This window comes from Homo sapiens, chromosome 5, assembly GCF_000001405.40.
Source record: "Homo sapiens chromosome 5, GRCh38.p14 Primary Assembly".
NCBI lineage: Eukaryota > Metazoa > Chordata > Mammalia > Primates > Hominidae > Homo > Homo sapiens.
The window spans coordinates 13,340,259-13,584,051 of NC_000005.10; the positions used below are offsets into that span (position 1 = coordinate 13,340,259).

A 243,793-nucleotide genomic window follows, 5' to 3' on the forward strand; every position below is an offset into this window, starting at 1 on the left:
AGAGTAGGTAAACCAGTTGACTGGTCCAGCTTACCCCAGGTTTGCTTCCATTCCCAGCAAGGAACCCAATGAATAAATGAAGCCATTTTAAATGCTTCAGACCAGCCCATATGCCACCTTTATATCACCAAGCAACTTCTGTTGATGCTACATTAAGTAAGAGTCACCCAGTTGAACCCTGTCCAAATTCTTAACCTAAAAAATGAGACATAAGAAAATGTTATTTAGTGTCACTAAATTTTGGTTTATTGCATAGAAATAGATAATTGAAACATGGTTTTGCACCTGCAAGTAGGGAGCTGCTGTAACAAACTCTCACATGTGTGTCATTGGTTTGGGAACAGTAATGGGTAGAGAAGGAAATGTATTTAATGAACCTGATGATCTAGTTAAGGAGATTTCCAGACAGATTCTTGAAGGTATCACCATCTGGTGCCTTCTAGTTGCCTGTTATATAATGTGAGAAAAAGTACCTAACCAAAAAACAAACTTTTAACTTTTGAATTAACATTTGGAAAAAACGTAGATGTTCTAAGCTAGTCTTCAGTGTTGTTTTTTTTTTTTTTCCTGTATTCAACTTTTAAGTTCCGGGATACATACGTAGGATGTACAGGTTTGTTACATAGGTAAACATGTGCCATAGTGGTTTGCTACACAGATCAACCCATCACCTAGGTATTAAGCCCAACATCCATTAGCTATTCTTCCTGATCCTCTCCCTTCCTGAACCCCACAATAGGCCCCAGCATGGTTGCTCCCCAACATGTGTCCATATATTCTCATTGTTCAAGTCCCAGTCATAAGTGAGAACATGCGATGTTTGGTTTTCTGTTCCTGCATTACTCTATTACTCTGCTAAGGATAATGGCTTCCAACTCCACCCATGTCCCTGTGAAGGACATAATCTCATTCCTTTTTGTGGCTGCATAGTATTCCATGGTGTACATGTACCACATTTTCTTTATCCAATCTATAATTGATGGACATTTGGGTTGATCTCCTGCCTTTGCTGTTGTGATTAGTGCTGCAATGATCATATGGGTGCATGTATCTTTATAATAGATTGATTTATATTCCTTTGGGTACATACCCAGTAATGGGATTGCTGGGTTAAATCATATATCTGCTTCTAGATCTTTGAAGAATCACCACACTGTCTTCCACAATGTTTGAACTAATTTACACTCCCACTGACAGTATAAAAATGTTCCTTTTTATCTACAATCTCACCAGCATCTTTTTTCTTGACTTTTTAATGACCACCATTCTGACTGAAGTGAGACGGCATCTCACTGTGGTTTTGATTTGCATTTCTCTAATGATCAGTAATGTTGAGTTTTCATGTTTGTGGGCCACATAAACGTCTTCACACTGCTCAAGGAAATTAGAGAGGACACAAACAAATGGGAAAACATTCCATGCTCATGGACAGGAAGAATAAAGATCATGAAAATGGCCATACTGCCAAAAGTAATTTATAGATTCAATGCTATTCTCATTAAACTACCATTGATATTTTTCACAGAATTAGAAAGACTATTTTAAAATTCATATGGAACCAAAAAAGAGCCTGAATAGCCAAGACAACCCTAACAAAAAGAACAAAGCTGGAGGCATCATGCTACCCTACTTCAAACTATACTATAAGGCTACAGTAACCAAAACAGCATGGTACTGGTAAGGAAACAAACACAGACCAATGGAACAGAATAGAGACTCAAATAAAACCACACACCTATAATCATCTGATATGTGATGAACCTGATAAAAATAAGCAATGGGGAAAGGACTTCCTATTTAATAAATGGTGCTGGGAAAACTGGCTAGCTAACATGCAGAAAATTGAAACTGGACCCTTTCTTTAAATCTTATACAAAAATTAACTCAAGATGGATTAAAGACTTAAATGTAAAACCCAAAACTATAAAAACCCTAGAAGAAAATCTAGGCAATACCATTCAGGACACAAGCATGGGCAAAGATTTCATGATGAAAACACCAAAAGCAACTGCAACAAAAGCAAAAATTGACAAATGGGATCTAATTAAACTAAAGAGCTTCTGCATAACAAAAGAAACTACCATCAGAGTGAAAAGACAGAATAAGAGAAAATTTTTGCAATCTATCCATCAGACAAAGTCTGATATCCAGAGTCTACAAGGAACTTAAATTTATTAGAAAAAATAACTCCATTAAAAAGTGGACAAATGACATCAACAGTCTATTATACCAGCAAAATAGTTTCAAAAAAATAAATGGCCTCAGAGCAAGACTTCTCAGCCTCATCATCAGTGACATTTTGGGATGGTCAGTTATTTGTTGGTGCAGGGAAGTTATCCCACACATTGTTTATGTTAAACAAAAGTTTTGACTTCTACCCACCAGATGACAATGAAACTGGTCCAATTGTTCCATATAACTGATGTTTATGGTTTCTTTTGAATCAACATAGAAATTGACCCACTCAGTCTTAAAACTTGAGAAACTTACATTTGTCTTATCTGAGTCCTTTTCTCAGGAAACTAACCATCAGTTTTCCCAGATAATCTCAAGGAACTGAATCTTACCAGACAACCACATGTGGACAATGAGATGCCAGATGCCTCACCGTGTCATGATTTACCAACTGGCCACCTGCTGTCTGATGACCAAATCCTCTTTCTTACCTTTCCCAAATTCCTGTTTTCCACACATAGTTACATTTTTTTTCCTGCTATAAGAAAGCCTAATTTTACTTGGTTGAGGTGATGATCTTGAGCCAGACCTTTCATTCTCCTTGGCTGCAGCACCCAAAAAAGCCTTCTTCCTTGGCACTGTCTCAGTGATTGGCTTTCTGTGCATTGAGCAATGGGACCTAGAACTAACCCACAGCATTTCAGTAAACAGCAGCACCTCTCCATTTGTGAAAACTAAAAATGTATCTTGACATTGACAAATGCTGCCTCCATCCATTAAGGACCACTGTCATAGAGCAAATTTAAATCTAACAACTTCCAGAAATACATGGCCCCAGGAAATCTGGGGGATGCCTTTAAGGTACTTTGTTAACATCTCAGAACTATGTAAGGCAGTGTCCCACATACCAACTCAATAAAACAAAAATGCCCCTAAGAACTTTAACCATATGTCTCTTTATCCTTCTTGGATAGACAATGCTGCTTTCAAGACTCTTAAGGGTATTGTCCCACAGTGGCTTCACCAAGAGCTCAAAACATTCCATGCTCATAGATAGGAGGAATCAATATCATTAAAATGGCCATATTGCCTAAAGTAATTTATAGATTCAATGCTATTCCCATTAAAGACAGAGGAGGTCATGCCTGTAAATCCTAGCACTTTGGGAGGCTGAGGCAGGCAGATCATGAAGTCAGGATTTCGAGATCAGCCTGGCCAACATGGTGAAACCCTGTCTCTACCAAAAATAAAAAAATTAGCCAGGCATGGTGGCACGTGCCAGTAGTCCCAGCTACTAAGGAGGCTGAGACAGGAGAATTGCTTGAACCTGGGAGGCGGAGGTTGCAGTGAGCCGAGATTGCACCACTGCACTCCAGCCTGGGTGACAGAGCGAAACTCCATCTCAAAAAAAAAAAAAAAAAAAAAAAAAAAAAGACAGAGGGGGACTTATATCACAGCTATTCCTAATATTGCTTTGGTCTAATGATATGGATTATAAGTTTATATATTTCAAACAATTTATAAAGTGTTTAAAGTAATTGTACCAACTTGGCATGACAGTACAAGATGGAAACAAGGCCTTTGGGTCTGCAAATTTCTTACGATAGCAAGCCAACTAAGGAAACTACTAATTCCATACATGGAAATGGAAGGAATATGTGACCAGTAGCCACAGAATTACAGGGTAAAAGCAAGAGGCCAAAAGACAAAGACAAACACAGAAAATATTTTCCAGGGAGTATTACTGAGCCCAAATCAAGTAACTGGTAACTGTGTCCAACTGGATTTCAGAATTGTTATGGAACAGTAACTTCTTTGTGTGCTGGTTTCCCTCATTTTCACAGGAATTTCTATAGCAATTAACTTTTACCTGCTCCATTATTGTATATTGGGTATGTATATGGGCACAAGGGTGAATACGGTTAGATATCTGATCTCTCAAAAGTTAACTGGTCTCCAGATTAAGAAGGACTGAATCTGACCAACCTTATCTGCACCTGAACCTAATCTATATAAGATCCTTGACCTCAAGTCTGAGCTGAAGCCATACAAGGATGAGACTTTGGAGAGAGCTTGGGAAGAACTGAATGCATTTTGCATTAGGAAGGAATGTAAATAACTATGGCTACAAACAGATTGTTGTGGTTTTTAAACATTATTGAAAATTCATTGAAACTTCTCCCATGCAAAGGTAGGACCTATGGTCCTCCTCTGTAATATGAAAGGACTTGTGAGTACTTCAACCTATAGAGTTGCCATATGACATCTGAAACTGGGTCATAAAAGACCTTGAAGTTTCTACCCAATTCCCTGGTACAATCTCCCGCAACCCTGAGCCACCAGCCAGGATATCTGACTTGGGGCCCTAAGGCTATCCTGCCGGACAGGCACATGTAGTTCTGCCATCAAATGTGCCAGCAAAGCCAAACCCTCAGCCATGCCTGCCAAGAGGAAAGCTATCTTGGACCCTCTGGACCAGCCCATAGGTGAACTGAGTATCACAGAGTATGCTTTGCTGATGCCATGTCCTATTAAAGAAAAAAGGCACTTTCTACCTAAATGTGTGATTCACAAAATGATGACATGTAATGAAGTAGTCAATGCCTTGTGCCACTAAGTTTTGGGGGTGGTTTCTTCAGCAGCTATAAATAATTAGAACACACCTGAGTCCTGTCACGTCTTTATATTGAAGATGTTTTTGCAGAGTTTTTAATTTTGGTATATATTCTGTGGTCATTCTGCTTAGTTTGCAAGAGGAGTTGTGAGAAAATACAAAATTATGTTACCACCAGTTTCCTGGCATAATCTAAATCCTTTACTCTTAAAAATTATTAATGATTTCAGTAGGGATAAAGATGACAAACCATTCAAATCTGCCAATAATCCAAAGCTAGATACAAAGAGTCAATGTACCAAAGACCCTATACACAGGAAGAACCTTATGAAACAAAATGACAGAATTAATCAAATACAATGAAACTCACAAGAAGAAAACTTAGAAAGAAGGCATTAGTCAGCCATTGATGACTTTAAGAACATTATTTTAATAGATGTTAAAATGGTATTACAGAAGCCACATCTCAATGGAAATAAAATTGAAGTTCTCTGCAAACTTTGATTCTTAGACTTTAGTAATTAGAAGTTATTCATTTATTTGGCAAATGAATGTTTTACAATCACAGGAAATATGCACCAGGAACCATATTAAGTGGTTTATATACAGTATTTCGTGTATATATACAAATTCCTTGAGAAGCAAACATTAAGTCATCTCTTTAAAATAAAGCTAATATATCTAAGACTCAGGAAATAAAGGAACCTGCCTATTGTTGTACATTTTGGAAATATTCAAGCAGGACTGAAACTGAAGGTTCATCAGACTCCAAAATACATACTTTTCCTCTCCATACTATTTTATTTCTCTATTCTGGTGACAAAGACACAGTCCTGGCTCCCTAGGGACAGATCACAAAACCAGCCATTACAGAGCAGTATGATGAATGCTGGAGATGAATGTGAGGCTTATACTCTTAAGGTATAGATGATTACACAAATCCATAATTCTGTTTTTCTGGAAATAGTCTCAGAGGAAGTGAAATTTGACCAACTCTAGTAAGACCAGGAAACCTACAGAGCAGGTGGGGAAAGAGGCAGCCGAGGCACCAGGGTTCCCAGCAAGGAGCTGCAATGTGCAAAGCCATCAAGGCCTGAACAAATTTTATTTAGGAAAGCTGTAGGAAAACGAGCTCTTAAAACAGATTTTTCCAAGAGACAGAGGAGGGCAGGGAGTGGGTGGGCAGGAAGCAGGGTAGGGAAGAGAAGAAATCAACAAATTGATCTGGAAAAGTATATCAGATGTTGGTTTACATAGGCCCCATGTGTAGAAGAAAGGTGTTTGAACTTTCTCCAAAAAGCTACGACAAGCCAAGAAGGAATTTAAACAAGGTCAGAGTCAATGAGATGAGTATCTGAGTACTGATACTCTCAGAAAAAAAAAATCACTTTAGTCTCAGACCAGCTTTTGATACAATCATTATAGCCACAGAGATGAGCATGCTAAGAGTCTTCCTGGAGCTAGGGCTAGGGCTGCAGCTAAAGGCAGACCCCAAGAACCATACTGCTATCCAGTGGAAGCAGGTCATTCTTGCGATGGGTCAAGACGGACTAGTGGTTGGGAAAGCCACTGACCACAAAATTCATCACGTATCCACATGGCTGGATTCCAGGTTTTCATTTTTAAATTTTAGATGTCTTTGGTTGAGCAATAAGATTAACAATCTTTCATTGTTAATATTACCAAAACATTTTTTGCTCTGTCAAGTAAATGTATTACGGTTTCCCAGAAAGACATATTCCAATATAAGAACATCTTTATCATTTTAATTTAGAAACAAATATAGAAACCAGTAGTTATACACACATTATTTAGTTAGACATACACACATGTATGAAGTTTAGTACATGTGAAATATTTATTAAGTCACAAATATTAATAACCTTTCAGTGTATTTCAAGGAAATTAAGTCCAAAAGGCACTGAAGCTAAGGATAAAGAAAATGCACTAAATTATAAATGCATATATTTATTAAAATACAATCATATTAAGAAATAAGCTAATTAGGCCGGGCGCGGTGGCTCACGCCTGTAATCCCAGCACTTTGGGAGGCCGAGGCGGGCGGATCACGAGGTCAGGAGATCGAGACCATCCTGGCTAACACGGTGAAACCCCGTCTCTACTAAAAATACAAAAAATTAGCCGGGCGAGGTGGCGGGCGCCTGTAGTCCCAGCTACTCGGGAGGCTGAGGCAGGAGAATGGCGTGAACCCAGGAGGCAGAGCTTGCAGTGAGCCGAGATCGCACCACTGCACTCCAGCCTGGGCGACAGCGAGACTCCGTCTCAAAAAAAAAAAAAAAAAAAAAAAAAGAAATAAGCTAATTGAATTAGAAATGTCATTATTAAGCTTGCTTGCAACAAAAGTTTACTTGACAACTGAGCAAAAACATTAAGGCCTTGCTGGAGGAAAAGCAAAAATAAAAACACTCAATATTTCTTATAGGGTTTATTGTTGGCTGCAGGACACAGCAATTACATAGGTGGGTTACAAATTCTCCTTAGTTGGGGAACTGAAGTGAATGTGATAAGTTATTTTTATATAATATAACAATAGAGAAGGAAGCCTGAGGAACAGTGTTAATCTAGGATAATCTAATGTAAGAGATGGAGGAAAGAAGATAAAATCTTTAACAAGATAAGAGGCGAAAAGACCTTTAACAAAAGACCTGGATGAGAATGGAACATTCTGTCTAGCAAATCTTTCCCCTGCAGAAATTCCCGTCAAAAGATGAAAGGATTACATGGAGTATATACAAACACCCAAGTACTCTCAGCTCTTTTGAGAATCAAAACAATTCTTACGTTCCCTTAGAAGATGGAAAAATTTACCCTTTCAATTGCATAGTGGCAAAATCAGATTATTTCTCCATCTTTATAGAAACGATAAGCCACATGTATGGAGACAATGTGTGGATTAAGTGATAACTGATTTTAGATGACATCCTGCGGACTCACTCAATTTAAATTACCTTCATAAGGAAGCCATCAATTTGATAAGTCTATATTAAAATATGTCTTAGGGAGATTCAACATGCAACACAGGACAGAAACAAAAAAGAAAGAAAAAGAATAGTTTAAATTTAAGTGTTGAGTAAAAGCCCCAAGTCATCTCACAGTATCTGTATGATCTTGGTAGTGTTACTTAATTTTTCTAACTCGGTTCTTCAGTCATACAATGGCGAGAGTCTTCCTCACACCATGGAATTGTTGTGGTTATTAAATGAAGTAACGTTTTGCAGGAACTCTTATCCTACAATACTGGCTTGGTGGGAGTCTTATTAGTTGTGGTATAAAAATGTACTGACTTCTATATTTCCTAATAATTTCCAGCTATCCTCCATCAGTTCCTTCCCACATCCTAAAAGCAAGCTCCACTCATGTAATTTCAAGCTATTTTTACAAACTGTCTCAATAACATTTGCTGTTAAAGCAGCAGTCAGTCCCAAGTCTTCAGTTTCTGTGGTACTAAATTTCTTTCTCCTCATTATATCCCCAGACTCCCATCCATCTGTCCTCAGAGCAGGTGAGATTCTGATGGCTCTGAGAAGTAGTCAATTTCTCTAATAAACCTCCCATCACTCTGGGCATAGTATTTGCCCCTAAAGCACAAGGGAACTCACTATCTATGGTGAATCCTTTCTGTCATACCTGCCGAGCCAGCTAGGTATCAGGTGGAAGACTGCTTCATCTGTTGACAGACTCATCCAAACAGACTGCCTAGACATTGCTCATCCCGTGTAAGACTTACTCATATTCCCTAGCCAGCACCCTGGCTGGAAACCTCCCATTACATTCTCTGATGCGCTTTCCATTTTTGCTCCAAACTGTGTTGCATTTGTGATAGTTAATTTTTTCTGTCCACTTGGTTAGGCTATGGTGACCAGTTCTTTTGTCAAACACCTGCCTAGATGTTGCTGCAAAGGTATATTATTATGTGATTAATATTTAAATCAGTAGACTTTGATTGAAGCATATTACCCTCCATGATGTGGATGGGTTTTATCTAATCATCTGAAGGCTTTGAGAAAAAAGACTGAGATTTCCAGAAGGAGAAGGAATTCTCAATACTACCACATAGATATCCTGCCTGAGTTTCCAGACAGCCTGCTCTACAGATTTTATACTTTCCAGCCCCCACAATCATGTGAGACAATTCCTTAATATTTCTTTATATGTATCTGAGAGAGAGAGAGAAAGTAAGTATGTGTACACATATGTATTTAAACAGACTGCCTAGGCATTGCTTATCCTATGTAAGATTTACTTATATTCTCTAGCCAGGACCCTGGCTGGATACCTCCCTTTACTTCCTCTGATTCACTTGCCCTTTTGCCCCAGGCTGTGTTGCTCCAGGAGAGAGAGAAAGAAATGTCATTTGGGGATTTTAGTATACATGTATCACCTCATACACACACACACACACACACACACACACACACACACACACACACACATACACACACACACACACACACACACACACACATATATATATGAGGTGATTAGTTCATATGCTAGCTCAGGTCCTCCTTCCTCTTCTTATAAAGCTACTCCTTCCCCTTGGATGATGTCCTATTAATCTATTAACCCATTAATTTTTGAATCCACGAATGAATTAAACCATTCATGAGGGAAGATACCACATGAGCCAATCACCTTAAAAGTCTCAGCTTTCCAAACTATCATATTGGGTCTTAAGTTTCATCGTGAGTTGAAACCTCCCCAGCCCACCTCCTCTTGTAGAAGAGGCCATGTCAATCAGTCAATCAAAGTAGTCATATCTGGCAGAGATATCAAATGCAAGATTAGGAAATAGCATGCTTCTTTCCTCTTTTCAGTTATAAGCAAATATTACAAGTCATTTTTTGGTGTCTTTCTTTGGTGAGTGGAAGGCAAGAGAGAATTCTGATCCTGAGCTCTCAGGATGCTGTCTGACACATAGTAGGTGCTCAATGGAAAAGAAGCTATAATTATTCACAGACATTGTACACCTCCAAAAATGAGAGACTAACAAGGGAGGGGAGGGGAAGAATTAGAAGATGGGATGATGGTGGTAAGGCTAGATCTCTCAACTGGCATATTCCTAAGCCTCTTGGGGAAGAAGTTGGCACCATCACCTGTAGTTCTCAGAACTCAATATATGGAATTGTTAGTATCTTTTTCTGAGTGGTCAATTCCCAGTAAAGAGGGTCCCACTCAGCCCCTAACACCATTGGGTTACACTACCACCTTACATAAAAACAGGATTGCGAAAACAGATAGTAAGCATTTGACCACCAAACACTGAAATAATATGCTTTAATCAAAAGATTATTTGGGTTGAGTTCAGCAGTTCTGGCTTCCAGTTCTATCCATAGCCTTGGAAAAATGACCTTGCCATGTTGCTGTGAGGATCAAGTAGATGCCTTATGCCACAGGGCTTTACAAAGTACCATCCAAGTACTATTCCAAGCAATATTTCCCTTCCTCTTACCAAATAAAAGACTAACTTTTTTGTATTGATCAAAAATTGTGCCTGTGAGAAGTTTTATAATTTCAGCATAGATTCAAAGCTATTTGTGCCTTCAAATCCTGTACAGTGACACTGTTCTTCAACCAGACTCAAAATAAGATCAATGTTTTGACAAATAGTATCCCCATTTGAAATCCTGTAAAGCAGGGCTGCCCTATTGCTTACCTCCCCTTCTTCCATATCCGCATTTGAATAACAGATGTTACATGCAATGAGCTGACTGGGTGATTAACTGGCATTTCTTATAAGTAGACAAGCACTGTCTATACCAACGTTACTGTTTAAGTACCAAAGAAAAGGTGCTGCTTTAAGAAGCAATTAAACTCTCCAGCTAAATGTTGGCAGAAAGAACAATTGAGCATCAATTACTTAAACTATGTTTTCATTCTTCAAATTTTTAAAGGGCAGTGTTAAATGGTTCTACAATGAGTCAGTTCGATATGATTAACTCAGTAATGTCAGGAGAATTGCACTAAGTTCCATTCAAAACTAGAAGTTCTTGGATGGACAAGATTTTTGTCATGAATGCTCTTGACTGCTAACATATTCATTTGAATTATTAATACCAAAATCAATGTTTCAAGTGTAGTATGACAGAGAAACATGTACCCATCTCATGTTAGAAACATATTAAAATTACTTTTGTGATTAAAACATATATATATATGTACGTGTGTGTGTGTATATATATGTCCTATTTTGCTCGTAATCTTTGGACCCACTTCTGTATAACATGTGTTACTTTTAAGCAAGAATATTAATAAGGCTCATTAATATTCAAAGTCAATTGCCAATTCTGGGACCCCCACATCTGAAAACTATAACATATGGTGGCTTGTCTCTTTAATAAAAAATCCTGAAATAGCAATAGTTCAAGTGCTTATAAAAGTCAAATATGAGTCTTCAAACTGTGATTTAACACAGCCTTTCTTGATATGTATAATATTAAGACAGAGACATAGAAACTATGCACTTCTATATACTTTCTAAATTATATATCCCTATTAAAATATAAGACACATATTGTCTTACATTTCTTCTCTGGCTCTAATACAGCTTTGTGCCCAACATATTAGTAAAGCCTCAATCACTGTGTGTCAAAATTTCCTCCCCATGCGATCTACCCAAAACTTCTTCCTACCCCTATTGGAAAGAGAGCAATACTAACTTTTCCAGAGCCCAAGAGTTCAAGTCTAAGGTGGACAGATCTTCTTCTACAATGCAGAAGAAAAAGATTAGGAGGTTAGCCCATATGGAGCACATTAGGGAGAACAGTGGGTCAAACTCCAGGAAAACAAATACAAGCTTTGAGACCACACCAAGATAAAAGAAATCAGAGTTGAACTGAGTTAGGATCCAAATGAGATTCAGTTGGGAATAAAGTGAGGAGAAGATAGAAGAGCAAAGAAGCAAGTAGAGTATATTCCCAGTTCTTCCTAGGTGCCAGTCCACAATAGGGGCTCAATAAAATATTGATGAGTGAATGAAGGAATGAATGCATAAGTAAACGAATGGAAGTTCAACTGGTGAAAATTATGATGGTTATTTTCAGCCAGTGCTTTATGCAGCTGGTCATATCTTACAATCATAAAACTGTGAGGAAAAAGTGTCAACATTAGGTGATCACTCTCTGCCTTTCAAATTATTCCTTATGAGTCTCTGGTTGATTGAAATACCCTGGTTTTCACCCTGTACCTATATGACCTTTGCCTGCTTTTAGACTCTCTTCTATGCTTTGTAAAACCAGGGTTATGGCCCAACTGCTAAGTTCTGAAATCTAGCAGGTTTATCCATGGCTTGTGTCCTTGATGTGTAGTACCAAATTAAGACAAGTCACTTCCTGAGTCATCCTGAGTCTCTTCTCCAAAATTTGTGAGCATCTTTTCCTTATTTCCAATGTCCCATCCTACTTATTAAGATTCATTTTCAAGCAGTTTCTCCCTATTGTGAACACTGTTTTGTAAGGACCTGCTAGAAGATCTGTCTGGAGTATACATAAGGGCTAGACCTCTCCAGCCAAACCCTTGCATTCCCCCATTATTGGAAAAGGCAACATTGCAGCTGCTCTTCTGAAAATCAACTGCAGTGCTTCCAGTGAATACCTATTGGCTGTTTTGTGATTTTTCTGTTCCCAAGTCCATCACATGCTGCCTGCTGCTGCTTCTTCCTCCCACAGTTTGCCAACTCCAAGCAGGTCTTGGAGCTATAGGGAATGTCCCCCAGTCACCTATATGTTTATGGAGATGTGCTGTGCAGAGGACAATACTTTTTAAAGATGGCTGCAACCATAACTGTCATTCCACATGGTCACTTTACAATGTGGTTTTGACACCATGCCACTAACAGATGGAATCTGTGTCTTCTCTCCTTGAAACTTGACTGGCTTTTTGGACTGAATCTGTAGAGTATGACAGAAATGCCCCTGGTGACTGCTGTGGCTGGATCTGAGGTGGTGAAGCTTCTGCCTTTCTTGATGGAATACTCTTGAAGTCTTCAGACATACTATAGGCACTCTGACTTTCTAGAGGACATTAGGTTCTGAGGAAGCCCATGAGACATGATCTGGAGATTCCATATGGAGAGATCCTGATAACACATTAAGAGAGGAAGTTACCTGGCCAACCCTGAGCTCCTTCAGCATCTTCTGTTCCTGTTCCAGCCACAGTCTGACTGCAGCATTAGGAAAAATCTAGAGCTGGGACCACCCACCTAAGCCATTTTTTAAATTTTCTATCCCACAGATATCATAGTGATAATATAATGTTATCTTAAGCCACTAAATTTGGGTGTGATTTGTTATGCAGCAATAAATAACCCAAAATTCTTGTCACCTAGCTTTACTATAAATATAGGCCAAGGGTTTTTGGATTTGCTACTGAATTATTCTAGCTGGTTTTATGAAGATTTGGGAAAAATATGCTACCACTACAACTATTTTGCCCGAAACTTTAAGTGGGATTTATTATTATTATTTGCTTGGGTGACACTAATATCCTGCCAAATTTGAGAACCACATGTTTACATAAACTGGATCCAAGACACAATTCTCAACTCTTGGAGTCAGCTTTATATCTGGACTTCCGTCTTGGTTTATGTGGTCAAATTTTACCTAAATGCACCAAGAAATACATGAAATTGAATTGATCAGCAATAGGGTAGATTCTACAAACTTCCTTGCAGTGCTTCTGCAAATTTACATGCTGACAATTTGATTGGCAGTTGTCATAATTTCTGTGGGCATTGATTGACCTCATCTAGTCAGTTTTCTTCCTGACGTTTCCTAGCTGGGTCGGTATCCCAAGTGAATAGGGTGGGGAGAATCCATAAATGATAATCTAAACATTTCTCTTCTACGTACGTATTTAGAGCAGACAGCCTCCTGTCTATGTAAAAATGTTCCACCATTTATTCTATATACATATTTAGAGAGGAGAGCCTCCTGTCTATGGAAAAATGTTTCACATTTAATAAATGAGTTAATTTGTGCAAAATGTTTGTAATCACAACAAAAACATTGACGATAATTAGAGAAAATTGTTATATTTTATAATTCAACCAAGTGTAATAATTTGGGTAATTTTTCTCCAAATATTCACTCCCCTCCCTTTCACACCACAGAGTATACTTTATCATGCTATTCATGTTCAGCTTGGCTATGTGAATTTTAGCCAATTGAATGCTAGTAGACATAAAAACTTGTAGCTCATTCTTGGATCTTCCATTTTTTGAACAACCACAAGCAGAGTGTGTACCAGATAATTACTTCTAGGCCCAAGAAAAAACAACTATGTAGCAGACCTAACTCAATGTGCTGCCTGGAGCTGAGACCAGCCAACCCACAGCCTGAAGCAGAGCTGTTTAGTCTGGCCATCACAGATGAGCCAAACTGTAGTTTCTCTGCAGAGCTTTGAGCATAAGCAATGTTTGTTTTGGGAATCCACTGAACATTTGTGTAGTTTATAAAGAAAATAAGTTTATAGGGAAATTTATTTAGTTAATGGTTCTGCAGGTAGGGAAGTCCAAGGGCATGGTCCTGGCTTCTGGTAAGGGCTTTAGTGCTGTATAACAACATGGCAGAGAAGGTCAGAGGAAAAGCAGACAAGTTCAAAGAGACAAACTTGGAGGCCTTCTTTCTGGCTTAAAACACCCTACTCTCTCAGTAACATTACCTGGAGAACTAATCCAGTCTCCAGAAAGCTCGGAGCCCTTATGACTCAAAAGCTTCCCATTAAGCCCCACCTCTTACCACCACATCAGAGACCAAATGTCAACATGAGCTTTGGTGGGGCCAAACCACAGCATAGATCAAAGGTCAGCAAACTACAACCTACGTGCCAAATCCAGCCTGTGGATAGTTTTTTAAAATAAAGTTTTATTTAGGTATTGTCTCTGGCTGCTTCCATGCACCAATTGCAGAACAGACCAATTGTGGCAAAGATAATATAGTCCACAAAGTTTAAAATAGTGACTGTCTGGTTCTTTACAGAAAACATTGGTCAACCCAACATGGAAGAATGATTCATACAAGTAGTGATTAGAACTAAACACCCATTTAGGCTGCACAGCTGCTAGATGGGACCCCCAGGAGAAGCTGGGGGGAAGTTCACTGTGGCAAAGCCTAGCTCTGATAGATGGAGCTTTGCCCCCAGTTCTGCACTCACCCCTGTATTTACCTTGTCTTCTGACTTTGCAGTTCTTCTCACTAAAGGAGCAAAAAAAATAGTATTTCTTTGACTTTGTTCATCTTTTTCACTTTGTTCATCTTTTTTCTCGCCTATGCCAATAAAATGAAGAGCAAGCGACCAATATCAGAAGTATTAAATCTAAGCCTAGGCCATAAGAGCCCTGCAACGTTCTGCTTGCCTCTGCATCTTTGCTTGAGCAACATCAGGCCTAACTAGCCCATCAGCCTAGGACAGAGGACAAGAGATGCATGTCAGAAAACTGCCCCAGTGAAGGAACCCAAAATGAGCCTAGACCAGACCAACAGACCTCCTCCCCCGACCAACCAACCCACAGATGTGTGAAGCAAATAAATGCAGAGGGTTGCATGCTGCTGAGGGTTTGTGGTGATGTGATAAGCATCACTGAAGCCAGAGTTAACTGATTGTACTAGGTAGAATTTTAAGATGGCACTCAATATTTCCCATTCCCTGGTATATATGACCTATAAAATCCAAGTCTGTGAGTATGATGAATTTTACTTCTACAATTAGGTTATCTTATGTGGCACAGTTAACTCTAAGAAAGGGAAATTATCTGAGTGTCACTAGACTAATCATAAGAGTCCTTTAATTCTGCATCTAGAGGTCAAGAAATGGGAGAAGTCAAATTTGCAGCATGAGAAGGATGTCATGGGCTATTACTGGCTTGGAGATGGAGGGAACCAGATGGCAAAAATTGTAGGTGGCCTCTAGAAGCTGAGAAGGGTCCCAAAGGTGACAAAGAGCAAGGAAACAGAATCTCCATCTTACAACCACAAGGGATTGAATTCTGCCAACACCTGAATGAACTTAGAAGCAGAGTTTTCCCCAGAGCATTGTGATGACGACTCAGCTGAGCCACAAGGATTTCAGCCTTGTGATATCCTAAGCAGAAAATCCAGCCATACCTTGATAGACTTCTGACCTGGAGAACTTTTAGTTGCTAAAAGGAAGTTGTTTTAAGCTACTACATTTGTGGCAATTTTTTACGCAGCAGTAGAAAATGAGCGCTCTGACACAACCTCTCTGTGTCCCATTTTCATCGTCTGTACAATGTGGATTAAAACTGCCTGTGCCTCATAGGATTATTGTGAAGATTAAATAACATAGTTAATTGTATTACAGTGCCAAAAACAAACAACTGAGGTTTTTTATTATTTTTATTGGCACAATTACTAGCTTATAGTCCAATCCAACCATAATCAGTGTTGAGGCAGCCAGTGATGCAATGATAAACTGTAGAATGTGTGAACACTCCAATAAGTATTTGGTGAATAAAAAATTAATGCATCTGTAAAGTAGATTTGAGCCTGAATGAAGCAATAAGTTTTACCTCTGGATAGAAAAATGAATGAAGTGCCTAGAAACTAATCTGTGATTATATAAAATGGGAATATTATTTTATGATCTAGTTAGACTCCATACTCTGGGCAATTAAACTACAAACTTTGACACAACTGTATCTATTATACAAGATACTTCAATTAATGTTTATTCCATAGTAAAAGAACAGTGAATTGTAATGAAAAAGTTTTATTTCTAACATTATACTTACAAGATAGTGTTATGGCCTGAATTTTCTTTCCTCAAAATTTATATGTTGAAGTCTTAATTCCCAGTACTTCAGAATGTCACTGTATTTGGAGATAAGGCCTTTAAAGAGGTGACTAAGTTAAAATGAGGCCTTTAGACTGGCTCTTATCTAATATATCTGTTGTCCTTATAAGAAGAGGGTATGGCCTGAGCATGGTGGCTCACACCTGCAATCCCAGCACTTTGGGAGGCCGAGACGGGTAGATCACTTCAGGTGAGGAGTTTGAGACCAGCCTGGCCAACATGGTGAAATCCCATCCCTACTAAAAATACAAAAATTAGCTGGGTGTGGTGGTGCACCCCTGTAATCCCAGCTACTCAGGCTGAGGCAGGAGAATTGCTTAAACCTGGGAGGCAGAGGTTTCTGTGAGCCAAGATCGTGCCACTGCCTCCAGCCTGGGCTACAGAGCAAGACTCTGTCTCCAAAACAGACAGATAGATAGATAGATAGATAGATAGATAGATAGATAGATAGATATAGATAGATATAGATAGATATAGATTAGATAGATAGATAGATAGATAGATAGATAGATAGATAGATAGATCGATGATAGATAGACAGGTATTAGGACACAGACCAGCACAGAGGGAAGACCATGTGAGGACACGGGGAGAAGGTAGTCATCTCCAAGCCAAGAAGGGAAGCCTCAGAAGAAACCATGCCTACCAACACCTTGATCTGGGACTTTTACCCTCCAGAAATATGAGGAAGCAAATGTTTGTTCTTTAAGCCACCCAGTTCATGGTACTTCGTCATGGCTGCCCCAGAAAACTAATATAGGCAGGAATACAGATTCAATTTGACAGAGTAATAGTTTCATTTGGGAGATTTTTTTACCTGAAAAAAAAAAATCAGCTTTCTATTCTAATATACTGTCTTATTGATCTTTCCCAAGAAGTCCACTTCATATTACTGGAGCTTCTTGTACTGCAACTTGAATATGCCTGAATAGTAAAAACCTCCCCACAGAAATTTTAGGTCTGTTATGTTTAGAGGCATCCAACAACCCCTTGCTGAACATGACCCAGCACAAGAATTCTCAGACTGTTTCAAATATATTCATAATACCTTATTTATTTAAATATATGCATGCATATATTATAGTGGATATTAAAAATGGCACTTGATAGTTATGGATTAAACTAATGCTTTCCATAATTTTTATATAATAGCCACAGAAAATCTGTTTTCCAATCCATGTGTCGTATGATGAGCACACATTTGCAGTCACTTCATTTTGCATTCTGCTACTGAACTACATTTGCCATCTGCTGGCTCACTAAAAAAACTGTCAATCCTTCTCAGCCATCTTGTATTGTGCTTTATCCTTGCTATCACTTTAAAACATTGACAATGTGAATATTATATTTTGAATGCCCTTGAATAAATTATTATGTGGGGTCCCAGGCATTTTGCCAGGTTTGAGATGTTTCACCATATTTCTTGGTAATTTGGAAATACACAACTTTGTATCCAACTCTTAAACAGGCTCCTTGTTGCCCAAGGTCAGTATATTTATTGGTATGACCAAGGCTGAGAAGACACATTTCCTCTATTTCAGGCAAACTTCTCCACTTAAGCCTTGAAACAACAGTGACTTATATAGGGAAAGTGAGGAAGCTGAAACCCAGGAAAGTGATGAGACTCAGTCAAAACCTGAGATAAGAATACAAGGCACAGCTGATGACAACATACACATTGTTTTGCTTTGCTCTGCAACTTCTCTGTCTACAAAATTAGAGATATAGAGATACTGAATTGAGGTCACATCAGTCTAATGCTGGAAAAATTCAGCATTCAGAGAAACAGAACAGTCTCAAAATAAAAACTGCAGATACCCTAAAGGTTTCTGGTCAGTGTAACCTTTATTTTCTTCAGGAATGTGTGGCTCTATCATAATATACTCATTAAGCCCCCACCCTTTGGGGTTAGGCAGTCCTGTATGCAAATCCTCATTCTGTTACTCTGTTATTAGCTGATTTGGGATAAGTTACCAGAACCTCTCCGCCCCAATTTATCTGTAAGACAGGGATGATAATAGTCCATGCTTCATGGTATTATTTGAGAGAATGAAGACAATTTACTTCTAATAAGTGTGCAATAAGTGTTCAATGCTACTGTTGTATAATTACTTTATTATACCTCCTCTTACTAATATTTATGTGAAAGGTCATATACTCAGAGGATTAGGTCTTGTTTAGGCACCATTTTATATGAGATTTTGTTTACCGTTTGTTTCAATTTACTGGTTCAAAAGCCAAAGATTTTACCCAGTTCAGATCTTCTGATAAATAGGACAAAGGGAAATTCCCCTATTGTAGAGCTTATAAAGACAAGAAAGTATTAGTAGAAAATGAAACCATTTTATATAATTCAATATCTTGATGATCTAATCATCCAACATAATTAAGCACAGAGAGATGCAGATACACGCAAGTACATACAATACACACTGTCACAGGAACTATAGCTACACATTACAGCGTGGAGTGGTTTTGCTGTTAATCAATTCCTGATAATTACTTTATTAGAAAGTTCTCATTCATCAGAGGAGTGGGTATAGTCTGTTTTTTGGTTGGTTTCTGCATTATTCTGATTCATTATTGCAACCTACACTAAAACCCCATGAGTCACCTACTACATGCAGAATTAGTCACTTCACAAATCAGAAATTGCACACTACTGCACAGAATCTGTTGCCCCTGGACTTATACATACATATTTCATCAGACTGAATTTGCTGCTTCTAAATAGTTCTCTACTTTCTCTTTCATATGTCATGGAAGCACTGGAATTGGGGGATGGGAGTGGGTCTCTCTCTACCATACTCAAGCTGTGAATTTATTGTCAACATAGCCTACTACAAAAACACTAGGAAAAATATGTCTACTATGTTTTTCTTATTGGCTTTAGACAGCAAAAAGAATAACTTTGAACCCAGGAAATATTAGCACATTACTCCTATAAACTTTGCTTTATGGTGACCCTTTTTTTCCAGGCTCACTTTCACTCAATATCTGAAGGAACTTAGTTTAAGGATTATCCATCGACTGCCAGGGTGGGGATTTTACTCTTTACCTTTTCTGTGGTTAGCTGCACATCAATTATTCTGTACCTCTTTGCAGAGATCTCAGGTCTATGCTTTTCTTCAAATAAAAAAGGTACTCTAAAGTCTAATGATTAGGTCCTAGCTGACACTTTCTATTCAGTGTTTTCAAAGAATTAAATAAATGATGGGTGAGCTTCCTTGCCCTTCTGTGAAAAAACTGTAACACTGATAACTGTCCTTTCAGTCTGACCCAACCTGAACATGACACCCCCAATAGTCTGAAATCTTGCTTGGCTTACAGTTAACTACACCTCTATTGCTTCCCTTTAATATTCTCACCTGGACCACCGCACGATACCAGCTCATTCTATGCTGAGCTATATGAGACACTTGTCAATGTCTCCAGGCTAGGGTAGATAAACAAGGTGGAAACTTTAGTCTTAAAAATCTAGAGGCCAGTTGAAATGATATCTTGCATTTTTTCATTCTCTACTAAAAACAGTATATGCAAGTTAATATATGATTACATTGGTTTTACCCTTTGTATAAGATTCCCATTGCTACTGAACAAATTATCACAGTCTTTTCTGGTTTGTAACAACACAAATGTAGATCTTACAGTTCTGGTAGTCAAATGTCTGAAATGGTTTTCACTAGGCTATAATCAAGATGTTGGCAGGTGCATTCCTTTCTGGAAGCCCAGGGAAAAATCTGTGTCCTTGCCTTTTCCATCTCCTAAGGGCTGCCCTCATTCCCTGGCCCACAGCCCCTTCCTTTATCTTCAAAGCCAGCAACATAGGGCCAAATTCTTCTCAAAATACTGTCTGTAGTTCTTTCTTCCCCTTTTAAGGACTTTGTGTTTATATTTGGACCCACTCAAATAATGCTAGATAATCACTCTATTTTGACATCAGCTGGTTAGCAATCTTAATTCTATCTGCAACTTTAATTCCTCACTTTCCACATAACTTATTTATAGGTTCTGAGGATTAGGACATGAACATCATTGAGGGGGGGCAATATTCTGCCTACCATGTCTCTTATGAATAATTCTTTGAAATTTTAGGTAGTTTTGATAGTCCAGTTCTAGGGAGAAGCAAGCACGAAGTGTTTTATTTACAATGAGCAAATGATTTCAAAAAACAGTGCAGGGAGGGTCTAGCTCCTTTTAGGGAGGTCTCTAGATGGAAATGATTGGCAGAGATGAAGCCAAGTTGTAATTTCATTTCCTCACTGATGGATTCAACAGGCTGATCACTCTCAATAGCAATATTAAGTAGGAAGACATCACAGTATTTTGAAAATGTTTCCTCAAAGGAACTTCACAAATTCATTAGGCTAAAGCAAAATTTATTTTTCTTAAGAAAGTGACAAGAAGATATTTTGTGACTTGAGAACAATAGCTTGCCAAAGCTTATTTCTGCCTTCTTTCAAGAAAAAAATTGTAAAATCCTTTCATGGATGTTTGGTTTCAGGTAGATAGACAATAAAGTACAGTTTGAGGGAGCCTCTGCCAACACATTAGAAGAACATTTAATGTGCATTAAAATTACTACGGTTTACCTGAACTATCACACATATTGTGGCATAAAACCTATTGGCAAAGGCTGACATTTCTAGAAGAAAACATAAGGCACATAACATTTTAAAACCTAACTTATTGGAAAACTTTAATTTTGAAAATAAAAAAGAAATTGCAAATTATATTAAAATACCAAGGATTAGAAGTCTAATTCAAGTCAGAAGCACATGAAATTCAAATATGGCTCTACTCATCACTCTCTGTGCGTATGCATAAAGTGTTTTCAGAAAAACTTCATAGTTTAAAGAGAAACTTAGAAGAATTCAAAATTAAACATACCCTTGAATATTTACCAACTTCCGCCCTGAAGGAATACAATCTGGCTAATGAATTTTTGTTAGTAGTCTGACACTTACTAATACTCCAAAAGTAAAATTAGTAACCTTGATCTCTTATTCAGATCTTGTTCTACGATTTGAAACAAATACAGGAAATATTGCAATGATTTATACTGGAATATTTTCCATATTAAAGTGAAAGTTACAGATGAGTAGATGGCATTTTTTAAGAAACTTATTTCTACTGTTATCATATACATAATGTATGAAGTGATAGTACCTATCGTACCTGTCTCATTTCCTCCTCAAAACCCCTTATTTCTCCATGTCTAATATTTGCCCAAAAGAAATGTATGTCTTTGAATTCAGTATTGTCTTTTAGGAATTTTCCTTCGGTAAAATTCAAGCATTCCTGAGATTCTTATCATTTGTCTTATGATTTTATGATAATGACAATAAATAAATAATAACAATTAAAATGTACTGGTTAACTAGTACTACGCTAGCAATATAGCTGTGTCATCAGATCCTCCCCACAACCCTGCGACAGGTTTTCTTAAGGTTCTTGGTTGCAAGCAAGAGAAGTCAGAAATGATTGCTGTAAGTGTGAATGCAGTGTCCACAGAAAACACTCTAAGAAGAACATGCCTAAATTACTGAGTAAAACCATTAAAAACATGCTTATATTGTTTAGCTGATTGGAAGCAACAATAAAGAACAAATCAGTAGATAATTGATCAGCAGAAGTCAATGTTCATGGCAGAACTTATGGTTATCCCCAATAACAAAAAGATTGCTTGAGAAGGGACACAAAGAACAGGCAACAAAGACTAGAGTCCAAGCAAGGTAAGAGATTGAATAAATGGCTTTTCACTTGCAAAATCCCAGAACCACTAAAGAGTCATGTATTGAAGGGATGCTACATGCTCTGAAATGTATTTTTGTTGTTGTTGTTGTTGGAAAACAAACCCATTTTACAAATGTAGGCAAAATTGTTGCCTTGGCTAGTGAAGATGAGAGATGAAGAAAAATCTTCCATGAGAATCCTAAACCCTAGTCTCTGATCAACCAAACAGGGCTCAAATTTAAATTACACATGTGGCATAAAAACAAAATAAAACAAGAACACTCAGAAATTTTTATTTAAATGTGGGATAAGAGAAGATCAAAGATAACAGGTCTGTAAGACAATCTAGACCTGAAACAAATAGCATATTACTAGAAATAAGATCACGGCTTATCAATAAAAGGTTCAATGCACCAGAAGTTTACTCTATAATATAGCTTTGAATTTAAAAAAAAAAAAAAAAAACTTGAAAAGACTTCAAGGAGAAACTGACTAGTACATTACATTGGGACATTTTAAACATACAGTGTCAATAAATCAAGAAGAAAAATATTTGTAAAATACAGAAAAATATAGAAGTCTTCTACAAAAAACATAATATTGAAAAGACATGAACAATACAAAACTATTACATATGAAATTTAGTGGATACTGGTAGAACAGGGCTTAGAAGAAAATTAATACCTTTAATGCATATTTCTAAAAGAAGAAAAGCAAAATATAAATGAGCAAAGAATAAAATTTTAAGAAATTAGAGAATGGACAATGGGATAAACCAAACAAAATGATCAAAGTAAATCATAAAGTAATGAAATTAAAAGTATAATCTAAAAGACAATAACAGCAAAATTAAAAGAAAATTCTGTCAAATAATAAATTAATAAATTTCTTGTAATATTTATAAAGAAAGAAAAGGTGAGAAATCACAAACAAACTTTAGAAATGAGAAAGAAAATGGTATTAGGATTCTCTACAAAAGGAGCACCAATAGGACATATAGATAGGTATAGATATAAATATACAGCTGTATAAGAGGGGACGGATTATGGGAATTGGCTCAAATGATGCTCAAATGATTATTGAGGGTGAGAAGTCCCATGACTTGCCATCTGCAAGCTGGAAAACCACAGGACTTGGTGGTGTAATTCAGTGTGAGTCTAAAGGGCTGGGAATCAGGGGATCAGCTGCTGTTAAGTCCCAGAGTGTGAAGACTCAAGGACCTGGAGTTCCCATGTCCAAAGGCAGGAAAACATGAATGTCTCAACTCCAGAAGAGAGATAACTCACTTTCCTCTGCCTTTCTGTCCTCAATGGATTAGATGGTGTCCACCTACATTGGGTGAGGGCAGATTTCCTTACTCGGTCCACTGATTCAAATGCCAATATCTTCTGAAAACTCCCTAACAAACATATCCAGAAATAAAGTGTGGCCAGCTGTCTGGGTATCCTTTAACCCTGTCCGCTTGACACTTAAAGTTAACCATCGCAGGGACTAAATGGAGTTGTAGCAAAGATTATAAGGAATATTACAATTGACATCACTATGAAATTCGATTTTTTTAATTGACAAATTTCTAGAAAAAGAATTGCTTAAAAGTGCTCAAGAATTAGGAAAACATTCATAACTCTAGAACCAGTAAAGATACTAAATTATGTCGATATTTAAAAACTTTCTAAAAGAAAACATTAGTTACAGAAGTTTCAATAGTTAGGATCTACCATATATGCAAGGTAAATATAATTGAAAAAACAGAAAAAGAGGAAATATTTCTAAACTCATTTTATAAGGTTAGCATGCTAGAAACCTTATAACAATGAAAATATTTTTAAAAATATAGCAAGTTTAAGAATATTGATGCTAAACCTCAAGGTGAAATATTAGGCAACTGAATGTAGCAATGAATCAAAAGGATAATAAACATATCATGACTAAGACAGATTTAATCCAAAAATGCAAAATTGGTTCACTTTTATAATTCATATTTTTATAATTCCCTCAAAATGTGCAAGAAAAAATATTAGTTTTTAACATAAGAAAATACAAAAACAGGTTCTCACCAGGCTAACTTAAATAGATAAAATTTCTAATATCAGAAATGAAAGGGCGTCACTACAGACCTCATATGCATTAAAATGGTAATAAATCAATGCTATAAACAACTCTATGCCCAAATTTGATAATTTAGATGAAATGAACCAATTCCTTGCAAGACAAAATCCACTAAAACTCGCAAAAGGACAAATAGACAATCTGAATAGGCACATAACAATGAAATAAATTGAATTGATAGCACCAGACCCAGATGGGTTCACTAATTCTAGCAAACATTTAAGGAATGAATTGTACTAATTCTCTACAATCTCTTTCAGAAGATAGAAGATAAGGGAATAGTTCTTAACATTCTATGAGGCCAACTATCAGAGCATCAAAACCAGATGAAGACATTACAAGAAGCTACACACGAATATATCTCATGAACATATATGCAAAAATCCGCAACAAAATATTAGCAAAATTAGTCCAACATTGTATAAAAAATGTACACTATGACCAAATGGGATTGACATCAGATATGCAAGACTGGTTTGACTTTTGAAAATCAATTTGCATAACACATCGCATCAAGAGGTTATAGAAGAAAAACCATATAATCACCTTAATAGATACAGAAAAAGCATTTGACAAAATCTAACGCTGATTCACGATACAAACCAGGAATAAAGGAGAACTTTGTCAACATGATAAATAACTAGAAAAAAAAAACTACAACTTGACTTAATGTCAAGAAACTCAAAGCTTTCTCAGGATATAAAGACAAGAATGTCACTCTCCCCACTCCCTTTCAACATCATACTGGAAGCCCTAGCTAATGCAATAAGACCAGAAGTGGTAATTGTTTTTATGGAAAAAAAACATTTTATGGCCTTAGAACCAGCAAAGATATTATTCTCTTCATCTTTAAGGGAAAAAAGAAATAAAACTGTCTTTGTTTGCAGATGACATAATCATCTTTGTAGAAAATCCTCCAAGATCAATAACAACAAAAAAATCCCTGGAATTAATAAGCAATTATAGCAAGGTTGCAGACACAAAGTTAATATACAAAAGTCAATTATTTTTCTGTATATCAGTATTGAACAAGTTCAATTTGAAATTTAAAACACAGTATCATTTCAATCAGCACTGCAAAAAAATGAAATACTTAGGTATAAATATGGAAAACTACAAAACTCTGATGACAGAAATCAAAGAACAAAACAGAGAGGTATTTCACGTTCATAGATGACTCAATATTGTAATGATGTTCATTCTTCCCAACTTGACCTACAGATTTAATGCAATCCCAATCAATACCCCAGCAAGTTATACTATAGATATCAACAAACTGCTTCTAAAGTGTATATAGAAAAGAAAAAAAACCCAGAATAGCCAACACAATATTAAAGAAGAACAAAGTTGGAGAAGTAACACTACTTTAAGATTTAATAGAAAAGTACAGCAATTAAGACAGCACAGTAGTGGCAAAAGAATAAACAAATTGCTCAGTGGAATAAGATAAAGGGCCCAGAAATAGACTCACATAAATATAATCAAATTATCTTTGACAAAGAAACAAAGGCAATGTAATTTTTTAAAAGTTGTCTTTTCAACAAATGGTGCTGGAAGAAATAGAAATCCAAATGCAAAGAAATGAATCTAGACTTAAACACCTTCTTAAAAATTAATTCAAAACAGATCATAGACCTAAATATAAAACCTTTTAGAAGATAACATAGAAAATCTACATGGCATTGGGCTTGGCAATAACTGTTTAGGTACAACATCACTGGATGATTCAGGAAGGAAAGAAAGAAGTTGAACTTCATCAAAATTAAAAATTTATGCTCTGCAAAAGATAATGTCAAGAGAATAGGTAGATAAGCCACAAACTGGGAGAAGATGTTTGCAAAAGACATATCTGATAAAGGACTGCTATCCAAAATAGACAACTCTGAAAACTCAGCAATAAGAAAACAAACATTCTCATTTAAAAAATGGGTAAAATACATTAACAGATACCTCATCAAAGATATACAGATGACAAACATATGAAAAGATGTTCCACATCATATATCAGGGAAAAGCAAACTAACAAAGAGATAACCACTACACACCTATTAGAATTGCCAAAATCCAGGACACTGACAACACCAAATGCTGGCAAGCATATGGAGCAATAGAAATTCTCATTTCTTACTGGTATGAATGCAAAACAGTACAGCCACTTTAGAAAATAGTTTGCAAGTTCCTTACAAAACTAAACATACTGTTATCATATGTTCCAGCTCTCACATTCCTTGGCTTTTACCGAAAGAAATTGAAAACTTATATCCACACAAAACCTGTACACAGATGTTTAGAGAAGTTTTATTCAAAATTGCCAAAACTTGAAGTAAGATGTCTCGTAAGCGAAGGGATAAATAAATTGTGGTACATACAGATGAAGGAATATATTCAGCACTGAAACGAAATGAGGTATCAAGTCATGAAAGATATGGAGGAGACTTAATTACATATTACTAACTGAAAGAAGACAATCTGAAAAGGCTGCATACTGTATGATTCCAACTCTATGACATTCTGAAAAAGGCAAAATGATGGAGAAAGTGAAAAGATCAGTGGTTCCTAGCGGTTTAGGGTAGAGATGGGTGAACAAATGAAGCACAGAGGATTTTTAGGGCAGTAAAATTATTCTGTACATACATTATTTGTACATAGATTAATTGAACATAATTATGTACAAAATTATGAGCATGATTATGAATATAATTATGTAAATAATTAACATTAATTGTACATAATTATTTGTACATACATTAATTGAAGATACATGTCACAATAGATTGATCCAAACCTAAAGAATATACAACACCACGAGTGAACCCTAATGTAAACTATGGATTTGGGTGATAATGGTGTGTCAACATAAGTTCATCACCTGTAGCAAATGTGCCACTATGGTGACATTGATAATGAGGAAGAGGAAGAGGATGAGACGGGGGTATAGGAAATCACTGTACCTTCTCCTCAAATTTGCTGTGAATCTAAAACTGCTCTAAAAAAAAAAAATAATAAAGTTCGTGTAAACATACACACACAGAAAAAAAAAAGAACCCTGAAAACTAGAAGAAACTAAAAGAAAAAAAAAAGACCCATTTTATGGCCCTGGAGTCAGTAAAGACATTACATTGTTATCTTGATCTTTAAGGGAAGGAAGAAATAAAAGTTTTTGTTTGCAGATGACATGAAATCATCCTTGTAGAAACCTCCTCAACTTGTTACAGACTATGTGAAAAACAAAAGAAAATAAACTATGACAAACATTTCAATTATTTATAAACAATTAAAGCATTTCTTTAAATCCAAAACAGGACAAGGGTGCCAACTATCACCATTTCATTCAACACTGCTCACAACACACAAACACGAGAGCAGGGGACAGTGAACTCGTAAGAAGTATGAGGGGTGCCTAAGAAAAAAGCCACAGTCTTTGAAGTCAGTAAATCCAACACACACTGAAGTGAAGAGAATTCTGCAAAGACATGTAAACCAGGAAAGAAGTGGGGAGACATTTTAGAGGTATAAAAGAAAGGAAGAAAAGAAGAAAGGTAAGAGAAAGAAGAAAGGTATAAGGTTTAAAAAAGAAACATAACATTTATTGGCAGCTGATATAAATGCCTTCACAGAAAACTCAAATTAATCTATGTATTGAAAAATTATTAGAATGAAAAATGTTTTAATAAAGATTTGAAAAGTGACATTCTATCTTTTCAACAAATGGTGCTGAGAAAACTGGATATCCACATGGAAAAGAATGAAGTTACACCTTTACCTAAGACAATATACAAAAATCAACTAAAAATGGTTCAAAAGACATAAATTGAACAGCAAAAATTTTAAAACTCTTAGAAGAAAACATTAGCGTAAATCTTCATCGCATTAGATTTGCAATGATTTTATGATGTAACACCGAAAGCACAGGCAACAAAACAAAAAATAAATGAATTGCACTACACAGAAATGAAACGTGCGCATCAAAGGACACAATCAACAAAGTGTAAAGGCAACCCATGGAATTGGAGATGATACTTACAAATCATTTATCTGTTAAACAGTTAATATCCCTAATACATAAACAAACTCCTACCACTCAACAGCAAAATGTTTTTAAATAAGCAAAAGATTTAAATAGACGTTTCTCCAAAGAAGACATATAAATGGCCAATAAACATATGAAAAGATGCTCAATATCATTAGTCATTAGGGAAATGAAAATCAAAACCACAATGAGATACCACTTTACACATATTAGTATGGCTATAACTTCTTTAAAAATGGTAATAATGTACATAAATAGAAACCCTTATGCATTGCTAGAAGGAGTATAAAATGGTATAAGCCTCTATGGAGAACAGTTTGGTGGTTTCTCAACAAGTTCAGCATAAACCTATAATATGACCCAGCAACTCCATATGGAATATATGGCAGCATTATTCACAAGAGCCAAAAGGTGTATACAATCTAAGTGTTCACTAATACATGAATAGACAAACAAAAGTATGTACATTCAATAGAATATTGTTCATCCATAATAAGAAACAAGGAAGTGATAGCCAGAGCAATCAGGCAAGAGAAACAAAAGGGATCCAAATAGGAAAAAAAAAAATCAAACTATCTCTCTTCACTAGTGATATGATCCTATACCTAGAAAACCCTAAAAACTCCACAAAAAAAGACTCTGGAACAAATAAACAATTTTAGTGATGTTTCTGAATACAAACTCAATGTACAAAATCAGTAGCATTTCTATATACCAATAAGGCTGAGAGTCAAATCAAGAACACAATCCCATTTACAATAGCCACAAATAAAATGAAATACCTAGGAATACAGCTAACCAAGAAGGTGAAAGATCTCTACAAGGAGAACTATAAAACACTACTGAAAGACATCAGAGATGACATAAATGAATGGAAAAACATCCCATGCTCATGGATTGGAAGTATCAATATTGTTAAAATGGCTATAATGCCCAAAGCAATATATAGATTCGACCCTATTCTCAGCAAACTACCAATGTTGTTCTTAACAGAATTGTTTAAAACCATTCAAAAATTCATATGGAATCAAAAACGAACCCTCAAATCCAAAGCAATCCTAAGTTAAAAGAACAAATCCAGAAGTATCACAATACCTGGCTTCAAATTATAAGGCTGTAGTAACCAAAACAGCTTGGTACTGGTACAAAAACAGACACACAGACCAATGGAACAGAATAGAAAACTCAGAGATAAAGTCACACACTTACAACTATCTGATCTTAGACAAGGACAGCAAAAACAAGCAATGGGGAAATGACCGTCTGTTCAATATATGGTGCTGGGATAACTAGCCATATGCAGAAGAATTAAACTGAACCTTTATCTTTCACTATACACAAAAAATTAACTCAAGATTGATTAAAGACTTAAATGTAAGATCTAAAACTGTAAAATCCTAGAATAAAATATAGGAAATACTCTTTTTGACATCAGCCTTAGCAAAGAATTTTTGACTAAGTCCCCAAAAGCAATTGCCAGAAAAAAAAATTGATAAATGGGATCTAATGAAACTGCAGTGCCTCTGCACTGCAAAAGAAACAGAGTAAACAGACAGCTTACAGAATAGGAGAAAATATTCACAAACTATGCATCTGACAAAGGTCTAATATCCAAAATCTTTAAGAAGTGTAAATCAACAAGCAAAAAACAAATAACCTTATTAAAAATGAGCAAAGAATATGAATGTACGCCTCTCAAAAGACAACATAGAAGCAGCCAACAAACATGAACAACTATTCATCACTAATTATCAGAGCGAGATACCATCTTGCACCACTCAGAATGCCTATTATTCAAAAAAAAAAAAAAAAGATGCTGGTGAGGCTACAGAGAAAAGAAAATGCTTACACACTGTTGGTGGGGATGTCAATTGGTTCAGTCACTGTGAAAAGTGAAAAGAGACTGGATATATATCCAAAGGAAAATAGATCACTATATCAAAAAGGCACATGCACACATATGTTCATCACTGTGCTATTCACAATAGCAAAGATATGGTATCAACCTAGGTACCCATCAGTGGTAGACTAGATAAAAATTATGTGGTACATATATACCATTGAATATTACACAGCCACAAAAAAGAATGAAATCATGTCCTTTGCAGCAACAGGGATGGACCTGGAGGCCATAATCCTAAGAAAACTAACACAGGAACAGAAAACCAAATACCCCAAGTTCTCACTTATAAGTGGGAATGAAACATTGAGCACCCATGGAAAAAAACATGGGGACAATAGACACTGTGAACTATTAGAGATGGGACGGAGGGAGTAGAGAGGCATAGGTCAAAAAACTACCGATTGGGTACTAGGTTCACTACTTGTGTGCCATATACCCGTACAACAAACCTGCACAAGTTCCCTATGCATCTAAAAGTTGAAAAGAAAAAAATGAAATTTTGACACAGGCAACAACATGGATATACTTTGAAATATTATGCTAAGTGAACGTAGCCAGATACAGAAGGACATATATTACACGATCCCACTTATATGAGGTACCTAGAATAGGCAAATTCCTAGAGACAGGAAGTAGAACAGAATTATGAAGGGCAGTGAAGAGGGAGGAACGGGGATTTATGTTTAATGACTACAGAGTTTATATTGCGGATAATGAAAAAGTTTTGCAGATAGATGGTGGCAATGGTTAATGCAACATCATGAATGTACTTAATGTCACTGAATTATATATACTTACAAATAGTTAAAATATTAAATACTCTATTATGTATATTTTACAATAAAAATTATATTCTATACCATTAAAGAACTATTCCAACACTAAATTGAAACATCCATTTTACTAACCAAAAAGAAAAAAAATAAATATCTGGAATTAAAAGTATATATACATAAGTATTTTATAGAAATGTTAAGACTTTATTGAAAGACAATAAGGAAGATGAAATGCTTATCACATTCATAGATGGGATGATCCGAATTATAAATTTTCCCTAAATTATTTATAAACTCAATATAGTCCCAATCATAACCACAAAGGGATTTTCCATGGAACTTGGTGAGCTAATTGTCAATCTATTTAGGAAAGCAAAGGCCCAATAACGGTCATGACACAAAAGTGACCTCCACTGATATTAAGAATTGTTAAAATAATCTATTGTTAGTAAAACAATATAATGTTGGCACAGCAAAAGATAAACAGATCAATGGAACAAAATAAACTCAGAACTGGGACAAGTGCTTATCTATAGGGAATAAAAATGAAAGGAAACCTCTAGGTTATGCTACACACACACACACACACACACACACACACACACACACACACACACACACACACAGATTTCAGATGCATTGTGGTCTTAAATATGTAAGAAAAACATAGGTAAATAAGCCCATGACTTTAGGGTAAGGAAAGATTTCTTCAACAAAACATGTTTAAAAGTTAACTTATCAAAGAAAAAGATTATAATTATGACTACATTAAAATGAAGATTTCTGTTTAACCTAAAACACCATGTAGAGAAGGATAACTTTCAAATGGAAAAATCTTCACATACGAAGGCAAATGACTGGTTTCCAGAATATATGAAGAACCAGTCCAAATACATCAAGAGCAAACCTCCCTCCCAATAGAAAAATGGGAAAAGGCATGAATAGGCGTTTCACAGAAAAAACACTACCTCAAATGTCTAAAAGTCACATAATATGATTCACACTTCAGAAGCAATCAGGGAAATATCAAATGTTGGCAAGATGTGGACTGATATGGTTTGGCTGTGCCCCCACCCAATCTCATCTTGAATTGTAGCTCCCATAATCCCCACATGTGATGGGAGGGACCCAGTGGGAGGTAACTGAATCATAGGAGCGAGTTTTTCCCATGCCCTACTCATGGTAGTGAGTAAATCTCATGAGATCTGATGGTTTTATAAATGGGAGTTCCCCTGCACATGCTGTCTTCCTACTGCCATGCAAGGTGTGCCTTTGCTCCTCCTTTGCCTTCCACCATGATTGTGAGGCCTCCCCAGCCATGTGGAACTGTGAGTCTATTAAAGCTTCTTCTTTATAAATTACCCAGTCTCGGGTATGTCTTTATGAGCAGCATAAGAACAGACTAATACATGGAAAATGGGAACTCTCATTTAAAAGTGATTATAACTTAGTAAATTTGAACATACACACAACTTCTATGATCCAGAAAATTTTACTCCTACATATATTACCTACGGGAAATCTGGCATAGGGCCTTAAGGATATATAAGAATATTGATATCAGCATCATCTGTAATAGTAAGAAACTACAAACAACAAAAGAGGAGAAAAGCAAATGTGCTGTAGTTTCACAACAGAATGCCAAATTGCAGGGGGTATTAACTGGAGCTACACATTGGAAGTGGGTAGGAGGCTTTTAAAAATACCCATGACTAGGCCCTACAACAAGAGATAAGAATTTCATTGCTATTTGGTAGAACCAGGCATTAATAGTTTTGAAAATCTTCCCAGTTGATTCAAATGTACATTGATGTTGATTAACCACTGTTATACAACATTGTAAATGAAATAAAACTACACACACAATCATGAATGAGTCTCAAAAAAAAAACAATTGAGAAAAGAAAATTTCTGAAAAATACAAAGATCTCATTTGTGTTAATCAAAAGAAATGGAAAAGAACTTCACGATGTATTGTTTACAGCTATGTACATATGTAATAAAACTATAAAAAATGCTAAATAATAATATAAATATCAAAGAGTGCTTGTATCTGGTGAGAAGGAAGATGATGTAAGTAGGAAAGAATATACAAAGAAATGCATTTTAAAAGCATTTTAAATTTTAAATGCATTTTAAATGAATTCCTTTTTTGTCATGAAAGTAGTGATATTTTAAAAATTTGACACATTGTAATTGTACATATTTATGGGGTACAATTTAGTGTTTGAATACACATGTGTTATAAAATGATAAAATCACAGCATTTAGCATGACCATCATCTCATGCATTTATCATTTCTTTGTGGTAAGGATATTCAAAAGCTTCTCTTCTATTTTATAATACACCATATCTTGCTTAATGTCTTACTTCTGAAGATAATAGTGGTTACTTAGGGATGTGTGTGACTGCTTACCCTTCATTAAATTATGTTTCTAGATATTCTTTAGCATATATAAATGCTTTAAGTTATTTGTAAGGTTAATAAAAACATAATGAGAAGCTCCTAGAATCAGTGTTAACAATGAAGAACCAGATTTGAAAAACTAGCAGAAATTCTGGAAGTCTTGTCTACTGAGAACACACGTGACTGGACACTGAACGTTGCTCAGTAATCACTGCCAGGATAAAGTCTCCATTGACCATCATGCAATTTTGTATCTTTCTCTGTCTCTCCATACTAAGCGCACACACACACACACACACACACACACACACACACACACACACGGAAATCTGAAATCTGACATGCTTATTGCACTGTTACAAGCAGTCTGGGAAACATAAATATCTTTTCAGCTTCAGCAGTGGCAACTGGGCCCTGCCAATATCCCCCAGGCCATCAGGCAACCCTGCTTGATATATAGGCTTATTGAAACTTCAAATAGTTAAGGAATTTGTCTAGTGAATGACAGAATTCAGGCACCACATTTCCTCACTTGTACCTCTGTGTTTCCTGGCAAGAGGATCATTTGGTAAACCTAGGGGTAGAAGCCAAAGAAGAAAAAAGGCTTGCTTGGTTTTTCTTTGTCTTTCACGGAAAAACATCTTTTCATTAGAGCAAAAGACCTGTTTCTTTAAGGAGCAACTTCTACTCCTACATTCACATCTTAAACCAACCCCCGACACATACACATACAGGTGCATGCACACATTTATTTATTGGTTTTGTTTGGTGGGTTGATAGTTTTTATCTTTTCTCTGCCACTATAGAGACATAGCCTTTGGGATACTATTATGTGAAAACATCAGTTTCTTATTTATAATGTTACTTTATATGTACACATTTGAAATTTCAGCAATCATGGAAAACAGAATCCTTTGTATTCTGTATTATGCAGTGTAATATGCATATATACATGTATCTATGTGTGTGTGTGTAGTTACACATATATACACACGTGTGTTATTGGCTCACATTATTGGGCACAAAGTGGTCACCAGTAACTTCTATGGGAGTGTTATCTTGGTGATGGCAGTGAGGTTATCTAGTAAGTATTGTCAGGCTGTAAAAATTGTGTTTTCCTCAACATGAACATGTACGTGGGAGTGCTGGTCCCAGAGAAGAGGAGGCAGAAGGAGCATACGCTTGAGTTAGGGAATGGCAGCAACCCACAGCCTTGGCCTGATTTTTTCTGAGTACCAGGGAAGGAAGCCAAAGCCTTGAGTGGAAATCAATTGCTAAAGTCTCCTGAAACTCAAACTGTACTACAGAAAAATTCATGAGCAAAGACTAATACTTTGTAAAAAGGAACCCGAATCATGACACCAGCATCTTAGTGCAGACAGCTTAGTGAGATGGGAACAATTCGGGCCACATAAAGAAGCATGTTCATGGTCTGTTCTTATCCCCATGAGCTCACAAATGCTCATCGCCAGCTCCCCAGAAAGAAGCTTAACAAAGTCAATAGAACTGACTGCACAGCTTTTGTGTTCCATTGTGCATAAATATGGGCGATAAGGGTGCAGTGTTCAAGGAGAGTGTGAAAAAGCCATTACACATCACAGGAGCAAAGTCTCTTAAAGTGGATTATATTTAATTAGACACAGACATAATAAATAGGCCTTTCTGCTGAGGGTCAATTTAACATCTCTTCACTTAGACTCTGCAACAAATAACCTTTTCAGTCACATAACAGCTAAAACCAAAGCGCATCCTTATTTATGACAATTTCAGAAAGAAAAACTGCACAATATTGGAGTTGTATACACAAGTAAATAAGTTGCATTTGAAGCTAACGTCCCTGGAAATATTTTCAAAATAAATGGAAAAATCAATATTTAAAAAATATTTTCTAAAGAAGGTAATGTAACAACCAGTTATAACAAGTATATTTCAGTTTCTCATTTTTAAAAATTAAAACTGTCACAAGGTAAATTTCTACATAGATATATATCTATAGCAAACTGAAATATACATAAAGCTGTATGTATATTGTACCATTTTGATAGGATCCTAGAAGACTTCATTTGGATAAAAGAATGTCTTCAGTTAAAATAACACTTTTCTTTAAATTACAAAATATAATTGAAACAAAAATCAGAACATATTCACCTTGAGTTCACTTCCGCTTAGCCCGAATATAAATGTGTAAATCTCATTAAATATGTTTTACATATAAACTGAAATTCAGTGTGAATTCATAATGTTTTAAAACTACAATGCTTGTGAGTCTTCCTCACAAATATGGTTTGACTTTCACTGAATTGGTGAAGAGATAAAGGAGAGAACTCACCCTACCCCGTATCTAATTATTTTCAGCAGCCCTGCAGGCGTGTGGCCCAGGAAAATCACAGCAGAGAGGCAGAAAATGAAGTTATACAGACTTGCTCCATCTCACCTGTGCACTGTAGTGAAACATGCTTAGCTGCGTCCCTTCTGGACCCTTACAAAGTAGAGTTGTCTGCTACCTGCTGTGAAGGTCAGCATTTGCTGCTACTCTAGAACATAAGCCCAGCCTTGTTGAAAGTCAAGAGTTGGCCAGTGTCTTATTCATCTATTTCGCAAATAACTCATTGGGTAAGGTAAGGCTGTGAGTGAGTCTAGGTATGGATGGATGAATCAAACCAGAATAGCTCATTCCTTCCTAGCAGAGAAGAAAAGAGCTGACTGTATTATATAATTCTGAAAATTCTGTGCAGTCAGTTCTAAAATTACCTAAGAGAGAGCAGCTTTTATATTACATTTTATATGTGAAATACATGCCAAAAGAGGAAGCAATGACAGAAGGGTGAGACTAGAAGACCCACAGGGTAACCAAGGCATAGTGAGTACAGGAAAGATGGGAGACAGTAGACAGATAGGCAAGAAATCAAGTCACAGAACCTGAGGCTGAAGTGCCACCTCTTGCCAGTGTGTTCTAGTCAATAGTGCGGGCTATCATAAGTGTCTGTTACCAACACTAGTTAAAATTTGTGAATGACTGACATTTAAATTGAAAGCAGACTTCAGTGAATACCTAAAATCTCTTTAATGGACAGCACATTTGGTTGCCCTGTCTCGAAGAGGGAAAAATGGACCCACTGAGAATTGCCAATAGGGGACTGTTCCTCAAAAGTGCATCTGTCATGGGCACTCCATGGAGAAAAACGTTGAGAACTGCTACTTTGCACAACATATACTCTGCCCAGGGCCCTCATGAACTGCTTGCTTATCCTGATATATAACCCCAGAGAGTTGAATTCACGTAGAACTCTATATATGTTTACGGGCTATAGAAGCCACTACACAAACATATGCTGAACCTAGGTAACCATATGCATGTCCACATAATCCTCCAAAATGCATTTCATATGTCAATTCTGGGTGGGAAAAGGGCTATGGGAAGACAGAAGTAAGGTGTCTAAGAAGACAGAAATGTGGAAAGAATAAAATGCAAAGGACCTTAAGGTGATTCAAAGTCAGGCTCAATAGCCTAAAAGGCATGAACAGAGACAGCACATGAGCCTATTAGTGTAAGCCTTTACTAGAGCCTCATGGTACCCTTTGATGCCATGTGCTATAAGAAAATTTGGTTAAAGCAAAACTAAAGGTGTCTCTCCATAGGACTTGCAGATTTGGGGCAGATATGAAAGATGGGAAAAGTAAAAGACACCAATCTGCCCTATCTAGAGGTTTCACATCTTTGGGGAAGCAAAACTCTTATTACACAGGGAATGTGAATCTTTAGAAACACCCATGAATGCCTATGAAAACGGGATGGGAGATTCTAGGTAGAGCACTCTTCCAGGAAAAAGAGAGTGATAGGGCCAGGAAAGAAAGTAGGGTACAATTAAAAAGGTGGGGGTTATGAGGGAAGGATGCTAAACCAGCCAATGAGAATCTTAAGACACTCCCCGGCTCAAGGTCCCAAGGAGTTGTTAATGACTTGGTGGGTTATCTGTGCTTGACATAGTCATTGTCAGAAAGGTAACTGGAGAGAACAGTAATTAATCAAAATAAAGTACACTTGAGTGGTACAATTTAAGGCATGGTGGCTCCTGAGACAAATTTAAATGGACAGAATTCTTTCCAATTTGAGAGCTCCAGGCTGACAATTACCAACCCTCATTATACTTTCATTTACTTTCTTCCCTTCCAATTGTTTTGTTTTTGTAGTTGTTCTCATCAAAGGTCCAATTTCTCTGGATTCATTCTAATTCCTCTGTTCATTACCATTTCTATCACTCTATCGAGAGATTTTAAGGCTTAGCAGCTATTTCCTTATATCAATTTTCTACATCAGTTTTTGGCGTGAGAAGGCAGACAGCAGAGAAACCTAATAACATGAGATTGACTCATAGCTGAATGTTGAAATGGTTTACTTGAACACTGGCCACTTTTGTCATCATTGAAAGGTCACACAAAAAGAAACACATTTTAATTTATTACAAGGGGAAAAGCCTGCTGGCACTGACTCATTCTGGAAAGCTATACCTGTCCAGCAGTTCCAAGGAGTTCGGCAAAACAGAGGGTTCAGGGAAAAGGAGGTCAGATTCCAGATCAGAAAGGACTCTTAGTTGTAAATAAGTTTCTCACTAGTTTCGCTAGTAGACAGAAATTTATTAAGCAATATAGGTAGCACACAGACCTTTCAGGAGGATCAAGAACTACCCTTGGACACTGTACAGCTAGGTTACATGCCCAAGTCCCACTGGCAGGTGGCTGCAGTAAAATCTGGTTGCTGCCATCAGTGGCAGGGACACTTGAGCTTGCATTATTGATGCTGGGTGGGAATCCTCTGTGAGGACTGCTCCAATGGCCAACAAGAAAAGAGAGTATCTCTGCCACATGGATTTCTACTTTTGCAGCTCTCTTGCAAAATGAAATTTTGGTCAGATACATGTGGATGATGAAGCTGAGGTCATATGCTAAGCTCCAGCTGAAAAGGAAGTGGGAAAGTGAGTTCCCAGCTTATATCTTGAGGACGTGGGACTCTTAAGATGGAAAATTCTCACATATGAGAAACATTCAAGAGATGCTAGGTATCTAAAACTATATACTAAATGTCCACTACAGTAGGAGACTTTAGATAACTCAAGGTCTTTAAATACTAATAAAAAAATATCAAAGAGTGTATCACATGTCTGTGCTTACCATCACTAATTGGTTTCTCTGAGAGAACAGTATGCATATTGTTATATTATGATTGTGTGTGTGTGTGTGTGTGTGTACATATATGTGTGTGGGTGGGTAGATAGAGAGAGAAAGAGAGAGAGAGAGGTTTTCATTCCATGGTTCCTGGCTTATAACTCCCACAACCCTTGGTACAAGGGGTGCTTTAGGCCTCAGGAACAGGCCTCAGGAACCAGAATCTCTCCCTCTCTCTCCCTCCTGTCCCTCTTTCACCTGCCCACCTTCTTTAATCTGATTGTGGGTCAACAGACCTTCATTCCAGAGAGAGTTTTGCCCCACACCCTAGAGGAAGGAATGCTTCACAGACAGGACAAGAAAAACCTGAACAGATGGGCCTTGCTGGGTTTAGATCATGTGATTTTTGCCTAATCACACTTTCACATGGTCATCAATCGAGCCTATGTAATGAAGCCTCTGTGAAAACCCCAAGAGGACAGCGTCAGAGAGCTTCCAGATAGCTGAGCATGTGGACCTACCTGGAGGGTGGTGCACCCAAGGAGGGCATGCAAGCTCTGCTCTCCTTCCCCCATACCTCACCTTATGCATCTCTTCACCTGTATCCTTTGTGACATCCTTTATAATAAACCAGTAAACATGTTTCCCTGAGTTCTGTGAGCCACCCCAGCAAATTAACTGAACCCAAAGAAGGGGTCATGGGGACTACAACTTGAAGCTCATTAGTCAGAAGTTCTACAGGCCCATATTTGCTACTGGTGTCTGAAGGTAGGGGGAACAGTCTTGGAAACAATGCTATCAACCTGTGGGATCTGACACTATCACCAGGCAGATAGTGCCAAAATTAAATTGGAGGACACCCAGCTGGTGGTGCCCACTGCTTGGTGTGTGGGGGAAAAAAACCCACACCTTTGGTCAGAGAAGTCCACTTGTGTGTTGATGATTGCTATGGTGGTGTGAGGGCAGAGGAAAAACACAGATTGAGAGAGCTTTTTCCTCAACACATATACATGATGAAATATATGCATATATTCTAGTACCCAGTAACAACGAAACTGGTCATCTCAGAACTCCTGCTTCTTTTAAAGCTATAACTAGGCTTACAGATCCTCTGATTCAGCTACTTCACCTGATTAGTGTGTGGAGACTGGATGAATTGGCAGAGATCACCCAAATTATCAGTGGCAGAACTGGAACGATGCAATTATACGTGCTCAACACGACTTTCATATTTGCATTTCCTGGGAAATCATTGCTGGTTGAATCAGTCTGCCTATTAGAGTCTATTTTCATTTCCATCAGCTCTAGAATTCCAAAATATCCGTTACTTGGATGAATATCCTGCTCAAACCTACCTTTAGCTATACTATTTGCCCCTTGTATGAATAGTTCTTTCTCCAACCAAGTATGATCTGTGCTAGGCCCCAAATTGTCCACACACTGCTATGCTTTTGAACTATCACTTGTGCTGTTCCCTCTGGCTAGAATATTCTTCCACATTTTCTTATTGAAAATAGTCTACTAGTTCTTGGAAGGTAAATCAAGTACAACCTTATGTCTATTCCAACACACCAGACCCAGCTTAGTAAAAATTTGTGTGTTACATTGTATCACTATCATTAATTTACACATACGCCTCCTTCAAAGTATGAGTAACATTGCCTTCTTTGAATCCCTAGTAACTAAAATAGTGTTTTATTTGTAGGGTCCTATGAATGTTTGATGAATGAGTGATGCTATCCCTTAGGTTCATACTGAATGTGAAACACCCTCAGAACAAGACTCTGGATACTATGGAAATACATTAATATTAAATATATTGTGAATGTGATTTTGGAAACATCTTTTTTACTGACCTATTGACATGTCAAGGATTATTAGAATAAGCTTTCAATGTACTTAATTTTGGGGGATATCTTAATTTAAGGCTCCCTTTTAAACATTGCCAATAGTATTGGTTGAAAAATTAAAATATAGTTTATCATGTGAATTTGAGTTCTCTCAAGGCTATATTCTAGTTTATTTTTTGAATAAAACTAGTATATATTCGAAACTCTTGTAGTGGGAATCCAGACATGTATTGTTAAACTGAGGTTTTGTATCCAGGATGTGGATGAGCGAAACGAATGTGTCAGTGGTGCAAGCCTTTGATATAATCTTAATTGGAGAAATTGCCGAGTCAACCTTTCCATTCCAGTTTGACTCTATAATTATATTGCAAAATACAAGGGATTCAATTTCCTAGGCCAAATTAATACTATAAAGAAAGTGACTGATGGAGATGCAAGATGGCTGACTAGAGGCAGCTAGGGTACACCACTCTCACAGAGAGGAAACAAAGTGGTGAGTAAATAGCAGCTATTCAAAAGGAATCATCTAAGGGACCAGTCAGGATTCGCAGAGGAAGTGAGAGGACCCACAGAGAACAGAGAGGAGCCAAACTGGGCAATGGTGCATTGGGGTCTGAAGTGGAGCTAGGAGAAGCTCCCTGGCACAGGCAAAGGGTGAGTGAATGCAGATTCCCAGGGGATCCACACCTCACACACAGATCTTTGCAATCCTGGGAATGGGAGAAGCCCCTAACCTCCCCCTACCATCCCCTGGGCATCCAGATGGACACAGAGAACCTCCTGGAGTTTTTGCAGAGGCAGGGCTGATGCACACGTGGAGCTCTACAGGCTCAAATCCCAGAGCAGCCCTGCGCCAGCTGCCATAGCCCTGATAGCAGCTGCAGCAGGGGTGAGGAAGAGCAGTCAGACTGCCCCTGCTCCTCTATGCCAGGCAAGGCTCAGCTCTGGCATCCAGCACAACAGCCCCACCCCTGCCTGAATTCCATGGGTGGGCACAACCCTGTGTTCCCCTGACTACCTATAGAGCAGACCATGCTCTACTGCTCCAAGCCAGGCAAAGCCAGCTATTCTGGCTTCCAGTGCAGCGAGCCCACTCCCACCTGAACTCTGCGGGCTGGCACAGTTCTGTGTTTCCCTGGAAAATGCCTGGCCGGCAGACCATAGACCTCCACCTCAGCTGCTTCAAGCCAGGCAAGGCTCTGCTCAGGCTTCTAGCACAGAGTCCCTGCCCCAGCCTGAACACTGCAGTGGGTCACAGCTCTACATTCCTCTGGGACAAGACTCCCAATGGTAATAGACAATGCTTGGCACCTTCATGTGCCCCCAACAGTGAAGTTCAGCATTGTTTGAATGGGAAGGAAGTGCAAGGGTGCCACATGCCCCACAGCCACCAGTCTCCATTGCCCCAGCTGAGGGCCCCACCCTCTCCAATGAAAGGCCCACAGCACAGCTGCCCTGCCCACACCCGAACATTTTACCTGTGGCCTAGGGCCCTTCTGAAAACCCAACCCCCACAGTCCTGTGCTATTCTCTCCAACTCCCACCACCTAAGCGTTCTACCTGCTCCTGCCAGAGAGTTTGGTGACCCAGGGACCAGCACCTGAACTCTGGGCCAGCCCAACTCCAGTCGAGCCCTTTCAGGACTCACACATGCTGTCCAGCAGGCCATCTAGGAGCTTAGGAACTGGGGAACTACCCCATCCCAACTCTGCTGGCACCTGACCACTTCCCTCAGGGCCTGAGGTCAGACCAACCCAACTGGCTGACACCAACATGACCAACACCAACTCACATGAGCCCAAAGGTGGAGCCAGCTCCTTTGCAAGAAGTAGCAGCACTGTCACATCAGAACAGGCAAGCCTTAAAGTTATCTGTATCAGGTCAAGTGATGAAGTTATGCCCTGAAATCAGTCCCACAGAGAGTTACAAAACAGGCATTCCTCATAGGTCTCAACCACATTTCAATCTAGAGATACACTACAGTGTGTATCTCAACTAGGAGTCATAAGCCCTGGAACATGGGTGTGACAGAGAAACAGAGTACGTTCTTGCCTATCTAGGATGGAGAACCAGTGCAGCCTCTCACCCCCCCACCACACAGAAACCCCAGTGTACTTCACCAGGAACTCCTCCCAACCACCCTTACCAGGACTGGAGCCTGTGCTTGCCATTGGGATATTCATGAGCAAGCCAGAGTTTCCACCTATGCCCAGCTGTGTCCCACCACCCTGGTAGAACAGGAAGCTCAGAACACCAGGCACCCCACTGTCCAGTTCTTCACCTGAAACAACAAAGAGCACCTCACAGTAAACAAAAATCAAGTTCATAACTACCTGTTTTTGTGTGGCAGCTAGATTTTTACCTGCAACTGCCATCCATTGGCCTGTAGGTCAAACCCCAAAACCCAATACAAAATCTGCTGACAGAAGAGCATAGGACTGTAGAAGCAAGTCAAAAGACCCTATCCAACACAACCCTCTCCATATGAGAAGGAACCAGTGTAAGAATTCTGCCACCATAAAAAATCTGAATGTTGTAACAACAACAAAGGCTCACTCTAGCTCTCCAGCAATGGTCTCAAAATGGAGGCACAAAGATGGTAGATGGAGAAATCAAAGCATGGGTTGCAGGCAAACTCAATGAGATCCAAGGTTGAAATCAACAAAAAGAAATCTGTAAAGCAATCCAGGAAACAAAAGAAGAGGTAAACATCTTTAAAAAGATCAATCAGAGCTATTAAAACTGAAAAACTTAAGAGATTTCAAAATACAATTGAGAGCTTTATCAATAGAGTGGACCAAGCAGAAGGAAGAGTTCCTGGGACTAATGATCAATCTTTCAAGGAAACCCAATCAGACCAATAAAAACAATTTTAAAAAGTCTTTGAGAAACACAGGATTATGTAAAGTGACCAAACCTACAAATTACTGGCATTCCTTAGAGAGAAAGAGCAAAAGTAAACAATTTGGAAAACATATTTGAGGGAATAATTCAAGAAAATTTCTTGAATCTTGCTGAAGAGGTAGACATCCAGATACAAGAAATCCAGTGAATACCTGCTAGATACTATACAAAACAAGCGTCATCAAGGCATATACTCACCAGACTGTCTAAGGTCAATGCTAAAGAAAAAACCTTAAAGGGAGCTGAGAAAAAGGTCAGATTACATACAAAAGAAACAACATCAGGCTAACAGTGGACTTCTCAGCAGAAATCCTACAACCCAAAAGAGACTGAGGGCCTGTTTTTAGCATTATCAAAAAAAAGAAACACCAACCACGAATTTTGTACCCTGCCAAACTAAGCTTCATAAGCAAAGGTGAAATAAAATATCTTGCAGACAAGAAATTGCTAAAGGAATGCATTACCACTAGACCAATCTTATAAAAGATTTTTAAAGGAGTTCTAAACACAGAGGCAAAAGAATATTGGCTTCCACAAAACCATACCTAAGTACACAGCCCACAGAACTCTAAAGAGACTACACAATAGGAACCATAAAACAATCAGTTAATAACTTTGAGATAGGATCAAACCTCAGATTTCAGTATTAACCTTGAATATCAATGGTCTTAACACCCCATTTAAAAGGCACAGAATTGCAAGTTAGTTTTCTTTTTGTTGTTTTTGTTTGTTTGTTTTAAAAAAGCAAGACCCAGCCAGACACAGTGGCTCACGCCTGTAATCCCAGCACTTTGGAAGCCGAGGTGGGTGGATCACAAGGTCAGCAGATCAAGACCATCCTGGCTAACATGGTGAAACCCCGTCTCTACTAAAAATACAAAAAGTTAGCCAGACTTGGTGGCGGGCACCTGTAGTCCCGGCTACATGGGAAGCTGAGGCAGGAGAATGGCGTGAACCCGGGAGGCAGAGCTTACAGTGAGCCGAGATGGTGCCACTGCACTCCAGCCTGGGTGACAGAGCAAGACTCCATCTCCAAAAAAAAAAAAAAAAAAAAAAAAAAGGCTCTCTTAAGAGACCTATCTCACATGTAACAAGCCCCATAGATTCAAGGTAAATGGTTGGAGAAATATCTATAACACAAATGCTAGACAAAAAAGAACAGGGGTCACTATTCTTAGATAAAATAGATTATAAACCAACAACAGTCAAAAAGGACAAGGAAGGGCACTATATAATGATAAAGGGATCAATGAAACAAGGTGACTTAAGTGTCCTAAAGACATATGTACCCAATATTGAAGCACCCAGATTTATGAAACAAGTACTTCTAGACCTTCAAAAAGACTAGAGAGCAACACGATAACAGCGGGAAACTTCAACACCCTCTTGACAATGATAGATCACTGAGGCAGAAAATTAACAAAGAATTCCTGGACTTAAATTTGACACTTGACCTATTGGACATAATAGTCATCTGCACCCATCAACCACAAAATACACATTCTTTTCGTGTATATCACAGAATATACTCTAAGATTAACTATATGCTTGGCCGTAAAGCAGGTCTCAAATTCACAAAAAGTAAAATCATGCCAACCATGTTTTTGGAACACAGTGGAATAAATATGCAAATCAATACCAAGAAGATCCCTCAAAACCACACGATGTGGAAATTAAATAACTTGATTTTGAATGATCTTTGGGTAAACAATGGAATTAAGGCAGAAAAAAAAAACATTTTTTGAAATAAATGAAACAGACACAACATACCAAAATTTCTGGGATACAGCTGAAGCAGTATAAAGAGGAAAGTTTATAGTACTAATGCCTACATCAAGAATTTGGAAAGTTCTCAAATAAACAATCTCATGTAAATTAGAAAAATGAGAAAAAAAACCCCAAAGCTAGCATCAGAAAAAAATAACTAAAATCAGAGTAGAACTGAACACAACTGAGACATAAAAATCCATGAAAAGTTTAACAAAACCAAAAGCTTGTACCTTGAAAGAATCAACAAGATCAATAGCTAGCTAGCTAAATTCAAAAAAAGGGAGAAGATCCAAGAAATGACAAAGCTAACACTACAACCAATCCCACAAAAATACAAAAGATCCTCAGAGACTATTATGAACACAACTATGCATACAAACTAGAAAATGCAGAGGAAATGGACAAATTCCTGGAAACACATGTCAGAAGACTGAATCAGGAAGAAATCAAAACTCTGAACAGACCAATATCAAGTTCTGAAATTGAATCAGTAATATAAAACCCATCAACAAAAAAGAGCTCTTGACCAGATCCATTTACACCTGAACTGTACCACACATACAAAGAAGATCTGGTACCAATACTGCTGAAACCATTCCAGAAAATACAGATTTCTCCCATATTCATTCTATGAAGCCAGAATCACTCTGATACCAAACTCTGGCAAAGACACAACAACAACAAAAAGAAAACTACAGGCCAATATCTTTGATGAACATAGACACAAAAATCCTCAACAAAATACTAGTAAACTAAATCCAGCAGCACATCAAAAAGTCAATTCACCACAATCAAGTAGGCTTTATTCCTAGGATACAGGTCTGGTTCCACATACACAGATCAATAAATGTGATTCACCACATAGAGTTAAAAACAAAAAACATGATTATCTCAATAGATGCAGAAAAAGCCTTTGATAAAATCCAGCATCCCTTCATGATAAAAACTCTCAATGAACTAGGCATAGAAGGAACAAAACTCAAAATAATAAGAGCTATCTAAGATACACCCACAAACAACATTACACTAAACAGACAAAGCTGCAAGCATTCTCCCTAAGAACTGGAAAAGACAAGGATGCCCACTCTTATAAAAGCATCCACTTGGAAAAGAAAAGTCAAATTATTTCTTTTAGTTGATGATATGAATGTATACCTCGAAAGACCTAAAGACTCAATCAAAAGGCTTCCAGGGCTGATAAATGACTTCAGTAAGGTTTCAGGATACAAAATAAATGATATGGTTTGGCTCTGTGTCCCTACCCAAATCTCATCTCCAACTGTAATCCCATGTGTTGGAGGAGGGGCCTGATGAGAGGTGATTAGATCATGGTTTTTTTTCCCATGCTGTTCTCATAATAGTAAGTTATCACAAGATCTGATGGTTTAAAAGTGTGTGAGTTTCCCCTTTATTCTCTCACTTTCTCCTGCCACCATGTAAGATGTGCCTCACTTCCCCTTTGTCTTCCACCATGACTGTAAGTTTCCTGAGGCCTTCCCAGCCATGCTGAGCTGTGAGTCAATTAAACTTCTTTATAAGTTACCCAGTCTCAGGTGGTTCTTTATATCAGCACAAAATGGACTAATACAGAAAATTGGTACTGAGAGAGTGGGGCACTGCTATAAAGATACTGGAAAATGTGGAAGCAACTTTGGAAGTGGGTAACAGGCAGAGGCTGGAACAGTTTGGAGGATTCAGAAGAAGACAAGATATGGGCAAGTTTGAAACTTCCTAGAAACTTGTTGAATCTATTTGACCAGAAATGCTGATAGTGATATGGACAATGAAGTCCAGGCTAAGGTAGTCTCAGATGGAGATGAGGAACTTTTTGGGAACTAGTGTAAAGGTCACTCACTCTTGCTATGCTTTAGCAAAGAGACTGGCAGCATTTTACCCCTGCCCTAGAGATCTGTGGAACTTTGAACTTGAGATAAATGATTTTAACTGGCAGAAGAAATTTCAAAGCAGCAAAGCATTCAAGAGGTGATCTGGTATATTCTAAAACCATATAGTCATATGCATTCACAAAGAGATGGTCTGAAATTGGAAGACATGTCTAAAAGGGAAGCAGAGTATAAAAGATTAGAAAATTTACAGCCTGATCATGTGGTACAGCCTGACCATTTTCTCGGAAGAAATTCAAGCCAGCTGCAGAAATTTGCACAAGCAAAGAGAAGCCAAATGTTAATAGCCAAGACAATGGGAAAAATGACTCCAGGGCATCTCAGAGATCTTGTCAGCCCCTCCCATCACAGGCCCAGAGGGATAGGAGGGAAAATGGTTTTGTGGACCAGGCCCAGGGCCCCATTACTCTGTAGTCTTGGGACATGGTGCCCTCCATCTCAGCTACTCCAGCTCCAGGCATGGCTAAAAGGGGCCAAGGTACAGCTCAGGCCATTGCCTTAGAGGGTGCAAGCTCCAAGCCTTGGCAGCTTCCACATATTATTAGGCCTGCAGGTGTACAGAAGACAAGAGTTCTGCTTTGGGAGCCTCCACCTAGATTTCAGAAGGTGTATGAAAATGCCTGGATGTCCAAGCAGAATCCTGCTGCAGATGCAGAGCCCTCATGGAGAACCTCTACAAGGGAAGTGCAAAGGAGAAATATAGGGTTGGAGCCCCCACACAGAGTCCCCACTGGGGCACTGCCGAGTGGAACTGTGAGAAGAGGGCCACCATCCTTCAGATCCCAGAACGGTAGATCCACCAACAGCTTGCACCACACAACTTGAAAAGCCACAGGCGCTCAATGCCAGCTCATGAAAGCAGCCATGGGAGCTGTATCCTGCAGAGCCACAGAGGTAGAGTTGCCCAAGGTCATGGGAGCCACCCCTTGCATCAGCATGTCCTAGATGTGAGACATGGAGTCAGAGTAGGTTATTTTGAAGCTTTAAGATTTAATGCTGCCCTGCTGGGTTTCAGATTTGCATGGAGCCTGTGCCTCTTTGGTTTTGGCCAGTTTCTCCCTTTTGGAATGTAAGTGTTTACCCAATGCCTGTACACACCTTGTATCTTGGAAGTAACTAACTAGTTTTTGATTTTACAGGTTCATAGGCAGAACGGACTTGTTTTGTCTCAGATGAGACTTTTGACTTGGACTTTTGAGTTAATGCTAGAATGAGTTAAGACTTTGGGGGACTATTGGGAAGGCATGTTTGGTTTCAAAAGGTGAGAAGGACATGAGATTTGGGAGGGGCCAGGGTGGAATGGTATGGTTTGACTCTATAGTCCCCACCCAAATCTTATCTCTAATTGTAATCCCCATGTGTCAGATGAAGGACCCAGTAGGAGGTAACCAAATCATGGAGGCATTTTTCCCATGCTGTTCTCACAACAGTAAGTTCTCACGAGATCTGATGGTTAAAAGTGTCTGGCAATTTCCCCTTCACTCTCTCGCTCTCTCCTGCCACCATGTAAGAAATAAAGCCACACCTACAATTATCTGATCTTTGACGAAGGCAACAATAACAAGCAATGGGGAAAGGACTCCCTAGTCAATAAACAGTGCTGGATAACTGGCTAGGCATATGCAGAAGATTGAAACTGTACCCCTACCTTTCACCATACACAAAAATTAACTCAAGATGGGTTATAATTTAAATGTAAGATCTGTAAGAATCTAAGACTATAAAAATCCTAGAAATCCTAGGAAATCGTAGGAAATAACCTTCTTGATATCAGCAGAAAACTTTTGGCTAAGTCCCCACAAGAAATTGCAACAAAAACAAAAATTGACAAGTGGGACCTCATTAAGCTAAAGAGCTTCTGCACAGCAAAAGAAACTATCAAGAGTAAACAGACAACCTACAGAATGAGAGAAAATATTCGTGTATTAGTCTGTTCTCGTATTGCTATGAAGAAATACCTGAGACTGAGTAATAAGAAAAGGGCTTTAATTGGTTCATGGTTCTGCAGGCTGTACAGGAAGCATGGCATCATCTGCTTCTGGGGAGGCCTTAGGAAGCCTCCAATCACAGCAGAAGGCAAAGGGGGAGCAGGCATCTCACACAGCACGTGCAAGAGAGAGGAGAGGAGAGGTGCTATATACTTTTAAACAACCAGATCTGGTAAGAACTCATTTACTAACACAAGAACACCACCAAGGGATAGTACTAAACCGTTCATGAGAAACCGCCCCCATGATCAAATTAGTTCCCACCAGACCCCCTCCTCCAGTATTGGGGATTACAATTTGACATGAAATTTGGGAAGGGACACAGATTCAACCATATCAATTCACAAACAATGCATCTGAAAAAAGATTTAATATCCAGAATCTATAAGGAACTTAAATCAACAGCAAAAAACAAATAACCTCATTTAAAAATGGACAAAGGAGATGAAGAGACATTTTTCAAAAGAAGACATAGGAGTAGCCAACAAACATGGACATGTGCTCATGATCACTAATCAGAGTGAGATACCCACACCAGTCAGAATGGCTATTACTAAAAATAGAAGAAAAAATAAAACACGTACTAATGAGGCTGTGGAGAAGAGTTTATACACTGTTGTTTTGAATGTAAATTAGTTCAGCCACTGTGGAAAGCAGTTTGGAGATTTCTCAAAGAAGTTAAAATAGAACTACAGTTTGGCCCTGCAATCTCATTATTGAATATATACTAAAAGGAATATAAATCGTTCTTCAATAAAGACTCATGCCTGTGTATATTCATCATAACAGCAAAGACATGGAATCAACCTAAGTGCCCATCAATAGTAGACTAGATAAAGAAAATGCAGTACGTATACACCACTGAATACTACATAGCCATAAGAAAGAATGAAATTATATCCCTTGCAACAACATGGATAAAGCTGGAGGCCATAATCCTAAGTGAATTAACCCAGGAACAGAAATTCAAATATCACATTTTCACTTATAAATCAGTGCTGAACATTGAGCATCCATGGACATAAAGATGGAAATAATCAACACTGGGCACTGGGGACTAAGACGGGGGGAGAGTGAGAGGGTGAGCGGGGTTTGAGGGTTGAAAAAGTACCTATCAGGGACTATGCTCAGTATCTGGGTGACAGAATCATTTGTACACCAAACCTCAGCGACACATAATTTACCCATGTTACAAACCTGCACACATAGCCTCTGAACCTAAAATGAAAATTGGGGAAAAAAAAAAAAAAGAAAATGACTTGTATGTTCCTGGTGTAGAGCTCTCAGAATTAAGATAAATAATAAATATTGTTTAATAAGGTCAACATCTATCAACGGTTGACATTAAAACTTGATGTATAAGAGTATACCAACATCATTAATCTGGAGACCTGAAATCCTGTAAAGAATCTCTCACATCACCTTCTGCACTCTGGTGTAGAATTTAGAGGGTAAGAAGTAAAAATCTATAATGCATAGTACATTCCCGTTAGTTAGGAAATGTGTTAAGGCTTTACCTTGATGCCTTGTACTCAAGAGCTCATTGTTAAATATTTTAGTCGAGCTAGATATTAAACTAATGACTGCATTCATCACACAAAAGTCCTTTTTTCAATTACGTAGAATTCAGCACTGTATGGATTTTTAGAAATATAACCTTCTTATTTCATCTTTCAAGGTAAGGCTTGGGTTTGCCAAAACATGTTAAGCTTTGCTACCTTTCCAATATGAGACAGGAGTCAAGAGGTAAAGGATAAAATACAAATATGAACAAAGGTTCATTCGCTGGAGCAATAGGCTAAGTTTATACACTCAGGAGCCAAAAGTTATTCCTGTGCTTCTGATTGTGTTGTACTTATTTGGGTAACTCTCTTCCCTCCAAAACTTGTACTGGGAACATGAATAAGATTTCATTCCTTGGAAAACTCATGTACAGAAAACAAGTGTCTTCTGCAAAATATGTTCTGAATCCCCTTTATCATTGGTGGGAGAGGCTACCTTTATCAGTGAGTGGCAGCATTCAAGTTACTTTTTATTTCTATTATATTTTGTGTGCTTTGCTACATTTCTAATCTTTATATAAATATATATCTTATTGTAAAAATACAATAACTCAAAAATTGTTTTCAAACTTAGCATGGCTAAAGATCAGATATATTAAGCTCACACTGACCTCACTCAATTATTTTCGATCCCAAAAGAGAATATTTATCCTCTCTGATATCTGACATATCTCCCAATTTCTCCCAGTTGCTGTTGGCCATGAAACAGTTGTTGTGTAGTTGGCATTGTCTTTGAATGCTTGGACTTGACCATAGTGGTTCAATTGTCAATTTGAGTAGTGTTCATTTTGGGTAATAACAGAGTTAGTTTTACACTTACTTAAAATAAAATGTATTCTAAAATATTACTTTATGATTCAACATTGCATCAAAAAGGTACTGTTTATGCAGAAAGGTATGGAAATAGAACTGTGGTTCATACATTCAGTAGTAATAAAACTGATCTAAGGAATGATCACATTCTATACTTTCTCACAAAAAAAGAGTTTTACGGAATCTAAGGAAGGATTGAATCCACAAAAGATAGTTTGTTAAAATTTTATTATCAAGATATGTACAAAAGGACAAGGCTACATCCCTAGAAAGGATAAAATGATATTTTAAAATAATAAGAGACTGGTATGGCCAATTAATCAAGTACTAAAAAGTATTTACAAAAAATATAGAATAAAAAGTCTCAATGAGAAGGCATTATTGTGTCATAGTTTAATTGAAAGGTCTTTTTTTTATTCTTAGTGGGAATGAACTCTCTCTTATAATTGATGGCAGTCCAGATTCAATAAAATACAGTAATTTCAATTTTTTAAAAAGCTACTGAAACATTTTAAGACTAATACTCTTGGAGACTGAAGAGTGTTGTGGAGCAGTATTCGGCAGTGGATTCACCACAATGCCTCAAATTCAACATGTGGAATTCTCCACAAATGCTTCCTCTTCCTGCTCTCCAGTTAGGCTCTCTCACATTTCCCGCTGGCCCGTGATGGAATGTCTACAGTGACTCCCAGTTACATGCATTCAGTATCTATTCACCCTCATGTTATCACCTGCTTTCCAGGACACTTGCTATACCTATTTGTGCTTAAGCATGCCAGACACTGACCTGCAAATGTAAAACTGTCATCTCTGTTCAACCACTATGATTCTCCAGGTGCCTCAAATAAAAATGGAATATTTTCAAGTGGCCAAAAAAGAAAAGGTTAATTTTCAGCTGATGGTCTAAATTTTGAAAATTCACATTTTAGAGAATTCTATATTTCCTCTTCCACTTCCCCTAGCCCTAGAATCCATAATTAATCAAACTATAATTACTTGGAGGGTGGGGATTTTCATCTTTCATGTAGTTTCACATCATCAACAAAAAAATTGCAATTCGTGGCCACTGGTTGCCAAGAACTGTGACTATTTCCTGAAAGAAACGGTGTTACCATTTCTAATTTCTCCTTATCTGGTTTCCAGGTTTGTCTTACAAAGTATACACAGATGTTAAAATTACTGGACTGGGAGAAGAAAGAGGTGAAAAATCCTACATACTACATGTGCACCCTGCACCCTGCCTGGGGATCAAGGGAGACAGTTCACTTAGCAATCAAATGCTTGGCTATAGAATAAGCTTTGTAGCTATCATGGCATGACACTAGAGATCAAATGTTTACCTCAATAACTAGACTTGCAGCCTCAACCTGAATATTTTCTGCACCCACACTTAATCCCCACTCAATCCACTCATCTTAATTACCCCACAGACATTTACTTCTGACATAAAACACTGAAAAGAAAAAGCCCAACCACCTCTAAAATACACATTCCACAAACAAAAATAACAGAAGAGGGAACTCAAAGGAACTAGAAACCCCTTTTCTCATAATGATCAAAGCGTCAAAACACTGGAGGGTTGATTTTTACGTAAATGAAAGCCAAATAATGCAGTCATCCAAATAAGGAGATGATTATTGATGCCGATTTTTATACTGATGAAATTAAATGCTCAAATCAAGTCAATACACTCTTCACTTTATCCCTCCATTTGAATGGCCTTTGTTCTTGGTCAACACCTCTCACCTCTCACTTTAAAGTAAGTCTCTCCAGGACAGGGCAATTGAAAATTTTTACAAATAAGTCAAACTCCAAAAAATCTTAAAGATAAATAACATGATTTATTAGGAAAATGGAGAGAAAGCAAAATTTTATGGAATCCTTTTAAACATGTCTATTTTTTCTCCAAATGATCTGCCTCAGCAGCAGCATCTCTGTTCTTTCTTTCTAACCATGGTTTTTCTCCCCAGGAGCAACCCAACATTTCTCCTCATTTTTGCAAGTTGCTTATTTTTTTGTGCTTTACTGACGGTACTATACACATACAGTCAATGCTCTCAATTCCTTCTGCAGCTACAATATTTGCTCTTGTGGCATTTCTATACAAGGGATTCTTACGTCAGGTCAGAAAGGTTGTTCCCTTGTTAAGTCCATTGATAAAAAGAAAATGGTTAAGAGATCATTACTACTCAAACCTTATAGTGTTTTATAAGGTCAATCTTAGAGTTAGAATATTCTTGTACATAGATAAGCATTACCTAAGGCATTGCATCAAGAGTGTCTACCTCCTCCTCTACTAGCAGTGTTGGCCTTGGGTGGAACTGTCCAGTAGGTAAAGTTTGTCTCCAGAAATGCTGCCTAAAATGTGGTCCATAGACCAGCACCAGTCTCCTGTTATCTATCTCTTAATGTGGTAAGTACAGAAATTGGAGGTGAGAATTTAGATATTTTTACAGCAATTCCATATTGCCTGATATTCTAGTGTATGCTCAGTGGACATATCTCACCGAACAGTGTTAGTAACCACCTTGATGTTGCCCAGCACAAATGATGAGTAACTTTTGGTGTGAACTGATACCAGTGTTGATCTACAGCAAGTTGGAGAAAAATAACTGGTCTTCACCAAAGATAGTTTAAAACATTCATCTAGGGCATGTTCTCACCCTCTTTTCAGGGATCTTTCATCTTACATATTGCCCCAAGCTTCCTGGCCTCACAGAGTCTGTGTTCTGCTGAGAAACTACGCTAAGGAATTAACACCCATAAACGTAAATCTATGTCATAAGTAGATGTTATAGGAACAAAGACACTTGATACAATGCGTTAGATGATGCTTACTTATGCACAAGGATCTTCTAACTCCATACAATTCTTAGACAACACTCTGTGAATGTATATAACAAATGTAAACCTACTGTCCCCACTCCCAGTCTCACCCCAACCATTCATAATTTAGCTATGCTTGTTTACACAAAGCTCTGATAAATATGTCATGTCTAAGTAAAAGCTTCTCCCCTCCCAGGCACACCCACTAGCACCCCCAAACTGTAAACATATCACAGTTGCAGTATCAGTGCTTGAAACTGAGGGGGTTAATCTGAGAAAATAACTTAGATTAATCTCTGGAGGACACCTGGGAGTCTCCTACTCAGATCAGACTCTGAGTGAGGACCATGACTTGCATCAAAGAACAGCCAGCCACCTTGATCATGAACGTCACATCCAGTGCGCGCGCGCGTGCACACACACACACACACACACGCCCTTGCATCAAAGAACAGCCAGCCACCTTGATCATGAACGTCACATCCAGTGCACGCGCGCGCGCACACACACACACACACACACACACACACACGCCCTTGCATCAAAGAACAGCCAGCCACCTTGATCATAAACATCACATCCAGTGTGCACACACACAGACACACATACACACACGCGCACGCCCTTGCATCAAAGAACAGCCAGCCATCTCGATCATGAACATCACACCCAGTGCGCGCGTGCGCGCGCGCGCACACACACACACACGCACACACAGGCACACCATGCAGAAAAGCATGCAGAGAGACATACACAGACAACCATGTTCAGACTGTGGCAAATGTCTTTTGTTTGAAAAGCAATCTACAATGCCACAACCAGCAGACTCAGATTTGGCCTGGGTACTCAATAAAGACAGCAAAATTTCACAAGTTCATTTAGATATTGTCATTCTGGGTTAGAATAGGTATTAAAGTTTTTACCTAAATTGATACAAACATAACCATCTTTAACCCAGAGGCTCTGTGAGAGGTGAACAAACTTTGGACTCATTCCAGTTCCATCACTTTGTAGTGTTTGATCTCCAGCAATTTGTTCAATTTTTCTGAGATTATTTTTTCATCTGTCAAGTGAGGATAACAATACATGCTTCATGGAGTTGTGGGGAGAATTAAATTGTGATAAAATGCTTAACAAGATGTCTAGCATGTAACACATCTATTCAATCAAAATCTCTCTATTCTTTATTCAGTTTTCTTATAAGATGTCTTTTCAGCCAAGACTTCTTTCTTTGAAAGGCCATCTAAGACCTACCTATTCAGATGTGTCTATGACATGTATAACTGGTAAGTTCTTCATTTACAAATATCTGATATTTTCAGTGGGCAGAGTCAAACCACAGACAAGCAAATGGGATGAGAAGAAAGAGGAAAGGACTCTCTGTGTTAAAACCACGGTGGGGAATGGCTGTCTGACCTTTTCCAGATTCTGATAAACTGCCCAGGGACTGAGCCTGCCAATATGTAGGAATTGGAAAGAGTCTGTTCAGTTTGGGACACATCTTACCTTATCCTGTGTCTGGATCCTAGAAAGGAGCAGGTATTTGAAAATTTCTTCAGACAATACCGATGCATTGTCGCCTTTGACAACCACTGACCTGGATGAAGAGATAAAAACATGCAGAATTACTATAACTGACAGTAATGATGCTACAACTAACTGCAAGAGGAGCACAGAGAAAAGAGAGAGAGAGAGAGAGAGAGGATTCCACTTAGGACAGCCACCAAAGTTTCTCGGAGGATGGGCTGAATTTTTGGAGGTGATCAACACAAAAAGATAAACCCAGGGAAGAAGCTCAGACTCACTGAATTTGCCAGGAAAAAAACAAAAAACACAGCCTAGCTAGAAATGAGGCCTCAGAGTTTAGAATATTATTGGTTTATTTGTTTTGCATTGATTTAAGTTTCAAAGATACTAAGAAGACATTAGAAAAGTATTGGCCTCAGGCAAAATGTAAGATACTTTCCTAGACACCTGGCTAAAAGAAGGATCATTTCCACTTACAGCTCTTCATAGGATAACTTTGAGTTTTAACGGTTTCTTTGTTGACTATTGAAAAAGATGAATATTCTTTAATGCGATTATATGCAGGAATTATGCTCTTCCAGAAAAATAATAAATTAACTTAAAAACAAAATTCAGAAATTCTCCATTGGAATGAAAATAGGTGTACATAGGGAACTTCCAACTCACGTAAACATTTCACACTCTAATAAGTTCCATTTTGCAAGAGGAAAGATTGCAATGGAGCTCACACTTCCCCAAATGCATTTTGGTTAGGGCCACAGCTTCATACTGATTGTAGTGCTTTTCTTTTTGCTTTTTTTTTTTTTTAAGGCATATTCTCCCTCTATCATCAAAGCTGGAGTACAGTGGCGTGATCTGGGCTCAGTGCAACCTCTGCCTCCCAGCCTCAAGCAATCCTCCCACCTCAGCCTCCCAGGTAGCTAGGAGTTCAGCTCAGCTAATTTTTTTAGTTTTTTTGTAGAGACAGGGTTTCGCCATGTCACCCAGGCTGGTCTCGAACTCCTCAGCTCAAGTGATCCACCCACTTCGGCCTCCCAAAGTGTTGGGATTACAGGCATGAGCCACTGCACCCAGCCTGCAGTGCTTTTAAATAAGCAAAGAAGTTATTGAAAGGACAAAGAGTTAAGTGCTTTACTGGCTTTATATATATAAACAATGTGGGGTGTTTTAAATTTAGGCTGAATAATACGTAAATAAACACTTAAATCCCTCATCTAGATTGTCTTTGTTCTTAGTAATTATATATATTTTGTACAGTATCTATGCAGTTTCTTTTATCATAAACTACACAATTCATCAGGTTTCACAGCCCTCTCCCACCTATTTGAATTAATATTACCACTCTTATGATCAAATATTTAAGCCCTTAGAGTACAGGATACACACGGACATGATGTCGGCAGCACTGTCGAGAGACAATGTGACAGAGGAAACACAGAAATGCGGAAAAACGGAAAATTCATGAAAAGATACACTTCAAGAGTTTACCTCCTGTGAATGGCTATAATCAAATAGATAGATATTAACAAATGCAGGTGAGGATATAAGGAAATTGAAACCCTCCTACGTGGCTGGTAAAATGGTACAGCTAACTTGAAAACTTTTTGTCAGTTCCTCAAAAGGCTGAACATAGAGTAACCATGTGACAAAGCACTTCCCTTTGTAGCTGCATGGCATGGGCTGAACTGTGCATCCTCTGAAACTCATATGTTGAAGTGCTAACCCCTAGTATCTTCAGAATGTCATCCTTTTTGGAGATAAGATCTCTAAAGAGGTAATAAAGTTAAAATGAGGTCTTTAGGGTGGGCCATAATGCAATATGACTGATATCTGTAGAAGAAGAGATCAGGACACACAGACACCAGGGATGTGCAGGCACAGAGGAAAGGCCATGTGAGGATGCCACAAGAAGGTGGCCATCTACAAGCCAGGGAGAGAGGCCTCAGGAGAAACTAACCCTGCTGACACCTTGATCTTGGACTTCCAGCTTCCAGAATTGAGAGAGAATATATTTGTGGTGTTTAAGCCACCCAGTCTAGGGTATTGGTTATGGCAGCCTTCACAAACTAATACAGTATATATGCAAGATAAATAAAAACATATGTCCACACAAAAAGTTCTAAATGAATGTTCATAACAGCATTATTTGTAATAGCCAAAAATAGAAACAACCCAATTACCTATCAACTGATAAATGGATAAACTATATATGGTATATCTATACAATGGAATATTAGCTACAAAAATTAATGTCCAGAATAGCCAAATCCATAAAAACAGAACCCATAGGTTACTGGTTGCCACGGGCCAGAGTAAGAGGAATAGAGAGTGACTGCTAATGGGTATCATGGCTTATTTGGGGGATGATCAAAATATTCTAGAATTAGTAATAATAGTTACAGAACCTTGTGATACATTTTTTCCAAGTATAACACGTACACTTTAAGGTATGCCACAACATGTACATTTTAAAGGGTAAACTTCATGTTGGCCAGCCTGGTCATGAACTCCTGACCTCAAGTGATACGCCCTCCTCGGCCTCCCAAAGTGCTGGGATTACAGGTGTGAGCCACCACACGTGATGAAAACCCATCTCTACTAAAGACACAAAAATTAGCCAGGCATGGTGGCGTGCGCCTGTAATCACATCTACTCAGGAGGCTGAGGCAGGAGAATCACATGAACCCAGGAGGCGGAGGTTTCAGTGAGCCGAGATCGCACCACTGCACTCCAGCCTGAATGACAGAGTGAGACTCTTAAAAAACAAAACAACAACAACAACAAACCTTTATGGTATATGAAATATATCTCAATAAACTTATAATAAAAAAGAGAAGAGACCAGTCCTGTCTTCTTAAAACTTGATGCAGAAAGAAAGCTCTTTCAAAAGAAATCTTGACGCAGAAAGAAATGTCTTTCAAAAGAAAGAGCTAAAGAAAAAAAAAAAACATTTGAAAGTGAAATGCAAAATTATAATAAATGAGAATATGGCTTTTTACTTTATAAAGCCCTACTTTAAAAATTTTCTTCTTTATGCTTTAACAAAATCCCAAAAGTAAATGGCAACAAGAACAAATGCTAAATGTACTAAAATAAAGCAAAAAAACAAAAACAACTTCACCTCCTGTGAGACTCTGATACTGAATAATTAAATGAATTGAGGGAACTGAGGAAATGGATATTTGGGGTAAAAGAAAAAGCTATGAAAGCTAAGAGAGTATCAGTCAATTATTAGAAGAAATGACAGGATGCTTAACTGGGCTTGCCCTTAACATTACAACACAAATCGGGCATTTGCTTTTACCAAACTGGGGACATCTGCAAAGGCAGTGACTTTGAAGTCATCTGTGAGAGGTTAGCATAGCCGCTAGACATTGTGACTTTGTCCTTAAGGCACCCAGACAAAATCGACTTGTGAACTCTTTGTAGACCCTGAGTGACAGATAGTTCCCAGTCCCTAACCTAGAGAGATCCTTGGCAGAAAACCATCAGTCTCCGTGGTATTCCCACTACCTTGGATCCAGCCAGGGGTCCCAGCTCCCTTCACGTTCTCTCCTGTGCCACAGCTGCCCCAAGTAAGAAGGCCATATTCGGTCTCTTAGTGTGCCTTCTCCAAATTTGACTGCTCTGAATGCCTTCCTTCAAGGCCAACCAGGTCAATTTCCTACCCATTTAGACAACTCTTTTCTAAATGAGGGATGCCTCTTTGGATCACCACTGATTTTCAGGGTCAGTGCTGTCATCTTTGCTTTAGCCACCATCTAACTGAGCCACTCTAAGGAGGCACATGGCATCGCCTTAACTGGGCTGGGTCAGAGCCACTCTCTTCAGTGTTAGCATCACACTCTGGTCCACCAGCTATATTGATATTTCTAGTTCCTGGTCGCCTCTGCCCCAACCCACACCATCCCTTTCAAGGACAATCAGTTTCCCCTGCCTGTGCACATACCTCTTTACCTGGGCCACCCCTCTTACTAGATGATAATTTCCTGCTTCTTCCTGGACTTATGAATGAATGGACTTGTCTCCACTTGCTTTCAGGTCTCAAAAACATTTCTTCCTAATCAGTGATGATGTGTTTGCAAACAGTGAGAAATCTGAAATTGTTTCATAAATCTACACATGGTATTTTTTATCTTCCCAAGATAAATATTTTGTTCTTTACTAAAGACCAATAAAAATTAAATGTATATATCAGGCATCAATGCAAGGTAAATATCATACACAAAGTTTTTAAGAAGTTCACAGGGTATATTTTATGCAGCATATGGTTAAATTGCATCTGTCTTCTTTTTTACTGTGTTATTGATTTCTATTATAAGATGCCAAGGGGTGTTTATGTGATAAGTTGCCCTGTAAATGGCTTTGTACTCAGACAATGAAATGAGAAATGTTCATCTATAACTGTAGTCCAGATGCTTCCTTGAAAAGGTTGCATTTAATGCTGTCAGAAACTTTGTTTTGGAAACGAAACAAAAAAAAACCCAGCTTCCATTTAATTGACATACTTTGTGTTATGAAACCAGTGTCACCCAAACTTTTAAGCTGAGTGAAAGAAAATGTGATTCTTAGAGGGGAAAAAGCTCTAAGGGAAAATTCCAAAATTAAAATGTTTAAACTTCTATATCCTTTTGTAATCAATGGGTGAGATTAAACTCAGTGTTAATACTGTGTAATTTACAGCTGCCAATAAAGATTCTATTTCTAATGCCCAGACCCTATGATGGCCAGATTTAAATTATTTTTTGCTTAATTATTTGGCAGATCTGTTTTTAGAGTTCAGAATTGGATGGGTTGCTTAAGCTGGATGTGCACTGAAAAGATCAAGAAGACTCTAGACCCAGAGCATCCCATAACTTTTAAGATACCCTTCCTCCCACAAAAACAATGATCTCACCATGAAGGACAGAATAGAGAAACTTGCTTGTCATAAAAAGCTTGCTTTCATCTGTGAAAATAACCTAAAGCAGCGAACCATATAGTTACTTGGCTGCTATTTCACTTAAAAATATGTGAAACTCTATTCTTGTTTCCTCTTTTCATGGTCCAGCACACTGAAAGAAGTCTATGCCATGCCTTTGAGGTGCAATGATGAAAAACATTATCCGAACGATTGTCAGAAACATACCAAGTCCTTATTTCTCTCCTAAAATTGCCAACCTTTGTACCGTAGAGAGCTAGATTTCGAACTGATGAAGAAAGGAAAACACTGTAGATCTCTTCATAATCAGACAAGAGAAGAAGGAAGGTGTGACTTCATAAGAGGTGGAGTCATTCTCATAAAAGTAATATGACTTGTGAGGCATAATAATAAAAGTTATATAGTACTTTATATACATAGAGTGCCTTATGTACATTCACTAGTGCATTATTACTTTAATAGGATGAAAATAATGTAAATGAATATACTGAGTGAGCCAGCGGCCAATTTGTGAGAGCATTTTCAACCCCCACACACAGACACATATGCACAGACAAGCTTTAAGGATAGTCACAATAAAACCTAGTTAAAAGTTTATAAATGCAGATGAAGGTCCCTCAAAAGAATCTGCACAGGTACACTGCTTATAAAGACTTTCAAATTTGGTAAGACTTCAATTCATCCAGTGAATCTCTCATGTTACACATTAAAAAACTGAAGTTTCCACAGATTAAGTAGCTTATCCTTAATTTCCAAATTAGTTAATTGCAGAGGCAGTTCAAAAAAATGGTATTTCATGATATTTGAAAGAGAACTAAGATTGCATTTCTTCAGCTATAAACTAGAAAAAACTAAGCTATAAAAATGTTATCTATATGTGTAAATATTAGATTGGTGTGAAAGTGATCAGTTTTTCCCATGACTTTGAATGGGAAAAACAGCAATCACTTTTGCACCAACCTAATCCATGGGTTAATATGCACATTTATATCCCCTCACTTTGTCACCTACTAAGACCTAAAGGCAATGACGTCCTAGTAGCAGTTAGCATGCTAGCACTCAGATGTCAGTGTGTAATACCTTTCTCCAATTAAAGCAGTAGCCACTTGGAGAAAAGGCTGATTCTAGGAGTGGGGAAGGGAATCTAGGAGATGAGCCTGGAGCATCATGTAGGGCCAGAAAGCAAGGAAGTACTAAAAACAATGCCACATTAATGGGGTATGTCAAAGGGACACGGGAGATAACAGAAAGAACACCCAATGGCAAAGCTGACATTAGAGCAAAAATAATTAGAATTATATTCGAGCCAAAAAAATAGCATAGTATTCCATTATAAAACATATACAATAAATATTCATGAGTCCATACAGACATGAATAAGTGATCAAATAATAAATACTGGGGAAGAATAGCTCTCCCATGCAGAATTCTAAATAATTTATGTAGACACTCCAAGGAAGTAGAGCATGTCAATAAATCCCCACTCTAGATGTGTGAGCAGTGCAAAGTGACTGCCATTCAAAGAGTACAGTATGGAAAGGAATACAAAGAATAACTTTGGCGTGGAAAAACCTGACAAACTATCTCAGCCAGGTGATCTAGGTTTTCATCATCAGTGATAAGTCATTTGGCAATATGCATTTTTGATAGGCTGTGATAAGAAGTAACCCCATAAGACTATCAAGGTTAGACAGGCCAAAAAAATGCTATGTAGTTCCACCTTGTTTGTTTAGGATACTTGCTGATGGAATTTAACTACCATGCTGTGACAAAGTTCAAACATGACCACAGGAAAAGACCATATAAAGAGGCCATGTTTATATCATTTCCTCTCTATTAGTGGAGGCAGTGTGAAGTTCTATCCAGGTTGTGGGGAGGGAAATAGTCCCTAGCATTTAGTGAGAGAAGGGTTAAGGTCACATTGTAAGAAATGAGAAATGAGTGTGGGATGGGAGACATCATTGCAACCATTTTTGGAAATTACAACATGCCACAGGTGGCAACTAGAAAGAGAAGTGGAGTTAAGAGTCATGTTTGCTTGCCCTAAATAAGAGTGAAATAAGCAAGCTTGGGACATATTCTATTTAAATGAAAAATGTGAATACACAAGATAAAAATAAGTCAGTAAAGTTCCTGCAAAGGTGGGAGGAGTTGTGATCTGAAGTGGAGCTGGAAGAGATTAGCCTAGGATAGCTCATTTATTGTAACAGGAGTGGGAATACAGAATACTGATGCTGATTGGTGGATACTGGGAGGTTAATCATCTTCAACCTTTTAGTTTTTTCATAATGTACCAGAAAAAGTCAGAAACCAAGTCTAAGTGAATGAGAAGAGGGCACAGGGCAGTTTGGAGACAGAAGCTAATGTTTGAAAGAGGCATGTGAGAAAGTGATCAGGGTTGAGAACACAGTGGAGGTTGTGGCTTATGAATTCAGAGAAAACCACATCTTTCCTGATCTAAGATTTTCTCCAGAAGTACTCTGGTACATGGATGCAGAAGTAAAAACATGAATCATTTTCTCTGTGGTTAGCTTTTTGCTAGCTAGACAAAATTAGAAATCAGAGAAGAGTGTTAACAGCACTGACAAGAATGTTGTTGAAATACTGGCCAATGACATCTAAGAAAGATGACTCTGGAACATGAATAAATTAAAAGAAAGCCAAAGACCCAATGGACCCATGTTGTCAAAGTTGGTAAGTGGTCAAAATGGGAGTAGCTGAACAAAGTGGAAAGAACAGCAGTTATGATCAGAGAATGGGACGCTCCGACAGTTTCAAAGGTGCAGAAGTTATGAGGTCCAGGGAATGGAATTAGGGGATGGACAGGGAATGGCTCAGGTGCAGGGAGATGAACTCCCCATAAATGAGGAGGTCAAGAAACTGAAAGGCTAGGGCATTGGATGGCGATCAGAGACTCAAGCTTGATGGCAGGCCTTGAGGTTAAAGGATTTGTTGGATAATGGACACTGATGAAGGCATTAAGTGATGCATGACAGAGTCAGGGAAGGAGTGGTCTGGCACAAAGGCAAGGCTTCAAGAAGCACACAAACAAGCCTGGAACTATGCCGATGATAGTCCTGAAAAGCCTGAAAGTATAACACATACTTTGGAGATAAAATGGAGCTACTCTCCCAAACTAAAAACAATCTTTAAGCATTCTGTTTACTGCCAAAAAGTAGGTTGGGAATATTATTCCAACAACAACAACAAGAAAAAAAGTATTTTAAATCACAGCATGAGTTTCTAAGACTTTAGGGGGCAGATTTATAGTCACATAATCATTCAATATGATTTTGGCAGATTTTGGAAAGTATAGAGGATTTTCGTGAATTAAAGTTAAAATTCTACTGAAATGTACTAATTGGAAAAAATTTAGAAAGGTTAAAAAATCTGAAGATAATATTCCACAAGAAAAATAATATTAAACAAAGAAAAACATCCAAAGTTAATGTTTCACATATGATTAATTTTTCTAGGTTTGTTTTGGAAATGTAAAGGCATAATAGAAAAAGATTTTGAAATCTAGTATATAGTCCTTATTCCATTATTAAATAAGCGACTTTGGCAAAGTTATTTTTATGCCTTAGCTCTGTTTCCTCATCTTTTAATCAGAAGATAGATGTTCAATCTCCCTACATTATCATTATAATTTTCCAGAACACTACTAATTAATAAATTAGTTAATTCAACAGACACTTAGTGAGTCTTTTTGGCAATTAAAATACAACAGTGAATAAAAACAGACAAACTCCTTATGGATTTTTTAATACTGTAATTAGTGGACACATAAATAAGTGTAATATGTAAGCAAACATGATTTGCTTATACATTATGTTAGCTGGTGATAAAGTGATGCTGTAAGAAAAAAATTGAGGAAGTTCGAAGTGGTAAGGAAGGTGGAGATAGGACAAGGGGTTGCAATTTAAATTTGCCCAGTCAGAAGAGAAAGTCACATTTGAAAAAGACACAGAACTAATGTTTAGTTAGACTGGCTACAAAAAATCAGAACCTGAAAGAACAACATTTTCCTCTTTTAGATGCTTTGAAAAAAAATCAAATGCAAGATAACTGATGAGTAGAATGAAAGCAAAGGAGTTCCCAGCACAACCTTCTGCCCCACATTTCTTTCTATGCTCTGTCCATTGCATGAGAGGAGGTGGAGTGGCTCTGCTCTGCAAATGAAGACCTTATCTAAACACCAGAACCAGATACATAGAAAACCAGGGACTTTATACCGCTTTGGCCTATTCCCTCAGATTCTCCATTGCATGCCCTTAGGACATAAACACCAAGAAAAACTAGTCCAAGGAGTCTCAAAGGTAAAGTAAAACAAAAACATGAAAACTTAGAAAATAGACATGGAGAGTAGAAACTAAGATACAAGATGGAGGAATCAAATTACCTCTTAGTTTATTATTGTGTTTTCCCCTAAAAAAAATATCAGCTTCAAACAACAAATCTTCACTACCTCACCTGTGGAACACAGGTGAGACTGGGCCACTGCCTGTGGCTCAGGGACTCTCACGGCTGCAATCAAGGAAGGTATCAATGAGGACTGCAGTCACCTCCAGGATCTGCCAGGGGAGGATCCTCTTCTAAGCTCATGCACTTGGCCATCACCAGGCCTCAGGTCCTCACTGGCTAGTGACCAAAGACATGAGATTTTTTTTGCCACCTGGGACTCTCCATCCGTTACTCATGACACAGCAGCTTGTTTCTCCCAGAGTAAGTGCTCTCTCTGGGAGAGTGAGAAAGGGCGAAAGGTCTCTCAAGACAGAAGCTACTTTTTTGTGTGTAAATTAATCACAGAAATGATTTTCCATCACTCCTGCTGTAGCCTCTTCATCAGTAAGTGCAGACTGCTCTCAAACGGAGGGGATTACATAAGGTTGTAAATCCCAGGTGTCTGGGATCATTGGGAATCATCTTCCAGTCTGCTTCTCTAAACTTTGCTCTCTTCATCTTTGTTTTAGCTTTTCCATCAGAAATTTAGAAATCAGCTCACTGATTCACACTTAAAGCTGAAAGAGTGTATGCAAATTAGACTGAGTAGAACACATTCACTTAGGATTCATTTTCATCAAAACACCTGGGACTTTGATTCCAACACCTCAGTTTTTCCAGCATTCCTGGTAACAGGAGAGCAGATAGATGTTTCCTGTGCTTCCTTCTTAACTACCATTTAACATAGCATTTCCTCTATTGACTTATTCTGAAACTCCAATTCAGAAAAAGAAAAAAAAAGGAGAGAGAAGGAGAAATAGATCAAGAAAGGGTTAATGAGTTCAGCAACTCTTTTCAGCTGCTCAACCAAAGACTTTTTCACTGTTTTTACAGACCATGAAAAAATAATTACCTGCTTCAAAACTTGTCTCAGAGAAGGGACATTTTTGTATTTTTTGACTTGTATACTTTAGTGTCCAATTTTCCATTTATCATTCCACAGATCTCTGAGAATCCTCTATGTCACGAAAATTTATATGAAATTAGTACATGTTCAAATTTTTTTCGACCAGCTGCATCCTCTCAGGTCCTCAAGGTACCTATCATTAGCACTTTACTGCCTCAAGCACTTATAGACTGGAATAGAGACATTACCATGGCCAATAGCAATTTATTTTATTGGCACCAGAAGAGCTAATTAGTCTTCATGTTCTAGCAACTACTACTCTGGTAACTGTTATTTTTTCTGGTTGTGGCCAGTATTTTTTTTTCCGGTAAGCATTTTTTTAATGATTTACAGTAAAGAGATGACTGAAGAAAGAAAATCTATTAAGTTTTGAAGATAGAACCTGATAATAGCTCTTTCAGAAGCCAACAAAGCAGAGGGGTATATGTTAGCACATAGTCAAAGATTTGTTTGAAAACATGCTGGTGATATATTTCTAAACTTGCTAGTAAATAATTTGCAATTTTGACACAAAACATTCTTTTGGTATAGGCTTCCACTGATAAATTGTTAATTCTAATTAATATATCAGATAAACTTGTGAAATGGGAAAGTTCATTAACTACTGAAGCATTTTAGATGATGAATAGCATGAAAGGTCATGTACCTAAATATATTACGAAGGCAAAAATTTTAATCAGAATATCCTTCCCAATTAATCTTGACCTAATATTTTTTAGTGCTTTTCCATTCTAATCTCTGTAGGCCTTTACCAGTGAGTATAAATGGAGGGAGATAAGGAAAGGCAAGAAAAATGATGTGAAGCAAAGAATATGAAAGAGGAATAAAAAGGTAGTGTGAAAGTAGCAGTGGTAAAAACATTCTACTAATCAAAACCTTTCCACGAGGGGAGAAAAAAAGTGGTTAAAACCCAAGAGAGCTGCATTTTACTTCATTTCTTCTGCAATTTCAAATTCAATTTCAATTTCAAATGTGGCATAATTTCACTCCAAGGTCTATTAGAAATGTCAAAGGCATAGTTATCACTGGCTTACTGCTATCTTGTTTATATTATGTGTCATATAATAGGTGGCCTAGTCCTCCTTCCATTGGTTGCTGTAAAGCTCAAAACAGAATATTCAGCCTACCTCTAACAAATGCACATATTTTGTAGTATTGTTACTGGTATATGTTAGTCTATTCTCATGCTGCTAATAAAGACATACCTGAAACTGGGTCGTCTATAAATCAAAGAAGTTTAATGGACTCCCAGTTCCACACAGCTGAGGGGAACCTCACAGTCATGGCAGAAGACGAAGAAGACCAAACGGACATCTTACCTGGCGGCAGGCAAAAAGGAGTGTGTGTAGGGAGCTTTCATTTATAAAACCATCAGATCTCGTGAGACTTATTCGCTATCACGAGAACAGCATGGGCAAGACCCGCCCCCATGATTCAATTACCTCCCACCGGGTCCCTTCCACAACACTTCGGAATTATGGGAGCTACATTTCAACATGAGATTGTGGGGGGCGGGACACAGCCGAACCATATCACAGTGGTAATCTGCATGGGTCTGCAGCAACCTCAATTCTTGCCTCCTCAGAAGAAAGGATTTGACTGAGGGGCAGAAGGAGAGGCTAAAGTAAGTTTTAAAGCAGGAGTGAAAGTTTATTAAAAAGTTTTACATAAGTGAGGAAAAGAAGAAAAGAAAGGAAGGTACACTTGGAAGAGGGCCTAATGGGTGACTTGAGAGACCAAGTGTGCCGCTTGGCCGCTTGACTTGGGATTTTATATGTTGGCGTAATTCCGGGATCTTGTGTTACTTCTCTCCACTCCTGAGATCTTATTGTGAAGCTGCTGATCAGTTTCAGATGTTTTCTATTAGGAGAATGCCGTTCCCTGGCACCAGCTGTGATCAATTATTACTTTAGGGAGACAGTTAACAACCACCTGACTATCACCTGAGGGTTGCCCAGCACTCCTGGTGTGTGGTGGGGGGGGAAGCCCTCTCCTGCCCTGTTCATACTTGACTAGCTACCTACTGTAACAGTAGGCGTTTTATGTTTTAATTTCTTCCCTGGATTTAGTTTATTTTTCCTATATCTATTTTCATTTTAGTAAATGGTTTTTATCATATGTATTAATTAGCTGTTAGTGCATAACAAACCATGCCAAAACTCATCAACTTAAAACAAGTATTTAATGTCCTCAATAATCTATAGGCCATCTGCTAGTTCTTCTGGTCTAGGCCTGAACTGGGTGATCTCAACTAAGTTTGCCCATGCATCTGAGGTCAGCTGGAATGCTTTGTGGTTTCTGGCTAGAGTACCTGTGGTTTAATATGAAATATATGTGATTTTTGTCCCTGGTTCTTGTCACAGAGCTCCTAACATCCTTGGAATTTCCTGATAGGAGTATCTTTTATATTCACAATAAGCCCCTTTGATAAATCTTGAATTTATGCTAATAAGGTTGCTTTGGGTGGCGCCCCTGGATGGCCCCAAGATGGGGCCAGTCACCATCAGAAAGACCAACTGAAGAGGATTAGAGGGTTGGAACCTTCAGCCCCACCCACTGACCTCTGGATCAAACTCTATACAACTCTGGAGATCAAACTCTGTAAAAATTCTTGAACAAGACGTGACAGCCTTCAAGGTTGGTGAATATATCCACGTGTCCGGAAGTTGATGCACCCCAAATCCACTAAGACAGCAGCTCCTGTGCTTAGGACCCTTCTAGGCCTTGTCATATGCATCTCTTCCTCTGGCTCTTTATTAATATCCTTTGAAATATCCTTTATAAAAAACTGATAAATGAGCAAGAAGGTGCAAAATGCTACTCTCCCACAAACACAAAAAAGGACCAACACAATAAGCAACTACATTTTGACCAGAGTGACTAAAGGAACGTGTCAAAGTATAGCAAGGGAGTGGCAGAAACCCTGTGGAGCACAGAAACTCAGGATAGCCCCAAGGAAAAAGGGAAGGAAACATCCACCTCCTCCACCTGCCTCATTTACCTGGTAGGGATCAGCTCACAACCAGGAGAGACTTCCCCCTGCAGGGAAAAGGTGAGTAGGAGGCTCCTAGCAGCCCCCATTACTGTGAAGGACACCTGCAGTCTTTGCTACTGGAGGATTCTGCAGTCCTCACAGGCCCTGAGCCCAGCTTAGGGAGCTGCCTGAAGTTTTCATGGAAGCAATACTCCAGGGAAGAAGCCTGGATTGTGCCCCATTTCATATGGCCAGATTGTCACTGCTCATGCCGTCTTAAAAGTGGAGCCACTGCTAGAGGGCATCCTGCTCCAGGGGCCACTAGCCACTGATCCCTGCATCTCTGAGGATCTTCCATCGTTGCACCTGCTCACATACACGATGGCGCACCATTCCCCACCTGAGTTGCTGCAGCCAAATTGCCTCAGAGGCACTCTATCTCCCCTAGCACCATTGCAGCTGTGCTCCAACCCACAGCTACTCAAAGCCTCGTACCTGCAGAGCAGCTGCTACTACCAACCCCTGTGCCAGAACCAGCCCCTGCCTAAACCCCACGGGAACTGGAGCTTCAGCCCAGGGAAGCCGTCATGACCCTCATGCCAGAACCCATGCAGCACCCTACCCTCTTGGGACCAAAAGCACCAGCTCCACAGAGCAGCCACACCCATTGGAGCCTGAGTTGACTGGCACACCACTCCTTGGGGAACCAGGAGCTTCAGTCCAGTGGTGCAGTCACAAACCCAGCACCTGAGCCAACATAGTACCCAGCCCCCTTGGGAATCTGAGCTTTGGCCCAGCGAAGCAGCTGCACCCCAGGTGCCCCAGACAACTTGGTGCCCTGTTCCCTGGTGACCAGAAGTACTGGTCTGGTGGAGCACCTTTACCCCAAGCTGATACGGTGCCCCACCCCCAGAGAGGCCGAGCCTTGACTGGGCTGTGCCACCTCACCCTCTGGGCTGAACAACCCCTGGGCCCCAAAACCTGGATTAGCCTTTCCAGAGTCTGAGCTGCTGAGGCACCCCACATCCCTGGGGAATAGAGTCATCATTGTGCTGCTCTCCACCCTCAGATCCCAAGCCACCACTGTGCCTCACTTTTCCTGAGTCCCTGCTACCACTGAATCTAGCCTTGCAGAACCGGGGTATCTGCTGGGCCTCACCTCCCAACATCCAGAGTCATCACAAGGCAACATCTCCTCCCCGGGTGCTCAAGTTACCACTGTGCCGTGTTGGCTCTGAGACCCAAAGCTGTGCCCAGCTCCCCAGGGCCCAATCCTCTGGAACACCCCTTCTTCTCTGGAGCTGTGCTAGTGCTGCTGACTGACTCCCAGGATCAGAGTCACAGCTGTTTCTCTACTCCCCGGGCCCAAGCTACTGGGGAGTGCCTCAGAGTCACATCCCATGGCCTTGTGGGAGAGCTGCATCTACCCATGCCTCAGAGAGTGAACTTGCACCCACAACACAGGTGCCATGGGATACCTAGTTTAACAGGACACCAAGCCCAGGATACCAGCTTCACAGTCGCTCCTATGCCCTGGAATACAGTGTAGCTGTGACCGCTGTGGGTCATGTCAGACCAGACACCAAGAGGGATCTCTCCAACCAAGCCTCCCCACTGGGGAAAGAATGAGAATGAAAGGACAACTAAAGCCCTTGCCACTGAGAACCCTAACAACCGACACTTTCACTATCACTGCCATGAACTTCTACAGCCTTGGCCAGTGAGGTACCCACAGCCATTGCTGACATTGATCACAGTTGAAGAAGCTGAATGGAAGCTATGCTACTGTGCCCACCTAGAATCAGAAACAACACAGACTGCCCTAGTGACACCCCAGGACCCATCTATAGGTAAACATCTTTCCCTATGGAAGCCACTCTAAATTTACAAGTGAATGTCCCACCAGATGTGCAGAGATCAATGGCAAATGAAATAGTGCCCGTTATACAGCAGGTACGAAGGGAGCCAAATCCATATACAGTTTTAGCTGTCTATGGGGACTTTTCTCCTTCCTCATTACCTGATGTACAGCAACAAGCCAGCTCACCTACACCAAGACATTTTGCAGAAAGACAGCAGAGCCTTGGAGCGTTTTTATCACTGTTCCTGGGATTCTCAGTATGCAGATCTTGACCCACCAAAGTATGCATTCTCCACAGCACTGTGCTGGGTCCAGAGGGCCTTTTTTCTATTTCTTTTTACTTGAAAGAGTAAGTAGGTGTTCCCTACCCCCTTGCTGTGGGCTAAATTTTGTCCTCCCCAAAATTCATATGTTGAAGTCCTAACCTCCAGTACCTCAGGAGACAGGATCTTTGAAGAGTTAATTACATTAAAGTGAGGTCATTAGAGTGATCCCAAATTCAATGGGGTTGGTATCCTTATAAGAAGAGGAAATTAGGAAACAGACACAGAGAAAAGATCATGTGCACATACAGGGAACCATCTGCAAACCAAGGATAAAGGCCTCAGGGAAACCAACACTTCCAACGCCTACACCTTGGACTTCTAGTCTCCAAGACTGTGATACAATAAAGTTCTCTTGTTTAAGCCAGACAGTCTGAAATACTTTATTATGGCAGCCCTAGCAAACCAATAGACCCATTTCAGACCAACATCCAAGTGTGGAGCTCACATTAGGAGGGATTTCCTCCCTCTTAAGGTGCTCTTAGCTGCATGTTCAGGCTGCTGGTGTTACAGTAGGTAGCTATAGCTAGTCAGGTATGAGCAGGGCAGGAGAGGGCTCCCCCCACCCACACACACACACCAGAAGTGTTGGGTCACCATCAGGTGATGGGCAGGCGGTTGTTAACTCGTGCTCTTAATTGGTCACAGCTGGTGCCAGGGAAGCAGTCCCCTAATAGATAGAAAACACCTGAATCTGGTGATTAGCAGCTTCCTGATAAGATCTCAGAACTGAAGTAAGGCAAGACCCTGGAAGTATGCCAACGTATAACACCTTGGGTCAAGATGTCAAGCCGCACACTTGGTCTCTCAAGGCACCCGCTTGGCCCTCTTCCAAGTATACTTTCCTTCCTTTCATTTCCTTTTTTTTAAAAAAAATTACTCAGCAAAGCTTTTTAATAAACTTTCACTCCTGACCTAAAACTTGCCTCGGTCTCCCTTCTGCCTTATGCCCCTCAGTCAAATTCTTTCTTCTGAGGAGGCAAGAATTGAGGCTGCTGCAGACCCATGTGGATAACTACCACCACTAACACTGGCACAGACATGACCCTGGGTAACAACTATGAGAGATCCTGCACTCTCTTCTCTCCTTGTAAGTTACCATAACTAATAAACTTAGCTGTTACCAGCATCGTGTATTTTGGGGGCATGGATAATGTTGCATCTTACACAAGATGCTCCATAGATCTCAGCAGGATGGATAGATGGACACAAAAAAAGGTACTGTGTAAAACTGAAAAATGGATGAGGCCATTGTGATTTGTAGAAATTGATAAAGACAATGGATAGAAAATCCATCAGCCCTGCCAAGAGCAATATTTTACTTACTTATTTGAATCTTGATTTGCTCTATCCTGCAAAAAGACATTTTTGATTTATACATTTAATGAAACCTGCACTGAAGCAGGAGAGTAACATCTCTGCATGAATTTTAAACATCTGCTTCCTAGGATGAAATTGAAGGAACTTGAACCCCACATTTATTAGAAAATGATATATAATCCTAATAGATAGTATAATGATACTGAAATAAATAGGGTTCTTTGGAAAAGCACAAATCAGATAAAATGTTTCCCATAAGATTAGTCAGTGAGCTAAGAGTAAGTATTGAATCAAATATATACAATGGACTAGAAGACATAAATTACAGAAGAATATGCATTCACCAAGCTTAATTTTATAGTAGAATATTTTATAGTAGAATAAAAAATTATTATTAGCTATGAGATAAAATAGAAAAATAATAAGGCATTACCGAAAAAACTTTTTAAAAAATACCAGAGAGAACAAAGCAGTATCATTGGCATTCCCCAGGAACAAACTCTGAAATGGAGATTTGCATCAAGGAATTTTATTAAGGAGCGCTCTTGAGAGCAACATCTGTAAGGGAGTAAAGGTAACAGGAATAGGCAGAAAGAAAAATTGAGTTGAGACTAAGTTGCAACAATGTCCTCAGTTGATCCCATTGGGGAATTATGCAACAAGGATGTTCCTTTGAGTTGTTTACCATTGAGAAAAGGAGCCAGAATGTTGATCATCTCATTGACTAGTCATTGCATATAGGCTTGCCCTGGAGAGGTGGCATAATTTTAGGCAGCTTTCTTTGGCTGAGGACAAGTCTTTAGGAGGGACTCAACTTTGAACCTTGAGCAGATATTGCTCTCAGCATCTTGGGGAATGACTGCCTTAGTTCTGATGGGGTGATCTGGGCAGTGCACTTTATCAACCACTACAATACCTCCCTTGCACTATTAATTGCTACTTGCTTCATAAATATGTTGACTTTATCATCAAAGATTCTAATTTGTTTTGTTTTGTTTTTTCCTAGAGAAATTTATAAGAAGCTAGTGGAATAAACTATAAAACCTGTTACTGCTGTCTGCAAGGTTGCAACTAATATTCATCATCTTCCTCCTCTACTATCCATTCTAGACTCACATTCTTCTTTAGCTAACAATGTTCCTGTCTACGTAGCTTACCTGGTGGGTAGATTCAGACCTTTATTCCTGAGAGGTTTGGAGCCACTGATCACCAAGCCCTTATAGGTGAACTTCTCCATATAGAATGGAATTCTCAAGTTTCAGTATATCTGGATGCCAGACACAACCTTTCTGCATTACATAATAACAGCCCTACCAACTTTTCACAGTCAGAGTCACTAACTCCTAAAGGATATTTCTTTTCTTTTAAGCACAAGAAGCTCAAAGAAATGGGTGGCAGATATCACTTAAAATTTAATGGGACACCGTTTTATTAACTAGTAGCAAATTTCCCCCACAGGATAAAGACCTTTTATCCTACAAAGCCAAGAATTATGTGGCTCAGACATACAAACTCCCCCAAGTAGGTCACTAGGAGCAATGAGATGCACGTCCAATCCTATTGCCACTTTGGGTTCTCAGACAATATATTCTGCCTTTTGGAAACACAGCTCCATAGAACTGTAACTAATTTAGTGTGTGTACTGTATTATGGAGGCTCTCACCCCGTTATCACAGGGTAACTGCATCTTCAAAAAATTTACTTCCGATGCCAGTTTCAGAATAGTCCAGTATATAATAGAATGTCTAGATATATCCTCTGCCTCACCTCCTTTGCTACAAATTTCATTCCTTGGTCCAATGTAATATTAAGCAGGATCATATGTCAGAAGATCAAATTCTCTATGAGCTCTCAGAGAGTGGTGCTGGCTCAGGCTCTGTGAGCAGGAGCTCACATATACCTAAAATATATGATGGTTCCATTCAATGTCAACTGTTGTCTCTTCCAGGGCAGAACAGCTACATTGTAATCAACTTGCCACAATGTCCAGTTGGTCTTCTCAAAGAGTAACATCCTATAAGGAGCTCAGCATTGATCTCTAATTCTGGCCAACTGGCATTCAGCAAATGACCAGCCTTGGTGGGTGAAAGCTCACGTCATTGGGCTCATGTGCTGCTCCCTTCTCTGCCACAGTGGCTCATCTGTTCACAAGCCAACTGTGCCACCTCTGGAGTGGATGATAGTAATGCTGCCTGACATATGGCCAAGTCCTCCTATCTATGTTTATACCTATCCTGTGATTAATGCTCTCCAGTGGGCATTAAACATGGGATCCTAAGACCTTCACCCTATGCCCACTCCCATAAATCAATGCACATGGCTTCATAAGGTGTCCCTGTCCTTGACATGCCAATCTTGATCCTTCAAGGTCCATTAACAGCCAGACAAGCCATTCACCACTGCTCTTGAGTCTATATATACTCTAAGCTTGGGCTACTTCTTTTTTCATGCAACGTGAATGATAAAGTGTGCCTCACAAAGTTCTCCCCTTTAATTTTCCTTTATTGCCACTTTTCAGAACTACATCAGACCGAGGCTCCTGGGCAGCAGCAGTCCATTTTCATTTTGTACAAAATTACAGCACCAACCTATCCATAAACAATATTGGGCTATTTTCCTGCCTAGTTAGATGCTCTTAAGACACCCTTCCTGCAGCTCCAGATGTGGGCTAAGCAGGTGAGCTCAGGGAGAAGCACCTGTGCAACAGTGGCAGCTAATATGGGAAATGGGGATCCTTGCACACATACCTCACTTGTGCCTTTTGACATAGCTTGTACATGATTCAGGATGCATTGCTTTGACATTACTCTTATTAATATTTATTGCTACACATGTACAGTCTTAGAACTTGATGAGTTTGATAGAACCCAGTTTATTATGGGCACCTCTAGACAAATGTTCACTCAGTGTCACATGACAAGTTGTTTTAGTTCTACCAGGACTCAGTAGCAAACAAAAAGCTTGGAAGGGTGCATACTTCTCTGATGAGAAATGCAAGGTCCTGCCTTCAGAAATCTATGGATCTATACGCTAGTCCTCCTATTAGTCTTGATATAAACTCCACATGATACTTTTCCCATCAGGGACATATCTGTCAGATCGTATGGTCCCATGGAAAGCCTGCTGGTACTGCAACCTGGAACTGCTGCAGAGCCCATTTTCTTTTATAGTCTCTATTCAGGGATGGTAGCTTCACGTGTCATTGTGTACATTGGTCAAACCAATATTTTTAAGTTGTGGAAAATGCTCCCTCCAGATTCCAAAGATGCCTAGTAGTCATTTTGCTTTTCTTCTTCTATGAATTTTACTTCATAGTGGATGTTTCAACATATCCCAGACAACAGAAGCTCTTGGAAACATCAGTAATGCGGTGGGTCCTTTAATTGTCACAGAGTTTACCTCACTACCTCTGAAGTGAGTGTGTCTTCCTAGGACTTCAAGCACACTTGTCATTTATCTGGATCATAGATTTGTTTTGCTCTAAAACCCATTTGCATTGCTATCTGTTGGTTATGGCCCCATGAAAATCACGTCAACCGAGGAGGAGGAGCCAAGATGGCCGAATAGGAACAGCTCCGGTCTACAGCTCCCAGCGTGAGCAACGCAGAAGACGGGTGATTTCTGCATTTCCATCTGAGGTACCGGGTTCATCTCACTAGGGAGTGCCAGACAGTGGGCGCAGGCCAGTGTGTGTGCGCACCGTGCGCGAGCCGAAGCAGGGCGAGGCATCGCCTCACCTGGGAAGCGCAAGGGGTCAGGGAGTTCCCTTTCCGAGTCAAAGAAAGGGGTGACGGACGCACCTGGAAAATCGGGTCACTCCCACCCGAATATTGCGCTTTTCAGACCGGCTTAAGAAACGGCGCACCACGAGACTATATCCCACACCTGGCTCAGAGGGTCCTACGCCCACGGAATCTCGCTGATTGCTAGCACAGCAGTCTGAGATCAAACTGCAAGGCGGCAGCGAGGCTGGGGGAGGGGCGCCCGCCATTGCCCAGGCTTGCTTAGGTAAACAAAGCAGCCGGGAAGCTCGAACTGGGTGGAGCCCACCACAGCTCAAGGAGGCCTGCCTGCCTCTGTAGGCTCCACCTCTGGGGGCAGGGCACAGACAAACAAAAATACAGCAGTAACCTCTGCAGACTTAAGTGTCCCTGTCTGACAGCTTTGAAGAGAGCAGTGGTTCTCCCAGCACGCAGCTGGAGATCTGAGAACGGGCAGACTGCCTCCTCAAGTGGGTCCCTGACCCCTGACCCCCGAGCAGCCTAACTGGGAGGCACCCCCCAGCAGGGGCACACTGACACCTCACACGGCAGGGTATTCCAACAGACCTGCAGCTGAGGGTCCTGTCTGTTAGAAGGAAAACTAACAACCAGAAAGGACATCTACACCGAAAACCCATCTGTACATCACCATCATCAAAGACCAAAAGTAGATAAAACCACAAAGATGGGGAAAAAACAGAACAGAAAAACTGGAAACTCTAAAACGCAGAGCGCCTCTCCTCCTCCAAAGGAACGCAGTTCCTCACCAGCAACAGAACAAAGCTGGATGGAGAATGATTTTGACGAGCTGAGAGAAGAAGGCTTCAGACGATCAAATTACTCTGAGCTACGGGAGGACATTCAAACCAAAGGCAAAGAAGTTGAAAACTTTGAAAAAAATTTAGAAGAATGTATAACTAGAATAACCAATACAGAGAAGTGCTTAAAGGAGCTGATGGAGCTGAAAACCAAGGCTCCAGAACTACGTGAAGAATGCAGAAGCCTCAGGAGCCGATGCGATCAACTGGAAGAAAGGGTATCAGCAATGGAAGATGAAATGAATGAAATGAAGCAAGAAGGGAAGTTTAGAGAAAAAAGAATAAAAAGAAATGAGCAAAGCCTCCAAGAAATATGGGACTATGTGAAAAGACCAAATCTACGTCTGATTGGTGTACCTGAAAGTGATGTGGAGAATGGAACCAAGTTGGAAAACACTCTGCAGGATATTATCCAGGAGAACTTCCCCAATCTAGCAAGGCAGGCCAACATTCAGATTCAGGAAATACAGAGAACGCCACAAAGATACTCCTCGAGAAGAGCAACTCCAAGACACATAATTGTCAGATTCACCAAAGTTGAAATGAAGGAAAAAATGTTAAGGGCAGCCAGAGAGAAAGGTCGGGTTACCCTCAAAGGAAAGCCCATCAGACTAACAGCGGATCTCTCGGCAGAAACCCTACAAGCCAGAAGAGAGTGGGGGCCAATATTCAACATTCTTAAAGAAAAGAATTTTCAACCCAGAATTTCATATCCAGCCAAACTAAGCTTCATAAGTGAAGGAGAAATAAAATACTTTATAGACAAGCAAATGCTGAGAGATTTTGTCACCACCAGGCCTGCCCTAAAAGAGCTCCTGAAGGAAGCGCTAAACATGGAAAGGAACAACCGGTACCAGCCGCTGCAAAATCATGCCAAAATGTAAAGACCATCGAGACTAGGAAGAAACTGCATCAACTAATGAGCAAAATCACCAGCTAACATCATAATGACAGGATCAAATTCACACATAACAATATTAACTTTAAATATAAATGGACTAAATTCTGCAATTAAAAGACACAGACTGGCAAGTTGGATAAAGAGTCAAGACCCATCAGTGTGCTGTATTCAGGAAACCCTTCTCACGTGCAGGGACACATATAGGCTCAAAATAAAAGGATGGAGGAAGATCTACCAAGCAAATGGAAAACAAAAAAAGGCAGGGTTTGCAATCCTAGTCTCTGATAAAACAGACTTTAAACCAACAAAGATCAAAAGAGACAAAGAAGGCCATTACATAATGGTAAAGGGATCAATTCAACAAGAGGAGCTAACTATCCTAAATATTTATGCACCCAATACAGGAGCACCCAGATTCATAAAGCAAGTCCTGAGTGACCTACAAAGAGACTTAGACTCCCACACATTAATAATGGGAGACTTTAACACCCCACTGTCAACATTAGACAGATCAACGAGACAGAAAGTCAACAAGGATACCCAGGAATTGAACTCAGCTCTGCACCAAGCAGACCTAATAGACATCTACAGAACTCTCCACCCCAAATCAACAGAATATACATTTTTTTCAGCACCACACCACACCTATTCCAAAATTGACCACATAGTTGGAAGTAAAGCTCTCCTCAGCAAATGTAAAAGAACAGAAATTATAACAAACTATCTCTCAGACCACAGTGCAATCAAACTAGAACTCAGGATTAAGAATCTCACTCAAAGCCGCTCAACTACATGGAAACTGAACAACCTGCTCCTGAATGACTACTGGGTACATAACGAAATGAAGGCAGAAATAAAGATGTTCTTTGAAACCAACGAGAACAAAGACACCACATACCAGAATCTCTGGGACGCATTCAAAGCAGTGTGTAGAGGGAAATTTATAGCACTAAATGCCTACAAGAGAAAGCAGGAAAGATCAAAAATTGACACCCTAACATCACAATTAAAAGAACTAGAAAAGCAAGAGCAAACACATTCAAAAGCTAGCAGAAGGCAAGAAATAACTAAAATCAGAGCAGAACTGAAGGAAATAGAGACACAAAAAACCCTTCAAAAAATCAATGAATCCAGGAGCTGGTTTTTTGAAAGGATCAACAAAATTGATAGACCGCTAGCAAGACTAATAAAGAAAAAAAGAGAGAAGAATCAAATAGACACAATAAAAAATGATAAAGGGGATATCACCACCGATCCCACAGAAATACAAACTACCATCAGATAATACTACAAACACCTCTACGCAAATAAACTAGAAAATCTAGAAGAAATGGATACATTCCTCGACACATACACTCTCCCAAGACTAAACCAGGAAGAAGTTGAATCTCTGAATAGACCAATAACAGGCTCTGAAATTGTGGCAATAATCAATAGTTTACCAACCAAAAAGAGTCCAGGACCAGATGGATTCACAGCCGAATTCTACCAGAGGTACAAGGAGGAACTGGTACCATTCCTTCTGAAACTATTCCAATCAATAGAAAAAGAGGGAATCCTCCCTAACTCATTTTATGAGGCCAGCATCATTCTGATACCAAAGCCAGGCAGAGACACAACCAAAAAGGAGAATTTTAGACCGATATCCTTGATGAACATTGATGCAAAAATCCTCAATAAAATACTGGCAAACCAAATCCAGCAGCACATCAAAAAGCTTATCCACCATGATCAAGTGGGCTTCATCCCTGGGATGCAAGGCTGGTTCAATATACGCAAATCAATAAATGTAATCCAGCATATAAACAGAGCCAAAGACAAAAACCACATGATTATCTCAATAGATGCAGAAAAAGCCTTTGACAAAATTCAACAACCCTTCATGCTAAAAACTCTCAATAAATTAGGTATTGATGGGACGTATTTCAAAATAATAAGAGCTATCTATGACAAACCCACAGCCAATATCATACTGAATGGGCAAAAACTGGAAGCATTCCCTTTGAAAACTGGCACAAGACAGGGATGCCCTCTCTCACCGCTCCTATTCAACATAGTGTTGGAAGTTCTGGCCAGGGCAATCAGGCAGGAGAAGGAAATAAAGGGTATTCAATTAGGAAAAGAGGAAGTCAAATTGTCCCTGTTTGCAGACGACATGATTGTTTATCTAGAAAACCCCATCGTCTCAGCCCAAAATCTCCTTAAGCTGATAAGCAACTTCAGCAAAGTCTCAGGATACAAAATCAATGTACAAAAATCACAAGCATTCTTATACACCAACAACAGACAAACAGAGAGCCAAATCATGAGTGCAATCCCATTCACAATTGCTTCAAAGAGAATAAAATACCTAGGAATCCAACTTACAAGGGATGTGAAGGACCTCTTCAAGGAGAACTACAAACCACTGCTCAAGGAAATAAAAGAGGACACAAACAAATGGAAAAACATTCCATGCTCATGGGTAGGAAGAATCAATATCGTGAAAATGGCCATACTGCCCAAGGTAATTTATAGATTCAATGCCATCCCCATCAAGCTACCAATGACTTTCTTCACAGAATTGGAAAAAACTACTTTAAAGTTCATATGGAACCAAAAAAGAGCCCGCATCGCCAAGTCAATCCTAAGCCAAAAGAACAAAGCTGGAGGCATCACACTACCTGACTTCAAACTATACTACAAGGCTACAGTAACCAAAACAGCCTGGTACTGGTACCAAAACAGAGATATAGATCAATGGAACAGAACAGAGCCCTCAGAAATAATGCCGCATATCTACAACTATCTGATCTTTGACAAACCTGAGAAAAACAAGCAATGGGGAAAGGATTCCCTATTTAATAAATGGTGCTGGGAAAACTGGCTAGCCATATGTAGAAAGCTGAAACTGGATCCCTTCCTTACACCTTATACAAAAATCAATTCAAGATGGATTAAAGATTTAAATGTTAGACCTAAAACCATAAAAACCCTAGAAGAAAACCTAGGCATTACCATTCAGGACATAGGCGTGGGCAAGGACTTCATGTCCAAAACACCAAAAGCAATGGCAACAAAAGCCAAAATTGACAAATGGGATCTAATTCAACTAAAGAGCTTCTGCACAGCAAAAGAAACTACCATCAGAGTGAACAGGCAACCTACAACATGGGAGAAAATTTTCGCAACCTACTCATCTGACAAAGGGCTAATATCCAGAATCTACAATGAACTCAAACAAATTTACAAGAAAAAAACAAACCCCATCAAAAAGTGGGCGAAGGACATGAACAGACACTTCTCAAAAGAAGACATTTATGCAGCCAAAAAACACATGAAGAAATGCTCATCATCACTGGCCATCAGAGAAATGCAAATCAAAACCACTATGAGATATCATCTCACACCAGTTAGAATGGCAATCATTAAAAAGTCAGGAAACAACAGGTGCTGGAGAGGATGTGGAGAAATAGGAACACTTTTACACTGTTGGTGGGACTGTAAACTAGTTCAACCATTGTGGAAGTCAGTGTGGCGATTCCTCAGGGATCTAGAACTAGAAATACCATTTGACCCAGCCATCCTATTACTGGGTATATACCCAAAGGACTATAAATCATGCTGCTATAAAGACACATGCACACGTATGTTTATTGCGGCACTATTCACAATAGCAAAGACTTGGAACCAACCCAAATGTCCAACAATGATAGACTGGATTAAGAAAATGTGGCACATATACGCCATGGAATACTATGCAGCCATAAAAAATGATGAGTTCATGTCCTTTGTAGGGACATGGATGAAATTGGAAACCATCATTCTCAGTAAACTATCGCAAGAACAAAAAACCAAACACCGCATATTCTCACTCATAGGTGGGAATTGAACAATGAGATCACATGGACACAGGAAGGGGAATATCACACTCTGGGGACTGTGGTGGGGTCGGGGGAGGGGGGAGGGATAGCATTGGGAGATATACCTAATGCTAAATGACACGTTAGTGGGTGCAGCGCACCAGCATGGCACATGTATACATATGTAACTAACCTGCACAATGTGCACATGTACCCTAAAACTTAGAGTATAATAAAAAAAAAAAATTAAAAAAAAAAAAAAAAAGAAAATTAAAAAGTAAAAAAAAAAAAAAAAAAAAAAAACTGTAGATCCAGAAATATTTAAGAAAGATAAATAAATTAGAAAAATAGCACAAACAGAAAAGACAAAAATAAGTCATAATATATAATCTTAATAATAAATATAAATGAATCAATGCTCTAGTTACAAAAAAAATTTGCTAAAAAAAAAAAAAAAAAAAAGAAAATCACGTCAACCTTGTCCTTTGGGTTGTAATTATGTCTACCTTGTTTTGGATGGTTAAGGTATGCCATCTGTCTCCTCTTATTTTCCTATCATCCTTTCATCCCCATTGCTATTAGGGAACCCTGTTCTGTAAGACTAGTTCTACTATTAACCCAAGTGTTCCAAGTACAGCCACTATTGGGCTCCTTCTCACCAACACATTTATTTTTGCTTTGAGAAATTAGAGTGTCTTCCTTGCCATCCCATGGAGCATAGGTAGCTGGTGGGTGTTCCAGTTTTTCATAGCATATCATCTCTAGAAGATCCAATTATCTCAGTTTTTTTTCCCTTTCTTCCGGCATCTGCCAGGAAGTCTAGCATTCCTACTTACTATGGGCCATAGCTTTCTCCAAGCTTTGAACAGCCAATCTAGAATTTGTTACCATCTCCTGGTTTCTTTTCAGGTAGTTAAATCTTATATCATGGGAATGTTCTCTCGTATCAATAAATTTTCCCTTATCCAACTTTATATTCTATTCCTCTCAGCCTCTCAGCACCCAGCCCCATACATATACTCCTGGCTAATATACATTGGCCAAGTCTTACAGAACCATTCAAGGTAGAGTCTGTTTCTTCTTATGGCATGTCCAGCACTTGCCTTACTGGCTTATACTGTGGCTTAACCTTTGTTATTTATCTGACAGCTAGAAAGGATGTGGAAGTAGATACAAATAGATGGTAGGAAGGACATATGTTGTCTTACGAGGCATAGGCACTTGCATCGTCTTCAAACAATGCAGAAATGCTAGCTCTTAACACGAAGAGGGGGGCCACTTCTGCAGACCCAGGACATTCAGAGAAAACTAGGGATTCAAGACTGTCAAATGAATAAACCCAGATGTCTCCCATCTCAAATCTCAGGGTGCCATACTTATCCAACCTGCTAATTTTAGCATAGCTGATTTTATGAGGTTGAAAATTTAGACATTTTATATGCCTAGCAGCCTTATAATTAAGTTCTGGACCTGATTCTCAGCTTTTTCTGCCCTTCAATTCAATAGGTGTGATTTTCTGTGTTTCCAAGGAGGCTATACACACTTCAATCTCCAGCCAAAATGGGTAATGAATTGCCCTAAGTGTTTCATGTCTTTCTTTAAGACATAATAGCACTCAGCGTGAGCCACTCTATTCCATAGTCTAGTAATTACTAATTGTCCCAAACTTCTCAAATACCTGATATAGCCCCAACCACTGCATTCTCTTTAACTGCCTCCCATCCCAATTCAATGGAAGTGTTACTATTCAGTGCTACTGCATGGCAATCACAGTGGAGGCCTCAGCCCATCCTGTGGAAAGCTGTGAAGTTGGTTTGGCGTGGAGAGATATCTTAATTTAAAGAAAGACAGCCAGGTCTTTGAATCCCTTCTATCATTGAGCCATTCCATGAGAACTTCCTCTTAGAAGTGCACTTAATCTCCGTGAGCCTTAATATTTGGTTGAAAGCAATCCTGAGTACAAGGGACTCAGTGTGAGCCATCAGTAAGCAACACTTTGGCAGCCAGGAGAGAAAATGCCTTGGAATCCGGGTATTCACTACACAAGATTAGCAGTAAATAGGCATGGGACTAAAATCCACAATGAAGCAAAATTAATTTAGCACTGCAATGAAATAAGTAAATCTGCATTCAATAGAAAAAAAGTTATAAAACCCATTTGGAACAATGGCAATATTAATACTAACCAGAAAAAATTTATATAATAGATTTATGGATTTCTGTAAGGTCATACAAGATATTGAAACAGACTATATTAGACTTTAAAGGATAGCCTGTTGAGAGAAATCTTATGTGGTCATAAAAAGAAATTCAACAATTTCTCAGAAGAAATGAAGGGGTAAAGAAGTCTTTTTAAAAATCTTTATTTTATAATTAAACTCTATCAATTTATCTCAGTTCTACTCTGGAATAGATTTTTCACAAAGGGTGAATTAATCCTCTGCCCAAAGGGCCATTAATTTTTTATGGTGGCAATCAAAGGAAAATATTACAAAAGAAAATTACTTACGTCAAAATGCAAAGAAATTGAAAACCTGTGCCATATGTACAAGTATATAACAGGCAATGATACCATGCATGCCATAGATGTGCATAGATTTCCGGTTCTTTGAAAGCAGGGACTCCACCTTATTCATCTTTATATACCAAATGTCTGCCACAATGCTTTGCAAGCAAAAAAGTTTTACAAATATTTTATGAGTGAGAGAGTCAATTAATTCAAAAATAGATTAATATAAATTCTATGGCTACACTCAAATTTCATTTCATTTGTCTAGTAAGTAATTTGTCTAATGTTTACTGAGACATGTTTTAAATAAAGATTTGAACATTAAAATTATCCTTATAGACTTTTGTCATGGGAATTATATAGTTTACTAAAGACAATGGAGAGTTCTCTTTCTAAAAAGTGATATATTTAATATCCTGTGTTATTCAATAAATACTATTAAAACCAGCATATGCTGATTGATGATGGATTATATGGCAGGATGCTGACAGGTGCTGGGAAGGAAGAAAAATCATCCAAAATTTCTTCCTACAAGAAACATAGAGTTTGTAGTGATGGTAGCATTCATGTGAAAATTAACTATGATCAGACGAGATAATGTAAGAATTAAGTAGAAGAATTAAGATTGCTAATTAATTAAAATTGAGATTGATCATTCTCTACTGAGCTATCATTTATCCATCCTCAAGCAATGGAACCCAAATTTTAGCTGGATATATAACTCCAGAATAACTGTTTCTCAGCCTCCTTTGCAGCTGCGGTAGCCATGCGACCAACCTCTGGTAGAGTGTAAGCAAGCATTCTGCAAGAATTCCAAGAAAGTCTCTTTAAAGGAGGTGACTTCTTCCCTACTGCTTAATCCTTAGAATGGGACCATTATAATCAGATTTCCAAAAACCATCTTGGACCAGGAGGTAATTTTGAGCAAGAAAGCCACGTGCTGAGAATAGTAAATGGCAAACCATCTGAGTCCCTGGGGATAATGGAGCAAACTTACTATCAGAGGAAAGAAAGAAACCTCTATCTTACTTAAGCCACTTTATCCTATTTATATTTGTTTTTATACCTTACTAAATAAAGGCAAACCTAAGTCCAGTTGATACTATAAGCATGAAAAAGCAGTCATTTAATTTTATAGGAGGACTGAAAGTTTGAGGGAGGAGGTGTCTTTTGAGTTAGAACTAAGATGAGGAAATTCTGAACCTCAACTTTTATCATTAGTCTGAAAAAAAGACATGGTAAAATATTTTGCATGCTATATTTGTGTAGAATCAATTCCACAAAAGAGTCAATAATGACAGCTCTATTTTTTAAGGTTCAGTTGTTCCAGTCTTCCTATTCTGCTTTGATTATATTTAAATTTTTTCTTTGAATCCCGTAAGTGAATGCCGTAATTTATTTCCCTGAGAAAAGACAATTGTAGTTTATAAACACACTTTTAAAATATACATAGGTGCCAATTATGCTTTCAAAACAACTAATCTTGAAAGCAGAATTCTATATGTATATATTTTCATGTATATGTGAAAATGACTTATTTGATATCATTAAATACAGAGTGCATTATTTTGTTCTCAGACTGAGTGTATAATAAGGTGTGGAATAGGGCATTCTGAGGATACCAATGCAAAATCAGTCGAAAAGTATACGAAAACCCTTTTCACTCTGTTGACACTTCATTATTTGTAGACTGCAGTAATATCTGCAAAGTAGGTTATTGTCTTCCTTGACATACATTTCTAAATAGATGGATATATAGCTTAGCATACATTCCTGGAAAGAGTGCATGTGGGGTTTGGAGGGAGGTGGAAGAAGTATATTGAGGAACTTTTGCAAATCACATAATATTGTAACTAAACTAAATAGTTATTAAAAGAAATTTTTTGGCAAAGCAAAGAATATGTCTATAATTTTTTGAAATTGCTTGTCAAAACCCATTTGACAAACTGTGAAGAGCCTGAGATTTATCCTACTTGCAAGCTAGCAGGTTAGTCAGCCACAGTTTCACTGATGCTGGCAGAAGACCCTAGACTCCTAGGTCAGAGACAGAGGGTTTTATTATTCATGGCCTGCAAGCAGCAGGAGCTTGATGCTCATGTACCTTCCGCTAGCCCCCAAATCCCATGAAGGCAATGTAGAAAGGCACATGTGGATACTACACATACAGTGGGCTGTTGGCACAGAACACAAATTATCTTAAATAGGCTGCAAGCAAACTCTCCTGACATTTGTCAAAAAGGACTACATTATCTTTATTATAATGGACAATAAACAAATCTGCTCTTTGCTACAGAAGGAGAGATTATCTCTACCTTCTAAGACTTTTGCTATACAAACATCCTTGAGAAGATAGGAAGTGCTTCTGATCACAATTTCAAGATGTGAAGTGCATCCTTGAGAAGACTGGACATGCAGAAACATGAGAAACCCATGAAGAAATGTCCTTCAATAATATATTTCTCCCTCTGGACCAGTGCTAAAAGAACTTTCTGTGGGGCCGGGCGTGGTGGCTCACGCCTGTAATCCCAGCACTTTGGGAGGCCGAGGTGGGTGAATCACGAGGTCAGGAGATCGAGACCATCCTGGCTAACACGGTGAAACCCTGTCTCTACTAAAAGCACAAGAAGAAATTAGCCGGGCGTGGTGGCGGGCCCCTGTAGTCCCAACTACTCGGGAGGCTGAGGCAGGAGAATGGCGTGAACCTGGGAGGCGGAGCTTGCAGTGAGCCCAGATTGCGCCACTGCACTCCAGCCTGGGTGACAGAGTGAGACTCTGTCTCAAAAAAAAAAAAGAAAGAAAGAAAGAAAGAAAGAAAGAAAGAAAGAAAGAAAGAAAGAAAGAAAGAAAGAAAGAAAGAAAGAAAGAACTTTCTGTGATGACAGAAATGTTCCATGTCTACACTATCTAGTTGGTATCCACCAGCCACTTGTGGCTACTGAGGAGTTGAAGTGTGGCTACTGCAATAGTAAACTGAATTTAGTTTTAATAATATAAATTTAAATGTAAATAGGCACAAGTGGGTAATGCCTACGGTAATGGGCAGCACATATCTAAACAATATACTTCTTGATAGTGATGTCTTCACCCAGACATTCTCCACAGAGTTTCTTACAGTCATAGACACACTGAAAGAATTTTAAATGAATTTGTAGATTAAAAAGGTAGTCAAAATTACACCCTAATTGAAAGGTTATCTAAATAGTTTTAAGGGCATAGCCGTACCTCCTGGTTCTAAGACATAAAAAATAATAAAGTCAGCAATGTAAGCTTCTCAAAGGCCAATAAACATTCCTTATGCATTAAACACACGCATTCAGCAAACATTCATTGAGTCGCTAAGAGATAAAATCAAGAATGATGGTGTTTTTGTTTCCTCTTGCTAAAACTTAGAAAATTAACAAATTTAGCACATTTAGTAAATTAACAAAATTTAGTGGACTAAAATTACAGTTCTGGAGGGAGCAGTTCAAAATCAGCTTTGGGGAGCTAACAATCCAGATGCTGGCAGGGCTGTGTCTCCTCTGAAGGCCCTAAGGGTGAATCTGTTTCTTGTACTTTTCCAGCTTTCAGAGACCAACTGCACTCTTCAGTTCATGGCCCCACATCATTTCGACCTCTGCTTCCATCATCACAACTCCTCTCTTTTTTGCTTTTTTTTTTCCACATCACCTTGTCTTCCTCTGACTTTCTCGCCTCCTTCTCATAAGGGCCTTTGTGTTTACCTTGAGTCCACTCAGGTAATTCAGGATATTCCCGCATTTCAAGGTCCATAACCTTAACCACATCTGCAAAGTCTCCTCTGCCATGTATGGTAATATATCACATATTCCAGGGATAAGGACATGGACGTTTTTTGGGGTGTCATTATTCAGCATACCACAGATGCCTAGGGTTTTGTTGAAGAGCAATTCTAAGAATTTCAGAAGAGAAACAGATAAAAAGACATGGTTTCTATCCTTCTGTAGGTTACACTTTAGTAGGGAGAGACAGATTATAAGGAAATTAAAAGCTACATACAAAATATAAATTCAGGTTTGATAAGTGCAATGAAGAAAATAAGTAGAGAGAGGTGATGATTGCTTGGGAAGGCAGCAACTTTAGATAAAGTGGTTAGGAATGACTTTTCTGAGAAAATGACATTTGAGGTAAATTATGAAGGGTGAGGAAAGGCTCAAGGAGAAATCAGAGAAGCGCATTCCCCACTGGAGCAGCACAGTGAAAGCCAAGTCTCCGGGAGAGGAATGAGGCCGACAAGAAGGAGGAACTGAAAGGAGGCCAGGAGATCTGCATATGAAACAAGGTAAGGAGTGAGAGAGTATAGATTAAGATGAGGTCAGAGAGAGAAGCAAAAGGTGGATCATAATGGGAATTTAAGCCATGAGAAGAAAGTCCATTTTATGCTGAAGACAAAGGGAAATCACTGAATATTTTCAAGTAAGGGAGGATCACGGTCTGAAATGAAATTTACTTTTTATTTATTCATTTATTTTTGAGACATAGTCTTTCTCTGTCACCCAGGCTGTATTGCAATGCCATGATCATGGCTCACTACAACCCTCTGCCTCCCGGGTTCAAGAGATTCTCCTGCCTCAGCCTCCCGTGTAGCTGGGATTACAGGCGTGCACCACCACCACACCCACCTAATTTTTGTATTTTTAGTAGAGATGGGGTTTTGCCATGTTGGCCAGGCTTGTCTCGAATACCTGACCTCAAGTGATCTGCCCGCCTCAGCCTCCCGAAGGGCTGAAATTACAGATATAAGCCATCACACCTAGACTTACGTTGTTTAAATATTACATTAGCTGCTGTGCTGGGAATGCATTAGACAGGAGGAGCAAAGGGAACAAGAATAGCAGCAGGCTGACCAGTTCTGAAGGCAAAAGATGGTGGAGACAAAGGCCAGCATGACTCTGGTGGAGATGGCAAGATGTGTGTGATGTGTCTATTTTGAAGATGGAAGTGATGGGACTTAGTGATGGATTGGGTTTGGAGCATTAACTAAGAGAAATAAATCAAGAATGATGCTTAGTTGTTTGCCTTGATAAAATATTGTAGATCATAATGACTTTCACTTAAGTGAGGAAAAGAACAGAAAAGAACAGTGATCTTGGAGGAGATGATGGGAATTTGAGGTATTAAGTGGGAATTCCTGTAACATTTTAAATTACAATTATTAGATGGGAAGTTGGATGTATAAGACAGATTAGAGGCTAAATTTGGACAGGATATATATATATATATATATATATATATACACATATATGACATATGTAATATGATATGCAAAGTCATAGAAATAAATGAAGACACTATATAAGGAAAATAATAGGGAATGGATCCCTGTTGCAAGAAGATCCAACATGATTAAATAGGATAGAATAGGTGGAAAACAAGATGAACATGAGAAAGGGCCACTGATTAAGAAAACAGAAATATAAGAGTGTTGGTCAAAGGGTACAATGTTTCATTTAGAAAAGAGGATTAAGTGTTAGTGATTTATTGCACAGCATAGTGACCATAGTTAATAATAATGTACCATATATTTCAAAATTGCTAAAAGAGCAGATTTTAAATGTTCCCAACCAAAAAAATGATAAGTACATGAGGTGCTAGATATGTGAATTCACTTGATTTAATCATTGAACAATGTGTGTAGATACATCAAAACATTATATTCTCCATAAATATATAAAATTTTTATTTGTCAATTAAAAACAAAAATATGCCATGTTTAATAGAAGTGGTGAGAGAGGGCATCCTTGTCTTGTGCCAGTTTTCAAGGGAAATGCTTCCAGCTTTTGCTTAGTCAGTATGATGTTGGGCGTGGGTTTTGTCATAGATGGCTCTTACTATTTTGTGGTATGTTCCTTTAACACCTAGTATATTGAGAGTTTTTAACATGAAGGTGTGTTGAATTTTATCAGAAGCCTTATCTGTATCTGTTGAGGTAATCATGTGTTTTTTTTCTTTAGTTCTATTTATGTGATGAATTATATTTATTAATTTTTGTATGTTGAACCAAACTTGCATCTCAGGGATAAAGCCTAATTGATCATGTTGAATAAGCTTTTGGATGTGCTGATGGACTTGGTTTGCAAGTATTTTGTTGAGGATCTTTGCATCAATGTATGCCAAGGATATCAGCCTGAAGTTTTATTTTCTTGTGTTTCTTCCAGGTTTTGGCATCAGGATGATGCTGGCCTCATAGAATGAGTTAGGGAGGAGTCCCTCCTCCTCAATTTTTTGGAATAGTTTCAGCAGGGATAGTAGCAGCTCTTCTTGGTACAACTGGTAGAATTCAGCTGTGCATCTACCTGGTTCCTGGCTTTTTTGGATAGTAAGATTTTTATTATTGACTCAATTTCAGAGCTTCTTATTAGTCTGTGCAGGGATTCAGTTTCTTCCTGGTGCAGTTTTGGGAAGGTATATGTGTCCAGGAACTTACAGAGAAAGAAATAAAAGTATCCAACTAGAAACTGTCCCTGTTTGCAGACGACATGATCCTACATCTAGACAACTCCGTAGTCTCAGCCCAAAAGCTCCTTAAGCTGATAAACAACATCAATGAAGTCTCAGGATACAAAATCGATGGCAAAAATCACGAACATTCCTATACACCAGTAAGAGTCAAACCAAGAACCAAAGCAGGAATGTGATTTCATTCACAATTGCCACACACACACAAATAAAATACCGAGGAATACAGCTAACCAGGTAGGTGACAAATCTCTACAAGGATAACTATAAAACACTGCTCAAAGAAATCAGATATGACACAAACAAATGGAAAAACATCTTGTGCTCATGGATAGGAAAAATCAGTATCATTGAAATGGCCGTACTACCCAAAGCAACTTATAGATTCAATGCTATTTCTATTAAACTAGTGCTGACGTTCTTCACAGAACTAGAAAAATTTTAAAATTCAAATAGGGCCAAACACAGTGGCTCACTCCTGTAATACCAGCACTTTGAGAGGCTGAAGTGGGCGGATTGCTTGAGTCCATGAGTTTGAGACCAGCCTGGCTAATATGGTGAAACCCTGTCTTTACTAAAAATACAAAAATTAGCCTGGCATGATGGCATGAGCCTGTAGGCCCAGCTACTGGAGAGGCTGAGGCACAAGAACCACTTGAACCCAGGAGGCAGTCACAATGAGCTGAGATCATGTCACTGAACTCTTGAGACTCTGTCTCAATAAATAAATAAATAAAATTCTATGGAATCAAGAAAGAACCCAAATAGACAAGGAAATTCTAAACAAAAAGGACAAAGCTGGGGAATTCATGTTACCCAACTTCAAACTATGCTACAAGGCTATAATAACAAAAATAGCATGTTACTGTTACAAAAACAGACACATAGACGAATGGAACAGAATAGAGAGCCCAGAAATAATGCCACGTACCTACAACCATCTAATCTTCAACAAAATCGACAAAAGCAAACAATGGGGAAAAGACTCCCTATATTCAATAAATGATGCTGGAATAACTGGCTAGCCATATGCAGAAGATTGAAACTGGACCCCTTCTGTACACCGTATACAAAAACCAACTCAAGATGGATGAAAGATTTAAATATAAAAGCTAAAATTACAAAAACCCTGGAAGATAACCTAGGAAATACCATTCTGAACTTAGAACCTGGCAAAGATTTCATGACAAAGACACCAAAAGCTATGGCAAGTAAAACAAAAATTAACAATTGGGACCTAGTTAAACTAAAGAATTTCTTCACAGCAAAAGAAATTATCAATAAACAAACAACCTAAAGAATGCAAGAAAATCTTTGCAAACTATGCACCTGACAAAGGTCTAATATCCAGAATGCATAAGGAACTTAAATTAGCAAGCAAAAACAAACCACCCCATTAAAAAGTGGGCAAAGGACATGAACAGACACTTTTCAAAAGAAGACATACAAGTAGCCCACAAACATATGAAAATATGCTCAACATCACTAATCATTAGAGAAATGCAAAACCATGCCACATGAGATATTAAAAACTGCACTCACACTGGTCAGAATAATTATTATTAAAAAGTAAAAAAATAACAGATGTTGGTGAGGTTGTAGAGAAAAGGGAACACTTACACACTGCTAGGGGGAATGTAAATTAGTTCAGCCATATGGAAAGCAGTGCAGCAATTCCTCAAAGAACTTAACACAGAATTACCATTCAAACCAGCAATCCAATTATTGGGTATGTACCCAAAGGAATATAAATCATTCTACCATAAAGACACATGCACTTGTATGTTCATCACAGCACTACTGACAATAGCAAAGACATAGAATCAACCTAAATGCCCATCAGTGGTAGACTGGATAAAGCAAATGCAGTACATATACACCATAGAATACTACACAACCATAAAAAAGAATGAGATCATGTCCCTTGTAGCAACATGGATGGAACTGGAGGCCAATATCCTAAGCAAACTAATGTAGAAATAAACAACTAAATATCACATCTTCTCACTTATAAGTAAAAGCTAAACATTGAGAAGACATGCACACAAAGGAAAAAACAACAGACACTGGGGTCTGCTTGCAGATGGAGATGGGAGGAGAGAGAATCAAAAAACGACCTGACAGGCCAGGCTCAGTGGCTCATGCCTGTAATCCCAGCACTTTGGGAGGTCAAGGCAGATGGATCACCCAAGGTCATGAGTTCGAGACCAGCCTGGCCAACATGAAGAAACCCCGTCTCTACTAAAAAAATTCAAAAATTAGTCAGACAGGTGCATCCCTGTTGTCGCAGCTACCTGGGAGGCTGAGGCAGGAGAATCGCTTGAACCCGGGAGGCAAAGGTTGCAGAGCCAAGATCGTGCCACTGCACTCCAGCCTGGGCAACAGAGCAAGACTGACACACAGTTTACCTACATAACAAGCCTGCATATGTACTCCTGAACCTAAAATAAATGATTAAAAAACTATAAATAATCACACTCTATCAATAATATTGTGGCATGATAATGGTATCCAAATGATGAAAATAGAAGTTTCTCATAAATGCTGTTGTATGTCCTATCTATGTGAAATATATCACACTTAGTAATATATGCGTGTGTATATATATACATAAATATATGTGTACATATATATGTAAACTAAATAAAGAAAATAAATTCAAGATAGCTTTGGTGCCATGGAATCAGAGAAAATAGTATTTAAAGAGCTGTGTCAAGGGCTTCTGAGAAGTCAGGTACCACAACGGCAGAGAAATGCCCAGTAGATTCAGCAGCATGACGTTTTTTTGATGACCTGGGCAGGGGTGGTTTTACTGGCAGCCAAAGCCAAATTAAGAGTCGATTGAAGAGGGAATCATAGATGAATAGATGAGAAGTGAAGAATGGTGAGGCTGATAACTCCCTCCTGCAGGTCTGTGCTGACACAGAGCAGTGAAACAGGGCTAGACGAGGATATGAGGTCAAATAATTTGTTTTTAATGGGAAGAGGTAGAGCATATTTTTATATTATTGAGAAAGATCTGGAAGAGACTGTGATGCTGGCTCACCAAGCAGAGGTCAGTCTTTGGAAAGGCACAGAGGACAAGTGGAGAAATTTATATTCCAAGGATCAGAGGCAATTCTCCTATAAAATAGGAAGGCAAATATAAAATCAGTGCATAGGGCAAATTATATTTGTAGTTTTAGCACAAAGAGGAAAGAGTTCTACTCTAATGAAACTTCTATTTTCTCAATAAAATACATTCCCTGTATCTTTCTCAGTGAAGTGTCTTATTTTCCCAGTGAAAAAATGGAGGGCATGAGCTGAATGTTTGGGTGAGGGGGAGACAGGCCAGGTGGAGGGACTGAGAAAAGAAAGGGAAAGTCAACCTAAGAGCAGGAACAATTCTTTTACGAGGTTATGATTTTGTTTGTTTTTACAGAAGGAAAGAAACTGTGCAATTCTAAGAAGGTTGTTACTAGAGGGATACTAGATAGAATATGGAAAATATATCCAAAGTGGGCAGTAGCAAGGAAAAGAGTGGGATAAGGGTTGTGGATACAAAGCCTTACTACAGTATGCTAGGTGCCAAAGGTATATTATTTTAGTACTCACAAATTATGAGGAAGGTGCAATTTTTTCCATTTTACAGTTGAGGAGACCAAAGCTCAGAGATGTGAAGCAGTTTTCTTTAAGGCTAACCACAACAATTAAATAGCAGAATTTAGAATCAAGATCAAGTCTGACACAAAAGCTCATGTTCTCCCCTTAGCAGTGGGAAGCCATTAGAGATCTTAATTCAAGGAAATATGTGATCTGTTTCAGGAAGACAATTTGATAAAAGTAGATAAATTGGAAGAGAAGAGATTATTAGAGGTGGCAACAGGCTTTGAGAGTGCCGCAGTTGGCCAGATCCTTGATAAAGACCATAAGTGAGCCAACGGTGGAAGAGTAGAAACTAGATACATGTCAGTATGTTAGGTAAATATTGAGGTAATAGACCCAACATCTAACTGATCTGTCCCTCTCTGCTGTATTCATTCACTTCTATTCTGCTATGCATGGCTCAAAAAGGAGACATTAATTCCATTTCTCTCCCTCTTTCCTTATCACCATTCCTCCAACTTCAGAGTAAGGGACAAAGTGGTAGAGGCAGGGAGATGAAATTAGAGGACGTACAACGCTCTAAGGAAAGCTCAGTTGCATCGTCTCAAAAAGATTCAGGGATAAGTTAGCAGGAGTAGCATGAATAAATGCTCAGTATCAGGACAGAGCTTGCTAGTGCCCCCAGAACCCTGGCAAGGCCACTTTATTTCAAAACCAGCCTCCTTGTAGGCCGGGGTTGCTTAAAAATACACCTTCCCCTTTCACTTTTTTTTACTTTGCATATGAGGAACATGGAAAACTGAAAAGGGCAATATTTGAAGGCAAATGATCCAGTATTAATTTAAAAACAATTGCCTTCTGTGGACATGGCCTCAATGTTCACCAAATGTTAGTAATAAGCAGAAACATTCTCCTAACAGGTGCAGTTGCCGCAATGAATGTCGCAGCAGGCACACGCACACAGCGTTTTATCTACAGTTGGGTCATTGAAACTAAGTGCAGAATAATGTAAATATATGACTGCTCAGATGTATTTGGAGAAAGTCATTTGCCCAATGGTAACTGATGCTTATTGAGGACTGGGGAGCACAATGAAAGTGTTGCAAATCACCCCATATTTCTGTTGCCACCTGTATAAGCACTCAACAGGCAGAACAGAATAAAATGTGAATTTGTCTTTGGGGCAGTATATAATTCCACCTATTTTTTCCGTCTTGGGTATCCTTTCATTCCTTTTTCACACAACAGCTTTCTTTGATTTTTAAAAAATGTGCCATGTAGTATACATTTATTTCTCTTTGCTCCCCCTCATGTTGTGGGGGGAAAAAAATCCCTGAACAGATGTTGTGTTACGATTGCCAAACTAATTTTGCTTTTGATGTTCCGTGCTCAAAGCTACTTTTTGGAGAACACATTGGTTAAATGTACTCCTTGTTGTGTACTGTACATTTAATAGCAGGAAGACAGTTGGAAAAGGATTATAACGCAGTTCCTGAAAATGCGAGTGTCGAGTATTCAAAGATAAGCAGAAAGAAAAATCTGGCAGAGTCCACATGATGAGACACAAAGGTTGCAGTTACAAGTCTGTTAGCTATTAAAAACAATGTTACATTTTTATGAGGTATACATAGCAATGAAATGCTCAGGGCAGGGAAGAATTTAGCAACATCCCAAAGATGCAACTTGATAAACATTAGAAATTAGAATAAAATGAATGAAAATATTCAAAATTAACAACAAACAATTCTCAGGAAAACTGCTCCTAAAAGCAGTTGGCAGTGAATCTGCAAAGGTTAGGCTCTCATCTTCCGAAACAAAAACACATACGCATATTTTTTTTCTAGCCAATATCCTTTGTAGTGAAAAGTGGAAGATTACAATCAAGTTTTATTGAAACACAGTGTATCCTTAAAAGAAGTTGCTGCCAGCTTGGCCATTTTCAACTGGAGAAATACTGAAATGATGGACAGAGAGATGAGTGAGATACAGAGGTAGATGAACGTGCTTGAGGTTTTATGAGGAAATGCAATACACAGGAAACAAAAAAATACATAGAAATAAAAGATGATTATGGAATGTGGATCCATTGATTGCTTTTGAGAGAGAACACAATAAAAAATGGTGTTCATGGGCACTGTATTCGCTTACTAGGGCTGCCATAACAAAGTAGTATGACTGGGTGGATTAAACAACAGAAACTTAGTTTTTCACAATTCTGGAGGCCACAAGTCTGAGATGAATGCGTTGGCAGAGTTAGTTTCATTCTGAGGCTTCTCTCCTTGGCTCATGGGTGTCTGCCTCCTCCCTGTTTCCACACGGTGTTCCTCCTGTATCTGTATCTGTATCCTAGTCTCCGTTTCTTATAGGAACATCAGTCATATAGGATGAGGGCTGGTCAATGACCTCATTTAACCTTAATTACCTCTTTAAAGACCTAGTCTCAGCACAGTGTCTCACGCGTGTAATCCCAGCACTTTGGGAGGCTGAGATGGGTGCATCACAAGGTCAGGAGTTTGAGACCAGCCTGACCAACATGGTGAAACCCCATCTCTACTAAAAATACAAAAATTAGCCAGGCATGGTGGCGGGCACCTGTAATCCCAGCTACTCAGGAGGCTGAGGCAGGAGAATCACTAGAATCCAGGAGGCGGAGCTTGCAGTGAGCCAAGATTGCGCCATTGCACTCCAGCCTGGGGGACAGGGCGAGACTCAGTTACAAAAAAAAAACCTAGTCTCCAAATGCAGTCACATTATGGGGTACTGGGGATTATGACTTCAACATATGAATTTGAAAGTGAGAGGGATAATTCAGTTTAAAATATGCACCAATGATAGACTGGATTAAGAAAATGTGGCACATATATACCATGGAATACTATGTAGCCATAAAAAATGATGAGTTCATGTCCTTTGTAGGGACATGGATGAAGTTGGAAATCATCATTCTCAGTAAACTATCACAAGAACAAAAAACCAAACACTGCATATTCTCACTCATAGGTGGGAATTGAACAATGAGAACACATGGACAGGAAGGGGAACATCACACTCTGGGGACTGTTGTGGGGTGGGGGGAGGGGGGAGGGATAGCATTGGGAGATATACCTAATGCTAGATGACGCGTTAGTGGGTGCAGCGCACCAGCATGGCACATGTATACATATGTAACTAACCTGTACATTGTGCACATGTACCCTAAAACTTAAAGTATAATAATTTAAAAATATATATATATGCACCAAATACATGACCTAACATTGAACACCTGTTCAGCATCCAGAACTGAGCTACATGTCAGGGTTACACAGAAGTGGTCTCTGGTTCTTGTCCTCAAGGACAGGAGCTTGCAAACAAGTGTGACAGATAATGCATATAGATCTCTATACTAAAGCATTTAAAACACCCTTCATAGAGCACTAGAACATATATGTTTAAAAAAATACAAATGATTGTATAAGTTAATGAAATTGAGGAATATATGCAGAACCCGTGACATTTGAGCTGTGACTTGAAAAATAGACAGGAACTCAGTAGAGAGCAGTTCTAAAGGGTATGTCAGGGAGGAACCATGGCAGCCCAGCCAAGGCACAGACATGTTAGAGGGACTTAGTGAAGGCTTATAGCACGCCCAAGGAGCCATCAAAGCACCAACAAATGAATCAATACAAAAGTCATTAAAATGCTCTAAGAGATGTAGTAATATATTCTAGACAATTAAGGGAAAACTTAAATTATATGTAAAATCCAACTTTAAGGTTGGGTCTCCATGAATTTTTGACCAAACTGTTGCTCCAACTTTAGAATCCAAAAACAATTCTAAAGAGTACATTAGAAATTCCTGATCCTCCTGGTATTTGGAGCAGAGGTAGATTGCAAGTTAGAATGAAAATCAAGCTAACACATTTGCACAGGTATATGGACGTGATTTTATGTACATAAGGTATCTATCAGGGACTCACCATATTGAAATGTTCAGAAAAGTTAATGCTATTTTCATTCTCATTCATCTTAAGAGAAAACTCAAGATTGTACTATCTCAGATAACCAAAAAGATAATTCTTCTAGTAAAGATGGTGAATATAACCTCTTGTGTGACTGTGTAAACTTTGTAAACTCATCAACTGAGAACATAGTCATCTTTTGACAAGTGGATCTATTCCAACTCAGTTTATTTTTCTGATCAAGGTAAAAAACATAGTCCTTGGAATGTTATTCATGCAGCTTAAATGGAATTCAGGGAAGTCAAAAAGCACAGGGCTTCACATTGATAAGTGATTTCCATCTGATTCCTGAATTAATTATGCATATTAATTCCCACATTCTATCTCAACCTCTCAAACACCACAATATTTATTTGTAGCATACCCCATTTCAAAACACCCAGAGGAAGGAAAAGGGCCTTGTTATTCACTCCAGACAGGGAGCAACGTAATTATCTATCTATCCTGAGGCATGCAGCTCCCCAATTATGTGCCTATTCTTGTGCGAGTTCAATCTACAGATAGTAATAACTACAAAGGTCCTAAAACCAGGTCTCAATGAGTTGACATACAACAGGTTGAGAATAACTGAAACCACACTTCTCCAGGAAGATCTGAACACAAGAAACCATTAAGGATATATGGTAGATCTGACAGGAATGTCCAGGCTCTCTTCTTTAAAAAATAAAAATAAAAAAATTGTGAAGAAGGAAAGCATTTTGATGCTGAGTGTCTTCTGTTTTCCTGATCCCATGCTGTCTAGGTCGAATGCAACCCTCTTGCTTCAGAGCCATTATGCAACCCTCTTGCTTCAGAGCCATTTACTGCACTCTTGGAATTTGAAACTACACTTGCTCAAAGTGTAAATTTTTAACGATTGGATGTTTATAAACTGATATCTTCAGGATAATGTGTCCTTATTTAATAAATTCTAAAAATTAATATGTGTGATGCTGTGACACTGATGCTCTCTCTCACCCAGCCCACTGGATCTGGATTTCCTGGACCTGGCAAGGAAGGATACAAGAAGAATACAGAGAATTTGTAGTAATGAAGGTCCAAGGAAGGGGCTGCTGTAGACTATCTTTAAGACCTCCGGCATTTCCTTTGTGGCTTATTAAACATGTCACCAGAAGGATTACACCAGGACTTTAGTGTTTCATTGTTTTTCTCCATCTATCCAAGACCAAGACTTAGTATGTTATATTCAGTAAAACATAGACTGATCTTTTTAATTTTGGATATGAGACTTGATGCCATCCACAAACAGAAGCATTCCAAATAGTCTCCATATTAGCACAGCATCCCACCACCACTCAGGCCTGTCTCTAATTATTTTGTCCAAACACAGGACATTTTAAAATGCTAACACAAATGTTAATGAGTATTTCATATGCAATATAAATATTGTACACATATCTATATGCAAACAGATGATCATAATGTATTTTTAAACAGTGATAATAGTTGTTTTACTGATTGAAAAAAATAATTATATCCTGCTAACTAACGAAATTTTAGAAATATATAGTTTTTTTCCAAAAATTCACAAACTTACTAAAAATAATAAAAGATAAGTGCTATCTAACCATTAAGTATTCAGATGAACTCTTTGAGAATATGGAATAGAAAATGTAATAACATCTCAATTACCTAAGCAAATGGCCTTCTGATTTGTGCTATTATCTATTTTTGGCAACCATTATTCCAAAACTGCATTCCCACTTAAAAAATAAAAGAAGAAAAATGTGCAGACGTGTAAATGGAATTGAAGGCTACAGTGACAGGGGAGTTTCTAGTTGCTAGGGAAACCAGATGCTTTGTGTGCCACATTTAAATGGCTTACTCATTGGCAAACTAAACATGGCCTTGTGACTTTCTGTGAAAAATAAAAGTTAAAATTATATAAAAATATATGTATTAAATGAACAGCAAAAAATTGTTCTTACAACCTATGAGCATTTCTATTCAGTCAGCACATTGACTGAAATATCTCACTGTTGTTGAGAAATAAAAATAATACTAGTGGACATTATAGATAATGCCAGTGAGCAGAGCTGAAAATATCAAAGCATTATTAGCTGTTATGTTTATACTGTAAATGGATAAAAATTATTTTTTAATCAACAAACATTTGAGTACCTACACTGTGCAGGCACAGAATTACTGTGATGTTTGTGGTTAATGCTGCACTTTGAAGGGATCTTCTTACACCAGCTACTCGCTATCAAATAAAATACAACATAGAAGAATCCAGGGCCACGTAAAGTTATTATGAACACCGCCCACCAAAGCACGATTAGGTATCATCATGCTTATTAAGCAGGCATTGAAGCAAATGTTCAGAGGGATTAAATAACATAACCAAGTGTCCTTCTAATCATTTTTTGTGTGTAGATATATTTCCAACTAGAATGCATGACTTTTGAGGGTATGAAGAATGAATTACACTAAAAAGGGAAAAAAACAATAAAAGACATCCCATTGACATTCAATGTGTGTGTTAATTGAATTATGACTTGTAAGTTATATCTTCTGACTGTCTCATCTGACTCTTGGATCACAGATTCAGTCTTCTCCATGCAAGAATGTATCTGGCCTTTGTCTGTTGCTTCTTTTCCTCCTGTAAATCCCCTTTAACATATCCCATGTATATTATCAACTCCATCCCTTTTGACTTGAATACATGACTCATACTTAGCATTGTTTTCCCTATTTTCCTTTAAAGGCAATCAAAAGTAGAGTTTCACATTTATTAGGTTTGTCTTCAGAGGTTTCAAGCACTGGATAATTCCCTCCTCAGGTTCACTCCCCATTGTACCTTCCCATTGGCCTTAAGATTTTTCATTCTTAGGGCAATGCATCATCTGCCTATTCCACAAAATGTTGTTTTCCAAGCCAAAGATGACCTTCACTTGATTTCTTTATTCGAGATAAGTATTGTTTACACTTATAATTTATAATTTCTTATAAAGAAAAAATATTTATGTAATTTAGGAGTTATTATTTTTACACTCTGTTCAAATAAGATTTCACAATTGATGATTTGGGAGGAAAAATAATAATGGTCCACTTAGAACAGAATTATTGGGGCCTATTTGAATGACATATTTATTAGAAAACTAAAGGTTTGGTTCAAATATGCTCAAAGTTTTTATTTGTGAAGGATAAGTCATCTCTATCTGAGAAGAAAAGAATAAAAACAAAAGAAAATATAAAGATAAAAGAGAGGCAAATAATAGAGGAAAAAGCCAGCCATGGGTAATTCACAGGGAAAATATTGGCCTTATGTGGTAGGATTATTTTCCTCTTTTTGCTCTGTGACTTGGTAAAAACAGAAGAAGGAGTTGTGAACAAAGAATTTAAAGGAAAATGAGAAATCTTTCTATGAATATCTTTCAATCAGGAAATTTCCATGTTTTTCTCCATGTACGGGAGGATCTTTTACACTGACATATTACATAGGTCTGCAGAAGAATTTGAACAGAAATACGAAATATCAAGATAAGTCGAAGCTTTCAAACCCGGGAGGAAAATTGAGAAAATAAACTTGTATTAAGCAGCAATTTACTAGAGTATAATCTGTAATAGTAATGTATTTAAGTGTGTTTGCCTTTCTATACGATTCTCTGTAACTGTTTAATTTTTCTTATGTCAGTATTTTAATAATATGTTTATTGCTTAAATAATTATGATGTTTTTACAAACCATAATTAAGCAGTTAATTACTATATTTCTGTTAAGAGTTACTGTGAGAGTTTCATTGCTTTACCAGGATGTTTTGGTAAAAAGTGTAATGTCCAATTCTTGACAGCAAACCCCAATTATGAAAAATCAGAATGGCCTTGCACTGCCTCAAGGGTACAAATTATTCAAATGCAAGACTATGGAGAAAGAACATTACACAGATCGAGTCCAGTTCTAAAGCTGAAAATGTACACAGTGAAGAAAAATCTGGATGCAATACCTAAGAGCAAGAGGAGATGCAGGGCGTTTCTGGCCTCAGAAGGCACCATATTGCTGCACCTGGAGCAGGTCACCTGTCAGAGAGTTAGAGCCTCAAGGTCAAGTTATGAGAGATCTCTTCCTACAGCTATTAATGCCTAGTAAATGTCCAAAAAAACTGGAATTACTTGTACAGAATATTTTCTCATAATAAGAGTTACTGTCTGTTATGAGCCAGGAAATATTTTGCACATAAATTACAACTAATAGTAACAACAGTCCATGTATAATTATCCTTAGTTTACAGATGTGGAAACTTCCCTGGGTGTTCATGTAGCTGGGAAAGTGACATCATAAGACAAAATTACAGACAAAGAGTTGCTTGATGTGGGATATGAAGAAATGGTTATTGATGCTGGAGACTCACAAGAATATATTAATATTTTCATTATTCTTAGAATTAAGTGCCTTGGACAGAAACATATTGCCATTTGATGGGATTCTTGTGTTGTCAGCAACATCTTCAGGAATTCATTAAGACTACCACAGAAAATGAAATGCTATTTTGCTCCTGAAATTTTACCAGTAATTTTATTTCTGATAAAAAGAAAATGAGTATAGAGTTATATAGACTGGTGTGCTGTTCGTGCTTTCCCATTTACTACCTAACAAACATCAGGAAGGTTAGCTAACATCTCTAAGGTTGAGTCTCAGCATCTGTGAAATGATTCTTTCCTCACAGGATTGGTGAGTGTTAATTGAGGTATGATACATGGAAGAGTCTAGTGTGGGAACTGCCATACCCTTTTCATAATACATAAGTGGTTTATCAATTAATATTGTATTATATCTTTTTGGCTAATCTTACTGTTCCAAATGGATTGCAAGTTCATGGAGAATAACCCATATCTGAACATTCTTCAATATCTCTGGGGAGACCTAGGATACTGCTGGATATAACGTAGGCACGAAAAACTCCCAGTGATCAGAAAGTTCAAAGAAAAGACATCATAACAACTCTTAGTCTGCCCTAATAACTCTTGTATGCCACATTCCTCCTTCTACATCCCATCCATCGACTCCTAGGAAATTACAGAAAGAAGTTACAGGGCCATGTATATGTCTCAAGGGCAACTCGGAAACGGGGGATTGGGAGAGTTGTAGTATTCAACAGGCCAGGCTGACATTGTAGCTCCTGGAGGAATGATGAAAAGAAATCAGGTGTCTTAAGGCCTTCAAGGCTGGAGAAGGTGGTGAAAGGGCTCCCCAGGGTTATACTTTGAATATTACATGCATGCACCCATGCAACCTCCACCCTGCTACAGCAGGCTTTGCAGGGCACAAAATGACAGATTCTTTCCCCAGAAACTCGCTTTTTCTTATGCATAACCTTCCCCAATTATTCTCTTAAAGCCAGTAATAGTAGTCACTTTTCAAGAGATAGTTGATATTCATGGCACGATATTTTAAAGGAAATGAAGAATTTGAGGCACCCTGGTGTTGCTTTCCTTCTTCAAGCTCACTGAACAGTTGAGACTAGAACCCAGAAAGCTTCACATTTCTAGGTCAAATTTCTCTTAATCCACTTAAGTATAAGGTATTATTTGTTGACATATATACGTACCCACATATATACATACTCATGCATATATATTTATACATATATACACATATATACATATAAGCATATGTATTAGTATATATACACATGTAAGCATTTATATATACATACACACATATTTACACACACACACATAGATAATTTGGAGGGAATCAATTATCCTCAGAATGAGTTTTCACAGTAAACATAAATTCAAATATAGGAAAATAATTGACACTCTAAATCATATGCTGTAAATATTCATTAGTGTTGTGTTACTTAAATTCCAGCAAGCTATTTCATAGCAAGTATACTTCATCCGTTCAATATTTGTGTATCTATTTGAAAAATAAGTTTAAAAAGGGAAAAGTATTATCAAATAAATTATAAAATATTTTTATATTAAAAACACAAAAACAAAAAATGGGTTTTAATTTTGTTAGCTGTTTTATGGAAAGCTTTCTGTATTTTAGTTTAGAAGCAATCAAATTTATAGCAAACCACCCCTAGTAAACTTGTGAATATAACAAGTTTATATAACAAGTAATATAACATACATGGATAATTGTTATGTGACATATTTAAAATCACCTTTCAATAATACTTCTTGCTTCTTTAAATAGAAAAAATTATAAAGTATACGAATCATAAGTCATCAGTATAAATTATAATTTCTCTTGGAAATTAAAGATTTTCCATCTTTTTCACTTTTTTACCCCGGGGAGTGGCCGACATAAATAGGAGAAATGGCTGTCCCTGACAGTTTGAAAGGTAGAGAGAATCAAAGACAGAAGAAGTGAAGAAAGAGGAGGCTGGAATTATACCTTCTACTTGGTGGAAGGCCTGATGACTCTGAACTTGCGCCTCCTCCTCAGCTCACCTCTGCCCACACCACCACTGTGTCTTTCAGGGCCTCTGGCTCCTGTAGGTACATAATTATCAAGCCTCCTAGCTTAGATCTTTCCCAAAACGGTAACCTACAATTGACTGACTAGGGCCATGACAAGTTAATTAACCATTGTGGGCCACTTCAAAAAAAGTTCCAGAGGAATTAAGAGTAAGGGAAGTGCAGGCTAGGTAAATCAATGCCCTAACATTTCTCCAATCCTTGAAAATCTCTTGTTCTTAATTGAAGACAGAGCCAATCTCTGCATATAATCATTTGCCTCTGATTCAAGGAAAATCAAGAGAAACTTTGTTAGCAGATGCTCTGTTGTTAGAAATTCATTGCAAAAATAACTAAAACCTTTAAAAAAAATGCAGAAAACCTGCTGCTTCTAAGAAGACATCTGAAGGCAAAGAGAAGTCTTCATTCATTTGGAAAAATTCCAATCACCAAAAGACGTTTATTCTAATGAGTTGTCATGAAGTGTTAAGCGATATAGAGATCTGTGCATTGCCAAAATTTGCCCTTCTTCATCCATGACTCTCCCTCCTTCCAGAGCTGGTCCTGATGGGGATAAGAGCTCTTCCTTCTAGTGCTATTGTTCTTCATCTTGTTTTGGTGAGTATAAAAACAAACCAAAATTTGCCCTTCTTCCTCCATGACTCTCCCTCCTTCCAGAGCTGGTGCTGATGGGGATAAGAGCTCTTTCTTCTAGTGCTGTTGTTCTTCATCTTGTTTTGGTGAGTATAAAAACAAACTAAACAAAAAACACACTCCCCCAAGAAAAAAATGTGCATGTCAAAATCTATACCTTGGCCACAAAAATCTCAAATTTCCACTCTAAAGTTCTTTTGCATAAAATTTACTTCTACCTTTCCTTTCATGCTCTGAAAAATAAATTGTATGACCAACCATCTCCATTGCCCATGTGAAAAATCAGACTTTCGATTAAGATCCCGGTGAAAGTGAACTATATTCCTTGTGATTAATTCCTGGAATTGGCTTGAATTTTACCCATATCATTCTCACCCTTGGTTCTTTAAACTCACTCAACAATATTTATAAAAATCCTAGGATGTATAAAGCACTGGGAAGAGGCAGGGAATGCCTGTTGTGGGGTGGGGGTAGCGGGGAGGGATAGCATTAGGAGATATACCTAATGGTAAATGATGAGTTAATGGGTGCAGCACACCAACATGGCACATGTATACATATGTAACTAACCTGCATGTTGTGCACATGTACTCTAAAACTTAAAGAATAATAAAAAAAAAAGAGAGAAAGGTGAATCTTGCAGACAACTATTGAGATAAATCCAAGAGCACAAAAGAAACACTTACCTGGGATGAAGTTGCCTCCACACTCCTCCCTCTCCTTAACCCTCACAGCACCTCCACCACTCTATGCCTTGGACCAACTAGACTAGTCTAATTGTTTGCTTGTACCTCCTCATCCCGGTCATCACATGAGACCCATGACTCCAAGATCATTCCTCTTCCCCTGGATATTAACCTTCATATGTCTCCAGAGGCTGCCTTGTCTGATCCCATCCCCAACCCCCCATCTCCTGACATCTTTTCTTTCACCTAGATGAAACTCTAGGCAAATTATCAACCCTAACCCTTAGACTCAGCATCTTCTCTGAAAGTCTCCATCACCTTCTAAACTTGACTGAAACCTGGCTCTCCCTGAGTACAGGGATTCCTTTCCAGACCTCTTGAGCAGTGGCTGTTTAGTCCTCCACTCCCTGTGTGCTATGGGGTCTGGGGCTGGAATGAGTGACTCTCCTGTTTACCATTTCTAGAACACTTTTCCTCTCTTCCCCATCAAAAATCCCAGCATTGAATCATCCTGTGCTTTGCCTCCTTGGCCTTCTTGCTGCGGTCACCTCCCGCGCCTCTCCCAGAAGAGTTCAGCTGCTGACTACTGACACTCTTTCCCAATACTTTCCTATTCTGCCACACTTCCCATCCTTCCAACAATCTGGCCTCTCCATTCTTTCTTCAAAAGATCTTCCCCTTAGCCCCACCTTGGCCACTTATTCCCATGGTCATACATTATTTTTATCTGAATTTCAATAATCCCACACATCATCACTATCTTTTAACTTTTCAACCCACACTGCCTATAAACACAAATCTTGGGTTATGGACTGAATGTTTGAAAATTTATGTCATTTTCTTCAATTTTTATTTTAAGTTCAGGGGTACACTGCATGATGTGCAGTTTTGTCACATAGATAAATGTGTGACATGGTGGTTTGCTGCACAGATCATTCCATCACCTGCGTATTAAGCTCAGAGGCCATTAGCTTTTCTTCCTGATGCCCTCCTTCCCCCTACACCCACTCTGACTAGCGCCAGTGTGTGTTGTTCCCCCTCATGTGTCCATGTCTTCTCATGATTTAACTCCCACTTACAAAGGAGAACGTGCGGTGTTTGGTTTTCTGTTCCTGCTTTTGTTTGCTGAGGAGAATGGCTTCCAATCCCATCCATGTTCCTGCAAACATGATCTTGTTCTGCTTTATGGTGGCATAGTATCCCATGGTGTATATGTAGCACACCAAAATTCATATCTTGAAGCTCTAACCCCTAATGTGAGGATGTTTGGAGGTGTTGCCTTTGGGAAGTGATTAGGTTTAGATGAGGTCATGAGGGTGGGGCCCCATGGTGGGGCTAGTGTCCTGAAAAGAAGAGAAATAAAGGGCAGAGCATGCTCCCTCTCTCTCTCTCTCTCTCTCTCTCTCTCTCTCTCTATCCACCCCCATCCCTCTGTCTTTCTGCCATATGAGGACACAGCAAGAAAGTGACCAGGAAGAGGGCTTTCACCAGGAACTCAATCTTCTAGCACCCTGATTTTAGACTTCCCAACTTCCAGAACCATGAGAAGTATATTAGTCAGGACTCTCTAAAGGGACAGAACTAATAGGATAGATGTATATATGAAGGGGAGTTTATTAGAAGAATTGACTCACACAATCACAAGGTGAAATCTCACAATAGGCTGTCTGCAAGCTGAGGAGCAAGGAAGCCAGTTCCAGTCCCAAAACCTCAAAAGTAGGGAAGCCGACAGTGTAGCCTTCAGTCTGTGGCTGAAGTCCCGAGAAGCCCTGGCAAATCACTGGTGTAAATCCAAGAGTCCAAAAGCATAAGAACTCAGTGTCTGATGTTCAAGGGTAGGAAGCATCCAACACAGGAGAAAGATAACAACTGGAAGATCCAGCAAGTCTGCTCATTCCACTTTCTTCTGCCTTCTTTATTCTAGGCACCCTGGCAGCTGCTCAGATGGTGCCCAATCAGATTCAGGGTGGGTCTGCCTCTCCCAATCCACTGACTCAAATGTTAATCTCCTTTGACAACACCCTTACCAGCACATCCAGGAACAATACTTTGCATCCTTCAATCCAATCAAGTTGACACTCCATATTAACCATCACAAGAGGTAAACTTCTGTTGTTTAAGCCTCCTAGTTAATGGCATTTTGTTATAGCAGCCCAAGCCAACTGAGAAACTGAACAATTCTTTAAACCCACCCAGACCTACAATCTATTGATCAACCACCTTTTTAACTTTTACTCGTCCAAAACATCTTCTTCTTCCCTTATCCAGCTCACATCAAACATTCAATTACCATAATTACTCATCTGCGTGCAACTTCATCTCCCTCACTTGTCTCTTGCTTGTTTCACCAATTTCCTCCTTCCATTCTTTCTTGGACCCATTTCCATCATGTTTTTGCCTCCACAACTTTATAGAAACTGTCTTTCTTCAGGTCACCATTCATCATCATCATCACCATCATCATCTTAAATCTAATGGTCATTACCTGCCATGACCTATCAGCAGATTTCACAGGACTGATCCTCACTTTTTCCTCCAAAGACTTTGTTCTCTTGGCTTCCAGGATGCCTAATCTGCTTTGTTGTCCTCATATCTCTCTCAGTCTCCTTTGCTGGCTTTTCCAATATCCAGTCTCAAAGACTGGAGTTCCCCAGAGCTTATTTGTTGGATTTCTTCTATTTTCATTCTACACTCACTCCCTAGTTGATCTCATTTGCCCTTATAGTTTTAAGTGCCCTCTATCTGCTGAGTGTTCTCCAACTCTCTCTTTATATCTCCAGCTCCAACTTTTTCCCATGCCCACATCTCCAATTAGCTTCTTGATTTTTCCCAGGACACTTAGTAGACATATCAAAATGTACTTGCTCAAAATGAGCTTCTAATATTTTGCCAAAATCAGCTCCTCCTGCAGCCTTCCCCCAATCTGTTAGTAGCTCCATTCTTCCAGTACACAAGTCAAAAACAGGTAGCTGTATTAGACAGCTTTTTTTCCTTCACATCCCCTGTCCAATCTGTCTGAAACTCGTTTATGTTCTACCGTCAACTTATAACCAGAGTTTGACCATTAATCATATCTTGCCATGTACCTAGTTCATGCCACCATAATTTCTAGCCTGGTTTACTTCAGTAGCCTCCTATTTGATCTGATTTCATCCACCCTTTCTCCAAGGTAATCGATTTTCAGTACAGTATCAAGAGTAGTCTTATTAAAGCTACAGCAGACCAGGTCTTCCATTTACTCAGAACCCTCAAATGTCTTCACATCTAATCAGAGTAACAACAAAATTCTTATCACCCACAAATTCATACCTTATCTGGCTCCCTATTACCTCTCTCACTTTTTCTTCAACTCTTCTCTTCCTTACTTGCTCACTTCAGCTATGAGGGCCCCTTGATGTTCCTTAGACATACTTGGCACTGTCCTATCTCAAGGACTTTGTGCTTGCTTTTCCACCTGCTAGAAAGCCTCTTATCCTAAGTATCTTCCTGGATGGTTCCCTCACTTCCTTTCTTCAAAGTCACATCTCAGGGAGGTCTTTCCTGGCCATCTTCTGGAAGTTTCAATGATGCTCCATATTTGCTTGTGTGCCACCCCAGATTGGGGCACTTGCCTTGCTTTGCATTGGAGCAACCCTGATAATGCTAGGCCATTCCCACAGCTATGGATCCAGGTTACCATCATTGCCATAGATTGAGGAACCCCCTGTGGCTCCCAGTCGCTCCTGTTGCTCGTGGTTACTGAGCATCAATGTCTTGCCTCTTGCCTTCCCCATGTATCTCTCCCTGAGACTTTCTTGCAGCCACTAAGTCAGAGACCAAAGGACCTAGCCAGTATCCCTGCAGACACAACCTGAAGCCATCAGTTCACCTCCTCTGCTCTCCATCTCCTCCCTAACACTCTGCTCAGTGACACAGCTGCTTTACATCCCTCTCAGAAGAGGTCCATCCACAAACCAACCAACAGTGGTGACTTTGATAAAACGCCTTCTTATCTTTGCTTCCCTTTAGTATCAATATTATATTCCAAAAGTACCACTCTTAATATGTTGCTCTCCTGGTTTAAAACCCTCCCACAGTTCCCCCTTGCCTGCAGAATAAACCAGCATGTCCTTAAAGTGCCACTGAAATTTGGCAATAATCTCCAGTCTTTTCTTTTACTTGCCCTATATTCCAGCCAAAATAAACCAGTCACTATTCCTACACCATATCCATAAGTTTTCTAGCAGTGTTTCTTGTTTCATAATTTTATATCTTCCAGAAGAATCCTAAGACCCTCATTTCTTCTGATAAAATATTTCTATACTTTTCTGATCCAGATCAAATGCTCCTTCTTTTATGAAGACTTCCTTGATTCTCATTTCCCTGTGTGATAACTTGTAATGTGTTTCCCAGTATTATCAGTTACCTACTCATTTAAATGTCTCTCTTAAATTCTAAGCTCCTTGAGGGTAAAGGCAGTATGATCTATCTCTACCACCTTTGCAGTACAAAGTTAAATTAGATGAACACATTATATTTGCTCAGAAATGTTAACTCTAATCAAACAGCACAGCAAGCTATCTGGTAACACTCAGAGAGGCTGCGGTGTTCTACAGTTTGTGAGGCTCACGAATACTGCACAGAATCAGAAAAGAGCAAGAGGCCTGGGGTCAGGTTGATTGAGTTCTGATGCTGCTATTTAACACCTCTGTGGTTTGCAGCAAATATTTTTTCCACAAGTCTCTGGTCCTTCCTAGGTTCTGCATAAAAATAACAGTGTCTACCACATATGATTGTGTTGAGAATTGTGTACCATTTAAAATATCTGGCCCAGGACCCAAAACCTCATGTCCTGAGTTTGCATTCTAAACCTCCAAGGCCCGGGCCTCCCTGTGTTATTTCTGATGCAGCAGCCTTAGGTCTCACGGTCACAAGGACTATGACACTTGTAAGCTATTGGAAATGAAGCGTACCCTGCTGGTGAGACTATGGGCTGTGTCTCTTCTCCACATCCTTAAGAGCCTCAGGCCAAAGGACTTACCAGCTATATCAAATGATGGCTTGGGCATGAAAAGCCCTTCTCATCTCTCCTCATTTAGTTCTACATAGAAACGTTATAGCTTAATATACTTGAAGCCGGAAAGAGAAGATGTGCCTTTTTAAACAATCAACTTAGCAGAGAGTGTGGAAAACAAAACCTCAAAGGAACTTCACAGTGTTTTTCATATTTATTTCCCTCACAATGGCTAAACAGTATTACAGAATTGTGCAGAATTTCTGAGACACAAAAAGAAACAGAATAATCCTAGCTCAGAGCATGAAGTAGGATGAAAAGGGGAAGGAATTATTTTCTTGTCTATAAAAAAATCACATTAGAACTTCTTGTGCTTCCAGTAATAATTTTAACATGCCGATATAAATGCATCCTGTCTTCAAGCTTGAGATTTTGTGTCATAGTAATAGAGGTTTAAACTGTGTTTATAATTATATGAAATTGCATGGCTGGGAGTGGAAAAGAACTCAGGCAGACTTCATCAACAACACAGAAGAGGTGAAAACTCAGAAACAATGTATTAGAAATAAATACAATCCCTTGTAAAATATAGCATTTCACACACAGAATCATAAACCCAGCCCACTGATAACATTAGCTATTAATGCCATGGCAAAGGAATTAATTTCGTTTTGAGTAAAAACATCACTTCTGTGACTAAACTTCAAAGATGTCATTTTAAATGAAGAGAACACTGTATTAAAGTAACTCAAGCTGACACTAAAATTTATTTCTCAAAACAAACATTTTACTGGAAGCCCATACATTTCCAAAATTACTTTGCTTTGTAAGAAAAGTGGCTGACCTTGAGATTATGCTACATTCACTCAAAAAACCTGAAGTTGTTGCCCATGAATAATGTTTAAGTAGAGAGGGAATCCTAAACACATATTTTTATTATATTACACTTACACATACACATATATATGTACTTGCATATACAAATATATTTTTACATATGTGTATGTGTAGGTATATTTACACCTAAGACTCCCTCAACCATTGACTGATACCACACAATTTATGTTCTATTTATCTTAGAACGTCAGCATTTGGTTCAGTACCTTGAATGTAGTAAGTGATCCATAAATTTGTTCTGTTGACCTGCAATCTTTACAGGTTGAGTTGCCTCTAGGGATTTAACAGATTCAAATATGTCAAATGTCTTAATGAAATAAGGTCAGAAATTTAGAAAGCTGACCATACCAAGTAGACAAGTATTCTATTATTACATTTCTCAAAAGAACAAAATCTTATCAGAGAGGTGGGTAAAAAGAGATTCTTTTTTTTTTAATTTATTATTATTATACTTTAAGTTTTAGGGTACATGTGCACAATATGCAGGTTAGTTACATATGTATACATGTGCCATGCTGGTGCGCTGCACCCACTAACTCGTCATCTAGCATTAGGTATATCTCCCAATGCTATCCCTCCCCGCTCCCCCCACCCCACAACAGTCTCCAGCATAAGCATGGTTCTCATCTACCAATTCTTCATCGAATGAAGACCAGCAACCAGAAAGTATGATTTTTGTTCTCTGAAGATAATCTAGATTAATTGTTGAGGAAACAAAGAGACAGAAGCCACATACTGAGGCCTTTGGTCAGTGTGCTGAGACCTGGAACAGGGAATCCAGGGGGACAGCAACAGCAGTGATCCCTCCACTGACTGGCAGAAGAGGACTCCCAGGTGTAGTCACATTAGTGAATGGTTATGCAAGCAAAATATTAATTCATGGTTCCATTTTTGCATATCTACTATGTTCCCTATGGAATGTATTTGTAAACAAAATAGGCAAAAATCTGTCATTAGACTCTCTTGGGGAGAGATAGACAATGAAATGTAAACAATAAATAATTATATAGTGAGTTTGGAGGTGGTGGTTTCTATGGCAAATAGAGCTGGGAAAGTAGAACCAGAAGGGCAGAGGGTGATTGCAAATGTCAATAGTGTGGCCAAGTCAATCTGCAGAAGGCAACCCATGGGACAAGCACATAAAAGTTCTAGGGATGAACACATCTAGAGATGAACTTAAGCCCTAAAGGAAAACTATTAACTAGAAGAGAGATGACCATTTGTATCTAGACATACAAGCATAGGTGGAGGAAATAAACAGGAATAGAAGAAATAGAGAAGAAAATAGAGAGTACTGTAATAGTGAGGCTCAGAGCTGGGTCTTCCTAAACAAAGAGCTTTCTTGGGTTGAACGTCATAAAGGGGGTGGTTAAATAGTTCTGTATTTCCCCCAATCAAGCTCCCAAGACAGAGGACAAGGCACTGCAGGGGCCACCTGGAACTTTCCTTTGTCTTATACTTGCACTATTAATTGAACGCTTTGAAAAGTATTGCTGGGCTGACTAATGAATATTTCAGGAAGCCCAGATATATCTGTGCATTACAGTAATTAAAAGAGGAGGAATAAAACACATATTCATCAGAAAATTAATATTGCTGAAGGCTGATTCTTCTGAAGAAATGCCAGGTGACCTTGGGGCCTAAGGGTTTCAGGCCCCTGGGCTTCAGTGGATTTTTTATACATTTTCATCTGTGTCCTTGGGAGCAAGCAGGAGTACACCACCTCATTCAGCCCTGCCTCGGTCAGCGTTCTCCAGCACTGCTCTATCAGCATTCAGACTTTCATTCCGTGCCGAACGTTGTAACATTCAATGACAGTGCATGGTGATCCCTAGCAGTTACTGTTTTTAATTGTCAGTGTTGTCACCACAGAGAAGGCAAGAAGATGAAGACAGCGTCTGAGAGGACCTGGAATCTAAATCTTGTTTGTGAGGCTCACTTAAGACTACCTACAAAATCACAAGGGCTGACAGATAAAATGAAGGAAGGGTATATGCTGAGGTTGCTCTTAATTTTTGACTAGCCACTTTCAGGAGCTAAGGGACAGATATGCAAATAGTATCAGACAGCTGACTCACATGTAATGCATTTGAGGAAGGAATGAATTTTCAGAGCTCATCTCTAAGTGGAAAGTTAAGACACAGATCCATTCTTGATGTATCACAGTCCAATGAGAGAGTTAAGAGTTAACATGCACATATGAGTACAAAAATGATTATAAAGCTACGAAGAACACAACATGATGTGTACAGAGAACATCTTCAGATCATAAATGGAGAAAGCTGTAACCTGATGAAGGACAAGGGAGATAAAATAATCCCGATTCAGAAGATGGTCTTTACAGGGCTTCAAGAATAACTAATTCAGAAGATGGTCTTTAAAGGGCTTGAAGAATAACTAGTTCACAAGGCAAATAGAGGAGAAAATTCCAGACGTGTGTGTGTGTGTTTGTGTGCACGTGCGCGTGTGTGTGTTTAGAATGAAGTGGGAAGGTTGCAAGTACAAAGACCAGAAAATATATGACTAGAGAAAAGTTAAAGGGTTTGGTAAAATCATTTTCTATGCTTAATCTTGTTTCATATGTATTATATAAAGGGTTTTGCATATATAGGTGTTTACAATTTATTTTTAAACCATTAAAATATTTTCATGAATGTTTAAAGACATTTCATTCAACTGTTAATAACATGTTTCTCCAAAGTGAGTAAACTTGCAGAATTTGGGACAATGTTTAGCACTGAAGATTTCTATCTCAGAGAGCCCTAGCTAGTTATAGAATGAACTCTGCTCCAGTCTATCTTGTCTCCCACTTAGTCTGGTTGATAAAGGCAAGACATCAATCAGGAAAGAGCATAACTATCTAGTGCTTTAGGGAGAAATATGGACACCTTAGCAAGAACATGAAACTGTTATGGAATAATTTGAGTTTGGATGAACATAGATCAAAAACATAACTTCTTGGAAAATGTCACTGTCATAGAAATCAGACCTTACACTGAAGGGATGTAGTTTCCTTAAAAGTTTCGAACTTGATTCCTTTTAACAAACACTAAAATGTTAAACATACCCTTAAAAGCCATGATATTTAAATGCACAAAATCTAAATGTTCAATAAAAACAAATTTTAGTTACATAAATACATGCGTGACACATCCAACTGCTCTGTCAACATTCTCTTTCTCTGTAAATGGTACCAACATTCATCCTGTTAATCAAGGTGACCTCCAACAGTGCTGAATCATAGCTCTTCCTCCTATAACCCTCTTTCCTCCAGCAAAAATCTTTCCTCCTTTCCATTCCTTTTCATAGCTCATCCCCAAATAAGCAAAGTATGTAGCTGATATGGAAGACAGGTGGCTAAAAGCTGTGTTTCTGGATAGTGTAGATGGGGACTTCAATCTTGATCTGCTACTCACCTGCCATACGACCTTGAAAATGACTAATTCACCCTTCTGAGTCTTTTTTTTTATTTCTTGAAATGCGGTTTCACTCTGTCACCAAGGCTGGAGTGCAGTGGCACAATCTCAGCTCACTGCAACCTTGTCTCCCAGGTTCAAGTGATCCTCCCACCTCAGCCTCCCAAGTATCTGGGATTACAGGCATGCACCACCACACCTGGCTAATTTTTGTATTTTTAGTAGAAACCAGGTTTCATCATGTTGGCCAGGCTGATCTCGAACTCCTGACCTCAAGTAATATGCCCGCCTTGGCCTCCCAATGTTCTGGGATTTCAGGTGTGAGCCACCACGCTGGGCCACCCTTCTGAGTCTAAATGTGCTCATCTGAACTGGAGATAAAAATAAAACTTACTTCATACTTTTGTGATAATTAACTAAAATAACATACATAATGCATTTGGCAATGAAGTATTAAATAAAATTTAAATATTATTATTGAACTTATTATTACTACTAGATAATGGGCTAGCAGGGAGTCACAAAGAGCACATGTGAACTCATGTGAAAAAAATATTAAATAGGCTGCTCCATAATTGCATTGTAATATCTAAAAGCTACAGCAAAAATACATATTTATGTTTTCCTGCCTTCTGTACGAATAAAATGTTTTGACACCTAAAAACAATTGACTTTTTAGGTTTGGGCAAGCAATTGAACACTACGTGACTGTCCAGACAATGCATGCCACTTTGCTTCATGTTTCACTGAACTTTCATTGACATTTGTTTTAACATGGACCAAAGATGTATGAAGAAGGATAGAAGCAGACCCAGTTGGGAAGGCTGGGCATGAGTTCATAATGTGATATTTGCATGACACGGCATTACTTGTCCCTCACTTCTTGTCTGGAAAAAAAAAACCACCACAAAATGTAAACTACCAATGCATTCTTCTACTCCCAAAAAACCTATGCCTCCATCAGAGTTATCTCTCTAAAATGCAGAAAGAAATTTAATCCCCAATTGCAGATACATTCCCTGCCTCTGTAGAATTTAGCACAGCAACCAAGGCCATTCACCAGCCAATACTATGCCAGGCTAATCTATTGCTGTTTCTAATCGCAAATCCAAGACTCCAACCACCCCTTACTAATCAGAGCTCCCAATCGAGTGTGTCATACAATCTCATATCATGGTTTATGCTTCTCAATCTATTGAAAATACCCAAAAAGACTGTTTCTTGACCTAGTAAAATCCACACCATCTTTCTCCTCCTCTGTACCATATCAAGTTGTATTGGATTTTGTCACCTCTTTATGGGTCTGGCTAACAGAGTATTAGGGTGAAAAGTAGAACAAAATATTTCTTGCTTCGAGGCTTTGTGGTGCAGACCAAAGGGAAAATAACAAAATGTGGTGCCTGAGAATGAGAATGAAATTTAAATGTGGGGAGTCCAATCTGCTTTTTCCTATACCAATAGTTATAAATTACCAAATACAACTACATAAATAAGATACAGAAGAGAAAAGATGAGGGGAGGTACTGGTGGGAGTCACAGAGCTAAAAATACAAAACAGATGCAGGCAATAGGAGGCCGTCTGATTGTCCTGGGATAGTATTGAGATAGAAATGGGGATGTGCCCCCCAGATTCCCCTTCAAGGAAGAATCTTTGTCTACCTATCAGCAGATAAGCTTCTGACTACCAGCTCCTTCAGTCTTCCTCTCAGCCGCAAAGAGCTTCCTTGTCTAAGGGACTTTGGAATCATCTTTGACTCCTATCTATTGTAGTCCACACTCAATTGGCTGGCAAATACAGTTGGCTCTGCCTTTAAGCTTCTCATCATCACCTCTACCATTGCGATCTTAGTCTCAGTCAGTGGCTGTCACTGGGAATGGTTTTGCCTCCTAAGGGATATTTGGCAATGTCTGAAGATACTTCTTTCTTTTCATAAGTGCTGCAATGCTATTGGCATCTATTTGGCTCTCTACTCATTGATGAAGCCAATGATGCTGCTAAACATTCTACCATAAACAGGATGGCCTCCTACAAGAAAAATGATCTGGGATCAAAAGTCAACAGTGCTGAGACTGAGAAATGCTAATCTGAGCCACCATCGCCTCTTACCTGGGTGACGTCAGTACCTTCCTCTAGACTCCTCTGTTACCTTTTTCAGCCAGGGTTATCTTTCAAAAATATTAACTGGTTCACAGCACCCTACTCTCAATTCTTTAAGGTTCCTCATCACATTAAGAATAAAATTTAGAACTCTTGCCTTGCCCCCAAGGCCTGTTTGAGTTGGCCTCTGACTACTGCTCTGACCCATCTTTCTACTTCTCCTTCTATTCTCCCTGGATCACTATTTCCACGTCTCATTGGCCTTTTGGCGTTCCTCCAAAATGGTAGGCCCTCCTGGCTCAAGACGTGCATTCTCCCTTCATGTTTTTTCTGGGCCACTTTCTTCAGCTGTATGTTCAAGTGGCCCCTTTTCAGAGAGGCCTGCCATGACCACTGTATCTAAATTGCATCCTTCCCTTCATTGCCCATCACCCTTGTCCTGCTGTACTTTTCTTCACAGCACATATCATAATTCTAGATTGTATTTGTTTATCATTTATCTGCCACACTAGACAGCAAAGAACTTGGTCTTCTTTGGTCTCCACTATATCCCCAACACCTCAAACAATTCTGGACATAATAGGTCCTGAATAAATATTTGTTAAATGAATGAATGTATGAAGCTACTCACAACAGCTTTCTAAACATTTGTGTGGGTGAGTGGCTTAGTTTCAAGAGTAGCAGGGAGGGCATGGTGGACTGTTAGAATATAAGTTTCCCCCATAGACTCCTAGATCATTTCCGATATGGCATTAAACTATTTGTTCATTTATATTTCTTTCTACCATTAAATAATATAACATATTACCCACAACTGGGAACAATTCTGTATTTTCCTATTAGTTCTTATATTCCAGGTAATGAACTTGAGCTTATTTCCTGATCAGAATTATGGTTAAAGCATGACTGCCAGGCATCTCCTAGTGTTGTGAATATATAATGCCATGTTCTCCATCTGTAATCTCCTTAAAGCTTCTTCAGCCTTCGCTGTCTTTCCTAAATCTTTCTATCACTATGAACTTTGTTGCTTCAATTCCAGAACATGTAGAGTTTCAAACAAAAAACTCACACCAGAAAAAAGTTAAACGAGCAAGGAAAATTTTATTCAAGCTACTGCAATAGAGGAGATAAACTAACTGAACTCAACTTTACTGAAACACTAGGCAGGAGTGTTTTTAAGTACTGGGGCGAGCAAGTGGAAAAGTACTAGAGGACATTAGGGGTGAGATTAATTGATGGACATGTTGAGGACATTGAGTTATTTCTGAATTTGCAAATGTCTTCTTTTTCTCTGTGATTAAACCATCTGCATTTGTTAATTGACTTCCATCAAAATTAGACTCCTATCCTCCCACAAAGAATGGAGATGGCACAGGGCACCATCTTCTTTGATGTTTACACTTCAGAGATGGTTTCCAGGCCCTTAAGAAAGATATTTTCTTGGCTATAAAATTGGCAAAAGTCTGGAAATCGATTTACATATCAAAAGGACAGAGAAAGTATTTATAATTGTATTTTTCTAAAATTAATGCTCTAAGAAAAAGGGAAATCAGGGCCTATGGTCAAGAAGAAACCTGTCTAAAGTTTAGCCAACCCGAAAGGAACATTAAGTCGGCAGGGGTCAAGATTGCATTATTAGAACCGCTGCAGATGCATTCATTTTAGTCATTACAGTTGTTGACTAGAAGTCTCCATTATTGAATTCCTATCCCCATTTCCACGAAATCAATCATCTATTATAACACATGTGTGCTTATGTGTTGTGTGTGTCTTTATAAAGGACCTTTGGGGACTTAGAAAGGGTTCTTGTTGTTTTCCCTGCTTACAATAGACTCAATGTTTGTGTCCTTGCAAAATTAATATGTTGAAACATTAATCACAATGTGATGTTATTAGAGATAGGGCCTTTGGACAGTACTTAGATCATGAGAATGGAGTCATCATTAATGGTTATCAGTATCCTTAGAATAAGAGGCCAGAAATCTAGGTAGCTCTCTTTCAGCCATATGGGGATACAATGAGAAGTCAGCAAGCTTGCAACCTGGAAGGAGGCCCTCACCAGAAAATGACCATGCTAGCACCTTGATCTTGGGCTTCCCAAACTACAGAACTGTGAGAATTAAGTGTTTGTTGTTTATGCCATTTAGTGTATGATATTTTGTTATGACAGCCTGAGCTGGCTAAGACATTGCTATGGGCTCTATTTATAAGCAAGATTATCTCCCACATTAACTTCAATATAATCATTGATATTATCATTAATTTTTTCAACAAGTGAGGTTCTATAGTGGACTTCCAGACCTGGCCTGGCAATTGCCAAAAGCAGAAATTTCAAGGACAGCAAGAAACCCTCACTAGATTCCCTCATCTTTGTGGCCTCCGTAGAAAATGTGCTGGGGCTATGTCTGAGCATGTTGATTGTAAATTCTCAATGGAATTTCAGAAAATTACCCTGGAGCTTCACAGGTCTTGCAGCTCATAAGACTACATTCAAACAGCTTTCTCAAATTAAAAAGTCACTATTAATTCTGTGATTCAAGTAATTGAGTGCCTGAGGAAAGAAAGCCGCTGCAATGGAGAAGGAATGCAGACCTTCAAGCTGCTGTCTTGCTTTGGCTCAGCGGATGCTCCAAAGTTGAGATAATAGTGATGTATGCCCCCATGCTTCTCCAGAGCACTGAGCAAGAGTATGATCCCTGAGTTTGAGAATAGAGCCTCTTGGGTTCATGGGGCACAGAACTAAGTCAGCTAAGACTTCCATTGCTGACCTCATTTTCTACCCGCTCAGCAGAAAAAGTAATATATTCTGTTCTTCCAAATTAATCTTCTAAGTCACTTAAAAAAATAAATCTCATGCAAGTGGATCTTCCATGTAATAACAAAATTAATTGGATAAGGTTGTTGGAGAGGGAGGCCTTCAAGATCATGAGAAAGAAATGAAAGGCAGTATGCAAGAAGCAGAAAAATACATATATATTAAATATATATATATATATAACCTCAGCTCATATTCAATGGTGATTAACACAGAGAAAGAGAGCACTTTGCACACATTAGCTTATTAATTTTCACTATAATGCTTTTTTCATTACCACTGTAGTAGATTGGAATATTGCCCCAATTCTTCACTACCTTATTATAAATTACAGAGACAACCACCGCCCCCCGCCAACAATTTCCACCTGCCCACATGTAAATAAAGCTCGGTGTTCAAAACACGTTCTTAAAATGTTGAGAGCTGGAAACTGAATTAAACATTTATGTTTCTGCCTGCTTATGGAAAATTCGTATTTCCATTTTACAATGTTTTCTGGAATTGGACTTTCTCAAAGCTTTCTTTTACAAAATGGAGAAAAATGCACACAAACTGAGATGATCTCATGCCACTAAGAAATGAGCTGTTTAACAATAATGTGAAGGATTTCACTGAATATAGAATTCCAATAAGACTTATATTTATATTTCTCCTCTTTATGAAAATAGTAACAAGCCAGTAGCTTGTCCATAAAATTAAGTATACAAATGCTCTATTTTCTTGCTAGTTCTCTTCCCCAATAGTAACAGTATAGCACTTACACATCAATTGTCCCATAACCTTAAATGAAGCAATAGTTATAGTCAGCAAGGTCAGAACAGACATACATCAGGTGGAGCTTTGAGAGTAAATATTTCACCTCACCTAAAAACTATTACTTCAGATAATATGTACTGACTATTGTAAAGTACCAGCTATTATACTAAGCATGGAGCATTATGTAATTTATGCAAAGCTATATAAGTCTGCCTGGGCTACTTAAGTTAGTTTCTATTCTAAGTCATAAACTTTATATTAAATGGTATATACCTTTTAAAGAAAGAGTACATTTATATGATTCAAAAATTAAAACTTATATATATATATACACACACACATATAGTGTCCTTCCAACCCTTGTCCAAATCCACCCAATTTTCACCACCATCTTGTATCATGACAGATGATTAAAATTTGTCATCTTTTGTGTATCATACCAAAGTTCTTTTTGCATATCTCTATTTATTTTAGTTTAATAAATAATTCTCAGCCTAAAAAGCTTGTGTAAAAGAGAATAAAGCAATATTTCAATAAAAGCAAAAACTAGTTTGATGATAAAATACTTTTTACTGAAATATATACATTTTTCTATATCACCTTTTCTTAATACAGCTGAAGTTTTATAATTCTCATATTTCACTACTTCATTTTTAGCTAGGGGTTCAATCCAGAAACGTGCCCATTTGTCTCAAACAGGTTTGGCAAATAATTGTGAATTAAACCTAAAGGGGAATCTAATTTCTAAATAGCAAGCATAAATAGAAATGAATTTGCAATGTTATTCTCAAATTTAGTGTTGATGTTTCACAGGTATGCTAATTAATTAGAGGATCAGACCTTATCAGACCTGAAAGGCCCTTTGAGAATTCATGTCAAAATAGAGTTCTAACTTTCTCTGTTACATTAGTAACTGAGATTGCCACTGCAAAGGAAGGAAAGAGATTACCGGTAATTATTATCCAAACTGAAATAAGAAGCAGAATTGCCAAAAATGAAAGTAGGACAAGTTCATACCTTACTATCAGGAAAATTTTATTGGACCTTGATTTGATGTCCTATATTTAACTTCATCTTTCAAATAATATTATCTCTGACTTCCAAAGAGTGACAATGTAGATAAATGCTTGAAAGGCTAAAATTAGTACAAAAGTCTCATAACAACTTGTCAAGATTAAAATATGTGTCATAAGAACATTGTTGTGTTTCTCAGTTGGTGATCATTTTAGTTGAATGTTGCTGTAATAACCTTGTATAACAAAGCACACCCAAATCCAGTGGCTTGTAACAACAAACTTTCATTTTTCTCCCCCATACTTTTGCAGGTTGGTTATGATGGCTCAACTCAGGCTATGGGTCAGCTGGACTTGGCTCTAGGCTACATATGGACTTCAAATCTGTGTCATTCATCTCTACCTTGTCATTGAGCAAACCCAGAGCATGTTCTTCTCAAAGGGAATGGCAAAAGCACAAGAAAGCAAGGCAAAATAACATCAGCATATTTAAGCCTGCAGTTTGTGTCTCATCTCACGCAATGATACAACTCACATGGCCACACCCAATATGGAGCATATGCTGTGCCTACAGTGGGAGGGTACTTCAAATCTCTGTGGAAAAAGTGAATAATTTATAGAAGATAGTGAAGAATTGGGGCAATATTCCAATCTACTACAATGGTAAAGAAAATAAGCATGATAGTTTCAGAGGTTAGAGTCTTTGGCAAAACTTTGGCATATCTTGACTGTCTAGCTGTAGAAAAATACCAAGAATTGTGTATAGAAAGCCAAAGCCAGATAATAGGTTAAATGCTAGCTTTAGTCTGCAGTTATATTTATAAATTTATTCAGGCATTGGTTCTTCTAAAAAATATCAAATGGTTCCTGATTGCTCTTCCAAAAACTACCAAATGCTGTGTAATTTTCAAACGCATTATCTAAATGTGACAATGGAGACACATTTGTGAGAAACAATTAAGCCGTGTCCCAATAGATGTCACACCTAGTAGTGAAAGACACTTAGAATGTGTAAGTAAAAATGCTTTGAATGTTAGAAAACAGAATTATCTATTGTTATGCAAGCATTAAATACAAGACCTTAATGTAGTCTATACAGTGTCATCACCAGATTTGATGTTTGTAAATATCACTCTGTCTTGTATTGTAGTGAATAAATTAAAGGTAGTCACAGATCAGGAATGGATAGGGTAGACAAATTAAGAAATCACAGGAGTAGCTTAAGAGAATAATATTAATAGCTTGGACTAGGATGGTTGCAGGCAAGAAAAAGAATGAAAAGTTTAGGAAATAGATCCAACATATTTGATATTGGATTAATGAATGTGGAGGTGAGAGAGTTAGGGAACTCAAAGGTAGCGCCAAGGCTCTCACTTAGGTATTGAAACAGATGACATGCTTTGCTTGGATGTGAACAGCAGTGGAGGAAAAATAGATAAGGAAGATTGTAAGTATTGTGTAAGACGTAAATGTGAAGTGTACATTTGGGATATACAATGGAAGGTATATAGTACACATTTGAAAATGTGGTCTGAAGTTCAGAAGAGATCTCTGGTCTAGAGACGTAAATGTAAAAGTTATATGCATAAAAACGGTGATTGAAGACATAGGAGTAATGAGATTGCCTAAATATGGATTTAAAAGAAAAAAAAGGAGCCTTAAAATAAATGCTGAGGAACACCAATATTCAATGGTCTGGCAGAGGAGGTTGAACCTGAAAAGTCATTTTAGGAGGAGATAACAGAGAAACACATTTAGGAAAATACAAGTGACAAAGCCAAGGAGGAAAAATTGTTTCTAAAAGGAGGAAGTGGTCAGAAGTATATAGTGCTGCTGAGAAGGAAATATGTCAGGTGAGAAGCACCCACTGGATTTCATGACCTGGAAGTAATTGGTGACCTATACAGCAGCTTTAGATGAGATGAGGCATAGAAAGTAGTGTAATATAATAGAAATGAGAAGATGGTGGGGAGAGTACATAGCAAGTGTAGAAATTCATTTTGTGGATGAAATCAAATATAGACCCAGAGGCCATGTGGAGTTTAGAGAAGACACTGAGCATGTTTAAATTATGATGGGACTGAGGCAGTAATGAGGCAGACTTTGCAGATAAGAAGACAAGGTGCATAATCAATAAAGCGGAGCACTTGTAAGGCTCAGGAATGAGATCCAGGGTGCAAGTGGAGATAATGGTCTGAGTAGAAAGGAAGATCATGACCTCCATTGAATTAGGAGAAACAGATTGATGTAGGTAGAAGCAGGTTTATACATTTTGTTGTCAGAAGTAGACATATTTCTCTTCTAAGACTAATATTATATTTAATTCATAGTAGATCAGGTCAGTTCCTGGGGATGAAGAATGACCACTAATAATTACAGTTACTACTTGCTGAGGATATACCATGTGCCAGCCATTGTTTAATAGAGGCCAGGAGGGGCCACTTAGTCACTAGAAGACAGAAGTATTCAATTACCATAATTGTCAGCAAAATCTGAGCACAGGTCAAGGGGACTTACTAAAAGTAACACTATGCCTGCCGAGAGGCAAAAAATAAATGGGCAGCCATTCAGAAAAAATAGACAAAACTGGGGGAACATTGAGAGATGTCAGTGAGGATAGTGGAGTACAAAGCTCTGAAAATATTTTATTTATTAAAAAAAATGAGAATATTGGCAAAAAAATGCAAATTAAATTTTTCACGACTCTGACAATTAATCAAAGACTTGCAACAATCCAGAGAGCACTTCTTTGAAAAAATTACTGAATCTTGCTAAGAGAAGTAAGTCCTGGTATTTTAACTTACGCTATTCCTATTCCTATTCCCATCTCCCCAGTTCTGTGGGAGCCTCGAAAACCAGCAATATCACAATCACAATGAAAACCAGAAGACTAGCAACCACTGGAAGGGTTCAATGTGTTTGACTCTCTTCTCTCCTCTCCTCTTAAACCCCAGTTTCCAGGAAAATGTCATTATTTGATCTCTCTGGAAGTTCCCTGGGAAACTCCATTTGCAGAGCTTGTCTTTATTTGACCTGACTCAGAGTTTACCTGATGCAAACAGCCTTTTTTCTCATGAGTGTTTGTAAAAAAAAAAAAAAAAAAAAAAAAAAAAAAAAAGAAAGAAAGAAGGAAAGAAAACAGTACAATTGTTTAACATCATTGTTGACTGTGGCAGTGATAACAATGGGGCAAAAAATAAGCTGATCCAAAGAAATTTTAAAAGAACAGCTTGTGAATTAGGGGTCCATAGAAGACTTTGAAAAGCTTCAACATATTTCAGGGAATCTGAAAGGCCATGCACTGGCATAGGGCTATGTGTATGCTCAGGAAACCTCAGAAAAGGCTGTAAATTATCATCCCCCGCTGATTTTAAGGCTCTTTGCAAGAAGGAAGTTAAGGCTAAGAGTTGTAAACTGACTGACAGAGATGTGCCAGCACACATAGAGAAACCCTCAGCAAGGCTCAGAGACATTGATTCCAAGAATTTGGGTAAATCATCATTAGCTGACCACTTAGCTAACCAAGCAGAGGCTTTATTAGCCACACATCACCAAGAAAGCAGACTTTAAAAAAAATAAATTCCGGCTGGGTGCGGTGGCTCACGCCTGTAATCCCAGCACTTTGGGAGGCTGAGGCGGGTGGGTCACGAGGTCAGGAGATAGAGACAATCCTGGCTAAAATGGTGAAACCCTGTCTCTACTAAAAATGCAGAAAATTAGCCGGGCGTGGTGCCAGAGCTTGCAGTGAGCCGAGATCGCACCGCTGCACTCCGGCCTGGGCGACGAGAGAGACTCTGTCTCAAAAAAATAAATAAATAAATTCAGAAAAGTGACCAAACAAAGCAACAACAGTAGAATAATAGCAGCAAACAGCAGCAATAGTAAACTCTGAAGTGACTAACAAAGCAATGGCAACAGAATAGCAGCCAACAACAGCAATAAACCCTGAAGGAGCAGGGAGAATCTGATTTCCAGAGCTGCTACTTTATATATTTTAAATGTCCAGATTTAGCCAAAAATTTAAGGTACATACAATGAAACAAGAAAACTATTGCCCATACATAGAGGGAAAAAAAAAGCAGTCAATGGAAACTTCTTGAGTAAATTTAGACTTTCGATTTACTAGACAAACATTTAAAATCAGCTTTTTACAAATTATTTTTATTTTACTTTAAGTTCTGGGATACACGTGCAGAACGTGCAGGTTTGCTACATAGGTGTACATGTGCCGTAGTGATTTGCTGCACCTATCAACCCATCATCTAGGTTTTAAGACACGCACGCATTAGGTATTTGTCCTAACGCTCTCCCTCCTCTTGCCCCCAGCCCCCAACAGGCCCTGGTGTGTGATGTTCCCCTCTCTGTATCCATGTGTTCTCATTGTTCAACTCCCACTTATGACTTAGAACATGCAGTGTTTGGTTTTCTGTTCCTGTGTTGGTTTGCTGAGGATGATGGTTTCCAGTTTCATCCACGTCCCTGCAAAGGACATGAACTCACTCTTTTTTATGGCTGCATAGTATGCCATGGTGTATATGTGCCACATTTTCTTTATCCAGTCTATCATTGATGGGCATTTGTGTTGGTTCCAAGTCTTTGCTACTGTAAATAGTGCTTCAATAAACATACATGTGTATGTGTCTTTGTAGTAGAACGATTTATAATCCTTGGGGTATATACCAAGAATGGGATTGCTGGGTCAAATGGTATTTCTGTAAAACCAGCTATTTTTAATATGCTAAAAAAACAACAAAAAAAAGTCTTAAAAACAGTGAAAGAAACATATGAGAATAATGTATTGACAGATAATATCAGTAGAAATATAAATTATTAAAATATAGAAATTATGAAGTTGAAAAGTACAATAACATGTTAAAATTTTGCTAGAGAAGCCCAATAACTGAATAGAGCTGGCAGAAGAAAGAATCAGCAAACTTGAAGAAGAATGCTCAATTGAGATTACCCAGCTTGACAAACAGAAAGAAAAAGAAAAATAAATAGAGCCTCAGAGACCTATGAGGTGCCATCAGCATACCAACCTACATAAAATGGGAGTCCAAGATTGAGAGTTGAGAGAAAAGGGGGCTGAAACAAAATTTCAAAAAATGATGACCAAAAACTCCCCAAATTTGATGAAAAGTAGTATTCTACACATTCAAGAAACATAATGAACTCCAAATAATATAAACTCAAAGATATTCACACTAGACATGTCATAAACAAATGTCAGAAAACAAAGATAAAATCTTGAAAGCAGCAAAGAGAAGCAATTCATCATATGAAAGGGATCCTCAATAAGGTTAAAATCGGTTTCTCTTCAGGAGTCATGGAGGAGAGCATACAGTGGGAAGCCATACCCTACGTGCTAGAAAATAGACTGTCAACAAAGAATTCTGTAATCAGAAAAAAATCCTCAAAACTAAAGGAGAAATGAAGACATTCCCAGATAAACAATTCCTTGCCCACTTCCCAAAACTGAATCCGTTTAGACTCAGAAACTGTTGCTTAAAAAGGTGGTCAGGTCCCCAGGAAGAAGGTCCCTGCAGCATCACAGCATGTGTAAAATGTAATGATTCCCCTACTCCTTCCACAAAGAGGCCTATAACCATTTACCTAGATAACTGCACTGAGGAAAGAGAAATAGTCAGATACTTTGAGAGCTACTAGACACACGCTCTATGTTGGTAGTACCTGGATTCTTAAAAGCATTGTCATAGCTCCCCTATTAGAGTATGGTGATGTAGGGGCCATGCTATAAGACCTTATGAAAATTTTGGCTTACAGTGTATTTAGAGTCTATGAACTCACTCTGTGGTTATTTCCCCAGTTTCCTCATGTATAATTGAGACTGACATATGTATTGGTCCATTCTCACACTGCTATAAAGATACTACCCAAGACTGGGTAATTTATAAGCAAAAGAGGTTTAATTGACTCACAGTTCTGCATGGCTGGGGAAGCCTCAGGAAACTTACAATCATGGTGGAAGGCAAAGGGGAAGCAGGCACTTTCTTCACGAGGCAGCAGGAGACAGAGAGCACGCAAGGGAAACTGCCACTTTAAAACCCATCAGATCTCATGGAACTCCCTCACTATCACAAGAACAGCATGGGGGAAACCACCTCCATGATCCAATCACCTCCCATCATGTCCCTCCCTTGACATGTGGGGATTACAATTCAAGATGAGATTTGGGTGGGGACACAGAGCCAAGCAATATCAACATACTTGGATGCTGAAGTAACCCACACATTGGATTTTTGGTCTCTGAAATCAAACCTCTCACACTGGGGCCAGTTCATCAGAGGCCTTTGAAACTGAACCGTCCAGAAGAAGCTGGTCTGATATGGCACTGGAATTCCTATTGCAGGTGTCACTAAAGTATCATCTCAGAGGCAAAACTATACAAGGAGTGGGTGCCATCCTCTAAGATGCAGTATCACATTGAATCAGAGCCCTCTATCTGGTGTCACATTCCCCATATGAAAAATGCATGGGTCCAGGAACCAAAGGATGAAAGCAGGAATGATCTCACTTCCCAATAATCCACTGGGGATTTTGTGCTCCCCATCTCTGCAACACTGGACTCTCTATGGTTAGAGATCCTAGACTCATTGGGGGTTGGGATGTGCCCATTTGCTGGAGGATACAGGAAGGGTCCTATTGAATTAAAATTAGTGGCTGTTGCCAGGGAACTTGGACTTCTTGTGTCCAAGGACTAACATGAAAGACAGACAGTCTCTTTCAGAGACAAATGACCTTGAAAGGTGGAAAGAGCTATAACTTCTATCACGCAGTGCAGCAAGGAGGAATATGTGTGTGAAACTCAAGTGATTCCATTTGGGCGCCCTTTTGTAATCTTGCCCGATTGTGACTGTAAGTAAATATATACAAAAACCCAAGCATGAGAAAGTGACACTTACTAGAAGTTCAGGTCTGTCAGAAATAAGGATTTGTATCATATCACCATGACAGCCACTGAAATCAGCAGAGGAGCAAATGGAAGGCAATGGGAATTTAGAAATAAATTTAGTAAAGGAGGGAAGAAGTGAGTACCAGTTTTAACCCTCAGACCAACTGCGGGAAACAAGACCACGTATCTCTTGTCAAGATGAGACTCCTTCACAGGCAGTCATTGTACCAAAGCTCCTCGTTGAGCTGGCTGAGACTTCCTGAGAGCTGCATTACAGTCTGAGGCTCTTCCTACCCAATCTTCCTTCATTCTCACCCTCCTCTCACAGATATAATACCTGCATCACAACCTAAAGCCTTTCTCTGTTCACTCTCCTATTTATTTCCCCCACATTCAACGTCCGGCATTTCTAACCTACCTTGGCATCTACTTCCCAGAAAACCCAACTCTCTCACCATAAAAGGGTGTCGAGAGCCACAGGGCATTATCACAGATGGTCAGTTGAGTCATGTAGACAGGGTAAAGAGACTGAAACAGGAAGATCACTAAGCCCATTTTTACTAAATATAAAGAAAATTCCTGTAAAACTTTTTTAATGTTTGTCTTCATTCTTTAGTCTTCAAGAGAATATCAAAGTTTAAATCTGGGTATGGGAAAATTTTTTATTAAATTATGTTATGCCTCTTTCCCCTTAAGGGAAATTTAAAAACTGCAGTAGTTTAGGTTTAGACATTGGAGAATTACTGGTCTCAATTATACAAGAAATTTGAGGCAATGTTATGTTTGTTAGTAGAACCTAGCCACATGAATGTCATAATTCCTGTCAATTAAGATAAAGTCATTGAGCCAATAATAACCAGATCCTCTTCTGACTGGGTCTTAGGAGGAAATGTCAAAGTGGAATAATCACTTCCTCTGGTTTAACAGTCTTCAATGAAGACCACTCAGGATCAAGCCTGCTTCTAATGGATATAGCAGAGAGGTGGTAGATGACAGTACAGTGAGTGATAGAGGGCCAGGGAAGGTCTCCAGCTAGACACTCCATTTGCTTATTCAGATAATACTCTGGATCCTAATTTAAACCTAATGACTTTCCTGTATGAATAATTCAAGCAACAAAAACAGAAAAATCTCTGCAGCCATGGTGCCAGGGTCTGTTAATATCACATCCATCTCCAGCCACAACCATTTTAAGAGAAGATTCCTACATCATGCAAATAACCTACAGTAGCCCAGGAGTAGAAGAAGGAGACAAAAGCTCAGGTCAAATAGCTAAATCAGTCCCACTCAGCCTCTGTGAAATGAAGAGTGGGGGGAGTAAAACCAAAAACTGCTGGGCCACATATGAATGGGTAACTATTGTCCTTCATATCTTTTCCTTCTCTATCCACAATGCTCCCAAATATTCCTTTTTCTTTTCAAAAAATAAATAAGTAGTTGGTTATGAAACTGTAGATACACTGGGGTGAATTTAGGTAAGCCTAACGTAAAAAGCTATTGTTTAAATGATACTATTCCACTAATTGAATGAAGCTTGAACTCTATCAGATTAAGTTAGTTGTGTGGCATAGAAGATGAAAAATAGGACTTTAGTGGCAAATAAATTTACTGTTACATGCATTACAAAGTCATTTCTTTGTCAAGCTGCCTGTCACCTTTAAGAGTCATTCAAAAAACATCTGTGTAGTAATTGTCACTTAATCTTAGCCTTGGGAAATGTGTAAGGTTTGAATGGGTGGATAGAAAGATTGACATTTCATATGAAAAGAAGAATATTTCACATGAAAAGCAAATTTGCAGTCAGGAAGCTATTAATCAGTGGATAATTGCATAGAGATGAGGAATGATTGATAAGACAGAAGATTTTAGATGGAAACAGATTTTTTATTTTTTAAATGTTGAGATTTTTAACAAATATCCTATTTATTTTTTTTATTCCTCACAACTAAGGTAAGCCATATCATCTCCATTCTGCAGATAAGAAAACTAGGATTTCAAGAGACTATCTAGTTCAAGATCACACTACTAGAAGGTTGACAGGCTAGAGATAAAAGTTCAGGTCAAACAGCTAAATCATCCCCACTTAGCCTCCATGAAATAAAGAGTAGTGGGGAGGCGAATGATACCAGAAAATCCTGGGCCCCTTAAGAGAGATTTTTTCATTGCTGGATGAAGATAGTGAAATTTATCCTGCAGGCAAAAGAGCTGCAGCACACTTTTGTGTTTCAGACATGATGTTGAAAGTGGATTGTTATTCTAGTGGAAAGTAGGGTGATTAGTTGGGGATGAAATGGTGGTCCAAAGGTGGGAGGACTTTGCGAGAACTCCAGTGCCCACTGCTTGTCTCCTTGGCTCAGCCTGCTCTCTTTATCTTTGTGGGGCTAATGGAAGTGCCCTCAAAGATGAAGTTCACAGATACATTTTAATTCTTACAACTACCATTTTTCTTCTTCAATTAAGCAAAGGATAACTTGTGACTATACTTTTTGTCTTATTTCCTCACTCCCTTTACATTTAGAGCCTTTCTAGAGCAAGGTATTTTGCACAAATTTCTAAATAGTAGTTTGTAGGCTAGCAACTTCAAAGTCTTATAGGATCTCCAAAAGGGGTGCTAACTGTTATTTGTCCCCTGAGCATTGGAACATTTTTTCGTAAGCTTGCACATTTGTGCATAAGAGAACCCAAAGAACATACCCATGCTCATAGCAGCAGTATTCATAATAGCCAAAAGGTAGAAGTAACACAAATGTCCATCAGTAGATGAAATGAAGAAAATGTGGTATATACCTAATGGAATATTATTCAAACTTAAAAGGGAAGGAAATCCTGCCTCATGCTACAACATGGATGAACCTTGAGAACATGATACTAAATAAAATAAGCCAGTTAGACAGACATATACTATGTGATTTCACTTATATGAGTTATCTAAAGCAGTCAAATTAACAGAAGAAAAAAGAATGGCAGTTGCTGGGGCTGTGGGGAGGGGAAATGGGGAATTGTTGTTCAGTTGGCATAGAGTTTTAGTTCTGCAAGATTAAAAAGTTATAGCAATCTGTTGCACAACAATATGAATTTACTTACCACCACTGAACTGTACAATTTAAAATGGTTAAGATGGTAAATGTTATGCTTAGTATTTTTACCATAATTAAAAATAAAAAATATTAAAATAGAAAAACATACTTATTCACAACAGTATATCCTTGAATAAAACATTTGATGATTAAACATCATGCGAAGTAGGATAATAAAAAGTACTTATTGAGCACAAAAATAAAAATAAGAACCCAAAAGAGCTGTTGATGGAGCAGAGCTTTGTACTTCCCTTGGGTCCAGAAGACACCTAATGACAACCACAGGTGTGAAGAAGGCAAAGACTGAAACCCAGGGTTCCAGGGAGAGGTTAACATTCATTGAGTTTACGGATACATCAAGCGAGGCTCCGCACTTTTATTTGCTTTATTGCTTTTTTCCTCTCCCTAGACCCTGGGCCTAAACGCAGACATGATGGATGCTCTTGTCATATTGTGTGCTGATAACTGTCAGCCTTCCCCTCCCATTCTCACTATAATTTCCTTTAGGAGGTTTGACTTGCTACTGGCTGAGTTCGGAGAAAGCCATTCTTGTCAGACTTAGGAGAAAAGAGAGAGAAGAAATATGGATTTGTGAGTCCAGTTTAAATGAAAAGGTAGCACTTTCCCTGGAAATATTAAATTGGAGGCCATGATTCAGGCTTTCGGGTTTCACTCTAGTTATTCAGCTTTCACTTAAAAAACAGGACTTGGAAGAAAAATATAATCTCAATATTTATCAAAAACATTCAGGGAAAATCATCCCAGTGCTCCCTTGAGAATTAATAAGAAATAACAATTAATAACATATTTTATTTCACAGATGCCAAGTATTTCGGGTGCCCAAGATCTTAGGAATTGTTCATTGTATGCATGGCCCTTTGAGGAGGACTATGTGAGCTATGTGGCCTGTTTGGCCAATCAGGAAGCAACAGGGAATGTCATAGAGGGGATAATTGATGGGATTAAATATAATGCCACGTGTTGGAGGCAGATCAATCCATCTCGTTGATAAATGAAGGGCCACCCTGACAGCCAGTATCTAACTGACACAATAGGGAAGACAAACGTGAATTTGTTTCTAATCTTAAGGTATTCTGAAAGCAACTGATTGAATGGTATTCAACATCAGTGCTTACAATTTGATGTACAGATGCTACTATAGACATGTCTGAGAAAAGTTAACAAATATAGAAGCTAAGTAAATGGTCACCCCAATTCAATAATAATATGATTTGGCTACGGCCCCACCCAAATCTCAATTTGAATTCCTGCATGTTGTGGGAGGGACCTGGTGGGAGATAATTGAATCATGGGGGCAAGTCTTTCCCATGCTGTTCTCATAATAGTGAATAAGTCTCATGAGGTCTGATGGTTTTATAAAGAGGAGTTCCCCTGCACAAGCTCTCTCTCTTTGCCGGCCACCATCCACGTAAAAAGTGACTTGCTCCTCCTTGCCTTCCACCATGATTGTGAGTCCTCCCCAGCCATGTGGAACTGTAAGCCCAATTAAACCTCTTCTTTTGTAAATTGCCCAGTCTCTGGTATGTCTTTATCAGCCCCATAAAAATGAACTCATGCAGTAAATTGGTACCAGTAGAGTGGGACATTGCTGAAAAGATGCCTGAAAATGTGGAAGTGACTTTGGTACTAGGTAAGAAGCAGAGGCTGGAACAGTTTGGAGGGTTCAGAGGAAAACAGGAAAATGTGGGAAAGTTTGGAACTTACTAGAGACTTGTTGAATGGCTTTGACCAGAAGCCTGATAGCATATGGACAATAAGGTCCAGGCTGAGGTGGTCTCAGATGGAGATGAGGAACTTGTTGAGAACTGGAGCAAAGGTGACTCTTGTGATGTTATAGCAAAGAGACTGGCGGTATTTTACCCCTTCCCTAGAGATTTGTGGAACTTTGAACTTGAGAGTGATGATTTAGGGTATATCTGGTGGAAGAAATTTCTAAGCAGCAAAGCATTCAAGATGTGACTTGGGTATTGTTAAAGGTATTCAGTTTTAAAACAGAAGCAGAGCATAAAAGTTTGAAAAATTTCAAGCCCACTGCAGAAATTTGCATAAGTAATAAGGAACCTAACGCTAATCTCCAAGACAAAGGGGAAAATGTCTCCAGGGCATGTCAGAGGTCTTCACATCAGCCCCTCCCATCACAGGCCCAGAGGCCTAGGAGAAAATTGTTTTGTGGGCCGGGCCCAAGGTCCCCATGCTGCGCGCAGCCTAGGGACTTGGTGCTCTGCCTCCCAACTGCTCTAGCCATGGCTGAAAGGTGCCAACATAACGCTCAGGCCATGGCTTCAGAGGGTGCAAGCCCCAAGCCTTGGCAGCTTCCACGTGGTGTTGAGCTTGCAACTGCACAGAAGTCAAGAATTGGGGTTTGGGAACCTCCATCTAGATTTCAGAAGATGTATGGAAACACCTGGATGCCCAGACAGAATTTTGCTGTAGAGGCAGGGCACTAATGGAGAATCTCTGCTAGGGCATTTTTGTGGAAGGGAAATGTGGGGTTGAAGCCCCCACCCAGAGTCCCTACTGGGAAACCACCTAGTGGAGCTGTGAGAAGAAGGCCACCATCCTCCAGATCCCAGAATCGTAGATCCACCGACAGCTTGCATTGTGTGCCTGGAAAAGCCACAGAAACTCAATGCCATCCCATGAAAGCAGCCAGGAGGTAGGTGGTACCCTGCAAAGCCAAAGGGGCAGAGATGTCCAAGACCATGAGAACCCACCTCTTGCATCAGCATGACCTGGATGTGAGACATGGAGTCAAAGGAGATAATTCTGGAGCTTTAAGATTTGACTGCCCTGCTGGATTTTGGACTTGCATGGGGCCTGTACCCACTTTGTTTTGGCCAATTTCTCCCATTTGGAATGGCTGTATTACCCAATGCCTGTACCCCTGTTGTGTCTAGGAAGTAACTAACTTGCTTTTGATTTTACAGGCTCATAGGTGGAAGGGACTTGCCTTGTCTCAGATGAGACACTGGACTGTGGACTTTTGAGTTAATGCTGAAATGAGTTAAGACCATGGAAGACTGTTGGGAAGGCATGATTGGTTTTTAAATGTGAGGACATGAGATTTGGGAGGGGCCAGGGTGGAATGATATGGTCTGGCTGTGTCCCCACCCAAATCTCATCTTGAATTCCCATGTGTTGTGGGAGGAACCTGGTGGGATGTAATTGAATCATGGGGGGCAAGTCTTTCCCATGCTGTTCTCATGATAGTGAATAAGTCTCATGAGATCTGATGGTTTTATAAAGAGGAGTTCCCCTACTCTCCCTTTGCCTGCCACCATCCATGTAAGATGTGACTGGCTCCTCCTTGCCTTCCACCATGATTGTGAGGCCTCATTAGCCATGTGAAACTGTAAGTCCAATTAAACCTCTTTCTCTTGTAAATTGCCCAGTCTCAGGTACGTCCTTATCGGCAGCATGAAAACAGACTAATACAAATAATATCAGAGGAGCCCCCGATTTAAAACCTCAACATATCTTGTCAGCTTCCCAATAACCAAGGCAGAATATGTTGATCTTTTTCAAGGGGTAATTCCAAAAAGTTCAGAGACTTAGCACAGGGAAGCTCCACTGGGAACCATCTCAATCCCTTTGGAGGAACAAAACTAGGCTGCAAACCTCAACCAAAGGAAAAAATCCCGTGAGACAACCTTTTATTTTTTTCAGACCTTCAGTTTCCTAAAATTTTATAGATTTTAATTCAGTGTGGACATAAAACATTGATATCAAATTTAATTTCTTGGAAAATAAAAGTTTGCTTTCATTTCTTTTTTTCCCTGGTATATTGCTACACAAGTCAAAGTTAAAGATGCTATAGAAAACCTAGGCAGCAATTTTATTACAGCTGGCTTTTGAAAGTTCACAGAAGGCTGCAATCATAAATGTCATTTTCATTAGAATAATGTGAAAGGTTACATGCCGCACAGAATAAGACAAGGCTCAGCCGTGGTTTACCATCTTTGAGTTTCCTGGTGTACAAATGATCCCTCGGGCATTACAGCCACAACACCTCACAGGCAAACCAAAGTGAATACATATAAAATAAAACTCTACTGGAAAGAATGCATGAGGTCCTGGCAGTGAAAATTCTATAGAAGTTAAACATTTTCTCATTTAACATACCCCCTCAAAAAAAAAAAAAAAAAAAAAAAAAACTTACCCAATGCTCAGCATTATCCCCGGGAATGCACTTCTAAATCTGCACTGTTTGGAGCTAAATGATAAAGGAACAGCAAGAGCTCTCTTTCAGAACACATAAGCTTATTTAAGACCACAGAAAAGACCATCTCCGGAAGGAAAAGGAAGTGTGTGTGTGTGTGTGTGTGTGTGTGTGTGTATGCATGTGCACACGTGCACACACACATGCATAGTCAGGTGTGTCTTGTGCATTTATGAGTATTCCTGAACAATTTTAACTTCTAAAATGTCACAAGAGTTTGGCTTCTTGTTTATCATTTAAAAAAACCAACTAGATACATTGATCCAGGATGCCAGGATGAAATTTAACTTTCCATGGCACTACCAAAGTAAGTGGACAATGCTGCGGGCTGCTGGTCACCAGTATCTGCATGCCCCCTCTTCATCTTCACTTGGGTCTCTGCTCAAATCCATCACCTCCTCAGAAGCTCACCTACGACTCTCTGATGAGGGAACACACACTCCCCCTGGCCAGGTTAATTTGATGAGTCAACCTGGCTCGGCTACAGTGCCCAATTGTTTGGTCAAATACTAATGACGATGTTGGTGGGAATGTATCCTGTAGATGTGATTAACATCTATAGAGGACTTTAGATAAAGATTACCCTTGATAATGTGTGTGGGACTTATGAAATCAGTTGAAGTTCTTAAGAGCAAAAACTGAGGTTTTCCCAAGAAGGAATTTTGCCTCAAGACTGCAACATAGAAGTAGTGCATTACATCAGCACCATGTGGGAAAGAAAAAAAAATAAAAAGGAGTAGTAGTACTTAGGTTTCCAACCCACCTAGTCTACCCTACAGATCATGGACTTGGCAGCCCGCACAATAACAACCACATGAATCACTTCCTTACAATGTCCGTCTCTCCCTCTCTCCTTCTCTCGAAATACATATATACTTTACTGGTGCTGTTTCTCTGGGGAATACTGACTGATACAGCCTGCTATTCTGTAAGTTTTCCATCTGACCACAGATCTGTCTGTAAGGCAAGGTCACTATATTGAATTGACCTAATCCAATTTGGCCCATCAAGAATGGTCAGATACATTTGATAAATATCACTTGTCTCCAGCAATTAAAGTTACATGGAAGTTTTAAGCCTTCTCTTCTACTACCTGGTTACCAGGGAGTTGTTACAATGAAAATGTGTTTTAGATGAAATAAATATTTTTAAAGCAAACTTTAAACAAAATAAACAGATTTTAGCCTACGTATAGACATACATTCTATTGGTTCTGTTTTTCTGCAGAAGTCTTACTGATACATCCCCTTTCTCTAATTCATCATTCTTCCTAACAATTGTCAGCACCAGCTAAAATACATATGTGGATGTTTATATTTTACTGGTACCTAGGACAGTGTCTGGGACCTAGAAGTCATCCAACTTATACCCATTTATGGGATGCATGGATGAGATGCTGACTTTCCCCAGTCACTGAAATGCTTTACATGAATTAATTCATTCAACCCTTCCTTCCAGCTAGCTCCTTATGAGGCTGATGTCACGTTTTGCTTCCATTTTTCAGGTGCTGAAACTTGGTTGTAGCGAGGTAGAGGGACCCCCCCCAAAAGTCACATAGCTAGCACAGGCGAAGGTGGCCATTAAACCAGGAAGCTGGTCCCCGGAGCCCACGCTCTCAAACACCACATTCTAAATCCCCTTGTGGGAGTTTTCAGCTTCAACAGGATATTGTTTAGAGAGACAATCTTTTTTTTTTAAGTTAAAACCACTAATCACATGTATTAATAAGGTTAAAATATTCTGTTAATTCTGTGATCTTGGGAATCTCACATGATTTGGAGGCACTCTGTTAGACTAGAAATGAGAAATTTTTAATTTAAAGGTGAAAAGAGGAAAAGGGAGTTGAAAAAAAGGAACATTCAATATCATCAGATGTTAAATAGACTTCAGTAAAAATAGTTTCCAAAAAATTAAAATAGAGCAAATTGGCTCACTGCAAAGATTCTAAAAGTAAACAGAGCTGAAAGATCATGGGAGATGTTTGAAAATGAAATATTTCTATCTTCACAAATTATCCTAGTGAGGAAGAAACCAATAAATAAGGTAGCAAAATCTAACAAGAAGGAGGCAGAGGCACAGGGTGATTCTCTAGCAAGCCCCAGAATATGATGCACGATAGAAATAGCGGCCACAATTAAACATTTTCCCTCTGGCCACACCTTCCACCGGGTCGCAGCTTCTGGTTCTGAGTCTCCAAGCCTGCTTAAAAACTGACCCAGAGTTTCTGGAACTCTGTCCCCACCTAGAGGCCTAACAGTAAATAAGAATGAAGGAATTGTAAAATGCAGAGCCGCAGTGCCCAGCGTGTGGCAAGCTCAGTAAACATAGCTATAATCATCACTGATAAAACAGCCTTTAATTATTCTGTAAGCACTTATGAAAGGAAGGGAGCATGCCTAGGAGCCAATAGCAAGTATGTCAGCCATGGAGCTTTCTCTTGGGATACTGCGTCTTGATGTCAGCAACATTTTTGACAAAAATTGCATGGATAGGTTTGTGGTCATCATCAAAAAAAAAAAAAAAGTATGCTGGGTTGTATGGTTAGTTAGCCTGATAGCTGAATAAGCAATGGTGTCCAAACATTGTGGATCTCACATAATACCTGACAACGAGTTTCCATGGTACTGGCTGGCAAGCGACAGATACTGCAAGGCTGGCATAGGTCTGCCCATACCTGATTGGAAGGCAGGTATCTTTATCATTAATAGCTTCTCACTCTAAATGTTTTTCCCCCTCTCTTTACTCTCCTCCTAGGCTTATGTCTAAACTTATTTTGCTACTGGGATAAAGGGGAGAGGAGTCAGCCTCTGTAACAGAGGCAAAGTTACATGTCCAAACTACATACACATCTGACAAAGGCCAGCTGCAGAGACCAGAGGGGCCAGAGCTGGTATTTGCAGATGGCAGCGTGGCCTCAGGCCCCCAAGTGAGCACTGCCTATAAAACTGTCTGACCTTGGAGGTGTACAGGGTTGGTGTGCTATGGTCAACTCCTCACCCCCAGCAAGGGGTCTACCCCAAAGTCTTTGTGTGGAATTCCTTTGTCTTTGGGGAGATTCTTTGGGGGCTGCCTAGAAATCAAGACCTTCCCTAGCTACATATGTTGCCACAGAAAAGTCGGATTTCCTGTCCTACCAACCTAATCCCCACAGGAAATGGGTCGGACTTAAGGTTCTGGAGATGGCCATGATCTTCTCCCAACCAGCTCTGCCATGTTTCTATCTTCTATAAGACTTCCCTGGTGCCATTGGAGCTTGTCTACGGGTACTGCCACGGAACAACCACCAGATGAAATTAAGTCTCAGGCCCCAAGTTCAGAAACACCACAATCTTTAGGGGAAATATGTCGAGTGGCCCTTTATCCAGTGATAAGAGAAAGAGCCACTGCTCTCTGAAGACCCTCAAAAACATTCTGTTCCTAAAGACCCCTCATTTCCCTTCCAAATCTCTGTGAAGTCATCTCCTTAGAGTGTAGGGGGGAGACACAGTGAGGCTGTCAGGTCCTTCCGTAGTTCTGGCTCAGGTTGTTAAGGTCTCCGTTGAGCCCGGACATTCACAGTCAGTGCGAGACTGGAAAGCAGCATTTAATGTGTCAAGTTATTGCTACAGAAAACACTGTATATGACCACATTACACCTGCTTAATACAAGTAAACAGTGGGATGTGGCTGCCATTAGCTATATGCTATAAAGATAGTGAACTGTTTATTGTCACCCAGGCCCTCTGCTCCCTGGCCCACCTAAAGCACTGTGCTGGGCGGACCAAAATGCCTTCTCCTTGAAAAAGAGTTTGAGAAAGCAGAGACCCGTTCGGGATTGAGTGCTGTCAGGAAGGAAGGGGGAGGCAATTCAGAGCTCTGATCTGTCATTTTTCCCTAGGAGTAGGGAGGATTTAAGAGCCCACTGCTGTTAAATCACATAGCACAAGCCCAAGTCTTATACTCTGCCTCTCCTAACTGCCTCTTACTTAGAGGCCCCATGTTTCCTCTGATGCTTATTTTCCCACATTGACACAAGTTTAATAAACCTAACTTTGACTCTAGTGAATTTATGGCAATCTTTGGCTAATGCAAATGGAAAACCAGACACTGTTGATTGCAATGTATTGTTTGAAGAGGATCCCTTGTCTTCTCAAATTTCACTGTGCATATAAATCAAATTGCGGTCTTGTTAAAATGCATACTCAGATTCAACAGGATGACGGGGGTGGGGCCTGAGAGCTTGCATCTCAAGCATGCTCCAGGTGATGCCCTTGCTCCTGGCCTGAGGCACACACTGAGTAGCAAGGATCTGGTACACTGGATCTCAAACCAGATATTTTTTTAAATCACCTGGAGAGCTGCAAAAAAATTACTGAAATTTGGATCTCACTCCCAGAGATTCTGATGTAATTGCCACCATCAAGGCAGATGATTCCAATATGCAGCAAAATCTGGGAAATATTTTCTACTATCTTATCATAGAGTGTGGAAGGCATTGAGGAGCTAAAATAGCAATTGCAAAGAAAACTGTACAGATAAACCAGGGCATGAGAAGGAAGAGAGAAAAGATGGAGAATTTAGAAGCATTTTGCATTTCTGGGATCGCAGAAGTAAGAAAGTTGAGCCAGGAATAGTGGGATGCTAAGTAAGGTTATAGGTCTGGCTAGAGTGTGCTTAGTGCATTCTGTGTTACGCTGGTAATAGGGCTCTTACCCTGTGATAATGATGATAATGTGCAATCTACATGTAAATTAAATAAATAGTAATAAAAGACAAGAGTTCTGGGAGTATGGTCAGCTCCACCATGAAGAAAGGTCAGGTAGGACAATAGAGGTTTTGAGCCACAGAGAAGAATGAAGACACAAAGAGGAAGAACATAAATTATGCATAAAAGAGCTAAGCAACCTATGTTCTTCTAGGGCTTCTGGGTCCTGCTGACCTATAGCTTCTCTCACTGCCCTAGGTCAAATCAATATATGTAATAAATTATGCATTTACTTCCCTCATCTTTCTACTCTTCAATTATCACTTCTGGAAAGTGAAAGGCATATGCCTTCCCTACAATGCCCAGAATAAATCTGCTCCTTGACTTACTGACTCAAGCATCACCATGGTCCAGGGCATTGGGTTTATCCAGAAGAGGGATCAGAATCATAAGTCAAGAGAACTGCCAAGAAATATGGTGATGAATCCTCTCTGCCATGCACCTACACCTGCTCATGCGAGAGCCCAGCTGCTGTGGAATTTTCAACACCAGTAGTTTCCATGAAGGATGGCTGTCTTTGCTTTGAGATGCCTCTGCAGAAGCTACCAAGGTGAACTTATCACTCTCCAAGGAGTCTTGTGTTTGAACAATGCCATCCCAAGCATACTCCCCAATTTCAGTAAAGATCTATACTCTGCTGAACCAGATAAATGAACTGCTGTAAATACGAGGAGAACATTTTTATGTTTAATATCAGATTCCAATAGGTAAGGATGGTAGCCTTCAGCCTATTGCCTTCTATGAGTTTTAAATGTGACCCTAGCCAGTCCTAAAGATGTGCCTTTTCCTCAAGCAAAGTAACATGTCTGAATGAGAATAGTCCCTCCTTAGAACATCAAAAGCCCTCACTTGCTCTCACAGTGGAGCAGGATGCAGCTAAATAATTTATGAATACCTCAGCTATATAAAGGAAATTAAAGATGACACTTTTATTCTTTAATATTCTTCTATTCTCCAATGCTCATTTTCTCTACTGATTATGTATAAAATCCTGAGGATAATTCCCACAGCACACAGAGCTCTGATCATGACTACTAAGATCAAGAATTACTTGTCTTTGTGATCCTACCTGCAGGAATTGGCCAGGATGACAAGACCAGCCTCACTCGGGGAGTGGGCACAGATAGTGTCTGTCTGGGGGCTCAGATTCTAGAGCACCCAGGCTACCCAGCTCCTTTTGGTTGATCTCTTAAATTTCACTCTTGAGTGACTGTCCCTTGATCACATTTGAGAGCTCACATTTGTGCCGTGTTTAATTGTGAATTAAACATCTGAGCCTGCGTTCTTATTGCAGCTCAGGAAAAGCTGAAAGAAAGCTGAGCAGATGAAGACAGTCAGGGGAGTGGAAGAATGACTTCCCCTCTCTCTCAAAGACCCAGTTCAAGCTTCTCCCATTGCTCTGTGCACCTCTCACCTCCTTTCTCCCTTGTCCCCCCCCACTCCCTTGCCTAGCCAGACAGGAAGGAAGCTGAAGGCCAGCAGGGACCCCAGGCTCCCGGAGAGGAATAGCGCCCAAAAGGATCACCTGGTGGAGGTCACAATTTGAACGGATGCGTGGATGCTCCCAGCTTTTGCAAAAGACAGTGCTTCAAAGTACACTGATTTGCTCTTTCTTCCTCTCATTAATCTTGATGCTTGGTGTTGCTAAAAAGAGGAAAAGCCTTCAGAGTCTAATCAGAAGTGAGAGCTTCAGCAGCTTCTACTCCTCAACACATACTCCCCCTGGGTCCTCTCCCACCTTTCTGTTCCCACCTTGTTCACAAAGCACGCCTTTCCAGAAGAGAACCAATAAAAATAGCAGCAGTTGTAAAACAATGTTTTATGTGTTGTTTCAGGTAAATATCTGTCTCACAGTAGGGAAAGCATTTCCAAGCATAGAAATAAAGAAAAGAGAACATAAAGTAAAAGTTTGATGGGTTCGATCACATAAAAATTTAAAATGTTTATGCAACAAAAGCTTCCAAAAGCAAAATCTCAAAAACACAAACTAGAAGGAAATTGGGACACCATAAATAACAGACAATGGGTCATTATTCCTAATACATAAAATGCTCTTACACAGTAGAAAGAGATGAATATGCCACTAGGAAAATTGGCAAAATGGGAAAGGCTGATGCACAAGATAAAAAAATACATATGGACAATAAAAATATTTCTTCAAGTTCAACTTATGGTCAAATCAAAGGACTTTAAATGCTGGGCTCATTTTTAACACATCATATAAGCAATTGTTTTACAATAATACTCATTATTAGTGAGGTTATAAGACAGTGGATATTTATATGTCACTAGTGAGAATGTTACCTGTTACATCCTTTTTAATAGGTAATTTATCAATATTCATCAAAATTCTTAAAAATTTTCTATAATGTTTGACTTACTAACTCTAATTCTATGAATTTACTGTGAGGAAACAGTCAAAGATATAAACAATTATTTATTAATAAAGATGTTAAACACAGGGTCAGTTATAAAGAAGAGAAACAACTTATATGTATGACAGCCTAAATCTTAAACATAAGTGGTATGTAATATCCAGAACAAGAAATATTGGTCATTCACTAAAATCTATATTTTAAAATGATATTTGATGACATGGATAAATATTCACATTTTTAAAAATGACTTAAAAGTTATAACAGTATGGTCTATAAACCTGTTTCTATTTATTTGTGAATGTGTGTAGGAGTATGTGTATCCCTTGAAGCAGTGACACATACACAGTGGGGATCCAGGAGTAATGTGACCACTCAAGACTAAAGTTTCTCAGGGAGCTTTATTTTTCTGTATTCCTCCAATCTATGATTAATATATAAATATCTTCAGAAAAAAATAAAATTTTTAGAAATTGTACATGTTTTAATTGATCAAAATGTCATTATCCATTATACTCTGCAACAGAATATCCAATCTACTTTTTAATTGCATTCCTATCAAAATGCCCATCAAAGGAGCTGTGGCCCTGGAAGAAAAGAATATTTCTACATGACAAACCCAGCAAACACTGTGCCCTCCGCATTTGATCATACTAACAGACAACTCTTCTAATAATGTTTGAATCCGTTACCAGCCCACAGAAAACAGGCAATCCCCAAACTCCAAATTAAGGTCTTAGACACTTTAGGCTGCTGCAACAAATTACCATAGACTAGGTGGCTTAAACAACACTGACTTATTTCTCACAGTTCTGGGGGCTGGGAAGTTCAAGATCAAGGTGAAGGCAGATTCAGTTTCCACATGGCCATCTTCTCATTGTATGGCCAAGAGCAAGAAGCAGCTCTGGAGTTTCTTAGGTGCTTCAGAGAGCACCTACATGAGGGCTCCACCCTCATGACCTAATTACCTCCCAAATACCTCACTTCCTAATACCATCACGTGCGGGAAAATGCAAACATTCAATCTATAACAAGGTTTATAAACAACCATTATAAAGATCTCATATATTTTGGAACAGTGCCTATTTCAAAGTATGCTATAAATATAAAGCTTTTGGGGCCAAGCATTGTGGTTCATGCCTGTACATCCCAGCACTTTAGGAGGCTGAGGTGGGCAGATCGCTTGAGCCCAGAAGTTTAAGACCAGCCTGGGCAACATGGCCAAACCCTGTCTCTACAAAAAATACAAAACCTAGCTAGCTGGCACATGCTTGTAGCCCCAGCTACTTGGGAGGTTGAAGTGGGAGAATCACTTAAGCCCAGGAGGACTAGGCTGCAGTGCGTTGTGATCTTGCCACTCCAGCCTGGGTGACAGGGCAAGACCATGTCTCAAAAAAAAAAAATGCAAACATATATATATATATATATATATATATATATATATATATGGCAAAAAGTTTGTAAAAATTGCAAGACTTAAAAACCACATTGAATTCTATGGAATGAAATTACTCAATGTAATCGAATTTTTATGTCATTGTATTTCTTCACCTTTATCTAGAATTTTTCTCCTAGAATTGTCAGATTTAGAGTGGTTTGGATATTTGGTCCTCAGTGGGATGGGAAAGTACACTGTGAGGAGAGTTCTGTACACATGGCATCCCTAAGCAGCCTATGACCAAGCTCAAATATGGCATTTTTGTATGTCCTAATCCAACTGAAAAATAGGCATTATAAAATATTTCTCCATCTGGTGATGGCACATTTTCCACATGGAATTCTCCATCAAATGTTATAAGACATAAGCTCCCAATTGATCTAATTTGGTCTACATTTTCTGCTCATCTTTTGTTCTTTTGAGAAATGGCAGTGCCTTTACAGTTTGTCTTTTATGGTAAGCTGCATCTTTTCCAAAGTGCAGTGATGCGTGGTTCCCAAGATGTGTTAATCCTGGTGAGATTTACCCTTCTCCCCTAGAGATTTCACTAAGCACCAACCCGCTCCTGGTGTTTATCATTTTAATGAGGCTCCTTAAAGAGCATCTCCTCAAAACAGACTTTCAGGTAGTCTCCTAAAAAAGCTAATGTGAATTCACTGATCCTTCAATATTTAAAAATATTTCACTAGGAAGGATTTCTTGAGCCATCTCTAAAGCAAATGTAAGAGTTCTGATTTCTGTCTCACCTTGGCAATAACAGGGTTAATTTAGTCAAGTCACAATCTCTCTAACACTTGATTACTTTTTCTGAAAAATAGAGAGAGGTATGCATGTGTGTGTCATGTGTGTGTTATGTGTTCATCATATGGAATACAGCCTAGAAGGATGCACACCAAAATGTTAACAGTGGTCACCTCTGAGCAAAGAGATGATGGGTGGTATTTTTAATACGCTTTTCACAAATACATGAAATTTGCAAGGAACTAAATAGTAGTAAAAAAAAAAACAAACTCTAGTTTTACCTGATCTACCCTAGATCATAGCCTATTAAAATTATTGCTGAATATTAAATATACTTATAAATAAAAACAAAAATATTGATTTTTTGAGATGCTTTTAAAAGTCTAAGATTTAGTAAAATAATAGTTTTCATACAGTTTTATAATCTGGGAACAATACAATATTGTAACTAGGATTATGAACTAGTTCCTCTATGTAAAAGTAAGAGTTCTGAATTAAGAAGTAAAAACATGTAGGCTGGGCTGAGATTTTAAAAATTATAATTATTCACATTGTTCAGAAAAGACAAAGAAAATATCTTCTTTTTTTCTTTTTAATATCTTTTGTATAAATTTACAGAATGTCATCTTAAAGTAAAAGCTGGGAAAAGAAAATTTATGTACTCCTTGGGATTTTTCAGATTCGAGGGGATTTGATAAATTCTACCCCTCTTTCTCGGCAAGTTATAACTCAATTTAAAACTAAGATAAAATAGTAAAGCAAATAGAGAATCAAACTAGTTCCAATATTGCTGCTAAAGCTGATATTGGAGAATGCAGCATATGTCTGGTACAAGCAATTTTCTGATGCTGAATCCCCCAGTTGGACTGACTGACACCCTGTCATTGCTGTAGTACTGGACCATGCAGCACTGAACCACAGGGACAGGCCTCACTGCTAAGCTAACTCATGACAGCAACTAATGGAGAACATTTGCAATAGACTGAAGGTTTGTGTACCACCAAAAATCCATACATTAAAATTCTACCCCCCAATATGATGGAGGAAGGGCCTTTGGGAGGAGGTGCCTTTGAGAAGTGATCATCTCATAATAACAGAGCTCTCATGAATAAAATGAGTTCTCTTATAAAAGAGGCCCCTTTCTGCCATGTGAGGGCACACTGAGAAGACACTCTATGAGCCAGAAAGTGGACCCTCACCAGACACTGAATCTACCAGTATCTTGATCCTGCACTTCTATCCTCCAGAGCTGTGAGGAATAAATCCCTGTTATTTAGAAGACACCCAGTCTATGGTATTTTGTTGTAGCAGCCCAAATGAACTAAGACAACAATTGATATCAGTGAATAGAACAACTCCCAAGAGGAAGGGGAGATAAAGCCACAGACATAAATAAATTCCCTTCTTGTACTAAATTGTCCATTAGGTACACTTGCAGAAGGAATGAGTTAGGGGGTGAAGACCTGTCAGTCAAGAATATTGCATGGGCAATCATTCAGCAAGGATTAATAAGTGTCTCCTGCCAATCAAAGCAGGCATCTTTGTTCAGTACCTTGACACCACTGGTGATTAAAATATTCCACATCCATGAATTTATTTTTGATCTTAAATTTTCTTTAATTCAGAAATATTTCTTTTTTATTTATTTTTTAACTGACAAGTAAAAATTGTATATATTTATGGTATACAACATGTGATATATATCTACATTGTGGAATAGCTAAATCAAGCTATTTAACATGTACATTTCTTTCATATGCTTATTTTTTGTGGTGAGGACGCCTAAAATCTAATAGCTTAACAATTTTTAAATATATAATACACTGTTATCTTTAGTTGTCATGATGTACAATGGAGCTCTTAAGTTATTCCTTCTGTCTAACTGAAATTTTTTGTCTTTTGGCAAGGATTGCCCCAGTGCCTCTATCCCAAGCCTTGGGTAACTGCAATTTTACTCCCTATTTCTATAAGTTAGAATCTTTTACATTCCACATATAAGTGAGATAATGAGGTCTCTGTCGTTCTGTGCCCGGCCATTTGCTATGGTTTGAATGCGCCCTCCAAAACTCATTTGGAAACTTAATGCCCAATGTGGCAGTATTGAGAGATAGGGCCTTTAAGAGGAGAGTGGATCATAAGGGTTCTGCCCTCATTAATGGATTAATTCATTCGTGTTTTAATAGATTAATGGGTTAATGGATTAACAGGTTATCATTCAAGGAGAACTGGTGGCCTTGTAAGAAAAAGAAAAGAGACCCGAGTGTTAGTGTGCTCAGCCCCGTTACCATGTGATCCCCCGTACTGGCTTGGGACTCTCCAGAGAGTCTCCATCAGCAAGAAGGCTCTCACTAGAGGTGACTCCTCAACATTGGACTTCTCAGCCTCCACAATTTTAAGAAATACATTTATTTTCTTTATAAATTACCCACTTTCAGGTATTCTGTTATAAGCAACAAAAAATGGACCAAGACAGTATTTCTCTTAACATAATATCCTCCAGGTTTATCTATTTTATAACAAATGACAGGATTTTGTTTTGTTTTGTTTTGTTTTTTTACTTCTTTCTAACTTTCAGTTTCAGTTTGGGGATACGTGTGCAGGTTTGTTACATGAGTAGATTCCATGTCACACGGGTTTGGTGTACAGATTACTTTTTCACCCCAGTAATAAACATAGTACCCCCAATAGGTAGTTTTTCAATCGTCATCCTCCTCCCATTCTCCACCCTCAAGTAGGCGCCAGTGCTTATTGTTCCCTTCATTGTGTCTATGTGTACTCAATTTTTAGCTCTCACTTGTAAGTTAGGACATGTACTATTTGGTTTTCTGTTCCTGTATTAATTCACTTAGGATAATGGTCTGTAGTTCCATATGCGGTGCTGCAAATCACATGATCTTATTCTTTTTATGGCTGCATAGTATTCCATGGTGTATATGTACCGTATTTTCTCTATCGAGTCCACCATTGATGGGCATGTATGCTGATTCCATGTCTTTGATACTGTGAATAGTGCTGCAATGAACATATGCAAGCATGTGTCTTTATGGCAGAATAACTTATGTTCCTTTGGGTATATACCCAGTAGCAAGATTGCTGAGTTGAATGAATTGCTGCTGTAAGTTATTTGAGATATCTCCAAATTGCTTTCCACAGTGACTGAACTAATTTACATTCCCACCATCAGTGTATAAGCATTCCCTTTTCTCTGCAACCTCACCATCATCTGTTATTTTTTGACTTTTTTCTTTTTTTCTTTTTTCTTTTTTTTTTGAGATGGAGTTTCACTCTTGTTGCCCAGGCTTCAGTGCAGTGGCACAATCTTGGCTCACTGTCACGGATTCAAGCAATTTTCCTGCCTCAGCCTCCTGAGTAGCTGGGACTACAGGCACCTGCCACCACGCCTAGCTAATTTTTTTGTATTTTTAGTAGAGATGGGGTTTTGCCATGTTGGGCAGGCTGATCTCAAACTCTTGACCTCAGGTGATTCACCCACCTCGGCCTCCCAAAGTGCTGGGATTACAGGTGTGAGCCATCACGCCCAGCCATTTTTTGACTTTTTAATAACAGCCATTCTGACTGGTGTGAGATGTTATCTCATTGTAGATTTGATTTGCATTTCATTAATGATTAGTGATTTTGAGCATTTTTCCATAAGCTTGTTGGTTATGTATATCTTCTTTTGAGAAATGTCCAAGTTCTTTGCCCATTTTTTAATGGAGTTATTTGTTGCTTGTTCATTTTTTAAAATTCCTTATAGATTCCAGATATTAGACCTTTCTCAGATGCATAGTTTACAAATATTTTCTCCCATTCTGTAGGTTGTCTCTTTACTCCATTGATAATTGTTTTTGCTGTGCAGAAGAAGTTTTTCATGGGAGCTATAATCAACAAGGTCCCATTTGTCAATTTTTGTTTTAGTTGCAATTTCTTTTGGAGTATTTATCATGAAATCTTTGCCAGGACCTATGTCCAGAATGGTACTTTCTAGATTTTCTTCTAGGGTTTTCATAATTTTAACTTTTACATTTAAGTATTTAATTCATCTTGGGTTGATTTTTTTATATGGTGTAAGGAAGGGTCAAGTTTCAATCTTCTGCATACGGCTAGGCAGTTATCCCAACATGATTTATTGAATAAGGAGTCCTTTCCCACTGCTTGTTTTTGTCAACTTTGTTGGAGATCAGATGGCTGTAGGAGTGCAGCTTTATTTCTTGGTTGTCTCACCTATCCCGTTGGTCTATGTGTCTGTTTCTGTACCAGTATCATGCTGTTTTGCTTTAGCCTTATAGTACAGTTTGAAGTCAAGTAGTATGATGCCTCTGGCTTTGATCTTTCTGCTTAGGACAGCACTAAACTTTTAGGCTCTTTCTTGCTTCCATATAGATTTTAGAACAGTTTTTTTTTTTCCAATTCTGTGAAACATGTCATTGGTAGTTTGATAGGAATAGCACTGAATTTGTTCACTGCTTTGGACAGTATGGCCATTTTAATTATATCAATTCTTCCTATCCATGAGTATGAAATGTTTTTCCATTTGTTTGTGTAATCTGTAACTTCTTTCAGCAGTGTTTTGTAATTATCGTTGTAGAGGTCTTCTCCCTGTTTAGCTGTATTTCTAGTTATTGTATTCTTTTTGTGGCTATTATGAATGAGATTGCATTCATGATTTGGCTCTCAGCTTGGATGTTGTTGATGTATAAAAATGCTGATTTTTGTACATTGATTTTGTATTCTGAAAGTTTTCTAAAGTTGTTTATCAGATCTAGGAGCTTTTGGGCAGAGACTATGGGGTTTTCTAGGTACAGAATAATATCATTTGTGAAGAGAGACAGTTTTTCTCTCGTTTTTCTACTTCTTCCAGGTGTAATCTTAGATTGTTAATTTGAGATGTTTCTGATTTTTTGATGTTGGCGCTTAGTGCTATAAACTTCCATCTTAACACTGCTTTAATTGCGCCCCAGAGATTCTAGTATGTTATATGTTTGTTTTCAACAGTTTCCAAGAATTTCTTGACTTCTGCCTTAATTTCATTGTTTAACCAAAAGTCATTCAGGAGCAGGTTGTTTAATTTCTATGTAATTGTATGGTTTTGAGATATCTTCTTGGTATTGATATCTATTTTTACTGCACTGTAGTCTGAGAGTGTGGCTGTTATAATTTTAGTTTTGTGAATTCATGGAGAATTGATTGAGGGCCAAACATATGTTTTATGTTAGAGTATGTGCCATGTGCAAATAAGAGGAATGTATATTCTGTTGGGTGTAGTGTCCTGTATCTCCATGTCTATTAGGTCCATTTGGTCAAGTGTTGAGTTTAGGTCATGAATATCTTTGTTAGCTTTGTGCCTCAATGATTTATCCAATATCCTCTGTGGGGTGTTGAAGTTTCCCACTATTATTGTATGGTACTCTAAGCCTCTTTGTAGGTGCCTAAGAAATTGTCTTATGAATCTCAGTGCTCCAGTGTTGGGTGCATATATATATTTAGGATAGTTAAGTCTTCTTGTTGAATTGAACCCTTTATCTTTATGTAACGCACTTCTTTGTCCTTTTGTATCATTGTTGGTGTAAGGTCTGTTTTGTCTGAAATAAAGATAGCAACTTCTGCTCTTTTTTGTTTTTAATTTGTTTAATAGATTTTTCTCATCCTTTTACTTTGAGCCTATGTGTGTCATTACATTTGAGATGGGTCTGTTGTACAGAGCATACAGTTGTGTTTTGCTTTTTTATCAAACTTATTATTTTGTGCCTCTTAAAGTGGGGCATTTAGCCCATGTACATTCAAGATTAATATTGATATGTGTGGATTTGGTCCTGTCCTTGCATTGTTAGCTCATTGTTACATAGACTTGATTATGTAGAGTTTTACAATGTCTATGGTCTATGTACTTAAGTGTGTTTTTGTGGTGGCTGTTAACAGTCTTTAGTTTCCGGCCAGGCATGGTGGCTCATGCCTGTAATCCCAGCACTTTGCGGGGCCAAGACAGGTGGATCACGAGGTCAGGAGATCAAGACCATCCTGGCTAACACGGTGAAACCCTGTCTGTACTAAAAATACAAAAAATTAGCCAGGCATGGTGGCAGGCGCCTGTAGTCCCAGCTACTCGGGAGGCTGAGGCAGGAGAATGGCGTGAACCTGGGAGGCGGAGCTTGCAGCGAGCCAAGATTGTGCCATTGCACTCCTGCCTGGGGACAGAGTGAGACTCCATCTCAAAAAAAGTTTCTATGTTTAGCACTCCTTTAAGGACCTCATGTAAGGGAGGTCTGGTGGTAACAAATTCTCTTAGCATTTGCTTCTCTGAAAATAATGTTATTTCTCCTTCCCTTATGAAACTCAGTTTGGCCGGATATAAAATTCTCAGTTGGCATTCCTTTTCTTTAAAAATGCTGAATATAGGCCACCAATCTCTTTTGGTATATAGAGTTTCTGTCGAAAGGTCTGCTATTAGCATAATGGGCTTATCTTTGTAGGTGACCTGCCCTTTCTCTCTATCTGTCTTTAATATTTTTCTTTCACATTGACTTTGGAGAATATGATGACTACGTGTATTGGGGATGGTCATCTTGGATAGTATCTCACAGGAGTTCTCTGAATTTCCTGAATTTGAATGTTCACCTCTCTAGCAAGGTTAGGGAAATTTTCATGGATGATATTCTCAAATATGTTTTCAAGGTTGCTCACTCTCTCTCTTTCAGAGATGCCAATGAATCGTAGGTTTGGGTATCTTTACATAATCCCATATTTATTGTAGGTTTTCTTCATTCTGTTTTATTCTTTCTTCTTTATTTTTGTCTGACCGAGTTGATTTGAAGAACCAATCTTCGAGCTCTGAAGTTCTTTCCTTAGCTTGGTCTATTCTACTGTTAATATTTGAGACAGTACGAGGAAAGACTTCTAGTAACTTTTTAATCTCTATCAGATTAGGCTGGTTCTTTACTACTGTTAATACTTGAGACAGTATGAAGAAAGACTTCTCGTAACTTTTTCATCTCTATCAGATCAGGCTGGTTCTTTCTCAAAATGACTGTTTTGTCTTTCAGCCCTCGTAAAGTTTTACTGGATTCCTTAGATTCTTTGGATTCAGTTTCAACTTTCTCCTGGATCTTGATGATCATTGCCATCCAGGTTCTGAATTCTTGTTTCTGTTATTTCAGCCATTTCAACCTGGTTAAGAACCATTGCTGGAGAGCTAGTGTAGTTGTTTGGAAGTAAAAAGACATTCTGACTTTTTAAGTTGCCGGAGTTCTTATACTGGTTCTTTCTCATCTGTGTGGACTGATGTTTCATTAATCTTTGTAGTTGCTGTTCTTTGGATGGAGCTTTTCACTTTTATATTCTTTGATACCCTTCAGAGTTTGACTGTGGCATAATTTGGGTTCAGTCAACTGGCTTCACTCTGGATAATTTCAGGGAGCCAAGTCTCAGCTCAGCACTCCTGGGCTGTATGCTCTAACCCTGAAGGGTTGGGACTAGGCCCATGGATTTGTCCTTTGGTCCCTCAAGGTTAAGCACCTATTGTGCTGGTGGGGCTGAGGTGTTCCCAGTCCTCTGGTAACAACAATCCAATTGGAGATGCCAGCAAAAGCGCTTCATCAGGGCAGTAAAGTTCAAGCATACATGCTTGTGCTGGCAGCAGCTGGGAGACATTAGTTCCATGCACATGTTTGCAGGCTGGCAAAGCAGTGAGGAGAGGCTGTGGGTAACACTGTGCTGGTGGGGATCCATCTGCAGAAGCACTCCAACAGTTAGATGGGTTTTGCCAGTGAAGGAGCTATTGTAGTGCCCAGTTGGGCATCGGAGCTGTGTTGCAAGTGGGCGGGGCCAGGCAGGGACCCCAGGAGAGGCTGGCAGACAGAGGATGCTCAGATCAGACTGGTCTTGTCCCTTGGGAAAGACAGCCCTGCTTTGTGCAGGTCTGACAGTCAAGAAAAGCCAAAGCCACATGGCTTTGGAACATGGTGAGCCTTAGGGAATGCGTGTCTTTGGCTGTGCCCCACTACAGCTATTCACATGCCAGACCCTCTGGGCTCTATACAGGCTGGAGTCCTGTCTCTGCCAGCTCTCCTTGCAGATCTCGCCACTAGCTCAAATCTCTGTGGAGTCACGAGGTCTCTTGCAGCTAGGATTCTGGGGGTCTATGGCAAGAGTGGGCCACTCCATGACCATTCCGCCCACTCCTTCCCCTGGAGTTACTCAGGGCCAGGAACAAGTTCTGGTGCTCAGCCACCTTATTTATGCAGGGTTCCCAGACTCCACTTCCTTCAGTCCAGGATCTGCATCCTCCATCTGTCCACTCTCAATGTCTTCCTCCTGAAGACGTGCTTGGAGTGCACAGGTCTTTTTGACAGTCTGGTCTCAGTGAGAGAAACTCTTCCCTGATGAATCAGGTCAGCCATCTTGGTCCCAACCCCACGATTTCTATCTTAAGGCTGATTAGTATTCCATTTTGAATATACACCACATTTTCTGTATCAATTTATCTGTTGATGGACACTTAGATTGATTCTGTATCTTGGCTATTGTGAATAAATATGGGAGTGCAGATACCTTCTCAACATACTGATTTTATATGATTTGGGTGCATACCCAGTAGTAAGATTGCTGGACCATATGGTAGTTCTATTTTTATTTTGTTAAGAAAATTTCATACTGTTTTTCATAATGGTTATATTAATTTACCTTCCCACCAACTTGTGCAAAAGTGACTTTTTCTCCACATCTTTGTCAACATTTGTCTTTCCTTTTTTAGATAGTAATCATTCCAACAGGTGTCAGTGTCAGTTGGTATATTATTGCAGTTTTATTTGCATTTCTCTGATGACTAATGATTTTGAGCAGTTTTTCATATACCTGTCAGACATTTGCATGTCTTCTTTGAAAAATAGCTATTTAGGCCCTTTGCCCGTTTTTTAATTGTGTTACTTTATATCAGTCTGTTTTCATGCTGCTGATAAAGACACACCCAAGACTGGGAAGACAAAGAGGTTTCATTGGACTTACAGCTCCACATGGCTGGGGAAGTCTCAGAATCATGGTGGGAGGGGAAAGGCACTTTTTAAATCGCATTGCGGCAGCAAGAGAAAATAAGGAAGAAGTAAAAGCAGAAACCCCTGATAAACCCATCAGATCTCATAAGACTTAGTCACTATCATGAGAATAGTACAAGCAAGACTGGCCCCCCTGGTTTAATTACCTGCCCTTGGGTACCTCCCACAACACATGGGAATTCTGGTACAATTCAAGTTGAGATTTGAATGGGGACACAGCCAAACCATATCATTCTGCCCCTGCGGATTTTGAGTTGTTTGAGTCCCTCATATATTTTAGATATTAACTCTTTATCAGATGTATGTCTTGCAAATATATTCTTCCATTCCATGGGTTGTCTTTGCAAGCTGTTGTTTTCTCTGCTGTGCAGAAGCTTTTTAGTTTAATGCAATCCTATTTGCCTATTTTCACTTTTGTTGCCTATGCTTTTGGGGTCTTAGCCAAGAAATCATTGCCCAAACCAATGTCCTGGAACTCTCTCCTTATGTTTTCCTCTAGTGATTTTACAGTATTGGGTCTTATATTTAAGTCTTCAATCTACTTTGGGTTGATTTTTCACATAGAGTGAAATAATGGTTTAATCTCATTCTTCTGCATGTGGATATCCAGTTTTCCCAGCATAATTTAATAAACTGTTTTTTCTGCCATTGTGTGTTCTTGGTAACTTTGTCAAAGATCAATTGATTGTAAATGTGTGGACCTTTTTCTGAGCTCTCCATTCTCTATCCCATTGGACTGTGTGTCTGTTTTTATGCCACTGTTTTAATTACTATAGCTATGTAGTAGATGTTGAAATCAGGTAGTATGATTCCTCTGGCTTTGTACTTTTTGTTCATGATGGCTTTGGTCATTCAGGGTCTTATGCGGTTTCATACAAATTTTAGAATTATTGTTTCTATTTCTGAAAAATGTCATTGGAATTTTCATAGAAATTGCATTGAATCTGTGGATTGCTTTGGGTAGTATAAGTGTTTTAACAATACCAATTCTTCCAATCCATGAACACAAGATATCTTTCCATTTATTTATGTCCTCTTTAACTTTTTTCATTAGTATTTCATAGTTTTCAGTATACAATTTTTCAACTCCTTGCTTAAATTTATTTGTAAGTTGATTGTTGGTTTTTGTTGTTGTTTTGTAGCTACTGTGAAGGGTATTGTTTCCTTTATTTCCTTTATGGATAACTCATTGTGTAGAGAAATATGAAAAATTTTTATGTTGGTTTTGAATCCTGCAACTTTACTGCATTCATTTATTAGTTGTAATAGTTTCCTGTGGAGTCTTTATGGTTTTCTATTTATAAGAGTATGTCATTTGCAAACAGAAAAACAACTTACTTTCTTCTTTCCAATTTAGATGCCTTTTATTTCCTTCTTTTACCTAATTGCTTCAGCTAGGGCTTCCAGTATTATGTTAAATAGAAGTGGTAAAAGTGGACATCCTTATCTTGTTTTTGATCTTAAAGGAAAAGCTTTCAACTTTTTACTGTTGAGTACGATGTTAGCTACAGGCTTGTCATATATGGCCTATATCGTGCTGAGCTAAATTCCTTCCATACCTAATTTCTTAAGAGTTTTTAGCATGAAAGATCTTGTGTTTTGTCAAATGCCTTTTCTGCCTCTGTGAGATGATTACATGGTTTTGTCCTTAATTTTGTTAATGTGGTGTATCACATTTATTGATTTGCATATGTTGAACTTGTCCTTGCATCCCAGGAATGAATTTCACTTGATAATTTTAAATGATCTTTTTAAGGTGTTGTTGAGCTCACTTCGCTAGTATTTTGTAAATAACTTTTGTATCTATATTCATTAGGAATATCAGCCTGCAATTTTTGTTTCTTTTGCTGTCTTTGCCTGGCTTTGGTATCAGGATAATGTTGTCCTCTTGAAACAAGTTTGGAAGTATTTCCTTCTCTTCAGTTTTTTGGAAGAGTTTGAGAAGAATTGCTTTCTTTAAGTATTTGGGATAATTCAGCAGTGAACCTATCAAGCCCTGGGCTTTTTCTTTGACGGAAGACCTTCTATTATTTTATTATTTTATTATTTTATTTTATTTTATTTTATTTTTTTGAGACGGAGTCTCGCTCTGTCGCCCAGGTTGGAGTGCAGTGGCGCGATCTTGGCTCACTGCAAGCTCCGCCTCCTGGGTTCGCGCCATTCCTGCCTCAGCCTCCGAGTAGCTGGGACTACAGGCGCCCACTATGGCGCCTGGCTAATTTTTTTGGAAGACATTTTATTATTAATTCTGTCTCCTTACTCATTATTAGTCTGTTCAGATGTCTATTTATTTATGATTTAGTCTTGTTAAGTAGCATGTGTCTAAAAAGGTATCTCTATTCCTTCTAGGTTATACAATGTATTAGTGTATAACTGTTCATAGTAGCCTCGTGATCTTTTGTGCTTCCATGGTATCAGTTATAATGTTTCCTCTTTTATTTCTGATTTTATTTATTTGAGTCTTCCCTTTCTTCTTAATCTAGCTGAGGATTTGTTCATTGTGTTTCTCTCAAAAAAAACCAGCTTTTACTTGTGTTGATCTTTTCTATTGATTTTCTAGTCTCTATTACATTTATTTCTGCTCCAATCTTTATTATTTCCTTCTATTAATTTTGGACTTAGTTTGTTATTCCTCTTCTAGTTCATTGAGATATAGTACTAGATTGTTTATTTGGTATTTTTCTTCTGTTTTGATGTAGGGGTTCATTGCTATAAGCTTCCCTCTTAGAAATGCTTTTGCTGGGTCCCATAAGTTTTGTTATGTTATGTTTCCATTTTCATTTATCTAAAGATACTTTTAATCTACCTTTGATTTTTGTCTTTGACTTGTTAAAATAAAGATAATAAGTCTGATGGAATGGACTCTTTGTGGTCATAAGATAACAAATTGTAAATAAGACCTAAGGCTATGCCAAGCAAAGGTTGTTACAAACCCTTACATTTAAAGAATAAACTGTGTTCTAACTGCCATAAGACTTTTTCTTTTTCTCTAGCAGCTAAGCAAGCAATGGCCTCAAGATAAACAGTACAAAATAATTGCCACTCATTGATCACCAGATACGACTGACCAATCCCATTCAATTTCACAAGTTATAACTACAGCCTTGATTGGACAAGAAACTGATTTTAGTAACTTTCTCCTGCAAAAACACCACAGAAAGTTTTGGCCAGCAGCCAAAGTCTGCACATAGACTTTTCTTATGTCCTGCAAAAGACCTCCTGAGGTAAAAGCCAAATTCCACCTATTTTATTGTTAAAACTCCACCCCAAAGTGAACATGGCTTTTATGTATGTTTCCTAAATGTTTTCTCACTATGCAAATATTTGCTCACCTTTATAAATATTCCTAAACTCCCCACTCCTAGCTGACTATGTGTACTAAGCAAATCTTGCAAGGCATAAAGTTCAGATTTTCCCCCATTTTTGGTGGAGCATATACTCTTGGTTTCTCCCAGGTCAAGTTATCCAGATTTGTGAATCATATTTTATTGAAAAATAAAGTTTCTCTTTGCCTCCTCTGTAGATCTCATGATATTTTTGATAACAGGCCCATTGATTCTTTGAGAACCTGTTGTTTAATTTCTACATAATTATGTATTTTCTGAAATTTCTTTTATTACTGATCTCTAGGTTTATACCATTGCATTCAGAAAAAGATATTTGATATTATTTACATCTTCTTAAATTTGTTAAAACTTGTTTTGTGACCTTACATATGATCTGTCATGGATTTTTCATTTAGCTGAATCTTATTTAATAACCAAATAAATGGTCGTGAGAAAGTTCTAAAATATGGTTTACCCTTTCCTGCTTTCTTAAATGGAGTTAGCAAGCATAATGGTAAATTATTCTTTTCTGCATCCACCCCTTGTCAGTATCCGCCACCACACTCAAGTTCCTGTGTACTCTAGCCAAATGGCTGTCTTAACTCTAGAGGATTTACCAAATGCTATGATTTTAATGTCCCCTCTAAATCTCATGTTGAAATTTAATTGCCATTGTTGCAGTATTAGGCAGTGGAGCCTTTAAGAGGTGATTAGGCCATGAGGGCTCCCCCCGCCCATGGGTAGGTTTAATTCCTCTAAAAGGGAGGCTTTGGGGAGTAGATTCTCTTTTGCCCTCATGCACTGTATTGGTCTGTTCTAACACTGCTATGAAGAAACACCCCAAACTGGATAAATTATAAAGTAAAGAGGTTTAATTGACTCACAGTTCAGCATGACTGGGAGGCCTCAGGAAACTTACAATCATGATGGAAGACAAAAAAGAAGCAGGCACATTCTTCACAGGGCAGCAGGACAGAGTGAGTGCGAGCAGAGGAAATGTCAGACGCTTATAAAATCATCAGATCTTGTGAGACTAACTCATTATCAGGAGAACAGCATGGGGGAAGCTGCACCCATGATTCAATTACCTCCACCTGGTCCTACCATTGACACTTGGGGATTATGGGAATTATAATTCAAGGTGAGATTTGGGTGGGGACACAGAGCCAAACCGTATCCCGCACCCTTGCCCTTTGGCCATGTTAGGACACAGCAAGCAGGTGCCAAGCAGGTGACAGCACCGTGTTCTTGGACTTTTCATCCTCCAAAACTATGAGCCAAATAAATCTCTATTGTTTATAAATTACCTAGTTTGTGGTATTCTGTTATATCAGCAGACTAGGAGAACAGACTAAGAGAAAACTAGTACTGAGTGTTGGGATTATTACAGTAACAGACACCTGAAAATGTGGAAAGACCTTCGGAACAGAGGCTGGAAGAGTTTGCAGGAGCAGACTAGAAAAAGCCTATATTGTTATAAATGGAGCATTAAGGGTGATTCAGATGAGGGCTCAGAAGAGGAGAGAGGTGTAGGAAGAGTCTGAACTTCTTAGAGATTACTTAAGTGGCATGGTCAGAATTTTGGTAGCAATATGTACAGAAAAGGCCATTCTGATGAGGAAGAAGATATTGAAAGCTGAAATAAAGGCCATCCTCATTATACAATTGCACAAAAACCTGGGTGAATTGTGTCCATGCCCAAGGACTTCATGAAATGCAGAACTTAAGAGTGATGAATTAGGATTTCTGGTAGAAGAAATATGTATGCAGCAAAGTACAGTGGCTACTTTTATCCACATACAATAAAATGTGACTAGAAGGAAATGGCTTAAAGATGGAACAAAACAATTTGGAAAATCCACAGCCTAGCTATTTAAAGAGTGAAAAGGCACATTTAGGAGAGCAAACTAAGGGTGTGGTCAAGCCACCATTTGCCAAAGAGACTAGTATTGATAGAAGGCAGACAGGTGCTATTCATTAAGACAATAAAAGGAAGACCTCTAAGTCGTTTCAAAGATCTTCAAGGCTATACCTCCCATCACAGGCCCAGAGCTCTAGCAGGGCAGGCTGGTTTTGGGAGAAGAATCCAGGATACCCTCCATGGACTCACTGCCCAGGGCCACTTCAAGGCTGCTTCCAACATTTCAGTGCACATTCTTCAGCTACTCTAGCCATGGCCCAAGTATGCACATGTGTGGCTTGACCCACCACTTGGAAGGTATAAGCAGTAAGACTTGGAAGCATCTATGTGGTGCTAATTCTACAGACGCACAGAATGCAAGAGCTGTAGGGGCATGGCTGTCTCCATCTACATTGCAAAGGACATTGTAGACAGCCTGGGGGTTTAGGCAGAGACTTGTGGCAGAGATAGAGCCACTGCAGAGAGCCCCTGCTAGAGCAATGCCAAGCAGAAATACAGGGTCAGAGTCAACATAGAGAATCCCCACTAGGGCACTGCCTAGTGGAGTTGTGGGAATAAGGCTACCTCAGAGACTCCAGAGCTGTTAGGCTAGCAGCATACAGTGCCAGCCTGGAAGAGATGCAGGCACGAGACACAAACCTGTGAGAGCTGCTGGGTGGGAGGAGTCCAGCAAAGCCACAGGGACAGGGCTGCTGAAGTCCTTGGGGGCGGACCCCCACCAGCTATGCCCAGGATGTGAGACATGGAGTCACAGACATTATTTTAGAGCCTTAAAATGTAATGTTGGTCACCCCATTGGGTTTTGGACTTAACTGGGACCAGTTATCCCTCCTTTCTTGCCTCCTTTTCCTTTTTGGATTGATAATGTCTATCCTATGCCTATCCCATCATTGTATTTTGCAAGTAGATAACTTGTTTTGATTTCATAAGCTCACAGCTGGAGGAAATTTGCCTCAGGATGAATCATGCCTTGAGTCTTATCTGTATCTTATTTAGACAAGACTTTGGGCTTTTTTTTTTTTTTTTTTTTCTGAGATGGAGTTTCACTCTCGTTGCCCATGCTGGAGTGCAATGGCGCCATCTCTGCTCACTGCAACCTCTGCCTCCCAGATTCAAGTGATTCTCCTGCTTCAGCCTCTGGAGTAGCTGGGACTACAGGCACGTGCCACCACGCCAGGCTATTTTGTTTGTATTTTTAGTAGAGACGAGGTTTCACCATGTTGGCCAGGCTGGTCTCGAATGCCTGACCTCAGGTGATCCACCCACCTTGGCCTCCCAAAGTGCTGGGATTACAGGTGTGAGCCACAGCGCCCAGCCTGACTTTGGGCTTTTGAGTTGGTGCTTAAATAAGTTAAGACTTTGTGGGCTATTGGGATAGAATGAATGTATTTTGTATGTGAGAAGAACATGAGTTTTAAGAGTCCAAGGGAAAAATGCTATAGTTTTAATGCCCCTTCTAAAATTCATGTTGATATTAATTGCCATTGTGACAGTAGTAAGAGATGAAGCCTTTACAAGGTGATTAGGCCATGGGGGCTCTGTCTACGTGTGTGGGTTTAATGCCTTTAAATGGGTACTCTCTTGCTCTTGAGTGCACTCTCTTGTCCTTCTGCCATATATTAATGCAGGAAGAAGGCCCTCACAAGACGCTGAGCAGATGCTGGGATCCTGTTCTTGGATTTTCCAGCCTGCAGAACTGTGAGCCAAATAAATTTCTATTGTTTATAAATGACCCAGTCTATGGTATTCTGTTAGAGCCACAGAAAATAGACTGAGGAACCTACCATAGTGGCATGGACTGGCCAATGCAGAAACTTACAATTCATCTTTACATAGAACTCAGAGACTTAGGTGGAACAAGATTTCTAAAGCCTATTCCATAGAGCTTATTCTAATCTGGTCTTAGTCTTCTAGCTTCTGCTTCCTTTGTGGAAGATAAACCCAGCACAAAATTGGGTCCCTATCTAATCTTGCCAACTAAAATTAGAGCAAAAACTAAGAGAAGACACCTCTCCCAAGCCCACTCACTGGGAAGAAAACTTTCCAATAAACTTGCCTCCTCCAAGACTGTTAGATTCATATCATTTAACTGCTCTAGTCAGGAATCTCATACCCATGCACCTAGAAAAAAAAATGGGGAGCTTCCTGTATTTCCTTGATAGTGAAATTTTTCTTTCTTCTAATTTTTATGTCTATTGTAGCTCCATTCTTTCCTTTGTTACCTACCAGGATCCCTCCCTTCTGTGGGAGTGGGAGAAAGAGGAGAAGTTATAGAGCCGAGGGCTTGCTGTTATTTTAAGACCACTCTTATAACCATCAATTACTGCAATGGGTTAAGCCAGACAAACCTGGATTCAAATTCTTGCTCCACAAGTGATGTAAGGATTTGACCCAGATCATGATAGTTCATTTCTTTAAGACTTTGTTTCCTCTTTCACAAAATGGCAAATAATGCCTCCATCATAGCACATTAAATGACTTAGCATGGTACCTGGCACAAAAGTAGCTCCCTTCTTCTCTCCCTGTTTCTTTTAATGGGTATTGAAATAAACAGGCTGACTGCTCCCACACACGATATCCTCAGCAGTACTCAGCTTTTAAATTCTTGCCTCCTCTTTTGTTGCCAGCTGATACTTCTTGCTGCCTGTCTCTTCAGCTTCTAAACAGCTGCTACACTTTTTAGAGCATTTTTTGACTGCTGGCTAAGGGTGCCTCAGCCCTCCTCCCTTGGCGTAGAGTGCAGAGGCTTTGTTACAGATTATCAGTTTGTAGTGGATGTTTGTCATATCTGTTGCTGTCCAGCACCTTTTGAACACTTTTCCTGTGTTTCATTAACCACCCCCTACCCCTGAGGCCAGTTACTAAGCTAGTGTCTTAACACAAACCAATCGTTCTATATTCTGTTTTATGATGCTGGACTAGGAGTCTGTAAACCAGCATCTGCTTTCTTGGCTGCTTCCTGTTGGATTATTTCAAAGGGAATCTAGAAAGAGACTGCAAGCTTTGAGGAATAAAAAGAGACACTGTCCTTCTCTGTGACTTCTGCTCCTATCAGCATCACTCAAGCAAATCTCCTTCACCCTGGCAGTGGCACTTCATTCTGGTAGTAGCAGTTGGTTCCAGTTTGCAATTTTTCCATTTGCACAATTAGTCCCATTGGTCCCCAGCAGAGTCAGTACCAACCAGCCAAGTAGCTCTCCCTTCTCAGGACTCTTGAGTCCCAGCCCAATGGCACCACTCATCTAAGCATCTAAATTTTAGTAACTCCAACTTCTTCCTTTTATTCCCAAGCCCCAGGGATGCTGTCTGTTTCTTGCAGGTGCTACTCTATATACTACTCTATATTTGGGGGCGGGGGGGGTTGCCTTTTCAGTTTCCTAGTCAACAATTCCGTATTAATGCAATTCTTTGCATTAAAATCTCTCTTTAAAAATTGGTCTGAGTATTCAACCCTGACAAGATCCTGACTAAAAATCCCTATTACAAGTCCCACCACTCTGAACTCACTTGCCTAGTGACCATGATGACTAAGGCACAGGCCTTTGCCAGAGTGCCCAACTGGTACTAGTTTGTCTGGGACATCCCTGGTTTTAGCACCAAAAGTCCCAAACCAGACAGTTGGTCAACCTTCCTGTGGCCCATGTGTCAACCATCAGATATATCTCACAATATTCAGAAGAGAGCCATCCAGGGATTTCATTTGTAATTTTTTTTTGGTTTAGAATTAAGATATACAGAAAAAGTCTGTCATATCTTAGTGTTCAACAAATAAGCATATTACTCTTGGAATTCTATAAGTATATTAAATCTGTGACATACGGTCATTGAGAGTACAACTCATATACGGTATGTACTTTCTATCCCCAACATGATTATATTAGTCTTGCTTGGGGTGTATTTTGCCATAGAAAATACCACAGATGGGGTGTCTTAAACACCAGAAATTTATTTTCTCACAGTTCTGGAGACTGGAAGTCCAAGATCAAGGTGCTGGCAGGGTTGGTTTCCCGTGAGGCTTCTCCTCCTATCTTGCAGACAGCTGCCTTCTTGCTGTGTCTTCACATGGTGGAGAGAGAGAGAGCTCTCCGGTGTCTCTTCCTCTTTTAAAGACACTAGTTCTATTGGTTAGGGAGCTACCCTTACCTACCCTATCCCTTTAAAGGTTTTATCTCTCAATACGGCCCCACTGGGGATTAGGGCTCTATATATAAATTTTGAGGGGACACAATCTGGTTCCTAACAATGATCATAAATGAGTTGGGGGTATAAGTGTTGTCCAAAATCTGTGGAATCTGTTTTTAAATTAATAAAAATAAAATAACTAAGAGCAATTCTTATTTTCAAAATAGTTTATTTTTTATTAGTTTAAGCATATTATACCTGTATTCCCTTGCCAATTGAATACCCAATAAATTTTTTCTTTAGAGATTCATATGGGATCCATTTCACTGACATATGAGTTGACATCATTTGTCTGAAAGAGTGATGCAGTTTTTGAAAGATTGAATATGAAGTGTTTCCCATATCCTTTCAGCAGGTGAGAAGTAAAATTTAATGGCCTGATGTAATTTACAATCCTCATACCATGTGTTTGAAATGAACAGCATGGTTTGCCTAGTCTGGCTGTGAATACCTGTCTTGAACCATTTCTGAAATTACTGAAAAGTACCACTGTCTATTGTGGGAAATGCATTAGTATGATTAAGCTCTACTTTAGATGCCATTATGTAATATTTTGTCAATGTGAAATGTCTCATTAATTAATTCTTTTTGGGTTTTCAAACAGGTGCTAAGGGATGCCATCAGCAGGAGAAAGGAAAACAACTTAACCCAAGTAAAATGGGGATAATTCCCACCCCTGCCAGTTTCACAAAGCTTGAAATGAGAATGTGGACATGCTAAAAGCATTGGCACATTTAAATTGAAAAAAAAAAATCTTGTGGTGTATATTTTGCAGGTAAAAAGTGTGACAAAATTGCATTTCTGGCAAAGCAGGAGAAGGAATGATGGCTTAATCTTATTAATCTTGTTTTTCTCAAAGTTTAGGCCTTTTTCCCCATTATGGTAAGGTTGCCATGACAATCCAAGACAATTGAGTCTCCCCAGGACAGAATGATTCATTAAGGTGAGGACAGAGAATGAAGGTAATTATCACATCTAAATCACTGCCCCAGGGCCTTACCAAGTAGGAGATGTGACTTGCCAGTGTGTTACCAACAGAAAATTTTGACCACTATAAATGTCACCAATTTCATAGCTCTTGTCCCGGCAGGGACAATTGCAACTCAATGATCAGACATACAATATTATGAGTCAGTTAAACAATTTCCTTAGCTGAAGATTAGTAAAAAGTAGGCATTAAATATTAATTAAGATAAGAGAGGAGTAATGCAAAAAATCACATTCAGATTTTTAGTTAGCTCGGCTTCCCTGCCTTCTCTTAGTCACAGCATACCCAAAGGTCCATGCCTCTCTTAACATGGTTAACTACTATTCAACATTAAATTCTCAGTTAAGATTTTGCATTCTCTAAAAAGATGATTCTGGCAACCAAAATCTAAGGGCAGCATGGAGTTCCATAATCCCCTGTCCCATTCTTATTAAGGATCTTCCCATGCTATTTCACTACTGACTTCTCTGAATCACCCCAGTGGACTATAAGGTTATAAGGAAAAGAAATGTATTTTTCTTTCCTCATTCATTCATTCATTTATATATTCAGACAATCAACAAATATTTATTGAATACCTGCTGCATGCCACCTACTCTTATAGAAACAGGGACATCACAGTGACAAAATGGGAATGTCCCTGACTCGCAAAGATTGCATTCTAGTAGAAGAGTCAAATAATAAATTAATGCATGTGCAAAATAGTGTCAGGCAGTCACACTGTGGCTCCTAGCAACCTACAACAGAGGAGAGAGAATCAGGAGGGCATTATCTTATTTAGGGCGGGTGGTCAGGTAGGGCCATGCTGAGGAAGTGGGAGAGATGTATGCAATTACCTCAAGGATTTGCTTTCCAGGCAGAGTGAAAAGCAAGTGCAACAGTGCTAAGATAGAAGCAGGCTCTGCTGGTTGAAGACATAGCAAGAAGGCCAGTGTGGCAAAGCAAGAAGTGAGTAACTGTAGAAAATATGGGAGAGAGAAGGTCAGGAAACAGACTCCATGGGGCTTTAGAACCATAATAAAGATATGAGAATTTAAAACTCCGGAGGAGATAAGAAACCTTGATGGTGTTTTACTGGCTGGGGATTAGGTTAAGAGTGGAAGAAAGGAGAGCCCTTAAGAAGCTACTGAAGGAGTTCAGGCAAGAGGGGATTATGTCTTGGAGTAGAGGCGTAGAAGCAGCGACTGTGACAGGCAGTTTGATTTAGGATGTATTTTAAAGGTAGAGTCAATGGTGCTGCTGATAAATTGGTGAAGGAATGTTACAAAAAGCAAAAAATAAAGATGACTCCTTTGGGCTTGAGCAACTGGATGGGACAAAGATGCCATTTAGCCAGGTGAGAAATGCTAGGGAGGGAGCAGATTTGCACAGGGAGGAGGGAATCAGAAATTCTGTCTTAGGAATGTTAGGTTTGAGAGTGGTATGAATAATATCCGAGTAGAGATATCAAGTAGGAAATTAGATATACACAGCTGGAGCCTGTGTTACACATTTATGGATTGCTGGAATTTAAAGGGTGTTAAAGCATAGGATTGAGATTACTTAGATTGGGGTCCATGAACTATGGCTTGCAGCCAAATCAGGGCACCTTCCTGTTTTTGTTCAAATGCTGTATTGGAACACAGCCACATGTATTCATTGAGACGTTGTCTGTGGATGCTTTTGTGCTACCCTGGCAGAGCTGAGTAATTGGTGACAGAGACTGTGCACCTAGCAAAAGCCTAAAATATTTACTGTGGTCATTTACAGAAAAAAAAAAAATATGCCAACTCCTGACGTAGAGATAAAGAAGAGAGGAGGTCTGAGGACTGGGCCATGGGATGATCCAACATCTCAGAAGTCAGGGAGAGAAGGAGGACACAGATAAAACAATACAGAAGGAGCAGGAGTGAGACAGCAGGAAAAGATTTTTTTTCACACTTGTACTCTTCAGTCCTAGAACAGAGGCCACACAGAGAAGATGCTCAACAAATATTGATGAGATGTCCAATTAAGGAATAAATAAGTAAATCAAGTATTAAAAAATTTAAGCAGCCAGGTGCAGTGGCTCACGCCTATAATCCAAGCACTTTCGGAGGCCAAGGTGGGTGGATCACGAGGTCAGGAGATCGAGACCATCCTGGCTAACACAGTGAAACCCCGTCTCTACTAAAAAAATTAGCCGGGCTTGGTGGTGGGCACCTGTAGTCCCAGCTACTCAGGAGGCTGAGGCAGGAGAATCACTTGAACCCGGGAGGTGGAGGTTGCAGTGAGCCAAGATCGTGCCACTGCACTCCAGCCTAGGTGACAGAGTGAGACTCTGTCTCAAAAAATAATAATAATAATTAATTAAAAAACAAAAATTAAGCAGCTGGAAATGTTTTGTATTCCAGTCTGCCAATATGGTAGTCTTCAATATGGTCCTTTAATATGATCCAGTCTTCAATATGATCCTTTGACAAAATATACTGAGGCTACCATGAGGTTTTCAGAGAGAAAAATGATATTTTTAAACTCATGTATTGGTAAGATGAAAACAGCAAACTCCAGACTCAACTTTTGATCTTCCAGATTTCCCTTTTCATCCCAAAAATAGCTTCTGTGTACTTATATTGCAGGATCCACAACAGAGAAGGAATGAATTAAAATGAAAGGGCACACATTCACGCTGCTCTTCACGGTCTACCGGTGCAGAAGATGGGCGCTTCAAAAGCCAATTTGTGTAGTGTAATTTATTCTAGCTGCCCAGTGGAAGTAAGTCATACCCTTGGGCCCTCTCATAATGCAGGTTATTTTATTTTTTAAGTTGGATGAGCATTTCTCACATCATTCAGGTGCACTAGGTATCTAAGAGAAAAATCTCTCACCCTGGGGGTTATATGTACTCTGCTTCCCAGGACTCAGGCTTACTACCAGATGGACTATGCAGCAGTTGACCCCTTTCCCTGCATTCAGCTGAGAACCTTCCTGAACAAGAAGCCTTCATGAGAGAAAGGATGAACAGGAAAGCAGTTCCCAGTCAGGAACCCCTTTGATATTTTACAGGATATCTCTATCTCCAACATATTCCATAATGCCAAACTTTCTATAAGATGTTAAGGAAGTACATTCAATGTCAATGGTAATAAGCATGAGCCTGCACTGAGAACCTGCTTTGCTACATTGTCTTAGGAAATCCTCACAACAGACTTTGGAAGAAGAGTTATTTTCTTTCTATACAGAAGGTCACTTGAGCTCAGTGAGGCGTGGTAGACTTACTCACTATTACCCAACTTGTAATGTGAAGAGCCAGATTGTTACCCCAAATCTTTGTGATTCTTTTTTCACATCACCCCATGCTTCTTCAAGGCACACTACTGAACTATAAATGGAATAGAAAATAAATAACGTTTCTCAGGACTGAGTTAAACCATTTCTTTGTCCACTCAAAGCATAGATCCATTTTCCTCCTGACTTGCTTGGGTGGAGATAAAGTCAGCCTCAAATCAAAAGATCTAATGCCAATAAATATTATTGTAATTAACGTAGGTAGTTTTTGAGACCCAGATAAGCTATCAATTCAGCTTGATTGGGTAAGATCACGTAGCAGCGCCTAATTTAGAAATCATGCATGGTTATACTGATAAGTTTTTATTTCTGCCGAACTTTATGCCAAGTAAATGCTATCTACCAAGAAACTTCAGGGTGCATTTCCTTAATCTTTACTAATTATTCTGTTGACTAAGTGAAAATTAAAATTCTTATCCAGAACAAGCACTTTCTAAGAACTATCTTGTGCCCTGAGGCATCTTTCATGTGAGGTAGCAGATGTCTCACCTGACAGTCTTTGGCAAAACTTTTCATCTTTAATCTGCAGGTTTAAATTCTGCCATGCTGTTTTTTAATCATCATTTAACTTCTGTTCTTACTGTTTCATTTATCCTGCAGTTCCGAGTGGAGCTGTGTGATTCTGGAAATAATATTCTCTAGTGTAAGTGTGCTCATTTTAAAAAGTAGAAAAAAATACTTTCTCACATACTTCAAACTTATAAACTATTCCAAGGTATCTACTTTCCCCTCAGCCCTGCAAAACACCATTTAATACATCTGTCTTTTAACACAATTCATTTTTCTCTATTTCTTATTTATTCATCAGTTCCCACTTAACAATGGTTAAAAGAAATGGGGTGATGGGTCTTTTCTCTCTACCATATTCTCTTAGATTTTTGTTAAATTCATTATACTTTTATAACAGTTTATCAGGAATCTATTATATGCTTTGTACAAGGATAGATAATTTGGTGAATAAGAAATATATATTTTATATATCTGCATAAATACATACTCACATATATAAAACAATAGATTATAATTTCAGATTGTAATAGAGATGCTGAACTACTTCTACAAACTTGGTTAAAAGACTGTTTACTTTTCTGAATAGTCATCCTCTTTGAAGTTATTAGCTGAGGGTAGAAGAGGCCACTTACTATCAATTCATATCCATACTGGTAGACAGATTATCGGGCCCACAAAGATGTCCACACCATAATTCCTGGAAACTGTCTATGCAGATGTGATTACCTAGAAGACCTTAGAGTGGGAAGATTATTGTGGGTTATCCTGGTGGACCAAATGCCTTCTCAAGAGTCCATATGAGAGGAAGGCAGGAGGGTCAGAGTCAAGGAAATGTGATGATGTGAGCTGAGTGGGGAAAAGGCAACAAAGCAAAAAGAGAGAGAGATTGGAAGATGTTGTGCTGCTAACTCTGAAGATGAGAGAATGAGCCACAAGCCAAGGAGTACTGGCAGCCTCTAGATGCCAGAAAAGGCAAGGATTGGATTCTCCCCTGGAGTCATCAGAAGCATCACAGCCCTGCCAACCCTTTTTAGATTTCTAACCTATGGAACTCTATAATAAATTTGGTCGTTTTGAGCCACTAAAGTTGGTGGTAACTTTTATAGCAGCAATAGGAAACTAATGCATCTACCAAATCAATTCTGACAAAGAATAAAATGACAACTGTCATAGTCAGGTTGCCTTGACACTGGAGTTTGTGCAATCAAGACTTGTGCATAAGAGAGAACGAACCTTCACTGATGTCCATGGCTGTAGGCCAGTGCCTCGTGATCCTTATGGTCATTGTGTTACACAGTAGTATCAACCTTTTGTGGTTTTGCAAGTCTCAGTCTGTCTCAGAAGGCAGAGCATATGTGTTTACCATAAAGGAGAAATCATTCTCAGTGTCAGTCATGTGAATAGAGGCACGTCTTCAAAGCTGTGAGTCCAAGAAAGGGAATTCAGTGCCTCCCCTTTGATCTGGACGCTGAGGTGACTAACCAGAGCAGAAGGGATCAAAGCAAGCTTTATCCTGTAGAATCATGCCAGGAACCAGCAAAACAGGACCTTGGAAGTCTGTGATTTTCCTCTGGAATCCAGGCTAGCATGCCTGGTCTACAATCCTAAGGGACTGACTATATTTTATAAATGCATTTATTTTCATCTCTTACTTGTTAGTAAACTAGGAAAAAGGTTCCATTTTTTGCGACTTTAAAAAATGCATTTTCTCAGGGAATCTGTAGGATATTTATGCAGGAATTGTAAAAGATATTTATATAAGGGGTCATCTTTCCACATTTGAGCCAGTATTTTATAGGAAAGGCCAGCATGACTGCAGCAACAGCAATTAGAGAATAATCCCAAGTGATTTTCAGGGATCTAGTCTAGGACGGGGACTGGATGTTCTTTTCCACCAGCTCATTCTCTTTTTTCTGATAATCTTGAGGATGCCAGTTTTATTTTTATTGAGAAAAGCTGCATTTCAGGGCAGCATGGTGAGTGCGGTGGGAAAGCAGGAGCACACTCACATGGATTGGAAAACTTAAGGGCAGCAGGGAGACAGGAGCCAAGTCTTAAAAGGTAAAAGGATCTGAATAGGTAAAAAGGAGGAAGGAGAATGCACTGGGCAGAGAGACGACTGTGAATGTAGGGAAGGCAGCAGGAATAAACCCCACTGTATCCCTAGAGCCCCAGGTGCTGACTGGAGCGGGAATTAAGGCAGGACCAGGTAGGACTGTAAACTATTACTAATGGGGTGTACAGCAGGAAGCCATTCTCTCTCCAGGAAGTGAAACAACATGATGACATTAGTGTGCCAGGAAGACAGGTGGCAGTAAAGAAAGACAGCATGATGGGAATATTGACCAATCACAAGAAAAGGCTGGTGTGCAAGGACCACCTATGCAAGCATGGTAGGCACAGGGATAGAGAGGAAGATGGGATGAGCCTGATAATACATGGAGGAAAACATGCCAAAGCTTAGAAGTACATTGGATATAAGAAAAATGGAAATAGATGAGGGTACGTTTGAAAAAATACGAAGAATTTAATAAGGCAGGTATATCAGTTTGTTAGGGCTGCTATGACAAAGTACTACAGACTGGTGGCTCAAACAACAGAAATATATCCTTTCACAACTCTGGAGGCTAGACGTCTGAGAGCAAGGTGTCAGCAAGGATGCTTCTCCTGAGGCCTCTCTCCTTGGCTTGTAGATGACCGACTCCTCCCTGTGTCTTCACATGGCCTTCCCTCTGTACCTGCTCTCCTCTTCTTAGAAGGACACCAGTCATATTGGATTAGGGCCCCCTCTAATGACCTCATCTTAACTTAATGGCCACTTTAAAAACCCTATCTCCAAATACGGTCACACTCTGAGGTACTGAGGGTTAGGACTTCAACATACGAATTTTAGGGGACCCAACTCAGCCCCTATCAGTAAGGTAAATTGGGGAGAGGGAGCAAGAAGACAGTAAGTTTAATTTTGAACAAGTTGAATTAAGGAGCTATCAAGCGAGCCTCCTACAATCTCCTGCTATAAAGGTTCCTAAGTGGCAAAATTACTTGCAGTCCCCAAAGGATGATTCATTTGTTTTAGGAACTGCCAAGGCAATAAAATGTTGGGAACTCTAGAAATCAATTTCCTATGGATCCTGAAGCCCAGAGAGACTCCTAATTTTCTGTAGCACTCTACGACGCTTTTATACCAAAATGTCTCACAGTGTGTTCCACAGGTCATTAGCCCCATTAAATGCGGCGTAATCACAAGCTTTCTGTAGCCAAATAAATTTGAGAGGGCCTGCATACTATGGTATCCACCTGGAGAACCACAATGCACATTGATAAAGGCAATTAGAAATCTTTCAGCAAATAAATGGCAGGGTTTGTTTTTGCTTAATCTGCGTTCTCAATCTGATTTGACCATAAACACTTTTGCTTAATATAGTCTCTTTCATGTCCTACAGAATAGAGTTCTGTGAAAAGCTGTTCTTAGACCTATCTTGAAACTTGAATTTTGGCCTCAATGTCCCCACATTAGGATTTTGAGTATAACATCATCAGGGCATGAGATAGCCCTCTGACACCTAGAAATAATGTATGCTGAAAGCACCAAGCTATGGAACCTGCGATAGGGAGAAGAAAGTAATGAGGGCAGCTGTTCTCTATTGCTCTAGGCAGAAAGAATAATGCCCCCCACCACATACACACACACACACACACACACACACACACACACACACACACACACAAACACACAAAGATCTCCACATCCTAATCCCTGGGACCTGTGACTAGGTTGTTGTATGGCAAGGGGAAATTAAGTTTGTAAATGAAATTAAGGTTACTAGTCATGTGACTTTAAAATAAACAGAAAACAGATTACATGGGATTATTCCAGCAGGCCCAGAGTAATTACCATTTTTCTTAAATGGGTGACAAGGCAGTAAAAATGGCAACACTAGAAGAACTCCACTGGCCATTGCTGGCTTTGAAAATGGAAGCAGGCCATGGGCCAGGACATGCAGATGGCATTTGATATGGTCAGGCTTTGCATTCCCACCCACATCTCATCTTGAATTATAATCCCTATAATCCCCAAGTGTCAAGGGAGAGACCAGGTGGAGGTAAATGAATCATGGGGCAGTGTTTCTCCCATGCTGTTCTCATGAAAGTGAGTCAGTTTTATAAGGGGCTCTTCCACCTTCACTACTTGCACTTCTCCTTCCTGCCACCTTGGGAAGAAGGTGCCTTGCTTCCCCTTCACCTTCCACCATAATTGTAAGTTTCCTGAGGCCTCCCCAGTCATGCTGAACTGCGAGTCAATTAAACCTCTTTCCTTTATAAATTACCCAGTCTCGGGCAGTACTTTGTAGTAGTGTGAAAATAAATTAATACAGTAAATTGGTACCACAGAGAGTTGGGTGCTGCTATAAAGATACCCAAAAATGTGAAAGTGACTTTGGAACTGGGTAACAGGCAGAGGTTGGAACAGTTTGGAGGGCTCAGAAGAAGACAAGAAGATGTGGGAAAGTTTGGAACTTCCTAGAGACTTATTAAATGGCTTTGACCAAAGTGCTGATACTGATATGGACAGTGAAGTCCAGGCTGAGGTAGTCTCAGATGGAGATGAGGAGCTTGTTGGGAACTTGAGCAAAGATGACTCTTCCTATGCTTTAGCAGAGACTGGCAGCATTTTGCCCCTGCCCTAGTGATCTGTAGAACTTTGAACTTGTGAGAGATGATCTAGGACATTTGGAAGAAGAAATTTCTAAACAGCAAAGCATTCAAGAGATGACTTGAGTCCTCAAAAGCATTCAGTTTTATGCATTCCCAAAGAGATGGTTTGGAATTAGAACTTATGTTAAAAAAAGAAGCAGAGCATAAAATTTTGGAAAGTTTGCAGCCTAATGGTGCAATAGAAAAGAAAAACCCATTTTCTGAAGAGAAATTGAAGCTGGCTGCAGAAATTTGTATAAGTAATGAGGAGCCAGATGTCAATTGACAAGACAATGGGGAAAATGTGTCCAGGGCATGTCAGAAATCCTCATGGCAGCCCCCCTTTCAAAGGCCCAGAGGCCTAGGAGGGAAAAATGGTCTTGTGGGCCAGGCCCAGGGCCTGGCTGCTTTGTGCAGTCTCAGGATTTCGTGTCCTATGTTCAAACCGTGGCCAAAAGGGGCCAATGTACAGCTAAGGTGTTTCTTCAGAGGGTGCAAGCTCTAAGCTTTGGCAGTCTCCATGTGATATTGGGCCAGCAGGTGCACTGAAGTCAAGAATTGAGGTTTGGGAACCTCTGCCTAGATTTCAGAAGATGTATGGAAAGGTCTAGATGTCCATTTAGAAGTTTGCTGCAGGGTTGGTGCCCTGATGGAAAACCTCTGCTAGGGCAGTGCAGAAGGAAAATGTGGGATCAGAGCCCCCACACACAGTCCCCACTGCGGCACTGCCTAGTGGAGCTGTGAGAAGAGGGCCACTGTCCTCCAGATGCCAGAATGGTAGATCCACCAACAGCTTGCACCATGGGCCTGGAAAAACCATAGACACTCCACATCAGCCCATGAAAGCAGCCAGGAAAGCTTTACCTGCAAAGCCCCAGGGGTGGAGGTGCCCAAGGCTGTGGAAGCCCACCATTTGCATCAGTGTGACCCGGATGTGAGACATGGAATTAAAGGAGATCATTTTGGAGCTTTGAGACATGACTGCCCCGCTGGATTTCAGACTTGCATAGGGCCTGTAGCCCCTTCATTTTGGCCAATTTCTCTCATTTTGAACAGGTGTATTTACCCAATGCCTGTACCTGCATTGTATCTAGGAAGTAACTAACTTGCTTTTCATTTTACGGTCTCATAGACAGTAGAGACTTGCTTGTCTCAGATGAGACTTTGGACTTGGACTTTTGAGTTAATGCTGGAATGAATTAAGATTTTGGTGGAGTGTTGGGAAGGCATGATTGGTTTTGAAATGTGAAAGAGACATGAGTTTTGGGAGGGGCTGGGGTGGAATGATATGGTTAGGCTTTATGTCCCAACCAAAATCTCATCTTGAATCATAAAACCCATAATCCCCATGTGTCAAGGGAAGGACCAGGTGAAAGTAATTGAATCATGGGGGCAGTTGTCCCCATGCTGTTCTTGTTTTAGTGAGTGAGTTCTCATGAGATCTGATGGTTTTATAAGGGGCTCTTCCCCCTTCACTCAGCATTCTCCTTCCTGCCACCTTGTGAAGAAGGTGCCTTGCCCCCCTTCAACCTCCCCCATGATTGTAAGTTTCCTGAGGGCTCCCCCATCATGCTGAACTGTGAGTCAATTAAACCTCTTTCCTTTATAAATTACCTAGTTTTGGGCAGTTCTTTATAGCAGCATGAAAATGGACTAATACAATGTCTAAAAGCTGGAAAAAGCAAAGAAAATAGATTCTCCCCTTGGGCCTCCAGAACGAATACAACTTTTCTGACACCTTGGTTTTAGCCCACTGAGATCATTTTAGAGTTCTCACCTCCAGAACTGTAAGAGAATAAATTCATATTGTCTTAAACCACGTTTTTTTTTTCAGAAATTTCTCATGGGAGTGAAAAAAAAAAAACTAATACAGAACCTCACAGGATAATTTAGAAGGCTCTTATGAATTGTTGATTTCTAAAGGTAAGTTACGTCCTTGCTAGAGAAGTAACATAATAGCTAAACACAAGTGCTTAGTATTTATTTTGCATGCCAGTGATATTTATAATCTAGCTTTGATTATAGGAGAGCAAGAGCAATGCCATCCTAATTATCAGATCTTCTTCACAGATCAGAGAATAGTATATCTGTTATCTAGGGATGTTTTATTTATTGATTGGAGTTAATTTTTCAGAGCAAATCTGTGATTAAAACTAAGATGATAGAATATCACACATCAAAGATGTGGACTTTGTTTGATTCACTCAGACCAGGCTCAGTCATACCTGCATTTGTTACTCACCATGCTGGGCTGAACGATAACAATTCATTCCCCAAATATTGATTGTGCTGCACCCACCACCACTTCCCAGGCACTGTTCCAGGCACTGTGATGGAGACAAGCAAGGTTTCTGCTCTCATGTAGTTTACATTCCTGCAGAAGTGAACAGCCAACAAAGGAAGCAAATAACTAAATAATATTTGCTTCTCAGGCAAGGGGTGATGTATTCATTTCCTGGGGCTGTGTGGATTTAACAACAGAAATTTACTGTCTTATAGTTCTGGAAGCTAGAAGTCTAAAATCAAGGTGTTGGCAGGGTTGGTTCCTTCTGAGGGCTGTGAAACAGAATCTATTCTATGCCTCTCATGTAGCCTCTCATAGCTTTGGGTGCTTCTTGCCTTGTAGATGACATTCTCCCTGTGTCTTCAGGTTGTCTTTCCTCTGCACGTATGTGTCTCTAAATCTAAATTCCCCCTTTTTCTAAGGACACTGATCATACTAGATTAGAACTCACCCTCATAAACTCATTTTTACTTGATTATCTGTAAAGACCCTATTTCAAAATAAAGTCACAATCATAAGAACTGGGGGTTAGAACTTCTATATCTTTGCAGGGTGGGGAGCACAACCCAATTCATAACAAGGAGGTTGGGAAGACCCTGAAACCAACTCAGTGGAAGTAGGGAGGTGCTAGTTGAAGCCATGGAGATTCCTCCAGCCAGCCCTTCCTGCTGTTATGCTGGGAGAGCTATGGCTAACAGCACCAACTCTGGCTGTGTGATAACTCAGTTGATCACTGAGTGTCAACTTCATTGGATTGAAGGACCCAAGTATTGATCCCGGGTGTGTCTGTGAGGGCATTGCCAAAGGAGATTAACATTTGAGTCAGTGGGCTGGGTAAGGCAGACCCACCCTTAATCTGGTGGGCCCAATCTAATCAGCTGCCAGTGAATATAAAGGAGGCAGAAAAAATGTGAAAGAGCAAGACTGGCCTAGCCTCCCAGCCTACATCTGTCTCATCTGTCTCCACTGTTAGATGCTTCCAGCCCTCAAACATCGGACTCCAGGTTCTTCAGTTTTGAGACTCAGACTGGCTCTCCTTGCTCCTTAAGCTTGCAGACAGCCTATTATGGGATCTTGTGATGGTGTAAGCTAATACTTAATAAACTCCCATATATGTGTGTGTGTGTGTGTGTGTGTGTGTGTTTGAATATGGAACTAATAGGAGATATATATATATCTCTCTCTCCTATTACTTCTGTCCCTCTAGAGAACCCTTACTAATACAGGCTGTTTTGCAGAGATTATTCTTCCACTTGCTCATTTATGCTCTCCCTGGTATTAAGCTCTCTCAAGTATTCAGAATCCCTTCTCCAAGGGCTTCTGAGTGGTGCTCACCTTCCCTTGATTTCACCATTACCCAGAATCTGCATAATAATATTGAACCTAATCATCTTTCATGAGATGATGCTCTTGTGCAGAAAGATCATTAGGTGACATTTGATTTAGGGTTGGGTGAAATTATGTCTTCTTTGAGCATTTTCAGATATTGTTTGGTCATGTCTGAAAATGAGAGGACCACGTAACAATGTACATATTTGTGTATTGCTTTATAAGAAGCTTCTTCATAGATATTTTACATTTTGTCTTCTCAATGGATCTATGGGACATAAATTAATATCCTTATTTAATGAAGACAGTTAGCCTCAAAGACATTGCCAGCCATGCCTGAGATCACAAAGCTCCTCAGTGGTAGGTGTGAGATTCGAACACAAGTTGGTACGGTTTTGCTTAAGATCATCTGTCACTTGAAATTATTTGAAACTGGAAAATACGGTGATGATGAAGGCTAATTAAATACTAGAATGTGATCCTCTCACTCACTAGGTAAATTTTCACCAAAATCATTCCTTTCTGCTGCATCACACTCCCTTCAGGTGAATTGAGAAACTGTCTCTTCAGGATTTCAGCTCCCTCCTGACTGCACAGCTAATAAATCTTTCTTCCCTGTAAGAGACATGTCATGATCAATATTTTCCTGTGCTGAAAACCCTATGTTTTATCACAAAAGATCTAGCTTCGAACTTAATTCCATTTTGTTCACTTTCATTCTCCTCTTATTCAGATTTAAAAAAAAAAAACATATCAAAAAGAAGTTTTCAAAAGGCAGATTATCATTCCCACATGGGGAACTGTTCTAAATGTGCTTTAGAAAGAGCTTGATGCTGCCAAAATGGCTCAAAAGGCTAACAAGTCCATGGGTGGTTATTAATTGAGAAAGATTATTGTCTGTGTGCTCCAGAGAAGGAGGGAAAAGGCTCTCTGCTCATTATAGCTCTACCCTCTGTTCTTCTCATAACCTTTGTTGGAACTTGCAAGGTGGCAGGCCAGTCCATGGGCTTCAGGCTAAAGGAGGAGAATGCTTAACATGAATAGGTCAAAGAGTGTACTGTCTCATAACGAAATCTCAGAGAGAAGTACTTAATTCCAATGCTGGAAACCTTGTAAAGGTTAATAGCAGGGAAAAAATCCATGGCCAGAAGACAGTCAAATTCACGCCTATCCAGCATGTGTGGTTGTCACCTGAGAGGAAAGCTCTGTGTGTTTAACCACAATGTGAAAGTGAGGAATCAAATCGCTGGCATGACCCAAGCTTCTTTATTTCCTTGATTATTGCCCACATGTAATGTATTATTTGGCATAGTGGGCTTCTCAGAATTTTGATAAAATTACATGACTTCCGCAGTGAGAATTGCATTGGTTTCTCTATCCTTTTTTCCACATCCTGCCATATCATGACAATAAAACACACAAGAACTTCTAACAAAAGTCTTATTAGAATGTTTTATTACCAGAAAACCCCTTTATCATAAGAAACATAAATGCACTGGAAATTTTTCAAAAATGGCTTCTGGTTTTCCCTTGAAATTATAATAAAATGTGATGAAAAATGCGATCTTGTCAACCATTTAGGAAGGAAAGTTAATCCTGAGCCAAAAACTATGTCTTTCAAATATCTCTCCAAATAGTGTGCAAATCATTGTGGTATTTAGAACTTTGAGTTCCAGGAAAGAAAACTGACATCCAGTTCAACTGGAGCTTTAAGAGGGCTAAGTTCTTAGAGATGCCTGTTTTGAAGTCAATTTTGTCAATCACACCAAAAAAATGACTATCTTAAATCTCTATAGCTCTTTAAAAATTACCAAAGACATGTATGATGTCCTCTGACATCCTCATTCAACTTGAAAGGTAAAAAAGACCAGGGGTATTGTGGTCTGCATTTTATTAGTTAGGAAGTTGAGGCTCAAAAACTCCACACAATTTTCTTTAGTTTCAGATAGTAATTGGCACACCTGGGACTCTGGTTCTCTGTGCAGGCTACATTATAACTCACTGATTAATAAATCTATTCTACTTAGCCCAAGAACTGTTAGATGCTTCCAAATCAACTGCAGCTTCAGTTATCATTGAAAGGTTGATGATGCCCAAATCTATCCCTTTGGGCAGACCCACAGACTTGATTTCACATACTTGGATATCCCACGAGATCTTCAAACTTGACATGTTCAAAATTAGATTCACCTTCAACAGGCTACTCCTAATAGCACCATCACTCCTTTGGTTGGTGAAGATAGGTGTTGCAAATAAATTGTTGGAGGGAACTTTCCAGTGTAGCCAAATGCTATTCACTGAAATGCCTCTCTATGGTCTCAGCATTGACAAAGGCATTATGCCATTCTGTATCTCCTCCCACCCCAGGATGTGTTTACATACTGTGTCCCCTCAATATTTTGAAGTCTTTGAAGGCAAGTACCTGTCACTTGATGGACACATCATATTCTATGCTAAGGTTTATCAGAAATCTCTGAAAAGTTTTAAATTTAGAAAAAATGTACGAGGATGGCACAGAGGCTCTCCATATACCTCACACATTTTCCCCTATTATTAACATCAGACATGAGTATGCTACATTTGTCACAATTAACAAACTAATATTAATTATTATTTTCTAAAGCCCATACTTGTCATGTCTACTTAGGCTGCTCTTGGCTGTGACAGTCTCTCAGATTTTCCTTGTTTTTCTTGACCTCAAAAGTTTTCCAGGCCGGGCGCGGTGGCTCACGCCTGTAATCCCAGCACTTTGGGAGGCCAAGGCAGGAGGTTCGTGAGGTCAAGAGATCAAGACCATTCTGGCCAACATGGTGAAACCCCGTCTCTACTAAAAGTACAAAAATTAGCTGGGCGTGGTGGCGCTCGCCTGTAGTCCCAGCTACTTGGGAGGCTGAGGCAGGAGAATTGCTTGAACCCAGGAGGTGGAGGTTGCAGTGAACCGAGATGCACCACTGCATTCCAGCCTGGTGACAGAGCGAGACTCAGTCTCAAAAAAAAGAAAAAAAAAAGTTTTCCAGAGAATGGTCAGTTATTTTGTAGAATGTCCCTCAATTTGTGTCATTCTGAGGTTTTTCTCATGGCTTGACTGTGCTTATGGGTTTTGGGGGAAATACCAAAGGAGTGAAGTGCTGTTCTCATCATATGATATCAGGTGTACGTACTATGAATATGAGTTATCACCGGTGATGTTAACCTTGATCACCTGGCTGATATAGTGGTGATCAGATTTTCCACCATAAAGCTACTCTTTTTCTCCATTCTAATACTGTGCTTTTTGGAAGTATGTCACTATGAGTAGCCCACACTTAGGGGCACAAAGTATAATACTAAAATCATTTGGAATACTGCACAGGAGATTTGTCTCTTTCCTCCCATTGATTTTGTAAAAGGAAAATAAATTGTGGGTCCCCCAAACCACTAAGGGGGAAAAGTCAAATGGAACTGCTTAGGACAAACCTGCCTCCCATTCTATTCAAAGTCATCTCTCTGCTCACTGAGATAAAAGTATATCTGACTGCCTCCTTTGGAAAGGCTAATCAGAAAATCATAAGAACACAACCATTTGTCACTTATCTACCAATGGCCTGGAAGCTCCCTCCCCACTTCCAGTTCTCCTGCCTTTGCTTCAAGTTGTTCTGCCTTTCTGGACCAAGCCAGTGTTCATCTTACACATATTGATTGATGTCTCAGGTCTCCCTAAAATGTATAAAACCAAACTATGCTCAGACCACCCTGGGCACATGTCGTCAGGAACTCCTGAAGCTGTGTCACGGGCGCACGTCCTTAATTCTGGCAAAATAAACTTCCTAAACTGACTGAGATCTGTCTCAGATATTCAGGGCTCACAATTTATTTATTCAATCATCTATTCAACCATTTATTTATGTCAGTATGGACTTACGGATATTTATTTTATACTTTGGGTTATAGATTAATACTTCCTTATTTTGTTGCTCAAATTGTTCCAGCTGTGGCCACTGGGCACTCTTTCATCTGTAAGACCTTTTTTATTCATTAAAAAAATACGAATATAATTTATGTATGCAAGACTGGTTTTTACAATTTGAGAAAATAACATGCCGTGTAATTCAGATGCTGAAGCCCTGTCTTTAATGAACAATAACATTCGACAATAACATTGGATTCTGGGTTTTTTCCCATGCTTTCCCCTCCTTTTCTTACTTCGACAGTTGGAAAAATATATAACTCTTACTGATCTTCATATTGCACCTAACAAATCCCCACATCCAGCTTGGCAGGATAATGAAAGATTTTTATCTCTATTTTACAGATGAGAAACTAAGACACAGAACCACTAAATGGCATGCTCCAAGGCTTTCCACGCCACACTAGGGAAATGAAGCCTGCAATTCATCAGGCCAGCCCAGCCCAGCCCAGCCCTCCTGCAGCGTGCTGGGTCACTGTGGCCTCCCCCTTTCCGATAATGGTGGGCCTTGCAATCAAGGTAGTTATCATGCCCTTTGCAAAGGTTGCACCTCTCCTGCAAAGGTTGGCTGTTGTTTTGCAGTTCCTCAAGCATATTTTGCCTCCTCCTTCACATAGATCCCAGCAGAGCAGGAAATTTCAGCTGCTTTTTAGGACCACCTAGAGTTCTAAATTCCCAGCTCCCCCAAGAAACTTTACAAACAAGCTCCTCGTTTTTGCCCCGATCCCCCAAGACCTTTATTCAACATCCAGTTGCCTGTTAGGTTTAGCCTTCCTTTCAAAACAAACAGGATTCATTTCTGTTTTGAAAAGTTAAGCCCTACTAAGCCACAGGAGATGAGATTTTGAGCTCCCAGTGCTGCATTACATAAGGAGGGAAAAGGAGGACAGAAAAGGAAGATAGGAACGGTGAAATAAAAGTGCCTGGGGTTCTAATCAGCACTTTGCTTGTAATTAGCTTCCTGACCTCAGGCCACCCCCTGGCTCCCTCTGGGCCTCAGTCTCTCCATCTGTAAAACACAAAGGCTGTAGAGATCAGAGCCTTTCAAGCCTGGCAAATTAAAGTCTTCACAGGGATAATTTCATCTTAGACATATATAACTGGAATAAAAGTTTCACTAACTGATACCTTTCTACATGTGTGTGTTCTGATATATTTTAATTTAAAAAATTAACTCTATATTTTAATTGACATGCATTGTATATATATTTGGTGTGTAAATGCGTGTTGTTTTCATGTACGTATACATTGTAGAATGGCTAAATCTAACTAGCATATGCAATACCTCACACACATTTTTTGTGGTGATATTCTGAGAGGTCATGTTCTACCTCATAGCATTTTTTTAAATGCAAGTGGTTTGGGACCCAGTACAACTGGTTTCCCAAGCCATTAACAGATCATGATCTGCAGTTTCCTGAGCGACTAATGATACGGGAGTTAAGAAGAAATCACTTAGGCAGATAGTAAGGATATGGGAGTCCTCAGTAAGGCTTTTCTTTTTCATGCAAAGCAGCCCCAAGTCATTTTCTCACAAAGTCCAGCTGCAGACATAGGCAAGCAAACTGGAAGCTTGCAGGAGTGAATGCTGGCAGGAACGAGGCACTATACATGTTCAAGATGGCGGCTCCAACTTCCCTTCTGTTTGTCAGCCACATGTACTGTAAGGAGCAGACAAGATGGTGCAGATCAACTGGAAAGCCTATTTGCATAATAAGATTAGGATGGGGCTACCAGCCTTCCTTGTGTGCTATGTAAATGTCATACCTGATCGAACCAATCTGTAAGCTTTATGTAAATCAGGCACTAACTCCTCAAACCTGACTATAAAATTCGGTGCATCCACCACCTACGGGTCCTTTCCACTTGGAGACCCGTCTCTCTATGGAGAGAGCTGCTTCTCTTTCTCTTCTCTTCTCTTCTGCCTATTAAACCTCTGCTCCTGAACTCCTCATGTGTGTTGGTGTTCTAAATTTTCCTGGCACATGATCACGAACCCTGGGTTTATACCCCACACAATGTAGCCACTTCACCAACAGATCATGGTCTAAACATTCCAGGGCTAGATGGTGCCTGAGATGCTGTGCAGCATTCTCTTGCCAAACTTCTAAGTCGGGGCTGAACTAGATTCTTACCTCAGAGCCACTAAGTGCATCCTGTAATCCTGCCTACTTGCCCTGGATTTTGTCCTGACTCTGCAGGAACCGCGTGTCCTTAAGCAAGGAGCTCAACTTCCTGAGCCTCAGTGTTTTCATCTTTAAAAGAGGCCTATTGTCAGTACATTAGAAAATGCTCGTAGCAATGCCTAACATTTCATGCAAACTATATGGTGTTTCTATTGTCATAACAGATTTGAGGAAAAATTCTTCTTATCTGGGTCTGAGGCATCTTCCCCAGGGAATGAAGGGGAGTAGTGCAGGCTGCCCACGGGAGGGGTTGTGGGGAGCCAGGTAAATCTTTGGTGTGCTTTTGGGCATAGTTCTCTCTGTTATGCCAATTGGCTGTATTTTTAGGATGTCTTAGGTTATGTGGGTGCTGAAAGTTAGTTCCCTAGATATTCCTCAACAAAGTAAATCAAGTTGCCATTAAATTGCGACAACAGTACCATTTAATCATGTAATTGTCATACTGAAACCACATTTGAAAAAATTACAATAGTGAGAAAATTATGACAGTGAAAGAGATCTAACCAACTTCAACTTGTTTGCAACCTCCAAGCTGCCCTTGTTCATTCCTGGCTTTAGGCTGAACTAACTTTGGGAAGAATTTAGTTTATAGTTTATATGGTAATAACCCTTCCCCAAAACTAAACTGCCTTTGTAAAACTAATCAAAGGTCACCAGGTTAGGAAGATGAGAGGGGCTTGAATTCCGCTAAGATGTAGGTACTGTTAGCCACATTCCAGAGGTCACAAGATTTGCAACTTCCCCAATTCACTATTGTAGAAGCTAAAATTGGCCTTTTGAGATATCCTTTCAGGCTTTTGCATTTCTGACAACCAGATGGCCCCACCCAGACCTGAAACTCTTGGCTCAACTAGTCTTGCGGCCCCCACCCAGAAGCAGACTTAGCACACGAGGAACATTTTCCACACCCTAACCAATCAGCAGCACCCATTCCCTTGGCCACCAAACTGAGGCAGCGTTCCATTTGCAGGGGCACTAGCTCCAGGGGGGGTGGCGGCGGTGGGGAGGTCTGTTCCTGCAGACCCTTGATTCGGTGACAGATGAATAAAGTACACTGACACACAGATATTCTGCTCTGCCAGTCCAGCTGAGGGTCCGAGCCGCTTACAGGCTCTAAGCTGAGTTCTGTAAACAGTTGCAACTTGGCCCCATCAGATAGTGAGGCTGGCATTTGTTCAGTAAGACTAATTAACAAAAGTTGTGAGTAAACACCACTAGAGGGTAAAGATTAAAGGCCAGGTTCTGAGGCTTAAAGCACACCATTTGCAGGTAATAAACTTCTGCCAACTGCTCCCACCTGAGTAGGAGGCGGTATAGTACTGAGGTAGGACAAAGGTCAGTCTTAAGCCCATACAAGTAAACAGGTTACTAAGATAAACTTCCCACATTCCTTTGTACTTGCACCCTCTTTCTGGCTCCTGCAAAGAGACCCTGGCTGCCTTCAGCCAAGCAATCTGAAGCTATGCAAACTCTCAGGCCTTCCAAGAGAGTTTTTGACTATTACTATAACTATCTTTAGTATTTTTCCCACCAGCCTGATGGAACCCCAACACCAAACTACACTTAAAAAACCATAGCCTCTGAATTTTGGGGAGGTTTATTTGAGATTGATTTGTCTACAAGGCATAGCCACCTCATGCCAATTAAACTCATTCTTTATTATAATGCCATGGTCTCAGTGAATTGGTCTTATCTGTGCAGCAGGCAAGAAGAACCCATTGGGTAGTTATAATACCTTATAAAATAGAGGAATGTAGGCTGAAATTAACAACAGAGTCATTTTCAAAGCCCCTTTTACTTTGCCTGGAAATCTCCCTCACTGTATTCTTCCCTCTGTCTTAGCCCCTTCTTACCTGTCCCCAATCCCCACACTCACTCATCCAAGGCTCATGAATAGCTCATCTCCAGGTTCTTCCGCCCTCCAAGAGTGTTTTCAAGTAAGAGAACAGGCTGCCCCATCCAACGCAAGCAGCCTAGTTTGTCAGCAGGTGTCATCTTTAAATGAAGTCTTCTAAGAGTAAGGAGGATTATTTCTACCCTCCATAACACAGCAAGTATAAGAGAAAATTCAAATGAAAAATAAAGAGCCTACATTCTCCCTGTTTAAAATGAGACTTCTTCCCTTTTCTTAGAAAAATTATTTTAGAAAACTTATAATTGTAAATTATTTCTCTATCTCTCTGAAATGTTTATAAATCATTTTAAAATCTACATAGGGGCCAGGCAGGGTGATTCATGCCTATAATCCCAGCACTTTGGGATGCCAAGGCAGGAGTATGGCTTGAGACTAGGAATTCAAGGCCAGCCTGGCAACATAGGAAGACCTCATCTCTACGAAAAATGTTTGAAATGATAGTAAATCTAAATAGGTTTCTTTCCGGTGTTAAGACCCAGGAATATCTTTCTCCAGGACCTGAGAGCCATCTCTTTGAAATGCAATCGTCAAAGAAAATAGCATCCCCATCTTCCAGTTATGTGGGAGGATAGGAGCCTAACAGGTGAGCATGTCACTGCAAGATGTAAAACTACCCCCCACCATAAGATACAATAAGTTTATTTTTCCTTTGGATACAGCCAATTAACTAATATGGATGGTCACTCCAATTACAAGGTGAATTTAGAATGAACTGTGTGTGATAATAGCGCTGTCAAGTCCTACTTGAGAACTGGTTATTATTGATTATGTTGAGAACATGTGTATGTAGTGGGTTGTATCTGCATGTCCATATAATTTTTTTTTTCCTGTCTTCACACTGTCTTAGTGAATTGCCTGTGACACACATTACATTTTGGTTTAATGTTATTCAATGATAAAACTGTTTTTTTCTGTCTCTCTCTCTCTCTCTTTCCTTTGTGGAGAGGTTTTCTAGGTTGTTAGGTGTGTTAGTCACCTTGGGCTACTGTAACAAAATACCACAGACTGGGCGCATTAAACAATACACATTTATTTCTCACAGTTCCGACAGCTGGGAAGTCCAAGATCAAGGTGCCAGCAGATTTGGTTGCCTGCGAGCGTGCTCTTCCTGGCTTGCAGACAGCAGCCTTCTCCTGTGTGTCAGAGGGCAGACAGAGAGAGGGAGCTCTGGTCTCTATTCCTCTTCTAATAAGGACACTAATCTCATCATGATAGCCTCACCCACATGACCTCATCTAACCCTAATCACCTCCCAAAGACCCCACTTCCAAATGCTACTGCATCAGGGGTTAGAACCTCAACATAATTTTAGAAGAACGCATTCAGTCCATAACAAGAGAAGATTATGTATTTAATTGTATTTCCTCAACCCAGGCTGTCCCCTTCCTTCAGTCTGCAATTGGGGTGTGGGTGCAAAATGGCCTGGGAGTCCATAACCCTCCCCTACCCCTCATGGAACACTCTTAGGCAGGTGCTGAGCCAGTAGAGATAAGGTTCTTTGGGACTAGATGCTAAAAGCACATGTTCTTACCAGGGATATTTAAGAAAATCAAGACTGATCAAATCAAGAGGGAAAATTAAGATTCAAATGCTCAGAATTACGGAACTCCTTCATCTCCATATCAGAAATGGACAAGGATGTCATTAAGTTGGAGTCCCTATGAGGGCCTAAGGCAGAGATTCAAATGCACAGGACTTATTAAGGGGATGCTATTGGAGAAGAGAAATGGAGGAAGGAAAACAGAGAGGGGGAATGACATCGTTTAATTATGTGTTCCCACCAAACCTCATGAGGCCTGGTGGGAGATGTCTGAGTCACAGGGGTAGATCCCTCATAGGTGCTGTCCTCATGATAGTGAGTGAGTTCTTGCGGGATCTGATTGTTTAAGTTTGTGGAACCCCCCCACACACACACACAAACACACTCTCTTTCTTGCTTCTGTTTTGTGTCCATGTGACATGTCTGTTCCCATTTAGCCTTCTGCCATGAATAAAAGCTCCCTCAGTCCTCCCCAGAAGCTGCGCAGATGCTGGTGTCATGCTTGTACAGCCTGCAGAACCATGAGCCAATTAAATCTTTTTTCTTTATAAATTACCCAGTCTCAGGTATTTCTTTTAAGCAATCCAAGAACAGCCTTATACAGAGGAAGTCCAGCAACATTATGGTCTCAGCTAGAGAAAAACTTCAGGTTGATCCCACAGAAAGAATCTGGAGCATAATCATAACACAAAATCCTCCCACTTCAAAGCAAAGAAGCTTCCATTCTGCTCCCCCAAATTAATCAATTGCTCATTCAGAGCTGTGTATGTTTTCTGGGTCAAGGTGATTCCTGTCAGCTGAGGGCAATTTTCCAGAAAAGAGGTCACCCTTGAGCCTTTAGCAGCCAATTCTATAGCAGTTAGTGGGTGGGTGCACAGCTTCTCTTCTGAGCTGATATCGATGCCCAGAAAAATGGCTGGGGAAAAATAAGCAAGTGCAGTGAATTAGCACCTGTTTTAAAGAGCTAAAATCATGTGTGAGGAGGTGACCTGGATTGTGAGGAAAAGGCCACCATGACCCCTTCTAGACCTTTAATTCTATCCAGCCACTTTTAAGCACACGGAAAGGATCTTCTCTTCTGCCTTGCCCCCTTTCCAGTCTTCTTTAAATGGGAGGGTGGCAGCATAATTTAGAGGACTTCTAGTGGCCAGTGGGAACTCCTTTCAAAAGTGTGAGCAGACCAGCGACTGCAATATGATTCCAGAAGCAAAGCCAGGATCAAATAGAGATTAGAGTTTGGAAAAAGAGCAGCATCAAGCAGCCAGCCCATGCTACTTCTGTGAAATATGCCATGCTAGATGTTACAAAAAGCCAGGAGACAGAACTATTATTAGTCCCATTTTACAAATGAGGAAACGGAACATAGATCCCTTAAGCAACCTGTCCAAAGTCTTGGAACTAGTATAAGTGAAAATTCTAATCCCAAACCTATGATTTCAAAGTGCAGACGGTAATCTCTGTAGTACAGTATCAAAGACATGAATTCTGTTTCTGCTCAGTGTGAACTTAGGAAATCCCTAAATATCTCTGACCCTCAATATATTCATCTGAAATGAAATATCCTAACAGAAGTCCTACTGCCTCAGAGAATCAAGCAACACAGCAGATACGAAGTGGCTCAGAAAGGTCGAAAGCTTTTATTTTGAAGTAAAAGTATAAGCATTGTTAATTAACCTGACTGTGAAGGGGATAAGAAATCAAAGAGTCCTGCTAAATGGAAAATTTATTAACACACTAAGAAAACAACAAAGTAGAGAATTGCTTGGAGAGCCTTCCCTGGCTTCCTGGCCACCATGGAATCACGGAGCATACTCCAACCATGGCACCAAGTCAACCCCACAAGCTCCAGCAGAAGCATCTTCGAAAGGGCTCTTGAGTGTGCCATTCACATGAAAGACATGCCTGTCTGTGAAGATCCAGGCTGTTTCTTGGTGATATTACAGGGATATTTTACATCTGCGACCTGGCAAGTGGTTTCCTGCAGCATCCTTATGTATTTTATAGTTTTTATTATATTTCTGAGCCAGCAGTGATAAATGCCCTCTAGAAAGAATCCTATTCTCATGTGAAAAGAAGAGAAGGAATAAAAAATAAGCAGGCTTTATGGCCACAGGAATGTTTGATGTCTGACCAGCACTAACTGTTGCTGTGCAGAGATGGAAAATTTTTCAAGAAGAATGTCAGGATTGACTGCATTAACCTTGAAACATTGGTCCCTTTGGGCTGTAAATTTCTGCAATCTCTGGAGGCAAGGCTATTCGGAAGGGAACAGCAAGGGCAGGGCAGTAGGAGAGGAGGGAAATAATCCTTGCTTCAGTAGCAAAAAGAAAGATCTCTGAAACTTAATCTTGGGAAATCTCAAGGACAAAATACCACTGATCTATACTGGCCTTCTGAATGAAATGTATAATTTGTTAGGTAGAAATTTTAAAACTACCACCCTCTCCAGGAAAACAAATCTGATTAGAACGGTTTAAAATACAAATGTACTTACTCCTATTTTACCAGTGGGAAACTAGAATTCTGAAGAATTAAGCAATTTAGAAGTGATGGAATTATAGGATTTCAGTTTTGAAGAATCCTTAGATAGCAATTTGTCTGTGATGATTTATAATGTAGGAATCCCCTAAAACCAAAGCCTGGTTTGCCATAATAAGGATCCTAATTCCCAGAGTCCATTGAAAAAAGTACCATGCAAAGAGTGAGATATAATATTATACTAATTCTTCCACCGGTATCCAGAGGACTAGCCACAGTGACAGTATGTATAGAATTGAAAGGACCAGAGGTGAGAAATAAACTAGATAAAGCAGCTGAAGCTGGGAAAATGGTGAAATCAATGAGTTCTTCAATATAATCTGCTTCTCTGCTTTCAGAAGATCTGCTGAAAATGAACTGACAATAGGCAGATTAATAGAAGAAAAGGCATACACATTGATTTAACATGCATAAGCACAGGGCAATTGCAACCGAATGATTTCCTAACAACCTAATGAGGTATAGATGCTTACATACCCTTCTGTCAGAGAGGAAGGGGAGATGAGAGTAATGTGGCCTTTTTGAGGAGTGATAAATGATTTTTAGGGGGAATGAATGGGTCTAATGCTCAGATAATGGTTAACAAGTGTTTCTCTTTGGGAATTGAATGGGACCAGAGAACAGATAATAGCTTGGGAGAAAGTTCCTCTAGGCTGTAGATGTGGTGTTTAATTTTTAGTTTTTCTCTGTGATATGTGATATGTCTCTTAATTTTCTCTGGTTAATGACATTTCACAGGGCTGATTGAAGGCAACTGTGTTCCTCTTTGGCGGGTCCAGTTTCTAGGTAGATAAGAGAACTTCAGAGAACAACCTTACCCTGTGCTTTGAGAGAGACAGAGGATTGAAGAACAGGAGAAGGAGGAAGATCAGAGAGACCTTATGGCTGCTTCTTTAGCTCAGCAAGTCAAAGCACCATATTTTGGGGTATGGTTTTCTGAGCCACAATACTGCTGATATTGATGAAAATATAATTTTATATTATGTACCAAAAAAACACAGTTCAGTTGATGCACAAATTTTAGAAATTCACTACTCCACTTAACATAAACTAGTTCATAAAACTTAACAGTAGAATGTAAGAAAAATGTTAATTTATATATGGTAACATAAACTCTAAACTAGAAGAATCACCTTCCATTTAAATAACTATCTAACAAAGAAGGGGTAAATTTCAGAAACCACAGCTGAAAAATACCATTTTTCTTTTAACGGTTTTGATCAATAGCACTGATGCTCAGTCACTCCACATTTTGGATCTGCAAAATCCTTCCCCCACCCCTCCAGTGTTCTTTCTTTCTACTGGATTATATATACCATTTGGTTTACTTTGTGTGATATTTGCTTTGCCTGTTATCTACTTCATTCCTGCCCTCCCCTTCCTACTTCTTCTTTTTTTTAAAAAAATTTGGTGCTTGTTGAAGAAGTTGGATTGACAGCCCAAGAGACCAAAATCCTCTGTTTATCCAGAGAAAAAATAAAGAGAAAAGCAATGAGACTGAGCGCTCCCTGACCTCCAGTGTAGTTCACGTTACTGTTGAGCCCCTGGCTCTTAGAAGCTCCCACAGAGGTATTGGTGACCTGTGAGGCAAGGTGCAGGGCTGGCTGGCTTCTGGGGAACTACCTGATGTCTTGGCATTCAATGTGAGTGGTAGGATAAAATCTGCAAGGAGATATGAAATCCATAGCTCTCCTAGCTGTCTCATTTTTTACCCCAACCTGCAGTGAATTTGGCATAGTTCAGATACCATGCTTTCAAAATTTTGTGTGTGTGTGTATGTGTGTGTACACGCGCGCATGCATGACGGTGTACATACCTGTAGTGCATTCTCTAACTTTCTGTGTATTCTATCACCTAGAAACCTTGTTAAACTGCAGATTGTAATTTGAATGGTCAATATGTAGCCTGAAATTCTGCATTTTGAACAAGTTCTTTGGTGATGCTGAGGCTGCTGACTCAGGAATCACTTTTTTTTTTTTTTTGAGATGGAGTCTTGCTCTGTCACCCAGGCTGGAGTACAGTGGTGCAATCTCAGCTCACTGCAAATTCCACCTCCCCGGTTCAAGTCATTCTCCCGCCTCAGCCTCCCAAGTAGCTGGGACTACAGGCGCCCGCCACCACGCCCAGCTAATTTTGTTTTTGTATTTTTAGTAGAGATGGGGTTTCACCGTGTTAGCCAGGGTAGTCTCGATCTCCTGACCTCGTGATCTGCCCGCCTCGGCTTCCCAAAGTGCTGGGATTACAGGCGTGAACTACCGTGCCCAGCCCCAGGGATCACATTTTGAGTGGCAAGGGTTATGTTTACTAGAGAAAGACCAGAGGTATTTGCCACCCATCAAATATAGTTCCTCCCTCAATTATTTCTAGAGTTGGTTTCATAATAGAAATAAGGAAATTACCTTGATACTTCAGCCATTAAATCCCTCCAGGGTAAACATCATCACTTTCTGTATTGGCTCATTTTCATCATGGTGGCAAACACCGATGGGATAAGGAATCTATGATTCAGGGAGAATCTATGTTTGCTTAATAAATGTTCTATTATGTACAACGTCCTAGCAGTACTTGGGCCATATGGTCTGTAGAGCCTAGGCTACTCATCCCTTTCCCATATCCTTAAACCTGGGCTAACTGTTAATTGGTACAAAACTGCTCAGCAGGTAAGGAGCTTGCTCTAGGAGCCTCCAACAGACAAGAATCATTTATGACCCTACCTTCAGCTGGAGACCAGACCAAATTTCATTCTCCAAACAATTGTGTCATTTTGTCTGCTTTTATCATAGTGGTTGCTTCAACATGCTACCATTTTGGGTAACAATGAGCAATATGCCTAAAATTTTATAAAATAGCTAGATAATGACTCTTGTCCATGAAATAAACGTTAATTTTTTACTTTGGGGGAATTAAGTACCTAGACTACTAGTCTATCCTCAAGGCAAAATCCTAGGGCATTTGCTTATGTAAAGATGTGACAAGATCTACATTAGCATTAACTAGTCAAAATTTTAAAGTTTTTTTCCTCGTAATTGTGAGCCATTAACAGTAAGTTTGACCCATGATGGAAATGTTCAGCTTCCAAGGGACACTTTTTCCAAAGTGGTATAAAAATCCATGGATAGGAGAAGGACATTGAGGACACAAAAGTTTCATGTGGAAGAATTTTTTTAGGGTTGAAAGTTGGGAGTTTCTGAGTGGAAAATTTTCAGAGGGTATCACAATTTGCAGACCTCTTTTGGAACATAACTGACTTGGCAGAGACACTCTCTTTCTCCCTATGACCACCAGAAACCTTACACAAACCTAAATAGTGAGACAAAAAAATCAAAAAGTGAGTAAAGTTTATAAGGGGGCACATTTCATGTCATTTTTCCCTTTATTTTATCTTTTAAAATTTTTAAATTATTCTGTTTTTTAATCCAGCATCATGTTCAGATCAACAAGACAGCAACCATTAGCCCCTCACATCACTGCACTTGCCTTTCCTCCTCTGAGTCTACACCTTATTTTCAATGATCTCTCAATATGACATTATTATACATTTATGTCAGAAGAAATGACTTATTCTCTCTGTTCTAGAAAAACAAACATTATCTTATTTTTCTAGAGGATTTCTTTTCATAAGACCAGATTTTTGCTCTTTAAATACTTTCTAATTTTTAAAGGCTTTTTCTTAACAGTTAAGAGAAAGATCTTCTGAATTATACAATAAATTCTGTTAAAAATAGAGCAATGGTCACTTCTCATATTCAATAGAAATCATGCTTATTTTCAGAAATGTCTAGGTTTGAGATCACTGGATTAGTGAAGTTGGAATATTCTGTAATAAGATTATCTTATATATGAAAAGGAGTTATATGCTAAATGTAAAGTATGCTATCTTAAAAATGTTTATTCATTTAGGCCTAAGATTTCTAAGTCCTCATTTAACAGCCTAGTGGTCTAAAAGCGTATCTCCCAAAGTTGCTAAAAGAGATGCCTACAACCAAATTTCCTAAGTTATCTTCTTCATAAGACCAATTATGGGAATTAGTAGCAGGTATCAATTTCAGAATAAAAATTTATAGTCATTTAAATTCAAAAAGCACGAATCCAAACAAAGTTTAACAGACGAGTTACTGCAGGGCTTCCCTGAGCTTTTACAGGTTCATACCAGAGACTGGCTGAGTGCTGGCCAATTCCATTTTCTATTCTGAGACACTTAGGATTACTACATTTTCCAGCTGCTTTATTTTTAGATTGGGGCCATAGGACTCATTCTGTCCCATAGAATCTGGGAAGAGTGATATGTGCCATTTTCAAGCCTGACCATCAAACATGCCACCTCATTATCTTTTCACTCTTCACTCCTTGGGTAGCTGAATTCAGAGCATCCCTTAGAGAACTCCAAGAAAGCTCTATAAGATGAAGGTACCAGAAAATGGAAGGAGCCATATCTTTAAATCACCACATAGAAGACCATGTCTTATAACCCAAGTGAAACCTTGCTTGTGTGAAGCTACTAAGAAGTTAGAGATGCTTGTTATAGCAGATGGCTTCAATCACCCTAACTAGTACATGTGCTAAGCACTCTGTGAATCTCCAAGGAGTGGATAAGTAGATAGCATTTCCTAAAGTTAATTTCAAGTGATTTTTCTTTCATGCAAAATTTTGAGATATTATTACTCCACTAGTTTAGCCCCATCTTGAATGCCATTCACAAGCCTTCTTCTATAATTAAGTTTCTGAATCAGGCTTGCTCAATGTAATCACATAGCAGAAGAGGAAGGTAGACTAGTCCATCCAAGAAATGTGGCAGAAGGGGAAGTTGAAAAGGTTTGAAAAATAAGAAGACATGCCCTGCCATTGTTGTGAGCAGGCCACATCAAAAACATGAAAACGATTGTGGCTGCCTCTAAGAACAAACTGGTCCCTGGCTGACAGACAGCAAGGAAATGGGAACCTCAGTCTCCTAACCGCAAGGCAGTCAATTCAGCCAACCAGCTGAAGGATCCTGGAAGTAGATTCTTCCCCAGAGCCTCCAGAAAGGACCACAGCCCTGGCAAAACCTAGATTTTTCCCTTTTGGGATTCTAAAAAGAAGACCAAGCTGAACCATGCTGCATCTAGACTTCTGATCTACAGAACTGAGACATTATATATTTTTGTGGCTTTTGAGTCAATAGTTTATAGTAATTTGTTATGGTAGTGATTGAAAACTAATATGGAAATTGACACATTAATGTATTCCTTCCTTCAACTCCTACCAGTGGAGTGATTACTCTAAGCAAGGCTGTAAGTAGTAGAAATGCAAAGTTAAGATGAAATGGCTCAGGACTTTAATCCTTCCAGCCACCGCCCCTCCACCCCACACAGTGTCCCAGGTCACTGGGCCTTCCATCCTCACCTGGCTGTCAGGAGGCACCCCTCTTCTCCCTGCAGGGGGTGTCAGAGGAGGCCTAGAGTGGAGTCAGGATTTTTACCATCACACAGCAGTAATTAGGCCATGTTCCCTGTGGTGTCAGAGGTGATCATGTGGGGAACCAAGTTTCACGTCCCTCTCAGCAGTGACAAGGAGGCAGAGGCCCCTCAACCAGGGGTCATGGAGGCTAAATGGATAACCTGAGCTAAAGAGAAGGAGAGTTTAAAAGAGGGGTAAAATCAGTGTCAAATCTGACACACACAAAAATTAGGTAAAATAATTGTTTGCAAAAGCTTCTATTGTGTATTTAGAGACCACTGTGACTTTAGACAGAAAGTAATTTGTAATGGATGGTGGGGTTGCAATGGATAATCTTCTGAGTATAATTAATATTATATAAAAGTAGACACAAAGTAAAATTTGTTGTTTTTAATAAAACTTGACTATGAAGAAAGGTATAGGGAGATGACTCGAGGTAAACAGGGATGTCTGTTATACAAGAAGAAAGGGACATAGCTATGCTTATACAATGAAGAGTAAAGGCCTTGAGAGAAAAACAGGTGAACAATTTCAGAGCAGGAGTGATTGGCTGTTACAGTTCTCCAGAAGACCGTGGGACTCCAATTACCAAGGGATTAGCCTTGACTAGGGAAAGGCTTCTATCTTGAAGACAAGATTGCAGACCAAGGAGGAAGGCTGAGCAGAGAAACGTGTTTTTAGTAGCAGGGAGTCCAATCAGTAGAATGCTCCTGCAATGGTTTGGGGATTTTCTCAGGAGGTTAGAGGCACAGTAATTTCCTAATAGTAAAGAGACAGAGATGTTAAGTGTTTTTAGGATTGCCTAAGACAGTCACAGTGAACAAGTATAATTAAAGACTGATTCTTTGATCAATAATTATAATAAATTAGAGTAACAATGTTTTAAATAATTGTTTCTTTTGAGCATTTGCATTATTTTGAAAAATCATTTCTTGTCTTCCTTGGTAATAAAAAAGAACATTAGTAAAATTGCAATGTTTTGCCAGTCGTTTTAAAAAGTGAATTATAGCTCTGCCATCTCCGAGGTATTTTCAGCCAATTTCTACAATTTATTTGGGAAGCATAAACCAAAAAAAAAAAAAAGCCATATTTTCAACTACACAATCAGGAAAGGAAGATCACTTAATAACATTTTTCTCCCTCAATCAGTGCTAGGCTACATCATTACTCATTGGTAATAAGTGGCATGTTCCTGTTTTTTGCCTCTATCTTTATTTTCTTGTTTGTTACAAACAGAGCGCAAGTGTGACTTCCTGTCCTAGGGAACGAGAGTCCGGTCCTGATCTGAAGAACCCAAGACACACAGTCTGTTGCATAAGTGTCAGAGACATCCGACATACAGGATATTTGCTAGGCTTGATGCCACACACCTGTAGTCCTAGCTACCCGGAAGGCTGAGGCATGAGGATTGCTCGAGCCCAGGAGCTCAAGGTTACAGTGAGCTATGATCCTGCCACTGCACTCCAGCCTGGGCAACAGAGTGAGACTCAGTCTCTAAAAAAACTAATAATAATTAAATAAGTAAGTAAAATAACCAACACACAGGGGCTCAGAGACAGTGAAGCAGGAAGGGGGCATGTTACCATCACAACAGCCAGTCTTATCAGTAAGCTCTGGAGAGACCTGAATAGAATGAAAATGTGGCTGAAGACATGCAAGAGAACAGAAGCCTGGTTAGAAGACCCCTTGACTGAGAAAGAAAAAGAAAATCATTTTTAAAGCTAATAATACTTTTCTCTCTCCCCACCTCCACTTTGATACTAATGTCACGTATCCGCACAGGAATGCCTTCTCCTAATTCCCAGTGCCTGGACTGAGCAAGAGAGCAGTATTGTATACATTTCCAAACTGTGTACGTCAGCATGACTAAGTACATCAGGCACACACGCTGTCTCAAGCTCTGTAAAATTGCACTTTTGTTGTTGTTGTTGTTGTTTTACCGTGGGTTATAACTGAACTCCACCCAGCAGTGAAGTCACATCTGGAACATTTAAAGACAGGCTGGAAACATAAAACACTTACATATTATCTTGTGAGGTAATAGAGCATCTCTTTGTATTATGATTTTTTCCATATCACCAACCAAAAAAGGAGTCATGGAAAGATTCTAGAAAAGTTAGATGATGCTTGCCGTAGGTCTACCACAATTTAGTCAAGGGCTTCTTCAAGATACTTGACTACTTTGGAGCTCAGACATACTTAAAAGGGAAAATTAAATTAGATCTTTGATTTGTTGAGGTCCATACATATTCAAGAATCTAATGAAAGTGTTGGGCTCCAGTTCTGAAATGTGAACTCTTTGATGACACAAATTTCAGAAACGTCATGAGTCACTGCAGTCCAGTTATGGACTGTATTATGAATTAATTGTGTCCCCCAAATAATATGTTCAAGTTCTAACCCTGGGTACCTGTAAATGTGACCTTATCTGGAAACATGGTCATTGCAGATGCCATCAAATTAAAATGAAGTCATACTGGAAAGGAAGAAGGAAGGACATCCTAAACCCAATATGATTGACATAAGAAGAAGAGAAGAAGAGACACAGACACACAGGGAAAATACCATGTGATGATGAAGGCAGAGATTGGACTGATGCATCTACAAGCCAGCAAACACCAAGGATTGCTAATAACCACCAGATGCTGGAAATGGCAAGGGAAGATCCTCCCCTGGTGCCTTCCAAGAGAGCATGATCTGGCTGACACCTTGATTTCAGAATGTTAGCCACTATAACTGTGAAATAACAAATTTCTGTTGTTTTATGCCACCTAGTTTGTGGTGCTTTGTGATGGCAGCCTTAGGAAGTGAATATAGATTCCATGGCAAGAAGCTCCAGACAAAGTGATTGCAAGGTTTCTCTGTCTCTCACATCCACACACACTCCATCAGAAAATCCTGCTGACTTAACTGCAAATTACATCCAGGGTCTGACCATTTTCACTAACTCCCATTCTAGTTCTCTAGTCCAAACCACTGTCCATCATCTCTAGTTTGGATATCCAGATATTTCTCAATGGTAGGGCTAGTCAATGCTAGGCCACACACACCATTACTTATTGCTAATAAATGTCATCTTCCCTCTTTTTTGTCCATCTCTTCATTTTCTTTCTTTCTTGTTACAAATCAGTGTGGACAAAAAACAGGACTTCCCAACCAGGAGTTGGCAAACTAGGGCACATGGGCCCCATCCCACCCAAAGGTGCCAATTTTCCAGGAGAATTCCCGGGTCTGCTATGCCGAGGACAGTGTCAAGGCTCTTGAGAGATTACACAGAAGCTGCTTCCACAATCTAGAGCCCTTTGCATTTACAAACTTTGTTCTTAAGTAAACTTTTATTGGAATACAGCCATGTCCATTCATTTATGTTTTGCCTATGGTTGCTTTCATGCTACAATAGCAGAGCTGAGTGGTTGTAAGAGACTATGGCCGGCAGAGCCTAAACTATTATTTGAACCTTTACAAAAAATGTTTTCCCATGTTCTAGACTATATGGGATCCTGGAATTCTCTGTCCACAAGGTTCAGAACCCCCTTCTGGAGCTAGATGAGTTTCTTCTCCAAATCTACTCCCTCAGGAATAGACTGTGTGCCAGATGTGTACACACTGTGCCTTGGCAGGAGTGGTCAAAGATTGGTGACTTGCTGAAATGTGGTGTGAGTTATGCTTGGACATGCAAACTGCTGTGTCCACACGCATAGGTGTAAGTTTCCTGGATTGGAGGATGAAGTTGGGAGTGGGAAGAAAATGGCTTCCCTATGCTGCCACATTCCAGTGAGAAAGTCCACAGGGTCCAAGAATTCTAAATTTGCAACTGGTCTTATTGATTGCTATGAAGAAATATTTGCCAAGGTTGGAGGAGAAAACACATTTTATTTAACATATTTTAGGGTGATGTATAACTTTAAGTATAGTCGTGAGCCACATCATAATGTTTTAGTCAAGGACAGACTGCATATATAATGGTGGTCCCATATAATTATAATACTGTTGTATTTTTGCTATACCTTTTTATGTTCAGATACACAAATGCTTACCACTGTGTTACAATTGCCTATGGTTATTCACTACAGTAAAACTCTGTGCAGGATTGTAGCCTAGGAGCATTATGCTATACAGTATCACCTAGGTGTGTAGTAAGCTATACCAGCTAGATTTGTGTAAGCACACTCTATGATGTTCGCACAACAATGAAATCGCCTAATGACAAAATTGCCTAACAACACATTTCTCAGAATGTACCCCTGTTGTTAAGCAATGCATGACTGTATGCAAACATATAGGTTGTGAACTTTCATTGGACTTGTGCACTGTTAACTGTTAATGGATCTGCATTACGGGAAGATGGTGGTAGACTTTAAATTCTGTTTTCTATAGATTAATTAAACTGGAAGTTTCTTTCCATAGGACATACAGCCTCATGTACTCCTGCATAGATATTTTATAGTAACCATAGCCTGGCCAGCTGTGGTCTGGGAGAAGTGAGATTCCACTTCCATACAGGCCAGGAATTGTGCTATTTCCCTTACATCTCTGTGATTAAAGATTACAGAAATTGATAGCAGGCAAAATTAGAGCATATTTGACCCCAGAATAAGGGTCCATTAATCTATTGATGTTCTGTAAACTCAATTGATAAGAACAAGGTTAAGGAAAACAATAGTTTTAGCTAATCTTCAAGTTCTGGTTTTGTTGAAACCAGTGGTCTTTTCAGTAGCCCATCAGAATTTGCAAGACTGTCTCTCAATTCTTAGAATCTTCATCAGCAGAACATGAGTCAGCTGTGAAAACATTTGTAATTTATTCTTTCTTTCATTCTATTTACCAATCAGCCAACAGGTGAATTTAGATATAAATCATTGTAATTATTGTGTGATTATATGTTTATATACTTTAGTTATGTTATCAAGCTTTGCCAGTGGCCGCTATTACAAGTTGCTCTAGTGAAATATTCCTGATGTTTGCTATTAGAAGAGTCACTGTTGAGTTTTCAGCCATAGATTCTCACAACATTCGTTCAAGAGATTTTCATCAAGAACCATATGCCAGGCTGTGCACATAAATAGAATTGCTAATTATGTACCAGTGTGGACATATCAGCTCACAACATAGATGCAGTTCATGCTGTAATGGAACTTATGATCCAGTGGATGAGTCAGAAATTAAACAAAAATTGGTACCAAAAATACTTACATGAGTTTTTCTTACATGCTAGGAAGGACCAGTGAAAGATTTATAAAGCAGTTATCAAAGATGAACCAGCCCTAACTGGCAGGGAGCAGGGTAGGTGACAGAAAGCTTCTTTGAGGAAATTACATTTAAATGGGGGCCAGTAGAATGCAGAAATGTTATCTGAGCAAAAACAAAGCAGTTGTAATGGCCCTGCAGCAGGAAAGAACCAGCTTTGATTAACTGAAGAAAAACCAAAACCAATGTGGCTGGAGGAAGTTAGCAAGGTAGAAAATGTATCAAAGACTGAAGAGGGGTGCAGGAGCCAGATGAGAAACAATGAGTCCTTAACACATCTGAGATGGGTTGGATGGTAGGTATTTTAGGCATAGTGAGCGAAATGGCAAAATCAAGGATATTATGCAGGTTTGTATATATCAGGAAACAGAACAAATTCCCATATTTTTAGTGACAAAAATCAAGATATACTGCTACTACTACTAATAACAGGTAAGTATTTTTTGTAATGCAGCTCTATTAATAAACTTCTTTTGCAGGGGGATAACATATTGCTTAATATGCCTTCAAAGTGAATGTTTCCTATGACTAAATTGATTAAATTTTATGTATTTTATCTTTGAAAATGTCTTTTCACACATCTATGTACTAGCAAATATTGATCTGAATCCATGAGCACATGATTTTGTTTGAGCATGTTCATCCTGTAGAACCAGGCATTTATAGAATCCTTCTACAGTAGATTCTTCTCTTGATATTTGCCTTCTAGCATGTCATTACATTGCAGATTCATCCTTTCCAATGGAAAGTTAGGTGGAAGCTCCTCAATGCATAAACAGATTTTGAAATACAAAAATTCCCTTTGCACTTGCATTAAAGTCCAGAAAGCACTGCTGAAATTATAAGTGGAGTCTGTGGAAAAGTTGTTTGTTTTATTATATAAAATGATGCTTGATAATCTTTCTTCTAGAGTCCTCAGGAGGGACAAAAATGTAAGATTCTAGCCCATAATTAAATGGTAGTTTGTTACCTTAAATGATATGCAGTTTTGTCTGTTTTAAAAATTTTGCCTAATTGCCTTAGCAGAAACCAAAGTTTCAGCTGTCCAGAATTCAATTTCTATTTCAAACATTATCACTATTCTTTCTGTTTTAGTTAAAATATTTTGGCTATTTACCAATCTTATGGATAAAATAAAGGGAAACATAAGGCAAACAATTCAACTGTGGAAGAAATTGAACTGAAAATGTGTAACCTCCTAGGTTCACTTCTTTCTTAGCTATTCTCATAGTGTTTCTCATCACAGGTGAGTTCTTAACATAGATTTTCTTTTAGTCAAAATATGGTTTTATTTCAAGAATCTCAAAGGAATTATCCCAAACCCTTTGATGGCAGTGAAGACAGCAAAAAATTGTTCATCATAACAGTTTCACAGAACTCAATCCTAAGTACCTTAATGAAGAAGAGAATTTAAAGATTTTTTTTCAGTCTTTGCTGGGAAAACATCCCACACACTGACATGACTGGGTAGAGGGAATTACTGTGATTTTGCTTCTCACTGTACCAAAGCCTTATTTCTTCCAAGACAAGCAAAGGAACAGAGGAATAAAGCAACATTGGTAAATAGATTGAAGAGATAAATGCTGAAGTTAGAAAATGATCCCTAATAAATACACATCTATTTTCATTTTCTAAAACTGCATAACAAATTCCCATAAAGTTAAAGGCTTAAAATGACTCTCATTTATTAGCTCATAGTTCTATAGAAAATCCAACATGACTTGACTGGGCTCTCTGCTAAGGACTGAAATTGGCCAGGCTGAGTGCTCATATGGAGGCTCTAGGGGAAAACCTGCTTCCAAGCTCATTCTTGCTGGCAGAATTTAGATGTCTCAAGTTGAAGGACTGAGGTCCCCGTTTCCTTGCTGACTGTTAGCTGGACCAATGTTCACTTCCTAGAGTCAGCCTCAGTCCTAACAAATTGCAACTCCCTCCAGTAAGGCCCATCCAGATAGTCGCCCTTTCTTAAAGTCAGCTGTGACATATAACACTCTAATCAAGGGAGAAAAAAACCACCAAATTAACAATGCTAGAGATTGTGAAGAGCGTGTACACAGAGATAGGGGCGATGTGGGAGCTATTTTAGAATTCTACCTACCACAACGTCCCATGAGACTCCAGTCGAAAAATAAAAGTTCCGATACTTGTACATATCTGTAAGCATACATCAAAGTGAAATTAGTTTTCCTTTCTGATTTTTTAAAAATTTCATTTATGAATCTCAAAAAGTAATCTTCATACAGAAATGATTCTATAGCCCAAGATTTGTAGCTGAGTACTATGATCATTCCATAAATAAAAACGATAAACTATCAGAGGGCAGAAAAGCTTCATGGGCATAAGATCTCAAATAATAATTTCACTTCTAAGGCTAACATCACTCTTCTTTCAGCCAAAAATTTCTCACCTTCTACATCATAATCCCTACATGGATTACGATAGTTGTGTGCATTAAGCTAGAAGTTTGCAAGAGTGACTATTTGTGAGGGTAAGAATATTAAAAATATTTAGAAACTGAAATCTCTTCCTGTTTTTCTGGAAAAATAAACATTTTGGGAGTTGCAAAAAATGTTCTATTATGGGGAATGCTAATATATTGGGTAAAGAGAATCTATTACTTCCCAAAAAATACAAACTTGTAATAGAGAGGACACTAAAAGTGAGTGCTTTTAAAATTGTGACTATCATTAACAGTTAAAGTCTAAATTCAAGGATAAACCAATGTGAAACTGCCTTTGCAAAATTATAACAGTGAGAGAAATCTAACATAGCTGACTCCATCTTTGCTCATTCTTGCTCACAGGCCAAGCTAACTGTGGGAGGAATTTAGCTTATAATTTAACTTTAAAACAAAGATGATAACAGCCCTTCCCAAAACTAACACCCTCCTCACTCAGGAACCAGAACGGCCTGTATAGCATTAATGAAAGGCCATAAGGCTGGAATTGTGGCAAAGGCCTGAATTCGGATAAGACCTAGGCATAGTTAAATAATAACTAGTCAGTGTCTCCTAATGTACTTACTGCTCAGGAGTCATGTAGCCAGACGTCACAAGATTTGTAACTTCCCTAATCACCCCTATAAATAGCATCACTATTTTAAAAACCTAACACTGGCGTTTCAGATACTTTTCAAAGTCTGCATTCTGGTGGACCAATTGATGCCAACCAGACTCAGGACCCACACAAAAGAACGGACTCAACTGGTTCTGTGATCCCTACTCAGAAACTGACTCAGCACCTTAAGACAGCTTCAACACCCCTAAAATTTCATCCCCAATCAATCAGCAGCTCCCATTCCCTAGCCCCTTGCCCATCAAATTGCCCTTAAAAACCCTAGCCTCTGGTTCTTGGGGAGGCAGATTTCAGAATTATATCCAGTCACCCTTGTGCAGCCTCCCTGTGAATATTAAACTCTTTCTCTGCTGCAACACCTACTTTCCTCAGTGTATTGGCATTTTCTGGGCAGTGGGCAAGAAGAACCCAGTTAGATGATAACAAATGTATTAAGGATCTTCTTATCCAGGTATTATTAAAATTGTATCTCTTTTCTAAAATACAGGTCAGACAAAATAAATCATATAGCTACCTTATTTTTTACATTATAATCTAGCTAGTATTTGATGTCTAACATTAAACATATTTTATTAATTTATTTCAGAATTTAGACTGCTCCTAATACATTTTAGGTATTTAAAGGTAGTTTTGTAACTTAACTGAATTGAAAAGTTTTCTTAATGGTAATATAGTATAAGGCCATAAAGAAACATAAAATATTATAATAAAATATTACGCACATATATATTTCTTCACCAATAAAATCATCAAAATACTTCTGAATATAAAATATAGAATTTTTGCTGTGGTTACTCAGATTCTATTCAAAAAATCAGGTAATCAGCGTATATAAGCATTAAATTAAAAAAGAATGTATTTATAGAAGGAGAAAAAGATTAAAAGCAAGAAAACAGTGTACAAATCAATTCAAGATTATAAGAATTTGCTGCAAGGTTGTTTTGATTTCAGGATGAACTTTAAAACCAAGGCTTTATCTCAGTTGCCATGGTAAGTCAGTTTTTCTGTGCTGACATTGGTTTGCAATCTATGTCTTTCTGATTAACATTCTTGCTGCTAATATAAAAGAAGTCCAAAAAATTAACTTTTTGGAGTGAGAAAGAAAACTATTATTAGATGTCTCTAAATTGACTAGGATAAATTATACTTATTTTCTTCTCCAGGAATAAAACTTAACCCAATCAACTGGCTGCCAGCTCCCAACTTTCCAGTCTGTTTCAGTTAGCTTTGCTGCAAAAAAGCCATCCCAAAACTCAATCATGTAAAAAATAAACCATTTTATTCTTGTGTATCGTGTGGGTCAGACAGCATATGGTGGCCATAACTTGTCTCTTCGCAATGTCTGGGGACTCAGCTGGGAAAACACAAATGACAGAGAATGACTCATACCACTATGGGAGGGAATCATCTGGAAGCTTCTTGGTTTTCTTACCTGAAAAATTAAGCATTTGATCATGAATAAACTATGAATTCCCTTCTAATACTAGAAGTTTTTATTAAGGGGTTTTTCCTCTCTTACTGTCTGCTTTTTTGTTGTTACTGTTAATTGTTTGCTTCTTCGTTACTATTTTTATATAGCTTTACATATGGAAAGCTGGTAAGTTGAAACCATATTCTGAAATGAGTTCACCAACAGAAATGATGGTAGATGGAGATAGTCCCCAAGCTATCCTTATTTAATCCAGCTGTATGGTATTGCATTTCAGCTATTTTATGAGTTTGATGGTTTGTCCTAGTTCTTCCTTTTGGGGGTAGAGTGTGGAGGGGCATTCGTGGATTAAATTGAGAACCTACCCACAATTAGTAATATATGTCTTTGAGTAAATGTGCTTAAAGACAAAAATTGGGACACATGAAGCATGCAACCCAACTTCACAATCCCCAGACATACCTGCAGTGAGATTAGAAATCAGGTAAATTACATTTTTCTCTTGAAACAAGCAGAAAATGCTGGCTAACCAGTCAAAAGGAAAATCCTCATCCAAAAAGCCTTACTAGGAACCTAGTCCAAAGAAAGATAATTTTTAATCTCCAATAACTATTCCCCACCTCTGGCATGGCTGCTATTCGTGGGCAACCTGGCAAGTATGTGTACCTTTGGAAAATTAGGACTGTCCTATTGCCCATCACCACTGCAGACTGCCACTGACCAACTGCATGAACTTCCCTGCACATAATTAGGACAGTCCAGCTGCTGCCAAGTCTCTTTAGAGTCTGAAACACCAGTTAGAAATCACAATTGTGCCTTAAAATTTGAGTTTCTAGGAAAGAAGAGGTGGTGGTAGATGAAATGATGGTATATTTGGAGTTAATAAACCTATTCATGTATTTTCATTGCACTTGTAACCATAGACAGAGAGGCTGAATTGTACAAGACTGGACAAACAAAAATCATCTTGAGTTTCACAGATATAATAGGAAATGTGGTAACTTTACAGCAGGGAGCCAAGTAAAAGGCAGCCACAATTCTATTCACAATCTAAGGTAAGTGAGCCTTGGCTGTCAGAGTTAAGAGTTAATTTCTCAGGAAGTGGTATGGGGTGCTGTCTACCTTGGACTCCACCATATCCCTAGAACCTAGCTCGGTGCTCGGTACCCAGAGGATGCTCAATACATTTTTGTTGAATTGGGTGGACTTAAAAGGCAATGAAATGTATGCAGATCAGGGACATGGGAGAACTGAATTCTAAACTTAGCTATGCCAAAGTTTTTGAGGCTTTTTGTTAGTTTATCTATAAAATCATAAATGTGGAGTGGGGCTTTCCAATATATCTTTTAGTGCTAACTCATCTGACTCTGTGATTGCCGTATCTTTGAATTTTGGTCACAATTTGAGGGAAATTAAAGTACTGAAGATGATCCTCAATCCAATCACTCAGATTTCACAAAATTTAAGACAACCTAAGCTTGAGTCATGTGGGAGGAATGGCTACCATGAGCACTCTGTCACCATTCCCCATCACACACACTTGTACAAACTTAGCCTGCAAACTGGGTAAACCCAAAGGCCCTCCCTCTCTAGAGAAAGACATCAATGCTCTCCTTGCTGTTTTCAAAAGAAAACTGTGAGGTATATTTGTATTATTTCTTAAAATTCCTCCTTATAAGGGTAAATTTTTGCCAACACCATGAGAAACCCTGGGAGAAATCATCTAACCATCCAGTAGAACAGAGCCAGTTATTCTAGGCAAGCATAACCCTTAATTCTGCCTACCTTCCTGGTGAAATAGTTCCTTGGTCACCATTTATCTATCATTTATGCTTTCACCTCAGCATTAATATTAAAGTATAAAATATAAAGTATAAAGCAAGGTATCCTGTTATAATGTAAAATCACTATATCAGTATCTGACCTGTTTCTTGAATAGCAGTTGCATATATAATTTTTAAAATAAAATTATAGTGCTATGAAAACCACTGATGCATATCGAGTGTGTGGGCAATGTTGCATCAATGAACAAGAGAGTCAGAGACAATTTTCTGTACATCAAAATGTATATTGTCCTTCATACATTGTGAAGTTGCCACTGCAATGTGCCGACCCAGTGGGAACTATGTTTTCCCACCCTCTCTTACACTCAGGTGGCCATGTGAGTGGCTCTCATCTATGGAATATGAGTCCAAGTGCTATGTGTCACTTTTGGACAAGAGTTTCTAAGAAGTGAGTTTGCCTTCTCTGCCCTCTCGTATCCTCTTTAGCAGATAAATGCACAGGACACTGAGGGTTTAGAGATTACTAGTCCACAATATGAAAGAAATCTGGGTCTCTAAGTCACTGCAGGAGCATTTACACTACTGATTTGTTACACATTGAGATTCAACATCTATTCAACATCTATTATGTTTAGTCCTTGATATCTTAAGGTTTATTTGTTACAGCAGCTGGTACTACCCTAATAGACTAAAAAAGTGAATATAATTGCCTAGTCTCAATTTCCTCCCAGTGATGCAGAGACAATAGAAGCCACCTCAGAATACTGTTGTGAGAGTAAATGAGATAAGAAATACACACATAAGCAGTCAGTCTGGCTCTTGATGTTCTACAGGTACTCGTTAAATAATAAGTACAATGTCACTTGTACCTTAATTTTCCATCACTCCTCCCATCTAGGTGTAATGGTAATCCTTCAAAAAAGATTATAATTAATTTTGTAAAATAATAATAATGTTTAATTGCTGTGTTTGATCCCTTATCCCTTTCTTTTTGGACATTAGGAGAAAATGTTAATTGAATACAGCAGACCACCATTCACACATCCCCCCACCACACACAAACATGAACACACAAACAACAAAAACATAAAACCTTCCTTTCCGGCCAATAGTGTTTGCAACTGCCACAGGTCTGATTTGAAAGTGAGAGTGGAAGGATTAGAAAAAATAAACAACAGAATGCTCACACCTAATAACTCTTATTATTAGTTTCCCTCTCATTATTGCCACTCGAGGACACTTCAGCCTAAGGCTTCAGAATAAAACACACACACAAGCAAAAAACACACACAAAAAATAAAATTGCACACCACCACCAACAACTAAGGATTGTTTCCTTGTTTTGATCTTGATTGCTATAACTGCATCCATCTGTCTCAGCAGCTTCAATCAAGATAATGAATTTTGTGGAAAAATTGTTAAAATATAAATTCCTATGCTATTTTGAGAGAATGTATGCCCATGTAGAGTACTTATGAATTTTAAACTTATGCTGATTGCAAATTTCTCTTGCACTGTATGACCATTAGGATACATGTAATTTAGTTTTTAAATTGTTTTTTAAAAGTCCATTTTGTACCCAGGCAATACAGTCTCATAGATTAGCTGAAACACTGGGCATTGTCTTGTCAGTTCTTTGCTCAGTTTACACCACACCTGGAAGTCAACTGTCCCCTGCAGAGTTGGGTCATCCCCATAGGCATAATGGATTTGTCTGCTGTGATCAAGTCCCAAACATGTTTGGTCAGTCAAACTAAAACAGAAAGACAGTCTGTAAATTATGCACAGTGCTGATGCTTATGAGGCATTTTAGTTTTTTAAAAATTATGTGCTATTTTAATCTTGACTATGATATAAATAATACTAAATAATTTAGAAAGTATAAAAAAGAAAATTTCCCACTTCAATATTCAAAACCAACTACTGTCAGCAGGTTTGCATTATTCCTCACTACGTGTGTTTTGTCCAGACTATGTGCCACTTTTTACACTGTGACATATAAAGTCATAATTAGGTGTTCTCCAAAGATCACCTTAGCGGATGGTTTACAATTATTAGAAGAGTAAGAAATTTACTTTCCAGAGCCACTCTGTGTGCCACTAGCAGAACTGGTATTATAGAGCTCATGCTGTGTGGCTGAGGGTTTTTCTTTAAAAATAAATAAATAAATAAAACCCTTGCAATAAATATGTTGTATGTTCAGGCCCAGGAGCATGCTGGGTGAGGTCAATTTCTCAGGCTTTTCTCCCCATGGAAAACTACCAGATACCATCCCCAATGGAGTTACTGAAAAAGCCCATGTTTATATCCTCTCCCCAGACATCTTCCAAATGTTTGTGTGTGAAAGAAAATTTCCCAGCACAATTCTGCTTGTTTTCAGGTTCTGTCCTGATAAACAGAAGAAAATGATGCCTGTAACAATAACAAATGCCAGAGAAGGAGAAAAATTTTTGTCCCAAAGTCTCAGACTATGGTAGGTGATATCTTTGAAGGAACAGAGAGAGAACTCCTGGGAGTAGAAACTTAGGAACTTTCTGGATCATGTGGCAAGCCATTTATAACTAGGGGCATTGACTGAAAACCACTTAAAATATGTAAAATAAAACAGTATTAAAATCAAATCTTAAGTGATCACATTGTATAAGATTAATGAAATAATTGGGGGAAATCATTTGGGTAAAAAGAAGTTAAAAATTGAAGAACCCATGTATATCACTTTCCTGGGATGGCTGTAACAAAGTACCACAAACTGGGTGACTTAAATAACAGCAATTTATTGCCTTGGTTCTGGAGGCTGGAAATCAACACGTCGGCAGGGTTGGTTATTTCTGAGGGCTTTGAGGGAGAATCTGTTCCGAATAGTCCCGTCTCCCAGCTTCTGTCAACCTCAAGTTGGATTGTAGATGGCATTTTCCCTGTGTCGTCATGTCCTCTTCCTCTCCGTGTGTCTGTCTCTGTGTCTAAATTTCCCCGTTCCTTAAAGGTCAAAATCACACTGGATGAGGGCTAACTCTAATGACTTCATCGTAACTTGACTTTCTGCAAAGACCCTATTTCCAAATAAGGTCACATTCACAGACACTGGGGGGTTAGGACCATTTTTACACCTTTGAAAATCAGTAAAATAAAGTATATGCCTATGGCATTTTAATACCTGTTTTAAAATACTGTGCTATATCACACAACTAGCACACTGTCTATATCAGGTTTTTTATAATAATAATAACCAAAACCAATAAAAAGTCCCCAGAGGAACTTTAGGGGCATTAACCTAAGACATTTTCTGCTATTTTTATGTACTAGTTTCACCATCTATAAGACATGTTTGTTGACAATTATTAACTCAGAAAATTACACATATAACTTACAATAAAAGAGGTTTTTCTTTCCTTTCCTTTTAGTCAGTAAGCTGAATTTTTAGATTTTCTCTTTTTTTATGGATCAACTGGCAGCAATTTCTATATAGAGCTTTTTAAAATTCAGGGTCTATCTGCTGTCTTTATCTCAGCAATTATTTTACTAACACAAAGAAGTGAATTGCCAAGTGGTTTTAATTCTATTCTTGGATCTGGATGAACAGCACTATTCTATAAAGGCATTTTGATTTTGGCTTAGGACACACAATCTTGGAATGTGGCAGTCAATGTCACTGGTGCTCCAGAGATCTCAAACAGCACCTTTTACAACTTCTTCATTTTGCAGACCACTTGAACCCCCCATAAGAACCTAAGTCCCCACAAGAACATCAGGATTTAGAAAAGTCCTGAGATCTCTCTTCTACAAGACATGGAAAGCACATGTCAGCTGGGAGCAAGGAACTAAAATTTGCTGACATCATATACTCTGCCTAAAATCTAGAACTTCATACACTCTTCTCAGTTTATGTCAGAATAGGCTGTCAGACCCAAAGCAAAGTACAATTTTATGATTCGCCTTTATAAAGGTTCTGTGTTGTTTTTTTTTTAAACAACTTGTCTGAATGAACTTGCATCTTTCAAAGCTGGAATTATCTCAACTTTCTCATGAGCGGTAAGTTGTCAGAAAAAAATCACAAATCTTTTTTTGATGGGCTTGACAATTCTATTACTATTTTCCATGGGCTTTGCTGTTATTATGATATGATACAGGTGCAGGTACACATAGATATTTATGTGCATACAAGCCTCAACCAAGAAGAAGAAGAGATGGGATGGAAGGGAAGGGGAAGTGTGATGAGTAAAATTCTGAGAAGGTGGTCAAGATGTCCAGACTGGTGCATACTCTCGTGTAATCTCTTCTTCTGGAGTATGGGCAGGACCCACAAATGTGAAAGGATATCATTTTCATAATTAGGTTACTTTGTAAGGCAAAAGTGAAGATAATTTTGCAGAAGTAAATGAAATCCCTAATCTGTTGACTTTGACCAAATCAAAGGGAAGATTATTCTGGATGCCCCACCCTCAATATTTGAAGTACTAGACAGCTTCTCCTGCTGGCTTTGAAGGAGCAACTATTCTGTTGTACAGAGGGTCTGTGGCAGGAAATGGAGAGTGGCTGTTAGGAGCTAAAAATGACCCCCAGCCAACTGCCAGCACGAGAAGGGAGCCATCAGTTCTACAAATGTGAGGAAAGGATTTCTGCCAGCAAACTAAGAGCATAGAGAAAGACTCTGGGCCTGAGATCACACTGACCCCCATGCCAACACTTTGATTTTGACCTGGGAAACCCTGACCTGAGGACTCAGCTAATCTGTGGCTGTGATTTCCTGATCCCTGGAAACTGAAATACTAAATGTATGTTATTTGAAGCCCTTCAGTTTATGTGGCAATAAACAAGGAATACAGGAAGTCTTAGAGGAGAAAGATCCTGGAGAAGAATGGAAGGAAAATTCATTCAACAGATGAGGTTCACCTTTCTCATCCACTCTGTTTTAAGATTTCCCATTGTTTGGCAAACAATACTGACTGGGTCAGGAGGAACACACTTGGGTATCTGGAAATATGTTAGTATCTCTCTCCTTTTGTTCCAATGGCACTTTTTTTACAATGATGAATGTTACTATGGCAACATCACAAGATTCCAAATGATGTTTCTGATTCGTTGAAATAGTGAATTAAGGCATGTAGTGAGCAATGCTTAGGTTCAGTGAATGCTCCAGTCACTGGCTGCAATAAATCTGCCTCCATTGCTCCACCTGCTACCTAAAAACCTGTTGGTAAAAACTTCAAAATAGATGCAATAGTTTTTACACGTATAAAAGAGTCATATCCACCATAAGAAGTACAACTGTCTATATTACAGATACCTAATTACAATCACTGAAATAATTCTTCTTTAAGCTATCTTAAAACTTAACTCCAGTGAAACAGTTTCAATTATCTTTAGTTGACTATCAATACAGCAGCAAGAAAAGTCATTCAGGTATTTAGTCTTTAGCTTATTGTTTCCATTACACAACTGAGCACTTCTGTTAGGAGACTTATTTTAGCAAAACTAAAAAAATTGACTGAATCTAAAGGTTTTAAAAAGCTAAACAGAGCTCCCAAACAAGTGAGGTGTCATTTTGACAGACACCTGATCACAATTAAATAAGGACTTGATCCTTAAAATATTCCTAACCATTAGATTAAAAAGGAAGAACAATGCAGTAAAACCTCTGAGAGGCTTCTCATAACCTCTGAGTGCACATGTCATGATTTCTGGGAAAGCCATACATGTCCCCAGGCCCAGAGGGTGAACTGTAATCAGTCTAAGCCAGCAGTTAATCAGTCTTTACCTCAGCTGCATCTCTTGGAGAGCTCATTAACAACAGCTTGCAAAGCCCAGCTCCAAGAGTTTCTGACACAATAGGCTTGAGATGTAGTCTGAGAGCATGCATGTTTAACAAGTTCCTGGGTGATACTGATGGTACTGGCCCAGGGACTCAAATCTGAGAACCATTCCAACGATTTTTCCACCCAGTAAGTGATTCATTTAAATTGAGGCCTCTGATTCCTCTGAGCATTAAGGTGGCAAAGCACATCTTTCCAAATATTCAGAAAGATTTTCCAGGATGAGAACTGAGACATATGGCAGATTTCCTTTCTTTCTTGCTTCTGAACTTTGTGGACTTCATTTGATGCCCAGAACTTGGGCGTTTATCTATGGAAGAGTCAGGTTAAAAGAACAATTCAACAGCAGGTTGGAGAGGTAGAAAGAACCTGGATCATGAAGCTGTTGAACTGCTGAGCTGACCATCCCTACAACAGTCTACCTCTGAACTTGTTATTGTATGTGATTTATTGGCTTCATGCCACTGTTGATTCAGTTTTCTGTTACTCAGAGTCTAAATCTCCATAACAGAATCATCAAAAATTAGAATAATCTGTCATTAAAGCGTTTGGATTAAATAAGAAAAAAGTCATCATTAATTAGAATTGTTTATTATAAGCCCCACACATTATTCATGTCCTGGGTCCTACTGCCTTAGATATTTAAATAATCAATCTCCTGTTGTGAAAACTGATCAAAATTCAAACACTATTTTGATGAATTATGAGAACTGAAGGAAAGAGTGGAACAAAATAAAATTATTAAAACGTACAACTAAACTTAGAAATATATTTCAAAATATTAGTATTCCAGACATTTCTGAGTATATGCATTACTGTCACTAGTGGGAAGGCTAAAATGAATTAACTTATTAAAATTAAGGAATGTGACAGTTGGCTTGTAAAGAGTTTTTTATGTCATTTTACTTTTATTCAAGGTTAATTAACTGTTTTATTCAGGTGATTCAGAGGCTTCAGGCAGCCTATTTTGCAGAAGATTTAGCACCTGAGTGTTTGCCTGCCCTGCCCTCTCAAGAACCTAATCCTGCCAATGGAACAGCAGAACTCATCCTTTATGTCAAAATGGGTCTGGGCTTTCAGTTTCAAGTCCATGCTGGAGCTCCTGTTCTCATTAAGAATTCTTTGGGCTGTGTATTTCACAATGGGATATTTTGCTTTGTACATTTTGGTGAAGACCTCATCCTGAGGACTCCAGCTCCTCAGCCTAGTAACCCATAGAGTCATGGGTGAGTTTTGCAGGAACCAAGGACTTCTTAGGCTATCCCTGTGGTGGAGGTTTTCCAGGTCAAGGCATTGTAAGGGGGCTCCTCTTCCTTGAAACCCCTTTCCCAAAGTGACAGCAAACACCACATCCTTTGTTGAAATGCAGCTGTGGTGATCATTCTGCTCCCTGTTGCCATAGCACACAGCCACTGCCCAGCCCAGGCTGCCAACAGCTCTTGGGCCAGATCAGGCCAATGTCAGCTCCAGGCCAGCACCATGGCCAGCGCCAGCACGAGGCGGTGCATCCTGGGTAGCAGAGTCCTCAATGCTGCCTGGCACGCCTGTCATTTTGGCATCTCATTTGGAGCCTACTATGACAAGGCCTACCTTGCAATCCTAAGGCCCAGATATTTGTAAATGAAAATCCACCAGGAAATCAGTTTATTATTTTAATTCATCCAAAGTATATCAACCCCACCTGTGGGAAAGACCCTAGAAAGTTTATCATGAATCCTCTACTATAGGAAAAACAACAGGAACTTCATCTTGAGTTCTGTTCTAGGTAGTTTGGTCACTGTAATGCTAAAAGAACTTCATTACCAAGCAGCTCAGGGGCTTTCCAGGAGGTTTAGACATACTAATTAGTGTTCCCTTCTTCCTTCCTTCCTTCCCTCCCTCCCTCCCTTCTTTCCTTTCTTTCCCTCCCTCCTTCCTTCCTTCCTTCCTTCCTTCCTTCCTTCCTTCCTTCCTTCCTTCCTTCCTTTCTTTCTTCCTTTCTTTCTTATTTTTTGTGAAGAAAGTAGTTTAGTTATCCTGTCTAGAATTGTCAAAAATGATGTCAAGGCCAGGTGCTGTGGCTCATGCCTTGTAATCCTAGCACTTTGGGAGGTCGAGACAGGAGAGTTACTTGAGCCCAGAAGTTTGAGACCAGCCTGGGCAACATAGCAAGACCCCAGCTTTACAAGAAAATTAATGGTGACAAATATACCTATGTAGAGTCAGAGAGATGGAGGAGTTGATCTGCTGAGATACATTTAAATAAGTTCCATCACTTTAAGAAAACACTTTATTCTGAAGTCTTTTCAAAGGCAAAGTTCTCTTTTGATCTCTGTGTGTCACTGCCTCTTTGTTCTCTATTGCAAGTTATTTTCACAGAATTTCTTTGGCCATAAACAGAAGAACTGTATATACTTATAAAGTACAAAGAAATTTTGGTTAATTGGTATAAAAAATAGTTATAATGAATAAATAAGACCTATATTTGCTAGCACAACAGAATGACTATAATAAAAACTAATTTAATTGTACATTTTAAAATAATTAAAGGAGTATAATTGGATTGTTTGAAACACAAAGAATAAATGCTTGAGGGGATGAATACACTATTTATCCTGATGTGATTATCATGCATTCCATGCCTGTATAAAAATATCTTATGTACCCCATAAATATATACACTTACTATGTACCCATAAAAATTAAAAACTAAAAAAAGAAGTCATTTGAAACGTGGTTTTCAAACTGTTGCTCTACAAAAGAATTTAGGCACTACCAAAAGAATAAAGAATAAAGCATCTTCCACCAAATTATGACTATCTAAACTGCCTGAGAAACCTACTCAGTGAGCCTACTATATGTATATACTACTATTACCATAATATTTTATTGTGTGTGCTTTTTCTTTAAAAAAAGTCTACTGTTAAGTAATGAAAATGCAGCACCAAAGTTGATAGAATATCAGGCAATGTAAAAGTTTTAGAAATAAATTTACTTTTATTCATTGCTTCTCTAGACTCTAATGTTTAAGTTTTTCAGAATGTGTCTTATTTCCAATTCGTACTTGTGCCCCTTCTTCCAGTAACTTTGAAAAGTTTTGATCACTTATTCTCCTTTGAAAAAAATCCATGAGATGTGCATTTTTAAGTTAATTTGTCTTTAAATAAAATGTATGTTTTATTTTAGAATACTCAGAATATTAGAAAATAAGTGGAAGAAAATATAAAAGAAAACCATTTATAGCCTCAATATCCCAAAATAGCCAACACTAATTTATATTTTGATAAATTACCTCAAAGCCTTTTTTTTTTGAGTTGGAGTCTTGCTCTCTCACCCAGGCTGGAGAGCAATGGCGGGATCTCGGCTCACTGCAAGCTCCGCCTCCTGGGTTGAGGCCATTCTCCTGCCTCAGCCTCCCGAGTAGCTGGGACTACAGGCACCACCACGTCCGGCTAATTTTTTTGTATTTTTAGTAGAGACAGGGTTTCACCATGTTAGCCAGGATGTTCTTGATCTCCTGACCTCGTGATCCACCCGCCTCGGCTTCCCAAAGTGCCGGGATTACAGGCGTGAGCCAGCCCACCTGGCCACCTCAAAGCCTTTTTCTGCTGATTTTAATCTCTTCATTTTTCCAAATTTATCAATTTAGGTTCATTCTCTGGTAATGGTTTCTCACCATCCCTAGCTGTTTTTTCTATGTCTGACTATTGACCATTGGTAGTCTTCAGCTTCTGACTTTAAACCTCTTGTAGTCTCACGTAGTACACCCTCAGGTTAATATGATCAATGAGCTGATAAATCCCAAATAAATATCTTCATTTACATAACATTTTAATCATTACATCCATTTTTCTATTTGCTTACTACATAGCTCCACCCAAGTGTCTTCAAACAGAAACATCCAAGCTTGCCCTTTCTTCTCTGCTCTTCTAAGATAACTTTGGTTGCAAATAAGAAAAAAAAAATCAAACTTGTGGATCCAGGATAGGATCAGAAACTCCAGTACTGTTACTAAGTTGGCCTGATCTTGCTCTACCTCTCAGTTCTGCTAGTTCCATTTTATTTTATTTTATTTTATTATTTCTTAAGTTTTACCTTTGTACAGATTGTCATTTGTGGTTACTAATGGCTGCCACCATCTTTCTCCACCACGTGCATCGGGGTCCTAGTCAAGCAGAAAATCTAGGGCAAAGCTGTGCTGCTATGATGGAGGTGATTTTCCCAGCATCCTCAGCAGCTCTGAGAGGCATTCGACTGGACTGGCCTAGGTCCCATGTCTAACACTGAGCCAATCACATTGGCCAGAGGAATCCAATGGGCTGCTCTGTTCTCCTTAGGCCTGGCCTCACCCTTTTCAGGGGTCTTGGATACCTTCTCATGGACTGAAAGTGGGGAGGGAGAGACAAAACCCAGATGGAAATCAAGCAGATGTTGAACAGGAACAAATACCATTTCCCTCTCTTCTTTAAGTTAATGGCACTCGATCGCTCAATTCTAAAAACTGACATGATGTGAAATGCCTAAGTCTTTCTCCCCATTGTGGCCACATGGTCAACAACTCTTTCATTTCTACTCCTGCAATATCATATAAAGTCATTCCCTTTCTGCATTCCCATGGCTGTCTCACACCTGGCTTTCACAGGTCTTCACAACTGATTCTTCCTGCAGCTGGCGGATAACCCCAGCATTCACTGGGCCTCCCGAGTGATGTATCTAAGTGTAAGTATGATTCTGCACTTCCGCGCTGAGTGGCTCCCATTGCTTTCCAGACAAGTGCAGCGCCTCAGTGCTTCCCTTCAGGGTGCGTGTCCTCATCCAGTTTTGCAGCACCACTTTGATCAGATTCCTTCACATACACTTTGTTACAGGTACATTGGCTGATTTTGAGTGCCCCAAACAGGACATTGTCTCCTATGCCTTTCTCCATAGCAGCGCCTGTTTTCTCTCCTAGAATATCTTTCTTTCCTAGCTCCCTGCTTTCTACCATTTCTCACCAGCAGTTGAGACAAGCTAATTCCCACTGTATTTGTTTCCTGTTCCTGCTGTAGTAAATTACTATAAACTTAGTGGCTTGAAACAGCACAAACTTATCCTCTGACAATTCTGGATGACAGAAGTTTCAAATGAGCCTTATGGAGCTAAAATCAAGGTGTCAGCAGAGCTTCGTTCTTCCTCGAGACTCTAGGAGAGACTCTGTTCCTTGCTTTTCCAGATTCTAGAGAGCGTCTGCCTTCTCATGGCATCCTTTCATCTGCAATGTCAGCAATAGCATCACTCTGCTTCTGCTTCCATCATCACACTTGCTTATTTTTTACTTTTCTATTTGTAATTTTTATGGGTACATAATACTACGTATTTATGGGGTTCATGTGAAATATTGATACAAGCATACAATGTGCAGTGATCAAATTAGGGTAATTGGGTATCCATTACCTCAAGCATGTATCATTTCTTTGTGTAACAAACATTCCAATTCCACTCTTCTAGTTATTTTGAAATATACAATAAATTCTTTTTAGCCATAGTCATACCTTATTGTACCACTGAGCACTAGATCTTATTCCATCTGTGTGACTGGATTTTGGATCTATTCACCAACTGCTCTTTATTCCTGCCCACCTCCTCCACCCTTCCCAGCCTCTGGTAACCATCATTCTACTCTCTGTGTCCGTGAGATCAACATTTGTAGCTCCCACATGTGAGTGAGAATATGCAATATCTGACTTTCTGCATCCCATCTGCATCGACTCTCCTGCCACCCTCTTTTCCTTTTGAGGATCCTTGTGATTACCTTGGATCCATCCAGATCATTCAAGATGATTTCCTCCATCTCAATATCCTTAACTTAATAATTTCTACAAAGTCCATTTTGCAAAGGAACATATTCACAGGTTCCTGAGATTAGGACATGATCATTTTTGAGGGATCATTATTCTTTCTACTATACCCATGTATCTTTTAAGAACCAGCTGCAGCATGACCTGCATCTACAAATATGTTCCGACCTCAGGTCTATTTTGAGTTTCCTCTGGTTACTTGCTTACCACTCTGCATTCCTCTACTCAAGCCCTCAACACACACTGTCTTTTACTCTAGTGATAATGCCCAACTCTGTGTTTGGCACAAACAAGGAAATTAATACATGTATTATAATTCTACAGTCCTCTGACCACCAACCTAAAAGATCAATAATTTTTAACTAATTCCTGTGTCCCAAGTTAATCTTAATGTGGGCAGTGTGAGTTACAGTTAAATTATTTTATATTCGAATGGCATTTGGACAAAGTTCACTTTACTTTTTACTAAATTTCAAACACACAAATTTGATTTCTGACTTTCAGTATTTCATATGATATTTCATGTCAACAAAGAAACAGAAACACTAAATCTTTAAACAAAGCTTAAAGTTACTTCTTGCTTTCATCTGTTCTGACAGTTATCACTAGTTCCAAGTGCTTCCTAGGAAAGATGTTCTAGGAAAAACAACTAAAGAAATGGTGGAAAGTACACAGTAATCCAACTCATAAATATGTGTATGACAGGAGTGTGCCTTGGCTTCAATACTCTCCAACATTGACTCAAATGTTCCTTCTTCATCCCCTCTTAGAGCCCTGTTTTGCCATCTAACAGAGTTACTTCTCAACTCTTGAAGCACCCGTGGATCTAGAGATGCAATGGTTGTCATGCGAATAACTGTGTGAGGCCTGTGGCGAAATGACACGTAAGAAACCCAATCACCACCCCTATCTCCTCTCTCTCATTGGAAGCTTTGAAGCAATCTCAATCACATAAGGTGTAACATGGTCATAATTCAGAGGGGAATACTTAAAGATTAATGAACTACTTGTCAAATGATAGAAAAATCAGTCCAGAGGAATTGTCCGTAGATGGTTTTCAGTAAGAAAGATGTTGCATCCCCAGGAGGTTGTTGAAGAGGAAATCTGACAAACATGTGTAAGAGGACTGTGCAGATGGTCCTCATGATATTTCAGTGGAAATAATGTTTCATTATATTAAAAGACTTAGTGTGAGTAACAGTGAAAACATCACGGGTCAGATTTCTCTAGTGACACAGTCCACAAAAGAGAAAGTGGTCCTGTTGTGAGTGGATGTGTTTTTCTAATTAACCTGCTTAGAATTGCTCATCACGACAGCAAGCAAATACCTGAAATTCTTCGTTCCTGATTGTGATCATAGAACATTTACGTATGGTTGTCAGCTATATTTTTATGTTGCCTAATGTCTACTTCCATAGCAAACAGCAGATGTCTTGGTCTAGTTCTTATTTGCACCACTCATCATAGTAGCCAAGTATATATCTGTCTAATGATATGTGTCTGTTTGTGTGTGTGTGTGTGTGTGTGTGTGTGTGTGTGTAGTCATAGTAGTAGTAGTAGTGCTTTGGTTTCAGCTCATGGGCAATAAAATAATACTTTTATTGACCAGGGTACTGACCCATATATGCTATCTCTTTCAGTCATACACTTTGATTCCATAGATTAATAGAAAACAGGAACATCACTTCATACTCCATAAATTTATACAATTATAAATTGTCAGTTTATGAGAAAAACAGGATTTTTCTGAAAAGCTATCATTTTATAAATTATATAACACATACAAATCGCAGTCAATTAGAACTGAACTACACAGTTTCAGGTAAAACTAACCCTCCCTATAAATCTGTCTTCTTAAGTTCACTGGCTGCTAACCAACCATATGGCCTTCTTTCTCACTCTGAAATCATTTAGCATTTATAGAGAAGACAACTGAGTATCTGTCCATCCCAATCACCTGCAAAAGATACTCATCAGATTGTGATTTTTACCTGTGATTTTCACTATGGAAGATTATAATTAGGAAAGGTTTTGCTTGTTTGTTTGTTCATTTGTTTGTTTTGATTGGAATGTCATTTGGTGTTAGAAAAAAATGAAGTGTGAGAGTATTTGATTTGCATTTAATATTTAGCATGTAGTTTGACATGCTGCCTTTTACTTCTACCTTAACTTTGATCACAACCATGCGGAATTTATTTTGGATACATAATACAAGGCTGGTTGAACATTTGAAAACTATACAATAAAATCCATCATAATTATAGGAATTGAGACCAAAAAGGCATTCGACAAAACTCAACACCTATTCATGATTAAAATCTCTCAGCAAATGAGGAATATAGGGAAACTTCTACAACTTGCTAAAGAACATCTACAAAAACCCTACAGCTAACATTGTACTTAACTGTGAGGAACTGGATGCTTTCTTCCTAATGTAGGGAACAAGGGAAGGGTCTCCCTTCCTATTTGACATCACATTGGAAGTCATAACTACTGTAGTAAGATTTTTAAAAAGAAATAAAAAGTATACAGATGGGGAAGAAATCTATCCTTTTTGGTAGATGGCATCATTCTTTGTGTAGAAACTCTCAAAGAACAGATCAAAAAATAATCCTGAAACTAATAAGTAAATATAGCAAGGTTGTAGAATACAATGCTTTCCTATATGCCAGAAGTGATCAACTGAAATTCAGAAATAAAAACACAATCTCATTACCAAAAAGGAAAAGAATTAAGTTCATAGGTAGAAACCTAACAAAATATACACTAGGTCTATTAATAAAAGGTTACAAAACTTTGAAAAAAGAAATCAAAGAAGATCTAAATAAATGTAAAGTTACTCAGTGTTCATGGAAGGGAAGACTTAGTATTTTCAAGATGTCATTTATTCCCAAATTGATATATGGATTCAACATAACCATCAAGAGTCCAGAAAGGTGTTTTATAGATATTGGCAAACTGATTTTAAAGCTTATATGGAAAACAAAAGAGCTAGAATGGCCAAACACCATACTAAAAATGAAAAAAGTTGTACTCACGTTACTCAATTTCAAACCTTACTATAAACTTACAATAATCAAGACAATGTGATATTGGCAAAAGAATAGACACATAGATCAATTTTAAAAATAAAGAGCCCTGCAATGAACATAGGCGTGAATGTATATTTGCAATAGAACAATTTATATTCCTTTGGGTATATACCCAGTAATGGGATTGCTAGGTGAAATGGTATTTCTGGTTCTAGATCTTTGAGGAATCATCAGACCATCTTCCACAACTGTTGAACTAATTTACATTCTCAACAACAGTGTAAAAGCATTTCTATTTTTCTGCAACCTCACTAGTATCTGTTGTTTCTTGACTTAAGCCATTATCCTCAGCAAACTAATGCAGGAACAGAAAACCAAACACAACATGTTCTCTCTTATAAATGGGAGCTGAACAATGAGAACATGTGGACACGGGGAGGGGAACAACACACACTGGGGCCTGTGGGGGGATGGGTTGAGTGGGGAGGGAGAGCATTAGGAAAAATAGCTAATGCATCCTGGGCTTAATACATAGGTGATGGGTTGCTAGGCGCAGCAAACCACCATGGCACACTTTTACCTATATAACAAACCTGCGCATCCTGCACATGTACACCAGAACTAAAAATATTTTTTTTTAAAAAAGAGCCCAAATAAAGAACCACACAAATATAATTAGTAAAACTTGGACAAATGAACAAAGGCAATTCAATGAAGAAAAAGTATATTTTTCAACAAATGTTATTAGAACTACTAGATATCCTTATGCAAATAATGAACCCAGAAAAAGAAAGACCCTATGACTTTTACTTAAATTAACTCAAAATGGACCAAAGACCTGAATGTAAAATGTAAAACTATAAAATTTTTTGAAGAAAACACAGAAGAAAAATCTGTATGACCTAAGTTTGATGATAAGTTTATAAATGCAAAACCAAAAATATAATTCATGAAAGAAAAAACTGATAAATTGTATTAAAATTTAAAACTTTTAATCTGCAAAAGACACTCTTAATAGGCTGGAAAGACAAGCTATAAACTGGGAAACAAAAATTGCAAAACATATCTGTAACAAACCTATCCGAAATATAAAAAGAGCTCTCAAAACTCAACAATAAGAAAAACAACAACCCAATTAAATAATGAGCAAAATATTTGAACAGACACCTCACCGAGGAAGATACACAGGTGGTGAACAAGCATACAAAAAGATGCTCAACATCATTTGTAATTACGAAATCAAAAATTAAGGCAAAAATGAGATGCCATTAACTAAACATCACCTATTATTATCGCTAATTTTTTTTAAATAACAACACTAATTGCTGACAAGAATATAGGGAAAAAGGAACTCTTATTCATTTCTTGTGGGAATGCAAAATGGTACTTCAGAAGACAGTTTGGCAGTTTCTTACAAAGCTAAACGTGGTATTAACATATGACCTAGTAATCGCACTCCTAGATTTTTACCCAAATGAATCAAAAGCTTATGTCCACACGAAAACCTGCACATAAATGTTTATAACAACTTTATTAATGATCACCAAAAACTGGAATCAAACAAAATGTACTTTAATAGGTGAATGAAATAAACTGATACATCTGTACAATGGAGTATTATTCATATGACACATAAATCTTAAATGCATATTGCTAAGTGAAATAAGTCAGTCTAAAAAGTCTACATACTACTGTGTGATTCCAATTACATGACATTCTGGAAAAGGTAAAACTGTAGGGATTTTCAGAGATTTGGAAGGATAGGGGAGAGTTGAATGGGTGAGCAGAGGGAAATTTTTTAGGGTGGTGAATGGATTACTATGATGCTACAATCATGCATTCATGGTGCTACACATTTGTCAAAATCCATAGACTTTAACAGTGCAAAGAGTGAACCTTAGTTTATGCAAATTTTAAAAATATCTTTTAGAAAGTGGGGGTATATCAGGATGGAATGAAGAATGTGACAAAATAACTCTATCAAAAATACATAAAACCACTTTATTCATTGAGGTGAGTTCAAAAGGTGCTGACCTAAGTAACATCGGAAAAGAGTGAGGTCTGTAAAACCTAAAGACAAAGGAAACTGCAGGTAAACACCACACTCTAATTGACAAAGCTTTTTTCCAATTGCAGGGTACAGATTCATAACACTAATAATGCTATATGTTTTTACTGGAATTGAAAAATTAAGCACATGGGTGGCAGATGGTGAGACCCAGGTCTCTCACTATTGAAGTGGGAACTTACAGACAGACCAGAGGAAGAGGATACAGTGATCTATGTGGTAATAAATTAGAGCTTAAACTCATGTTTAGCTTAATAAAGGTACAGATTGTTAAACATGGAAGTCCTTATAGAGATGTGTGTATAAATGGACTGGTATACATGTATTTCCTTGTTCTGTTCAGCTAGGAAGGCCTAGAAGCAAGACACCTCAAGGAGCAGTGAGCACACCTACTGCCCAGATATTGGTTTCTAATCCCATTCACCAATGAAAGGAACCAGGAACCCTTAGGAAAAATAGCTGATTCAACTAATAGGATAGAAATATACAAGATGAGCCTGAATCATCTTATAGTGATGGAAAGTAGGGAAGTGCTAAGCTATATATGTGTGTGTATATATATATATATATATATATATATACACACATACATACACACACATACACAAAATGGCCAAAGCTAAAACAACTTGAGCAACAAAACAAAATAGTATTAGTTTATAATCCAAAGAATAAAGTGAATGTCCATGAGAAACCTCAGAAACACTACCTTTAGTTAGATGATCCAAGTTAACATCAACAGTGGTAAGTGATATTGAGAGTATGCACTGTTGGTATGATGTGCTAAAAAATGGCACTTTACCTGTATTGTCTTCTCCAAAAAAACACCACACAATCCAAGTCGAATTACAAGAAAAACTTCACACAAATCCCAACAATTAATAATGTAGATTATAATAAGTAGAATAGTGGAACATTCTGCAACATAACTAGCCCAAACTCAAAACTTTCAAGGTTATTGTTATGGTTAGGCTTTGTGTCCCCACTCAAACCTCATCTAGAATTGTAATCCCCATAATCTCCATGTGTCAAGGGAGAGACAAGGTGGAAGTAATTGAATCATAGGGGTGGTTTCCCATGCTGTTCTCTTGCAAGTGAGTGTGTTCTTACAAGATGTGATGGTTTTATAAGGATCTCTTGCCCCTTCACTTGGCACTTCTCCTTCCTGCCGCCTTGTGAAGCAGGTGCCTTGCTTCCCCTTTGCCTTCTGCCATGATTGCATGTTTCCTGAAACCTCCCCAGCCTTGCTGAGCTGTGACTCAATTAAACCTCTTTCCTTTATAGGTTACCTAGTCCCAGGTAGTTGTTTATAGCAGTATGAAGATGGACTAATACAGTTATCAAGAGCAGGTAAAGTCTCAGAAACTTTCTCAGCCAAGAAAAACTTAAGGAGACAGGATAACTAAGTGTAACTTATATTGGGTGGGATTCTGGTATGGAAAATGGATATTAGGGGAAACATTAAGAAAATCAGAATAAAGTAGGACTTCAATTGGTAGTAACATATCAATATTGGTTCATTAATAAGAAAAATTTACCAAACTAATATAACATATTAAGAATAAGAGAAACTGGGTGTAGGGTATATGAGAACTCTATAAACCCTTTAAAATTTTTATGTAAAACCAAAATTGGTCTAAAATTAAAAGTTTATTTTTTAAAATAGCACTAAAATTGATAAAAAAATATATTTTACTCTCCATCTTATGCTATTTGATATAGTTTGGCTGTGTCCCCACCCAAATCTCATCTTGAATTCCCACGTATTGTGGGAGGGACCTGGTGGGAGGTAATTGAATCATGGTGGCAAGTCTTTCCCGCGCTGTTCTGGTGATAGTGAATAAGTCTCATAAGATCTAATGGTTTTAAAAAGAGGAGTTTCCCTGCACAAGTTCTCTCTCTTTGCCTGCTGCCATCCATGTAAGAGAAGACTCGTTCCTCCTTGCCTTCCTCTATGGTTGTGAGGCTTCCTCAGCCACATGGAATTATAAGTCCAATTAAACCTCTTTCTTTTTTAAATTGCGCAGTTTCATATATGTCTTTATCAGCAGCATGAAAATGGACTAATACACTATTCTTTTCAATTGGTTCCAACTCAGGTGTTTTATCTACCCCCACTATTCACCATCAAACCCCAACACTCATCTCTACAATGGGGTCTATTTTTGTCTTTGGTGCCTATGATTGAGGAGAAGGTGCATTTCTTAGGACTGGCTTCTGAGGTACTACCATTCCAGAGATGTTTCCTAGAGCTCAAGGAAGTGAATATGCCTTTGTGTTGAAACTTAGGGCACTACTTGCATTCTTAGTTAAACCAGGAACAGTAAATCAACAAATTTTAGTTATCAAACTATAAATTAAAATGGAATATACAAAAAGTTAATATAGAATACAGAAACTTGGCCAGGCACGGTGGCTCATGCCTGTAATCCCAGCACTTTGGAAGACTGGGAGGGGCAGGTCACTTGAGGCCAGGAGTTCAAACAAGCATGGCCAACATGTGAAACCACATCTCTACTAAAAAAAAAATAATAATACAAAAATTATCCAGGCATGGTGGCATGTGTTTGTAATCCTAGCTACTCAGGAGACTGAGGCAGGAGAATCACTTGAACCTGGAAGGCAGAGGTTGCAGTGAGCCAAGATCATGCCACCGCACTCCAGCCTGGATGACAGAGCAAGAATCCATCTCAAAAAAAAAAAAAAAAAGGAATAAAGAAATTTGGTTTTTCTGAAACATTTCAGTTCATTTATCATTCTAATAATTCTTGTGTTCCATTTTAAGGGACTAGACAAAAAAGCTGAAATTTTAATCACCACTCTATTTTGATACAAATATTTATGACACTATGGTTTATTCAGTGGGTATCTAAGTTTTTTAAAAGAAATGTTTCAACAAATTTCTATTACTTACCTCATTTTAATATCTGAAATTTCTTGTAGTTCATTAAAGTTAAGTCAATGTGCCTGTGGTACCACTTTATGTTTATGAACAATATGAACATGCCCAACTGCAAAAATTGTGTAAGCCACTTGATGCTGAGTTTGTGGTTGATGACATTGGATTTTCTTATAACAATCAATGACATGAAAGATATTCCTCAAGCTCAGTGGAGAGGAAATTCTGAAAAATTCTCCTATTTCATGCTATTATTAGGCTTATAACATCCTTTCTTTACACAAGTTCTGTTGTTATATCTGTCATATCTTTCCTTGACTTGCATGGCTGATTTTTTGGAAGAAAAAATATTCATTAAAAATGCATCTAAATGACATATCCTAAGCTAGAAAAACTACATCATTTTCTCTCAGATCTAGAGACTAGCACAATTGCTGTTTATTTCTTGCTTTAAAAGACTCTCATTACTATGGACAGCCATGTGTCAGTTAGAACATTTGTTGAGAATCACTGGTAAGAAATCATCTAAGCTGTTGACTAAATGCTGATTCATTTGTTACTCAGCTGCAAAGGAATCACAGCCAACTGGTGATTATTCAGCTCTTTAGTTTAGCAAATACCTGAGCACCTACTTCTGTACCACGTGCTCTCACTATATCAGAGAGCAGAGGTCAGCAACGGTCTTTGCTAAAGGGACAGACAGAAAATATTTCAGGCTTTGCGGGCCATAAAAAAAAAAATCTGTCACAATTGCTCAACTCTGTTGCATCATAAAAGCAGCTAGAGAAAATATGTAAAACAATGGATGTGGCTGTATTGCAATAAAACTGTATTTACATCAGGCCTGATTTGGCCTGTGAGCTCTAGTTTGCCAGTTGCCCTCATGGAACAGGGAGAATGGGACAGAGAATTGGGATGGCAGAAACTGCTTACTCTTTGAAGTCTACAATGTACTTTGTTTCTTTCTCTGCCTGGAAAACTCCTTTTCATTTTTCCATGCTAGCTCACATATTCTTTTCTTCCATGAAGTTATTCTCAGATTCACCAGATAGTTTTCTGGATTTTCACTGTACTATTATGACTACTAATTTTCAAATCTGCTATTCTTGCTAAACAATGGGCTCCTTGGGAAAAAAAGCACCTCTTTGACCCAATTAAAGGCATATTGTATACAATATGGCCAGTTCCCTTGGAGTTGAGCAACTTGGTGGCCCTTTTTGGGGACAGGAAAAATATCTCATCTCTGTATCCTCATCATAGTAGAGTGTCATCATTTAATGAACAAATAAATATAAGGAAGAAAGTGATAAGAAAAATAAACAACATGTTCCATGAACTCAGAAGAATTAGAGAACGCCTTCAACTGGAGAAATGAGAGAAAGGTATACAGAAGTCTGAGTGAGGATATGTAAAGCAGGAAATAGCATCTATTGTAGACCCTGTGTATAGCAGGCAGCCTCCAGCATGGCCTACAATGATCCTTGCCTCTGGATATTCATGCCCTGTGCATTCTTCTCATGCTTTTTGGCTGAATATAATGACATAATTACTTACTCAGAATGAATAACATAGATGTGGTGAAAGATCTCTTCCAAGATTAGATTTAAAAGATACTGTGACATCTGCTTTGATCACTCTCTCCCTCAATCACTCTGAGAGAAACCAGGTGACACATTGTGGGCTGTCTCATGGAAGGGCCTTATGTAAAGGAACTGATGTCTCCAGTGTCAGCCAATCTCCAGCCAGGACCTGAGGCCTTGCAGCAGTCACAGAAGGGAGCTTGGAAATGGAGCCTTTATGAGTCCAACCTCAAGATGATAGAAGCTCCAGCAGATACCTGGATTGCAACCCTGTGAGACACTCTGAGCTAGAAACACCCAGCTGTCCTGCTCTGGGTTTCTGACTCAAAGAAACTCTGAGGTAATAAATGGGTGTTCTTTTAAGCTGCTAAATTTTGAGGTAATTTGCTACACAGCAATAGATAACTAATACATGATGTTAAGTATTTTAGATACATTTTCCCATTAAATCCTCACAATAAACTTACATAGTACACAATTAGTCAATTCTACTGATGCTATGGTTTGGATGTGGTTTATCCCTGCCAAAACTCATGTTGAAATTTGATCACCTGTATGGCAGTGTTGGGAGGTAGGACCCAGTGGAAGGTGTTTGGGTCATGGAATGGATGGATCCTTCATAAATCCTTCTTATGGGAGAGTTCTTACTCTTACAGGACTGGATTAGTTCCTATGAGAGCAAGGTGTTACAAAGAGTCTGGATTCCTTGGTTTCTCTCTTCTGCTTCCTCTCTCTCCATGTGATCTCTGTGCACATGCCTGCTCCCCTTTCACATTCTGCCATGAGTTGAAACAGCATGAGGCCCTCACCAGATGCAGCTGCCCAATCTTGGACTTTGCATCCAACAGAATTATAAGCAAATAAGCCTATGTTTTTTATAAACTACCCAGCCTGAGATATTTTGTTTTAGCAACACGAGATGAACTGGGACCTCTGATAAGGAAATAAAGGCTCTGGAGACTATAGAGTCTGTCCAAAAATGCCTGGTTAGTAAGTAGCAAACATGCTATTCAAATCTTTGCTCTTTCAGTCACCACACACCAGGATAGGCATGAAATAAGTGAAAAAATGAGGCTAGAGAAAGAGATTGCCCTAAAAGTCACCATGCAAAGTCTGCTCTATTTCAGGAGACCCTGAAAAAACATCAGTGATTTTGTCCAGTTCACCATACAAGCAAGACCTATATAGCATGTCATCATGAAATCAACTTTTTTAAGGAGTCTCTCACTATCTCTTTAAATCTGCTCAGTAAGACTATCCTCCTTCTCTGGAAAAAAAATGCTGAGTCTCATTTTTGGTCAATCTTAATTGATAGAAATGGTTACTTTGTCCCAGATATAATCTTAATTCAGTGATTAAGTTTATCAGATTTAATACACTGGTCAATCCTTCAACCCTCATTCAGATGTAATGCCTTGCCCTTCTTTCAGCAGCAGATGGGCTACTGGGTGCCTGCAGGCAGCATGCAACTGACCTTTTATTTCTACCTCATGATGAACAGCTGTCTCACTTGCCAGCTGGTATTTCTTGTCCACCAGGATTGAAGCGGGTAGCAGTGGGAAGGAAGAACATGGTGGTTGGAAAAACTCATCCTGTCTAATACTGTTGTGAGAAGGTTTCGTAATTTCTGGACCTAGAAACTACTTGAAGTTGACTTCTCACATACTTTCTTCAGAGTCTCCTGTGCCCCCACCCACTCCCGACTGCCTGCAACAACCTTGACAGAACCTGGATCTTGCCTTCAACCAGCCTCTCCTCATCCCCAGTCAGCTTTTATCCCTAGCAGTGTTCTTCACACAACTTTACTTGGGTCCCTCCACTCCAACATCTGCTCTCTGGAGCGGAATCCCCTTTCAAATCATCCCAGACTCATGTTCCTGCTGAAGGGGCTGTGCATTGGCATCCTTGGTGTAGCCCTTTACTAGGTTGCAAAACACTGCCTCAGCTTCCTCTTGCAGGAGCTAGGGATCATCCTGAAGTATCCTTCAACTTCAGGGAACATGTAGTTCCCCCCATTGAAGCACCCCTGTTTAGTCTTGAAGATCCACCCATCTCCGCTGATTGCCAGTGGGTAGGGCTCACAGCACAGCTCTTTCCAATAATATCCTCAAAATCATCTCCCAACTTCAATCTCCCAACTCACCAAAACATTCCTTATGGGTGGGGAATATCAGATTTATGAAGCTGACTCTCAGATATCTCCTTTGAAAATCTGTTTCTAGTCTAGTATATTGCTGAAATTTCAACTTTAACATCGAGTTATAGCACAAGCAGAGTTTTGCTTTAGGGGGATTCATCTCGTGTATGTGGGTGAAATTGAAGTTGGAAGGCACTGAGGGAGGGAGACAAAATAAGCAGCTATTGAAAAATCTAAGCTACAGACAACTCAGGGCTGAACTAGGGTAGTTGTAGTGGGAATGAGTATAGAAAGCTTGTTTCAAGAGTCATGGATGAGGTAGATCAGTAGGAACTGAATTAATGTGAATAGAAAGAGGGGCTTGAGAGCTGGAAGGAAAGTTTGGTCAATAATAGAAACCAGAATTCAGAAGGAGTGTATTTGAAGGGATAAATAGGCTGATCAATCATGTCGATCTTTAAGCACTCTTGCCAATATGAGGTGAAGATAAACATCAGTGAATTAGAAAATGGGCCTTAGAATTCATTAAAATAGCAAAATCATCTGCATGGAGGTAATTATTGAACCCCTAGCAGTCACAAGATTAATGTTACAAAGTAGGTAACAGTAGAAAATGACTAAGAAAGGGAGAAAATGTTCTTTCTCTTTGAGATAACAAGAATTCTCAGAAAAGTGAAAACCCAGGAAGAAAGCAGGGCTTTAATGGAGAGGTAGTCATTAGAGTCAAAAGCTAAAGACAGGTTAAGGAAAAAAACCTCCTGAATATAGCCCTCAGGAAGACGTCCATCATCAGAAATGTTTCAGTGGAGTTATTGAAAGCCAATTCCAAATTCCAAGGGTCAGAGATTGAATGAATCCTTAAGAGGTGGAGGCAACAAACATAGATTTATATTGGGGAATTTGTTAGTGAACAAGAAGAGATCTCTAGAGAAGATGAAAGAGTCTAAGGGACATTTTTAAATAGGGATATTTGAACACATTTGTAGGTAGAAGGGGAAGAGCCAGTGAACAGAAAGTTATTCACTGAAGCAAAAGAGAAGGGCACTACCAGGGAATCAGGATCCCCAAAGCTGTGCAGCAGGACGGAAGGACAGGCACAGGGTAACGGGCTGGCCTTACAATTACAGACAAGTGCATCTCCTAAACTAAAAGGAAAAAAAATGTGGGGAGAAAGCTCAAGACACAAAAGAAGAAATTTGAGAAAGTCCAAATTAAAGGGTTTCTTTTTTAACTTTCAATAAAGTAGCAGGTGTGGTCATCTGGGAGAGTGAGGAGATTAGGGGTTGTTTTCTTGCAATGAGTAAAAAATTTCAGAGCCTTCACTGTGTGGGATGGAATTTTTTAAACACAAAATTAATCAGATACCAATAAAAGATATTTCATAAATACTGAGGGTTCAATGGAAACTAACCTCTTCTTCCTCCACACTAACTCCATATTAATATCAATTTCTTTTTTCAAGGTTAACTAATGGATATTAGGCTGTGACTTTCTCTGAAAGTGCTTGTCAATTCAAGTAGAAGAGTGGAGAAAGTAGATAAAGAATTACCCTGGGCAGGCATTTGGCAAAGTAGTTGTGGATGTAGGTCAGGGTGGGGAGAGTGTGACCTCTAAGTGGCTATCCAACCATTGGTCCTGAAAGCAGACAAGGAGGATGAGGTAAGGTGAAGTTCAGCCCACAGGGATGTCAGATGGAGATGGAAGGACAACAGGTAAGGACCAGAAAGTAGAGTCCCGAAAGAAGGGGTCAAAGTCTTTCGATGTTGGTGGAATCGAGAGCTGAGAAACAAACTGAGAGTTACCAAATAATTAGGAGACCAGAGAAGGCTTAGGTTGTTTATTGTGTGTGTGGCTGCTGGGAAGGGGAGCATAACTCCTCATATTCCACACCCCCGCAGGTGGTCTTCCATTACTCCGCCCCACGGGTGGTGCTGTGACTTTCCTGATTGCTCACTTGGGAAGAAAAAAGTGGAGTGCTTAGGTCAGCTTCTACCCTTCCCCTCTGGGGCACTAGCTACCCTGAGGAAATGTGTCATCTCTGCCACTCTTCCACAGTTGAGGTACAGCTGGAATCAAACATTTTCTGCAACTGGCCAGTTAATTGTAACCGGTTCTGTGGTTCTGGTCTATTTGACCCTCACGCCAAGCTACATGTTCCAACTTGGCAGTTATCAATTATTTTATTTTCCATGGTTCACTTGAGAGGCAGGAGAAAGAAGTGAATTTTTTTATGGATGCATCTGGGGACTGTTAACAGCCTACTGAGACCTCCTGACATCTGGAATTCTTCTGGTTTATTTCAGTTAGAAGCTGAATCTAAAAGAGAACCCCACTTAAACACTCTCCTGTTCCTTTCCAGCCCCACTTCATATACGCCATGTGCTTAATCTGAGGGTCACGGCTGGTTCTCTGATGAACAGCCAGCCATGGGCAATGCAGGATATCAAAGCCAGCCACGAAGAGTCAGCTGGATCTAATTCTACTTGCTAAGGAAAGTTTGCCACTGACAGAAAATTATCATTCTTGGTTTTAAAAATGTGTAAAGAAGGATAAAATTGGTCATATTTTTGTCAGAAGAAAATATTAAGGTCTAGCAGGATAACAAAGAGTAGACTCAAGAAATTTAAATTTGGTGTAGTAGATAAAAAAGAAATTCTCACAACTTAAAGCCAAGTTCCCTGGTTAAGTCCCAATTAGGCCCTTGCTTTGGTTGCACAGGTGGGTAAATATGCAATCATTGCAGTGGCCATTGCCCCAGCTCCATATAAGGGAACAACTTTATGATTGTCTAACTACAAAGGCATAATTTCCAATCCCATGCTTACATTAAATTTACATTATACGTGTAGTGTTTGAAAATTCTGTTTTTGCCAATGAAATTGTCTCCATAGTAACTAATGCACTCCTAAAGGGGGAAAATGTGCACCAATTTTGCACTGAAAAGGTAAAAATTAAACTAAATAACAACAGATCATGGCCATTTCATTAAAAGGTTTTTTTCTCACAAATGGTATTACAAAGCTCACATGCTTCTTTGAAAAATAATATCCTCTTCCCCATCCTTGTGCCTTCTCACTGAAAGGCATATGATAGATCTTTGAAGAATGCACTGAAAAGACTCATCAAGAACCCCCTAAGTAAATGAGAGTGAAGGTAGATGATTATAAGGCATACTATAACTTAAGTGGTATTTTTTATGAGGTTCTATTATAATAATAATTTCCACCTCATGTATAAGGGAAGCACCTAAACAGAATTATATTTAGGTTCTAAAATTATATTAAATTCTATTTAAGCTCTAAACTTCAGGTAGCTACAAGAAATCTTGGATCACAAAAAATTATATTCATCATATACCAGTGAATATCTATGAATTAATTCCTTTGCCATTAATTTGTTTTGCTGCTGTTTCAGTTATAACAAAATTTTTGAGCAAATACTTAATTGAGCTTATTAAACCATTTTTTTCTCTTTAGTCATGTTGAATCACTGTAGTGTGAAAGGTAAAAGTGAATTTATAAATTTTCATTTAAACATGTATTATTATTAAAACAAGGGAGGCAGGGCAAAGGCTAGAATTTAGTTTTAGTTAATTGAACGTGTCCTACTCTAAGAGCCTACAATAAACAGATAAATTTAGCACTAACACTGAGATTTCTTAAAACCTAGAGTCTTTCTACAGCTAGATATCGATATCAATCCTGTCATTTGATCTTCTTACTGCTTTCTATGTGATGTCTTTTTCTTGCCATTTAGAAATAATATTTCCAATAAACATTGAAAGCATTATGCTTTATGTTTTCTGTAAACCACCGACTTTGAAATCAGTGGAATAAAGTCATATATACTTTCTAGTCATCTCTCCTATTGGCATCCGTAACAGGAATATGAACAATGTGAAATAAACAGAAATAGAGGAAAATAAAATTGTATCTCAAAAGGTGTGAAAATATCACCTTTCTTTTATGAACAATTCTAGAGTAAGGCAGAGTTCTTTAAACCAAATATTATAGTTGTAACTTCAGACAGTAAAGCAACAATAAAATAATACAACACAAAGAGAAATTAGATGTAGATACTCAACAGATGGATGACACACAGATGTTCCTAGAACAGCTGCTACAACAATAATACTTGAACAGTCTTTCAGAAAATTTAGGAGATTACTTTTCATTTCTTCAATGAACTGTATTTAAGATTTAGATCTAATAAATATTGCCACTGCATTCCAACATGTGCCTATTAGCCAATCTGAAGTATAATAAACTGAGCATTCATTTTTAAATGTTTGCAGCTTATAATGGCAAACACATTCAACCTCATGGTCACTGCTGTCATTATCAGATTATGTCCCTAATTGATCACAAATGGCCATAGCTTTCCCAAAATAATTCTATCCCCAAATGTTGATTACTATATACAGCATTCATTTGGAATGATAAATGATTTCCAGTGCCATGTGAAAACCGTGTACCTTGGCTCCTCTTTGGGGTAACCCAATCCATCAGAAATCCAGCCAAGCCCAGAAGACATTTTGGGTTTTGCCACGCATGCTAGAAAACTGACAGCTGATTGAGGACCAAGGCTCCATTTTAATGAGTCTCCCTGGTGTTGAATCCATCACTGCCAGACTAACAAGTATCAAAACTTGGCACCCACCATTAGAAATTATTTAACCTAGAAGTCTGCACAGTGTAAGGGTTGAAGAGCTGCCAGCCTTGAAGTTTGTAATAATAAAAACTTGCTTAACTAAGCCACATGACCAAGTGATACATCTGTCTCACCAATAAGAGCCCTGAGGATTGAAGCACTAAACACAGGTTTTTCCATACTTTTAGCAACTGTAAGTAAATATTTAAAATGTTCTTTTGAATTCCCAGGGTCCAAATACTGGGTACAGAAACAAAGCATTTAAGCCAGGCACAGTGGCTCAAGCCTGTAATCCCAGCACTTGAGGCCGAGGCAGGTGGGTCACTTGAGGTCAGGCGTTCAAGACAAGCCTGGCCAACACGGTGAAACCCTGTCTCAAACACAAAAATTAGCCAGGCATGGTGGAACATGCCTGTTGTCCTAGCTACTTGGGAGGCTGAGGCAGGATAATTGCTTGAACCCAGAGGGCGGAGGCTGCAGTGAGCCGAGATCCCACCTCTGTACCCCAGCCTGGGTGACAGAGCGAAACTCCATCTCAAAAAAAGAAGAAAGAAAACATTTAAATCTATAAATGCAAGTTATTTGTGTGAACAATCATTATTTATAGAAATGAATGTAGGTATAGCCAAACAGCACAGGCCTACCCAGGATGGTCTGTAGCCTAAAACAAAATTGACTCTTTATCACAGGACCAACAATTGTGAATGGCCTTATGATGAAAGAAGGTCACCCACCCATGCGAGGCCTGGTCTCTAGGGTACATGGAGAGAAACACACTGGTTACCAATATGCGTGTGTTTCTCAACATGTCCCAGTCCCCTTGCGGTTAGCAGGACGTAGGTGCCTATTCTGGACAATGAGTCCTGTGTGGGAATGAAGTGTGCCACTTCTGGAGTGGGTGTGGGTTGTCCATGTTCTCTTCCTCTGCTACAGTGATCCATTTTTTGAGATGCCAATGTCACAAAATGGTCGTGTCTCTGTAGGCCTGGGTCTCTAACCACCACCACCAACCCTCACTGAATGTAGCATAGGGAGGAAAAGTTTGCATGTATGGCCACTGAATTACTGAAATGAATTTGCTGCTGCTATATCGCCTAACCTTACCTTGGCAGAGAATACTAAGAATACCTAGTGACCCTCAGGCAAACAATGTAAGAGCAGAACAGTCTCAGTTACCAAAACAAGAAATTCCCTATGACTAAGAATAAGAATTTTGCCAAGGTGGGGGCACCTGGGGAGAAGGGTGTAATGTAAAAGTACCAGTAGAGGTCTTAATATCCCATCTTTCAACAAAAGGGATTTTTTTCTGAGACAGAGAGCCAAGCTGGCTAGCATAATTAATTTTAAATTTTAAATTGAAAAGTTTGAACAAGATTCATACAATGACCAATTCCCGGTTTATTGTTAAAATTATTAAGTAAAATACTAGTGAGTCGGTCCTCTCAGGCTGAGTCGATTCTCAGATCACGGTGGCCTCAGTGGAAAAGAGCTTCAGGTAGCAGGAGTTGGTTCCAGGCCAGATTCATGCTAAGCCTACCTCATCTGACTATCAGCATAGAATAACTCTCTTAGCCTTCTGTCCAAAAATTTTTCATAGAAATTTAATGTCTTCGGTATTGATAATAGACTATACCATTTGACGGTATTAATACAGCAGTACCACTTAATGAAAATCAGTTCATAAATTTTTTTGTTTGTTTCCATATATTTCATAAAACATACATTCAAAAACATTTCTGATTGCCTTTTGAAATACAGCAAACAGCAACATGTAAAAGTAAAAATTAGAATGTCTTTACCTACTGGCTTTGGTGAGGACAAAGGGAGGCCTCCATCTTTGCGCAAAAAATGTATCAATGTTGTTTTAGCCAATGAGCTTCAACGTGCCAAAAAAAAGAAAATAAGAAATAAAAAAGTGAATTTAGATTTAAACTTTGCCCAGATACAAATTGGTTTTGTTAAATTTAAAATTAGAATTCATCAAAACACCCACATTTGTCTTTAAAATATTAAACCAGCAATCTGACAGATGTGTTTTCTTTACAGATTTGATCTGTTATGTTATAGATAGAACCACATCCAGCTTTACTAACCAACATTCAGATGATTTACAAAAGAAGAGGAGGATCACCAATGAGGAAGGCATCCAGAGATTTATGAAGAAGAGGTATCTGATAAGAAACTGGAATTCCATATGGAATGAAGTCTCGTAGTCACAGACCAAATATTTTTTGGTCATATATTTTGGCCATTACCAAATTACCACCAAATGATTGACTCAAATTGATCCGTGAAGCAAATGTCAGAAGCTGCTTTCAGTTAGTTAAAACAGTGATCAATTTGCAAACAATTGAGTATTTGATATGAGTATTATTACACATAGACATACTAGATCTGCGTAAAAAATAGTTTGATTTAACTTACCTAGTCAACTAAATGTTTAAAATCATTTAAAGATTTTCTTTCTTGTAGTTTTTGCATGTTTTTGCAAAAAAGAGTTAAGTTCTTTTACTTTTTATGAATTAGTATAATATTTTATACCCCTGACTTTTAAGCTGAAATATTAAACCGTCAACTTTGGTTGTTGGAAATCTGACAGCAAATATATGCGCATGGTCATATACATCATATACACATGCGGCTTTAGAATACCATCCCACTTAAATCAATAGTGTAAAATTTATTGACCTAATTCTATCTTGAGAAGGGAAAATGAGCAGTGGTGCTTTCTTATGACTTATCATTTTTCATACAGAGTTTCAGATTTGTTTATGATTATAAAGAAATCTATCCACCTCATGTCAGACTGATAAACAAATAGGTCAGGGAATTACCAAGGGAAAGACATAGTTTTCAAAGAGCCTATAAATAAAAACATCAGAAAATATTTCATGTTTAAGGAATTCAAGAACATTAAATTATTTTAAAATCATACAGGTTTTTTTTTTCTAATTATCACAGTGTCAAATTACTTGTATGGGAAGAACTATGTTTCTGCATACATGCTGTGTGTACAGGCACACACACATATGTACACATTCCTCAACATGCCACAAGACTCTTAAGCAAAGTGAAATTAATTCAGCAGATGTGTTTTAGCATATCAGGAAATTATAATTAAATATGATAAAATAATAATATTAAAATATAATTAACTATCAACTTACATAATGAGGTACCTGATTGATTTGACCTTCTCACAGAATCAACATTCTCCACCATGTAAATGGGTCACTTAGTAACTATTTGTTGCAGTGATATCACTCAGCTTATGCTTTAAATCAATCCTGGCTCCTTCACCAGTCACCTGGCCTCAAAATCCAAGGTGGTAAATTGGCAAGTGGACCAGCTTGTTAACTTTCCTGGGACAGACACCAGGTCTTGGTGCCTCCGGCCAGGAGAGACATGGGGCTGCAACCCAAGGGCCAAGTAGAGTGAAAGACGAATCCAGATTAGAAACAGGATATGAAATATTATATGTGACAAGAAAGAAAGATAAAACAATGCTGGTTGAATTGGACAACCAGAAGAAGCAGCAAAGGAACAGAACTGGTAATAGTGAGAGGTGACAGAGTGCTGGCGGTCCTCACAGCCCTCACTCACTCTCGACGCCTCCTCTGCCTGGGCTCCCACTTTGGCGGCACTTGAGGAGCCCTTCAGCCCTTTCTGGGCTGGCCAAGGCCGGAGCCGGCTCCCTCAGCTTGTGGGGAGGTGTGAAGGGAGAGGCGCTGGCGGGAACCGCGGCTGAGCGCGGTGCTTGCGGGCCAGCGCGAGTTCCGGGTGGGCGTGGGCTCGGCGGGCCCCGCCCTCGGAGCGGCCGGCCGCCCCGCCGGCCCGGGCAGTGAGGGGCTTAGCACCTCGGCCAGCAGCTGCTGTGCTGAATTTCTCGCCAGGCCTTAGCTGCCTTCCCGCGGGGCAGGGCTCAGGACCTGCAGCCCGCCATGCCTGAGCCTACCCCCGCTCCGCCTCCGTGGACTCCTGTGCGGCCCAAGCCTCCCGGACGAGCGCCGCCCCCTGCTCCACCGCGCCCAGTCCCATCGACCACCCAAGGGCTGAGGAGTGCGACCGCACAGCAGGGCCTGGCAGGCAGCTCCACCTGCAGCCCGGTGCCGGATCCACTGGGTGAAGCCAGCTGGGCTCCTGACTGGTGGGGACTTGGAGAACCTTTGTGTCTAGCTAAGGGATTGTAAATACACCAATCGGCACTCTGTATCTAGCTCAAGGTTTGTAAACACACCAATCAGCACCCTGTGTCTAGCTCAGGGTTTGTGAATGCACCAATCAACACTCTGTATCTAGCTTCTCTGGTGGGGACTTGGAGAACCTTTGTGTGGACACTGTATCTAGCTAATCTAGTGGGGACGTGGAGAACCTTTGTGTCTAGCTCAGGGATTGTAAAGGCACCAATCAGTGCCCTGTCAAAACAGACCACTCAGCTCTCTGTAAAATGGACCAATGAGCAGGATGTGGGTGGGGCCCGATAAGAGAATAAAAGCGGGCAGCCCGCGCCAGCAGTGGCAACCCTGCTTGGGTCCCCTTCCACAGTGTGGAAACTTTGTTCTTTCACTCTGCAATAAATCTTGCTGCTGCGCACTTTTTGGGTCCACACTGCCTTTATGAGCTGTAACACTCACCGGGAAGGTCTGCAGCTTCACTCCTGAAGCCAGCCAGACCACGAAACCAGCCAGACCACGAACCCACCGGGAGGAACCCCACGGGGAGGAACGAACAACTCCAGATGCGCCGCCTTAAGAGCTGTAACACTCACCGGGAAGGTCCACAGCTTTTCTCCTGAGCCAGCGAGACCACGAACCCACCAGAAGGAATAAACTCCGAACACATCCGAACATCAGAACGAACAAACTTCGGACACGCCGCCTTTAAGAACTGTAACACTCACCGCGAGGGTCTGCGGATTCCTTCTTGAAGTCAGTGACACCAAGAACCCACCAATTCCGGACACGATAGGAGAGGTCTACAAGGCATTTCTGACTTCCCTAATACAAAAAAAAAAAACAAAACTGAATCCCAGGTAGGGAAGAACAGCCAGACTCCAAGTCCCTGAATAAAAGCTGAGAATCATGTTACCCTTAGGAATCACACTCCCATCGTAGTCATGTCTTTATGCAAAAAACAGAGGTGGGGTGTGATAGTTAATATGAGGTGTCAACTTGATTGGTTTGAAGGATGCCTAGATGGCTGGTCTGTGGACTGGGAGAGGAAGACCCACCCTCAATGTGCCTGGGCACCATGCAGTTGCTGCCAGCACGGCTAGAACAAAACAGGCAGAATAAGGTGGGAGAAACTTGATGCTGGGTTTTGTGGCTTCCTTCTTTCTCCCGGGCTGGAAGCTTCCTCCAAGCTCCTCCTGCCATTGGATATCAGACTCCAGGTTCTTTGGCCTTTGGACTCTTGGACTTGCACCAGTGGCTTTTCAGGGGCTCCCGGGCCTTGGGCCACAGACTGAAGGCTGCACTGGCAGCTTCCCCAGTTGTGAAGCTTTCAGACTTGGACTGAGCTGCGACTGGCTTCTCTCTTCCCCAGCTTGCAGAAGGCCTATCGTGGTCCTGTGCCTTGTGATCATGTGAGTCAGTTCTCCCTAATAAACTCCTTTTTATAAATACATATATCCTATTTGTTCTGTCCCTCTGGAGAACCCTAATACATGTAGGTTCTCCCTATTTTACATTATGGCCTGAGTAGAGATAACGCCACCTTTTCCTTGCTTCTAGCTGACACAAGGATGGAGTGTCAAAGAATTTGTAAGGTCTAAGGAGGGAAAAAATGGAAAGTAACATAGAGTTAATAAATTGCCATAAATTTAGGTAATCTAAGTTACCAGGTAAACCAAGACAGAGTCCCTTAGCCCTTTCTAATAATAGGTGGCTGCTGTCAGGAATATCTTTACATCTTCACAGAGATGCTGACTTCAACATTATGGTCCTCAGGAGGATTACTGCACCTAGCTTCATTGTCTTTTTCCATTTGAAAAGTAGATGAAGCTTTACTCTTTAAACAAATCCTACTGTAACCAATCTAATCTACATTGATTCTTTGCTCCTCTGACTTCTTAATCTGCACAATATGTATACACTCATTTTGACATTTAATTCTAGATTCTCCTAAATAATATTGTAATTGTCTAATTTATTTCAATGAGAAATGACAATAAGTTCTTTCTTTAAATTTCCCACACAGGACTCAGCATGTTGTAGGCATTCAGTACTCAATCACTTGAATTATATGAAATCTACATTCTCTGTGAAAAATTTACTTAAAATGTTTGAGCAAGGTTTAGCAAGAAGCTGTTCTTTCCATGTATATTAAAATTATATTATAAAAAAGCATGCTCTTTTAGAATCTAAAAGTGAGAAATAAATTTTATTATGTCCTAAGAAGGGCGTTTAACCAAGAACTGTGACTATATTGGATTTTCATTCCCAGGGAATCTGACTTCATGACTTAAAAGTAGCTACAACTTTTGGCACCTATGTCGTGAGAGGCACTTTGGAACAGCATAGCAGAGATGTGAAAAACGGTGGGCGTGTTTTGAAAGGATTGGGCATAGGAAGAGACTTCACTGCTTTACCTAATTGCTTACCCAGTTATCTGCTTCGGCCTGCAGTTGCTCACCAATGCCTGGGAATATAAATCTGAGTCAATCTTCTTTTCATTCAGTCATTGATTCTTTGACTTATTCACACAGCCAATATTGATTGCATGCTATTTTGTGCCAGTTGCTCTGCTGGGGACAGATTCATTCACAAGGCTGTCAAGAGCCCTGCCCTCATTTTCTCACATTCCAGTGACAGAGAAATAAACAAACATGCAAACTAATAAATAAAAGGGTAACTACAAACTACAAGTGCTAGGAAGAAAATAAATGAACCAGACAATAAAGTGAAAGCCTCATTAGGGTGGTCAGGAATGGCTGCATTAAGACCTGAATGCTAGAAAAGAGCCACGCTTGCAATAAGGCTGGCGAAGAACATTCCAGGCATTGGTATCCCTGGATTGGGCCTTATTCTTCCTTACCTACTTGTGTTAAAAAGGAAATCTGGACTATTTCACCACACCATTTCTAAGGGCAGAATTTCAAAGAGTTGGGCTGTTCTCTGGAAAAACACTTAGGTACCTTCCTAGCGCCACTCAGTTTTGCAGATTTTTGTTAGTCATATGCATATAAATGTATATAGGAAACTAAATGCCTCAATATACTGACAGTTTATCAGGAAAAAAACCTGCTCTGCACAGCCCATATTTATCTCATATCCCTTCTCCTTTATCGCTTGTCACTCTTTCACCTCAGTCCTCTGAGAGCTTTTGATTATACAGAGCGGAGAATCACACAATTGGCTTTTAACGGCAGCTTCTCACCAGAAGCAAATATGTGATCCCGGCCCCCAAAAAGCCCATCTTCTCTCAGATGGCGTCACTTTGTTTTTCCACGGTCTCTGACAATTAAGTCAAGATGATACATTATTATAAATGAAAAATGAATTTCAAGTCTTGGATTTAGGGCATTTAGATTGGAACAGACATTGGTCTTTCTTACTTTGTTTCTTAAATAATATTTCTTTGCACGAATGGGATAAATGAGAAGGAAAACTCACCATCTTTAGGCTGAAACAACCCTGACTTTAGATGCTACTGCTTTATAGAATTGATCAAGCTAAAAAAGAAAATATCCATAGCTTAGATCTTTATTCTTTTGAGTTATATTCATTAAAGAATTTTTTGATTAATTCTGCTTAAGGGTAGTATTTGATGGACAGAATTAAATGAAACCGTTAGGTTTTAAGGTATTAAGAGATGACAGTAAGGTAGCCCCTAATTGATCATTATGCCTGACTTGAGAAAAGAATGGAGCATTGCCTGGAGTCCATTTCATATGATAAGTTTCAGCAAGAAGATAACAGTTATAAAAACAGGTTAGTAGGTTAACATTAACAAAATTTCATTGGAATATTAACTGTCCTAGATATCAAAGGTCTTCCTGTCAATGTTTAACATGGTAATCCATAGCAGGTTATAAATAATTATTAGTTACCCCTTGAACCCTCTGTGACTTGCTCTAATTGTTTAATCTTATTATAAAATCAGTCCTCTCTACCTGCATCCAAATGAAAGATTTTAGCTACCAACTATGGATATATTTCTCCCATAGAATTTTATTTCAGAAAAGACAAAGTTGTTTGTTAGAAAGAACTTATTGCTTTTGTTCTCTACATGGATGTATAAATCATACAATATAACAAAGCCATTTTTTAAAGTTGCAAAATAACAGCAATAAAAAAAAATCCTCCATATTTATTTATCCCTCTTGGAGCTTTAAAAAAGAGGGCCAAACTAATTTTTGTCCAAAAAATTACTCCTGGACTTAACAGCTTGTATGATAAGTTACATTTCAGCCTTGGAGGGAAATTTGATGAACCAAATTACACCCTTAGAAAAAAACAATGCTGTAATGGAGTGTTTGTTAAGTTGTTACTTGTAACTACACAATGTAATATAAACAGGAGAAGTAGGAATGAGAAAACTATGTTTGCATTTTTTTAAGTTAACTTGGGGAACAAAGCACATCTCTAGGTGCAAATTATCAATCTTTAAAAAGAACTTCTTTAGTTCTTCTGAATGTGCATGTATAATATAAACACTATTTGATAAGAGTATAACCCACTAAATATATACCAAAGGGGGAAAAGGAGAGTTTTGTGCAAGTATTTAATGTTTTCCAAATAAAAACTTGTTGCTGTTGAGTCTAGTATAAAAAATAGCAAGACAGTCATATGTAAAAACAAAACCAAAAATATAATAACAAAAAAATAAATAAAACCTCCCTTGGAACAGCACGTATCTAGGATTACTACTCACGCTTCTCATTGGCAACCTGAATTTAGATTTCTTGTTTATAGCCCAAGAAGAATTTTTCAGACTGACTCCAGAGTCTTCCACAAGGTAGGCCAGACAGTGGCCCACTATGCTAGGTAGTAATAGCCCAAGGAGTTTAGGCAGAGGTCACTGCCTCATGAACAGGTGTGAAATTACAACCGAGGGTTTCCCTGAAGAAACAGAAATATCTTGTGGCACTCTCAAAAATCTCTAAACTAGTTTGAGGTCTCATGTTTAAATCTTTGATCCATTTAGAGTTGATTTTTCTATAGGGTGAAAGGTAGGCATTCCAGCTTCAATATTCAGCGTATGGCTAGCCAGTTATCCCAGCACTATTTAATGAATAGAGAGTCCTTTCCCCATTGCT

The 243,793-nt window shown here is 39.0% G+C and overlaps 1 long non-coding RNA gene and 1 pseudogene across 2 annotated transcripts, besides 5 other annotated features; both read right to left on the reverse strand.

The window, feature by feature from the left end:
- Window positions 1-55,861: 55,861 nt before the first annotated feature.
- LOC105374660 (uncharacterized) lies at window positions 55,862-240,092 on the reverse strand. 2 transcript variants are annotated; one of them, XR_007058696.1, is made up of 5 exons: window positions 239,765-240,092; window positions 239,303-239,531; window positions 236,334-236,410; window positions 176,077-176,208; window positions 55,862-55,960 (listed from the first exon to the last, which is right to left on the reverse strand). It is a non-coding gene; the product is annotated as an uncharacterized LOC105374660 (long non-coding RNA). The 2 variants fall into 2 exon arrangements; XR_001742606.2 differs by lacking the exon at window positions 176,077-176,208 and having other exon boundaries at window positions 239,435-239,531.
- Window positions 134,094-134,594: an enhancer, noted in NCBI's record as "H3K4me1 hESC enhancer chr5:13474462-13474962 (GRCh37/hg19 assembly coordinates)". NCBI's record gives its function as "activates a minimal SCP1, AML or CMV promoter by ChIP-STARR-seq in primed H9 embryonic stem cells {active_cell/tissue: H9 hESC(primed)}" and the evidence as "EXISTENCE:reporter gene assay evidence [ECO:0000049][PMID:30033119]".
- Window positions 134,595-135,095: an enhancer, noted in NCBI's record as "H3K4me1 hESC enhancer chr5:13474963-13475463 (GRCh37/hg19 assembly coordinates)". NCBI's record gives its function as "activates a minimal SCP1, AML or CMV promoter by ChIP-STARR-seq in primed H9 embryonic stem cells {active_cell/tissue: H9 hESC(primed)}" and the evidence as "EXISTENCE:reporter gene assay evidence [ECO:0000049][PMID:30033119]".
- Window positions 170,281-170,575: a silencer, noted in NCBI's record as "tiled region #11758; HepG2 Repressive DNase matched - State 24:Quies, and K562 Repressive non-DNase unmatched - State 24:Quies". NCBI's record gives its function as "represses a minimal TATA promoter and a strong SV40 promoter by Sharpr-MPRA in HepG2 and K562 cells {active_cell/tissue: HepG2 | K562}" and the evidence as "EXISTENCE:reporter gene assay evidence [ECO:0000049][PMID:27701403]".
- Window positions 200,166-200,668: an enhancer, noted in NCBI's record as "NANOG hESC enhancer chr5:13540534-13541035 (GRCh37/hg19 assembly coordinates)". NCBI's record gives its function as "activates a minimal SCP1, AML or CMV promoter by ChIP-STARR-seq in naive H9 embryonic stem cells {active_cell/tissue: H9 hESC(naive)}" and the evidence as "EXISTENCE:reporter gene assay evidence [ECO:0000049][PMID:30033119]".
- NENFP3 (neudesin neurotrophic factor pseudogene 3) lies at window positions 213,396-213,708 on the reverse strand (annotated as a pseudogene).
- Window positions 226,946-228,145: an enhancer, noted in NCBI's record as "P300/CBP strongly-dependent group 1 enhancer chr5:13567313-13568512 (GRCh37/hg19 assembly coordinates)". NCBI's record gives its function as "activates an origin of replication core promoter dependent on BRD2, BRD4, P300/CBP, MED14 and CDK7 cofactors, with strong dependence on P300/CBP, by STARR-seq in HCT116 cells {active_cell/tissue: HCT116}" and the evidence as "EXISTENCE:reporter gene assay evidence [ECO:0000049][PMID:35650434]".
- Window positions 240,093-243,793: the final 3,701 nt, after the last annotated feature.